Below are 250,861 nucleotides of genomic sequence, written 5' to 3' on the forward strand. Positions count from 1 at the left end.
AAGCTCCTGATTCACTCCCTGGTTATCTCTCGCCTTGACTACTGCAACTCACTCCTCATTGGCTTACCTTTAAATAGACTATCCCCCCTTCAGTCCATCATGAATGCTGCTGCCAGACTCATCCACCTTACAAACCGCTCAGTGTCTGCTACCCCTCTCTGCTTATCCCTCCATTGGCTACCACTCGCCCAACGAATTAAATTCAAAATACTAACAATAAGTTACAAAGCCATCCACAACTCTGCCCCCAGCTACATCACTAACCTAGTCTCAAAATACCAACCTAATCGCCATCTCCGTTCCTCCCAAGACCTCCTGCTCTCTAGCTCCCTCATCACCTCCTCCCATATCAGCCTCCAGGACTTCTCCCGAGCCTCGCCTATCCTCTGGAATTCCCTACCCCAATCTGTCAGACTGTCTCCAAATTTATCCACTTTTAGGCGATCCCTGAAAACTTTTTTCTTCAGAGAAGCCTATCCTGCCTCCATCTAACAACTGCACTATTTTCTCCATTAGCTCATCCCCCACAGCTATTACCCTTTTGTATAACTTGACCCTCCCTCCTAGATTGTAAGCGCTAACGAGCAGGGCCCTCTGATTCCTCCTGTATTGAATTGTATTGTACTTGTACTGTCTGCCCTAATGTTGTAAAGCGCTACGTAAACTATAAGCGCTATATAAATCCTGTATTATAATAATAATAATAATAATAATAAATAATAATAACAAAGAGTGAAAAATGTAAGGGGTCTGAATACTTTCCGTCCCCACTGTAAATAAACAACAATGCATGTTTAACCTGATAGTAATCATATTCCTAACACTTCTACTGCCATACTTAACTTTAGGCAATTTTTTTTAATAGTCTTTATCTGCTGTGTTCAACATTGATCTGCATTAAAAAAAAATCTTTGGCTTGAGTTACAAAAGGTAAGACTATAGAAGGGTCATTGGGAAGAGACAAGTATACTAATGGAAGCACCTTGTCCCACTGACTCTCAGCTGTGGGTCCTGTGACTCGGTGATGGAAACCTAAGGCTGTGGACTTAGTACACATAGGAAAGTGGTCCCAATTCTATGGTTCGCCCAGGGAGGAAACGAAAGATGGCTTAACTAAATGATATGTACTTGTGCTCTGCACTGAAATGACTACTACAGGATGTATTTATGCTAGTGGTACTCTGCGCTGAAACTTCTACCAGTGTATCAAATGTGAAATGTCATGGGAAGTAATGTGAAGATGTGAATTTGAGGTAAAGTGCTGAAAGTGCCTCTGTGTATGGACATTTCTATATTCTGAAAATGAAGGCATCTGGCCAGGATGTTGTGAGTGGGCCTTTGGCTGATAAAATATGTGTCTAAGATGGTGGCTACAAGGGCAGGTAGGTGGGTTCTCTATCCAAGAATAAGCAGGGTGGGAATGGTATATTCTGGTGCCAACACTTGCCAAGTCCCCTTACACCCCAATGTGCTATTGTAATCTGAAAGCAGGGACTCCTTCCCCTGTCAGAATAAACTGATCAGCGCTACAGCCATTGGCTGCTAGCCACTGATCAAAAGAGGGTTTTCCAGCACGACCATTTAAAAGAAGCCAGTCTAATGATCAACTTCTGTTGAGCACCAGCTACACACAAATCCAGTGGGGGCTGGTGCTTAATATTTTGGGGGGGGAGGCAAACCAATGCCAACCCCCCCGCACGGGAGATGGTCGGGAAGGTGGAAATCAGCCCCCAAGGGAGACGGTTGGGAAGGCAGCGATCAGAGGCCTCCTTACCTTTGGAGGCAGATGATAAGGATCCAGGGTAGGGCTGCTGCTCCTCGCTCCAGGGCCACTGCTTCTCCTCCTGGCCAAACAGGAAGATGGTCCTGAGACCCAATTGGCCGGGAGTCCTAAGACTCCCTGGCCAGTCGAGTTTCAGGACCTGCTTCCTGATTGGCCAGGAGGAGAATCAGGAATACAATTGAGAATATTAATTCGCTTTTGACAGGCGAATGGATGGGCTCAGGGTGCAGTGCTCTGCGCCCAGATCCCACAATTTTTTAAAGCCAATTACAGCCTCTAATCATGTGCTTAAAAAAAACAAAAAAACAATTGAAATCCATGCGTCCGGCACCTTGCATGTAGATTAGGGGCAGGGCGTATGGACGGCCTCCACTGCACAAATCCCGTTCCTGCTGAATCACTCGAATTTTGATCTGTGTGTATCCAGCTATTCTGTTTGCCCCATAGTCCCCACAATCTTTCCTGTTTATTCTATTAGTCAAGTGAAATGTCTTATATTTCCTGTTATGGAGTGATAACGCTCTTTTGCCACTTCTTAAGTCTGGCAGTTTTTGGATGTGCCTTGGCAGTGAAAGCTACTACTATCAGCATTGACACTGCTGATATACAAGCTATGTTATCTGCATGCAGTCCAAGCAGTCATAGTAGTTGAAGGCTATTCACAACCATGACATTCAGGGGGCCATGATTGCTCCCCCCATCCCTTATGTCACAATAATGACATAGAAATCATCAGGAACCACAGCAACCTTTCCAACTCACCTGGAAGATTGGATAGAGTGCATTTCAGTGGTGCACTTAGCACAGTAAGAAAGTAGAGGTTTCAACACCCCCCCTGAGGTAAATATTCAGATTCTTCTTTCAGGCTCCATTCACACTAGCGCGTTTTTTGATGCATTTTGCATTTTGCAGAAATGCACGGGAATTTTTTAACATGGGTTCCTATGGAACATGTTCACATCAATGCTTTTTTGTTTCTCTGCATTTTTGGAAAGGGTCAGGGACTTTTTTTCATGCAAAATGCAGCGTTTTGCATGTAATAGAATTCAATGGACAAGCATCAAAAACGCAAGTGCACCGTTTTTGCAGCGTTTTTGCAGCGTTTTTGATGCGTTTTTGATGCGTTTTTGCCGTTTTTTTTTTTTTTCTAATTTTTTTTAAATTTTTTTTTTAGACTGTAAAAAAACTGTAAAAAAAAAAAAAAAAAAACGCAAAACGCAAATCGCGGCAAAAACGCGGCAAAAACGCTGCAAAAACGCTGCTCAAAAACGTGGCAAGCATGAAAAAAAAACCTCCAAAAACGCTCAAAAGCAACATGCATAGGTGTGAATCGAGCCTTACAGGGTTCTTCTGTCTATAATGGATCTGTCTATACAAGCCACAGGGTTGCTTTTTAAAAGAGTAGGTTATACAATATAGTTGTAGGATCTGACCTGGGGGGATAGCCTGACAGGAAACTTAAGTTTTAAACATTTCTTTCACTTTTCTTATCTACTGAGTCTTAATGTCTTATCAGTTAAGAAATGAAAGGCCTGAAGGGAAAAACAATGTTTGGCTGTTTTTAAAATGTATCTAAACCAGTGTTGCCAACCTATCAGATTGAAATTTACTGACACAACACCCAAAATTTACTGGCACAGCCAAGTTTTTGCTGGCATTTTACAAAAGTTACAAAATTATAGTTTTATGTGCACATTTCTCTATTTGAATACAAACAAGTACACTATGCAAATAGCAATGTGATTTAAGGTAGATATTAAGGTGAAAAAAACATGTATCTGTTATTTTCGATATAATAAGTTTAGGTTATTTAGTCCATCAGTTTTTGTCACCTATGTCCAACTGAAGAGATTTCCCCTTATTTTCTGTTCCATAAATCCCTGGTAGCCACTAGGATCACCAGAATTTATGTCCCCAATTCTAAAAACCTCCTGTCTCCATCACACCATCCCTCCTGTCTCCATCCCTCCATCACCTCCTGTCACCATCCCTTTATCACCTCCTGTCACCATCCCTCCATCACCTCCTGTCTCCATCACCTCCTGTCTCCATCACACCATCCCTCCTGCCTCCATCCCTCTATCACACCATCCCTCCATTGCCTCCTGTCTCCATCACACCATCCCTCCTGTCTCCATCCCTCCATCACCTCATGTCTCCATCCCTCCATCACCTCCTGTCTCCATCCCTCAATCACCACCTGTCTCCATCACCTCCTGTATCCATCCCTCCATCACCTCCTGTCTCCATTACTCCATCACCACTTGTCACCATCCCTCCACCACCTCCTGCCTCCATCACACCATCCTTCCATCACCTCCTGTCACCATCCCTCCATCACCTCCTGTCACCATGCCTCCATTACCTCCTAACCTCAATCACCTCCTGTCTTCATCACCTCCTGTCTCCATCATCACACCATCCACCATCTCCTCCTGTCTCCATCACTTCCCTGGTCTATTTCTCCATCAATCCACCCCACCATCCTTCTGTCCTTTGTTGCTTCATCATTCCTTCATCCGCAACATCCAAAACTCCATCCCTCCATCATCTTCTCTATTTATTACCCCATCCCTTCATTACTTTCTCCCCTCCCATCTCTCCATTAAACTGTTCATCCAACAATTCCTCTGTTGTAGGTCCCTCCAACCTCTTCACCCTCCATCACTTTCATCCCTCTATTACTCTATCACTCCCTCCATAACTCCATCATTTCATCCTTTTATCCACAAAGGTAATTGTAAGCAAGACTGCATGTACATGTGGGAAGTATCATCTCATATCATAAGGTAAGGAAGTCTGAGAATGCAGGCTTGCCTTGCTTGTGTGCCTGCCCTGGGCTGGTCCGTCTGTGGGGTCTGGATTGTCTGGATTGACCACCACGAGGGCTCCTCTGTTCCACCTGCTCAGCTCCTGGTGATATGTTTTTAAAGGCTGGCGTGCCTGACGGAATGTGCCATGACATCACTCGCCTTGCCAGTAGCATGCCGCACATTCTCTGTCAAATCCACCCCCCCACACCCGTGATTGGGCAGCCCTGCCCACCGGCACTGGCCGGATACAGGATCGGATCGTCTCGGGCAGCTCCGGAACTGCACATGTGCGGTTCCAACCCGAGCCAGCTATTTTTAACTGTCACTTTTCCCATATTACAGGCATTTACGGACAGGGAGATGCCCGTAAAAATGCAGGCGGTTGGCAACACTGATCTAAACCCAAAACTAAAATGTTAAAATATTGCTAATCATTCCTTAGCTGTGGTGGCTGCATTTGTTTTCTTTTAGGCTGTTTTTCCTTTATTTTCACCTGGTGGTTGGGCCAGTAATAGCTAAACAGTCAGTGTTACAGTAGAACTAAAGGTAAAACTTTTTTTGGATGGAGTAACGGAGGGTTAGGGTTTTATTTGCCTTCTGTGCCCCATTGTGGAGATTTCCCTTCTTATCCTGTCCATTGCCAAACAGGAAGTGAGAGCAAATCCCTCCAAAGTGAGGGAACCCCTTGTTGTCACCAATATCACCAGAACTAGTGTCCCCATTGGAAAATTTTCCCTCTAGTACTGTTTTGGGGTCAACCCAAAATTTGGGATTTTCCTTTACTTCCACTTTCAGTGATAACAGCAAGTGTGACAAATAGAGAAAGTGAATCTCCCTAATGGAGACAGCAATAAAAAAAATCACAGGTTTTCTAATCTCTTACCACTTTAGACAAAACCTAAAGCAAAAGATGTTGCCTTTATTTACACTTTAAATGGGTTGTCTCAACCCACTTTTTCTGGACAGCTAGGTCTGTTAAAGAAAAAAAAAGTGAAAGAAAAACAAGAAACTTTGAAACATAAAACTAATGAACTACAATCTGATTCTTTAGTGAGGGTTTGCAGGTATGTAGCAATAACTCTCGGTGGAGCTGCTGGTTTAAAGCGGGCTGTTACCGTCACCTTCGTTACCTCTATTTCACCAGAACCGGGTCTAGGGCCCCGTTGAGTTTAATAACAGACAATGTAGGCACCGGACACTTGAGTATCTTTTCCAATGCTTTAATAAACGTAAACTGAAGGAAGTAGCAGGAAAGCGGTAGAAGGAAAGTTGCAGGGAAGTTCAAATACCTTTTCTTGGTGTAGCATTATGATTTGAGAGCTTGTAGATGAATGTACTCTCTCTTTATAGTTGAATCTTTGCCCACCTGGATAGGTTTCTCTCAATAACCTAGCAGCCAGTACGCAGCACGAACAAAAGTCTCTGCCACAGACTTGATTGGAACAAAACCCGTACGATCCTCTGCCACAGGATGTAATGGTTTATGATGAATAGCAAACACAGCACTAGAACCTTTAAGCTGACCCGGCAGTACTATGCGGTAAGATTACTTTAGGATGCGTCCTCCAACTGAGTCACCAGGCCCCTCTCCAGGCCAGCACTCTGCATGATCCTTCCATGACGGGTCCTCCCCTGGGATCTTCTCAGTTGTCCAGCTTCTTCCCATAGGACAGACAGCTCAGGACCATTTCTCTACCACTGTGGTAGGCCCCAGACAGGCTTCTGGGCCCACCCACACGCCGTAGCGACGTGGGCCTCCCGGACGGAGGACCACGAGGTAGTACTCCTAGCACATACCTGTCGGCCAGGAAGCCAGCAGGTGGAACGAAAACGAACCCTAAAACATGGCGTCTGTCCCATAAATACCCTCTCCCAGAATGCAACTCGGAGCACCACCTCCACCGAGTTATCTCCGGGACAGAGAAGCACTCATGCACTTCAGCGTGTTGCCTTTCCAACACCGACCCATGGTGACAACGACACCCACAGGCACAGTGTGAAACTACATGCAACTCAGCCAAGCTGGAACAGAGGCAAATCTGACTATGTATGAACAGATAACCCACTAAATTTACCTATAAGCGGTAGATTGAAAATCTACCAGTGCTACAGGTACAAATACATTGTGATTCTAATTTATCCATTGTAAATTTACAATGTCTCCCAGCTAGCTACAGTAATATATTTGGCAGAATCAATATGGAGCCAGATTTTCCTGTTCTATCCTATACAAAATGCCAAATGTCAGTACCCTGAAGCCTTTTTTCTTCTCACACAAATGTACAAGGTAAATAGTATAGGATATGTGTTTGGGAGGAGTGTGGTGTGTATATCATATTCATGAAAAATCCAGCAAACTGACAGGCAGGCTTTTTTTCTTATCAGCATTTGCTCACCCAGTTAAGTAGTCATTACGCTAGGTTCACATCTGTTTCGGTGCATGTAAGTAAGGTGAGTGCATGTAAACCTCACGTGCTCCTGCATCCGCATGCAGCGTCACACAAAACATTCTACTGGGGTGCCATTAACTCTTAATGGCACCCCCATGCACTGAAATACATTGTGTGGTTTCCAGCACACTGAAATGCATGGCGCCAAAGCACCATGCAGTTTCTGTGCGGTCGCGTTTTGAAAAAGCTGCAGGGACATTTTTCCCTGCAGAAAACACACGATTACAGCAGTCCTTACAAATGAATGGGCAGCTGTGCCTGTGAAAATGTGGTACTCAGAGCCAGATAGATGTGAACCTAACCTTGGACAGATAATGCAAATCTATGCAAAATATTTATATATTCTTTAAATACTGTATATAAACACTGCTCAAAAAAATGAAAGGAACACTTTGAAAACACAACAGATCTCAATGGAGAAAAATATCATGCTGGATATCTATACTGATATGGACGGGGTAATGTGTTAGGAATGAAAATATGCCATATCGTTCAATGGAAATGAAAATGATCAAGCTACAGAGGGCTGAATTCAAAGACACCGCGAAAATCAAAATTAAAAAATGATGCAGCAGGCTAGTCCATTTTTCAGAAATTTTATTGAAGTAACTCAAAATGGTACTCGGTAGTTTGGCCCCCACATGCTTGTATGCATGCTTGACAACGTCGGGGCATGCTCCTAATGAGAAGATGTATGGTGTCCTAAGGTATTTCCTCCCACATCTGAACCAGGGCAACACTGAGCTCCTGAACAGAATAAATCCAATAGAAAACCCAGAGGTGTTCTATTGGATTTAGGTCAGGCGAGCGTGGGGGCCATTCGGTGGTATCAATTCCTTCATCCTCCAGGAACTGGCTGCATACTCTCGCCACATGAGGCCGGGCATTGCCGTGCACCATTAGGAACTCAGGACCCATTGCACCAGCGTAGGTCTGACAATGGGTCCAAGTATTTTATCCCGATACCTAATGGCAGTCAGGGAGCCATTGTCTAGCTTGTAGAGGTCTGTGCATCCCTCCATGGATATGTCTCCCCAGACCATCACTGACCCACCACCATGACTGGTTTGTCATGCTGAACGATGTTACAGGCAGCATAACATTCTCCACGGCTTCTCCAGACCCTTTCATGTCTGTCACATGTGCTCAGGGTGAACCTGCTCTCATCTGTGAAAAGCACAGGGCGCCAGTGGTGGACCTGCCAATTCTGGTGTTCAATGGCAAATGCCAATCAAGATCCACGGTGTCGGGCAGTAAGCACAGGGTACACTAGAGGATGTCTGACCCTCAGAGACATTCACACCAGTGGCCTGCTGGAGGTCATTTTGTAGGGCTCTGACAGTGCTCATCCTGTTCCTCCTTGCACAAAAGAACCAGATACCGGTCCTGCTGATGGGTTAAGGACCTTCTATGGCCCTGTCCAGCTCACCTAAAGTAAATGCCTGTCTCCTGGAATCTTCTCCATGCTCTTGAGACAGACCAAAAGGTTCCCCTTGGACGGGATTTTAAAGGCACTACCATATACAGTATAGTACGATGTAAGTATAAAATAATTTTTATTACAAAAATAGAAAAAACAAAAACAAAATATATACAATTCAAATACAAAAATTATATGTACAAAATGGATACATCAAACACAAATGGCATATGACTGTAGATACAATAGCATAGAAGTGGAAGACATGTCTAGGCTCAAAATGTAAAAGGTCTCACTGAACCGACGCGTTTCAGAGCATCCTTCATCAGGGTTCATCAAGTGAGAATTACCATCTACAAAGTTACAAGATCAAAAAGAATAATTAGCATCACACACAACTTGTATAGCAATCCCCCCACACCCAGTGAAGGTCTGTGTGAAAGCTATACTCACTTCCAAAATACACATGCTATAAGAGTATCCATGGCATAAAATTAGCTTCACATAGGTCTCCCAGGCCGTGTACACCAAAAATCACCTTAAAGGTTAAATCCCCAAATCGTTTTATATGAGGCTGGTATATCAGGGAAGGTTCTCAATTTGTGCTATAGCGCGCCACATCAAAGGCGTGGCGTTTTGTGCGCAGGCTGGGGTCCAAAAGTGTCTGGACCTAGAACCAGAAACACAGCACTATAAGCATGATCTTATTAAGAAGTAGAGGTGAACAAAAAACCACCAAGAGGATCGATACTACATCAGATCCCCAAATGATGTAAAAAAAAAAAAAATATATATATATATATATGTATATATATGGCTGCATATGTATGGGGGCCAGCAGTGGCGAACATACCTGTAACTTAGATCCAAAGGAATGACCTTCAGTCTATCATGTGAGGGAAAAAGAAGAGAGGAGAAAGGCTGGGAGTCCAGGCTTGCAGTAAATTAGTTGCAGATTCTAGAGAAACCTATTACAGGAAAAGATAATAAAGGTAATACTAATATGTGTAGGTATATTCCAATAGTATCTACATAATGAAGCCACCAAATGCCAATCTCAAATAGTGATGATGGTAAAGAGCAGAAAAAAATCCTAAATTTGTCAAGGGCATTACCTGCTTGTGCAGCCTGGAAACACAGCATCGATCTACCGGTCCAATCAATGGGTCCCCTGAGTGTGGGCCGCGCCACGCCTCCCCACAGGCGCCGGCCCCGAGAGCGCACCGCGCATGTGCGCCAGCCAGGCTGGAGCGCAATGTAACGGTGCACGTCACGGTGCCGCCGTCCACTCCCACCGGCACGGCAACCCTGTCCTGGAGACAGCCAGAGAGGCTGTTCCAGGCAGGGATACGAGGGAGCGTCAAAGAAACAGCTCCCCCCAGTGTGTCCCAAAAAGGGGACACCCTTGCCGTGCCGGGTCCGCGCACAAAAGACAGCAACAGTGTAAAATACACCAGACAGACATACAGTCCCTGTGGTAGGGAAAAGGGGAAAGTCTCTGTAGGGGATAATGGTAATAATGTAGTATACAAACGTGAGATTCGTGCATGAAATCAAGCAAAAACAGCCAGATTGTGTATAACTTTGGCTAAGGTGTAGCCACTGCCTGGGAGACGGCCGTAAAGCTGTTACACGGAGAAAAATTAAACAAGACATACTGGGACAGCTATAGACCAGACACCAATGGCTCGGACCTGTGCATACTCCATGCTTAGATTCAAACTCATCCAAGCCACATCACAGCCCCCCCTCCTCCCCGATATAGAAAAGGGGGGACACTTTAGTGCAGGTGAGCCCATCAGGCATCGAACCAGCTCTATCTTATTGTCCCACATATTGTATAAGTAGACACAACAAGTGCTGTTCCAAGGGTGAAAGAAAGCAGGGAAGAGGTGTATGGGACCTCAGCCTGCGCACAAAACGCCACGCCTTTGATGTGGCGCGCTATAGCACAAATTGAGAACCTTCCCTGATATACCAGCCTCATGTAAAACGATGATATATTGGGGATTTAACCTTTAAGGTGATTTTTGGTGAACACGGGCTGGGGGACCTATGTGAAGCTGATTTTATGCCATGGATACTCTTATAGCATGTGTATTTTGGAAGTGAGTATAGCTTTCACACAGACCTTCACTGGGTGTGGGGGGATTGCTATACAAGTTGTGCGTGATGCTAATTATTCTTTTTGATCTTGTAACTTTGTAGATGGTAATTCTCACTTGATGAACCCTGATGAAGGATTCTCCGAAACGCGTCGGTTCAGTGAGACCTTTTACATTTTGAGCCTAGACTTGTCTTCCACTTCTGTGCTATTGTATCTGCCAATCATATGCCATCTGTGTTTGATGTATCCATTTTGTACATATAATTTTTGTATTTGAATTGTATATATTTTGTTTTTGTTTTTTCTACTTTTGTAATAAAAATTATTTATACTTACATCGTACTATATATGGTAGTGCCTTTAAAATCCCGTCCAAGGGGAACCTTTTGGTCTTTTCCAAGATTTATGGGATGTGGCACACTCTCTTTTGTTTTACTACTTCCTGTCAGACTTTTTTCTTTTTTCTTTTGATGCTCTTGAGACACAGCAAACCTTCTGGCAATGACACATATTGATGTGCCATCCTGGAGGAGTTGGACTGCCTATGCAACCTCTATAGCAGGGGTCTCAAACTGGTGGCCCTCAAGTTGTTGCAAAACTACAAGTCCCAACATGTCTCTACCTGTGGGTCTCTGGTGGCTGTGCGGGGTCCCTGTGCGGGGTCTTTGGTGGCTGTGCGTGGTCCCTGGTCCGTGTGCAGGGTCTCTGGTGGCAATGCGGGGTCCCTGGGCGGGGTCTCTGGTGGCTCTGCAGAGTCTCTGGTCTGTGTGTGGGGTCCCTTGTGGCTGTGTGGAGTCCCTGTGCGGGGTCACTGGTGGCTGTGTGGGGTCCCTGGTGGCTGTGTGGGGTTCCTGGTCCCTGTGCAGGGTCTCTGGTGGCTGTGTGGGGTCTCTGGTGGCTGTGCAGGTTCCCTGGTAGCTGTGTGGGGTCCCTTGTCTCTGTGCAGGGTCTCTGGTGGTTGTGTGGGGTCCCAGGTCTCTGGTGGCTGTGCAGGGCTCCTGGTGGCTGTGCAGGATCCCTGGTGGCCGTGTGGGGTCCCTGCTGGCTGTGTGGGGTCCCTGGTAGCTGCTGAGGGTCCCTGGTGGCTGTTGGGGGTCCCTGGTGGCTGTGCGGAGTCCCTGGTGGCTGTGCGGAGTCTCTGGTAGTTGTGCCAGTGGTGTATTTTGGTTTTGTGCTGCCCTAGGCAAGACTAAAATAGGGCGCCCCCATCTAAATTTGTCCCACCCCTTCCTTCTCAAGTGGCTATTCTGGGCCCCTGGTGGCTATTCTGGGCCCCTGGTGGCTGTGCAGGGCCTCTGGTGGCTGTGTGGGGCCACTGGTGGCTGTGCGGGGTCTCTGGTGGCTGTGTGGGGCCTCTGGTGACTGTGCAGGGTCTCTGGTGGCTGTGCGGGGTCCCTGTGCGGGGTCTTTGGTGGCTATGCAGGGTCCCTGTGCGGGTCCCTGTCCTCTGGTGGCTGTGTGGGTTTCCTGGCGGCTGTGTGAGTCAGCTGTGTGGGGTCTCTGGTGGCTGTGTGGGGTCCCTGGTCCCTATGTGGGGTCCCTGGTGGCTGTGCAGGGCTCCTGGTGGCTGTGCAGGATCCCTGGTGGCTGTGCGGGGTGCCTGGTCCCTGTGCGGGGTCTCCGGTGGCTGTGCGGGGTCCCTGGTCCCTGTGCGGGGTCTCTGGTGGCTGTGTGGGATCCCTGGTGGTTGTGCGGGGTCCCTGCTGGCTGTGCAGGGTCCCTGGTGGTTGTGCGGGGTCCCTGGTGAATGTGCAGGGTCCCTGGTGAATGTGTGGGGTCCCTGGTGGCTGTGGGGGGTCCCTAGTGAATGTGCGGGGTCCCTGGTGGTTGTGCGGGGTCCCTGGTGGCTGTGCGGGGTCCCTGGTGAATGTGCGGGGTCCCTGGTGAATGTTCGGGGTCCCTGGTGACTGTGAAGGGTCCCTGGTGGGAAAGAGTCCTGTAATAGTTCCAACAGCTTCTCGTGTACATGTCAGTCCTCCAGCCTTTGAGCCACAAGCCCCTTGGGTACGGACCACTGTCCCTTTTTATAATGCACAGAACTAGTTGGTCAGACCCAGGAAAGCCTGCCAGAAAAAAAAGCCAGGAAACACTATTAACCCTAACCTTCCCAACTGCAGCAGCGCCAACTTCTACTTGCCTACATGATCACATCACAGCATAGTGTAGTAATGTTTTGGAGCTGTGCAGAACCCCTTACTCAGGCATGGGGCCATAAAACCTCCCACCCTCTCTGTCTATGACCTATGCCTTAATGTACCTAGTGCCCAATTACCAATCATCATGTTTTAGCCAATTCAAAAAACCAGCACAAAATGTTGTGGGGCAAAAAGAGATCACCTTGGTGTTCCTACTTTACAAAAAAGTGGTAATTTTGGGGCTGTTTAACGTTAAGTAAGGCAAACATGTTATGTTTGATCCTTTTGTTCGTATTGGTCTTTTTTCCTTTTTATATCAGTAAATAAAAAAGAAAAAATGAAAAAGCTTTATGTGTTTAAAAAAAAAACTGGAAAAAAATGTATTTGGGTACAGCGTGGCATGACTGAATAACCGTCAGTCAAACTATCACAGTGCTGAAAACTAAAAATAAAAAAATGGCCTGATGAGGTGAGGTGTTTTAGAGGCCAGTACTTAGGGAATTATTGTAGTCTCACATGTTGAAAATGTAGTTCTCATACTGAAATAGCATTAAAAAAAAATGTACCAAAATTAATACCAACTTTATTTTAGAAATTTTGGATTGCGTGGGGAAGGGTTAGACACTCTGTGAAGTTAAACTTACAGTTTGTGTCTTCCTATTCACATGACCAATATTGCCCTAATTCTTTGCTCTTATTTCTTATTCTGCTGGTAAAATCTACCTAACAGGGTCAGAGGAGTGTTTTGTTGCAGTCTTTGTCTCCACTGAAAAGATTTCACATCACTTCCTGTCCTGAATAGTGATGGGCTGAACACCAGTTCGGTCCGCACCAGAACTCCCGAACATGGAAAAATTTCAGACCCGAACCACAAACGCTATTAAAGTCTATGGGACCGGAACTGGAAAAATCAAAAGTCCCTATTTTGAAGGCTTTGATGAAAATAATTGGCCATAAAAAGGGTATGGGGGCCTGGTACTGCCCTGGGGGACATGTATGGCTTATATCTGAGAGTCCTTAAGGAACTCAGTCAGGTTATAGCCAGACCATTATGCCACCTTAATGGCAAAAAGCCCACGTGGTAACAATATTCAAAAAAGGGCAGAGATATATTCCTGGAAACTATAGGCCAGTCAGTCTAACATCAGTAGTTTGTAAACTATTTGACGGGATGATAAGGGACCATATCCAAGAATTTTCTGATGAAAACAGTATCATTAGAAGTAATCAGCATGGGTTTACGAACGGTCGCTCTTGCCAAACCAACCTATTAACATTCTACCAGGAAGTGAGCTGCCATCTTGATAAGGGAAGGCCTGTGGATGTGGTGTATATGGCTTTTGCAAAGGCAAATACTTAATCTACAAACTGAGGGTATGGACCATAAAGTTTGTTTTTGGATAGAAAACTGTCTGCTGGGGCGAGTCCAAAGGGTGGTGATAAATAAGGTGTACTCAGAATGGTCTAGAGTCGTTAATGGGGTACCCCAAGGCTCTCTCCTAGTCCTGTTTAACCAGTTGCCAACCAACGATGGGGTGTGGCATGATGGGTACGTGACGTCATAAGGGGGCGTGGCCTCCTGATGACGTAATCCGATTGCCACGCCCCCATCATTATTTAAGAAATGCAGGACATCAGCGCCGACAGAACAGCGGGACGCAGCATCGGAGGAGGGTCATCGGGCTGAAAGCAGAGGCAGAGGAAGAAGAACACCGGACAAAGAAGACAGAAGAAGAGCAGAAGAAGAAGCAGGGTGAGAAGGAGAAGACTGGAGGATGAAGATGTGGGAGAAGATGGAGGAAGACCGGAGGAAGAAGAAGAAGAAGATATTTTTAATAAAAGACTTGTCAAAAACTGTCTACTGTATTTTTTAATACTACACTACTTTTTTTTGGTGAATGGGTAGGGGTACAGTGTATCCCATACTCATTCACATAGGGGGGGGCCGGGATCTGGGGACCCCCTTGTTTAAGGGGGCTTCCAGATTCCGATAAGCCCCCCGCCTGCAGACCCCGACAACCACCAGGCAAGGGTTGTTGGGAAGAGACCCTTGTCCCCATCAACATGGGGCAAGGTGCTTTGGGGTGGGGGCGCAGAGCCCCCCTGTCCCAAAGCACCCATCCCCCCATGTTGAGGGTATGTGGCCTGGTATGGTTCAGTGGGGGGGCTCTTGTTCGTCCCCTCCCTTTCCTGACCTGCCGGGCTGCATGCTTGGATAAGGGTCTGGTATGGATTTTGGGGGGACCCCCACGCCATTTTTTTTTATTTTGGTGTGTGGGGGTCCCCTCTGAATCTATACTAGACCCAAGGGCCTGGTATGGACTTGGGGGGGGGGCCCACACTGTTTTCTCTCACGATTTTTTTTTTAGCCGGCAATTCTTTTTTTTTTTCTACATTGAATGGGAAGCCAGCTGCCAGCTGATGACTCATAGGTTGTTAAGGACGTGGCGGCTGGCTTCCCGGCCCCCTCCTTAGCAGCCAGCTATATACAGTGTAAAAAAACGCTAATCACAGTAAAAACGCGTGCCCAAAAACGCGGCAAGCACCGCAAAAAGCACTGCAGAAACGCAACTATAACAATATGAGTTCTTTCACACCATATGTGTAGCAATTCATTGGCTCATAGCCTATCACTGGAAATCTCCCTCAATTCTGATAAACCAATTAAAAACTAGAATTAGTTTCATTAACCAGATGGAAAAAATCTTTCACTTATACAACTCTATACAATTCTACAATAAAAAATGGGACTCTTGTTTCTCACATGGAGATGTATTGTTCAGAAATGCAAACAATTGAATAGAGATGTTAGTTCAAATTTATATTTCTATATTTTTTTATTTCTTTTTTCATCATATATATATTCTTTACACTATTGTACAGGCATTTATTTTTACAAAAGCCTTGATAGATTGTATCAATATATTTTCTACTTGTCTATTTTCCAATAATTATATAACTGAATAACCTTTATATGTTAATTTTACTGTAATTGAAACCTCTTATTGTACCACAATTTTACCTCAATAAAAAAGGTTTGTAAACAAAAAAAAAAAAAAAAAAAGAAGAAAATTAGTTCTTGAGTTCTTCTAGCAATATAGCATAGGCAGCGCTGCCTTTGTTATCAACAGGGATGAGCTAATCTCCTGGGGTTTGATTCACAGGGAGTCAAATCCTGCTTGAAAACCCCAAACTTAGCAGAGATCTTTAATGAAGTCTATGGGGTGAACTTTGATACTAAATTATGGTCATTCTCAAGGCCAATAGGCAAGCTATTATAAAATAAATAAATTAAAAAAAGGGGGGACATGGGGAAGTGGGCATTGCCATGAATGACATTTCACAAGCAAAAAAAAAAAAAAAAAGAATAATTAAAAAAAACGTACAACAGTGAGAGTCTTTTTAATGTGACTTGGAGGACACCATGGGAAAACACCATTCCTTAAATTACATGCTCGGGAGATGCCTTTGAACTGTATAAGGACAGCCTCAATGACAGCATATTCAGGCATCACATATTTGGGATGTGAAATCATTTTTTTTCAATTTTACATATAGCTTGGCTCAAATACAGCAGCAGTATTTTAGTTATTTTTGGCTGCAGCATTTGATTTTTTTTCTTATCAGTAATTGGCCTGAATTGAACAGTAGAAGTAGCAGCCACAACAAATTTACAACATACAGGAAAATTTACTTAAGCTAAAGCCAGGGGCATTTTCTGAAAGCAGTGGGTCTGTGTGCAAGACTAAAGCCTCGTACACACATCGGATTTTCCGCAGACAAAACCTCGGACCTTTGTCCGAAGACGTGTGGCTGGATTTTGTCTTGTCGGACAGCATACATGAATGTACTGACGTACTACATGGTTTTTCAGCTCTTTAGCGCCACCCTTTGGGCTCCATCTGCTAATTTTGTGTTAGTAGAAGTTTGGTGAGTGTTGATTCGCTCTTTTCATGTCGCGCTTTTCATTTTGCGCTTTTTAGTTTGTTTCTGAACGGCCGTTCGTCAACCAGACATGTTGCGGAATGGGAGGAGATAACATGTTATTTATTATTGGCCTTGGAGTTATTGCTCTGACCCAAGTCCAGTCCAGGAACAGGAGGAGGAGGAGTCCTTGGACCAAAAAGTGGTTGCTTTAGTGACCAATAATGTCATATGCCTTTGCTGCAGGTGCTCCAGGAGAATAATCCAGATAATTTTCGGAATTATCTGCGGATGACGGACCCCTGCTTTCACCAACTCTTGGCATTGTTGACCCCCTATATTAAGATGCAGAACACATGCATGAGGCTTTTATTTATTTATTTTTTTTTGGTTGAATAATAATGATTTGATTTGATTTGGTATATCTTCTATATTGTTGGATGCGTAGAATGCACTTTTTTGGTTAAGTTCTATTGGCAGATAGCATGTCAAGTTTTATTTGTTTTCTTTTTTTAATGCACAATAAAAAAAAATGTGTAGAATAATAGTTGGCTATGTGTTTTACTTCAAATAATAGTTTGGGAGTAGGCAGTTACATTTAAAAAAATACAATGTAAAATTGACAAGGAACACAATAGTTGTACCTTTGTTCTTAAAAACTAGGGGACAATGGTGTTGTGGTAACTTGCCCAAATTAAAAAAAAAGCATAATAATATTATTCTTGATATCACTAGAAAAAAAAACCTTTGAAAATTACTTTGCAATAACTCCATCAGTATCACCAGCAAAGCAGCTTCATTATTATCCCATTAAAGAAGAAGAGAATGTGCGCTGCATTTCGAGATTTTATAATTTACCACGTCACGAATGTTAATTCTCCATAACGAACGCTAGTTTACAAGACCGACCAATTCTTTCTCATCCTTGCATCCGAGCATGCATGTTTGTACTTTGGACTTTTGTCTGACGGACTTGTGTACACACGCTCGGAAAATCCGACAACAGACATTTGTCCGCGGAAAATTTTAAAACCTGCAATCAAAATTTGTCAGTGGAAAATCCGACAACAATTGTCCAATGGAGCATACAAACAGTCAGATTTTCTGCCAACAGTCTGTCATCATACAATTCCCGTCAGAAAATCTGATCTTGTGTACAAGGCTTTAAAAGTTGGGCCCCCCAAGGTTATGAATGAAAAAATACGGTGCATACAGCACGCCATGGCATAAAGTGGGCATGTTTCTTATTTCTCTGAATATTGGATTTGGTTTAAAGAGGTGTGGTTACCCAGAGTGTGAGTTGAATTATGCATTAAAAAAATAGTTGAGGGCAACTATAATGCTGGTGTGGCCCGCAATGAAATCGAGTTTGACACCCCTGATCTAGAGTGAGCATGTCTGTCTTTTCTATCTCTGAGCTGCTGTGCTATACAGTGGAACCTTGGATTACGAGTATAATCCGTTCCAGGAGGATGCTTTTAATCCAAAGCACTTGCATATCAAAGCGAGTTTCCCCATAGAAGTCAATGGAAACAAATATAATTTGTTCCGCATTGACTTCTATTGCATGCAATACCGCATGTGGCCAGAGGTGGGGGGGCGCCGGAGAGCCTCGGAAATACTCGGGGACAGCTTGGCTGAGCTCGAAGAGGCTCAGAAATATTCGGGAATGGAGTATTTCCGAGTGTTTCCCAGTATTTCCAAACGGCTCAGAACCGTTCCGAGTGTCACCGGCGCCCCTGCACCCCTGGCCAAATGCAGTACTGCACACCCCATTAGCTTGAATTCTGCTTGTTTTGTGAGACAACACTCGCAAACCGAGTCAGAATTTTAAAAAAAAAAATTACTTGTCTTTCAAAACGCTCGTTAACTGCGTTACTCGTTAACCAAAGTTCCACTGTACTGTACAACAGCAGAACATAGGGGGAAAAGTGAAGTGGCTGACAAAGCCTTTATCTTCCTATCCCCAAGTCACACAGCAGCCACTTTCCTACAAATGCTGCTAGAGCATTCTTCATTTATACCTTAGCTGCTCTATAAATAAAATTGAAGTTGAATCAGTACTTTATTCATGTAAAAATGTAATTAGATGGCTAGGTACACAGAGACACTTTACACGGCAAAGCCAATGGGCTGGGTACCATCTGATTGTGGTGATTGGTCATCACATGGTACTATTTACAATGCTGATCCCTCCCCTTCCCCTTACAACAGGGGAAAAAGAGAGATTGTTTATGAATGGGCAAAGAATAAATAGATTAGCAGCTGCAGATTTATTAATTCTGTTGCAGCGACACAAGATGGTTTTTTTTTAATCCTTTACTACCCCCGCCCAACCCCTACCCTTATGCCTGGTACACACGATGAGATTATCTGACGAATGATCGCCTTTTTTTTGCATGCTAATCTCAGATAGAACCTGAAGAGTTTACTAAAGTCACGAAAATTCACTTACGACAGATTAAAAATCCGGAAGTGAAGTCCTATGTTGTGCAGTGTAATTGTATTGCATTTTCGAACGAAAACTGTACTGATTAAACAAAAATTGTACGAATTGGCATCGTACGATTAAAATTTTCATGCATGTCCGATCAAATAATATCGGATGAACTGTCCTGATTGGCTCTCGAAAGCTCTGTGCTAGCGATCAGATTATCGTACAATCACTCTGAAATCTGTATTTTTTGTACGATTTTCTGATCGGGTGCATAGGGCTTTACACATACTATATCTAATACTGTCCTTAGTGACAAGTAAATTCATCCCTCACCTCCCTTATCCTGCCCAGATGAACAGTAACCCTTCACTTCCATCCTGCCACTGTACAGTATGTGACCAGTACATAAATTCCATTCACTTCTTCCTTCCTCTGTGTATGAACTGCACCATTATCAAGCTCCATGTCTACCCTCCTCAATACAGGCATGTTTCTTATTTTCATAAAAATAATTATTTCAACAGAAAGTAGGGGAAACTGTTTTTTTCCTTTTTATATAAAAAAAAATAAAACAAAAGTAGTTATTAAATGCCAGCAAAAGAAAGCTCCATTTGTCCCAAATTTTTTTATAGAACTAATCTGGGTACAGCATGATGGAGTAATTATCAGTTAAACTATCACAGTACTGAAAACTGAAAAATGGCCTGGTAATGCAATGACATTATAGGCTGGTACTTGAAACAGCAAAAAAAAAAAAAAACTAAAAGCAAACACTATATTGCAGCTTATCAATTCCTAGATGTGATGGCTGCATTCATTTTCTTCTTTAGGCTTTCTTTCCTTAAGTGTAGGTTCACATTACTGTAGGTTAGAAATAGTGCGTGTTCAGCTGAACTCACGCTTTTTTACCCAGCAATGCAGGTGTAGCAATAACTCTCGGTGGAGTTGCTGGTTTAAGCGGGCTTGTTACCTTCACTCTCCTTCCCTCTGTTTTACCAACACTGGTCTAGGGGTTCCGTTGAGTTTACCTCTGGACGATACACGCACAACACTTGAATACGTTTTCAATGCTTTATTAAATGATTTACTACGGAAGTAGCAGGAAAGAGGCAGAAGGGAAACCGCAGAAGAAACTCAAATATCTTCTTATAAGAATCTTGACAAATGTCCTGGTAGAATTTGGATATTACAAAAGGATGCGCTCCCCTCGTGGGACACACTTTTTGCTCGCCTGGATAGGCCTCTCTCACTCTCTCACTTGCCTAGCAGCCAGTACGTAGCACGTACAAAAGTCTCTTCCACAGACTTGTTTGGGATAAACCTGTACGATCCTCTGCCACAGGATGTATTGGTTTTCTGCAATGAACGTCAGTCACAGTGCTTGAACCTTTAAGCCAACACGGCAACACTATGCTGTATAGTTACTTTTTAGGATACGTCCTCCAACCGAGTCACCAGGCCCCTCTCCAGACCAGCACGCTGCATGATCCTTCCATGACGGGTCCTCCCCTGGGATCTCCTCGGTTGTCCAGCTTCTTCCCTTCTGGATAGGCAGCTTAGGACCATTCCTCGGCTGCTGTGGTAGGCCCCAGACAAGCTTCTGGGCCCACCCCTGCGCCGCAGCGGTGTGGGCTCCCGGAACGGAGGACCACGAGATTGCTCTTTAATGGATATCTGTCGGCCAGGAGGGCCAGCAGGTGGCTGTGAAACGAGCCGCACAATATGGCGTCTGTCCCATAAATACCCTCGCCTAGAATGCAACTCGGAGGACCACTTGCACCGAATTGTCTCCGGGACAGAAGAGCATCCATACGCTTCGACACATTGCCTTTCCAACACTGGCCAGTGATAACAGCGACACCCACCGGTCAGTATGGAAACACACACAACGTCAGCCAAGCTGAAACAGAGGCAAACCTAACCTATTTAACGAACGAGTTACTAAATTTACCTAACATATGGTAGATCGCAAATCTACCAGCGTTACACAGGGATGATTTGACAGACACCTGTGCGGATTCCTGCACAGATGTCTATACAAATCGTCCCTGAAGTCACCAAAAGTAGTACAGGAACTACTTTTGGGAATCGGTACGGTGCTTCACCAATTCGGACGGCGCCATTGCCAGCAATAGCTGCCAATTTGGCATGCGATTTGACATGTCAAATCGCATGCCAAATGGTACCTAATAGTACCAATGTGAACCTAGGCTTATTTTCACCTGGTAATCCAGCCAGTAAAGCCTTATACACATGATCAGATTTTCAGATGACCGAACGTCCTTTTTTTGTTCCATGCTAGTCTCATGTCGAAAGTGAAGAGGTTACTCACCATACGAAAATTCTGGTACGACAGAATACAACTTCAGAAGTGACATAATGTGTTGACTGGTTTTGTATGTGTTCTTTCGTTTCTGAGCATGCCTAGTCTTGCTCTTATGATTTTTTTCATACGAAACCCATACTAATTAACCCCTTCCCGACCAGCCGCCGCAGTTGTACTGCAGCAGGTTGGCTCCCCTGGGCAAAACGACGTTACCTTGCGTCGCTTCGCCTTTTGGCCACTATGGGGACGGGAGCGCGCGTACGTCACCGGAGGTGCATGCCTGCGGCTCGTCGCCGGAGCCAGTGCGAGTGCCCGAGGGGCGCGTTGACCGCCGGGCACCCATGATCGCTCATGACAGAGCGAGAACCGGGATCTGTGTGTGTAAACACACAGATCCCAGTTTTCTCAGGGGAGTGGAGACAGATTGTGCGTTCATACTATGCTTTGCTTTTACTCAACCACTGGCAAACCAAGGCCCTGCAGATATACATGAGTTAAAAGTTTCAGCAAAAATTGAATTGTTTACAGTGTTTACAGGTATCAACTAAAACAAAATAAAATAAGGTTCCATGCATACTAGTTTTTCTTTTTAACCTCCTAGCACCTAGTTTGAGCGTTTTTTTTTCTGCCCCTAAAAGCAAATAGTGTTATTAGTGTTATTCTGTGTGGCCATCCACACTATTGTAAGCTAGAAGCATTTTTCCAGCTTCAGCTTCCAGGAGCAGAAAAAAATGCTTTTTCTTGCGTTTTTAGGAACTATTTGCCAGCTAAAAAAAAAAATTGACAGCTCCTAGAAGGTCCTAAACGCTGTTAACCGCTGCTAAGCACCGGTTTCCAATGTTTTTTTTCTAGCTAGCTGCCCCCCCGGTGTCCTTAACAACTAATGTATAGCCGCATCCTTAACAACGTAGGACTCGTCAGCTGTCAGCGGAAGTCCCTGCTGACAGCTGAATGTAAAGACAATTGCCGGCAATAAAAATTGAGAAAAAAAACAGCATGGAGTCCCCCCCCCAATCCATAATACGCCCTTAGGGTCTGGCACAGATTTTAAGGGGAGCCCAATGCCAAAAATAAAGGGCATGGGTCCCCCCCCCCCCCCAAATCCATAACAGACCCATAGTTCTGGTATGGATTTTGAGGGGAACCCCATGCAAAAAAAAAAAAAAATGGCATGGGGTCCCCCACAAAATCCATACCAGACCCTTATCCAAGCATGCACCCTGGCAGGCCAGGAAAGGAGAGGGATGAGCAAGCACTCCCTCTCTGCCCCCTCAAAACACCTTGTCGCTATGTTGATTAGGGCATACACATGTATATAATATACGTGTGTGTATATATATATATATATATATATATATATATATAAAAAATATACATGTGTGTGTGTGTATATATATATATATATATATATATATATATATATATATATATATATATATATATATATATATATATATATATCAGGGTCCCCAGAGAGCCCCCCACTTACATCATTGTCCCCAGAAAGCCTCCCACACTTACATCAGAGTCCCCAGAGAGCCCCTACTTACATCAGGGTCCCCAGAGAGCCCTTCCTTACCTCAGAGTCCCCAGAGAGCCGCGCCTTACATCAGGGTCACCAGAGAAAGGGCAGGCAGTGAGAGATGATGTTATCTCTCTGCTGCCCGCGGCTGCACAGTGAGAGCAGAACAGCGTCTCTCCCGTGCTGCTTGCCCACTCTCTGGTGCTGCCCACCACACTCACGGCCTGGCTGCAGAGAGGCCATGGCAACCTCTGTGAGACTCGGGGCTATGGGCCCCAGATTCGGCCCTCATTTTCCTGATCTTTAACAGCAGCGGGAGCCAACACTCCACTGCTGTCTCAGCCAATCAGGAGGGAGAGTCCCAGCCAGCCAAGTCTCTTGTGCACATCGCTGGATCGAGATGGGCTCAGGTAAGTATAAGGGGGGCTGAAGAAGGCTGCTGCACGCTGAAGGTTTTTTATCTTAATGCATAGAATGCATTAAGATAAAAAATAACCTTCTGCCTTTAAAACCACTTTAGGCACTCCTCTCCCCGGCCACTTTTTGTAATTCCTAACTTTTAATAAACACAAAAACGACTGGAACTTTGCTTTAATAATCTAGATTTTTTTGCTCTCCTATCTCAACATAGTCTTACAAATTTATTAAAACAGCTAATTTCATTATTTCATGTTTGTTTTCTTTGGACTGTACCTCTACCAATGAGAAGAAAGTATTTTCATTTTTAATTAATGAAAACTGCCACTGTTTAATGATGTGATTTTTTTTTTTAGCTGTTCTTACAGCCAAGGCAGAGTGAAGAATGACTGTAGACGGGTGTGTCCAAATTACTGACTAAAGGGGATGAAAGAAAAGGAAATAAAATTGGGAGGAAGGTGTGGATTTGGGAGGTAGATGAGGGATGAAAAGAGAACAGAGGTTTCAAAAGGGAGGGGCACAAATCAAGACTTAATTCATTGGCACACTGTGTGTACTTTAATACAAATTACTTTTTTACATAGCATTTAATATAGCACTAATGCTATACACCTTAGCATCCATGGTAATACTTAGAATTGCGAATAAAGATAAATGCTGTAAAACCAAATATCTATCTATCTATATAAATACACTATATTGTCAAAAGTACAAAAGTATTGGGATGCCTGCCTTTACATGCACATGAACTTTAATGGCATCCCAGTCCGTAAGGTTCAATATTGAGTTGGCCCACAGCTTCAACTCTTCTGGGAAGACTGTCCACAAGGTTTAGGAGTGTGTCTATGGAAATAGTTGACCATTCTTCCAGAAGCGCATTTGTAAGGTCAAGCGCATATTTTAGACGAGAAGGCCTGGCTCACAGTCTCCGCTCTAATTCATCCCAAAGATGTTCTATTGGGTTGAAGTCAGGACTCTGCGCAGGCCAGTCAAGATCATCCACCTCAAACTCGCTCATCCATGTCTTTCTGGACCTTGCTGCGAGCCAGGCCTTTCGTCCAATAATCAGTGCCTGCCCTCTCAAATGCGCTTCTGGAAGAATGGTCAAACATTCCCATAGACACACTCCTAAACCTTGTGGACAGCCTTCCCAGAAGAGTTGAAGCTGTTATAGCTGCAAAGGGTGGGCCAACTCAATATTGAACCCTGCAGACTAATGTCCCGTACACACGATCGGACATTGATCGGACATTCCGACAACAAAATCCATGGATTTTTTTCCGACGGATGTTGGCTCAAATTTGTTTTGCATACACACGGTCGCACAAAGTTGTCAGAATTTCCGATCGCCAAGAACGCGGTCACGTACACCACGTACGAACAAGACTATAAAAGGGCAGTTCAGAACCAAGCGCGGCACCCTTTGGGCTTCTTTTGCTAATCTCGTGTTAGTAAAAGTTTGGTGAGAGACAATTCACGCTTTTTCAGACTCGTGGTTTTCAGATCGTTTTCTGCTGTTCAGTTTGTGGTTGTGGGTTTGTATCTGGTCTTCAGTGCATGCAGCGAGTTACCCTTGACTTGTCATTGTGTTCTTGTTCGTTCGTTACTGATTTTCAGGTCGCTCTTCACAGGCCTTGCTGTTCTTCAGTGTGTTCTGTTACTTCGTTCTGAGGAGCCGACCGTTTTCTAGCCATGTTGTGTATACGTACTCCTCGTAGAGTTCGTGCTGTGCGGGGGCTTGGTGTTGGGGTCCTTACTTTGACACAAGCCCAGTCCATGAACAGGGTGGGGAGGAGTTCATGGACCAAGAATTGGTTGCTCCAGCGTGACCAGTTCTGTCACATGCCTTTGCTCCGTGAGATCCGTGAGAATAATCCTGACGATTTCAGGAACTTTCTCCGGATGACGGACCCTGTATTTCACCGTTTGTTGGCTTTGCTGACCCCTTATATTAGCAGGCAGGATACCTGCATGATGCAAGCCATCACTCCGGAGCAGAGGCTAGTCGCCACCCTGCGGTACTTGGCGATGGGGAGAAGCCTGCAGGACCTCAAGTTCTCGACAGGCATCTCCCCCCAGGCTCTGGGGATCATTATCCCAGAGACCTGTTCTGCCATCATCCAGGTCCCGCAGAAGGAGTATATTAAGGTAAGATTTTTATCATTTAATTTCAAATTTTATTGTATTTAATGTTTGATAATATATTGTATTTCTTTCCTCATTCCCTAATTATCATGATTGTAATATGCTGTGAATTCCCCTTTGTCCTCATGCATGCTGGTTTTTTAGGTAATTTTTTTTGTCCTTCATACATTTTTGCCTTCACTTACCTTTCCAGCATGCTCTCCTGGGCCTATATTCACCTCATGCAGTCACTTAACAATGTATTTTGTCAGCTCCATAGTAGTGCTTTACCCTAAATACCCCCTAAAATGTGGTAAATTGTGATTTGTGCTTTAAATTCAGGCAGAGTGCCAGATGCTTTTTTTTTTGTGTCCCAAAAACATTTGGAACCCTCCCCCCCACCCCACTGCTAATTCAGCTTATACCAATCATCTATCTGCTGACTTTGCCAAACCCATACACACTATACCAACCTCTTTAGTGGTCAGATTTATGGATGAATTCCCCAAAGCATGTAGTGCAAGGGCCTGCCTGAATACTTTCAAATGGTACTGTTTAAAGTTTTGGTATCCTATTATTATCTTGATAGGTAAATATCAGAATATCAAAATGTGCTTAAATGTGTACAGTGTGTATTTATCTCTTTGTATTATGACACGTCTTACCTGTCCAGTGGGCTGCCAATAGTGTAAGTAAGGAGGGGCTGGCCAAACTACACATTATTTAGGCATTCATCTCTCAATGAAGTGGAGAGGGTTACCTGTCCAAAACATACCCCCCCCATAAAATGTTAGAAATGGCCCATTGGGGGGGGGGAGAAATCTGATAGTTGGACCTTATACCTTTGTCTTTAAATACTCCCTAAAATAAATGTTATACTGATGTTGGCCAAGAATGTTTGTGTCTAATCTGCTTTCCATTTATATGTGCAAAAGGATTAATTTATTTTTGTTGTTTGACTCCACAGTTTCCTTCCAACCCACAGGAATGGCAGACTGTGGACTCCCACTTTGCCCAGCGGTGGGACTTTCCTAACTGCGGAGGGGCAATTCATGGGAAACACATCCACATTGTCCCACCACCCAACTCGGGGTCACACTATTACAACTATAAGGGGTTCAATAGTATTGTGATGTTGGTGGTGGTGTGGGCCGGAAGTTAGCCCAAGATGAATGGTCCTTATCTGGCTTAGGTATCATGACTATATTGGCGGTCAGTTGATTGGGTGTGAAGTGGTAACCATCCTTGACTGAATTATACATCTTAGTTAAATGTGGAGCAATGACATCTGCCATTTTCCGGTAATAAAGTGCCGTGAAGCCGTCTGGGCATGGCTTCTTGCCCACCTTCAACTTCTTAATACATTGGAGAACTTCTGAGACCTGTATATCACAGTCCATCAGGGATGTATGAGTTTCAGACAAGGATGGTAATGATAGATTCTTAAGAAAAGTATCTAGGCCTTGGGTTGAAAGATGGTCCAGTTCCGAGTAAAGTTTAGTGAGGCGATGTCTAAATTCCTCCAGGATTTTTTGGGGATTACCTGTTAGGGAATTGTGGTGGGTGCGAAGAGTAATAGGAGTAAATTTCGGGGCGAAGGTGCCTAATCTATTAGCTAGCATTGTATTAGGTTTATTCGCTTTAATATACCACCTTTGTCGGGCCCATCGTAGGGTTCGTTCTGCTTCATCAGTCAGGCATAGGTCTAAGTCTGTGCGGGCTTTATCTAAGAGATTGCGATTAGTGGGAGTAGGTTTTAGTTTGAAGATCTTGGTCGCGGTCTCTAATTTTAATTCAAGCTCTTGTCGAGCCTTTGCTCTCTCTTTTTTATGTCTAGACACTATTCGGATAACGTGACCTCTGAGGACCACTTTATACGCTTCCCACAGTGTAATTGGGGATGGTACTGATCCTGTGTTAATTCTAAAATATTCTGCTGAAGCATCATGAATGTCAGCAAGAATCTCTTAGGGATAGAAGAGAGTCATTCATCACCCATGAGGAGAATTGTGATTAACTCAGTAAAGAACGACAAACCGTTAGGATGGGGTCGTGATCTGACCATGGGGCGGCAAGGATAGAAATTGATTCTATTAAGGGAAGATGTTTGCGAAGTACGAACATATGGTGGATCCTAGAGTGAGAGTGGTGAGGATGGGAATAATGGGTATAATCCCTACTCAGGGGATGAAGTTCCCGCCTTATATCTATTAGATCAGAATTCTGTAGGGACAGTAAAAAGGAGTTGGCGGCCGCCGAGGGGGGTTTATGGTCCAGTGGGTACTTGTCAAGGGAGGGCTTCAACGTTACATTAGAGTCTCCTGCCATCAGTAGGGTACCTTTTTGGTGAGATCGTAACAGAGAACAGACATGGGTAAGAAAGGGCCCTGGGTTAGTATTCGGAGGATAATAGGACATGATTGTTATCTCATTATCCTGAATCGTGCCTTGCAAAATTAAATATCTACCATTTGGGTCAGCTATCTGCTTACTGCAAGTAAATGGAACCGTTTTACTTATGGCGATCAGAACACCTCTGTGTTTAGTAGATGCATTAGCCAGAAATACCTGTGGGTAGTGTGCCGCAAAGTATTTGGGGCAAGAAGTGGTAGAAAAATGCGTTTCTTGTAAACAAGCGATATCTATTTTTTGTTGTTTTAGGTATTTGAAGATCTTGACCCTTTTCTGGGGGGAATTTATACCCTGAACATTCAGGGTAAGCCAATTAAGGGTCATGGGATCAGGGGGTTTCTCCTATATAAAGTTCCAGTCAGACATCCTGTGGACCTGGAGGAAGGAGAAAGAAGAAAGGGAACAAGCAAAGGGCACCAGAGAAAAAGTGAAGCAGGTAAGGTAGAGGTAATAAGGAAATCTCGAAGTTGGATAAACAACAATACCTTGATTGCTTTGTTTTGTGGGCTGAAAGACCCACATTCGAGTAAGACATTGGCCGAGACAGCCGTCTCGGTCAAGTGCTGACTCATCGGGGGTAGCATTGGTCCAACGGGACCACCGGGCTATCATTTATCAATCATGACTTGTAAATGTACAGTGAGAGCAGAAACTAGAAACCTTTAAACTCAGGTTTAGTAAAGATAAAATTAAAACAACAAAACTAAACTATTGTTGATGAAACATTATAAAACATGAAGGTACAACCAAAACTTTGTCCCCGATGGCCCAGACCCGAAGGCCAAAAGGGCTCCAATCCCCTGACCACCGGGGAGATTGATCCAACCCCTCCGCCCCCCCCCCAACGGAGGCAGCGGTGCAGGGCACGGAAACAACTGCCCGCGCCGCATTGGAACACCACACAAGGGCACTCCTGCAGCTGCGGTTTCTCCCTCCCCCCCACCACATCAAACCCTAGAAGGAACAGAGATATTAAAGTCATATTCCTGCATTGATTAGAACAAAATTATCCTGAAGACTTAACCTAAAAATAAAAGGAAAGGCAAAAAGAAAAAGAGAAAAATTAGAAAAAAAAAATATAAAAAAAAAACAAAATCCTTTAAACGTGGGTAGTCTTCTTCCTGGAAACATGTTAATGAATGTCCATTTGCCTAACTTCCATGTCGCTTCTTGCACCTCACACCGCCATCTCACTAATGGGGCGGACCTCATCACGATCACCTAAAAATATAGAAACAAAAACACACCATTATAAATATGCCGACATCCATCTCTTACCTGAGTCTGTGGTCGCAGACACTTACCTGTTGTGGTGACAATTTCCACCACGTCTCCCTCCTCCTCCTCCTGTTGGCTTTGGGGGATTTCACCTTCTTCCTGAGGTGGGGGTCTGTGGTCTCTTCGGATGAGTGGTATCCTCCGAGTATTTTCTCCCCTATGTAAAAAAAAAAAAAAAAATTGGTATACTTAGCACACAGATATTTCATGGCAGAAATAGGAATATGAAACATTACTTGGAAGTGGGGTACAATTGTCTATTTTGGCAGAGTTCCAAGATGAAGAAATATTTTTGTCCTTTATCAAGCTTGAATGCTTACCTGTTTTGTACAAGCTTCACAGATGGAGACACCCCTATAGTATACACTGGAGAACCTGTGTGGGCCCCCTAATAAAAAGGGTGTTCTTGTGTCCCACACTAGTGCTCCAGTGTCCAGATGTGTAAACATCTGCTGAGTGTCCTCTCCTTACACAGAATCTAGTTTGCATTTCATTCTAGTTACAAAATTATTTTAAGAGAAGTAGGCTAGCAAAATTGTATTCAAATGCATATGCCCAAAACAATGGTGTTTTCTATGCCGAACGAACAAGGTTTCATATGAACGAACAATGTGCCCATGAACATGAAAGTTGCCATTTTAAACTGTACAACAGTTGAGAAAAGCACATGGAGCAGCACGAACATAATAAAAATAAAGAATAGGAACACAGCACAACTACTTACTTTTTTGCAGCACTCTCCTGATCCTTCTGTACTGCTCATGCTCCCTTAATTTGAGGTCTGACCACTGCTTCCTGAGCTGATCCTTGGATTGCCGTACCCAAAATTCCAGTGCAGACTTTTGACCACTTTCGCCATTATCTTGGCCTTTCAGACGTTGGTGTTGGGATAAGGTCCATACTTCCCGTCATAGTCGGCCCTCTTCAGGATGTCCACCATCTCCAACATCTCCCCAAAGGACATATTTGATGCCTTAAATTGTCTCCTTCAGGACCGGGATGTTTCTGGCTCCAGGCTTTCCTCCTCCTCCTCCTCGTTGCTGTAATTAGCACGCACCTGCTGTGTCTCCGCCATGTGCTCTTCCCCCACTGCGCCGAACGAGAAGGGGTGGGGAATAGACTAGAAAGAACGTTGTTGTACGAGGAGGATTTGGATTTTGTGGGAATTTCAGAGACCTGGTTCAACAGCTCTCATGATTGGCTGGCAAACATTCAAGGGTATACCCTATACCGCAAGGATAGAGAGGGTAAAAAAGGGGGAGGGGTATGCCTATATATCAAGAATAATGTACAAGTGAATGTGAGAGATGACATCACTGAGGGAGCTAGAGAGGAGGTGGAATCCTTATGGGTAGAGCTCCAAAGGGATGAAGCTAAGGGGAAAATAATACTGGGAGTATGCTATAGGCCCCCTAACCTGAGGGAGGAAGTGGAGACGGATCTCCTATCACAAATTGGAGTAGCAGCAAGGATGGGAAGTGTTATCATAATGGGGGATTTTAATTATCCAGACATAGACTGGGCGGAGGGAACCGCGCATTCATTTAAGGTTCGCCAGTTCCTTAATGTCTTGCAGGACAATTTTATGGGTCAGATGGTAGACGCACCAACTAGAAATAAAACATTACTGGATCTACTGATTACCAACAATGCAGACCTGATCACAGATGTGGAAATGCGGGGCAATTTAGGTAACAGCGATCACAGGTCAATTAGTTTCAGTATAAATCACAATAGGAAACATAAAGGGAATACAAAGACACTGAATTTCAAAAGAGCCAACTTCCCTAAACTACAAACCTTGCTAAAAGGCATAAACTGGGATAAAATATTAGGAACAAAGAATACGGAGGAGAGATGGGTTTGCTTTAAGAGCATATTAAATAAGGGCATTAGCCAATGTATCCCATTGGGTAATAAATTTAAAAGAGCGAACAAAAGTCCTGGATGGCTTAACTCCAATGTAAAAATGCATATAAAAGCAAAGGAGAAGGCCTTCAAAAAATACAAGGTTGAGGGATCATCCTCAGCATTCAGACTTTATAAAGAATGCAACAGGAAATGTAAGGGTGCAATTAGGACAGCTAAGATAGAACATGAAAGACACATAAGGGAGGAGAGCAAAAAAAATCCCAAGAAATTCTTTAAGTATGTAAACGGTAAAAAAGGGAGGACAGACCATATTGGCCCCATAAAGAATGAGGAAGGACATCTGGTTACAAAGGATGGGGAGATGGCGAAGGTATTGAATTTATTCTTCTCCTCAGTCTTCACGTGTGAATCGGGGGGCTTCAGTAACCAAAACTGCAGTGTTTATCCTCATGACACAACACAGGAAGCACCTCCATGGTTAACAGAGGACGGAATTAAAATTAGACTTGAGAAACTTAACATTAATAAATCACCGGGACCAGATGGCTTGCATCCGAGGGTACTTAGGGAACTCAGTCAAGTGATTGCCAAACCGTTGTTCCTAATTTTTACAGATAGTCTACTGACTGGAATGGTACCAGCTGATTGGAGAAAAGCCAATGTAGCACCTATATTTAAAAAGGGCCCAAAATACATCCCTGGGAATTACAGACCAGTTAGCCTAACATCAATAGTATGTAAACTCTTGGAGGGGATGATAAGGGACTATATACAGGATTTTAGTAATACGAACGGTATCATTAGCAGTAATCAGCATGGATTCATGAAGAATCGTTCTTGCCAAACAAATCTATTAACCTTCTATGAGGTGAGTTGCCATCTAGATAAAGGAAGGCCCGTAGACGTGGTGTATCTGGATTTTGCAAAAGCATTTGACACAGCTCCCCATAAACGTTTACTGTACAAAATAAGGTCCATTGGCATGGACCATAGGGTGAGTACATGGATTGAAAACTGGCTACAAGGGCGAGTTCAGAGGGTGGTGATAAATGGGGAGTACTCGGAATGGTCAGGGGTGGGTAGTGGGGTTCCCCAGGGTTCTGTGCTGGGACCAATCCTATTTAATTTGTTCATAAACGATCTGGAGGATGGGATAAACCGTTCAATCTCTGTATTTGCAGATGATACTAAGCCAAGCAGGGCAATAACTTCTCCGCAGGACGTGGAAACTTTGCAAAAAGACCTGAACAAATTAATGGGGTGGGCGACTACATGGCAAATGAGGTTCAATGTAGAAAAATGTAAAATAATGTATTTGGGTGGCAAAAATATGAATGCAATCTATACACAGTTCTGGGCACCAGTCCTCAGGAAGGATGTACTGGAAATGGAGCGAGTACAAAGAAGGGCAACAAAGCTAATAAAGGGTCTGGAGGATCTTAGTTATGAGGAAAGGTTGCGAGCACTGAACTTATTCTCCCTGGAGAAGTGACACTTGAGAGGGGATATGATTTCAATTTACAGATACCGGACTGGTGACCCCACAATAGGGATAAAACTTTTTCGCAGAAGAGAGTTTAACAAGACTCATGGCCACTCATTAAAGTTAGAAGAAAAGAGGTTTAACCTTAAACTACGTAGAGGGTTCTTTACTGTAAGAGCGGCAAGGATGTGGAATTCCCTTCCGCAGGCGGTGGTCTCAGCGGGGAGCATTGATAGCTTCAAGAAACTATTAGATAAGCACCTGAATGACCACAACATACAGGGATATACAATGCAATACTGACACATAATCACACACATAGGTTGGACTTGATGGACTTGTATCTTTTTTCAACCTCACCTACTATGTAACTATGTAACGTCAGGGGCGGGCAGAGTTTCACGCATACGCAGTGTATATAAAGCGTAAAACGCGTGCGTAGTACGTACAATCTGTGAGCGGAGGAAGGAGTATCGGAGGTGCCGATCGTGATAACGAAGGTAAGATTTAAACTTGGGCCTATACTGCTTCTAGATTGAGGCCTATATTGTGACAAGATTAGGAGAGTTTCGCCTGACATTAGGGTTTGTCTTGTGTTTTGCAGATAAAATGGATGGCTTCAATGACCACAATTTCCTCCCCCTGTTCATAGACAAATACAGGGAGCTGCCCTGTCTGTGGCAGGTGAAACACCCCCAATACAATAACAAAAGAGGCAGGCAGCGCTGGAGAAACTGCTGGAGTTGGTGAAGCCGGTGGTCCCCACTGCAACCATCCCCTATTTAAAAGCCAAAATTGGTGGCCTGAGGAGCACTTATCTTAGGGAGCGCAAGAAGGTCATGGACTTCCAGAGATCAGTAGCTGCAGCAGATGGCGTTTATGTCCCCAGGCTGTGGTACTATGAGAGGCTGCGATTTCTGTCAGACCAGACTGAAGTCAGGGAATCCCTCTCCACTCTTCCTTCCACCCTATCTTCCACCCCAGCTGATGCTTCCGATGTCCAACCTGGGACTTCCAGCCAGGAAGAAGTGGAGGAGCCCAGCTGGAGTCAGGTATAGCATTCTTCTACAGATTTCTGGGCAATAAAAAAAAAAAAAATAATAATAATATATATATGATGTTTACTAGATGTTATTATTGATCACTAATTGCATAAAATGTTTTACATATCAATAGACAGTAGTGGGCACAAAAAATTGGGACAAGAATGAAAAATGCTGGGCTCAGAATGATAGTCTGTTATATTTGTTAACATTCAATTTGCAACAGTCATGAGGTGAAAATTGTGTGTGATTGATGAACAAAAAAGGAAAACGATGTCCCTTTTTCATACACAGGAAGACCTCAGGCAGGAGGAGGCTGTGGAATGTGGCACACAGGAGGAGGCTGTGGAATGTGGCAGCCAGGAGGAGGCGGGGCTAAGTGGCAGCCAGGAGAAGGCCGGGCCCAGTAGGAGCCTGACAGAATCGCAGGGGAGTAACGTGGAGGATTCAGCACTCAGGCTGATTCAGGAGGCTTCTGCGTCCCTCAGAGCCTTCCCCACTCCTGAAGAGGCCTTTACGTCCATGGCTGCCACAAAACTGCAGGGCATGCAGGAGGGTCAACGCCTCATGTGTGAGGACCTTCTTTACAAAACACTAACTAAGGGGGTGAGGGGCAAAATCACACACAAAACCCACCTGTGTGAGTTGGACCATCCTCCTCCTCCTCCTGCCACAACTCCACCACCACAGACACAGCGTGGAAGGAAGCGTGGAAGGAAGACCAGAGAGTGATGACCTGGGTTCAGTCTGGTCTAACAAAAGATGCAGGCTCTTGTATGACCACAGCCTGGGAACATAGAGGTCATCTGCAGCTGTTCAGGATCTCTTGGAATTCTGGACCAGACTGCACTCCCTTAGATGTGGACTCCTCAGGTCACCAATTTTGCCTGGAAATAATTGATGTCTGCCCTGGGGGCCAAAGGCTTCGCCAATTTCTGCTGTTTCTCCAGCGTTGCCTCCCTCTTTGTTTGGTTATGAGCCCTTAATAAAAGGTCGGAAAGTCCAACCGTGTGTACAGGGCATAAGACTGGGATGGCATTAAAGTTTATGTGTGTGTAAAGTCAGGTGTCCCAATACTTTTGAGTATATAGTGTCGATATATAACTATATAGATATAGATTAGGGATGAGCTTCGTGTTCGAGTCGAACCCATGTTCGACTCGAACATCGGCTGTTCGATCGTTCGCCGAATTGCGAACGTTATGGGCCGTTCGCGCTAAATTCGTGTGGCGCGTCACGGCCCATAATTCACTGCGGCATCGCAGTGCATTGCTGGCTGATGATTGGCCAAGCATGCACTATGACCCGCATGCTTGGCCAATCACAGCGCCGTCAGTAGAGAGAGCTGTAATTGGCCAAAGCCAGGGTGGCTTTGGCCAATTATGGCTCAGGGGATTTAGTACACACCCCACACTATATAAGGCCGCCTGCACGGCGGCCCTGTGTAGTGTGTGTTCCGGTGTGCTGAGAGATAGAGAGAGAGAGAGAGAGTGTGTCATTTGATTTGAGTTAGATAGATTAGGCAGAACAGTCAGTCAGTTAGCTGCACTTACAGTGTATTGTGTATATATATGCATCCCAGGTGTTGCATATATATATATATATATACACTGTATTCAGTTTAGCTAGATCCGTTCCTGTTATCTTCTATCTAGACTATTTACATTTAATGCAGTGCGTCCTGCTCACAGTGTTCAGCTAGATCCGTTCCTGCTATTTACATTTAGTGCAGTGCGTCCTGCTCACAGTGTTCAGCTAGATCCGTTCCTGTTATCTTCTAGACTATTTACATTTAGTGCAGTGCGTCCTGCTCACAGTGTTCAGCTAGATCCGTTCCTGCAATTTACATTTAGTGCAGTGCGTCCTGCTCACAGTGTTCAGCTAGATCCGTTCCTGCTATTTACATTTAGTGCAGTGCGTCCTGCTCACAGTGTTCAGCTAGATCCGTTCCTGCTATTTACATTTAGTGCAGTGCGTCCTGCTCACAGTGTTCAGCTAGATCCGTTCCTGCTATTTACATTTAGTGCAGTGCGTCCTGCTCACAGTGTTCAGCTAGATCCGTTCCTGTTATCTTCTAGACTATTTACATTTAGTGCAGTGCGTCCTGCTCACAGTGTTCAGCTAGATCCGTTCCTGCAATTTACATTTAGTGCAGTGCGTCCTGCTCACAGTGTTCAGCTAGATCCGTTCCTGCTATTTACATTTAGTGCAGTGCGTCCTGCTCAGTGTTCAGCTAGATCCGTTCCTGCTATTTACATTTAGTGCAGTGCGTCCTGCTCACAGTGTTCAGCTAGATCCGTTCCTGTTATCTTCCTACTGACAGGCAGGCTTGTCTGGTTACAGTATATAAAGCTACTTGAAGAAAATTACAGGTGTTCTATCCCAGCTTAGTGCAGCTACAGGCCATTAGTATGTCTGGAAGGCCAAGAAGGAGAGGCAGACAGTCACAAGCCAATAAGAGAGGGCAAGCAGGCTCTGTGTCTAGTGCTGGTCGTGGAGACGGTGCATCCTCATCAGCACGTGGCCATGGGACACGCTTGGCCTTTTTTTCGGCAGCTGGCCATGTTGAGCCGCAACATGCGGAAGACTTGGTCGAGTGGATGACCAAGCCGTCCTCATCCTCCTCATCCTCTCTCACCCATGCCCAGGGTGCTTTGTCTGGCAAAGCAGCGGCCTCTTCCCTCAGCTCAATGTCATCAGTGACTCCTTCCCTAGCTCCACCATGTCCTCATGAGGATTCCCTCGAACTGTTTGACCACAGTGTTGGGTACATGCTCCAGGAGGATGCCCAGCGTTTGGAAGGCTCTGATGACGATACTGAGCTCGATGAAGGCAGTAACATGAGCGCGGACAGAGGGGGTGCCCAAGAAGGACAGCAATCTGGCAGTCATGCTCCCCCTGCTGCAGCATACTGCCAGGTTTGCTCCAGTGATGAGGAGGGAGGGGATGATGAGGTCACTGACTCAACGTGGGTGCCTGATAGGAGAGAGGAGGAGGAGGAGGAGGAGGAGGAGGCGGCAGCACATCACCAACGAGGCAGGATGCCCTCCAGGGGCCAGCCTAAGGGCAGCACATTGACTGCATCACACCCCAAAGCTCCACATGTGCAGGGCGCTGCAGTCTCTGCGCGTTATTCAAAAAGTTCTTTGGTGTGGGCCTTTTTTGAGACGAGTGCATCAGATCGCACCGCTGCTATTTGCAACATATGTCTCAAGCGTATCTCGCGTGGCCAAAATATCTCCCGCTTGGGTACCACATGCTTGACCAGACATATGTTGACCTGCCATGCAGTTCGTTGGCAAGCGTATCTAAAAGACCCACACCAAAGAACAAAGAGGATCTCTCCTTGCTCCTCATCAGCTGAGATTTCCAACCCCACTAGACCTTCAGTCCTCTCTGAGACCTGCAGTGAGAGGAATGAAGGTGTAAAATTAGGTGTGTCACAGCCAAGTACTTGTGGGCAATCTGCTTTTGGTACACCGACGTCAGATTGTACCAGGCAAATTTCCCTGCCCCAGCTGCTGCACCGCCGAAAGAAGTTTGCTCCCAGCCATCCACATGCCCAGCGGTTGAATGCTAGCTTGGCAAAATTGCTAGCACTTCAACTGCTGCCTTTTCAGTTGGTAGACTCTGCCCCCTTCCGTGAGTTTGTGGAATGTGCGGTTCCTCAGTGGCAGGTACCCAAACGCCACTTTTTCTCACGGAAGGCGATTCCGGCTCTCTACCGGCATGTGGAAGGCAATGTCCATGCCTCGCTGGACAGGGCGGTCAGCGGTAAGGTGCATATTACCGCTGACTCATGGTCCAGCAGGCATGGACAGGGACGTTACCTAAGCTTCACGGCGCATTGGGTGACTCTGCTGGCAGCTGGGAAGGATGCAGGACAAGGTGCAGTAGTGTTGGAGGTTGTTCCGCCACCACGCCTCCAAAATGCTGATTGTGACACACCTCTCTCCTCCACCCCCTCCTCTTCTTCTTCCTCCATGGCCTCTTCCTCGGAACCAGCGGTGCTCCGTAGGCGTTCAAGGGGCTACGCAAGTACGCAGGCCAAAAGATGCCATGCGGTGCTTGAGCTGGTGTGCTTGGGGGACAGGAGCCACACTGGGGCAGAGGTTCTGTCAGCTCTGCAGGGGCAGGTTCAGAGGTGGTTGACGCCACGCCAACTTAAGGCAGGAATGGTGGTTTGCGACAATGGCACCAACCTCCTCTCTGCCCTCCGACAGGGACAAATGACCCATGTGCCCTGTTTGGCTCACGTCCTTAACTTGGTGGTGCAGCGGTTCTTGGGCAGGTACCCGGGCTTACAGGATGTCCTGAGGCAGGCCAGGAAAGTCTGTGTGCATTTCCGCCGGTCATATAATGCCAGTGCTCGGCTGACGGACCTCCAAAAGGAGTTTAACCTGCCCAAGAACCGCCTAATCTGTGACATGCCCACCAGGTGGAACTCAACGTTGGCCATGCTGCAGCGGCTGCACACGCAGCAGAGGGCCATCAATGAGTACCTGTGCGACTATGGCACCAGGACAGGGTCAGGGGAGCTTGGTTTTTTTTCCCCACGCCAGTGGGCCATGATCAGGGATGCATGCACTGTCCTGTCACCATTCGAGGAGGCCACGAGGATGGTGAGTAGTGACAGTGCATGCATCAGTGACACTGTCCCCCTTGTCCACCTGTTGGAGCACACGCTGCGTGGAATAATGGACAGGGCACTTGAGGCAGAACAGAGGCAGGAAGAGGAGGACTTCCTTAGCTCTCAAGGCCCCCTTTATCCAGACAGTGTTCCTGCGTGCCCGCCGATCACACAGGAAGAGGACGAGGAGGAAGAGGAGGAGGAGGAAGATTGTGTCAGTATGGAGGTGGAGCCTGGCACTCAGCATCAGCAGCAGTCTTTAAGGGATCAGTCCCAAGAAACACATGGACTTGTACGTGGCTGGGAGGAGGTGGCTGCGGACCGTGTCGTTCTTAGTGACCCAGAGGACTCCGGACCGAATGCCTCAGCAAACCTACGCTGCATGGCCTCCCTGATCCTGCAAAGCCTGCGTAAGGATCCTCGTATTCGTGGTATCAAGGAGAAGGACCAATACTGGCTGGCAACCCTCCTTGATCCACGTTACAAGGGTAAGGTTGCGGACCTTATCTTGCCATCGCAGAGGGAGCAGAGGATGAAACATCTTCGGGAGGCCTTGCAGAAAGGTCTGTGCAACGCGTTCCCAGAGACTGGGAGGTTACAAACTCCTGTTTCTGGACAACGTGTTGCTGAGGCTTCGGTCAGTCAAAGAAGGAGCGGTGGAGAAGGTGGCCGTCTGACCGATGCGTTCAGACAATTTTTTGGTCCGCAGCCCCAAGGTATGATCGGTTCCAGCAACCATCGCCAGCGTCTGTTTTACATGGTGCAGGAATACCTAGGGGCAAGATCAGACTTGGACACCTTTCCCACCGAAAATCCTCTGGGTTACTGGGTCTTGAGGATGGATCACTGGCCAGAGCTTGCACAGTATGCAATTGAGCTACTGGCCTGTCCTGCATCCAGCGTTCTTTCGGAACGCACATTCAGTGCTGCTGGAGGCGTGGTAACCGATCACAGGGTGCGTCTGTCCACCGACTCGGTCGATCGGCTGACCTTCATAAAAATGAATGAGTCTTGGATCACCACCAGCTACCAAGCACCTGATGCTGATGTAACCGAATAATTTTTTTTGAAATCTCAGATCCCTTCAAAGACTGCCTATGCTGATGCTGAGTGACTATCCCTGAGTAATTATCCTCTTCCTCCTCAATCATCACGCTGATAGCTTGTAAGAACATTTTTGGTTCTGGGCGCCACCACCAGTGCCTAAGGCACAATTTTTCAGCCCCTGTTTAACAGGGGCGTGTAATTACAATTTTTGATGTAATACTTTGCAGCAGGGCTCGTTCCTGCATTCCAACTAGAGTGTCTGTGAGGGGTTGCAGTGTTGTGGCACCAGCACCAGTGCCTAGGGCCCAATTTTTCTGCCCCTGTCTAGCAGGGGCGTGTAATTACAATTTTTGATGCAATACTTTGCAGCAGGGCTCGTTCCTGCGTTCCAACTAGAGTGTCTGTGAGGGGTTGCAGTGTTGTGGCACCAGCACCAGTGCCTAAGGCCCAATTTTTCTGCCCCTGTCTAACAGGGGCGTGTAATTACAATTTTTGATGCAATACTTTGCAGCAGGGCTCGTTCCTGCGTTCCAACTAGAGTGTCTGTGAGGGGTTGCAGTGTTGTGGCACCAGCACCAGTGCCTAAGGCCTAATTTTTCAGCTCCTGTTCAACAGGGGCATGTAATTACAATTCTTGATCTAATATTTCACAGCAGGGCCCTGTGAGGGCTTACAGTGTTGTGGCCACAGCAACACCTAAGGCCCAAATTTCTGCTGAGTATATAGGGCAGGACCCTACTTTCAAACATCTAACTTACAAACGACTCCTACTTGCAAACGGAAGGAGACAACAGGAAGTGAGATGAAATCTACCCCTAGGAAGGGAAATTCTCTCCTGTAAGAGTTAATATGGGAAAACAATTTCTCCTTTCCACTGATGCTTTCCAATCCTTGTTCCACAAAAAAACCCAAATTTTCAAAAAACATTTTTCATTGGGACAAAAAAGTGAGGTGAAATCTTCTGAAGAGGAGGAAAGACAGCAAAACAAATGTCACAGGGGTGATAACCCTTCCCTATGTTTTCCAAAAAAGCTTAGAAAAGATTTTTTGGCTGGAGCTAAACACGTTAAAAATGTTCAAAATTACAAACAGATTCTACTTAACAACAAACCTACAGTCCCTGTCTTGTTTGCACCGCCTGTATACTGCTGTTCAGAGTATATAGGGCCTGGTGGCCCCACACCTTTCCTTATTTTAATTTGGGTGCGGGGTTCCCCTTAATATCCATACAAGACCCAAAGGGCCTGGTAATGGACTGGGGGGTACCCATGCCGTTTGTCTCACTGATTTTCATCCATATTGCCATGACCCGACATGACATTAAACCCGCAAGCAGTTTTAAATGAGATTTTTTCCTTTAAAAATGACATTTGGTGCAGGGACTGTTCTAAACATGGGAAACACGCGTCACTTTACAGGCATACTATAGACACCCCCCAGGTACGATATTTAAAGGAATATTTCACTTTTTTTTTTTTACTTTAAGCATCATTAAAATCACTGCTCCCGAAAAAACGGCCGTTTTTAAAAGTTTTTTTTGCATTGATACATGTCCCCTGGGGTAGGACCCGGGTCCCCAAACCCTTTTTAGGACAATACCATGCAAATTAGCCTTTAAAATGAGCACTTTTGATTTCGAACGTTCGAGTCCCATAGACGTCAATGGGGTTCTAACGTTCGTGCGAACTTTCGGTCCGTTCGCGGGTTCTGGTGCGAACCGAACCGGGGGGTGTTCGGCTCATCCCTAATATAGATATATACACTGCATTTATTATGCATTAGTTCAGTAATGTATTTGCATTAAGTATATAACACTGAAGGATACCCTCCTACTCAAAGCTAGCCCTCATTTGTTAAAACAAGTATTTCCCCCTTTGCCACCTTGCCTACCCTCTCCTAGTTACAATATCTCACAAAAGTGAGTACACCCCTCATATTTTTGTAAATATTTTATTATATCTTTTCATGTGACAACACTGGAGAAATTACACTTTGCTACAATGTAAAGTAGTGAGTATACAGCTTGTATAGCAGTGTAAATTTGCTGTCCCCTCAAAATAACTCAAACACACAGCCATTAATGTCTAAACTGCTTGCAACAAAATTGAGTACACCCCTAAGTGAAAATGTCCAAATTGGGCCTAATTACCCATTTTCCCTCCCCGGTGTCACGTGACTCGGTAGTGTTACAAGGTCTCAGGTGTGAATGGGGAGCAGATATGTTAAATTTGGCGTTATTGCTCTCTCTCTCATACTGGTCACTGGAAGTTCAACATGCCACCTCATGGCAAAGAACTCTCTGGGGATCTGAAAAAAATAATTGTTGCTCTACATAAAGATAGCCTAGGCTATAAAAAAAATTGCCAAGACCTTGAAACTGAGCTGTAGCATGGTGGTCAAGACCATACAGCGGTTTAATAGGACAGGTTCCACTCAGGACAGGCCTCGCCATGGTCGACCAAAGAAGTTGAGTGCACATGCTCAGTGTCATATCCAGAGGTTGTCTTTGGGAAATAGACGTATGAGTGCTGCCAGCACTGCTGCAGAGGTTGAAGGGGTGGGGGGGGGGGGGGGGGGGTCAGCCTGTCAGTGCTCAGACCATACGCCACACACTGCATCAAATTGGTCTGCATGGCTATCGTCCCAGAAGGAAGCTTCTATTAAAAATGATGCATAAGAAAGCCCACAGTTTGCTGAAAACAAGCAGACTAAGGACATGGATTACTGGAACCATGTCCTGTGGTCTGATGAGACCAAGATAAATGTATTTGGTTCAGATGGTGTCATGCATGTGTGGCGGCAACTAGATGCGGAGTACAAAGACAAGTATGTCTTGCCTACAGTCAAGCATGGTAGCAGGAGTGTCATTGTCTGGGTCTGCATGAGTGCTGCCGACACTGGGGAGCTACAGTTCATTGAGATTACCATGAATGCCAACAAGTACTGTGAAATACTGAAGCAGAGCATGATCCCCTCCCTTCGGAGACTGGGCCGCAGGGCAGTATTTCAACATGATAACGACCTCCGACACACCTCCAAGACGACCACTGCCTTGCTAAAGGAGCCAAGGGTAAAGGTGATGGACTGGCCAAGCATGTCTCCAGACCTAAAACCTATTGAGCATCTGTGGGGAATCCTCAAACAGAAGGTGGAAGAGTGCAAGGTCTCTAACATCCACCAGCTCCGTGATGTCATCATGGAGGAGTGGAAGAGGACTGCAGTGGCAATCTGTGAAGCTCTGGTGAATTACATGCCCAAGAGGATTAAGGCAATGCTGGAAAATAATGGTGGCCACACAAAATATTGACACTTTGGGCCCAATTTGGACATTTTCACTTAGGGGTTCACTCACTTTTGTTGCCAGTGGTTTAGACATTAATGGCTGTGTGTTGAATTATTTTGGAGAGAACTGCAAATTTACACTTTTATACAAGCTGTACACTGACTACTTTACATTGTAGCAAAGTGTAATTTCTTCAGTGTTGTCACATGAAAATATATAATAAAATATTTACAAAAATGGGAGGGGTATATATATCTTCAGAGCTCTAGTGGAGTCCATACCTCGACGGGTTATGTTTTTTATACTACACCATGGGAGGTCCTCTTGTTTTCTCTTCTGTTTTCTTGGCATGAGTACCAGGTTCTGGAGTTTTATTCATTGAGGATCCTGTACGAACATCCAGCCATCCAAAGCCAGCTATCATCATCCGGCAACATTCGGAACACCCCTTCCCACCATCACTCAGCACTGTCTACAAGGCTTTGTTTTAAGCCCATGAAGGGAAGGGCAATGTGAGCATAGGTTTATGCAGATTTGGCATGGTCATTCCATCTCTACCAAACCAAACATCTATGGACTTTTCTTAATAAGAGCATTGAAGATTTTTTACACTGAAGATTTATTTTTGACATTGAACTTTTTCCTATATCCATCATTAGTAGAGTATTGAGTTTTTGATGTCACATTTTTTTCTCCCACTATCACGACTGAATTATTTTTATTATTTCTCTTTGGATTCACTTTTTTAATTATACATACCTATAAATTTCACTGACATTTGCATAATGTTTTAACAAGGTCACGTATAGGAATATACGGTTATTGGCACTTTGAATTACTTTTGGTGTTTTGCGCTAAATCACTTTTAGATTGTTTTGATTATTTTCCATGTAAAAGAATGAAAAGAAAGTCCATTTGTCTAAAAGATTCCAACTTCCAAATATTGACTCAATGTATGTCCCACATCAAGGGGATGGACATCTTGACCCTCTAATGTCCCAAAGTTAGGCAACATAATTTCTTGATTTTCGTGAAAAATAGATGTTACTTTAGGGTTTGAGCTCAGCATGGGAATTAACACTGCTCTATCTGGAAAAAAGGTCAGGAAAGGCTCTTTTGAACCTAAGTTTCTGGATTTCAGAATGTCACGTACCTGGTAGGTAGAGCCCAGAATGCAGGGAACGGCCTCTCGTATACCTCCGACTCGGGAACCCCTGGTAGTGTTGACAGGGGCTCGAGAGTACAAAGGGGCACAAGTGCCTGACTGGAAGGCTGGAGTAGAGGGCTGGATCTTGTAATCAGCAGGAAGGTGTCTTGTAGTCCAGCAGCAGGATGCAGACAGCCGGGAGGTGCTCTGTAGTCCAGCAGCAGGATGCAGACAGCAGGGAGGCGTTCTGTAGTCCAGCAGCAGGATGCAGGGTACAGGCAAGCCGGGTCAAAACACAGGCGGGCAGATCAGGTACAGAAGGGCAATCCAAAAGAATAGTCAAAGTCCAAAGCCGGGATTGGGGCAGGCAGCAAACAAGGTAGTCAGGAACAGTCCAAATAGATAACAGATTTCAGAGATTCAGGTAACAAGGTAATAGGGCAGCAGGGGTCTTCAGGAATGCTGTAGACCGGACAGCAAGACAGCAATGGATCAGTCCCCTTTTTATAGCACATCTTGGTGCCAAGTGCTGTCACAGGGGGCGCGCGCGCCGCTATTAGCGCTATTGCGCATGCGCCGGACGGCTCTTTTGTGCACAGGCATCCTTCTAGCCTTTACATTGCTAGAAAGTTTACTGGAAGGCTTTTCCTGACATTGCCCCCCCTCCAATGGGCAGCCTCTGGATGCCCAACTGGGCCAATTTACTTGGGTGAGATTTTAAAGGCTAGAATCAGTCTCTCGGCATGGATATTAGTCTCTGGTTCCCAAGAGTTTTCCTCAGGGCCATATCCCTTCCATTTCACCAGATACTGAACCTGATTGTCTCTTCCGGCAGTCTATGATTGATTCAACCTCAAATTCCTCTCCACCGTTGATAAGCACAGGCTCAGGAGGACCGGTGTTCCGGTTAAGGAAGGGGTCCAGGACTGAAGGCTTAAGTAGAGCCACATGAAAGACTGGGTGTATACGAAATGACTCTGGTAGTTTCAATTCGTAAGCCACGTTATTGATTTTTCTTACCACTGGGAAGGGACCCACAAACTTAGGGCCCAATTTCCTGGATGGACATAACAACTTCAAATTCAGGGTGGACAGCCAGACTTGATCTCCTGTTTTCAGGTCAAGCTCCCCTCTCCTCTTTTTGTCAAATGTCTCTTTGTTATGTCCCTGAGTCTTTGGCATTGTTTCTTGGAGTAGCTTGTTATTTGTGCTAAAAAAACTCAAGGTTTCTTGGGCAGCTGGTATCGTACATTCTGGAACGTTGTTGGACAAAAACAAGGGGTGAAAACCATAGTTCGCAAAAAATGGAGACTGAATAATTGCAGAATGAACTGAATTATTATAGGCGAACTTGGCAAGAGGTAATAGGGGTAGCCCAGTCATCCTGAGAAAAACAAGAATAGCATCGTAAGTATTGCTCAAGAGTTTGATTTGTTCATTCAGTCTGACCATTAGTCTGGGGGTGGTAAGCAGAAGAGAAAGAAAGATCAATCTTCAGGGATTCACATAGAGCTCTCCAGAATTTGGATGTCAATTGTACCCCCCGATCAGATACGATGTTTGCAGGTATACCGTGGAGCCTTACAATCTCTTTAATAAAGATCCCTGCGGTTTCAGAGCCAGAGGGGGTACCCTTCATAGGCAGGAAGTGAGAGATTTTGGAAAGTCTGTCGACCACTACAAAGATAGTGGTGTAGTCTTCAGATGGTGGTAATTCAACAATGAAATCCATGGAGATCATCCTCCATGGTCTTTCCAGAACAGGGAGAGGTCTTAGCAGCCCCCAAGCCTTGGTCTTGCTGCCCTTGTTCTGAATGCAGGTAATGCACGATTCCACATAGATTGCAGACGCTTTCAATAGCTGAGGCCACCAGAACGTGCGTTGGAGGAGTTCGGAGGACTTATGTATACCAAAGTGGCCACCTAGTTCATGGTCATGACAAGATTTGAGGACAGCAAAAAATTGTTGTGGCACAAAAATTCTGTCTTTGTACCATAATAATTCATCTCTGGACTGTAGACTGATGTCTGTTGGAAGGGGAGCCGTTGAAGATGCCTGTTTGATTTGGGACAGTAGGTCTCCTTGAAGCATGAGAAAGTTCCCAGGAGCAAGAATGGTATCTGGGGAAGAAGGAACTTCAGGTTCGCTGAACATCCGAGCGCATCCGGTTTGGTATTTTTTGATCCCGGCCTGCAAGTGATGTGGAAAGTGAACCTGTTGAAGAAGAGTGCCCATCTGGCCTGACGTGGTTTCAATCTTTTGGCAACTTTCAGGTACTCTAAATTCTTGTGGTCAGTGTACACCAGAATAGGGTGGGTGGCTCCTTCCAGGAGGTAGCGCCATTCTTCATGTGCGGCTTTGATTGCAAGTAGCTCCCTGTCCCCAACATTGTAATTCCTCTCAGCTTCTGTTAACCTGCGGGAGAAGAACGCCACTGGGTGTAATAGAGCCTTGGATCCTTGTCTCTGTGAAAGTACCACCCCCCCTGCTATCTCAGAGGCATCTACCTCCAGTATGTAAGGTAAAGCTGGATCAGGATGCTTCAGGACAGAGGCTGACACGAACTGATCTTTCAAAGAGGTAAAGGCAGCTTGAGCCTCAGGGGACCATTGGAACCGGGTGCCTTGCTGGGTCAGTCTTGTGATGGGAGAGATGATGGAAGAAAATCCCCTGATGAATTTGCGATAGAAAAAACCCACAAAGCGCTGAACTCCCTTCTTATCCGTGGGGCTGGCCAATCCAGGATGGCGGAGACCTTCTGCGTATCCATCTTGACTCCATCTATGGAGATAATCAGGCCCAGAAACTGAATGCTTTGGCGTTCGAACTCGCACTTCTCAGGTTTTGCGTACAAGCCGTGCTGGCGAAGTCGAGTTAGAACTTTTCTGACGTGTTCCCGGTGGATAGACAGGGAGGAGGAAAAAAATCAGGATGTCATCCAGATAAACTATGATGAACAGGTCAAGGTAGTCTCTAAAGATATCGTTAACAAAATGCTGGAAGTAGCAAGAGCATTACATAACCCAAAGGGAAGGCATACGCTTTGCTGAACCTCCAACGGTCCATGAGGGCATCTATCCCATAGGCTTGGGGATCCCAGAATCTCGAATAATACTTGGTCAGCTTGTAATTGCATGGGGATGCAAAGAGATCCACTTCTGGAGACACTCCCAGTGAGGAGCCATTTGAACACCTCTTTGTGCAGGGACCACTCGTTGTCCATTTGAACACAAGATAGAAAGTCCACCAGTACATTCTGAACCCCTGGAATGTAGACTGCCGAAATGTTGGACAAATTCTTCTGAGCCCAGTTCATGATCATGATCCACCTCTCGTAGGAGAGACCAAATGCGAGTTCCACCTCATGTAAGCCACCGCGGTTGTATTGTCCAACCGGAGCATCACTGAGGAGTTTTCTATCATATGGTGGAAAGATCTGAGTGCCTGAAAGGCTGCCCGCAGTTCCAGTATATTGGATACAATTCTTTGAGATGGTGAGTTCCATTTGCCCTGAGCCACTTCCGATGAAGCGCCCCAGCCCCGATTGCTGGCATCTGAGGTTATTGTAACCCATGTGATGGGAAGAATCGAGTGGCATTTGCGGAGATTTTTCCCTTGGAGCCACCAAAGGAGAAACTCTCTCATGGATGGAGTGAGGAGGATGCGCTGACTCTTGCTGGGAGAATATCATTGATGGAGAAACCCTTTTTGGAATGGACGAGTGTGCCATTGCGCCCACTTCACCATGGGAATGGTGGCTGCTATTGTGACAATCAGTTTCAGACATTGAAGAGCTGACAGGTGAGATGAAGCGAGTGTTGAGCAGATCCTGTCCCGGATCACCACAATCTTCTCCTCGGGTAGCGAGATGATAAAAGAAACAAAAAAGTGTGGCGCTATATATCCCCATCCACAGCCGTGTGTATTACAATAAAGACAAAAAAAAAAAAAAAATAGTGAATACTGCCAAAAAATGTATGATCATAAAATGGATAGTGTCAAATAATTAAGCAGTGTTGATCACATATAAAGTAAATACACAATAATGCTTAATCATCAGATGTGCCAGTGATTAGTAGAAACCCGTGCTGGTTCCATGAGCCAGACACCAAACATAAAAAACATAAAACTTTAAAAGTCCATAAAAAATGTGTAGAAAAATAGTGAAGAAAACATCAACAGAGTTCAAAGGGGGTGATGCATGGCCAGATGGTATTCACAGAATTTTAGTCGCACCAAATCTGGCGAGTGGGCAGAAGTCGCACCAAAGTCTCACCAAATCTGGCGAGTGGGCAGAAGGGAAACCACAAGTGTGCATAGATTGTACATCAGTGCCGAGGCCAACACCAGGAGCAGAGGAGGCTTAACGGAAAAAATTGACCTGAAATGGCGTACGCCAGACAAGTCAAAAAAGCATAATAACCACTGGTTCTGGGAAATGCGTCTTGTCAGATGTCATCAACAGATGGTGAAAAGAAAAAGGGGGGGTCCGCACGGCTTCCTCTCCCATAGGTAATCCAGCATAAGCCAAACGTGTAGTTTCATATGCCATGCAAGGAGCAAACAAAACTCACATAGCGTAATAATGTTTTAAAACACTAGTTTATTAAAATAATAAAAAACAAACTCACATTTGGAAGAATGAAACAGAGCTCAAATATCAAATAGCGGCGATCATGAGGGGTCCACCCGACATGTTTCAGCTAAGGAGCCATCATCTGGGGTATGGACCACCCTCACCTCACCGCTTTATAAACAGAAGATGACCCCCACTGGGAGTGTCTACAAACCGGAAGTGCAACAAGTAAGAATCACTTCCAGTTTTCAGGGTCATAGGATGACTAATTGAATAGTTATATTAAGAACAAATTAATGAAACAGAGAACCATGTATCTTATGTTTCTAAATTAGGAGATTAAAAATGAAAAAATAAGTACAAAAAAACGGTAAGCTGTGCCCTGAATCAGTCCATCTATCAGGAACTGGTCAGAGCTCTAGCCAAGCCTCCCTTTCATCCAGCCTGCTTCTCAAGCCTCACTCTCATATGTGATGCACTTCCCATCACACAGAGAGGAAGTAATACCACTGCACTCCATAAGGAGGAAACCAAGCCTCAATCTGAGGTGAAGTGTCAGCAGAGAGGAGAAATAAATCAGTGCACTAAAAAAGGCATTAGTGTTAAAATAAAAAACAGATTGAAAAAGAAAAAGAAAAAAAAGGGATAAAAATTATTACAGAAGGCTAATGTTAGCAATAACATCACCTTATAAAGGTGATACAAGGACATTCTAATAAGGTTAATTAGTGATCAATATTAGAATCATGGACCATAATATTAAAGGGACACTGCCAATGGGGGACATCAACAGCGTACATAACAAAAATTGCATTCTGAATTAAACCATAATTATCTCGGATTCCATGACATAAATTAAGACAACCAATAATCATCTTGTATAGTAAAAAAAATAACAGTATTCTTTGTCATTTAGACAATAAGAGAGATCATATTTATATTCAAGCTTGGTTAATAAAAGAGTTGATGTCCCACTCCACGTTGATACCCTGTGGAAAATGGGACCCCAACTCATAGCGAGATGGTGCCTTCCAATATGTTGAAATGGGCACCTAGAAGTATGAGGGACTGAGATGGATTCAGGTGACTTTTCTCCAAATTCAGGAGCCCCGCAAACTCTTGGAGAGTGGAAAATACTAGACTCCAGTGCTCTAGAAGCTGACCTTTGTCCTGGGCTAGAAGGAGGAGGTCGTCTAGATAGTGGTGAAGACGAACTCCTTTGACTCGGAGCAGAGCAACAACAGCTAACAGAACCTTGGAGAACACCCGAGGTGATGTCGTGAGACCAGATGGAAGGCAGGTATACTGTAAGTGTTGATCGCCCACTGAAAAGTGAAGGAACTTTTGGAAGTCTGCCGCCACTGGAACGTGAAAGTAGGCATCTTTCAAGTCTATTGACCCCAACCAGTCCCCTAGATCAGTGTTTCTCAACTCCAGTCCTCAAGGCGCCCCAACAGGTCATGTTTTCAGGATCTCCATTATTTTGCACAGGTGATTTAATCAGCTTCACTGCCTTAGTCATTACCACAGCCGTTTCATCTAAGGGAAATCCTGAAAACCTGACCTGTTGGGGCGCCTTGAGGACTGGAGTTGAGAAACACTGCCCTAGATGAACCGAATCGTTGATAGTGATTCCATCTTGAATTTTTCCTTTCGGATAAACCGTTTGAGTCAAGTCTATGACTGCCCTCCATGTGCCGTTCTTTTTCTGCACCAAGAATAGAGGGGAATACATGCCTTTGCCTTGTTCGCCATCTGGAACAGGAATGGCTGCGCCTTGAACTAATAAAGAGCTTACATAAGCTAAAAGAACTTGTTTCTTTTCCTCTGAACTTGGAAGATTTGTTGGCATAAATCTTAGTCTGGGAGTGCTGTTGAAAACCCAGGTGTGGCCTGAGGAGACTGTCTTGACGGTCCAGAAATCCTGAATTGAGGCTGCCCAAACATGTCGGAAGTGGAGAAGGTGAGCCCCTACCTGACATGTTTGAGCGGCCCCAATTCCAAAAGGACTTAGTGGAGTCCTGATTACCAGAGGAAGCCCTTTTTGTGGGCTTTTTAAAAGAGGAGTGCCTGGATTTCCAAGATCTTGAAAATTCACGACCAGGCCTGTAGCTGTGTGCTTCCCTTGCACAGTCGGTGTTCTGTGTTCTTGAAAAGGTGCGTTTCTGGTTCTGTAAACGCCTACCCTGAGAGAGGAACCCTGACTTACCACCCGTGGCCTGGATTATGGCGCTATTAAGCTTGTTGCCAAAGAGAGATGTGCCCTCAAAGGGAATACGACACCAAGCTTGTTTAGAAGCTGGATCCGCCAACCAGGGTCGGAGCCACAAGGCCCAACGGGTGGTGACCGCTGACAACATCACCCGAGCCACTAGGCGAATAACGTCAATAGAGACCTCCCCCAGAAAGGCGGAGGCCAGCCTGATTACCTGAATAGGGGAGCCCTTGGCTGCTTCTTCATAGATACCTCTAAGAGACTCGTTCACGTTGATTGACCATGCCTCTAAAGCTTTAGAGACTGCTGCTAAGGCCAGGACAAGTTTGCACACTGTGCCTGCTGTCAAATAAATCAGTTTTGGGTCAGAATCAATCCGTCTCTCCAAAGGATCTTTAAATGAAACTGTATCTTCGAAAGGAAGAGTCACATACCTCACAAGTCTCATTAATGCAGCATCCACCAAGGGAGCTGACTCAAGGTGTTTAACCTCTTCTTCCTTGAAAGGGTATAGTTTTAAAATTTTTAGATTGCATAGAACTTTTTCTATCCATCTTGCCCCATTCTTCAGAAATTATGGCTCCTACTTCAGTTAGAAAAGGAAAATATTGACGATCCTTACTGAGCTGTTTGAAAATTTTTCTCTGTTTAGGAGGAGAAATTACTGGGTCTTCCCAATTCAAAGTGTCTTTAATGGCTTTCACCAGAGAAGGAACCAAGGTGTATTCAAAGCCCGTCCCAGGATCATCTGCTTCCAACCCGCTATCTGAAGGGGGAGCTGACTGGTGACTAGGTTGGGAAGACTCCCACGTCTTATGGACTTGTCCCTCTCCTGACAGGGGAATCAGTGGATCTGGAGGAGAATCACAAGGCTTTCCAGCTTCTTTCTCCTGTTGCGACTCTTTCACGACCCACTTAATTAGTGTTTCCAGGTGTTGGTCTGCACCTTCCCTCTCATTAGCTGCTTTAGAGAAACAGCGGTCACAGAGAGACTTGCTTGCAGGAACTGGGGCCCCAACATGATTTCTCTGGCCCCCTACTGTGAGATGAGGGGGGGTGAGGAGAGGCTCTACTATGGTCCTTGGACTTAGAGGAGGAACCATGGTGTCTAGAACCAGAGGAGGAGTGTCGCTAGTGTGATTTAGAAGACCTGCTCCTTCTGCGGGAACTACTTTGTCGTTGGTCAGACCTAGAAGGTCTGAGAAAAAGAGGAAAAGACAGAAATAGAGAGAGAAAGGCACAAGGTCAGGAATAATGCCCTACACTCCACTCTCTTCCCCCAGCAGGCAAAGTAAAGGAAAAATACAGTTTCCAAATCTTACCTGCTGTGAGAGGACTGGCCACCAGGAGGCAGTGAAGAGTCCATGACTGATACTTGAAATCACTGCAGGTGGACAGAGAATGCATCAGATACCAGCAGGGGAAAAAAAAGGCAAAAATTCATACCCATCTGAAATTGCACATACCTGGGGTAGGCTCTGCAGGTGCTCAGAGAAGTCGCTGCTATGCCCACGATTTTCCTGAGATCTGCAGGCCTCCCCAGGCTTTTAAAATTGGTGCCGTGTGACGTCACGGCCGCGTTAGGCCCGCGATCCTCACGTGCATGTGAGAAACCAGGCCTCGCTTTTGTTCCAGGACCAAGCATGCGCAGAACGCAGACGGAACCCGGAAGTAAGAGGGATCGGCGGCTGGAACACACAGGGAGCCAGTCGCTACATAGGCATAAATATGAAAGGACAGGCAATGCAGAAAAAACAAAACCACAAACATAAACACTGCTGCCATGAAGGCGATCACTTCACACCGCCTATGATCGATTCGACCAGGAACGTCCATACACACATTCAGGGCAGATAATGGCCACCTGCAAACTGCTAGGCAAACAGGCCTGTGCACGCTTGTCTTTTCCAATGGTAGACATGATTCCAGCTCTTCAGCTCCTCTTACTCTGCAATACACTCCATACCCTGCTAACAGTCAAGGCTTATCGGAGGGACGTGACACCATATCGTTCGTAGGACATCGTCTTCAGGTAGGTGAACCAAAACATTGGTCCTACGGAGGAGGACAAAAAAGGAACACGGCTAGGAGCTCACAGCTGAAATTTATAGGGAGGGGTCCTATTGGGTAGTTATGGAGGCGGGGTCAACCCACACATATGCTGCCATGGAGCCTGTCAGGAAATGTAAGTTTTATTACCTGCTGATCCTGCCAGCGAAGTTAGCCATAGTTGGATTAAAATGTGGCCAACTGGCTGGGAACTGGCTAAATTTCTATCCATCTATGGCCATCCCTGTTTATGAAAAGTCGATCTAACCATCAACTTCTTGCGAACGGCTTGTTGGAACAAGTTTTGTTTGATCAGCACTGCATCCAATTGACTACAATGCTGATGAGTGTATTCTGAAGGCAAAGGAGTCCAGGCTGTCAGAAAACAATAGCACAGCTGGGAGGATTCCCCTTTTCACCTTAAATATGTGGATGTGTTCGTTTCTTTTGTTTTACCTGCAGACTGATCCAATAAAATGATGAATGTATGGCCAACTTAAGTTTGTTATTCTCCAACTTCCTTTAACAGACTAAGCTTTGGAGAAAAAGTGAAAGGTAATGGGTTAAGACAAACCACTTAACACTGACATGGGTGCTTGCAATTGTCATCTCTTGTTTATTTAGTTAAAACCTTTATCCCAGTTGGAAAAAAAATGCTTCTCTAACTGCTACATTAGCCAGCCTAAAACCGCGTACACACAATCGGATTTTCTGACGGGAAATGTGTGATGACAGGCTGTTGCCGGAAAGTCCGACCATTTGTATGCTCCATCGGACAATTGTTGTCGGATTTTTCGCGGACAAATGTTTTAATGGCAGGCTTTAAAATTTTCCACGGACAAATGTCTGTTGTCGGATTTTCCGATCGTGTGTACACAAGTCCGTCGGACAAAAGTCCAAAGTATAAACACGCATGCTCAGAAGCAAGGACGAGCTGGAAGCGGTCGGTCTTGTAAACTAGCATTCGTAATGGAGAATCAACATTCGTGACGCAGCAAATTATGAAATCTCGAAATGCAGCGCACATACTCTTCTTCTTTAATGGGATAATAATAATGCTGCTTTGCTGGTGATACTGATGGAGTTATGGCAAACAAATTTTCAAAGGCTTTTATGATATTATTCTGATATCAAGAATAATATTATTATGCTTATTATTTTACCACAACACCATTATCCCGTAGTTTTTAAGATCAAAGATACAACTATGTTGGTGTCCCTTGTTAATTAACAATTGTATTTATTACATTGTAATACAATTACATTGTATTTTTTTAAACTGTAACTGCCTACTCCCAAACTGTCATTTGAAGTAAAACACATAGCCAAGTATTATTCTCCACAATTTTTTTATTGTGCATTAAAAAAAGAAAACAAATAAAACTAGACATGCTATCTGCCAATAGAACTTAACCAAAAAGTGCATTCTATGCATTCCAAAATATAGAAAATATAACAAATCAAATCATTATTCAACCAAAAAATAAAATAAAAGCCTCATGCAAGTATCCTGCTTCTTAGCAGGGGTCCATCATCCGGAGATAATTCCGAAAATCATCATTATTCTCCTGGAGCTCCCGCAGCAAAGGCATATGACATAATTGGTCACAATTATAAAGCAACCAATTTTAGGTCCAAGAACTCCTCCTCCTCCTGTTCCTGGACTGGACTTGGGTTAAAGCAATAACTCCAAGGCCAATAATAATCTCCTCTGATTCCGCAACATGTCTGGTTGACGAACGGCCGTTCAGAAACTAACTGAAAAGTGTGAAACGAAAAGCGTGAAATGAAAAGCGCAAAATGAAAAGTGTGAATCAACACTCACCAAACTTCTACTAACACGAAATTAGCAGAAGGAGCCCAAAGGGTGGCACCTGACAATTGAACTTCCTCTTTATTGGCTCGTAGTACATCTAGTACATCACTACATTCGTGTTTGTTGGCAGACAATTGTGTACAAGTTCACTGCACACGCCCTTCGGACAAAAGTCTGATGCTTTGTCTGCGGAAAATTAGATAGTGTGTACAAAGTTTAAGTGTGTGTACATAGATTAAAAAAGCTTAAAGTGGTTGCAAAACAGGGTAGATGTAAATCAATGATTTTTAAAAAAAAATTTTAAAAATCTGATTTTTTTATTTAAATCTGATTTTGTTGATTTAAATCAATTTTTTTAAATTGTTATCAAATTTATTTTAATAAAATGCTTTTGGAGTAAAAATCTATCTAAAGATAGTTTTCTATTTAAGATACATTCATAATTTAGTTTAATCAGCATGAAAAGGAGCTTAGTTATGTAGTATGAGGCTGTATATTCTGCAATATTTAAATTTTTGGTAAACTCATTCAATGAATCAAAGCTCTGCAAGCTGAGATAACATGCACTGCATTGATGCCTTCACACAATTTCATAGTAACCGTGAGATAAAACAGAGTTCAGGAATATTCCTTTATCCCATTCTTTTTCAAATCTATGTACACTACAAACTGCATGATTGAATTGGTTCTGATAGCGCTGTTTTACTAACCTGACAGCTTATTATTATAAAAAGGAAACCTTCATTTTGTTTGCAAATATTAAAGATTCTAATTACCAGCAAGAATAAGTCCTTACATTTAAAGAGCACCTGTCATTCCAGATACATCATGGTAACGCCTGTTAGCGGGCATCCACTCACCTGCTGCCGCCACGTCCCTTGCCTTCTTGTGTCACTGCTGCATCACAAGTTGTCCCATTAAAGTGAATGAGATTGTCGGTGAGTCAACAGCGGGTCAGAAGAGGAGCCGCTGGGGGACAGAGATGACAGTTGCTCTTTAAAAATGATTATTTAAATCAAGCCTTTTTACTAGTGATTTAAATCGTGTTCTAAATTGACTTGGTTTAAATCAAGTCCACCCTGTTGTAAAGTCAGAAGGTTTGCATTTTATGCATAGAGATAAAAAACTTTCTGTGTGCAGCAGCCCTCTTAAGCCCCCCTCATACTTACCTGAGCACCATTTTGATCCAGCGATGTTCCATGAGAGTCTCAGCTGTCCGGGACTCTCCCTCCTCATTGGCTGAGACAGCAGCAGGGCGACATTGGCTAATGCTGCTATGAATTAAAGTCAATGAGCCAATGAGGAGAGAGAGGGGGCAGGGCTGAGCCATGGCTTTGTGTCTGAATGGACACACGGATCAGCGGCTCTGCTCGGGTGCCCCCATAGCAAGCTGCTTGCTATGGGGGCACTAGGCAGGAGTGAGGAAGATCTGAGCTGTTCTGCAAAACCACTACACAGAGCAGGTAAGTATAACATGTTTGTTATTTTGTAAACAAAAAAAAAAAAAAAACAAGACTTTAGTATCACTTTAAAAAAAAAAAGAACACTAATGCTGTCTTCACATCAAAGCACTGCTCAACTGCAATATATTACAGTAAATGTTTGTTCTGGAGTTTAGATACACTTTAAAGTGTAGCTCCACCTTTGTTGAGAATATAACATTTCCCTCTGGTTGATCTATGTACATTTCAAGGATTATAACAAACTTTGTTGCAGATTCCTACCGTTTGTTATTCTGAAGAAATCCCCGTGTGTTTCTCTGTGTCCGCCATGGTTCACATTGATGCTACTTTGAAATCGCGCTACTTCAATATTGCCTCCAATAGGCTGCGACTTGTCAAGCAATTTGATCTCTGAAATAGCATGACAAATCGCTCCAATGTGAACCTAGGCTCCATGTGGGAAAGTGAGTCTAATAGGAGTGGTTTCATAATTATCAATCAGCTGTGCACCTGCTGGGCACTAATTAGGAAAGCTGCTGGGCCTGCATCACTTTGAGGTGTTCCTATTGGGAATATCTCACCAAATATTACATTTTTGTTCCAGGGGGTGCCTGATATCTGATTTGTATCTTAGTGTAGACTTCTGGGAAAATCGGTGAGCCAATCACACAAGCAGGAAATTATGTGTTTGGGTGGCGTTCTGTACACATTCTATGTACAGAGCACCTCCACGTAGCCATATTGCATTGCATTTTCAGAAAATTACAGGAAAGGTAATTTTTAATAACATTCGATTACAATATGACTTGTGTCGCAATTGTATATGCCTCTATTATTTTTTCTTTGTTTGCTAATTTTTTCCCCTTTTAAGCTTATGAATTGAGCCTATAGTAATTCCACTCTAATGCCGTGTACACACGACCGGACTTTTCGTCAGACTGAACCCTGAAGGACTTTTCGACGGAGTTCCGATGGAGTTCCAACTAAACGGACCTGCCTACACAATCACACCAAAGTCCGATCGTTTTGAACGTGATGACATACGACCGGACTAGAATAAGGAAGTTCATAGCCAGTAGCCAATAGCTGCCCTTGCATCCTTTTTTTTTTTCCGTCGGACTAGCATACAGACAAACGGATTTATTGACCGGACTTGAGTCCGTCGGAAAGATATGAAACATGTTCTATTCCTAAAGTCCGTCAGATTTTTCGACAGAAAAGGTCCAATGAAGCCTACACATGATCGAATTGTCCGACGGATTCATTCTGTCGGACCAGTTCGGTCGAAAAGTCCGGTCGTGTGTACACGGCATAACAATTAAAACAAAACTCTAGATCAATACAAAAAAAAACCATCAAACCTTTTTTTTAGCCCAAGTCTTTCATTCTGAAATTATTATATTAATTCCCAGATTATGCTGGTACAGTTACCTAAAATCTATCATAAACATTCTGGAACCCCTTTGTTTGGTCCCAGAATACCAAAGTAAAAATTTCTTATCTCATATATATTTAAATAACTGCGCACAAAAAAATTGTTTATCTGCAATAGTGCCTATTGACCTTAGATACGATCTAATTCACAGGAAATAATCCAGCCCCTAAAATGATTGACTTTTCATCTGATACACATTTAGGCTCCATGCATACAGGCTTAAAAATGACTGCTTCTACAGGAGTTTTGTGTTCTGCCTATAGGAGCAGCTCCATGTTATCCTATGTGCCTATGCACATTAGAACGTTTAGAGGCATATTTTGAGCTCAGTGTTTAGAGGCAGGAAAAAAACCTTCTGATTTGCGTTTCTGATTGGAGCTTTCTGGCATAGAAAACCCCAAACTCTCTTTTTCTGGCCAAGGGAATAGGCGTTTTTGTAAGCCCAGTGTGCATGGAGCCTTATGCAACACTTTCATATTCCTATTCTTGTGAATCTTTAAACTAAGGCTCCATGCTGTTATTAGCTTTTTTTTTGCTCCTAGAAGCTAAATCCTATATCCCATGTGTCCATGAACACTGCTTTAGGCTATTAGCGTTTTTTGAGCTTCAGCATTTCTTGGAGCGTTTTGCCAGCAGAAACACTGCTACTAATAGAGTTTGTTTTTTTTTAGCTTTTTTCCTTTTACTGCCAAAATGCTAATAAAAAGCTAGCGCTCCTAAACGCACTCAAACGCTCCTAGACACTGCTAAAATGCTACTACAAAAAGATAATACCTGCGTTTTTTATCCAGCGTTTTGTTCCACCGTTTATTTAGCTTAAAAAAAATGCTAGTGTGCATGGAGCCGAAAACAAAAGAACAATGGTCAAGTATGTAACTAGGGGCAGCCCATCCATTGTGGGCATACGGGCGCTACCTCCTATCCATGCCCTGTTTTTTTAAGCACCTGATTAGAGCCAGAGGCTCTAATAGGGTTTAAAATAGGGTGGGCTCTGGGACGCAGAGCATTGTGTCTGGAGCCCACCCAGTTGTGTTGCAACAGCAAATTAATATTCGCTGTTGCAACACTGATGATCCTCCTGGCCAATCAGGAAGTGGGTCTGATACCCGTCACCAGATTGGCTGAAAGGACAGGCGATCCTATTGGATGCCTAGGAGGAGGGGAGGAGACGCACGGCAGAAGTGAGGAGTAGAAGAGCCGCTGGCCGATGCCTGGATGCCCGGTCCCCACCAATGCCTGGATGCCCGATCCCTGCCGATGCCCGCCGCCTAAATGAGGTAAGTGCCGATGGACCGACAGAGGGGGCAGACAGAGGGGGAAATGCGGGGGTTTGAGTTGCCGTGGGGGGGTCGGTTGTTTGCCCCCCCAAACAAAAACACCAGCCGCCGCTGTATATAACAATTTCTAGATGGCAGATGCTCTTCTCAGACACTAACACCAGAGAAGCTCATATAAATGTAACTTTACCTGCCACAATGATATCAGATGAAAAGTAGATGTTTAGATACTGAGGTCACATACTGTATATTAGCGTTACTTTTGTGGTTTTTTTTGAGTATTGAAGGGGTTTCCTGGTTAACAGTCTACATCCAGTGGTCTTATTTCACCCATACACCATTAAAATGACGAAACGTTTAATAAATTGTCCATTGTATGCATTCTCTGATAAATCTGGGGGTGTTGCTCCTTTTTATTGCCAAGCAATACTAATGTCATCATACATTTCAAGTATGGTCACGAACATGGAGCTGCTAGTGTTCCACAAATATTCACAACAAATGGAGCACTGAAGAAAGAAAAGCAGCTATTCACTAGATCTCACCTAGCACTGTGGTAAAGGATAAATTGTTTATGAGAACTCTTCTAATAATTTTATAAAACATATGAAAATGCTGCTCAGGATGGGACTGTGCATCAGAGTGGAATCTGATTGACTGCTATTAGGCAGCTCAGACTATTCTTTAAAAACAAATTTAAAGAAAATCAAAAAATGAGACTAATTGTTGCTAGCGATAATCTGGGAATGCATGAAAAATGCATGGAAGAAAAGCAAAACGAGGAGAGGGAAGCGCCAAGCCAATCTCTTTAAACAGTTTAGGAAGGTATTCAGTATATACAGTGGGGACGGAAAGTATTCAGACCCCCTTAAATTTTTCACTCTTTGTTATATTGCAGCCATTTGCTAAAATCATTTAAGTTCATTTTTTTCCTCATGAATGTACACACAGCACCCCATATTGACAGAAAAACACAGAACTGTTAACATTTTTGCAGATTTATTAAAAAAGAAAAACTGAAATATCACATGGTCCTAAGTATTCAGACCCTTTGCTCAGTATTTAGTAGAAGCACCCTTTTTATCTAATACAGCCATGGGTCTTTTTGGGAAAGATGCAACAAGTTTTTCACACCTGGATTTGGGGATCCTCTGCCATTCCTCCTTGCAGATCCTCTCCAGTTTTGTCAGGTGGGTTGGTAAACGTTGGTGGACAGCCATTTTTAGGTTTTTCTAGAGATGCTCAATTGGGTTTAAGTCAGGGCTCTGGCTGGGCCATTCAAGAATAGTCATGGAGTTGTTGTGAAGCCACTCCTTCGTTATTTTAGCTGTGTGCTTAGGGTCATTGTCTTGTTGGAAGGTAAACCTTTGGCCCAGTCTGAGGTCCTGAGCACTCTGGAGAAGGTTTTCGTCCAGGATAACCCTGTACTTGGCCGCATTCATCTTTCCCTCGATGCAACCAGTCATCCTGTCCCTGCAGCTGAAAAAAACCCCCACAGCATGATGCTGCCACCACCATGCTTCACTGTTGGGACTGTATTGGACAGGTGATGAGCAGTGCCTGGTTTTCTCCAAACATACCGCTTAGAATTAAGGCCAAAAAGTTCTATCTTGGTCTCATCAGACCAAAGAATCTTATTTCTCACCCTCTTGGAGTCCTTCAGGTGTTTTTCAGCAAACTCCATGCGGGCTTTCACGTGTCTTGCACTGAGGAGAGGCTTCTGTCGGGCAACTCTGCCACAAAGCCCAGACTGGTGGAGGGCTGCAGTGATGGTTGACTTTCTACAACTTACTCCCATCTCCCGACTGAATCTCTGGAGCTCAGCCACAGTGATCTTTGGGTTCTTCTTTACCTCTCTCACCAAGGCTCTTCTCCCCCGATAGCTCAGTTTGGCCAGACGGCCAGCTCTAGGAAGGGTTATGGTCATTCCAAACATCTTCCAATTAAGGATTATGGAGGCCACTGTGCTATTAGGAACCTTAAGTGCAGCAGAAATTTTTTTGTAACCATGGCCAAATCTGTGCCTTGCCACAATTCTGTCTCTGAGCTCTTCAGGCAGTTCCTTTGACCTCATGATTCTCATTTGCTCTGACATGCACTGTGAGCTGTAAGGTCTTATATAGACAGGTGTGTGGCTTTCCTAATCAAGTCCAATCAGTATAATCAAACACAGCTGGACTCAAATGAAGGTGTAGAAGCATCTCAAGGATGATCAGAAGAAATGGACAGCACCTGAGTTAAATATATGAGCGTCACAGCAATGGGTCCGAATACTTAGGACCATGTGATATTTCAGTCTTTCTTTTTTAATAAATCTGCAAAAATGTCAACAATTCTGTGTTTTTCTGTCAATATGGGGTGCTGTGTGTACATTAATGAGGAAAAAAATGAACTTAAATGATTTTAGCAAATGGCTGCAATATAACAAAGAGTGAAAAATTTAAGGGGGTCTGAATATTTTCCTTCCCCACTGTAAGTATAAAACAACACTAAAAACTTCCGTGAAAAATGCTGGAGCTCTTGCGCCACGTGCAGTGTCAAAGGATCACAGGAGGACCATTGGGAAGTCTCTGTTGAGGGATCAACGAGCGCCGTGTGTTAGCCGCAGCTGGAGCCTCTGTAAGCCTCATGGAGACATTGGCTGTGTGTCTCTGGGTGGGAGTGGTCCAGGGCTGTCAAACTGGGGAGCCACCCACACGCTGTCTGGCCAAACAGAACGCGTTTCAAAGGCACGGCCTCGCCTTCTTCATGTCGCAATCATGATAAAAATCACAGATCGCCGCTATTACTAAACAAAAAAAAAATTAATAATAAAAATGCCATAAATCTATCCCGTACTTTGTGGACGCTATAACTTTTATAACCAATCAATATACACTTATTGCGAATTTTTTTTTTACCAAAAATATGTAGAAGAATACATGTCGGCCTAAACTGAGAAAGAAATTTTTTTTATATATATTGTTTGGGGATATTTATTATAGCAAAGGATATTTATTATAGCAAAAAGTAAAAAATATTGCTTTTTTTTTCAAAATTGTCGCTCTTTATTTGTTTATAGCGCAAAAAATAAAAACCGCAGAGGCAATCAAATACCACCAAAAGAAAGCTCTATTTGTGGGGAAAAAAGGACGTCAATTTAGTTTGGGCACAACGTCGCACGACCACGCAATTGTTAGCTAAAGCGACACAGTACTGAATCGCAAAAAATGCTCTGGTCAGGAAGGGGGTAAAATCTTCCAGGGCTGAAGTGGTTAAACTTTATCTTTTTCATCAGATGGTTTAGCGATGAACATTATACTAATATTGTGTATGTGTTTCCTCCTAATGAAAAATGCATGGCCTGCAAGTCTTCAGTTAGAGGAGAGCTTGTGTCAGGAAAACTTCCCACTCTCCCTCCCTTCCTTAATTTGTGTTGTTTTAGTACTCTTTAAGTCGGTTACAGGTTTTTGTATGGTTATGTTATATGTGTTTTATTTTGGGCAAAGAAGTGCACGTTGGTAGGGACCCATCTTGGGTGTGGCTCCCATTATTCTGGTTGGTGGTATCTGTGATTATTGGATTGTTCCGGAGTTTTTGCAGCTGGTGACCTATTTTTTGGTTTTATGCAGGTACTTGAAGTAGATACCTAAAAGGACCTTAGGGCTCAGTCCATACTGTACTGAATGATAATATGTTATTTATATTTTTGTTAATAAAGGGCTGCTATGGCCATTAATCTCCAGCCTGTGTCATGTGTGGTTAGGCAATGGTAAACGGTAAAGTGGCGGTCTGATAGCAAAGCATCTTTTATACCCTAGTCATGATGAGATATGTCCACTGATAAACAAAATGATTAAAATACGTCCACGATTTCAGATCCTAAAGTTAGAAAATGAAGTCCTGCTAGATCACTTCAGACTGGCCTCTTTTGCAGGTATAGCTATGCAACACAATAAAAATGAGTGTCTATACTGTTCAAAATCCAGTAATACATTGTCTCACCCTGATCTACACATGCTCAGTTGCCCTCTATTTTTAGGCACTGTTGAGTTTGTAGAGGCCGATCTGCTGACAGCCTGAAAGCAGAATTAAACCTTCCTATCCTTAACAGCCAAGGAAGCTGCTTCTGTTTGATCTGAAACTGCCATGGTGCTGCACATGTGATCAGTTATGACACCAGCCCATTGATTGTTTGACAGTTTGGTTGAGGACACAAGCAAATGTAACAGTTACAGTAGCAATCCCGGAATTCCAGGAATGTAGCTATTTTTTTGAAACCATTAAATCGCCAGGTTTAGTTCCAGGGATTCTGGGTTTCAGCAAAATGGCAGCCTCCAGCAAGAAACAGGAGCAATGCCTGAGGCAATTTACCGCACACACTCATTTTGGTAGCATAATTAATTATGTGGAATGTATGTTCCTTGCTAAAGAATATTATTTTTTATCAAGATGTTATGGGTAAAGTTCCACATTAAGTATACAGATAGAAAGGTGTTTAGAAATAAAAATCATGCTGAACATGTGTTTTGCCTGGTTAGGTGCACCAAGCAGAGATGTCTGATGACATTTATGAAAAAGACAAAGAATCATTTTGGTGACTTAAGGAAATATACAGAAAAACATTATGGGTTTTCAAAGGTATAGATATACAACCTTAGACTAGATGGAGAGGTTAAAAAATAGAATCATAGACATTTAAAGTATCCTTAATATGTTGTGGCAACATCATAGGTGTGCACAGCCTATTGCATCAAGGTGTATACCCCAAAGCACAAACACACACACCTTTCTCTGCAGACTTAGCTGCACAGGACAGTGAATGAATGGGAAGTGCTCTGTGCTGAGTGCCTTCCTCTTCATTCACAAACTGAAGCATAGTAAACACAGTTTACTATGCTTCCACTATGAATGAACACAGTGAGTGAGTGTGTTAAAGCAGAGTTCCACACGTTTTTTTGTTTATTAAAAGTCAGCAGCTACATTAAGCATAGCTGCTGACTTTTAATAAACCGACACTTACCTGCCCCACGGTCCAGCGATGTGGCCGCCCGGAGGCTAGCTCCTCTCCCCCTCCTCTCCTCGGCGCCGTGTCATGGTAACTGTGGGCACCCGGCTGTGACAGCTTACGGCTTCACGGCCATGCGCGCACTGCGCATTCGCGAGTCGTGCTGCGCTCTCCTATTGGCCAGCCAATCTTTTGGGACCTGAGTTGTGTCCCAGAAGATTGCTGGCAGGGAGGGGCCACCTAGGGCGAGAGGAGGAATCGCCTAGGCGGCGGAAGATAGGAAGCTGGAAGTGGGACACAAAGTCCTATGAAAAAAAGGGTACACACTTTTTCCCAAAAAAATGGTATGCCAAATGTGACATGCCAGGGGGCGAGGAGTGCTTAAAGCGGAAGTTCCACTTTTAGGTGGAAGTCCGCTTTAACTGTGTTCATTTAGAAAAGGAATGGGCCGGTAAATTACATATTTACTAGCCCCCCCCCACTCTTCACCCTGAAACATCCCGTGCAGCATCTGGGGGGAGATGAGAGGAGGGAAGCCAGCAGCATTGCAGGGCGGGGGGGCCAAAATGGGGGAAGCCTGGGCAGTAGTGGGAATCGGCACTGCACGTAGTGATTAGGGTGTGCCCAGGCACACTTGGCACACCCCCTGCGCACGCCTATGGGCAACATCACGACCTTCCAAATTCATTCTTTTAACAGCAATCAACTTACAACGCCAAAGAATGAACTTCTTATTTGACCTAAAGCTTCTCCCTAATCTCTTATGTTTATTCCAGGGAACATGTCATAAACTTTTAACATAAAAAATAACAGTTCTTATGTATGCACACAGATTTCATCTACCCAGCATGAAAAGATTACCAAAAATATTTTTTACTGTACACAGTGATCTATTTTTACTTTGCAATAACTCTCAAAAACACCATTCAAAGCCTCTGTCACCTATATTGATAAACTTGCGCGTTTCCATACTATAAATACATTTGGGAACTGTGTCACAGAATGGAACATTTTTTTCTTTTTTGGCAGCTTGGCATAACTTTGCACTTGCTATAACCCAAATTGCCTCTATAGGCCACAGATGTGTCTGTTTAGCTACCACAGACTGGAATTGAAGCTGAGCTCCAGCCTTATGCCACGTACACACGACCGGACTTTCTGGCAGAAAGTCAGACATTCAGATCGTTTGTGGGCTTCATCGGACTTTTTCTTTCAAAAATTCTGATGGACCTAGAAATAGAACATGTTTCAAATCTTTCCGATGGACTCAATCCCTATCGAGAAAATCGTTCATCTGTATGCTAGTCCGACAGACCAAAAAACAAAGCAAGGGCAGCTATTGGCTACTGGCTATTGGACTTCCCTTTTCCAGTCCCATCGTACGTCATCGCGTTCTAAATGAACGGACTTTGGTGTGATCGTGTGTAGGCAAGTCCGTTTCAGCGGAACTCCATTGGAACTCTGTCGGAACTCCGTCGGAAAGACCGTCAGAGTCTACTCTGACGGAAAGTCCGGTCGTGGGTACACTGAAAACTTTTACTGAAAACTTTTACTGAAAACTGTGAGCTTCATCTTTCCCATCAGAATGCATGTGCTTCTACTGTGGAGCCTCTTATAAGTTAGAGGTAGGGACTACAGGTAACAGGGTGCCTTGCCGGGGCCTGTAGCTTACGCATGTATTGGCGATTGTGTGCAGACTAAACCGGTGTTTTTAACGCATACTGTTAGACAGGTCAGTTTGGTTGGTCGCAGGCTGGTCGGTAAGCAGAGCTTGGAATTTTCCTTGGATTTTTTCTTGGCTGTTTTTTGGCCATGTATTCCAGCCTGGGGTCCAGTGCATTTCTGTTCACTGAATTAGGTCCGAATTTTTGCCTGAATTCGTACCTGAACCGGACCCAAAAACACACAGTAACCTTTTGGAAACCGCACCGCAGTTGCCCACGACATGTGTAAACTGGCTTCATTGAGAGCCTGCCAGATTGTGCTTGCGAGTATCTCTAGAGGCTACTATAGCTGCTAGCAATAAAAACTGTCTTCTCTGGACAGGGATGGCTTTCTCCTCCCCCCTGTTCAAAGTTTTTATTCATTAAACCTTTGTTTACTACTGTGATGCTGTGATTGATGACAGTTATCACATAGTCTAGGGCCACGGTGTTTGGCCGGGCACCATGTGATTGCTGTGACCAATCGCAGAGATCACAGAGTAGTAAACAATGGCATCATGAATGACAGCCCTGTTTACTACTGTAACTGTAATGCTGTGATTGGTCAGAGCCATCCCATGGTACCAGGGCCATTCGCATCTGACTAGTACAATGGTCATAGATATATACACTATGGTAAAGTACTATTGGGGTGCCATCATTCCTTAACGCACAAAAGTGAGTACACCCCCCACATTTGGAGAATATTTTATTATTTCTTTTCATGTGACAACACTGAAGAAATTACACTTTGCTACAATGTAAAGTAGTGAGTGTACAGCTTGTATAGAAGTGTAAATTTGCTGTCCCATCAAAATAACTCAACACACAGCCATTATTGTCTAAACCGCTGGAAACAAAAGTGAGTACATTGTAGCAAAGTGTCATTTCTTCAGTGTTGTCACATGAAAAGATATAATAAAATATTTACAAAAATGTGAGGGGCGTACTCACTTTTGTGAGATACTGTATATAAAAGATATGTAAACAACTTTATTGGTACAAACACAAAAAGAAATTACATAGTAATGGTTACAGACATCGACCTTGACTGTAAATGAATGAATGCTTAGGCATCCAATACGTTTCGAGACAGGGCTTTTTTATATTTCTTCTTCGGGGTTGCCCATACATAGGTTCAAGAATATGTTTGGACTGCTGTTATCTGCGATGCTGGATTGTATATTTCTTTATTAAGCCCTGCCACATGCAGACTTAATTGTTCTCAGCATTATACATTTATTCAGCAGTCTCAGCCCCTCTCTGGTCTGTTTACCTTTACTGGGCAGCATAAGGGTCACTATGTTGGACATAACCTGTGCCATCCTTTGGTGGCCTCAGCAGCCATATGGGTCTGGACCCGACCCTGATGCTCCCGTTTGGGAACTGAAAAAAGAGAGACAGCATATATCTACCATTTATTTTTATTCTGGTGACTATGCATATTTAAATGTTCCAACATAGATGGAATTTCTTTGAAGCTATGTATGGGCATCCCTGAAGAAGAATTATAAAGCCTTGTCTCGAAACGCATGCCTAAACATTCATTTTTTTACAGTCAAGGATGATGTCTGTAACCATTACTATGTAATTTATACATGTATGATGTAGCCACATTGTATTTTAATTGGGTTCAATCTTCTATATGTTTGTACCAATAAAGTTATTTAAATATTTTTTTTATATATGTATATATATATATATATATATATATATATATATATATATGAGTTCACACATATGTTGTGACTGCTATAGTCCCAACTGATAGAGGGTATTTTTTGTTAAAAGGTAGAATGTTCATAGATCACACAGCTGCACGCTCCAGAGAGTACACACAAACGGTCTATGCAGGTGGACATACTGGTACATCCATCTGCATTGGCGTTGCTCCCGTCCGGCCTTATATGTACAGTGGTCAGATGGGAGGAAGTTAAAGAGGAATTCCAGGTATGAATATTTTATACATAGTTACATTGGTCCAGCTTGGGCGCATGTAACTATGCATATGCCATTATTAGTACATGCTCCTGGAAGCAGGAAATCACTGAAATAAACACCACTACTCCAGTGATCTCCTCCTACTTCTGGGTACACTGCTGAATTCTGAACACATGAGGTTGGCCGCTCAGCATTGGTGCCCTTCAGGGAATGCTCTGAATTTCCTGAATGAATGCAAAGTGTTCTCTGATTGGACATGGTGGAGACCAGTGGCGGCTGGTGCTCTAGCCGGGAGGGGGGGCGGCAAATAAAGCACCCCCAAATAGGTGGTACTCACGTGGTCAGGCTCTCAATCGGCGCCGATGCAGAGCACTGAGAGATCTCTCTGGGGGGCCACATCTCCCGAGTCTTGGATCTTCCTGTACATCCTCCCCCCCGCCTGGCCAATACGATCACTTCTTCTCTCAGCCAATCGCAATCCTCCCGCTTCCTGATTTTCTGGGAGTAGAAGCAGGAAGGCAATAGCGAATAATAATTTGCGATTGTCACACAACTGGGTGGGCTCAGGGCGCAGTGCTCTGCTCCCCAAGCCCACCTTTTTTTTATGCCAATTAGAGCCTCAGGCTCTAATCGCGTGCTTAAAACAAAAAGGGAAACCCCATTGGAATCCATCTTCATGTAGATTAGGAGCCTAGGAGCCGGGCACATGGATTGGGGGGGGGGGGGGGCGCCACTGGTGGAGACTAGAGAAGTGGAGCAATGATGTCATGTTCTCCAACTTGTCCAATTCATGCTAAGTTGCTGACCTCCTGTTTTCAGGATGCAGCAGGCCAGCCACCAGCACAGAACCCCAAAACAAGGGATTTTCAACTTCTGGGGGCATAGGCAATACATAGTATATGCATAGTTACATTGGTTCAAACTGGACCAATATAACTTTGTATAAAATATCCATACCTGAAATTCATCTTTAACTTTCCTGTGTAAGTCACTTTCAGGCACTCTGTGATTAGTGACAGCTGTGTTTCATTCTGCCACCAGACACTAGGGCTACTTTCACACTGAGGCGCTTTACAGGCGCTATAGCGCTCTGTCACTCCAGTGTGAAAGCCCGAGGGCTTTCACCCTGGAGCAGTGCGCTGGCAGGACACTAAAAAAAGTCCTGCAAGCAGCATCTTTGAGGTGCTTTTGGAGCAGTGTATACACTGCTCCTAAAGTGCCCCTGCCCATTAAAATTAATGGGCAGCGCAGCCGAAGCGCCAACAAAGTGCGGCTTTGCGTGTGCTTTTAACCCTTTTTTCGTCCGCTAATGGGGGTTAAAAGTGCCCCGCTAGAGGCTGAAAAGCACCGCTAAAACTACGGTGAAGCGCCGCTAACTATAGCGCCGCTTTACCGCCGCCGACCCCCCCGCCCCAGTGTGAAAGTGCCCTAAGTGCCGGTTCACACTAGACGCGGCACGACTTGCAGGTTGCCTCACCGAGGCGACCTGCACACGACTGCCGGGGCGACTTGCAAGACGACTTCTGTATAGAAGTCTATGCAAGTTGCCCCCAAAGTAGTACAGGAACCTTTCTTCTAAGTCGGAGCGACTTGCGTCACTCCGATTAGAACGGTTCCATTGTACAGAACGGGAGGCGACTTGTCAGGCGGCTAGGTCGCCTGACAAGTCGCCCCTGTGTGAACCGGCCCTAAAAAAGGTGTGTGCTCCTGAAGTACATGTATTTTTGGAAAATATGGGGTAACCTGCACTAGTTTGATACAAATTACACTGTAACCATAAAACTATCCACTAACTATTTTACCAGTGACCAAAACCTGCACATTTAATATAACAGACGAATGGCTAATATACATGACTTTTTACTCAGAGTGACAACTATACAACGATCCTGCATATCGGTGGATATCTAAAAAGACTATGATAGTCCGACTTAAATGAGGCTGTCGCCTACAACATGACAGATGCTCAGTTCAAATTACACTTTCTTTCAGGCATAAATGCTATTTTACAACTTGAAAGATCAGTAATGCCCCGTACACACGGTCGGATTTTCCGATGGAAAATGTGTGATAGGACCTTGTTGTCGGAAAATCTGACCGTGTGTGGGCTCCATTACACATTTTCCATCAGAATTTCCGACACACAAAGTTTGAGAGCAAGCTATAAAATCCGTTGTCGGAAATTCTGATCGTGTGTACACAAATCCGATGCACAAAGTGCCACGCATGCTCAGAATAAATAAAGAGATGAAAGCTATTGGCTACTGCCCCGTTTATAGACCCGACGTACATGTTTTACATCACCAGGTTCAGAACGATCGGATTTTCCGACAACTTTGTGTGACCGTGTGTATGCAAGACAAGTTTGAGCCAACATCCGTCGGAAAAAATCCATGGATTTTGTTGTCGGAATCTCCGATCAATGTCCGACCGTGTGTACGGGGCATAACAGTTGTATGATTTAGAGCTGATATTTTACTGTCGAAACCCAGGTAATAAGCAGGTAGGTGACCTAGCTGGGTTTCTTAATGGCAAGTCGAAAAAAGTCAAGTCCCTGGGCTGGCTAAGTTTATTATGTACATATACTAAAATAAACTTTGGATCAGTAGTTTTACCAGGTAATCTATATTTGGCCTGTAGTATTGATTCTACAGAATCACTTGATGACATTGAGGGGAGTTGGTGATACAAATGAGTCCTATTCTGTGTGTATTGCTCCTTCTGAGAACGGGTGGTTGGAAGGGAGAAGCGTTTTGTCTACCTCCTATTCTGAGCTCATGAAAACCAGAAGCCTTTTTGATCCCCAGTGTGTTATAAATCAGAAATCCCTCTGCATTATGCCCCTATTTTCTCACGCTCATGATGAACTTGATTAAGAGTTTTATTTTTTATAGAGTTATTACTATTATTATTATCGTTATTATTATTTTATAATTTATCAGCCTATGCATGTCATCATAGTTCGTTAAATCCCGGTATAGGGCTATAATGTTGGCCCTGAGGGAAATTTTCTTTTTTTATAACCCTACACATTATTGTGATGGACATGCTATTTTATGATATTTTGTGCAGATTGTATTGCCCTACAGTTGTCCAGGCTTTCTGTTACATACTGTATACACCCCATAGATTGTATCAGCTGAAATTCATGTGAGAAAACTCCCTGAGCCCAGGGAGGCATGCAGTGCGATGAATGTCCCTCCAGGGTATGCTTGTCAGGTTTTATTCCTCTGTACCAAGTTCCTGAATCTTTATTATTTGACAGTTTCAATGTGTTCACCTTTTATCACTAATTGCTCCGCTGTGCTCTTGTCAGCTATATAATGCAAATGATAGTACTCTTAAATATGGAGTGCCAGATGTACAACAGATGCCAATTTCTAATTCACGAGAATGAGCTTAAAATGTATTTAAACTTTTGCTGTCAAATTTGAGAAAACCCCACTGTATGCTTTGCTTTGTGTTTCCATTCATACAGCATACCAGAAGAAGAAAAATAAATATATAGCCCAATCACAGAGCGTAACGCATATGGGAGGGAGGAGCCGAGCCCATGACGTCACCCCACGGTGATGTGGTGAGCTGTAATCATCACACATATTGAAAACCTGTTTTTTTTATTATGTAAGTTTTAAAAAATAACACAAATAAACTGGGAAATAGAGAGCACTATGATTCTTCTTTCTTTTTTTATGCTACCTGTAAATTATGATATCTGAGCATTGTGAAAAAGGGTTTTAAAGTGTGAATCTGAACCAAGAGGAGGAGGAGTGACAGAGTTAGCGCTTACATTTAAGAAGAGTGTAAAAAGCAAGTTCTGTATGACCCATGTATGAGGTCTTATAAGGAGGTGAGCATGTTTTTCACCTATTGGTGGAGGCATTTATGGCATGAGATGAAGAGTGAAGATTTTTTAAGGGGTTGTAAACTGCTCAGCTGTTATACCGGAGGAGCAGGAGGGGACATCCGCCACCTCCTGCTGCTCTCAACGGGCCTCCCGATCCACCGGGAGACCCGATCAACAATCTGCCACCTCCGGCGGCTAGCCACAGACTGGAACAAAGCTGGTAACGGCTTTGTTCCAGTCTTCTGAATGTAAACACTGAAGCGACGTCATGACTGCCAATGGCGCCGGTTTTAAAAAAATATACAGTATTCAGAATCGCTGAAAACGCTGATCTGAATATTTTGAAGTGCAAAGGAGGGATCGGGGGTCTTTTAGACCCCAATCCTTCCATAAAGAGTACCTGTCACCACCTATTACTGTCACAAGAGATGTTTATATTCCTTGTGACAGCAATAAAAGCTATCAATTTTTTTTTAAACACAATTTATTAATATAAAAATAAATTAAATAATTAAAAAAAAAAAAAGTAAAGCGCCCCCATCCCTGCGAGCTCGCGCAGCAAAGAAAACGCATATGGAAGTTGCGCCCGCATATGTAAACGGTGTTTAAATCACACATGTGAGGTATCAGAGTGAGAGCAATAATTCTAGCACTAGACCTCCTCTGTAACTGTAACCTGGTAACAGTAAAAAAAATGTAAAGCGTCGCCTATGGAGATTTTAAGGTACCGTAGTTTGTCGGCATCTATATACTCGGCGTGACATCATCTTTCACATTATACAAAAAAATTGGGCTAACTTTACTGTTTCTTTTTTTTTTAAATTCATGAAAGTGTCCCTTTTCCCAAAAAGTTGCGTTTAAAACACCGCTGCATGAATACCATGTGACATAAAATATTGCAACAATCGCCATTTTATTCTCTAGATTCTCTGCTAAATATATATATAATGTTTGGGGGGTAATTTTCTAGCAAAAAATACTGATTTTAACTTGTAAACCCCAAATGTCAAAAATAGGCTTAGTCATGAAAGGGTTTATAAATTACTCCACTACACTGTTTTGTATATTTTTGTGAAGACAGTGTCACATAAAGTATAAAAAAACAACATTTTGGGGCCTCACAGGGTCTCTTTCTCATGTAACATAGGGATCGTCACTATGTTGCTTTGAGAAATGGATCCTGTGAGGCTCTCTGTACATTACATACATCTGACCCTTGCACTCTGTATGTAGGCACAAGTCTTAAGCCTATCACACTGTTATCACAATTTTGCCTCACCCACAATTCACTGCATGTAGCCACATGCCACCTCTAAATGTTTACACCACTGTGAAGGAGCGGACTGTCAGGTAAGTTGCAAGGAGCCCCATGATTTCTAAGGTTGTCCCTGCTAATATTAACCCTTCCTGTAAGCCCCACCTAGGATGAAGAAACCAGGTTAATATTATCAATTTAGAACATTGCACCTCATCACTGGTAGAACTTTAAGCACTTACTAGCTTAAACCTATGTGCTTATTTCAATGGCTAATCTTCAAAGAAGTTATGATTGAAAGAATCTGATGTTACATAATATTATCATTTTCTAGCTGGAGGGGCTATCTGATACAGATTAGAAAAAAATGCAATAAATTATGTTGAACATAAAACATTTTCAATAAAAAACATATTGGTGGCAGTATGGGAAAGTAACATGCAGGCTGTCATCTCTTTAGAGCCAGCTGAATGAGATCCAGCAGGTGATCAGTTAGCAGTGAAAGCCTGCAAGTCATGTTACAAGAGAATGGATCTGGGCAAAGGTATACAGGACAAGGACATTCACACACATACAGACACCTGCTCAAAGTGACAAATTCTACATTATAATTTAATGAGAAAGCATTCTGCCCTTTCTAAGAATAATTTATCATCAGTTTCTCATAATAACGTGTCATTTTATGTCAGTCCACCCACAACAATATAAGCTGCTTGGAGAAATAAGTTGCCCATCATTTTCATTTACAAACTGCTTATTGGAAAGAGTTACGGAGAGACAAATAATACATAGCAAAAGGAAATATTTTTGTAGAGGTAAAATAATACATATTAAAAATAAACATTAACATTGAAATATTTCAGAAGAAGCACCATTTATTGAGATACCAGAGAATCAAAGATGGAATACAAGTGTAGCACCCTCCTAGCATATGTAGCGGGCACCTACTGTACTTTTAGGCAGGTGACCTTTCCAAGTAGTTTCTATGTCACGTAAATTTAAACAGGATTGTGCTGTTACAGCAGGCCTGTTTGTTGTTAATTTCCCTTTGAGTGACAGGTAGTTTGTGTGTTAGTCTCAGCCAATCATTAATTTGCTTGGTAAGGCCCGGGATTCTCATATATAAGCCTGGTCACATGGTCAGAGTTAGAGTTTTTTCCTGTTGGAGCTTGGAGAAGCCAGCCTGGTTCCCGGAGGGGAGAGGTTCCCCCCTCCGGGGGGTCCAACGGAGCCCCCCACCCCTGCGAGGAGGGTGGGGAACCGGCATCCGTAGAGGAGCAGATGATACCGTACAGCATGTAGTCATTGGTGTCGTTGGCCGCCCCTACGGGGAAGGGAGTGGGTCATAAAGGAGGAAAGGAAACAAAGAATCATTGCGGAAGAAGTAGCAACAAAGCGGAAGGAAACTGGGCGATCGATCGTTTATGAGTGGCACATGGACTATTGATCACGTGAGTGAAAGCCCAAGGGAAGGGTACTACCAGAGGCTGAGGGTTGTTGGTACGCAAGTCAGTGAGATGGACAGTGATGGTCTATGACTTTGGGTTCAGCAATGCCAATCAGTCAAGCGGGAGGAGTTATTCAGAGTGACTTTTCTTTAGCTCAACTTGGAAGTACCATGCAGATGGGAAGTAGTGGTAACAAGGTAGCGGTGAAGCTGCAAGCACACATATAGAGATACGGACTGTTCTTTAAAAGTCATGCAGATGAAGAAGTTATTCAGAGTGACTCTTTATCGATTATTCTCTATCAAATCTACTTCCATCTTCCCCAATTGAAGAAATCACAAAGTGACTTCCCAAATATCCGCAATGGATCATAGTTTTCCGGTAAGGGCCAGTGAAATATGATAATGTAACAGAGAGCATCTCAGAGAAAGTCCTTCTCCCATCCCAGTTCATGTTAATGAATAAAGCAAGTGAAAAAGCATTAAGGACTGTGAGTTTTAAGTCTATGGGCTGCGAGGGTTGAGTGAAAACGTGAATTACGGATATAAATTTTAATTAGCCGCTCCTTCGGGGGTAAGCGCTTCACATAGGATGCTAGGTAAATTTAGTTTTGGCTCCTTCAGTAATTAAGGGAGCAGTAATTGTTTGGCCTGGTCAGTTTAGGGGTTTCACAGACTTAGCCAGAGGGGCTGCTGCTTTCCAGCATCCCATGGACTGTACAGCTGTTTTAGGCCCAACTCACACCTATGCAGTTTGCTTTTGATCCATTTCTGTAGTGCTTTTTGCAGTGCGTTTTTTTTTTTTTGCACATGCGTTTTTACCAAGTTTTTGATGTTTTCTGCATTTTTTAAGCTTTTTTTGTCCAATTTGTTGTTGGGCAGATTAAAAAAAGGCAAAATGCAAATGGCTGTAAAATTGCAGCAAAAATGCAATACATCAGTGGTCATCAACCCTGTCCTCAGGGGCCCACTAACAGGCCAGGTTTTATGTATTACCTTGGGGAGATGCAGACTAGTATACTTCAATCACTGAGCAGCAAATGATATCACCTGTGATGTATTTCAGTTATATTGCAAACCTGGCCTGTTAGTGGGCCCTGAGAACAGGGTTGATGACCACTGTACTACATGCTTTATTGCAGCTTCTACATTGAAGTCTATTGAACAAAAAAAGCACAGTTTTGTGATTTAAAAAGTCCCTGACACTTTCCAAAAAAGCAGCAGCTGAAAAAAGCATATATGTGAACATGTCCCTTAGGAAACCATGTTAAATTCACTGTAGTGCATTTCTGCAAAAAGAACCAAAAATGCATAGGTGTGAATCAGGCCTTAAAGGCCTCCGCTGTGTCAGGGTTGAGGGCCTGGATGGACTTTGCATGGAACTGATTGTAGAACCTCATCGCAGCTGGTCTGGGGGGGTCGTCTCACTCACCGGAACCATGTCCAGAGGAAGGAGGCAGCTGTCCAGGGGACTTGTGAGTAAAGATCCTGAACTGATCTCTGTGACTGTGTAGTGTTCTGGAAGCTGTACTGGGTATGAGCAATTGTGTATCAGTGCAAGCTATCAGGATGCCAAAAAAAAACGCCCCATGGTCTTCAGCTGTGAGGCCTTAGACTGTTCAACACCCACTTTTACTCTAGAAGATTGTCCTCTAATCTGTAAGTGTTGAGAGTTTGGAAGTATCATATGCCCTAGCCTCTATCCTGGTAAAGTTCCTCAAGTAACAAAATACAAAGGATGACCACCCCTAGACTGATTCATTGGAGCCAAATGGACTGGTGATTGGGTTACTGGCAGCCTCTGTACTGTAAGGGAACATCCAGCTATTACCAGCAGCCCCTATGGGGTTACTGCTACATTGGGGGCTCGTCCGGGATTTCCATCAGTGTATGCTGCCATTTCTAGTAGCCACCAACAGAGGATCATAAGCTGGATCGTTACATGGACTGTCTGGTGCATGTATGTGCAGGGGAGGATTGTTGCAGTGTTCAAATAGTGAGAATGTCTGGTTTGCAGAAGAGATGGTTGCTAGTACAAGAGCATTTCCTACCAGACAGCAAAGAGTTAAAATGTGCAGCAGGAGAAGCTTTCTGTGTGGAGGGAGCTTCTGGCACCAAGGTGACTGGAAGAGTAGGGGTGGAGCTGTCTTGCACAAAGACAACAAAGGAAAGAGCAGAGAAACACGTGGAGGCGGGTGCTGAGGACCTACACCTGAGTCAAGCATATTGAGAATACAGGGTAGAAATATTCCCACCCCACACTCTCGCAAGGGCCCAGGATTAGACATACAAAGAATTCCTTGAGAAAGCAGAAAATCCTTATTTTCCTATAGAGAGAGGAGACACAACAAAGCTATCCGGATTTTCCAGGTTACAAAAAAAATCATGCAAAAATGGGTAGCTTTTGAATGTGGGTATAAGTACCCTTATGTTCCAGTAGTGCTGATGGAGAAAATTGAAAGAAGTGACCAGGGCTGGTGCGACAAAGAAGTATGGAATTTCTCAGTATCCCCAAGCCTTACTGAAATTAAAGTTCCACTAACTTGTAGTAGAGGCTACTGGACATCAGGGACAACTGGAGCCTGGGGAGGTCCATTTACAAGGACTGGGTCATGATTCAGAAACTGGTCACAGAGCACAGGAGTGATCAATAAACATTTGAGGTCCAGATGACCAGATTGTTCAAGTGCCTGATCCCGATTACTACAAGTTATGCCGCGTACACACGATCGGACTGTACGGCATACTTGGTCCGGCGTACTGGATTTCGTCGGACAATTCGATCGTGTGTGGGCTCCAGCGGACTTTGTTTTCTCAAAAGTTTGACGGACTTAGATTTGAAACATGTTTCAAATCTATCCGACGGACTCGAGTCCGGTCGAAAATTTTGCTCGTCTGTATGCTAGTCCGACGGACAAAAACCGACGCTAGGGCAGCTATTGGCTACTGGCTATGAACTTCCTTGTTTTAGTCCGGTCATATGTCATCACGTACGAATCCGTCGGACTTTGGTTGATCGTGTGTAGGCAAGTCCGTTCATTCGTAAAATCCGTCAAAGTTCCCCGGGCAAAGTATGCTGTAAAGTCCGGTCATGTGTACGCGGCATAAGTTCTCAAGTACTTAATATCTTCATTTATATTTTACAGTGGGGACGGAAAGTATTCAGACCCCCTTCAATTTTTCACTCTTTGTTATATTGCAGCCATTTGCTAAAATCATTTAAGTTCATTTTTTTTTCCTCATTAATGTACACACAGCACCCCATATTGACAGAAAAACACAGAATTGTTGACATTTTTGCAGATTTATTAAAAAAGAAAAACTGAAATATCACATGGTCCTAAGTATTCAGTATAATACAGCCATGAGTCTTTTTGGGAAAGATGCAACAAGTTTTTCACACCTGGATTTGGGGATTCTCTGCCATTCCTCCTTGCAGATCCTCTCCAGTTCTGTCAGGTTGGATGGTAAACGTTGGTGGACAGCCATTTTTAGGTCTCTCTAGAGATGCTCAATTGGGTTTAAGTCAGGGCTCTGGCTGGCCCATTCAAGAACAGTCACAGAGTTTTTGTGAAGCCACTCATTCGTTATTTTTGCTGTGTGCTTAGGGTCATTGTCTTGTTGGAAGGTAAACCTTTGGCCCAGTCTGAGGTCCTGAGCAATCTAGAGAAGGTTTTCGTCCAGGATATCCCTGTACTTGGCCGCATTCATCTTTCCCAGTCGTCCTGTCCCTGCAGCTGAAAAACACCCCCACAGCATGATGCTTCCACCACCATGCTTCACTGTTGGGACTGTATTGGTCAGGCGATGAGCAGTGCCTGGTTTTCTCCACACATACCGCTTAGAATTAAGGCCAAAAAGTTCTATCTTGGTCTCATCAGACCAAAGAATCTTATTTCTCACCCTCTTGGAGTCCTTCAGGTGTATTTCCGCAAACTCCATGCGGGCTTTCATGTGTCTTGCACTGAGGAGAGGCTTCCGTCGGGCCACTCTGCCATAAAGCCCCGACTGGTGGAGGGCTGCAATGATGGTTGACTGGAGCTCAGCCACAGTGATCTTTGGGTTCTTCTTTACCTCTCTCACCAAGGCTCTTCTCCCCTGATAGCTCAGTTTGGCCGGACAGCCAGCTCTAGGAAGGGTTCTGGTCATCCCAAAGGTCTTCCAATTAAGGATTATGGAGGCCACTGTGCTATTAGGAACCTTAAGTGCAGCAGAAATTTTTTTATAACCTTGGCCAGATCTGTGCCTTGCCAAAATTCTGTCTCTGAGCTCTTCAGGCAGTTCCTTTGACCTCATGATTCTCATTTGCTCTGACATGTACTGTGAGCTGTAAGGTCTTATATAGACAGGTGTGTGGCATTCCTAATCAAGTCCAATCAGTATAATCAAACACAGCTGGACTCAAATGAAGGTGTAGAACCATCTCAAGGATGATCAGAAGAAATGGACAGCACCTGAGTTAAATACATGAGTGTCACAGCAAAGGGTCTGAATACTTAGGACCATGTGATATTTCAGTTTTTCTTTTTTAATAAATCTGCAAAAATGTCCACAATTCTGTCTTTTTCTGTCATTATGGGGTGCTGTGTGTACATTAATGAGGAAAAAAATAACTTAAATGATTTTAGCAAATGGCTGCAATATAACAAAGAGTGAAAAATTTAAGGGGGTCTGAATAATTTCTGTCTGTCAACTTGTCTGACAAACCAAGGATGGGTCACGCTATACTATTATTTTGAAAAAGCAGAGGTGGGGGGAAGCCCTTTGCCAGTTTCAGAAGTTGCTGAACTCAACAAGAAGAAAATCCATCGGTTGTGGGTAAATGTTTAATTTTTTTTTTAAGATGTTATAAAGTTTTGCTGTTTTTTTCCCTCTCTCAATGATATTAGGCCTATTGGACTTTGAGCTTGGAGAGCCAATGTCCAAGGTATAATGTGTGAATATATGTCTATACATATTGGTGGACTAAAAAAATATAACAGTACGTTTTTTTTTTTCCCCTTGTTTGGGAATGTTGCTGTTGTGCAGACACATGTGTTTAGTATAGTTAGGATTTAAATTAGATAGAATGTATCCATCTGTTTTATTTCAGGTCTCTGGAGGACGACAACGTGTCAAAAGCATTACATCAATCATGAATATATTGATTATTTTAGGTCATTTGTGCCTGCTAGGGACGTGGTTCTGGCCACTAGGTGTCAATATAGTGTCAAGACGAATTTATGGACTGTAAAACACTATATTTCAGGACTATAGGTTATTATGTGTTGTTTATATGTTGGAGGACCATCTCTGAGGAGATAGTGCTCCAACCTTACTGTGTGACATTTATGCTGCTCATTGACCTCTGTTTTTCTTCAGGTGAAGAGATTTGCATTCCAGTTAATACTTCAAATGTACTAGAACTGTTGTTCTTTAATGCACTAACCATTTATTTTTAGCTAATGGTAGGACTCTACCAAGTTAGACTGTGTATATGTACAGTGTATGTATATTTTGTGAGAGTTCTGTCAACTAATGAGGTTTTTATCTGACCTGGTGACAGTCTCTTGAATGTAGTGTACAAAGTTTGTTACACTACAACTAAAAATGTTTATTATGTGAAATGTCACACATTTATTGTTACACTGTTATTTTTCCCTCTCCCCATCCATATTTTATCCATGAGGACAGGGTCTATTTTTTTTGGCCGGGATTGGATGTAGTACCCTGCTAGCATGGCAGCTGTCCTGGTGACTTGTAAGTAAAGACCCTGAACCGATCTTTGTGACTGTGTAGTGTTCTGGAAGCATGCCCTGAGTACCAGCAGCTGCACATCAGCAAGGTGACCAGATGCCAAAAAGACTTGCTCCATGGTCTTCAGCTGTGAGGCCTTAGACTGTTCAACACCCACTATTACTCTAGAAGATTGTCCTCTATGGGGTAGCACTTCACAAGTCAAAACAATTGCCAACGAGTGTGACCTCTTATGTAGTGAAAAGCAGTATCAAAAGAAATATAAAAAATGCTATGCATAAAACGGACTGCAGTTAGGGATCCAAGCATGCCATTTAGAAGAGAATTGAGGCATGGAATCATGTAGTGTATGAATCATACACTCCGTTACCATGATAGAGCCAATAAAAGAGAGTATTTGGGAGAATGGAACACTGGGTGGCCTCCAATTTAAAGCAACTGACCAGTTTTTCAGTATTATAGGAAGCTAAGAGCAAATAGGAGACAATTAGTCAAACACAGATTTATTGGATGGACAGCAATGGAAAGAGAAATATCTGTGGTCTTTCACCAAATAGGGACAATCTTTTCACAATTTCAAAAATATGCTGCTGATCACAATCCTCTTTCCACTTTGACATTTGGGGGAGTTTGACTGAGGTAAGGGAAGTTAAAATATAACCATATAACTAAAAGAGTAAACCCTTATATCTAGGTGTTTTTACATATTTGTTCATAAATTGTCGGAGATAAAGGTGAGATGTACAATTTGGAGGTATCAAAAATATTCTGTAAGAGGGTTGTTCTTAAAGAAGAGGTCCAGCCCCCCCCACAAAAAATTAAAAGTCAGCTAGTACAAATACTGCAGCTGCTGACTTTTAATATATGGACACTTACCTGTCCAGGGAGCCCGTGATGTCGGCACCTAAGCCAATCTTCAGATGGGATGTTGGGTGTAGCCACTGCCATTCCTAGTAAGGGAACCCGGCAGTGAAACCTATCGGCTTCACAGCCAGTTCCCTACTGCGCATGCGCTAAGCATGCTGCACTTTCTAATTGGCCCGGCGATGGAGGAAGGAGGAGGGGGCTGAACTTCTGAGATACAGAGCCGCTGTGGGGAACGGTACCTTTCAAAGACGGCTACCCATTCCCTCCTTCCTCCTGAAAGGTGCCAAGGGGAGGAGACGGATAAGCAGAAGTTCCACCTTTGAGTGAAACTCCGCTTTAAGTTGTTGAAATTGAATGAATAGGATAAAATTTGGATTGCCTTGGAAAGCTGTAAGGGTAATTAACATGTTCGATTTCCACTAACTAAATTGGGAAAATGCTACTACAAAAGAAGCATCACCAAGAAATGATGCTCCAGGTGGAGCCTCTGAGATCAAATTATATTTACATTTACACAGTGTCCACAATTTAAGGGATTTTGCTTATCCTTTTTATCCTTAGCCTCTTCCCATAAAGTGAAGTACCAGTACGTTGCTGGATAGGAAGGATGATATCGCAGCGATGGCCAAGGTATCACTTTTTTCAGCCAGCAATTTTGAAGCTGGTAAAAGTATTCTGAATGGCTAAAGAGTCTCTGAATTATTTTTACAGGTGGTGGAAGGGGGTCCCACCCCCCTCCCCCCGCCTTTACCGGGCTCTTCCGAGCGATCAGGTAGCCCATTAAGGATATTACTGGCGGCATCTGGCTCCAGACACACAGCGAACTGATGTTGTTCCTCCCACTGTGTGACGTCAGCAATGAGGATTTAATCACTTCTGATTTTGCCTTGGTGTTTAATTGGCTACATTGGAGGCCAGAGGAGAGGTCTGGGGTCTAAAAGACCCCAATGAGCAATAAGTAATCTTTCAATGCGGCTGCCTATTTGCAGCTAATCACGGGAACCTCTGCTGAGGTTTTAACATTTATTCATAGGCAGGGTGCATTCGCAGGTGTAAATGCACCCTAAAGTTGCTAAGATGTTTTCACAATATATTTACTATATTCTTTACTGCTTTAAGAGGTCAGAAGGCATGCTACTTTGCAAGACATTCCCGTAAATGGACAAACAGAGGTTGAGAAAATCAACTGTGGAAATTGTATGTGCAGGAATTATAGAAGGAAAGAAGAATTTATATATGCAGGAATAAAGTTGTCTGAGCAAGTAGGTATATGCAAACTACTGAAAGTAATTACCAGACAGGCCAATTATAATGGTTTCGCCAGACTAAAGTAAAATGAAACCAGCTCTTCTGCTACCAGAATTCCTAATTGCATACAAAACAGCTTAATTGAATGTGGTCAATGTGAGCTTTACATTCCTTTTTAAACCTTAGAAAAAAAAGATAATTTATTATTATTTACAGCACATCATCAACTGGTAATGTAACATAACATAACATACCCCCAATGTCATTTTAGCAAAACACCAAGGGATGTATAATATTTATAAAGCAGTGAATATGACATTTATAGCAAAGTAATCAATCATTTTGATATAAAACATTCATCAGAGTTCACCTGCACAATTATACCTTGGAAAATAAACACTTTTTGAAATCTCCATGTCTGCAACGCCCATACACGTGGACAGGGAGGTAATAATTGCATGCACTGATTAAACTGTAGACACGTATGAGATATGCAATCCATGGGAAAAACATAAATCCTTTAAATTACATGCATGGAAAATGCCTTTAACCACTTCAGCCCCGGAAGGTTTTTTCCCCTTAATGACCAGAGCATTTTTTAAGATACGGCATTGCGTCGCTTTAACTGACAATTGCGCGGTCGTGTGATGCTGTACCCAAAATAACATATGACCTTTTTTTCCCCACAAATAGAGCTTTGTTTTGGTGGTATTTGATCACCTCTACGGTTTTTACTTTTTGCGCTATAAACAAAAAAGACCGCCAATTTTGAAAATTGTTTTTTTTTTTTAACTTTTGCTATAAAACATATAAAAAAACGAATTTATTCATCAGTTTAGGCCAATTTATTTTCTTCTACATGTCAGGTCTATAAATATTGGGACATCGACACAATTCTAATCTTTTTGGTTCTATACACCACCACAATGGATTTGAAATGAAATGAACAAGATGTGCTTTAACTGCAGACTTTCAACTTTAATTTGAGGGTATTTACATCAGGTGAACGGTGTAGGAATTACAACAGTTTGTATATGTGCCTCACACTTTTTAAGGGACCAAAAGTAATGGGACAGATTTACAATCATCCATCAAACTTTCACTTTTTAATACTTGGTTGCAAATCCTTTGCAGTCAATTACAGCCTGAAGTCTGGAATGCATAGACATCACCAGATGCTGGGTTTCATCCCTGGTGATGCTCTGCCAGGCCTCTACTGCAACTGTCTTCAGTTCCTGCTTGTTCTTGGGGCATTTTCCCTTCAGTTTTGTTTTCAGCAAGTGAAATGCATGCTCAGTCGGATTCAGATCAGGTGATTGACTTGCCATTGCATAATATTCTACTTCTTTCCCTTAAAGTCTTTGGTTGCTTTCGCAGTATGCTTCGGGTCATTGTCCATCTGCACTGTGAAGCACCGTCCAAATTGTTCTGAAGCATTTTGCTGAATATGAGCAGATAATATTACCTTAAACACTTCAGAATTCACCCTGCTGCTTTTGTCAACAGTCACTACATCAATAAATACAAAGGAACCAGTTCCATTGGCTGCCATACATACCCACGCCATGACACTACCACCACCATGCTTCAATGATGAGGTGGTATGCTTTGGATCATGAGCAGTTCCTTTCCTTTTCCATTCTCTTCTCTTCCCATCACTCTGGTACAAGTTTATCTTGGTCTCATCTGTCCATAGGATGTTGTTCCAAAACTGTGAAGGCTTTTTTAGATGTTGTTTGGCAAACTCTAATCTGGCCTTCCTGTTTTTGAGGCTCACCAATGGTTTACATCTTGTGGTGAACCCTCTGTATTTACTCTGGTGAAGTCTTCTCTTGATTGTTGACTTTGACATACATACACCTACCTCCTGGAGAGTGTTCTTGATCTGGCCAACTGTTGTGGTGTTTTCTTCACCAGGGAAAGTATTCTTCGGTCATCCACCACAGTTGTTTTCCATGGTCTTCCGGGTCTTTTGGTGTTGCTGAGCTCACCGGTGCGTCCTTTCTTTTTAAGGATGTTCCAAACAGTTGACACCAAATGTTTTTGCTATCTCTCTGATGGGTTTGTTTTGTTTGTTCAGCCTAATGATGGTTTGCTTCACTGATAGTGACAGCTCTTTGGATCTCATATTGAGAGTTGACAGCAACAGATTCCAAATGCAAATAGCACACTTGAAATGAACTCTGGACCTTTTATCTGCTTTTTGTAAATGGGATAATGAGGGAATAACACACCTGGCCATGGAACAGCTGAGCAGCGAATTGTCCCATTACTTTTGGTCCCTTAAAAAGTGGGAGGCACATATATAAACTGTTGTAATTCCTACACCGTTCACCTGATTTGGATGTAAATACCCTCAAATTAAAGCTGAAAGTCTGCAGTTAAAGTACATCTTGTTTGTTTCATTTTAAATCCATTGTGGTGGTGTATAGAGCCAAAAAGATTAGAATTGTGTCGATGTCCCAATATTTATGGACCCGACTGTATTTTTGGTAAAAAAAAAATGCAATAGGCGTATATTTATTGATTTGAGCAAAAGTTATCGCTTCTACAAACTACGGGATAGATTTAGGGACTATTATTTATACTGTGATTTTTACTGTGACATTGTGGCAGACAAATCTGACCACAAATTACACTTTTTGGGGACCAGTGACATTATTACATTGGTCAGTGCTAAAAAAAATGCACTAATCAATGTAAAAATGACACTGGCAGGGAAGGGGTTAACACTAGGGGGCGATCAAAGGGTTACGTGTGTTCCCTCAGCGTGTTCTAACTGTAGGGGGCATGGGCTTACTGAAACATGACAGAGATCACTATCCCCATGACATGGAACAGAAGATCTCTGTCATGTCACTAGGAAGAACAGAGATGCCTTGTTTATGGCAGTTCCTCGTTCTGCCCCTCCTCGCCACAGTCGTTGGCCGTCGGTGGACATCGAGTCTGCGGAGCCCGCAAGCACACTCACTTTCCTTCTTTTGCAGACTGACATCAGGTAAGTCAGTTTGTGGTTCCCCTGACACACGTCCACCCAGACAGCCGCCCAGGTGGCACCGAACCCCGATCACCTGACTCCACCCAAATAAATAGGCTCTCCCAGTAGGCCAAGGGACCCAAGAAAATCCCTGTCCATTGGCTGAGACACCCCATTCATTCCTAATCTGTCCTTGCAATGCCCTTGTCTTATCTAATGCCACCAGATACCCGGCCATCTAGCAGCAGAAGAGAGAAGTGCAGCAATTTCAGAAATAGGGTAAAATCAATTGACCCCCTATCAATTGGCTAAGGCAACTATCACTTGGCAGATAAATTAAGTAGCCACCCTGCCTAAACATCAGGGTGCTACATCACAATTAGAATACTACTCACAATCATAAATAAAAACAAGCCCCAGTATCTCTGCACCTCACCTCATCCCCGCTAGCGTAACTTTAGTTGTGTCACTTCCGGTAAGCGTCTACCAATTTCTCAAAGAGTTTTACTAAGAGTTTATTAGTTTTTTTATATTATTTTCATATTTATTTTTTTATTCTTTGGTACTGATGCTAAGGCCAAGCAACTCTGCGATTTCACAGCTTTGACAATGGTATCTTCCTCCTCTCAGGCACTCAGCAGCCATTTTTAAAATATTTATTTGTTTTGTTATAGTCAGGACATTTCAGGCAAAGCTGCTTGAGGAAAACCCATGACCGTAGGCTGTCTTTCCACAATGCAGGGGGAATTGCAGAGAGCAGCACAAATTAAGTATAGAATCCTACAGCTATAGGCTGTCACTCCCAAATCAGGACCATCTAAAAAAAAAAAACAATCAGACTCAAAAGAAGAGGTAGAGGTGCTGCCACATGAAGGTAGTAGGTGGCGAGCTTTACTAATGGGATCTCTTTCTCCCCCCTTTACTCCTCTACCTCCTCCTGCCACCAGGGAGCTCTTGTTATATGAGGAGAATTGCAACCAGCGCCGCCCCTCTCTCCTGCTACCACCTCTATCACCAATAGATAGATTCATGCATTGCATGAATCTATCTATGGCCGCCGCTGCCACCCCTTATTACGGCGCCTGGCCCCTGTTCGGGCGCAGGGCACCTGAATTACAATGGCGGGGGGGGTTTTAAGCACCTGATTAGAGCCATAGGCTCTAATAGGCTTCAAAAAAAGTGACCTGCGAGCACCATGCTGGGCGCTCGCAGGTCACTCAGCTGTGTTAGAAAAGCAAATGACTATGGCCTCTCCGCCAATCAGGTGCTCGGGTCTGTTACTTGTCACCTGATTGGCTGTAACAACAGGCGCCGCTATTGGATGTCTATCAGGAGGAGAGGACGGCAGGTGAGGATGGCAGGAGATGCACGAAGGACCCCGCTAGTCGCTGTCACCCGATGCCCCACCAAGAAAGGGTAAGTGCCGGGCAGACGGCAAGCGAGCGGAGGTCACACTGGGGGCATTCAAGGGCACACTGACAGCATTTGATGGGCACACTGGCAGCATTTGATGGGCACACTGGAAGCATATGATGGGCACAATGGCAGATTTTGATGGGCACAGTGGCAGCGTTTGATGGGCACAGTGGCAGCGTTTGATGGCACAGTGGCAGCGTTTGAGGGCACAGTGGCAGCATTTGAGAGCACAGTGGCAGCGTTTAATGGGCACAGTGGCAGCGTTTGGCACAGTGGCTGCAATTGATGGCACAGTAGCAGCGTTTGATGGCACAGTGGCTGCAATTGATGATTTTGTTTCAAACTTTTTTTTTGCGCCTCCCCAAAAATTTTGAGCACAAACCGCCACAGATTGTAACTGAGTCATAGATTGAAAACAGCCATTTCCTCCAGTTCATGACCTAGTCAGTCCTACATTAACATATTTATGTGTTTTCATTTCCAATAAAAATGTAAAGAATACCTTTTTTTTTTTTTTATTATTTTATACTGTTACCATCTTTGCCTTATGCCCTGTACACACAGTTGGAATTTCCAACAGAAAAAGTCCGATGTGAACTTTTCATCATATATTCCGACCGTGTGTATGCCCCATTGGACTTTTTAATCGAAAATTCAGATGGACGTAGATAGCGAACATGTTCTATATTCTTCCGATGGAACAAATTTCTATCGGGAAAACCGCTCGTCTGTATGCTGTTCCGACGTACCAAAAATTACGCATGCCCTGAAGCAAGTACGAGACGTCGCACTTGTTGTCCTGTCGTACGTCACCGCATTCTTGACGGTCGGAATTTGGTGTGACCGTGCATATGCAAGACAGCTTGAGCGGAATTCCGTCGGAAAAACCTTCAGAGTTTGTTCCGATGGCAAAACCGGTCGTGAGTACAGGGCATTAGTCAAGCAAACATGGACAGAAACAGCAATAAAAGCTGGGTAAAAATAATAGTAGCTCGGAAAGAGGACCAGTATGGATTTTCAATCCCCTTTGGTCCTCGTTGATCTTTTCCTGTGCTTTCTCCAGAGACAAGAGGGGAGAAGAAGGCAGCAGCAAAAATTAAGCATAACATTCTATGGCCATAGGTTGCCCACTCTTCCTCTGAGTAAAGCCATCTCCTGTAATAACCGTCCCATGCTTGGTTTTAGCTGAAGCAGAAGAAAAGAAAAATGTTCCCAAACCCCAATATGTCCAGAATTGGAGATGAGCTTGGGCATCCCCTGAACTCATCTCAATTCAAAATTTCACTTTGTGCTATTTTCTAGTCTGATCAGCTGTGGAATTGGTCAAGCCCCAAAGCACAAGTAAACAAAGGGGCAGGATGCTGGTGATGTCAGTGCTTTTATGGACACATGCCCGTATTTTATTCATGCCATATGTTTATGTGTGCTGCAGGCAGGGAGCAACCTGGCCCACACCTAATTGGCCTAGAAAATATTGTGAAGAGGAATTGGATAGTTCAGAGAATGCCTAAACTCATCTCGTATCTATTGCCTGTATACCAATTTGGCATTTCAATTGCTTTTATAGCAACAGGTTGTAATAGCCCCTCTTCCTCTAGTTCATGGCCTGGGCATGTCCCACATTTTCCCACCCACCATCACTATTTTTAAAGATTTTTGGAAATCTAGTCATCTTGATTAAAGCGATTCTGCCCATCCATGAAATGGCTGAGTTTTTAATAAAATAAATCAGACCTGGATCACAGAGAGGACTACCAAATACACACTGAAGATGTGATATATATATTTTATGCATTCTAAGAGTAAACAATATTTATTATGGGAATATGGCACATGGTGTGGTTGTGCAGGATTTTTGCATGCACGGTGTTTGAACATTGTTTCTTTTTTTCAAATGATGCAGCGGTCAAGGCAGGCCTTGAAAAGACAGTCAGCAACTGCATGATGTGCTCTAATTACCCAAAGCTAACATTTACAAAAAAGTAAAAGATCCAAATTAATAGAAAAAGTAGCTAATGCGTGAACAATTGAAGAGCTAACTATCAATCTGTTGGTGACAGATCAGTGTACACAGGCAGGACAGATAAGCAAATGCACCCCAGCACTGCAAAGAACTTAAGCACCGTTTTTTAACTGTAGCATCCTCCTAGTTAGGTGCTAGTATAAGTAGGTAAATTTAGTTATTTTTGGGCTCTGCTGTAGCCAGTGGAGCTGATTTGATTGTTTTGGCCTGTTCTGGGCTCTGCAGCTTCAAGTTTACCTGTCTCCTTCTGTCTTTCCAGAAATCATTGGAGCATAGTGGGTGGAGAGGGTATAGACTGGGCTTACCTGGTATATGGCCTTAGCCAATCCCTGGTCGGAAGAATAACCAGCAGGGGGCTGAGAGGTGTGTATATAGGGTGTGGAGCACAGAGCAGCAGGGTCCTTTAACCGCTGAAGAGTGACCCACTCTGAGAAGCTGCAAAGAGTTCTGGATGATTCTGGCTTACCAAGGAGCTGAAGGATCACCCCTAGGGTTGCCACCTGTCCGGTTTTGACCCGGACAGTACGGGTTTAGAATGCTGTGCCCGGGTTTCCCTCAGCCTGAGACCCGGACACCAGTGCCGTTGACAGGGCAAACTGCAGTGAGCTGTCAGCCTGGGATGCTGTGACCAATCAGAGCGTTCCGGAGGCTTAACCACACCTCCATCATCAGAGGCTGACAGTTCACATGAGTTTCCCGTGGCTCTCTGTTTCCTCCAGCAATTCAGTGATAACAGCAGCATGGATGGGAGGGGAGAATGGGGCAGCGGACTTCACAGACTGACATGCCTACAGCTCTGACATGGAGACTGAGTGGATTGTTTTTAAACATTTAATTTATTAAAAACTACTGCACCAGCAGCTGCCTGTTGCCTCTCTCTCCCCCTTTATGTTTTAACTCCTCTGTAATTGCCCCCCCCCGCCCGCCGCTTCGATCCCCCTGCTGTCCAGGTCCCTCTGTGTGCTGGGGCCCCCACAGGAGGCCCCGTGGTACCCTCTGTTGGCTGCCATGGGGGTATTGGGGGGAGGAGGATTTGTGCTAGTAGGGGAAGAAGATTTGTAATAGGAGGGGATGGGGAAAATGGCACCCCAATCACAAAGCAAAACTTCTTTTGGGTGACAGTCTTCCCACAATTCTGTTTGCGTGATTTTGCAGTGATTTGTCCGGAGACAATTGCGGCAAAATCATGCTCCGGTTGGGGTGCCATGCCGTGCACCGCTAAAGTGTTCGGGTTTGGCTTGAAGAAAAAGTGGCAACCCTAATCACCCCCAAGTCGCAGGAATGTCTAAAGAGGATCTTATCAGGAGGCTTATGGTGCAGTGTCAGCTGAAACTTGAAGGAGACATCCAGATAGCTAGAGACACAGTGAGAGAAATCCTGGAAGAGAAACTGTTGCCATTGTGCCACTTTTTGCTAGCGGGATTGTTCCAGACCTGCTGGACAGGGTTATTCCAATGGTGGGAGTCCCCTATGCTGAATGGTGTGCTATTTCCTTGATAGAAGACCTTTTTCTACCACAGTTAACCGTTTGCTAGATTGTGTCCTCCTTTAAGTTTGTTGGTTCTAGGTATCCCAACACTTTTCCCAAACCCCTATCTCAGTTCTACAAAACAAAAAATTAAAAAAAATACTATCTCTGTTCACTGTGTGAAGGATTGAGTGAAACTTGGTGCACCTGGCTGAAATTACTCTGTGACTGGCTGTTTGCACCAAATTGGGATCAGAACCAGTATAGAGGCGCTACATAAAGTAGATGCAAACCCAAATACCAAAATCTCATATAAGCTTTAATTTGATACTATCACTTAGAAAGCCTATTGTTTATATATATAGTGCCTATCAAAAAAGGTTGGTACTTTGATTGTACCCCAGAGGAAACGTAGTGATCAAATCCTTTACCAATAGAATATTGCTTAAAAAAATTTAAATTGTTATGACTATTATTAAAAATATATGACACCTTCATAAAATATAGTATTCATTTATAAAATGAAAAAATAAAATTACCATATTTACCCAAGATTCATATCTGAGCGATTTTCTGCTTGAAGCTTGTAGCTCTAAAATGCTCAACTAGCCAAATACCATTCACTTCAATGGCCCCTGTTCACATCTGAGCATTCTGTCGCCTGAAGCAAAACGCCTGAAGCACAAAAAAAAGTACATGAGCTTCTTTTCGGCAGATTACAAGCATTTTTGGCCCCATAGACTTCAATATAAACGCCTCACTTGAGCGTTTTATGAGCGTTTTGTGGCGCATTTTCTGCTCAAACAGCACCTCCCCCCCCAATTTCCTTCCTTTCCTCTCCTCCCCCTAGTGCTTTGTATTGGCTAAACAAAAATGCCTGAAGCTGTAAAATGCTTGTAATACGCTTCTAAAACACTTGTAATACACTTCCAAAAACTCTCTAATAAAAACACCTAAAAGTTGCTCTGCTCAGGTGTGAACGGAGCCTTGTACAGATTACACTTGTCAACAAAGAAAACGTTTCGAAACCCCAGTGAATCAATGCGTATCAACTTTAGGATTGGGTGCTAGAATATATCTGAAATTCTTCAAGTACAGTAATCTGTCTGTGGATTAAACATGCAGTATATCATAAAACATGCATAGACCCAGTTCAAATACACTTATATAACAATGTCCATGAATATCCTAAATAAAAATATTTAAAGCAAAAAAAAACAACAACAATGGATATAGCTGCATATAAATGGAATAATCTGTTTCATACAGTGATTCGTGTATAAAAATAAGTCAATGTAAAAAGAAAATGACACCAAATACATTGTAGTCTGAACCATGTAAAACCTGGTGTTGCGAAGTGGGTCACCCGACTTGCGAGGAGCCCTGTGTAAACAGATAAAAGCCAATATGAAAAACACAGAAGGACAATCCAAAAAAAAAATAATAGTATAATGATAGCTACAAAAAATCTCAGTATCATGTGGTGCCCTTTTCTTTTTCTATTGACTTTTTTTATACACGAACCACTGTATGAAACAGATCAAACCATTTATATGCAACTATATCCATTGTTGTTGTTTGGTTTGTTTTTTTTATATTTTTTATTTAGGATATTCATGGACATTGTTATATAAGTGTATTTGATGAACTGGGTCTATACATGTTTTATGATATATTGCATGTTTAATCCCCATACAGATTACTTGAAGAAGTTCAGATATGTTCTAGCACCCAATCCTAAAGAAGCAGCAATCATGAATTGCATTGATTCAAAGGGGTTTTGAAACTTGTTCTATGTTAACAAATGTAATCTGTATAAGGCTCCATTCACACTTGAGCAGAGCGACTTTCAGGCGTTTGTATGTGAGGGTTTTTGGAAGTGTATTCCAAGCGTTTTACATATTACAAGTGTTTTACAACTTCAGGCATTTTTGTTTAGCCAATAGAAAGCACTAGAGGGAGGAGAAGGTATGAAATAAGGGGTGGAGAGCTGCTGTTTGAGCATAAAACGAGCGAAACGCTCATAAAACGCTCAAGTGCCTGCTTGCTGACGCATTTGTGGTGTGTCAAACCACAGCACAAGAGGCAGGGGGCCCCCACACATGCACCCCTGCAAACCAGGAAATTCTCCCACAAGGTACGGGTATGTCACGGGGGATGAACAAAGCCACCGGCCAGCAGTAATGGACTGCTGGTCGTCAAGTGGTTAAATTGCCGTTGCAAGTGATTTAACTTAGGGTGTGGGAGAGCTTTCAGTAAAGCAGACCTTGTATTTTCATGAATGCTCCACTTTATAGAGTGACGACAATGGAATATGCCTGGGCAATGTGCCTCAGCACAGCAGCTTATAGTTTTGTATGGGAGAGCATGTGATAATGATTTACAGGCAGGAGATATGTGTTTTGGGGTGAAAAAAATCTGCCTCATCTCCCACAAATACATAATTTCCGGGTTATATCTCGGAAGTATAAAGTGCAACACAGGGAGGAATTCATGCAACACAGGGAGCGGTCCTTGCCTTCTGGGGTCGGTCTCCTCAAAAATTACCTGTCTCAGAAATTTGCAGGTGTGTATAAGCCCCAACAAAATATCTGCATAGGTGAGTCCCTTGTACATTTTACTGGCAGGCTTGAAATCAAGCAATATGTCCCCAGCTAGCATGCTAGGTATGGGGTCAAAATGTATAAGCTCTGTGAGAGGGCCACAGGCTATACATGCCTCCTTAGAATTTATGAAGGAAAAGACAAGCAGGTGGAGCCCCCCCCCAGATGCCCAGAATACTTGGAGAGCAGTGGTAAGATAGTGTGCGACTTGTTGGCACCCTTGTTCCTTATGGGGTAACATTTGTACATGGACAATTTTAATGCAAGCGTTCCACTTGCACCCTTTCATTATTAACACCCCTTGAAAGCCTAAAGGTGTCCATATGATTTTGGGCCCCCCCGCACCCAGATAGGCTACCAAAAAGTCTCACACATGTGGTATTCCCATACTCAAGAGAAGTAGCAGAATGTGTTTTGGGGTGTAATTTCACATATAACCATGATGTATGAGATATCTAAGTAAAGTGACCACTTGTGTAAAAAAAATGCTTACAGGTAATTAACACCCCTTAAAAGCCCGAAGATGCTCATCAGATTTTGGGCCCCTGTATGTGGCTAGACTGCCAAAAAGTCTCTCAAATGTAGTATCACCATACTCGAAAGAAGTAGCAGAATGTGTTTTGGGATGTAGTTCCACATATACCTATGGCATGTGTAAGAAATATCTCATTATAGTGAAAACTTTGTTTAAAAAAAAAAGAAAAACTATTTTTTGTCATTTTCCAAAAACTTGTGGCAAAAAGTAAAACCTTCCATGGACTCAACATGCTTCTCATCAAATACCTTGGGGTGTTTACTTTCCAAAAAGGGGTCATTTGGGGGTGTTTGTACTGTCCTGGCATTTTAGCACCTCAGGAAATGTGATAGGCAGTCAAAACGTCAGGGCTGCTTAAAGGCTGCATAAATTCCAGTATACAGTTGTGCTCATAAGTTTACATACCCTGGCAGAATGTATGATTTCTTGGCCATTTTTCCGAGAATATGAATAACACAAAAACTTTTCTTTCACTCATGGTTAGTGTTTGGCTGAAGCCATTTATTATCAATCAACTGTGTTTACTCTTTTTAAATCATAATGGCAACAGAAACTACCCAAATGATCCTGATCAAAAGTTTACATACCCCAGTTCCTAATACCATGTATTGCCCCCTTTAACATCAATGACAGCTTGAAGTCTTTTGTGGTATTTGTGGATGAGGCTCTTTATCTTCTCAGATGGTAAAGCTGCCCATTCCTCATGGCAAAAAGGGTCCAGTTCCTGTAAATTCTTGGGTTGTCTTGCATGAACTGCACGTTTGAGATATCCCCAGAGTGACTCAATGATATTGAGGTCAGGAGACTGAAATGGCCACTCCAAAACCTTCACTTTATTCTGCTGTAGCCAATGACAGGTCGACTTGGCCTTGTGTTTTGAATCATTGTCATGTTGGAATGTCCAAGTACGTCCTATGCGCAGCTTCCTGGCTGATGAATGCAAATGTTCCTCCAGTAATTTTTGATAACATAACTGCATTTATCTTGCCATCAATTTTGACCATATTTCCTGTGCCTTTGTAGCTCACACATTCCCAAAACATCAGCGATCCACCTCCGTGTTTCACAGTAGAAATGGTGTACCTTTCATCATAGGCCTTGCTGACTCCTCTCCAAATGTAGCATTTATGGTTGTGGCTAAAAAGCTCAATTTTGGTCTCATCACTCCAAATGACTTTGTGCCAGAAGGTTTGAGGCTTGTCTATGTGCTGTTTGGAGTATTATAAGCAGGATACTTTGTGGCATTTGTGTAGTAATGGCTTTCTTCTAGTGACTTGACCATGCTGTCAGAAACCATGAATCAGACTGAGACAGAAGTACAGTTAAATCACACTTGTTTAATAACAATAATAATAATAAAAAGGTAAACAGAGTAAACATAGTCAAAACATAGCCAGAGTTCAGGAACCGGAACGGATAGTCAGACAAGAAAAAACGTCAGGGAGCCAGAGATGAGCGTAGTAGAACAGCAAGTAGGATCTGGAGCCAGAAGGAATGTCAGCCAAGCAAGTCTTTATCAGGAACACAGAAGAGTGCCTCCAGAGATGTCACCAAGGCGAAGGCAGAGATCATCTGGGCTGGACAGCTTAAGTAGGCAGGACTGACGAGCAGGATATCATCAACAGGTGAGTCACTGTGGAGAGAAAGGAGCTGGCAATTAGCCGACAGCTGAGCGACCAGCTTTGAGAAGGAAGGGCTGAGCCAAGCCCTGACACATGCAGCCCATCTTACTTCAAGTTCCCCCTTATTATGTATCTTGAAACAGCCACACTACTTGTTTTCAGAGTCCTGTATTTCATCTGAAGTTATTTGTGGGTTTTTCTTTGCATCCTGAACAATTTTCCTGGCAGTTGTGGCTGAAATTTTAGTTGGTTTACCCGATAGTGGTTTAGTTTCAACAGAACCCCTCATTTTCCACTTCTTGATTAGAGTTTGAACACTGCTGATGGTTACCTTTTAATAGCCATTCAAACCCCTTTGTGTCAACTTGCGTGCATGTTATCAGGCCAAAATCATCAGGGTATGTAAACTTTTGATCAGGGTCATTTGGGTAGTTTCTGTTGTCATTATGATTTAAAAAGAGAAAACACAGTTGATTGATAATAAATGGCTTAAGCCAAACACTAAACGTGAGCAAAATAAATGTTTTTGTGTTATCATTCATATTCTCTGAAAGGCCAAGAAATCATACATTCTGCCAGGGTATGTAAACTTATGAGCAAAACTGTATATACCATAGTTTGACGCTATAACTTTCACGCAAACCAACTAATATACACTTATTGGGATTTTTTATTACCAAAGACATGTAGCAGAATACATTTTGGCCTAAATTTATGAAGAAATTTTATTGGATATGTTTTATAACTGAAAATAGAAAATATAATTTTCTTCAACATTTTCAGTCAATCAGGGTAAGTATTTTTTTTTTTTTTACATTTTTTTATTTGACTTTGGGGTGTATAGAGCAGTAGAGCAGACCCATTTTCAGGCATTACCTGAAAAAAAATGTAGCCCGCAACAATTCGGAAAAATGCCCTATTAAAAACAAAAAAACAGACAGCCTGTTGTCTTTGTAATGCATGCAGACACGTATGGGCTGTAAAGAGGCTTCAGGACATCAGCAGCATTAACAACTTGAGCTTCGGAAGATTTTACCCTCTTCGTTGAAAGGCCATTTTTTGTTATTCAGCACTGGTAATGGCGGGGTCATGCAAACTGTAACCCACACAAAATTTATATTTTTTTTTTTCACACAAATAGAGCATTCTTCTGGTGGTATTTGATCACCACTGGTGTTTTTTTTTTGCAATATAAATGAAAAAAGAACAAAAATATTGAAAAAAAAAACAATATTTTTTACTTTTTGCTATAAAACATATTCAATAAAAAAAATAGAAAAATCTAATTTATTCATAAATGTTGTATTCTGCTTCATATCTTAAAAAAATCCCAAACGTGTATATTGATTGGTTTGCGTGAAAGTTCTAGTGTCTACAAACCATGGTATACTGTAGATACTGGAATTTTGATTTATTTATTTTTTTTATACTGGTAGTGATCAGCGACTTATGCCCCGTACACACGGTCGGATTTTCCGATGGAAAATGTCCGATCGGAGCGTGTTGTCGGAAATTCCGACCGTGTGTGGGCTTCATCGGACATTTTCCATCGGATTTTCCGACACACAAGGTTGGAGAGCAGGAGATAAAATTTTCCAACAACAAAATCCGTTGTTGGAAATTCCGATCGTGTGTACACAAATCCGACGGACAAAGTGCCACGCATGCTCAGAATAAATAAAGAGATGAAAGCTATTGGCCACTGCCCCGTTTATAGACCCGACGTACGTGTTTTACGTCACCGCGTTTAGAACGATCGGATTTTCTGACAACTTTGTGTGACCGTGTGTATGCAAGACAAGTTTGAGCCAACATCCGTCGGAAAAAATCCTAGGATTTTGTTGTCGGAATGTCCGAACAAAGTCCGACCGTGTGTACGCCCTATTATAGTTTGACTGTGATAGTACAGCGGAGAGTCTGACACTAACTGACACTTTGTGGGAACTGACTAACTGCCATTGCCATCACTAGTGACACAAATTCAATGATCAGTGCTAATAATACATTCTCACTGTACCAATGACACTGACAGGGAAGGAGTTTACATCTAGGGCGATCAAAGGGTTAACCGTGTGTCTAACAAATGTTTATGTGTGTACTGTGTGCTGTTTTTACCAAGCAATGACCCAGTTTTTACTCCCTGCTTTGTAGGGAGAAACAAAACGGCACATCGCTGCTGTTTGTAGAGAGCCCCGTGTTTACCAACACAGGGCTCTCTTCTGTCATTTACTTTAGTCCATCAGTAGGTGTTGGCCATAAATCATTGCTGACAGCCGACATAGATTCAAAGGCCAGGCAGTGTATTATGGTCACATGGACTTTGGTCTGGCAAATTCCTGTAAATATTTGCTGGATCTGCAAACCTAAAACACTCATGATTTTCCAGAAACCCATAGTGGACCCAAACCTCATGCCTAGTGGCCATATATGGACACATACTGCCACCTGCTTATTGGCCCTATATGATCCTCAGGCAATGTTCACAAAAGCACAACCCTAGGGGTGATATTGAGGCTTATGACCACTGGAAGAGACTCTTTTTAGAAAGCAGAAAGGGGTCCAAACACCCCAGCGTGTGTACAGTGCAGCACCTAGGGCTTACTGTCACCTGAAGCACTTGCTAGGTGTCTCTTTTGGGGTTGCTGCTTCTGCTGCCTGTCAGGCCTCAAATACAGACAGCAGTTTAGAGTGAGAGAGGCATCCCCCTCACTCTGAACTGCCTGGTCTGGTAAGTGGGTTTCATGGAGGGGGAGAACTACGTATACTTGGGGGAGATTTGTACTGGGTGGAGATCTGTACTGGGAGGGTGACCTGTGCTGTGGGGGGGGGGGGGGAGCTGTAGAGGTGGAAAATCTGTACTGGGAGGGGGATCTGTACTGGGGGGGATGTAGTGGGAGAAAATCTGTACTGGGGGAGATCTGTACTGAGAGAGGATCTTGGTTTAGGGAGGGAGGTAATTTTTGTTGCATTCTTCTATTGACCTGTGCACTATGCTGTCCTGAAACCTGTACTCTATGCATTACTGCATTATGCAATCCTGACCCCTGTGCTCTGTGCCTTATGCATTCTGATCCCTGCACTACATGAGTTATGCACTCCTGAGCTATGCATTTTGTATGTTAAGCACTTTTGAACCCTGCACTCTGTGCACTACACATTCCTGACCCCTGCAATATATACACTATGCCTTATTATGATATGCTGTGTATTTCATACTCCAGTAAACTGCAATATTTTTATTCAACAGAAGTTGCTGATTGCTAATTAGTCACTGGTGTTAACGAAGTTCTTCTTCAAAGTAGGCTGTATGTAGAAAAGCATTTTGTAATGGAAAAGTTAAATTTTTTGGAAATTATTGTGCTGGGGTTTGTGCGTGTCTTATAGACTCCCACTTTTGGCATAGTAATTAAAACATATGTTTTAGGTACAAGGACTGTGGCTTATCAGTAGTGGATCGGTGGCCCTTTATTTACCCAGTGCCGTTTATGAAAGGCATTTGATAAATAGCCATTGGTCAGCCGTTCCGCTGGGTGATCGCTGTGTTCCAGGCCGTCATTAGACAGCTGGGTACATAGAGACACTGTACTGTATTGTCGATACAAGCAGCTGGGTAGCGCCGGTGCTACCATAAGGCAGCTTAAGCAGCTGCCTTAGGGCACCAGGATGGGAGGGGGGGATGCGGTAAAATCCATAGCCACTTTCTGAGATTTTGTATTTTTACAGTACTGCAGACTTTTTTTACACACTCCCGGCCACTATAGTGACTGGGAGCAAATGTACTTTAGTAAAGCCAACTGTCAGCTTTCATGTGGCTGTTAAGCCGCTTATCACTTCCAACACTGCTGCGGTGTGCGGCCCCTCCCCACAACATCCCTGCCATGTTCACCAGGCTCCGCTGTCCCACTCTATTTGGGTACAGCATTGCATAACCGCACAATTGTCAGTTTAAGTAACACAGTGCTGTATCACAAAAAATGGCCTGGTCATAAAGGGGGTTAAATCTTCTAGAGGACATGTGGTTAAGGTTTGACATGGATATCTATTTACTCGGCACAACCTCATCTTTTATCAAAATAATTAGGTAATTGGATTTATGTGTCCAGATTAACTTTAAAGCGGGGGTTCACCCACACCGCCAAAAAAAAAAAAATATTAAAAGCCAGCAGCTACAAATACTGCAGCTGCTGACTTTTAATACATGGCCACTTACCTGTCCCAGGGTCCAGCGATGTCGGCAAGGGACGCTGAGAACCCGCTCGGTTCTCGGCAGCTGCCGCCGCCATCCTATGTGAGGGAATCAGGAAGTGAAGCATTGCGGCTTCACTTCCCGGTTCCCTACTGCGCATGCGCGAGTCGCGCTGCGCGTCCCAAGTGGTCCCCGCTCTCTCCTGGGAACTGTGTGTTCCCAGCAGACAGTGCGGTGGGGACGGGAAGAGGCGTAGACTCCCATGGGAGTCTATGCCGGAAGTGGCTGCAAATACCTGTCTTAGACAGGTATCTGCACCCCCCTGAAAGGTGCCAAATGTGACACCGGAGGGGGGGAGGGTTCCGAAAAGCGGAAGTTCCATTTTTGTGTGGAACTCCGCTTTAATGTATTTTTTACTGAAATGTTGCCTTTCATAAACACAGTTGCGCTATTGTCATGTAACATAAAAAAAATAGAACTACGAACATTTTATTCTCTAGGGTGTTGTGTCTGCTTTAAAAAAAATAGAAATAATATTTTGGGGGTTTTTAGGTAATCTTCAGGCCTAAAATGACTTTTAAAACATGTAAACAAAAATTTAAAAAAATGATTCCAGGACTGCCATTGTGGAGGGGGAGGTTGGAGGACACAGAGTGGTGGGAGGACGAGGGGGAAGCAAAATGCACCTTCGCCTAAGTAGACAAAAGTAGACCAGCCCTGCAGCTGAGTACCATGCCATCGCTGTGAATGGTCACCACAGAGATCACATAGTGTTATTTACAGTGCTGATCTCCCATTTACAACAGGGGATGGAGAGAGATCAAGCATTATCCTGCTGCTGTATGTGACCAATATATTAACCCCTTCACCGCCTGCTTCCTCTGTGTGACCTGTACATTAAAGGGGTTGTAAACTCTCGTGGTTTTTCACCTTAATGCATTCTATGCATTAAGTTGATAAACCTTCTGTAGTGCAGCAGCCCCCCAAAGCCCCCCTTTTACTTACCTGAGCCCGATCGTTCCACCGACGGGAATGAGCACAGCAGCTCCAGCCAATATCTCGGGTCCTCATTGGCTCCTTCTGCTGTCAATGAAATCCAGTGACACGGGGGCTGGGCCGAGTTCTGCTGTCTGTGTCAATGGATGCAGCAGCAGGACTCCGGAGGGCACACGCTCGAGTGTCCCCTCAGATTGCGGGTCTCTGAGGGGGCACTCGATGCAGGGAGGAGCCAGGAGCGCCGCTGGGGTACCCCAGAAGAGGAGGATCAGGGCCACTCTATGCAAAACCCTTGGACAGAGGAGGTAAGTATAACATGTTTGTTATTTAAAAAAAACAAAACTAACCTTTATAACCCCTTTAATGTATCTAGTGCACGATTCTCAGGCTCCATGTTTAACCCCCTCAGTACCGGCATGTTTCTTCCTTTCCAAAAAATTTTTGGACAAAAAATAAGATCACCTTGAGGTGCTTTCCAAAAAAGGGTCATTCGTACTATTCTGGAATTTTCATTTTAGCAGAAAGTAAGAAAATATTTTTTGTCTTTTTTTTCCTTTGCTGTTTTTACTATACAGTCTCAAAAAAATGGTATACAACTCATTTGGGTACAACGTTGCATGATGGAGTAATTGTCGGTCAAACTATCACAGTGCTGAAAACTGAAAAATGGCCTGGCAATGAAGGGGTATTACAGGCTACTAAGGTGGTTAAGCCCTTCCCAATTTTGCCACACCCTCAATATGTCACCTAATTTGAGCACCACCTATTTATTTTTCTCTGGGTGCCCAAGGCTGAATTCCCCCCCACTTGCAGAGGAAAAAGAAATAGTCTATGGCCCCGTTTATTGGCATGGTTTTCACTGACCCCCTTCCCCCATGTCAATAAAGTATTAAAGCATATCTGAAGAAAACTATTATTAGCTCTGGATAGCATTATACGGGGTTAGAAACCCTGTGAGGTTTTTATTGCTGGGAGATGCATTCTCTTATTTGACTTGATGACCACTGTCAATGAGATGAAAAGTAAAAGAAATCCAACATTTTGAGTTTTTCATTCAGAATAGAGGGAAAATCCATCAATAGGGACACTTCTTCCCCTGATAAAATGTTACTTTTTACTCTGTGTTGTATTTACAAGACATGAAATTAAGGGAAATATTCCTGACAGAGGGCAAGAAAAATTTGGCAAGGGTCTTAACAATTCTCTTCTATGTTAAAAATGAAAAAAAAAATGATTTTAAATAACTTTAATATACTTTGCTATAGTAATATTACAATACCCTGAAGTATCATTCTATTTTGAGCAAAAAGTTATATAGAATTAGGCATTAAAATGCGCGGTTGCATTTTTCTAAATACAATAAAAATATCCTTTTATAGAGTGATGTTACAAAGCTTTAACTTTTCATTTGAATGCCATATTTCTATCTACAGCATAATCATTAATAGTACAGCAATTTGCCTGTTGGGCTTAGTAGTCTTTTTGCACTAGAAGTGTTCAGGTGCACCGAGTTGTAAATCTTTCTTTCTTCTTCACTTGCAGAGCAGCTGAAGAACCCATAACTTAGTCACTGACTTGTTCTTTTTTTCTTATTACATGCATATTTGCCTGAGGCCAACAAGAGCTGATATAATAATTGGCTCACACAGCCATCTGCCTGCCTTATTTCAACTGATGTAATCTCAGATCTATTTCAACATTCTTTTTTTTTTCTACCTGAATCCTCTCCTTTCCTGACATGTTGTCTGATCTAATACCTGGGCTACACCAGAAGCAGCAGCACGCTGATGTGCTTCACTAGGAAGGTAAGAGGAGACAACTTACATCTTCCACCAGCATTCTAGAACTCATGCGTGAAAGCCAAAGTAAGCAAGGAGCACAAGTCCTTCAACGCAGCCCATGTATTTAATGCCCAGGAAAGCAACAGTGACATTCCCAACTGGAATACAGGAGTGATACTGGGTTACTCTTCTTTTTACTCTCTTCAAGACTCACCATCAAGTTTGCTGAAGTGTATACGAATTTCTGAGGACTGTACTACATTTTCAGGTATTCGTTTATTCACTCATGCATACTCATTCAATTTATTCTGCATGTTTGTAGATTGTTTTTCTAATTTATTTTATACTTTTTGAAGAATGAAAATTACTTTACATTTATAAATAATTTAAGTATTTACAATTATTTAGAGTAGTTAAAGAATTGAAACTTTTAGATAATTCATTTTCATATTGAAATTAAATATCAGATTTCTAAAAAGCCGTGACAAAAAAACTAATTTTACATGTTTAAAAAAAACAAGGCTTCATGTTATATTTGTCCTTTAGTCTATCAGATAGGTAGAAAATGTTCTACACATATTAAAAACTTTATTAAGGCATGCAGTGCATTTGTATAGTGCTTAGAATAATTCGTTTTTATAGGTTTAGCAATTTTTGCATTGACAGAAGCAACAAATGCTGCAATTTCAGATGAAGAATGGTATTTTTTTTACTAACTATTTGTTACAGAGTTATTACTTATTGCATTACATCTAATAATTCATGCTTCTGTTCTCTAACCGGTTACACATATAATCATACTTTTGGTACCCACTAGATGAAGGTAACCACATTTATCACAGATAGCAGCATTGAAATGTTTTAATTTTTTAGCACTCAAATATGAGAGGGTCATCTGAGTTACTGCTTTGGATAATGCAGATCATTTCATAAACCAGGCCCAAGGTGCCTTTGCCTGAAGATGCAATATGTTGACATGGGCATCCTCTTCAAACTTCTCCGCATGTTCTGCCTCATGAGAGCTATGTAAAGCAAATATTATTAATATTCGTACATAAACGTTAACCAACACTGTTTGGCTAATATTTATCCTTGTATATCCTGCAGGAGAAGATTATATTAGAATGATATGAAATTTAAATAATTGAAGGCCATTTAATGTCAGAATGACAGCTGAGAGCATTTTTCAGATGAAACACATATTTCTGTCAGTGCATTTAAGTGAAGCTCCGGGCTGGTGTAGTTGTATTGTTGTCTGACACTTAAAATTTAGAAATCAAGTTGAACAATGTGGCCCATACAAAAACTGGAGATGTTTTACAAAAGTCTGGTGAGGTGGTTAATCAGAATAGAAGATACTCTCACTCCTCATTTCATGACATCTGTAGGCCCAAATTGAAATTAGTAGTTGAAATCACTTTAAAAAGAGGATCACTATCACATGCCTTCAAAATCTGGAGATGTTATCTACTGTATATTAGGGCAATATGAATGGTACCATGAAAATGTTATTTCAATAATTAATGCTTATAAAATATTATTTATAGCATCCATTGCAATGTTCATTGTATTTGAAATTGTATTTTTTTTATTTTTAAAATGTAGGAGTTGATTTCTCACAGGTGTAATTTGCACCCTAGTCTGTATTAAAAATAGCCTTAGTAAGTATTTAAGCAGGAAAAAACGAAAACTCTTTTAGTAACAGAGCCTTAGTTCCTTGTCATCTTAGGGCTTTGGGGGATTGATAAACCTGTTTTCCTGACACTACTGCCATGTTAAAACATTAAGCTTCCTGTCTTGGAGGGCCATGAGCAAATTACCTTTTTGCCCCTGGATGAAACATCTTTACTCTCAAAACATGCAGTCAAAAACGCGTAGTTATATGCAGTTTCTGGTGTGAATGGACACTTAACATCTTTAATAACCTTAACTGTTTTCATAGCAAAAATAAAAAGGGCCTTACAATAAAACTAAAGTTTATATTTTTACAGTTAACACTTAAAATTAGCAAAGCATGGAGGTATCATGTTTAGCATACTAAGTGCTCTTTGAGCTTCAGGCTCAAATGCCACCAAGACACTATTGGCACAAAGTTGATACATTTAATTTATGTCTTTAGGGTTTTTTTTCCACATGCTCCTGTTTCCTACAACATCAAAAACAGGCTATGTTTAAATATCTAAAGCTTTCTAAAACTCTTTTTTAGCATTGAATACAGCATGAATATATTAAAACCACCAGGTTTTTATTGTTGTCTCCCACTGGGCATATTCACCTTCACTATTTGTCCTGGCGACCATTGTTACCGGAACAGAAAGTGATGGGAAATCTAAAATTTTACAGTTGTCATTGGAAAATAAGGTGAAGGGTAATTTTCCAAAGGAGACTGATGACAACAGTTGTTTAAATGCTGAAATTTTACACATAAACACTTAAATATTATTAGAAATATTAACATTGAGCTTTTTGACAGTATCTTTTCTTGTCAATTTCTACGAATAAGACTGGCCAACAGGTGGAGATGTATCTTTACTAGAACTGCAGTTTTCAGAGCATTGTGTCTGTCATATGACAGCATGGCAAGGCAGTAGTTCCATACCAGTTGCAGATATGTGGACAGTCTAAATCTGTTTTAGCCAAGTCTACTTAGCTAGACCCAGCTAGTAGCAGTTGTGTAGTAAAGTTTACTCATTCTAATGTGCAGAAGTACAAATCGTGGAGGGCTGCACCATAAGTACATTTATATGTATGGTTTCCCATCACTTAATACTCCACATATTATACCGAGAATGTAATGTGTTGGCAACTTTTTAACACTGTGGGGTTGATTTACTAAAACTGGAGAGTGCAAAATCTGGCGCAGCTGTGCATGGTAGAAAATCAGCTTCTAACTTCAGCTCGTTCAATTAAGCTTTGACAAAAAAAACTGGAAGCTAATTGGTTTCTATGCAGAGCTACACCAGATTTTGCACTATTCAGTTTTATTAAATCAACCCCTGTGTATAGACCATAATTGTACTGACAAATGTGGATACGTTATATTTTATAACTGTCCCTGTTTTGCCTAATATGTCAGATTACACCTCAAGGCTAATTTCCTGAAGGTTTAATTTATGATGCTTCCCTTGAAAACCAGTTTCCTTGGATATTTCTGTTTTAAAACTCCCCTTAAGCTGATTCTGTGTTTAAAGTGAACATAGGTTTGGTGTCAATACAAAAATTAGCTATTTAGTAAATCAGCTAATAGATGTCAGATGACAAGCTGGAAAACTTATCGTTCATACACACGTATGCTACAGACATTTAAGGGCTCATACACAACTGACATATTGGCGATTTGCTGATTCAAGCCGAAGTATGTCATGTATCCTAATGTAGAATATATGGGAAGAATATTGGGAGAAATGTATACATCATCATTCACCAGATTATTCTGAATTAATTCAGCACTTTAAATCATTTGCCATGTTGGCTGTCATAAGTGGGGATTCCCTTCCCTCATCAGGATTTGTAGAAGTTCCTTATTGGATCAAATAACTTTACTGCTTATTATGTCACTGTGTGCACTACTAATAAGATCAATAAGATATAAAATGCACTCTAAGCCTATGTTGACTTGTCTGCAGTGCCCAGGTGCAAACCAATGCAGAGTCTATGTTCTACAACCCTGTCAACTTTCCTTAAGGGGAAAATATGCAAAAATGTGCTTTAAAAATAGATTACTTTAAAGCTGAACTCAAGACAGATATAAAATACACAAAAAAATCAGCTATATATTCATTATTACGGTACAACCTTAAATGTACTTTTGAATTGCAAGCAGTGCAAGTGCCTGAATTTGACTTGCTATTCGCCTCTTGCCATATCTGTACAGAGGAGGTCTGAATAGGGGAGGGAGAAGCAGCATTAGGAGCCAGACAATTGTGCTGCAATGCAAGGAACATGCTGATAGGACAAAGCGTGTCGATAAAGAGATGAGTTCACCAGTGTGCTACTTCTTTTTTCACTGTCCAGTCACAGAGTGCAGGTAGGGAGTAGACCTGCAGATGTTACTGAACTGCAGCAGGAAAAAATCAGATACCCTACCCTGCCAGCTGCTAGAAAGGGCTGTGCGATGGAGCTAGCTGCGTTAATCTCAAAACTGGCTGGACAAAATTACAAATCCATTAGCAGGTAAAACTGCTATCATATGTGTATTTTATCTGTGTATGTAGCTGTTTGCCTGGTGTTTAACCTAAATTTGATTTTCTGCTTTATTAATTTCCTACATTCTAATATTAATAACATTAACATTAATGTGAAAAATGTAAATATAAATATAGTTGCAATATGTTGGGGAATGACAGGTATTGCCAACATACCCATTAAAATAATTCAGTATGTAAGTTAAAAAGTTTAATTAAATTCATAAATATGTTATCAGGATTCCAATCCAAATATGCTGGAGGGAACACCTGGGGCATGACTTTGACCTCATTACAGAGTGAAAAGTTACTGTTTTGCAACTGGTAAATCTCCATCTCACAAATGCTATGGAGAAAATGGCTAATATTTAACAAAAAAATAGGATGTCAGCTATAATCATAAAAAAAGCATAAATGTGGACATGTTTTTTGAAGTATAAACACAGATTGCAATATGCATTTTAAGCTAACTCGTATGACTGCACCCATGCTACACTCTACAAAAATAAGTATAGAAAGTGAAATTTATTTTTTAAAATTCTTCCTTTTTGACAAACAAACTTATAATATTAGTTTAGTGCACACAACTACAGCATAATAATCAAATACTGAAAGTTAGTTTTACCAGCAATCACTATACTGATGAATTGGGGATTTATAGTTATTAATCGCTAAAAGATGAAATGTATTTCTACACATATGGAACAAATGTCTTCCTGTGGTTTGACCCACGCAAATAGAATGTAGTAGCCAATAATCTCACATATAAGGAGCATTGTGCTCCTTTTAACCACTGTGTGCTGCTTGTGTAGCTCACAGTATATGGTACAATATGCTGCATCTGTATAGCAACTAGTTGCTAAAGAGTTTATTATTGTTGTTAAGCTTCTACAAATCACCCGTGTGCTCCTTCCCTAGGGCAAGAATTCATTTAAACTATGTTGCTCTACTTTAAAAACCAGATCCCTTTTAGAGTATGGGAGAATAATGAAACAGTTTGCTCGACGTGGAGTAACACAGGCAGTCTAGGACAAATTTGACATCAGACACTTTTATAAAGTGGTCTTTCAAACTATTTTGGAATATACTTTATAATAACTCTCTTTATTCCCTGCTATCCCCACTAAAATATCATAAACTGGCAATTAGTTGCCTGGCCCACTCATGTCAATTTATTTATATTTATTAAATACTTTTGCTCATAAAATGTCTGCTCTAGTGGCTCACATTCACTATTTTGCAATCCTTTACTTGCCTCTAGCAGGTTTGCAGATTACAAGTCGGGCTGGCAAGGGTATAAATGAAATGAATGGTTCTGTGAACATTATTATTGTAATATCTGCACAATAGATTGCAGCCATATCCCCTCCTATATATCACTTTTACATGGTTAAACTCTCTGACCATTTTATATGAGGCCTTATGCCTGCATCATTAAATGCCTGTGCTTACTTTTGATAGCAAACTATTCACTCAACAGTTCAAAACATTTTAAACGTTTAAATTTATTTGTGTGGCCCTTTTACCTACATGTTTTTGCTAGTGAAAACAGGGAAGGAGATGGAGCCACAGTCTGAGCATTAAAGTGTTTCCTACCCCAACACTTCATATTCCTGATATGTGCCTGCTGTACCATGCACTTGTATGAAAAAGTATCCTGTTCTCCTTGTATTGCTTTGTGTGAAATCCCTTGTGTTCCTGCCAGTCCCTCTGCTTTCCTATTAAAAACTGACCACACTAAGCAGAGAGAACACACCAGTTTCCTAGCTATGCTGAGAACTCAGTGTACTCTCCTCCAATAATCACACTTGTCCTGACACGCCCCCGCTGGCAAGCTCAGTGTACTGTTTCTACTTCTCCTCCCCCAGCTCTTATGCAGCTGTGAACAGAGGGAATTTGATCATTTAGAAAAAAAGGGAAAAAAGTATTTATAATGTTTTTTTATATCTATATAAAAATGTTTTGTCTTTAATTTCTATTTTAAATTGAATGGGCTGTTTTACAAGGTAATCATTTACAATCACTTTAATGCACAGCACTAGTAAACACTACTTAGCACAAAACTTAAAAGAACGGTCCAAAAGCAGCTACAAGTTCATTGAATTTAAACAGTTCATTAATTTCTCTGCTACAAAGGGAGTTATCTCTTGGTTTTATAACTATTTCCAAGGTGAGACACAATGGGGGTTATTTACGAAAGGCAAATCCACTTTGCACTACAAGTGCAAAGTGCACTTGAAATTACACTGAAAGGCCTCTTGGACGTGCAGTCGCTGTAAATCTGAGGGGTAGATCTGGAATGAGGGGAAGCTCTGCTGATTTTATTATCTAATTATGTGCAAACTAAAATGCTGTTTTTTATTTTCCTTGCGTGTCCCCCTTGGATCTACAGTGACTGCACTTCCAAGTTCACTTTCAGTGCAACTTCAAGTGCACTTTGCACTTGTAGTTTGCACTTGTAGTGCAAAGTGTATTTGCCTTTAGTAAATAACCCCCAATGTATTAAGAAAGGACCCCCACCGTTATTAAATGGGAGGCAGAAATGGGACAAGAATTGAACCCAACAGAGTGATGAAAAGCAATAACTATTATTCAGAGTTCTACTCATTGCACTACACATTGGGAGAATGCTGTAAGATCTTACAGAGAGGATATATGATGCCAAGCAGGTTATCTACAATATTTCCTACTATATCAGCTCTCTGTTGGCGACAGTACGGTCAGGTAGGATACATTTACCATACCTTGTGGAGTTGTAAAAGCTGTAAAAGTTTTAGGAGATCTGTATTCTCTCTGATCTCTAAGTTCACAGGATATGCACAGCCCCTTTTCCCCGACTAGCATTGATTGGTATATATATATATATATATATAGATATATATATAGATATATATATCTATATATATATATATAGATATATATATCTATATATATCTATATATATATATATATATATATATATATATATATATATAGATATATATATAGATATAGATAGATAGATATAGATAGATAGATATAGATAGATAGATAGATAGATAGATAGATAGATAGATAGATAGATAGATAGATAGATAGATAGATAGATAGATAGATAGATAGATAGATAGATAGATATATCTATCGATTTCAATAGTTTTTTATTGAGAAGTCAACAAAAAAAGATGATCAAGATTACAGGTACAACAAAAGTCCAACATTTACCCAAATAGTAGCAGACAAAACATAAACTGCATTTAGGACAGAGAAACATATGTTGTTGACAGTAGATGAGTTCCATAAGATAGACTCCGATAAGAAGGGCCACTCCACTACCCCAGCACCCCTCGCGGGAACTCGCTGTGCTGGGAGGGGAGGTCCCCTTCTCGGGAGAAGCCACACCTCTAAACCTATGATATATGATGAAATAAAAGTGAAGCAAGATCTTTAGAAAAAAGAGTGAATTCAAATATGAAGTGTCTATCATGAGTATTATACCCAGAATGTCAGGATAACTAGTAGAGCTTATGGTGAAATTTGCATGTGGCTGTCCAATAAGTGAAGAAAATCGAACCATAGGTCCAGTCTGCATTAAATAAGCTTTGTTAATCATCTGAAGAAGCCTATCACCTGTAAGAAAGGAATGGGCTGAAGTAGCTACTCCAAGTGTTAGCAAAGTAGTCAAACCTGTATGCCAATAATCCATAGTATAGAAGAAGAATAAGATAGGAAAGGGGAGAGAAAAGAAAAGAGAGGATAGAGTAAAAAGGATAGAGAAAAAAGGAATGATACATCCTAAGATGGTGCAGTACTCGCTCAGCCACAGAGGTCCAGGTTAAGGAGAAGCCAAAGGCGGTGAAGATATGTATCTAACCCATGGATCCCAGACAGCATCGTGTTTAGAAGTAGTGTCCAGGAGAACACTAACCGTCTTCTCCTGGGCTATGATCCATGAAATCTTTCTCTTAACCAAGAGAAAGAAAACAGTTGGTCTTTTCCAGGCCCGTGCAATCGTGAGTTTGGTCCCTAGGAAAATGAACATAATAAGTCGTTGGACTACTTTAGGGGTTTTTGGGCAGGGAAAGTTCAGGAGAGCTAGCTGAGGAGACTTTTGGATTGGGAAGCCCGTTATTTTCCTAATGATAGTAAAGATCCTATTTCATAAACCCCGGAGCCTAGGGCAGTCCCACCAAATGTGTAGCATGGACCCAATATGCCCACAATTACGAAAACACATAGGGGAAGCACTTGGGTAGATTTTGGAGATTTTGAGAGGGAGCATATACCACCGCATGAGGACTTTCATATTCGCTTCAATTAAAGCTATATTCAAAATGCCCTTAGATGCTGCAGTAGAAGCTCTATGCCATTCCTCAACACTCCATGTGTGTTGTAGATCACTTTCCCATTCCCTCATGAAGAGTGATTTGTCTCAGACCTAGCAAGTGATCGGTAAATCACTGAGATCCCGCCCCTCTGCTCCACAGCTTGACCACACCACTGTTCATATTCCGTGATCGAAAGTGGGGTGTGATTGGGGGACCTAAGAGACTGCAGAAAGTGAAATATCTGTCTGTAACGAAATCTTTCTGTGTTGGGCATGTCGAGTTTGTTAGTACAGTGGGTCAAAGTGAGGGGTCCCGTAGGATTAGCAAAGTGTCCTATTCTATACATCCCCTTATCTAGCCACCATTAGAATGCTTTTATGTCCATGCCAGGAGGAAGAAGAGGATTTCAGAAAATGTGGGACAATGGTTGCCAATGTGATACTATTCGAGGATTGTTTCTGAGAGAGTCCCACATTGTCAGGGAGTGGGAAAATGTAGGGACCATGATGGCAGGTCTAGATCTAGGAGGAGACCAGATAATGTAATCTAAAGTAAATTGAGGGATAGCCTGTCGTTCCATATGTACCCAATCTGGGTGAGCAACCCTAGAGTATACAGTGGATAGTTGGGAAAGTTGTGCTGCCTGATGATACCAAAGAAGATTAGGTAAACCCACTCCTCCTTGATCCCTGCTCCTGAACAGAGTCTTCTTGGAAATCCTATGTCCCTTTGCACCCCATGTAAATTTAATAATTTTAGATTGAAACTTCCTGAGTTGATCCTTGGGAATAGGTATTGGTATGTACCTAAATAGATAAAGGACACGTGGTAGCAAAGTCATTTTCACTGAATTGATTTTACCTAACCAGGATAGCCCCAATTTGTCCCATCGTGATAAGTCCTCTCCCAGTTTACGAAAAAGTGGGGGGAAATTTGCATTATAGAGATTGTCAATTGATGCAGTAAGGTTGATACCCAGATAGGGGATCATTGTCTCCCCCCAACTGAATCGGAAGTCGTTTTTGAGCAGGGCCATCATGGAAGTTGGTAGATTAATGTTTAGAGCCATAGATTTAGAGTAATTAACCCTAAGGCCAGATACCTTGCCGAAGTCATCGAGCACCCTGTATAAGTTTGGTAAAGATGTAAGCGGTGAGGTGATGAAAAGCAAAACATCATCGGCAAAGAGAGCACACTTGTGGGTTTGTTGGCCACAACGCACTCCATGTATGTCCGGATTATCCCGAATATCTAGTGTCTCGATGACCATGGCAAAAACCAATGGGGACAAAGGGCAGCCTTGTCTAGTACCATTTTTAGAATCGGGAAAGAATGTGAATAATAACCCTGCATTTTGACTTGTGCTACCAGAGTAGAGTATAGTGCTCCTATTATATTCATAAAGGTTTGACCAAAACCCCACTTCTTTAGTATCAGGAACAGGAAGGCCCAGGAGACAGAGTTAAAAGCTTTCATTAGATCCAGAGACAGCACGAATCCCTGCTGAGGGAGTCCCTTGTCCCAGCCATATTTTAGTAATGAAACTATGTCTATAGCTCTCCTGATCTGATCTGGACCCTGTCTCCCAGGAATGAAGCCTACCTGATCCCTATGAATATATAGGCTTATAAAGGAGGATATCCTATTAGCTAAGATTTTAGTTAAGATTTTTAGATCATTATTGATCAAAGATATAGGCCGGTAATTAGCTGTACAGCTATTGTCCTTGTCTGGTTTTGGTAGTACTGTAATGAAGGCTGAATTAAGCGTCTCATCTAGTTGTCCCCCGGCTCGAAGCTAATTAAAAAAGCGAGCTAGATATGGCGAAAGCTGCGGGGAGAAATGTTTGTAATACGGGGCTGAAAAGCCATCCGGACCAGGAGCAGAGTCTATAATATATATATTTCATTATACCAAAAGTCCAAACAAGTATTCTTAGGGGAACAAACCCTTGTCTATGTGTTATTGCTGTTAATAGAACTGCTAGTGGGATTAGAGTGTTCCAGTTTTGGGGAAAAACTGGCCAAACACATAATGAGATGACTGAATAATGCAAACTGTCCTTGAATGTCTGTGGCTGGCTTTAGTTTATGAAACTTTCAGTTAATAAAATCAGACGTTTAACCTGTATTTAATCATTTGAAGAATCTCTATGCATAATTTTTACCATGCAGTATGCAGCCAGTTAATCTGAAACAGCTAAGGACATAAAGTACTAGTGAATTCCCTATAGCCACCAATCAGATTTTGGGTCTATTCATTGCATTTTACCATATGCATTGCAGCACACTAAAATGCAAAAAGTATGTCCACTATTAATAGTGTCTATTTCTGTCTCAGCACTGCAGTGCAGTGTATTTAAAAAAAAATAAGACCAGGTTTTTTTTTTGTTTTTTTTTTGTGTTTTGTTGGATTAGTAGGTCCATATAAGTCAACTGCCACTCAGCAAATGTATATAACATGCTATGATGCACTGACAATGTGTATTAGCAAGCTCTGGTCACTGCCTGCTAACTTTCTCCGTTTCAAATTCTAAACTGAAAAATGCAGTGAAAGTACACGTCAACGTGTGTCAAAACACGTGTGAATGCACAATGCAATTTTTGCATATTTCAGTTTAGAATTTGCAATGGAGTAGGTTAGCAGGCAGTAACCAAGGTTTGCTAATACACACAAGGCTTGCACAATAACACATGGAAATTGATCTGCTAATGCTACAAAAAATGCATTCATTCCAAATCCATGAATCCAAATGGTCCCTTAGACTTTTAGAGCAGGTTTGAATCCCATTGGTGGCCGAGAAGAAGTATTCTGTATGTTGCAACTGTGCTGGGCCTGGGCATAGACAATAATGACTATTGCTATCTTAATAGGTATGGTATGTATAGTCAAAGATTTTTGTTTTATTTTGGATTTTAAAGTAAAAGCTTAACACCCCTGTCAGTTTATCGTTTTGCTGTCTTTGTTCATTTGGGGAGACTTCCCTTCACTTCTATTCCTATGGACGCAACAGGAAGTAAGAGGAATTTTCCTCTTAGTAGTCACTGCAATGAGTGCCCCATTGTAAGATTTACCCTCAACTCTTGTTGGTGACGAATGTACATTTTTGAATTTCCCATCATTTTCTGTCTTAGTGACGATGATCACCAGTTCAAATGAGAGGGAGAACACATATGGCAAAAAATAAATAAAAAGATTGACAAAAGGTCTCATCTTTTTCTACTCTATCCAAAATTTTAAACATTTGGCTTAACTATACATACACATTAAACTTAAAGCCTATGAGTTGACCTGACACATGCGACATATGTGAATTCTGCAGGTTTTCCAGCCTTGGGCAGTGGAAACTCTATACCTGTTGTGCCATGCTAATGGGCGCAATGGGATTCTTAGGTGAAAGTGTATATGGATATTTTGAACATTCAATTACCTTTTTAATTTGTACTACAAAATGAACCAAGGAAACAACCTGGTTTGTACAACCAATGAATCCACTTTTGTTTGCTTCAGTTTTTACTTAGATCATAAAAGCAAGGAACTTGACAGATAAATGATTGATCTATTTGTACAAAATAAAACGCACATTTCCTGGAGGTAACTATCAAATTTCACCTTATAGCACTATAATTTCTATCAGCACTACAGTAAATTCCTAATATCAACATACACTTTCAGCACTTTTTAAGTTTATCTCCAATTTAAAGAAATATTTCATCAGCTACTCGATGGTTGCCTTGCATCTGGATATTTGTAATTTAATATCTCAGAACAGCAAGTTATTGATCTGCCCCTTCACTATAATAGAGTGGCAGTTTGTCGTGTTATTATAATTATTTGTCATACAGATTGTTGTTTTCATCTGTTATTTTCAGCATTCATTGGTTCTCATTTTTGATGAAAATAATAGTTGTTTGGGCAAAAACTATTGTTACAGATTGGGGAACTGAGCCTATTGTCTAGGTTCCTAAAGCACTGGCTTACGTGACCATCTGAGCACTTGGTGATTGAATATCAGCAGACTGCAGGAACTTAAAGAATATGTTACCTCAACATTTCACATTCCTCATATGTGCCTTCTGTATCATGTACTTGTATAAAAAAAGCATCCTGATCTTTTTGTATCATTTCCATTATGTGAAATCCCTGGTGTTCCTGCCAGTCCCTCTGCTTTTCTATTAAAAACCGACCACATTAGGCATGAGAACATAGTGTGTCAGCTCCCTAGCTGTGCTGGGAACTCAGCCTGCTCTCCTCCAATGATTAGACTTGTACTGGCACGCAGCCCCCCCCCCCCCCCCCCCCAAGTGGCTTAGTGTGGGTTGTCAGCGCCCGGGGCAAGGCAAGTAATTTAATTTTCTCGGCTCGTCGTAGTGTTGTACGTCACCACGTTCTTGACGGTCGTAAGTTCAGCGAACTTTTGCGTGACCATGTGTATGCAAGGCAAACTTGAGCAGAATCCCATTGTATCGTTTCCATTATGTGAAATGCCTGGTGTTCCTGCTAGTCCCTCTGCTTTTCTATTAAAAACTGACCACGCTAGGCATGAGAACATAGCGTGTCAGCTCCCTAGTTGTGCTGGGAACTCAGCCTGCTCTCCTCCAATGATTAGACTTGTACTGGCATGCAACCCCCCCTCCCCTGTGGCTTAGTGTGGGTTGTCAGCGCCCGGGGCAAGGCAAGTAATTTGCGCCCCCTAACCAGTGGACTTTTAGCCCCCCAGATTCCTCCACTCTGATCACACCCCCAGATTCCTCCACTCTGATCACACCCCCCAGATTCCATCCACTCTGATCACACCCCCCAGATTCCATCCACTCTGATCACACCCCCAGATTCCATCCACTCTGATCACACCCCCAGATTCCATCCACTCTGATCACACCCCCAGATTCCATCCACTCTGATCACACCCCCAGATTCCATCCACTCTGATCACACCCCCAGATTCCCTCCACTCTGATCACATCCCCAGATTCCCTCCACTCTGATCACATCCCCAGATTCCCTCCACTCTGATCACACCCCCAGATTCCATCCACTCTGATCACACCCCCAGATTCCATCCACTCTGATCACACCCCCAGATTCCATCCACTCTGATCACACCCCCAGATTCCCTCCACTCTGATCACACCCCCAGATTCCCTCCACTCTGATCACACCCCCAGATTCCATCCACTCTGATCACACCCCCAGATTCCCTCCACTCTGATCACACCCCCAGATTCCATCCACTCTGATCACACCCCCAGATTCCCTCCACTCTGATCACACCCCCAGATTCCCTCCACTCTGATCACACCCCCAGATTCCCTCCACTCTGATCACACCCCCAGATTCCATCCACTCTGATCACACCCCCAGATTCCCTCCACTCTGATCACATCCCCAGATCCCCCCACTCTGATCACGCATCCAGATTCTCCCCAATCCCTCCACTCTGATCACACCCCAAATCCCCCCTTCCCTCCACTCTGATCACATCTCCGCCACCCCATCCAACCACTTTGATCAAACCTTCAGATACCCCACCAGATCCCTCCATTCCGATCACACCTCCAGATTCCCCTCATCCCTCCTTTGTTTTCAACTTCATATCCCCCCAGATCCATCCACTCTGATCAACCCTCCAGATACCCCACCAGATCCCTCCATTCTGATCACACACACCAGATATCCCTCTCTCCCAACACACACACACAATCCCCCCACATCTTACCAGTCCTGCAGCATCAGGGACAGGAGGGCTAGCTGTGTCCTCCAGAAGGTGGACCTGGTGGCGGCAGCTGTAGCCACCAGCAGGGAGCCTCCTTCATCCTTACCTCCTCCAGAGCCATCACTTCTGGCACCCCAGCCTGCCCCCCTGCACAGCGTGGCGCTCACTGCCTGCACACACTCAAGATTGGGATCCACCCACCGCTCTGCCCTCCTCTGCAGCAAGTGGCTGGGGACTTGGATTTTACTGCCCCCCATGCTGCCTGGGCTGCCTTATGGTGGCACTGGCCCTGTTGCCCCCAGCTCGACGCACAGTTTGCCCCCCTTCCATGCTATGCCACCCCCTTCCCCTGCATAGCCATTATGGGAAGACCAGTGTGCTGCTGTTTCTTCTCCACTAGCTCTCTGAGCTACTTATGCAGCTGAAAAGAGAGGTTATGTGATTAGAATTTTTTTATATGTATACCTAAGTATTTTGCCTTTAATTTCTGTTTTAAACTGAACGGGTTGTTTTACAAGGTGAGGATTTACATACACGTATGTACACTTATGTTATACTTAATATATTCAGTCTGGAGGAAAGAGGAGAAGGGTGTGAAGAAGGGTGTGTATAAGGCTGGGTGACACCAGGAATCGCACAGGAACGTGCGATTCACATGCAGTCCTGCGTAATGCGATTTCAACCCATTCAAAATGCACCGCACCAAAAGTAGTGCATGCACCACTTTTGGAAACTCACTGCATTTGCTACCTGCATTTGGGGTGTCATTAAATTAATACTGACACCTACTGCAGAATGCAACTGCAGTACGTTTTGAAAAGGGTGCGGGAAATGCACATTGAACGGAGGTTTCCTGCGTTCCTGTGTTCTGGTGTAAATCAACCCTGAGAGTCCTAGTTTGCAGTTGTGTAGACTAATATAAATAAACCTTTTTTTTACACTTTTGCAGGTGGTAACCACTTATTATCTGCAAGCGGTATACTATCATCCCTTAAACAATGCTCCCTGCTGAGGATACATTACTAAAAATCCTATGGTAAAGTGAGCAGGTAGCATGGGTATGTGACAGCATTGTCTCTGACAGCTACTATTGCAGCCACCACATCTAAGAATTGGTAAGCTGTAATATAATAAATGTTTGCTTTTGGGTTTAATACTGCTTTGAATTATACCTAAAGCAAAAAAATGTATTTCATTTTTAATAGAAGGGGGAGAGGTTAGGTTTTTGTTGCTATCTATTTCCTAATTATGAAGATTCGCTGTCTTTATTTATCCTGGTGACCATTGTCTCTGAAATGCAAGGTAAGGGGAAATAAAACATTTTGTGTTGTCCACAGAACAGGAATAGAGGGAAAATCTTCCAATGGAGGCACTTTCAACTGAAAACTGTGTAACATTTTGGAGACATTTTCTCTCACTTCCTCTTGTATGTACAGGACAGGAGATGAAGTTAAAACCACTGTCAATTTATATTTTGCTGTTTGGGTACCATTGGAGAAATTTCTCTACATTCATTCTCAGGAGGTTAGAGGAAAAATCCCTAGGGCCCCTTTCACATTAGCGGACCTTTCAGGTCTGCCTGCCCATTTTTCAGGTGGACCCGATTGGACCCTCCAGTCTTCTTTATGGAGCTGCAGGGGTAAAAGGACATGTGCCCAATATGTCCAATCTGATCCTATCTGCTAAAAAAAGATGGATGGGGATCCGTTCCCCATCCGTCTAGTGAATGGGATCGGATGGCAGTCAGGTGTAAATGGACAGGCGGTCTGTTTACATCAAACCACCCATAGTGGAGAGTGGGCTGTGTCTGCGTCTGCTCTACATAGCAGTGCAGACACAGACCAGCCATCTGGCTGCTCAGCGGGATCAGCAGACAGATCCTCTGCTGAGCAACTGGACTCCAGAGGAGCCCACCCCATATGGAAGGGGCCTAAGTAAGGGAATTTCCTCCCCTTCTATAAACAAAATGAAAAAAAAATAAAGTTTTGTCTTTAGATATATTAACTCTCAAGATACTCAAATGTAAGTTCAGATAATTTTTCAGATTTCCTGAGTAACTTTACGTGGTTAGTTTTTTTAGCACAAAGTGATTCTCTTTCATTTTCTTCAACAGAAAAAGAATTCAGCCCTCCCAATGAAATCACTGATGGATGTTACAGAAGCAAGTTTTCTTTTATGAGATCACATGGAAGCTGAAAAGGACAGTTACTCTCAGCTAGAAGAAGAGATGGTGAACCTGCAAACAGGTAAAAAGCAAACATAACTTAACAAAATTATGTCGGACAGTAGATACCTGCACCCTTTCTCATGGTGCCTCATCCCTATGATCAATGCAAAAACATAAAGTAATGGATGGGATTTTACCAGCACCAAGAGAACATTACAACCATATATACTAGAAAATGTTTTATTCTACATTGTGATTAAAAACAAATACAAAGATTAAAAACATGTAAATCCCTTACACAAGTAGATCACATGCAGATGAATCACATACATGGATATATGTATATATACCCCATAAAGATCACATAGGTGAAAATCTGAAAACGCACCCCAACACGTTTCAACGGCCAATCCACAAGCGAAGCACCCCAGGGACCCAGGGAACACAGACCGCATAAAGGAGAGAGAAGAATTCAAGAAGCACGTTGCCAATATGACCAGGACATGTCACAGTATATCTCAGAGTGAATGGGATGTAAGAGGATCTTTCCCAATGATGTTCCAAAATACTGGTGTAGACAGGTCCAAGATCAGTAAAATCTATGGACTGAAAGCCTAAGAATCAATGAGCTGCACCTCAGGGGGAGTTCATGGGTCACATTCAGAGGAGCAATTACCCCATAATGCTCTTGGACCTGTCTACATCATTTTTATGGTACATCACTGGGCAAGATCCTCTTACATCCCATTCACTCTGAGATATACTGCAACATGTACTGGTCAAATTTGACAACTTTTCCCTTGAATTCTTCTTTCTCCTTTATGTGGTCTGTGTTCCCTGGGTCCCTGGGGTCACTTGTGGATTGGACGTTGTTAGCAATATTAATCTACCCCCTCTCTTGCAATACTCCCTGAAGAAGACAAAATGTTGAAACGCATTGGTGTACATTTTCAGATTTCCACCTGTGGACTTTTTGGGGTATATACACACATATATTCATGTATGTGATTCATCTTATGTGATCTACTTGCATAAGGGATTTACATGTTTTTAGTTTGTATTTGTCTTTAATCATGATGTACATTAAAACGTTTTTCTATTATATATGGTTGTAATATTCTCTTGATGCCTGTAAAATCCCATCCATTACTTTATATTTAAGCAAACATAACTTGTTCATGCCATGACACCTTATTGAATAATACAAAATACATTCCAGCAGGATGGGTTCCTTAACTGTCAACAGTCAGATTCAAATGTTTTTTCCCCAACTCTCATTTTCCACAGCAACCTTAAAAAATATTGGTTGTTACTGCCTGCATTATATATCTGTTCTTATGCAGGAGGCCAATCATCTTCAAAATAAATTGTACTTACTGAAACCTTGAAAAGATACTATTCACATTTTGGTGTGGTGGATATTTAATGAAGGAGCCCCCTTTTTTTTGCTGTCTCTGCAAACCTGTCTTTATTTCAAACATCAACTATGGTTAAAGTGGAAACTAAAGTTACAAATAAAAATATTGTAAACAGGCAGGGTCTTTATTGCAGAAGAGATATGCAATGTCTCTTCTGTAATAAAATACACTTACCTGCCTATTCACAATCCCCTTGTGAATGTACACTGGCTGATCTGTGCATGCGCAGTTCAGGTTGCATTCCGGCACACTACCTGTGTGCTGTGATTACTTAATGTGGAAATTTAAAGGGAAATACTGCGCTAACCCCATGATGAACCCAAAATGAGCAGCTACATAAAATGTGACGAACATGGAATAACAGGGTGGTGGAAAATGTAGCGCTAACTGTTATACACAAATATTGATATATGATAAATGTGCCAAAAAGAACATGTGCTGTCATTACTTCACTCCTGGGCATACATGGTAATGATATCATCCTATGGTGGCCAATCAAGAAGGCCAAAGACTGGCACTTCGCAAGGACTTCGCAGAAACAGAAGTATTTTTACCTTTAGAGCCCTTTCACACTGGGGCGGTGCGGGCGCCGGCGGTAAAACGTTTTTAGCGCCGCTTTACCCTTGTTTTAGCGGCGGTATTCGGCCGCTAGTGGCCGAGAAAGGGTTAAAACCACTGCAAAGCGCTGCTGCAAGACTTTTTTTACCGCTCCAAAGATGCTGCTAGCAGGACTTTTTTTTACCGTCCTGCCAGCGCACCGCTCCAGTGTGAAAGCCCTCGGGGCTTTTGGGAGGTTTTGGGAGGTATGGTTTTACTGTAACTAAGACCCCTTTCACACTGGGGCGCTTTGCAGGGTGCTATTTTTAGCGCTGTAGCGCCTGTAAAGCGCCCCGTGTTAAAGGGGTCTTAGTTACGGTTTACATTAAAACCATACCTCCCAACATTTTGAGATGGGAATGAGGGACACCTACTAGCAAACCTATGTAGGCATAGGACACGCCTCCTGCTACACCCCCTTAAAGGAGAATTAACCAAAAAAAAAGGTTCATTAACATTAAATCCACAAGGGATTTTTTTTTACTACTACTATTCCCTTATATTGCCTTTTAAAATTTACAAATGCAGCAATTTAGAAATTGGATGAAAGGTTTAGCACTGGGAAACACTTTTTGAAAGACAAAAAGTGCATTTTATATACAGCTATATGGATCAGACCAAAATGAGGGACAAATGAGGGGGAAAGAGGGGCAGAGGGACATTGCTCCAAATCAGGGACAGTCCCTCGAAATCAGGGACAGTTGGGAGCTATGTAGAACTAAGGACTCATTCACAGGGGTGAATGATCAGTACACCAAAAAACAGGGCCATGTTTAATGCCCAGGAGGCACAGGTGGTCTGTGCAGCCACATGCAGTCAGCCTATTAAAATCAATGACAGGGCAGGGGAGAGCTGCATGGATCTTCATGTGCATTCCTGTTTGTACATCTGTGCAGGACCAATGCACGGCTCAGAACGGAGACAGACTGCAGGACTGCATCAGTCCTGCATGGGTGTACACTAAAGAAACATACCCAGGTAGGTAAACACAGCCATCTGCATGGGTGTACTAATCAGTGTGGCCAAATAAGGGACAGTGCCCATCTGCAGCCTCACCATTGCCATCAATGCAGCCTGATCAATGCCCATCTGCAGCCTCACAAGTGCCATCAATGCAGCCTGATCAATGATCATCTGCAGACTCACAAGTGCCATCAATGCAACCTCAACAGTCCACATCAATGCAGCCTCACCATTGCCATCAATGCAGCAGCCTCACCATTGCCATCAATGCAGCAGCCTCACCATTGCCATCAATGCAGCAGCCTCACCATTGCCATCAATGCAGCAGCCTCACCATTGCCATCAATGCAACAGCCTCACCATTGCCATCAGTTCAGTTCCAATGGCGGCCCAGGAGACGGAACTTTCTATTACAGTGGCTGCCAAGTACATCGGAAATTCTCACTGTATGTAATCTGACGGCGCTCGTCCCGCCCCCCTCCCTGTCCCCTCCGAGGGAGCTAAAATTGAAGTATTGGCGTATAACACACACATGCTATTTGCACCCGATTTTCATGGTGAAAAAGTGAGTGTTATACGCCAATAAATACAGTATTTAAGTATCCATCAATGCTACATTTTTCTTCTATAAATCAGTTTGTAATATAGATTTAGGAGGTAACAATAAATTGCTTTATTATTGGTAGATCCTTTATTAGTTCTAACCACTTACAGTACTTATAGGTCCCACAGTTTACAAAAGCTCAGTTCTAGCCAGCAAAGTGTTTTAATGATATAAAAACAATTACAGAGGAGTACAAGGCAATAAATCATGTAGTTCAAAAGAGTTAAATCTGCATTATCATAAGGCCCCACCTAAGGCCCGTCCTTCATTTATCCTCGTACTTTGTCCCTGAAGGTTCTGATCATTCTCTTTATAGTTTTCTATGAGGTCTGAATTTAGCTTAGCTACCAAAGCCAAGAATGGGTGTTTATCATACATCTTACTGCAAACTAAGTTTTATGTATGTGCTATAAAACACCTTAAAAAGGCTTGGCTACAGTCCATAGGTAAATATTTAGGCTGTAAATTTGACAAATTTACAAGTCACATAATTAATGATACTACTGTCATTACTGATAGGTAAAAGGCGTAATATTTACAAGCAAAGCTGTCTATAATGGGTTTCTCCATTATAGACAGGCAGAGACCATTCTCCATGAAAAATATACAGAAAAGCAATAGACAAGTGACACAATGGCTGTAAGGGGATACAGGGAGGGGGGTGTCTAACCACAGGGACTTTGAACAGTAGTCCAGCAGGACTTTTAGGTGTGCACCACTCCAGCTTGGACTAATTTAAATTGTGGTTATACATTGTAGTTCTTGGTTTAAAACACCCTCCATGTAGGCTTCATGTACACCCTGCCTACAATTACCGCAGTCATGGGAAACTGCAAAACGCTGCAAAATTGTGGACCAGAAGCTGCATTTTGCTTTTTCCCACGACCCGCGGTCCAAACGTTCCTATCCTGAACGTGATTCTTTCGCATTAAGGAGAGGGAGGTTGAAGCTCACCTAACCACTGCAGCCCCTAAACTCTGCTAAAAGCCTATTAGTACATTGACGCTAAAAAATGGCAAAAGCTCCTAACCTCACGTTTGGGAGCTGCTAGTGTACATGAAGCCTGAAAGTGTATGTATTGCTTACGTTTTAGTTTTGGATAGTGTAAGGAAAGGCTAAAACCCCCAGGTAGGTTTTTTTTCTGTCTTTGTGTCATTTGGGATTTCCTTTCACTTTCTGTGCCAGATATTAGACTTGTGCACAATGGAAAATTTTGTTTAGTTTTGGTTCGTTGTCATTCATAAAATACATAATTTCGTTCTGTTATATTCGTTATGTTACGTTAATACGTTTTCGGATCATTCGTTATTGTTCGTAGAGTGTCGATATTCCTTATACTGAATCTCGAATCATGTCGAATTCATTCATTATATGCACTATTATTTTGTTTGTATTCGTTGAAATTCGATATTTATGTATGTGTATATATTCGTGATAATGATTCGTAGTTTGGAAAGTCGTTTGTTTATTGAATCTATTAACACACACAATGACAATATCTCTTCTCCTCTGCTCAAATACAATACAATACCCTTCTCACTCAGTTCTCAGGAATGCACTTTGCCAGTAATCCAACCTCCAGCACAAAATTAATCAGCTTATTGGACTGTAATGCCGCGTACACACGAGCGGACTTTACGGCAGACTTTGCCCGGCTGATTTTTCGATGGACTTTACGACGGACTTTCTGAATGAACGGACTTGCCTACACACAATCAACCAAAGTCCGTCGAATTCGTACGTGATGACGTACGACCGGACTAAAATGAGGAAGTTCATAGCCAGTAGCCAATAGCTGCCCTAGCGTGGGTTTTTGTCCGTCGAACTAGCATACAGACGAGCGGACTTTTCGACCGGACTCGAGTCCGTTGGATAGATTTGAAACATGTTTCAAATCTAAGTCCGTCCAACTTTTGAGAAAACAAAGTCCGCTGGAGCCCACACACGATTGAATTGTGCGACGAAATCCAGTCCGCCGGGCAAAGTCTGCCGTAAAGTCCCCTCGTGTGTACGCAGCATAAGATTTACTTTGAGTTGACCTTTTGTTTCATTAGACCTTTAACGAATTACCGAATCATGTCGAATTCATTCGTTATATCCGCTATAATTTCTTTCGTATTTGTCGAAATGCCTTATTTTTTTATTCGGACATTCAGATGTATCCGAATGTCCGAAAGATGCAAAATTCGGCCGAATTTCAATTCGTTACGAAACGAATTGCACAAGCCTACCAGATATACAGCAGGAAGGTAGTGGAAAGCACTCAAAGTGAGGGTGGTTTCCCTCTTAGACGGTTGTCCCTAGAATAAGTGTCTCATCTAGATTTCCTCTCACCTCCTCTTTTAGGGACAACTCGAAAATTTTGGATTTTCCTTCACATTCCATTTCAGCAAAAATAGTCACTAGTAGAGAATCTCCCCAACGGGGGTTCAGACAGCATTAAAATCTTGAAAAAAGATCAAACCCATCCCCACTCAACCCAATACTATAAAGAAAAGGCTTTGGTCCTGACATACACTTTAAGCAAAAAAAAGAAAAAAAAAAAAAGAACCCATTGGATATAAATTAGGGTCCTTTTGTCGGGTCACTTAGATTAAAATAAATTATGGTCATTTTGTCCGGTCACTTAGATTAAAGCGAAGCTCCAGTCTCTGAAGTGAAAAACTGTAGCTGCTGACTTTTAATAATCAGCCACTCACCTGTCCCACATTCCAGCAGTGTTCTCGCCCTAGTTGTGTTCTCCCTGTGTCCTCCCTCATCTGCATCTTCAGTATGGGTAGCCTAGCTGGCTATGACAGCTTGCGGCTTTACAGCCGGGTGCCCACTGCGCATGCTACAATAATCTCTCTACTGCGCTGTGCAATAAGTCCCAACGTGCTGTCAAACTCCTTTCTTGTCATCTTAATGTATGTGGATACTGCACTCCTTGCTGCCTTCCACAGACTGGGGATGCCCAAGTTGACTGCAAGTTTGGGAAAACACAGATGGCATGTAGGCCTAGTGCATTATCCTCAACACATGTTGTTTTCATTGAATAATAAAAAACGGAGGTGAATATACTCACAAACCAATGCCTGCATCATAGCTTTACCATAACATCAACTGATTAAATCCTTATTCAAAATGTTTGTAGACACATCAGCTGTGTCTACATGCATTCTTTTTTCAAGCATTGGTTTGTGAGTATATTCACCTCCGTTTTTTATTATTCAATGAAAACATGTATTGAGGATAATGCGCTAGGCCTACGCGGCATCTGTGTTTTCCGATACTTTCAGCCCACTGCGCATGCGCGAGCTGCGCTGCACTCTGAGACTGGTCCCGAAGGCTTCTGGGACCTGTCCCAGAAGCCTTCGGGAGGGAGGGGGGAATGAGAACTTCCGCTTCCGATCGCCTAAGGCCATCAAAGTGAAAGTGGGAGCGGGTACCTGTCAAAATGTGGTACCAATCTCCCCCCCCCCCGCCCCAAAAGCTCACAAACAGGAGCTGGGGAGGAGGCCTTAAAGTGGAACTTCCCCTTTTGGGTGGAGCTCCACTTTAAGAGATCATGCTTTGTCAAAGACATATCCTACATCTGTTTTAATATGCACTGGCACTTCTTCTAATCCACCTCTATGGTGGTAAACCTGAGCCGAGAAGAGGAGAATTGGGGAGAATCTGTGTAAAACCATTGCACAAAGCAGGTAAGTATAACATGTTTGTTATTTTAACCACTTACAGTCTGGCCCAATGCTGACAGTCCTACTTCATTTTTTAATAGAAAACTATTATTAACCCGCAAACATTGTATTGCTTTTAAGTAGAGGCCCTAGGGGAATAAAATGGTGGGTGTTGCATATTTTTATGTTGCACAATATTTGCGCAGCAGTATTTCAAATGCAATTTTGTGGGGAAAAATACACTTTAATGAATTCACAAAAACAAAATATAATAACTAATTGTTTGGTAAAATATAGAAGATGTTGTTACACCAAGTAAAAAGATACCAAACATGTCACACTTTAAAATTACCTTTGCCCGTGGAACGGCGCCAAACTACGGTACCTAAAAATCCCCTAAGGTAACGCTTTAAAATCTTTTACAGCAGTGGTTCTCAACTCCTGTCCTCAGGACCCACTAACAGGCCAGGTTTTATGTTTTACCTTGGGGAGATGCAGACTAGAATACTGCAATCACTGAGCAGCAATTTATATCACCTGTGATGTATTTCAGTTATCTTGTAAACCTGGCCTGTTGGTGGGTCCTGCAGACAGGAGTTGAGAACCACTGCTTTACAGGTTACCAGTTACTGAGGAGGTCTGGTGCTAAATTTATTTCACTCATTCTGACATTTGCAGTGATGCCTCACATATAGTGAGGTAACAATTTACACTGTATGTTTGTTTTCTTCATCTCTTTTATTGCTATCAGAAGGGATGAACAACATTTCTTGTGATAGCATGGGTCGTGATAGGTCCTCTTTATGGAGAGATCTGGGGTTTATTACACCCTATATCTCTCCTAGGGTTGCCACCTGTACGGGATTCACCCGGACAGTCCGGGTTCTGAATCATCTGTCCGGTTTTCAGACTGCCTAAAACCCGGACAGACCATTCTGACAGAGGGGGAGCTTCATTAGCATACTTGCCACTGTGGAGACAGTCACAGGGGCAGTGTCATTGCTTCTCACTAAATACACACACTGTTCTGGTGTGTGTGTTGGGAATCTGAAGCTCTCTTCTGTCTCCCCCCTCCAGGGTCCTGCAGAGTCTCTGTTATCTCTGACCCCCCCTCCAATTACTAGTGCCGTGTTCTGAGAGAATCGGGAGGCGGAGCTGAGGGGATCACTGGAGCTGCTGTCGGGCTGCCCGCTGCTCACTAGGAGGTGAGCTGACTTTTTTTTTTTTTAGTAAGGAAAGTTTCCATGGGTGCAAAGTTACAGGAGGATTTCTTTTGCATTGAAGAGTAAAGATGAGCAGAATCTGAAGAGACAGCGAGTGAGTGTGGGGAGGGGGAGTCTGCAGCCGATGATCACAGCCAACTCACAGTATCTCTCAAGCAGCACACTTATCTATGAATTCAAACTTCCCCCATTGTCTTTCCAGATTATGTGAAGTAATTTATAACCATTCACTTCACCCTGTGTGTGTGGTGAGTCTACACCTCTGATTGTCCAGACTCCAAGCCTGGATAACACGGGTTATATGAATGGTCATACATTACCTTCACATCATCTGGACATACAGAGTGCTAGGGGAGCATCTTATAATAGATTGTTTTCATTGAGTAGTATCGTTGTATATTTTAGTAGATGACCACAAGAGCTTTTTTTTATTATAGACATTACTATCTGACCACTTCTCAGCCCCCAACTCCCCCCAGCTTACATCACACCCCCCCAGACCACTTCATAGAGACATCACTCAGCTGCTTCCTACGCCCCCCAGCTGAGGGACATCGCCCCACAGACACTGCAAGTAATCCCTCCCCATACTGCACCCATCATACCCTCCGCACTCCTCTCCTGTACATACTGCACCCATCATACCCTCCGCACTCCTCTCCTGTACATACTTCACCCATCATACCCTCCGCACTCCTCTCCTGTACATACTGCACCCATCATACCCTCCGCACTCCTCTCCTGTACATACTGCACCCATCATACCCTCCGTACTCCTCTCCTGTACATACTTCACCCATCATACCCTTCTCACTCCTCTCCTGTACATACTGCACCCATCATACCCTCCTCACTCCTCTCCTGTACATACTGCACCCATCATACCCTCCGCACTCCTCTCCTGTACATACTGCACCCATCATACCCTCCGCACTCCTCTCCTGTACATACTTCACCCATCATACCCTTCTCACTCCTCTCCTGTACATACTGCACCCATCATACCCTCCGCACTCCTCTCCTGTACATACTTCACCCATCATACCCTCCGCACTCCTCTCCTGTACATACTGCACCCATCATACCCTCCGCACTCCTCTCCTGTACATACTGCACCCATCATACCCTCCTCACTCCTCTCCTGTACATACTGCACCCATCATACCCTCCGCACTCCTCTCCTGTACATACTGCACCCATCATACCCTCCGCACTCCTCTCCTGTACATACTGCACCCATCATACCCTCCGCACTCCTCTCCTGTACATACTTCACCCATCATACCCTCCGCACTCCTCTCCTGTACATACTGCACCCATCATACCCTCCGCACTCCTCTCCTGTACATACTGCACCCATCATACCCTCCGCACTCCTCTCCTGTACATACTGCACCCATCATACCCTCCGCACTCCTCTCCTGTACATACTGCACCCATCGTACCCTCCGCACTCCCCTCCTGTACATACTGCACCCATCGTACCCTCTGCACTCCTCTCCTGTACATACTGCACCCATCGTACCCTCTGCACTCCTCTCCTGTACATACTGCACCCATCGTACCCTCCGCACTCCTCTCCTGTACATACTGCACCCATCGTACCCTTCGCACTCCTCTCTCGTACATGCTACCCCCATCATGACCTCCGCACTCCTCTCCTGTACATACTGCACCCATCATACCCTCCTCACTCCTCTCCTGTACATACTGCACGCATCGTACCCTCCGCACTCCTCTCCCGTACATGCTACCCCCATCATACCCTCCGCACTCCTCTCCCTTACATACTACCCCCATCATAGCCTCCGCACTCCTCTCCCATACATACTACCCCATCATACCCTCCGCACTCCTCTCCCTTACATACTACCCCCATCATACCCTCCGCACTCCTTTTCCGTACATACTGCCCCCATCATACCCTCCGCACTCCTCTTCCATACATACTACCCCCATCATACCCTCCTCACTCCTCTTCCATAATACTGCCCCCAATATACCCTCCGCACTCCTCTTCCGTACATACTGCCCCCATCATACTCTCCAGAAATGTTATTTAATCACAAAACTATATGTATAGTGTATACAACATAAACAATTAAAACATTGCTGTTCATTGCTTTGTACAGAGGTAATGAATTTAATGTACTACAAAAAAAAAAAAATACCATGTGCTGCTAAAGTGTTCGGGTTTGCCTTGAAGAAAAGGTGACAACCCTAATCTCACCTCTGGCCTCCACAGCACCTGATCAAACAAAGATTGGTTTGATCAAATGCTTGTTCAAGCTGGCAAAGGTTTGTTTACATGAGACCAAAACCGGAAGTGATAAAATCCTTGTCGCTTCTGGTTTCTGACGTCACACAGTGGGAGGAACATCAGTTGTTCTGCTGCCTCTAAAAGTAATCCAGCAGCTTCTTAGCTCTCTGTTATCAGCATGAATCATTTCTGACAAGTTTTCCTGACACCAAGAGAAAAAAGGTGACAGAGGAGGGACCTCCACCTGATTGACAGCCTCAGCTCTGTTGCTCTGTGCTGTGCTTGTGTGTCCCTTGCCTCCAATCAGCTCTCAGAGCTCTCCTCACTGAGCACTGCAGAGTGTAACTACAACTCTCTATCCCCTTTTTTCTCAACTCTCACACAAGCTTTATAATTCAGCACTTTATACAGATGTAGAGAAGAGAATATGTTAGATAAACGGGTACAACTTATGTAGGAGGAATTGTTTCATCTCTGTGTATCACCTGAGGCCAGTCACTTAACTGGGTATATGTTTATAGGGTTTACAACCACTTTAATTATTTTATTTAAGCAACATGGCTTTTAACCCTTTCACTGCCAATGAGGTATGCCATACGTCAGCAGCAGTGGGGAGTTTTACACACCCTATCAGCTGCTACAGCTGTCAGAAATGTGTGTATAAATCTAACCCCCAAACCCCTCACCTCTGCACAAGCCACCTCCTTGTTGCCTGTGCTCTGTGCTCCTATCAACGGACCCGGGGCCATCCATTTGCTGTTCTCCTCTTCTTACTAAGAACATGGAAGCAGCATATAAAATGTCACTTCCAGGATCTACTGTCACAATCGGCACTCTATTCGTTTCAATAAAGAGCAGACATTAAAGAGCCCTGGTGTCTCATCAAAGAGAATCTGTCACCAAAAAAGCATCACACAGTGAGCTTTTTCTCCCCTATGTGATGAAAAATAAAAGTTAAAGTTACACCCAAGCACATAAAATCCCCATCAGAAAAGAAAAAAACATTTTGATGCTCCCCTACCCCTCACGAACACGTTGACTGCGCTACACATATTACATGTCACTACACACACTGAAGTGGGAACAATAATTCTGGGCCTGTTATTCACAGTTGACCTTCAATTGGTGACCTGTAGGGGGTTTTAAAGTATTGGGTACCATTTGTTACCATTTCACAGTCGCACACAGTTTTAAGGCTTGACATGTTGGGTGTCTATTTATTGCAACCCCATATTTTATAATTTACCGAAAAATGGGTAATATATTGCGTTTGTGTGTCCTAAAATTAACTTTAGTGTTTTGGGTTTTTTTTATTATTGAAATTTTGCACTTGATAAACCACTCTAAAATGTGACAAAAAATTGGAACTACCACTTTTTTATTCTCCAGGGTGTTTGCTTTCAGGAAATATATGTTTGGGGGGTTTAAAATAATCTCCAAGCTTAAAATGATTTTTTAAATGTGTGCTAAAAGCACAAAAACATCTCTGGCAGTGAAGGCATAAACCTTGGTCTGGCCCTTCCAGACGTGACTTACCACCTTTGAACTATTATGTCTGGAACAGTCTCCAATGCGCCATGCGGTCTCCTAGACTTACCAACTGCTGATATCTCCACCTCCTGACTTTAGATCAGCCTATATATCCAAATGGGAGCAAGAGCTGGGGCAACAATTTACAGAGGAACAGGTGGACAGACGTCTTTTCTTCTCCTACAAAACTTCTATTTGTGCTAAACACCAGGAAGCTGGATTTAAGGTGCTGACCCGGTGGTATCATACACCAGTGAAGATCCATAAGATGTTCCCTCAGTGCTCAGACCTATGCTGGAGATATGGGGAGGAACCTGGTCTCAGTTTCACATCTTCTGGTCTTGCCGCCTTCTGCAGTTCTATTGGACAGAGGACCTCTGTCCTATTGGACCGCATCATTCAGAAGTTCACTGATCGGCAGTTATTATGGACCTCCGCATTCTTCCTCCTGCACCACCACGGGATTTCAAGTAAGATCTATAGGAGATCATTTTACCTCTCCTGCTCACAGCTGCGAAGAGTTGCATCCCACTGTTTTGGAAGCAGGCACAGCCGCCGTCGGTTGCCGGCTGGTTGAAAAAAGTGGCAGAAATTAACGCAATGGACTTGGTGGCCACGGAGAAGGGCCTTCGTGAGAAATGTTTTAAAAAATGGTTTTATTGGCATGGTTTGTTTATTCTGAGGAGTACGTGGAGCTGGTGAGTTAATCCCCTGGAGTAGGGACAACTTTGAGGGCTCCCCGGGCCTGGATGGAGTGACTGGCTGGTGCCCCACTCCCTTTTTTTTCCCCTCTCCCCCCTCCTCCTTCTCTTCTATTCTTCTCCTATTGCTCTTCTTTTGCTGTTAGGCCCTTTGGGTCATTTCTGCTCTTTCTTTACTTTTAATAAAACGGTGAATACCGTGTAAAATGCCGTGTGGGATATAGAGACTTCCTAGACCCTGAAGTCCAGTGTCTTTTCTTCATTTATTTTATTACCTTTTACTACAATGTGGTGTTTGTGAATATGGTCTTGTTCTTGGAAGTGGTCCACTTTATACACACCAATGATGCGGTTTCTGTATTACTGTATGCTTTATCTAAATAACAAATTGAAGAAAAAAAAAACATAGTCTGGCGAAAATCTGCTCAGCACTGGCAGCACCTGCTCACTGTGTCCTCATAGGTGTTAATGGACCTGACTTCAAAAATCATATAATACCTAGTGATCTAAATGTTCTTTATTTACTTCATTGTATTTAAAAACAAAATTATTGTTTAGATCAGAGTTCTTTTTTGATATACACACATCTATAGGCATAGGTGTGCGCAGCCTATTGCATTAGGGTGTGCACCCCAAAGCTCATGTGTGTGCATGTTTGTGTGTCTACATATATATGGCCTTGGCACATTGATCGCCCTGCCAGCACAGTGAAAAAGAAGGTGATTAGAGTGTGCCCAGGCACACCCTGCACATGCCTATGCCTATAGGTGTAGCATATACTCAATAAGCATATTAGCTGTGCACAATTTTTAGTATTTATTGGTATAAGGGAGCATCATTGTTCAATGTCTAACTAGAGCTTTATAGTATTCTACCAAACAGCAAAATTAATTTACCAGGATTTTGTGTATACAGCTCATGTACCAGAGTTTTATTTCATTATTTTGTTTAGTTATTTACTCCATGTAGCGATATGGACTGTCAGCAGAAAGCACCGTACCTTTTAGTGTTTCTGGACATCGCTTGTCCCTTTGGTAATCAGTGCAATCAGTGACCAGATATCTGTGCGTCCAACAAAATGAATTATGGGACGTATAGTTCTCCTTCAGACTATTACTGTGCCACCATTTACCCTAAGACTACACATCCCAGGGATCTTCGCGGTGACATGAAGGTTGCTGGGAGTGACCATAAAAGGAGCGAAAAGCCCGCGCAGAACTCTCTCCCCCTGGGCCTGACTCAAGACGGACCACTCTGTTTAACAGGGAGAGAGTGGTTGCGGCCTACCACGCGGATCTGTACTTCCAACCTGAGGCCTAAGGGGCCTAGCTCTGTTATCAGCTGTCGGACATCCTGTCGCTAACATCACTTGGATCGCATGCCTGTCAGTGTGGGTGCGTGAGGCAAGTTTCACGGATCATGTTGGTTGTTGGTGAGCGGGGAAACTGCTCAACCACTTTATCTATTCATTGTCATTATTACCAAATACTGTGCACAGACATCTTTACCCCAAGAACACTTTTTTGCATTGCTTGAACACTATGCTCAGACGCCTTAGATCTTCACCGCTAGGAACCTATTACTTTATCTACATCCAAACGGATTACAGTTAATGAGCTCCATCTAGCTAGCGAAGAACATCAGATCTGCAATGTGGAACTCTTTTGCCATCACTTATGGGAAAGCCTATATATTACCTTTAGTGGACCTGCTCTTTTATTGGGATAGCATAGGCTGGCTATATTACATCCCTCTCAAAGTAGCCACATATGTAGTTAACTGAAACACCTACTAGGAGGTGACTTCAGGTCTAAATATAGTGTACATATATGTTTATAACATTGTTCGTTCCTGAACCATTGTTTGTGTCCTTAAGAGGAATTTGTTTGCTGAATTGGCGCTGTTAAGCAGGCTCAGCAGATTCATTGCCTCCCGTGTGTGAAATAATTTTTTCTATCTAGTTAAAGTAAAATATTTTACAACCTAATATTACTGAGTTGTTTGATTTTTGCTGCACAGTGTTACAAGGATGTCTGAACCCAGAGTGTCAGCTGGGTTGGAAGGTTCACTTGGTCATGGCCGTGCAGGTGAGCAGGTAATTCTCAGCAGTCCCCAAGGGGGCAGTGCTACATCCATATTACTCCGTATATTTACGTTGCGGTTTGCAAGTGGTTTACCAGGATTATCGCTGAAGATATCAGCCATAACCCGGTATTGTTTTTTTCAACCGGTGGTTGGCTTTCTCTTGAAAGAGTTTCCAGCGGCTCATGAGCCGCTGGAATGCTTTCAGAAGTGGCAGTGTTTCTCAGGCTTACCGTTTCCGCCGGCTCACCCGAGACAGATCAAACAATGTGGCCGGCTGGTCACAGAAGCGATAAAACACTAGATCGTCCTTGATGATCTCTATGGCTTTGGAGGACCAGAGTGATATCATAACGTCACTTTTGGTCCAAAGTGGTAGTAAGTTGTTTTGTTTTTTTTAAGCAAAAGATCTCTCCATAAACCTGTCACTCTTATTTCTATTACAAGGGATATTTGCATTCATTGTAATATGAATAAAAGTGATCAACAAAAAAAATTAAAGGGACAGTGTAAATATAAAAAATAAAATAAATAAGAAAAAAAAATGTAAAGCGCCCCCGTCCCTCCATGCTTCCACACAGTAGTGAACACATATGTAAGTCACGCACGCATATATAAACGGTGTTCGCAACACACATGTGAGGTGTCACCATGAACGTTGGAGCGAGAGCAATAATTCTAGCACTAGACCTCCTCTGTAACTCTAAACAGGTAACCTGTAAATGCATTTAAAGTGTCGCCTATGGAGACTTTTAAGTACTATACTTTGTTCCTATTTCACGAGTACGCGCAATTTTAAAGCATGACATGTTAGGTATTTACTCGGCGTAACATCAGCTTTCATATCATACAAAAAATTGGGGCATTTATTGTGTTTTGTTTTTTTAGATGATTAAAATTAATTTTTTCCCAAAAAATTGCATTAAAAAAACACTGTGCAAATACCGTGTGACATAAAAGATTGTCTGGGTACAGCCCCCTTACTCCCCTTTATACTTACCTGAGCTCAATTTTTATACAGCAATGTGCATGTGCCTCTCTCTCCTCGTTGGCCCACACAGCAGCTTGAGCCATTAGCTCCTGCTGCTGTCAATCACATCCAGTGGACAATGTTCATTCACAGGATTGAGCCTGCTCGAGTGCCCCTGTAGCAAGAGGTTTGCTAATGGAGGTACTCGGCAGGAGGGAGGACTGCCGGTTATTTATAATGCTGTGACAGAATCTCAATGGCTCTCAATTTTTGTAGAAATGAATACAAACACATCAAAATGTATGTCTTATATATAGAAAACACAATAAAGAATGGGGACTTTAGGGGTGCAAATAGACACAAGTATATTATAAAAACATTATTTTTATTATATCAATAAAATCCATTTTGTAAAACTGATAAATTAAACAGACACTATTTCATATTTCATGTTAGAATTGATGAATTGATGCATCCATCTCGACATGTTTCGCCAAATTTTTGTACAGCTTTTTCAGGAGTGCATACATCAATCTAGATTTAAACAATAAACAATTCATAAGAAGTGATATATATATATATATATATATATATATATATACAAAACACATTATGCATAGCCAAATATTTAAACATTTATATACTCATAACGTGAACAATTCATACAACAATATATATTAATAAACAAAATAGAATAGTCCTTTGTGTTATGCATCCAACAATGTATTGGCAACCTCACAATCGTTTTTCTGTTATAAATCATATTACAAACATGTTAAATTTCCATCAGATATTATCTATAGTTATAGTGGTAGTTGGCACCCATGGAGTAATGATCTAACCTAGTAGACAGCCACAGAGAGGATAAAGGTTCCAAGCTATATAAAATATATATTCAGAATTATACTTAGAGTATTCCTAAGCAAATTCCTAAGTGAACCTCGGGTGCAAATTGAGACTCTCTTTATTGTCTGGATTATCCAACATCCACACGGTATGAGGATTCACAGATCTAAAATAGGAATGTATTGAATATTGTTACAGTATATATGTTGCTATAATTAGTAATTCATTTTTTAAATTAGTAACATTAACAGGGAAGCTACGTTTACCATCCTTAACTAAATGTACAAGGCAACCCCAGCATTTAAACTATTACCCCCATTAAGATCAATGTATCGCTTACTAAATCGGGCTTCTCTAACAACATATTTTTTTTAAAATAACAAACATGTTATACTTTCCTGCTCTGTTGCTGTGGTTTTGCACAGAGCAGACTGGATCCTCCTCTTCTCGGGTCCCTCTTCGCTGCTCCTGGCCCATCCCTCTTGTCGAGTACCCCCACAGCAAGCAGCTTGCTTTGGGGGAACCTGAGCCAAGCTGCAGCTCTGTGTGTCCATTCAGACATGAAGCTGCCGTTCAGCCCCACCCCCTCTCTCTCCCAATTGGCTAACTGACTTTGATTGGCAGCCGCATGAGCCAATGGTGCCACTGCAGTGTCTCAGCCAAACAGGAGGGAGAGTCGGGGATGGCCGAGGGACTCGTGGACATCGCTGGACAGAGAGGGGGCTCAGGTAAGTATTAGGGGGTGCTGGGGAGGCTGCTGCACACAGAAGGCTTTTTATCTTAATGCATAGAATGCATTAAGATAAAAAACCTTCTACCTTTTCAACTCCTTTAATACTATGACGCATTAGTACATTATCCTTCCATGCCTAGAGACTAAACATAGTAATATCTCAAAAATCAGATATAATTTCCCGGACCCGGACCTTTTGAAACATTAAAAGGAACATATATTGGAACATATACTCGTACCATCAGATTGCTTGTTATAGCTTCTTCTTTGTAATTCTATTCTATTTTATTTTATTTTCTGTTTGCTTATATTACTTTGTAATTTCTTGGCAAATAATACAAAATACATTAAAAAAAATGTATGTCAATGCAGGTTGTACTGAGGGAGTGACATCCATTAGGGAAAGTGGCAGTTGCATTTCACTGAATCTGCCAGTGGCACCAGCAGCAGAACCACCAGTGGCAGTGTGACACAATCCTAAAGGGTATACCATGGTACAACTCTCTCCTGTACTCTGCATATCTTCCGAGGAACAGTCCTCTTTGGGACCCAAATTCCTCTCTGCCTGTTTGTACTGTATAAAATGTACTATTTTGTTGCTATGGCCAGCTTAAAATATTTTTCTTTATGGATACCGACAATTGCAGATGTCTGCAAATGCATAAAAATGTCATTTAATCGTAAAATAGTTATGATCTATCAGTTTTCTCTGAAATTAGGTACAAATGTAGGTGTGGCAGGAGTGTGTCTATTGCCTGAAAACTTTTGTGTTCCTCTTTCCCACCAGAGAGCTTTGGGAGGAATAAATCAGATCTCACCCCCCTAATTTATTTAACGTCACACCATACTTACCAATTCTAAAGTATGCATTTTTACCATTAGGCTATATGTAAGAACAAACCCTCTGGGTTTTTACTACATTTGAGTTTTTTTTTAACTCTGTACCAGTATACAGTATAGGGAAAATGCATTTTGAACTGAAAAGGCAGATAATTACAGGGCTTAAATTCTAGGCGATTCCCAGCAGGTTGGTGGGAGTGACAGAGGATTGGTTGATAATTGATGTTCAGAACAGGTACAGAAGACACTGTTAGGAATAGTGTGCTGTTAAAGGTAGATGGGTCTGCAGCACTTTCATGTGGGTTTATGCCACGCCCGGTATAAAACATGCTGCCACAGCCAAGAACAGAAACAATTAGGGTGGAACAAGAAACACACCTTCCTGGTAAAGACAGAACGATGGAACTCAATCCCTGACTGCATTATAAAGGTGGAAGCAGGAGCTGATGCTTTAGAGATGGCGGAGAGCGGAGCAAACAGCACAGACCACTCATTAAACTCCAACATTATGGCCAACCCCTGTGAACAGTTACAATCGTCTGTCATCAGCTAAATGGTATTTAATGAAAGATATTTGTGTCTAAAATAGTAACCCAGTTAGCAAGCAATTGTTCTGCAAGTTTGAAAACGACTTGCTAAGCTATTGCTAGACTTGCCAGGCTTCACAAGTTTGTTGCACAATTGCATGTCCGCATTGCATGACTCCAGATTAACTTTTTTTACAAGCATTCAGCAAGCCTGCTGCAAGTTCTGGTTCAGGTGTGTTGTGCAATAGTCATCCATTCCCACCACAGAGGTCACTGTGGCTGAATTTTCAGGCTGTAGACTTGCAGAGCTTTTTCTGTAGACTCACCACCACTGCAACTTTGCTGTTGCTAGAGCAGTGTTTCTCAACTCTAGTCCTCAAGACGCCCCAACAGGTCATGTTTTCAGGCTTGCCATTATTTTGCACAGGTGATTTGATCAGTTTCACTGCCTTAGTAATTAGCACAGCGGTTTTATCTGAAGGAAATCCTGAAAACTTTACCTGTTGGGGCGCCTTGAGGACTGGAGTTGAGAAACACTGTGCTAGAGACTTGCCAACCAAATTTGCTACAAATTGATCAGTTGATTTATGTAGGGCAGTGGTTAGCATGTGCAGGAGAGGAGTGCAGAGTGTATGGCAGTTGGTAATATGTAGTACACCCCTTACTCGCTCAATGCCAGGTGTTAGCTGTGTTGACCATTGAACTCGCCATATTCCCTGTACACAGCCTGGGCTGTGGAAAATACAAACGTATGTCTCCAGACATGTCAAAACTCACCTACGGTCTACAGCAGCCAGGAACCAGGAGCCCTCACAACAAATGTCATACGTCCTCCTCCTCCTCAGAGTGACTGTCCAGTCCTGAGCTGGAGGAAGTAGAAGAACTCACTCTCTGTTAGCAGCAGCAGAGGTGACAGGAGCAGAGCCGTCAGCTTCCGTCACCAGTATCTGCACAACTAACCTGCCGGCCACACGGACCTGACTGAAGCTCTCCAGGAATGGCTGGCGCTCAGGACAAACAGCAGGTGTTTGCAGTTGCTTGCCACAGAGGCCGCAAGGGCCCCTTAGAGCACAGACAAGGTCGCTAAAGTTCCGCCACTGGGTAGATGGAGGAGAATCCAGGTCGGCAATCTATAAATTTAGCGGCAGCATCACTGTATGTGCTTAGTGACAGGAGCAACTGTAGCACCTGACACATGTGTCATCCATGGATTAGGGCGGGATTAACGTAGGGGCTATTGGAGCTGCAGCTCCAGGCCCCTACCTTAATAAATGCCCAGCAGTGTTGGACTGACCATTTGGGCACTGCCATTGCCCTACTGGTGCCATCCACTGCCAAACCCAGCCCCAAATGCATTTAAAAAAAAAAATTTAATTGTAAAAAATAATTAAAAATAAAATAAACATATAAAAAAAAAACTGCTGACACTGACTCCATCCACTGCCCTACTGACTCCATCCACTGCCCTCCACTGCCCCCCCCCCCCCCCCCAAAAAAAAGCATTGTGGAAAAAAATACTAAAAACAGTTAAATTGTAAAAAAAAAAAATATAAAAAAAAACAAAAATAGAAATGTAAACCATAAAAGATTGCAACAAATAATTAAAAAATGTAAAAAAGTATAAAGAAAATTTGCTCATTTGCTCATTCACACTGCATGTGCAAGAGAAACCGTGTGAATGAGCCCAGTTTGTTAAAAATATCAAATTTGTATTAATACAAATTTGATTTTATTTATGAACCATAAAAAATCCCTCCAAAATCCTAAGCACCAGGCCCATAGTGCTCTTAATCTGGCCCTGACATGGATGCAGTATCTGCTGGAGCACAGCCACCACCCCCCCCACCCCCCCCCCCCCCCCACCCCCCAGGGCTTGTGTGCAGTGCATGCGTTGCACCCATGGATGATCTAGTGGTGGAGCATGTCTACCTTTTTAGTCTCAGAATGGTCTTGCTGAATAGCCACAGCACACACAGGAGGTATTAAAGTGGTGACAAAGACTTTCTCTTCTTCTTCCCCTCAGATTCAGAACAGCAAGTTGTCAGTAGTCTATTCCAAGTGAACAATTGCTGGGCATAATTGACATAACACACTGGGATAATCAAAGAGAAAAAAACTCTTGAAATATACTTGTGAAGGAACTATTTCAGAAAGGCTCTGATCATTGATCATTCAGGCAATAGGCTGCCCATTGAGTAAAGCCTCAAAACTCAAAGCAGTACTCAGCAATCATCAGGAATAACCTTCCCATAACAAGTTTTTGCCAGAGCAAAAGATAAAATATCTTTCCAAACTTCCCACATGCCCAGCCTTTGTATGCCAGCTAGACATGTCAACGGCTTCTATACCAGCAGAAGAAAACAGCCCCCTTCCTCTAGTTCATAGCCTGGGCAGTCCCACATTAACATTTTCCCACTTGGCATCACTATTTTTTTTTTGTTAAACAATATTTTCAGATTTACATATTTATGTGAATATAGGAACTAATTAACTAATGCCGCGTACACACAAGCGGAATTTCCGTTGGAAAAATCTTGGATGGTTTTTCCGACGGAATTCCACACGGTCACACAAAAGTTCGCTGAACTTTCGACTGTCAAGAACACGGTGACGTACAACACTACGACGAGCCGAGAAAATGAAGTTCAATTCTTCCGAGCATGCGTCAAATTGTTTCCGGGCATGCGTAGGAATTTTGTGCGTCGGAATTGGTACAGACGATCGGAATTTCCGACCAGAACTTTTTCCGACCGAAAAATTGAGAACATGCTCACAATCTTTTGCTGGCTGGAATTCCGCCAGCAAAAGTCCGCTGGAGCATACACACGGTCGCATTTTCCGACCGAAAGCTCTCATCGGTCTTTCGCTGGCCAAATTTCCGATTGTGTGTACCGGGCATAAGGTCACACAGTAAGCTCAAAAAGAATCTTTTTACACTGTAATGATGTAATGAACTAGTTCAGCTCTTTTGGACATACTATGCTATGGATGCCGCAGCTTTTATATGTATTACATAATTCCCCAGTGTGGATATATAAAAAGTGGTTCCAAAAGATAGACAGTATTTTTAGGGAATTAATCTGGAAGGGTGGTCCGGCAAGAATTTGTTTGAGTACCCTACAATTACAAAAGCAGGAAGGAGGGGTTGTACTTCCACATCCCCAGAGTTATTTTTTTGTGGTACAATTCCATGGGGGGGTACAATAGGTTGGAAGGAGAAAATGCAGGGAGGGAAATGTTGCTACAAAACACTCCGCACAGATCAATGGTGGAAGCCATGGAGGCAGGCTCCTTTCCCTCTAGGCTCCCCACTTTAAGCTTGATCATAAGAGTATGGGATACAGCGAAGACATTGCTGGGGTACAGAGGATTTACAGAATTTGTCCCACTCTGGGAGAACAGAAATCTGGGAGAAATCCAGAAGATGGGGACAATTAAGGAACGGGAAAGGTATGGAATAAATTGCATTAATCAGCTATATAAAGATGGTATTCTGAAATCTTTCCAGGAACTAAGGGAACAATATGCTATACCGAATAATTCCTTCTTTAGGTATCTACATGTTAGGCATGCTTTGGGAGAACAGTTTAGAGAGGGCACTTGAATGGAGTAAAACTCCATTGCTCCAGAAGGTAATTAACGCAACAACTTTAAAAGGCCTAATTTTGCATGAATTGCAATTGCATGAATCTATCTATTGCCGCCACTGCCACCCCCTATTCAGTCACCTGGCCCCTTTTCGGGTGCCGGGCGCCTGAATTACAGCGAGGGGGGGGGGGTTTGAAGCACCTGATTAGAGCCATAGGCTCTAACAGGCGTCAAAATAGGTGACCTGTGAGCGCCATGCTGGGCTGTGTTAAAAAAGTGAATGAATATTCGCTTTCCTAACACTAAACCGCCTCTCCTCCAATCAGGTGCTCGGATCTGTTACCCGTCACCTGATTGGCTGAAACAGGCGCTGTGATTGGATGCCTATCAGGCGTACAATCATAGCAGCGGACAGGAAGAGAGGACGGGAGAAGACATCGAGGTCCCACCGAGACAGGGTAAGTGCAGACGGCGGGTGGGGGGCACACTGGCAGCATTTGATATGGCACAGTGGGAGCATTTTTAAAGGCACAGTGGCGGCATTTGAAGGCACAGTGGGAGCATTTGATATTGCACAGTGGCTGCATTTGATGGGCACAGTGGCTGCATTTGATGGGCACAGTGGCTGCGTTTGATGGCACAGTGGCTGTGTTTGATGGCACAGTGGCTGTGTTTGATGGTACAGTGGTGGCAATTGATGGGCACAGTGACTGCATTTGACGACACAGTGGCTGCGTTTGATGGCACAGTGGTGGCAATTGATGGGCACAGTGGCTGCGTTTAATGGCACAGTGGCTGCGTTTGATGGCACAGTGGTGGCAATTGATGGCACAGTGGCTGCGTTTGATGGTACAGTGGCTGTGTTTGATGACACAGTGGTGGCAATTGACGGGCACAGTGGCTGCGTTTAATGGCACAGTGGTGGCAAATGATGGGCACAGTGGCTGTGTTTGATGGCACAGTGGCTGCGTTTGATGGTACAGTGGCTGTGTTAGATGACACAGTGGTGGCAATTGACGGGCACAGTGGCTGCGTTTGATGGTACAGTGGTGGTAATTGATGGGCACAGTGGCTGCGATTGATGGTACAGTGAGGCTGCAATTGATGATTTTGTTTTTCAGAATTTTTCAGTTTGTTTGTCGTCCCCCCCCCCAAAAAATATATTTTGAGCACCAGCCACCACTGGTCAAGATGAATTATGAAAAATCTCTCAATAAAGATTATAAAGTTTTTTGTTTTTTTTAAAAAAGGCTCTTTGATTCTGGCTTCTCTGATCCTCCCCTTCTTCCACAGTCCCCAGTTCATCTCATGATAGAACAGAGTCTATGGAGTCAGGCTGCACATGCTCAGTTTGGTGTGTATTGCTAGAGAGGTTTTTTTTTCTTGGGAGAGTGCATGTGATCAGCACGGGGATAATCAGCACTGTCCAGACAGAGGATCATGGGTCTTGCAGTCTCATAGGACAGTAAGAAAAATCCTCCTACAAGCTTTAATCAGTGCTTGGCTGGACACTGATAGAAGTCACAAGACTGCTCTAACTGCTGATGAGAAAAGGTATATAGCAGTTTATATTTACTAAAATAATTGCATTTCCATATTCGGTGTACTGTGGGAAACCAAATATAGTGAATACAGGGTCCTGGATTTAGTAACACTTTAACTAAAAAATACCAAACACTGTTCCCTGTTGTTCTCACTGATGCTGCAACTACTGCTAGCATTTTCCCCTCCTGGTAGCTTTATCTCATTTCTTCTTCCTTTCCTCCAAGAAAACAGATTATTCCCTCAAATTCAAAAACAGCTGAAGTTCTAGTTTTTGTGGAAGAGAACTTTCTTTGCCTTTTGACTGAACATTAAGCCTTGTTCTCACTTCCTTGTGTCTCTACATTTAGGCCTGTGCTCGTTTTCTTGCAAATGTGGTATCATTTTTCCAACTTAACCAAGACCTGAGACACAAAGTCTAAAGCCATGTACACACGATCGGACTTTCCGACGGGAAATGTTCAATGACAGGCAGTTGGCGGTAAATCCGACCGTGTGTATGCTCCATCGGAAAATTGTTTTTGGACTTTCTGCGGACAAATGTTGGCTAGCAGGTTTTAAAATTTTCCGCGGACAAATGTGTGTTGTCGGATTTTCCGATCGTGTGTACACAAGTCCATCGGACAAAGTCCAAAGTACAAACACGCATGCTCGGAAGCACGGACGAGTCAGAAGCGGTCGATCTTGTAAACTCGCGTTTGTAATGGAGAATTAACAATTGTGACGTGGTAAATGATGAAATCTCGAAATGCAGCGCACAATTCTCTTCTTTAATGGGATAATAATGAAGCTGTTTTGCTGGTGATACTGATGGAGTTATTGCAAACATATTTTCAAAGCCTTTTTTTTCTAGTGATATCAAGAATAATATTATTATACTTTTTTTTTAATTTGGGCAAGTTACCACAACCCCCATATCCCATAGTTTTTAAGACCAAAGATACAACTATGTTGGTGTCCCTTGTCAATTTTACATTGTATTTTTTAAATTGTAACTGCCTACTCCCAAACTGTCATTTGAAGTAAAACACATAGCCAAGTATTATTCTACACAATTTTTTATTGTGCATTAAAAAAAGAAAACAAATAAAATTAGACATGCTATCTGCCAATAAAACTTAACCAAAAAGTGCATTCTATGCATCCAAAAATATAGAAAATATACCAAATCAAATCATTATTATTCAACCAAAAAAATAATGTCAAAGCAATACCTCCAAGGCCAATAATAAATAACACGTTATCTCCTCCGATTCCACAACATGGCTGGTTGACTAACGGGTGTTCAGAAACAAACTGAAAAGCGCAAAATGAAAAGTCCGAAATGAAAAGCGCGAATCAACACTCACCAAACTTCTACTAACACAAAATTAGCAGAAGGAGCCCAAACAGTGGCGCTAAAGAGCTGAAAAACAATGTAGTACGTCACTACATTCGTAATTGTTGGCCAACAATTGTGTGGCCATGTGTATGCAAAATTCCACGGTTTTGTTGCCGAACAATACGATTGTGTGTACAAGGCTTAAGGCTCTGTCTGACATTCACCAGCTCAACCTGCCAGAAGTGATAGATTTGCTGCAGAATGGCTCCCAGGCTACAGTTCTTGGATACACCCAGAGATCTTTTCTTGGCACTAAATAAAAAGGGCAGTGAACAAAACAATTCCAGCCAGTGATAGTTAGGAAGTATGCCCTGGGAGAAAACACATACAACCTGTTATGATTGTGGTGTATGTGTACAGGGACAGGCTATAAAGAGGCTGCATGACACCTGCAGCATTAAGGTAATAGTAAACCCCCCCTCCACTGCCCAATTATCTAAGATACAAAGTTTTGCTACCTTCATAACATACAGTAAGGGTTTACATCTACTTTAACAGACCTGCCAGTACCTACAAGCCCTATACCTTTCCATATGACAGCTAAAGTACATTGCCATTAAAGTTGCTGTAACCTCACCCTTTAATAGTGAGGAGTTGGCTTATCTAAAAGCCCCCTTATTGGCCCTTCAAAGCCTCTTGACCTAAATTCGAAGGTAAGGCAGCACATTATGGTTACAAAGAATTTAGTCTGACGAATTCCCACATTAGTCTGCTGGGAATGTGATCCCTCAACAAGCGGGGTTCACCTAAAACCCATGGTGGAGGTGAAGCTTAACCCCATCCCTAGTATCTATAATGTAATAATAATAATATGCAGACCCATAATTATCAGTATCAGTGAGAAAAACTATGATTGCTATCTAAGGATCTGGATTTTTTCCATTACAAAACTTAATGGAATGTGCACCATTACATAACATCCTGTAGTTACTGTGATGCACAGATAACATGTGCATGTATAATTAACGAGGATAGTGTTGTGTATGATGCCAGGCATTTATACCAGATTTTTGAGAGCAGTTATGCAATTTCTGCTGACCAGAGCTATATGTTTCGATATATCCTTACCATTTCCACACAATTGTATTAAAATAAAGCATATATTTGACATATTTGTGTTTCTGGCATGTAGGAAGATGTCCACTTACCTGCTACAACTAAGACATAACCTGCAATTGTAAACTTTTGAAGGATAAACTCTGAAATGTACATATATTATTATATAGACTGACCAATCTCAACGATACTCTTTGAGTAGAGTGCATATCTTTGGAAAAACGTAATAACAGAGCATTTTTAAAGGTGTCAGAAATTGGCCTGTAAACAAGATGCTTCTTCATATTATAAATAGAGGCAGAAAACCCTTGTTAGCTACAGTTTGGAGATAAAGTGATATCAAAGGCAATTTAAAAAAAGAAAAACATGTCATACTTAGCTGCTCTGTGCTGAGGTTTTGCACAGAGCAGCCCTGATTCTCCTCTTGTCCGGTCCCCCACCAATGCTCCGGGCCCCTCCCTCCTGCTGAGTGCCCCTAGCGCAAGCAGCTTGCTATGAGGCACCCAAGCAGGCTTGCTCCTGAGCCATTGCTCTACATGTCCATTCACACACAGAGCTGTCCCGTCTCTCTCCCCATTGTCTCACTGGATTTGATTGACAGTAGCAGGAGCTGATGCCTCCCACTGCTGTCTCAGCCAATGAGGAGGGAGAGTCCCCGGAGAACAAAGGCTCTTGTGCACACCGCTGGGGCACAATGGGGCTCAGGTAAGTATTGGAGGGTGGGGGCTGAGGGCTGGGGGGCTGCTGCACAGAGAAGGTTTTTTTACCTCCATGCATAGAATGCATGAAGATAAAAAACCTTGAGCCTTTAGAACCTCTTTAAAGTGTAACAGTTTTGAAAGGTAAAGACAAAGGTAAATTTAACTGTCATATTTGTATTGGTGTCTGGGACCCAGCTGGTTATATTCACCTTTTCTGCATGTCCTGATGATCATTGTCACCTAGACTGAAAGTGATTTAAAAAGCAAACCAAAAAAAATAGCTGTTGTTAGAAAAAAAGACGAGTGTGACTCTTTCAACTGTCTAAGAGGGCAATTTACACTTTTTATATTCTTATTGTATAATAGGAATATTACATAAAAAATATTATAGCCCAACTCCAAGCTATAAGCCCCCTCCCGCCTAAAGCCTAAAGCTTCCCTCCATCAGTGTGCATTATAATGCTTTTCTTTGTTGGGCTCTTTACGTTGAGGCTGGGTTCACACCATCGCCACATGCGGCTCCCAGCAAGGGTCCGGTGCGTTCTGGTTGACCGTTTCAGGTCCGATTTCAACCTGAACTTTTGGCTGAATTTGGACCTGAAACGGACCAAAAGACACACAGGGCTCCTGTGGAAATTTGCACTGGAGCCGCAGCGGAGATATGTGAACAGGCGGGGATCCCACATCCAATTCGCAATGGTGTGAACTCAGCCTAAAGCGGTGTTCCACCCAACTTTATAAGAAGGTCTTAAACTAAAGACCACCCTTCCACTCCTTGTTTTTGAATATATATATATATACCGTATTTATCAGTGTATAACACGCACTTTTTTCCCTTTAAAATCAGGGGAAAATCGCGTGGGTACGCCGATCCCCCCCACTGTTTGTGAGCGGAGCGAGCCATATACATAGATAGCCGAGTGTACTCGGCTAGCTCCAGTCACAGTCACGCCCAGTCCCGCCCTATGATGGACATAACACAGGGACTGGGCGTGACTGAGCGGAGCTATCCGAACCTAGCAGAGTACACTCGGCTATGTATGTACAGTATATGGGCGGCGCTCGGCTCCGTTCACAGTCACGCCCAGTCTGGGCGGGACTACGAGAGGAGACGAGAAGAGCCGGCTCTGTGTATCTCGGCGCCGGTGGCGCCATTTTCAAACTGCAGTGACACTGACAAGTCACTGCAGTTTAACTGCAGCCTGGGCAAGGCTGCAAATGTCACTGACAAGGCTGCAAGGCTGCAGGTGGACACTCATAAGGCTGCAAATGTCACTGACAAGGCTGCAGGTTGACACTAATAAGGCTGCAAATGACACTGACAAGGCTGCAAATGACACTGGACAAGCATGCAGATGGACATTGACAAGGCTGCAGATGGACACTGATAAGGCTGCATTGATGGGCATTTAAATTTGTTTTTTTCCTTAAAAAGTTTTTTTCCTTAAAATACCCTCCTAAACTTGGGGTGCGTGTTATACGCCGGCGCGTGTTATACACCCATAAATACGTATATATATAATAATATATTTTTTTTTCTTACCTTTTATGAATGACAGCTGGGCCGCGGTTGAAGTACATAATTTCCTCTTCTGCGGCGAGCCCTCCTCCTTCCCCACCGCTGCCTTCTGGGACCTGTGTGTATCCCAGAAGACGAGGTGTCCATTCAGAAAGCGACTCCCGCACGCGACTCCCGCATGCGCAGTAGGAAACCAGCTGTGAAGCATGAAAGCTCCACTGCCGGTTTTCCTTAGTTGCAATGGCGGCGCCTGCAGCCGAGCCAGTGGACGAATCGGCCTCCGGGGGGGGCGCCATCATGGTCCCTGGACAGGTAAGTGTCCTTATTAAAAGTCAGCAGCTACAGTATATATATTTTGATGCACGCTGTCGCTGTGGTTTGCTGAGTCTCCCTGCTCGCCTGTTGTGCAGTTAAAGTTCCTTCTTACCCAGTACCTGTGAGCTGCCATTTTAATACCTTCCGGACAGAGACCCTGGCTGGGTTTATAGCCGCAGGCTCATGAGAGCTTGCCTTCTGGTAAGCACATACTCTATGCGGTGGAGGTGCACTTATTTTTGGTGGTGTTTATTGCAAGACTATACACAGGTGCATATGTTATATGGATTTAATTTATAAAACACATACGTCACTTCTGTGTTGGTAGATTTTTAATATCTATACACAATCACTGTGGTATATGGATTAAATCATTATTTCTTTATTTCTATTTATTTAATTTGTTTTCAGCGCAGCTTTATCCAGTTTTATATCTTTATATGTGTGTATCTCAACTTTTTAGCTGCTGCTTGTTTTGGTGGGTTTTTTTGCATCTTTTCTTTTGTTTTTTCTTTTTTCTTTTTCGTTTAGCGCGGTAATTCCTATTTTTATGATTACAGTATTTGTAGCTGCTGACTTTTCCCTTTTGGATCTTCCCCTGGAGGTGGCCAGTCCTCAATAATGCAGCGAGATACACTCACACAGTGACATCTAGATTACTTTCAGCATGATCCTCTATGATCTTGGAGACCTGGAGCAACGTCATGATGTCACTTCCAGTCTAGGGCAGAAGTAAAGATCATTTTTTTTTTTTTTTTTTTTCTTCTGCTTCTGCTTTTAAAGGTAGAGGAGAGATTTGGGGTCTTATAGACTCCAGATCTCTCCATAAAGAGGACTTGTCATCCCTTATTTCTATTACAAGGGATGTTTACATTCCTTGTAATAGGAATAAAAGTGATAAAAAATTAAAGGGACAGTGTAAAAATAATAAAAAAAAATTAATAGGAAAAAAAAAATGTAATCGTCCCTGTCACCCTCTGCTCGTACGCAGATGAGAACGCATACATTAGTTGCGCAAGCATATGTCATCTGTGTTCCCACCACCAGGACTGGACTTACCATTGGGCTTGACTGGGCTCAAGCCCATGGGCCCCGGCCTATAGGGGGCCCGTTTTGAAAGCCGCCGAGATACATAGGACATCCGGCTCTGTATCTCGGCAGCGTCATTTTTAAACTGAAAGGCTGCAATGACAAGGTAGCAATGACACTGGAGCAAGGCTACACTGACAAGTCTGCAAATGACACTGGGGCAAGGCTACACTGACAAGGATACACTGACAAGGGTGCAATGACACTGACAAGGCTGCAGATGGACACTGATGAGGCTGCATTGATGGGCATTTAAATGTAAGTTTTTTTTCCTTTAAAATTCCCTCCTAAACTTGGAGTGCGTGTTATACGCCGATAAATACGGTAATTATCATTTTATCCATTTTTATTGCTTTTATTAATCGTGGACCTAGGATGAATACCAGTACAGTATCCCCCACTAATACGCTTATATATTATCTACTTTTGTGAGTAGCCATTTGGCTGTTTTGTCTTGTCCAATTAAACAGAAGTTCTTTAATACTGCATTGAGTCTGGCGCACCTTGTCCTTTTCTATTTCTGTTTTATAGAGCTGTGCATATGTATAGAAGGGTAGGGCCCAAAGGTGACTCAAGCCCAGGGGCCCCCACCACCCTGAGTCCTGCCCTGTCCACCACACATGTGAGGTATGGGCACGATGTTATAGCGAGAACAATAATTCTAATGCAAGACCTCTTCTGTAACTCCAAATAGATAACCTGTAAAAATGTTTAAAATGTCGCCTATGGAGATTTTTAGGTATCGTAGTTTCACGCCATTCCACGATCGTGCGCAATTTTAAAGTGTGACATGTTAGGTATCTATTTACTCAGCATAACATCATCTTTTATATTTTACCAAAATATTGGGTTATATTGGGTGTTTTTTGTGCATTAAAATTCATTAAAGTGTATTTAAAAAAAAAAAAAAACAGTTTGAAAAACCGCTGCGCAAATACTATGTGACATAAAAAAAGTGCAAAAAATTCCGTTTTATTCTCTAGGGAATCTGCTAAAAAATATATATAATGTTTGGGATTCTAAGTAATTTTCTAGCAAAGAATACAGATTTTTAATTACTTACAAAAAAAGTTCCAGAAAAGGCTTGGTTGACAAGTGGTTAAGGGCAACTAACTGCTGTAATAGATGTAACTACTGATGTCTAGGAATAAATAGGCTATATAATATTTTTTTGGTTTAGTTACATAAAGAGCCATAGTTGTGTCACATGGCCCTTTATTGTCTTGATTGTATTAACAGAACATTTAGTAGTAGGATTCATTGTGAAAGCCCATTAACCTTAAAGGTTAAATTAGCTAAATATATTCCAGTGCATCAAAAAAGTGTGCAAAGTCTTTGTTTGTTTACTTTAATAATTAGCCACAGCCTATGTTCTGCTAGCATGGAACAGAGCAACACCTTTGCCCTCTGTGGCAAAGTGTTCTCTCTGCAGGTATCCGATGCACCCCTTGTTGAGTCAGAGCTATCCAATCAGTGGAGAACGTGAGCTTTGTTGATTGCAGAGCTATAGGTCTGACTCAAAAGGGAGTGTGTTGGACCTCTGCAATGAGACCACTGCTTCCCCACAGTTCTATTTGGCTGCTTTAGAAAGAAATCAAACTGTAAGCCATTAAACAAGTTGTTTTATGCATCTGAAATGCATTTGGCTTATTTCAACTAAAGGTTCAGTTGGGCCCTAGATTCAGGATAACTTTGGCTTCAACCACAGAAGCACAGTGTGAGAGAACTGTACTACGGGTGTCAACATAGACAGCAAGGTGCCAAAGTGTGACCATGTATGACATACTTCCAAGTGTTTCCTATGTGATCAGTTATTAAACAAAACAAGATATTGTCTGGCAAAAGGTTTCCAGCCAGAAGATCCCTATCCATGTGAAACTAATGAATCATCTGCTATTATCCAGCATTGCCAAGCTTGGATCTTATCTTTCAGTGTGACACCTCTTCTTCCTCCTTACTGTATTTTCCAGGTAGTGACCTGTAATGGGAGAAACAGGCTGTCATGCAACATTTACAAAATGCTGTAACAATATAGGCCATTTGTCAAAGGCATTTCCAGCTGCCGATATTTAATACTAAAGCAATAGCTTCAGGCTTTTCTGCCATGTAATACACATCTGTCAGTGGCCCTGTGGAAAAGATCAGTTGATTTTATCAATGGACAAATATGGTGCCACGTACTTTCTTAAGAGGTGCACCATATTCAAAACCTCCTATATTACTAGGGGAGTGTATGTAAAAAGAACAAGAGCATTGAGGCTCAACAAAAGAATGCAAGTTGGAATGTGACAATGTCTTGTTAATCTAAACACAGAAGAACTGAAATGGAGAAGGTGCTTAATGATCAGTTTTAATATGGTTACATTACAGAATAAATATATGGCAGCATACTGTATATCATATTGTCTGTTCAGATTTAGTTCCATGCTGTGTGTTAATAATTGTAGTATTAGACTACCCCATTCTGTATTATAACAGTGGTCAATTGACCAATGTTGGGGTTAGTAAACCTTCCAGGCCCTTAAGATTCCAGGGATCTATAGACAGCTTGTCCTGAGGGAAGTCAGAATTTGTCCTCTGTGTAGTTTCATTCTTAGGCTGGCCATACATGGTGCTAATTTCTTTCCTGCAACCACGGGCTGCCGGAAATAAATTCATTCCATCAACACAGACAGTGCTGACAGGGGAAGCCGGGAGAAGACAGTGATTATCGCTAGCGGCAATAGCAGCCACTTGAAAAAAATCGGAAGTGAATCCGGAAGTGATCGATAATCGGAAGTGATCAATCATTCCATTCAGCCTGCCCCTTAACGGTTTGAATCTTGTCCAGTTCAGCAGGAATTTGATTCTTAGGTTAGGTATATGGGTACTTTAGATTACCCAAGGACATAAAACAGTACTATCTAGAATCACTGGTACTTTCTTGGATCAACAAAATTTGTTTAAAAGATCATTTTATAAACCATACCATCTTTCTCTTCCAAAAATTAATTCAAATAATACACATGCAACATCGCTAGAAAATTTACAATGATGCTCCCGGTTACAAGAAATGTGCATACCAACTGTGCACGATTGATCAAGTATCCTTAGATTCGAAAACAGACATGCAAACAGATCGATAGCTGGAAAAGATACAATTGAAAATTGTTTCTCCAGGCCATTATGTTTATGAGTATGTGAGTAGTCTTAGGTATGTTATTTTGCAATGCAGACCAAAGAAAGCAATAAAATCCATTTGGAGGTTAAAACGCCAATATATTTGATGACAAGGAAGATTTGCTATTTTGGGTAAACTTGGGTAAAGTTACAAATTTCTGCAACAGAATTATAACGTCTGAATTTAGATTGGTTGCTACTGGCAGAATCATTTTTTTTAAAAATATTTTTAGCTATTTTGTTTTCAGATGAATGAAGAAAGCTTAGTCCTTTTGATGGATGGGCAGTTTACTCAGTTTGCACTAATGAGGGGGATCAGATTTCTTGTGTATAAATCTCAGAAACTGCAGAAGACCTGCAGTGGTAATGAAATGCATCTCCATATTTAGTGGTAGATTATAATAGATGTAATTTAGGTAGTGGTCTGAGGTACATAGCTCAAATGAGGGGCTAAGTGACTTTTAATAAAAAGTTTAAGAAGTAACTGCAAAATGTATTAACCTGATGTAACCAATCAAAAAATCACTTTACTTTAGTCAGATCAGTAAAAGATATTGGTATCCACACTTTACCAATAGCACTTTTCTCCTCACTGTGCTAGTAAATAAGACACCATATTTCTTTGAACTACTATTGCCCTTTATTATGACAAGATCCTAGGGTGTCTGAAATGAAACACTACCATTTTATCAGCCTACACATTGTTTTTTCAGGTCCTTAGCTTCTCCCTGTCACAATCTAAGGACTGCAACACCTGGGACTTTAAAACTCTGGGTCCAGCGGAGCAGTATGGGCAACTAAACGGGTGTGCCAGGGTATGGGTATGAAAGTTCAGGAGCAGTGTGACCACATGCAAACAGGGATGGGGGGGGGGGGGGGTCAGAGTTGCAGGATCCAAGGCCCTGCCTGGTCTTTACCAGAGCCACTGGAGGTGTACATGTTGCACTGAGAGGCAGCCCCCAGGTTGCCAGCAGACAGCACAAAGGATGAACTCAGTGAACACACAGGATACAAGGACCAAAGAAAAAACTACAGCAGCTAGCAAGAAGAGACACCAGGGGGAGGACGCAGGGAACAAGCGTGAAGCACAGAAGAGCGGGGGCAATGGTGTAGAGAGAGATGGATGCAGCAAACAGAAATGTGGGAAAAAGCAAAATGACAAAAACAAGTCTCAAGTACAGCCAATCGGGCTGCTCTGTCTTCTGTCTGTGGCCAGGGAAGGAAGTGGGACAGAGCCAGGAGAGCTCCGCTGGTGGGCACTGAGGCTGCGCTGGTGGACTGCACTGGTAGGCACTGATGAGGTGACACTGATGGACACTGATGGGCTGCACTGGTAGGCACTGATGAGGCAGCACTAATGGACACTAATGGGTTGCAATGATGATCTGCACTGGTGGGCAGCTGCACTGGTGGGCACTAATGAGCTGGCATTGATGGGCTGCACTGGTGGGCACTGATGAGGTGGCACTGATGGACACTGATAGGCTGCACTGATGGACACTGATAGGCTGCACTGGTGGGCACTGATAGGCTGCACTGGTGGGCACTGATGAGGTGGCACTAATGAACACTGATACAATGTAAACACTGATACAATGTAAACAAATAGTATGCAGGGCCACAGCAGTCTTCCCCATAACTCATCTCTGCCCTTGTAAGCAGGTCCCATTGCAATAGCAAGACTCATTAAAGTGGTTTTAAAGGCAGAAGGTTTTTTATCTTAATACATTCTATGCATTAAGATAAAAAACCTTCTGTGTGCCGCAGCCCCCCCTAATATTTACCTGAGCCCCATATTGATCCAGCGATGTGCATGAGAGGGTAAAAGGGTAGTGGGTATGGCGCTGCTCGTATATATAAACGTGTGTTTCCCTTTAATTTGAAATAAACAATATACAAACAAGTGCTTTAGTGTTCTGTGTTTTCACATTTATTATAACATAGTTACATAGTTGGTGAGGTTGAAAAATGACACAGTCCAGACAAGTCCATCAAGTCCAACCTATGTGTGTGATTATATGTAAGTATTACCATTGTATATCCCTATATGTTGCGGCCGTTCTGGTGCATATCTAATAGTTTCTTGAAACTATCAATGCCTCCCGCTGAGACCACCGCCTGTGGAAGGGAACTCCACATCCTTGCCGCTCTTACAGTAAAGAACCCTCTACGTAGTTTAAGGTTAAACCTCTTTTCTTCTAATTTTAATGAGTGGCCACGAGTCTTGTTAAACACCCTTCTGCGAAAAGGTTTTATCCCTATTGTGGGGTCACCAGTATGGTATTTGTATATTGAAATCATATCCCCTCTCAAGCGTCTCTTCTCCAGAGAGAACAAGTTCAGTGCTCGCAACCTTTCCTCATAACTAACATCCTCCAGACCCTTTATTAGCTTTGTTGCCCTTCTTTGTACTCGCTCCATTTCCAGTACATCCTTCCTGAGGACTGGTGCCCAGAACTGAACAGCATACTCTAGGTGTGGTGGGACCAGAGTCTTGTAGAGCGGGAGAATCGTTTTATCTCTGGACTTGATCCCCTTTTTAATGCATGCCAGTATTCTGTTTGCTTTGTTAGCAGCAACTTGGTATTGCATACCATTGTTGAGCCTATCATCTACTAGGACCCCCAGGTACTTTTCCGTCCTAGTTTCCCCCAGAGGTTCTCCCCCCAGTGTATAGATTGCATTCATATTTTTACCACCCAAATGCATTATTTTACATTTTTCTACATTGAACCTAATTTGCCATGTAGTTGCCCACCCCATTAATTTGTTCAAATCTTTTTGCAAGGTTTCTACATCCTGCAGATAAGTTATTGCCCTGCTTAGCTTAGTATCGCCTGCAAATACAGAGATTGAACTGTTTACCCCATCCTCCAGGTCGTTTATGAACAAATTAAATAGGATTGGTCCCAGCACTGAACCCTGGGGGACCCCCACTACCCACCCTGACCATTCCGAGTACTCCCCATTTATCACCACCCTCTGAACTCGCCCTTGTAGACAGTTTTCAATCCATCTACTCACCATATGGTCCATGCCAATGGGGGCATTAGTGGTAGGTTGACCAAAGCACATAAACCCAAGATAAGTATAGTAGCAAGTCCTAGTTGCAATCTCGGAACACCCAATAAGAGGATAATATGGCCATATTATCCTCTTATTGGGTGTTCCGAGATTGCAACTAGGACTTGCTACTATACTTATCTTGGGTTTATGTGCTTTGGTCAACCTACCACTAATGCCCCCAATACTACCCTCTGGAATATCCCACTGACTAGCTCTACCTCTGGACCCTCCCCCCCCATCACCTAGTTTAACAACCCCTCTAACCTTTTGGCCATCTTCATTCCCAGCTGATCTGCACCCTCCTCATTTAGGTGCAGTCCGTCCCTTCTATAGTACCGGTTATTAGGGTTGTCCCGATACCACTTTTTTAGGACCGAGTACAAGTACCCATACTTTTTTTTTTTATGTCACGTGACAGTGGTTTTTTTTTTTTTTTTTCTTAACAGTGCTCTTTTTTTTGGGGGGGGGGGGGGGGGGGGGTGAACGGTGTATGTGTGTGTGTTTTTTTTTTTTTAATTTACAATTTTTATTTTTTACAATAATTGTTTTTTATTCTTTATTGCAATATGTGTGTTTTTTTTTGTTTTTTTTTAATCAGCCCTGTTGGGGGGCTTTGGTGAGATATCAGGAGTCTTAACAGACCTCTGATATCTCCCCCTTGAGGCAGAGGATAGAGATTCCCCAGTCCCTTTCTCTGCAGCCTCAGCCTCAGAGAAGACAGCGGCTCCTCTCCATTCATAAACTGACACATCGTAATCACAGGAGATTACAATGTTTTAGTTATGTGAATGGACAGAGTCAGCTGACTCTGTCCATACACAAAGGAAGGAGGAGGAGGACGGCGGAACGGAGGGGGAGAACAGAGGGGACAGAGAAGGAGAGGGGTAACGGAAGGGACAGCGGAGAGGCACAGAGGAGGAGAGAGGAACGGAGGGGACAGCGAAGGGGGACAGAAAAGGAGAGAGGAACGGAGGGGACAGCGGAGAGGCACAGAGAAGGAGAGAGGAACGGAGGGGGACAGCGGAGAGGCACAGAGGAACGGAGGGGGCATGGAGGAGGATGCAGTGACAGTCAGCGGTGAGCGATCACCGCTGTATGTCACTAAAGCAGCTGAAAGCCACTGGGGGAGAATCTTGTATCTCCCCCACGCGCCGATCACAGCTGACTTCCAGGTATCGGGTGAAGTATCGGGAGCATTTGCCCGAGTACAAGTACTTGGGCAAATGCTCAGTATCGGTGCCGATACTAGTATCGGCATCGGGACAACCCTACCGGTTATCGACTGAGAAGTCGGCCCAGTCCTCCAGGAACCAAAACCCCTCCTTACTACACCAGCTCTTCAGCCACTTGTTTACTTCCCTAATCTCCCTCTGCCTGTCTGGTGTGGCTCGATGTACCAGGAGTATTCCTGAGAATACTACCTTGGAGGTTCTTTTCCTCAATTTAGCTCCTAAGTCCCTAAAATCATTCTTTAGGACACTCCATCTGCCTCTGACTTTGTCATTGGTGCCAACGTTCACCATGACAGCTGGGTCTTCCCCAGCCCCTCCCAGTAGTCTGTCCACCAGATCCGTGATGTGCCGAACCCGAGCGCCCGGTAGACAACATACTGTTCGGTGCTTCAGGTCTTTGTTATAGATTTGCCTCTCTGTCCTTCTAAGAATTGAGTCCCCTACCACCAGAATCTGTCTTTCCTTTTGCTTCCCCCCCACACTTACAGGAGGAGTTCTTCCCCCAGCAGCTAGGAGAGCTGGTCCCTGACAGGTTTCACCAATGTCACTCAATGGAGCGTACTTATTGGGATGTTCCAGGCCTGGATCGGCCTCCCTGGCACTTCCCGCTCTACCCTTCCTGACTGTCACCCAATAACAATATTCAATCTATTATTAAACCATTCTATAATATGTGCAAACCAAATTCCGTACTTGCATATCACAACCGGTTCAATAAAGTGACACGTACTTAAAACTGTTAAATATAAAAATCTGTGGTGGTGGGTGTAACCCTCCAATTTGAAACCATCAAATCTTAGTGTAAATAGTCCATGATCATAAAAAAGGATTTTCCAAGTAAAGTGACAGGTTCTCTTTTATCCATGCTTGTAACACATCCAGTGCAGGTGCTCCACTCTGTGCTCCTCTTATACTATTGCACTCACCAAAAGGTGATCCCCTCAAGCAAGGGGGTATCTCGCCTTCACAGCTAATCTGCTGTATACCAGGACCCAGATCCACTGGGCATTCCTCTCCTTTAGTCAATTTTCTCCTTCTCCTCAGTAATATGTGGAAAGAAATGACATCCCATAGCACAATACTGTTTTACGTCTTTTATTCCATTGCATAAGCGGAAATGCACTTACATTTGTTCAGTGTTTGAAAAGTGTGACAAACAGGAAGTCCAGGATGTCTCTGCGTCCCACGGACCCAGCAGGAAGTAACACAATGACGCTAGAACCTCCGTCTTGCGCGTTTCATCATACCGACTCATCAGAAGAGACACCATCTTATTACACTTACTGGGATTATATAGTATGCGGTATCTAGGCCACCTAATACCGTGTAATTGGTGGCCATTTTTGAATAGACCAAATACACCCAGATTATAATAAACGCCAAGTTCACCTTATACACCATCCTGGTCATGTCATGGAGACCGAAAATGTGATGAAAGAGTATAATGGGGACACCATATAGTATATATTCTGAAAAATCTTATATTCACATCAAAAATGGTGCATGAGTGCCTCCGCTGTCCGGGTCTCTCCCTCCTGAGTGGCTGAGACACAGCAGCGGTGCCATTGACTCCCACTGCTGTTAATCAAAGTCAGTTAGCCAATGAGGAGAGAGAGAGGCGGGGCCGAACAGGGGCTCCGTGTCTGAATGGACACACTGAGGTGCGGCTCGGCTAGGGTGCCCCATAGCAAGCTGCTTGCTGTGGGAGCACTCGACAGGAAGTAGGGGCCAGGAGCTCCGGACAAAATTGGTGAGATTCTTGATGTTCAATTATAATTGGCAACTTGCAATCATGGATATATCATTTCTATACACCAGCATAGCCAATGCAGCCAGTTTAGCAGCAGTAAAAGATTTCCTATCTAGATCGAATGTCTGGAATCCATCGGTTGAATTTTTGGTCAAATGTTTACATTTTGTATTGGAAAATATTTTTTTTTACGTTTGAGGGTACAAAATACACCCTGATACATGGCATAGCTATAGACAGCTCCGCAGCCCCCTTGTTTGCAAATGTATTCGTTGGATACATGGAGGAATGTGACATTTATGCATCCACTGTTTTCTGACCATTTAGGTGCTGGTTTAGATACATAGGTGATATTTTCCTGGTTTGGGATGGCAGTGAACTGGACTTCTTGGCATTTGTTAATTATTTGAATGGGATTTTCGGCATTGTTTTCAATCCAGAGATTTCTATACATAACATCACCTATCTTGATGTAATGATCAAGAATGTAGATGGGTCACTCATTACTACAAATTTTTCAAAACCAACAGACAGAAACACCTTGCTCCACTACAGGAGTGTGCATCCCAAGTAACTTTTAAACAGCCTACCTATCCCCCAGTTCAACAGAGTCCTACGCATCTGCTCCAGAGGTGACAAAAAAAACGTCAGCTGGAGATTATGTATCAAACATTTTTAAAACATGGGTATGTCACTTCGGTATTAGACCAAGCCCTGACTAGAGCCACCACGGCCAGCTGTAGGACCTCTAAAACAGGGCCGCTGTTCAAACAGGTTCAACTGTGAATCAGACCGGATCAGACATGCAACCACACAGAACCTTGACATTCTTAAAGCTGATGATACCCTGATGACTGATCTGAAGAACCTGCTATTACTTGTTCACAAATGTGGAAAGTCTTATGGGACTTATTAGTCCAGGCAGACCCCAGATCAAAGTATGCTAAATCGGTCACCAGACTGTCACAGAAACGGAGCTGTTACAGGTGTTATAACTGTAACATCTGCAACTCCTTAATATGTGGAGAAATTTTTGCACATCCTCATAGTGGCAAGCCTTACCAGATACGCAATCATGTTAACTGTAACACTGAATATTGTGTAAACCTTTTGAAATGCCCATGTTCACTGATATACATTGCTAAGACTATTGGCCCCTTTAAGCGGAGATTTCAGAGACACAGGAGTGACATCAGGACTGCCTTGGCTAGTTTGTCCTCAGCAAACCAGTGGCTCTACATTTTGTGACAAAAAACATCAGGTACATGAACTTAGAGGCATGGTAGTAGAACGTGTTGATCGTCTGGTAAGAGGGGTTGTCCACAACTGCCTTCCCTTACGCAGAGAGGCTTACTGGATTTACACGTTAAATACCATACAACCCAAGAGCCTCAACTCTAATTTGTCCTTCACCTGCTTCCTTGATGAGAGAGGATTTGTTATTGGACGAATTAAGGACTGAACTTTGTAAATAGTGCCTATCCTTCCTATTTCTATTTGTTAATTTACCAGGTTTTGTTTACTCTCTGCCCCCCATCCCTTTTTTCTTACGTTTTTTTCCTCTTACATTTATTCTCTTACATTTTTTCCCTTTCTGTCTTCTTTGGACTCCTGTTATCTCCTCATTTCTATTCTGTTTTTTTCAAATCTTTTTTATTTTTTATTTTATTTTTATTCTTTTTCAGGTTCTGTTTTTCTTTTCTTTCCTTTTTATTTTTTATTAATTTTTCTTTTTTTTTTCAGTTTTTTCCCCTCTTGTTACACTTAATTCTCATATATTCTTTTTTTTTTGCTCTTTCAATTTCTCTGTAGTTCTTCCTCTTTTGTTATCCTTTCCCGCATTCTTGTCTGTATATTTTGCCTACCCAGACAGCACTAGCACTTTCTTTTTTCATACACTAGATGGCTCTAACCTCCCTTCGGTACGGTCCCATCTTCTATCCATTTTGGCAGCTGCTGCAGCATTAAACTACTTACCACTACTGTGTGAGCGCCTCAGCATGCACAGAATTGGGGGGTGAGTGAAACACCTCCCTGCAGATAGGCAACATGAAAACACAATATTCCGGGATTATACGCCCTGCGGCTGGATATAACCAGCAGGTTCGTTTATAATACATATACATTTTTAACTTTAAAAGTGACCATCATCTTTCTCCAGAGGAGTAATGCTTTATGTAGTTTCTGATTGCTATTTTTTAACGATTACATCTTTACTCTTGGCAGTTATGTCATATATTTAAACTGAATGTAAGGGGTCCTGCGTAGCTGCGAAACATTGCCATATGTGTACCGTGTGACCATATGAATAAAGCTTTGGACCCTTCTGAGGAATCCTTGGTGTGCTGATGACATTTCTACATTTTGATTGTCTACGGTTTCCAGCCGGTGGTCATTACAGTGGGAAATATTACGTTAGGAGCTCCGATGAAAGACCAGAGAAGAGGAGGATCCTGGCTGCTCTGTGAAAAACCACTGCACAGAGCAGGTAAGTATAACATGTTTGTTATTTTTAAAGAAAAAAAAAATAGACTTTGGCATCACTTTATCTTTTTCCAATTTACCAGCATCTGGTTGACTGTCAAGTACAACTAATGTTGGTATAATGGCAGTAGTAGCATACTGTAGTCTGGTGTGTGATATGCTATTGAATATGGCTGAAGGTGGTAAATAGTTTTGTGACAGATGTTTTAAAATCCATCACACGACTGTGCAATCAAATAGCCCTTGCAGCTATGGTCTCATGTAACCTTCATATATTATTAAATATTTTTTATATTCGTTGTGTTTGAATTTGCATGAAACCTATTTTAGCATCGCTAAATACATGGGCATAACATTTCTATCAAGTGTGTATAGAAATTACTTATCAAAATAAATACTATTTATTTATTATTTTATTCTCTAATATTTTCTAGCATTTGCTATTTACTGTACATTATGAATAAATATTTGTATAAAGTGATATTATCTTTTTTCACTCAAAAAATATATATCGCATCTATGGGTAGGCATTCATTTGTTGAGTAACTTGCCGGCATATATTTTTCATAGAACTCATAGGGATAACATGGATTATTGATTCCACAGGTTGCAGTGCATGTTTGGTGGTCATGTTCAAATCTAGCCAGGTTTGGGTTCAGTGAACCTTCAGTGAACCTTGTTTAAAATGTATTGAACTCAAACTTGGAGGCAAATCCCACTGATGTCTGGGGGGGGCACGCATCTTGTTGTTGAATTCTGGCCATTTTAGGGCACGATAGGCAAAATACTCAAAAAGGCACTGGAAGCTGGGCCATGTACCAGTGCAATAAAACTGGAAGAGGGTCCTTTCATGAGGCTTCAAGGGAAACAAAGGAATACATCCTTTAAATAAGATGTTGGGTTGGGGGATACTTTAAAGCTATTAGTGGTGTTACAGAACAGTATGATTTTCACGGACAGTCTCAGCAATTTTGTACACTGACAGCATATCATATATTTGGCTGTGAAATTTGATTTCTTTTTTTGTACAAATAGCTTGGCTTTCATACAGCAACACACCAATTTATCTCATTTTAGTTTGAAAAAAAAGCTTTTTTTTTTCTGGCAGTTTTAGAAGCTAAACATGCTTTTTCATCAAATGGTAATTGGCCCACTTTTACTGGCACATAGAAATGTGTAGTTTGCTGTGGTAATCTTTTTTCTCACTGATATAAAACTGTCCTGCCACTGGCCAATTTCTATTAAAGTTTTATAAAGAATTCAGAGACCACGGATAAAACATCAGTGTAAAAATAGCCAGCCAGCTACAGCGCATTTTAATCACTTCAGCCCCAGAAGATTTGGCGGCTTAATTACCAGGACATTTTTTGTGATACAGCACTGCATCACTTTAACTGACAATTACCCGGTCGTGTGACGCTGTACCCAAACAAAATTGATGTCCTTTTTTTTCCCACAAATAGAGCTTTCTTTTGGTGGTATTTGATTATCTCTGCAGTTTTTATTTTTTGCGCTATAAACAAAAAAAGAGCGACAATTTAGAAAAAAAACACAATATTTTGTACTTTTTGCTATAATAAATATCCCCAATTATTTAAAAAAAAAGCAATTTTTTTCCTCAGTTTAGGCCAATATGCATTCTTCTACATATTTTTGGTAATAAAAATCACAATAAGCGTATATTGATTTGTTTGCACAAAAGTTATCGTGTCTACAAAATAGGGAAAAGATTTATGGCATTTTTATTATTATTATTTTTTTTTTACTAATAATGGCGGTATTTTTTTTTTTTGGAAATTCTTTTTTATTCATTTTTAAAGGCATACAAATAACAACAGGCCACATACGGCCGACAGCCACCAACTATAACACAATTGCCGGTGGACATTTACATACAAAAACACATACATAAGTTTAGAAATCCCCCCTCCCTCCCCCCCAAACAACAAAGCTTTTGCCCAGATATATACTGTCCAAGTTGGCCTCCAGATTGGAGGAAGGCACTAGGAGACACCGCACCCTCATTGTCTAACAACTTGAGTCTTGATGCTAATTACAGAAAGCATGACCCGGCCCCCACCCCCCAGTACTAAGAATTTTGCATGGATAAGTAACTCTCCCCCCTACAAGTGACCAGATGTCCTAATGCAGAATTATCAATATTGCTCCTGTATGTTAGTCATATACATCCTCCTTTGTGGCCTCATACACCAATATCAATAGCGATAAGTTATCTGTAATTAGTCTGACACCGTATCCACCGATGCCATCCAACCACACCACACTTTGTCAAATTTGGTCAGTGCCCCCCTACTCAAATAAGTGGCTTTATAAAATGGTACTGCCTTGTTAACCAATGCCTTCCAGGACTCCAAGGTTGGGGCTTAGGAACTCTTCCAGGAGAGAATAATCCTCTTTTTTGGCATAAAACAACAATAAAGTAAGAAGAGTTCTAATAGCCCTGGTAGTAGCTAGGGGCTCCACCAAATGCAGTAGGCATACCTCAACTGTCATGGGAATCGAAATAGAGGTGACCGACCTTATGCAGCCTGCTACATCTTGCCAGTTTGCCTTGACCTGTAGGCATTCCCAAAAGATATGCATAAAATTCGCTAGCGGCGTGGAGCACCTCCAGCAAGATGAATGCTGGTTCCCAAACATCCTAGCAAGTCTGGCTGGGGTCAGATAAATCCTATGCAGGAATTTAAAGTGAATTAGTCTGTCCCTAGTGGAGACCAAAGTCTGAATTGCAATTCCCCATACATCATCCCAGTCATCTCTATCCAACCCCGAGGTCACAGCCTCCCACGCTTGTCTGCAGGGTTCTAACAGTTTTGTTGTTTCCTGAAAGAGATCTCTGTATATGCTGGAAACTGGTTTAGACAACGAGTCACTGTGGGTCAGCAGTTCTAGATCACTGGGCTCAAGGTCAAGAGGTTCTCCTCCAAATTGGGATTGAAAGGCATGCCTTAATTGAATGTACCGGAAAAAATGCGAGTTTGGTAGTTCATAACACGATTTCAACACGTCGAAGGACATTAGGGTGCCATTCACTACAATGTGATTTAGTGTCTTAATTCCGTATTTTGTCCACACTATGGGATCCGGGTAGTCGAAGAAGTGCGGCAGACTAGGATTCCTCCACAAGGGGAGATTTGGAGAAAATTTATTAGGACTAGAAGGCCGGAGCCCCTGAGTCATGGACCATGCCCTAATTACAGAGCGCATGGAGGGCGTCAGAGAGTAGGGAGCCCGTAAACCCCTATATACCAAGTGGGATAGTGCTTCATATGAACCCACACATGCCGCCTCCAACGACACAGCAGCGTCATCCGAAGGCGTGGTCAACCAACGGTGTGCCACCGTTAATTGGCCGGCTAAAAAATATTTTTGGAAATTTGGTACCGCTAGGCCTCCCTCCCCCCACAGCTGCTGCAAAATGGTCAGTTTAATGCGGGGGACTCCTCCCTGCCACAGAAAGGAAGAGATCATACTGTCTATTGACTTGAAAACTGTTTTTGGTATCCACACCGGAGAATTTCTAAGGGTATACAGGAGTAATGGTAATATTTTCATTTTGAGCAGATTTATCTTCCCAATAAGTGACAATGGAAGATTTTTCCAGGAATGTAATTTTTTAGAGATGATGTCTAGTAATGGGGACACATTAAGACTAATGAATTCCGTCACTGAATTCGTAATTTGAAGACCTAGGTATTTAATTTGTGTTACCCATTGCAAGGGATTACCTGGTTCTGCCTGTCTATTCGCCCGGTGAAAACGTAGCGGAAGTATCTTAGATTTATTCCAATTGACCCGGAGTCCAGAAACCCCGGTAAATCGCTCCAGTAGCGCCAGTGCAACCTGTAGAGAAGGTCCAGTATCTCTAATGAAAAGGACTAGGTCGTCTGCGTAAAGGGCTGTAGTCTCGGTAAGAGTACCCACCCCAATACCCTGAATTTGTGAGGAGGAGCGCAGTGCAATCGCCAGAGGTTCCATGACCAACGCAAATAAGCCCGGTGACAATGGACACCCTTGCCTGGTGCCTCTGGATACTGGAAAATTGTCAGACACCTCTCCATTAAGGCGCAGTGCTGCCACCGGCTGCTCATAGAGCATCGATATCCATTTGAGGAATATAGGACCAAATCCCATGCGTTGAAGTACCTGGGTCATATATCCCCAATCTATGGAGTCAAATGCCTTTTCCAGATCGAAAAACACCAGAGCCCCTCCAGAAGATATCTCCTCATCTATTTGCGTGTGGGTGTATACTCTGCGGATGTTAATGTCAGTTGCTTTGTTGGGCATAAACCCTGTTTGATCTGGTGATATCAAGTGCTCTAGAATCTTCATCAATCTATTGGCAATCATTTTGGTCAAAATTTTGAGGTTCATGTTTAACAGTGCTATGGGCCTGTAGGAGGAGCATTGAAGAAGGTCTTTATCAGGCTTGGGCAGTAACACCACATGAGCCTCATACATCGAGAGTGGCAGTTTCCCTGTTTCAAAGCATTCTCCATAAAGTTGCAAGAGTCTGGGAGACAGCAGCTCCATATAAGTTTTGTACCATTCTGCTGGTATCCCATCCGGACCCGGAGCTTTACCATTGGGGAAGGAGGCAATGGCCGAAGCCAATTCCTTAGGAGTAAAAGGAGCTTCCAACTCCCCGCCACCTCCCCCGGCAGCTTCGGGATCCGAAGGGAGCCCAACAGATCCATTAGCACTTGGTCATCATATTTGGGTATAGCAGTATATAACTCTGAGTAGTACGACACAAAAGCCTGCATAATACCCTCTCCATCTCTCACTAGATTACCTCCAGCTGAATAAATGCACGGGATAGCTGTGTGTGTTTGGGTGTCTGCCGCCAAGTAGGCCAACAGCTTCCCATTCTTATCCCCTTTTTCAAATAGCTCCTCAGCCCTTCTCTTAAATGTACATTGTGTATGAGTTTGAAAATGGACCAACAAGGCCCTTCTGGCCATCTGTAACTCCGCCAGGGTGGAGGAAGAGGGCGCATTAGCATGGAGCTTCGCACAGCGTAGTTCACGGGCCTGAAGCATCTCCGACTCTGAATTTTTCTCCACCCTAGCGGCTTTAATGGCAGATATATATACCCCACGGATGGATGCCTTGAACGCATCACAAACCGTGAGCCCATCTGCTGAACCTTCATTGTTGTCCCAGTATTCCTGTATGTGTGGGGAGACCAATGCCTCAACCGATGGCTCACTCACCCATCCCGGATGTAGCCTCCAACTCCTACGACTATTGCCTGTTGATCGGCTCAAAATTACCTGTAAGGGGGTATGATCTGAAAGCCCCCCCGCCAGGTAAACGGCTTCCACAATCTGTGGCAGCAGTGCTGAATTAGCAAAAGCCAGATCAAGACGGGATGAGGAGGTACTGACGTGGGAAAGGTAAGAATAACTGCGCTCACCAGGATGTTTCCACCTCCACACCTCCTCCAACGCCGCCGTGTCTTCCCAGTGACCCAGTTCTAGATTCCGCACCCGAGTCGGGTTAGAGGTGTCCAGCCCATAGTCTAGGATGTTATTAAAATCGCCCGCCACTAGCACTTTTAATGGGCCAAAGGTGGCAATCTTCTCTAAAACCAGGTACAGAACCTCGTTTTTGAAGGGGGGTGGAACATATACATTCGCTATTGCCAATAACTGAGATTCAATGGCAAGGACCACAATTGCATATCTCCCATAGGGATCTGTTATTACATGTTCTATAACACATGGTAAGTTTTTATGTATTAAAATAGCCACTCCCCTGGCATAAGAGGAGTGCGTAGAATGTATGGCTCTCTGTACCCAGTTCCTGTTCAGGGATAAAATTTTGTTACCCTCTAGGTGGGCTTCCTGCAGGAGGATAATATGGGGATTCAAGGATTTGAGGTACTGGAGGACCAATGAACGTTTAAATTTGGAATTTAATCCGCGGACATTCCACAAGATTATTTTGAGGTCACTCATAGAGTGGAGCTAGGTATTGGATAAGGACAGGAGTTGTCCCATAAACTGGGGAGGTCAATGGGGAGGGACCCGGCACAGAGAGCAGTAAAGCACCACAGCACTACAGATGGACAGCATTTATCTTAATGGGCAATTTACCTCCTCATGTGGTCGCACCAGTGAGACGGGCCACCGAGGGAAGCATAGAAAACAGTCATCTTTTCTCAACAAAAAACATAAAAGAGAAAAAAATAAAAACGGACTTGCAAAAATTAATAAAAAAAGTGAAGTCACAGAAAAAAACATTTTAAGAACCCAACTCCCTGTTTGCTCCAGGCGAACAGAACCAAAAAAAGAGCAAAACCGCCGGAGAAACTTTATTCCCATCAACTTAGTGAGCAAAAGGTGGAATGTTCCAAGAGTCTATCCACTCAAAAAAGGGGGTTCGGGAAGACTTGTAGGTAGTGCAAACATTTAGAACAGTACCTGAAGCTCCTGCAGTGCACGGATGGCAAGTTCCAGAGATTGTCTCCCATTGCAGACCGCTAGGGGGACAAAAAGAAACACTGTTTTGGGACAACAGGATTCCAGAAAGGTGCCGCATCAGCGGGAATCACCACTCTCAGCATTAATACCACATTAAGGTAAGTATCTTCTGGACCCGATCTACATGTTTCCGTGAGACAGATTCCGCCACCAGGTCCCAGCATTAGGCAATGGCATCCAGCCACTCAGCCACCTCCGCAGGGGACTCGAAGACCTTTGCAGCTCCACGATGAAGTACTTTTAGACGGCTAGGATACAGCATGTTATAAATCAGACCCTTCTCCCTCAGGCGTCTGCGGATATCTGTAAAGGAGTGTCTTTTCTTTTGCAGTTCTGGCGAAAAATCAGGATACAAATGGATGACAGCATTTTCATGTTTCAATTCAGGGTGCTTGCGGGCTTCCGCCAGGATCATATCTCTATCCCTGAAATTCAGCAGGCGCACAAGAAATGCACGCGGCCACACTCCCGTCGGTCTCCGGCCCGCGGGCACCCTATGAGCCCGCTCCACGACATAGACAGGAGACAGATGCTGCAGTCCCAGGAGCTTTTTGAAAAAGGCCTCCGCAAACTCCACAGGGTTGGCGCCCTCTTCACCCTCAGGGAGCCCTACCACCCGGACATTATTGCGCCTGAGGCGGTTTTCTGCATCTTCTGAACGGGCCATTAGAGTTTTAACCTGCTGCTGCAGCTCCACCACCGATTGTGCCGTGGAGGCTGCCACGTCCTCCACTGTAGAAATGCGCTGCTCAGTTTCTGTTAAACGGCCCCTAATTTTGTCCATATCCTGCCTTATCAGCCCACATTCGATCGTCAGGGTATCTATTTTCCCCTCCACGGATGACTTACTATCTGCGATGGCCGCCAGTATCATTGCGGTGGACCCCTCACCCAGCCGCTCCGACGCTTCCTCCATGACCGTCGGGGGCCCCTCTTGACCCGAGGCCCTAAGTGCCGCCATCAAGGTGTCTGTTTGTACCGCTACAGAGGCCGGGGAGGATGGTGCTATAGGCAAGGCGGCTGTAGCACGTGTGTTTGGTGGCGAGATCCGGGAGATGGAGGTAGCTGCCTTCTTTGCCGATTGCCGTTTCCCGGTCATCGGAAGGACCGGGGGGGCCCCCCAGACCGGAGGAAGGTATTTGCTGAGCAGAGCTGCTGAATATGCACCAGGATGGAGATGGATCACAGTCACAGAGGTGCCAAGGGGACAGGAGAGCCACAGGTGATCACTGGTGTACCAAGATGGCCGCCTCTTACCAGGCCGGATCCTCAATCTCCCCCCCTGGCCGTTCAGTTAGAATGACACACTGGGTCCAGAAAGCAGCAGCTGGCCAGCTGTGAGGTCCTGATGGCTGTGGGCAGAGAAACCTGGGCTCAAGGTTGTCTGAGGATCCCTGAGAATCCGCCGAGGCCTGCACAGGGTGAAGCAAGATGGCCGCCGAGAATTAGGCCAGAGCCCCAGCCCTTCCCACAGGCAGCCACAGGGCGAGTGGGCACCGCAATGACAGCCCGGATGATGCGGCCGGCAGCAGCTATATGTAACCGAGCTTAAGATGTGCAGGGGGGGCCAGAAGCACTTGTTTGGGCTGTCCCTGGGTGCACCAAGATGGCCACCGCCCCGGAATGCAGACCGGAGCCGCGATCCGTCCCTCAGGCAGCCGCAAAATGAGGAGGAAACGCCGCCGGAGGTGGCCCCGAGCGGTCGGATGGCTACAACAGGGGGCGATCGGGCCCAGGACAGTTCAGGGAGGCCAGGAGATCTTGCTGAGGCCGCCGCCGGGTGAGGCAAGATGGCCGCAGCTCCGGGAACTAGGCCGGAGCCGCGGTCCGTCCTCCAGGCAGCTGCAGGTATGAGAAGCGCTGTGCTGGTGAGTCCAAGCAGCGTTCCCACAAGCTGGGAGGCTATGAGGGGTGCAAGGCAGGTCCGCTGGAGTCCAAAAACCAGGATAATGGATCAGGATGGCAGGAACTAATCACCCACGCTTCTGTTCAGCCCAACATCCGGCCACGCCCCCGATCAGCGATTTTTATCGGGACTTTGACATAATGGCGGACAGATTGGATACTTTTGACACATTTTTGGGACCATTGACAATTATACAGTGATCAGTGCTATAAAAATGCACTGATTACTGTGTAAATGTCACTGGCAGAGAAGGGGTTAACACTAGGGGGGCGATCAAGGGGTTAACTGTGTTCCCTACGTGTGTTCTAACTGTAGGGGGATGGGAGTGACTGGAGGAAATGACAGATCATTGTCCCTAGCTAGTAGGAACTCATAATCTGTCTCTCCTCTCCTCACAGAACCGGAATTTGTGTGTTTACACACACACGTCCCTGTTCTGGCACTCGTGCCCGTGATCGCTCATGGCCGCGCGTCATCGCGACCGCCGGCCAATTGCATCAGTACCCCCGGAGTGCAGTGGCGTGCGGGTGCCTGCTATCCCGCTTAAAGAGACTGACGTACAGCTACTATGGTTCGTGGCATCGTGCTGACCTGCCCCAGTATAATGACGGCGGCTGGTCGGCAAGTGGTTAATGAGGTAGAATTGGTGAAAATATGCTAGAGAAAAAAATACAGCCAGCTGATTTAGGCCTGGTTTACATCTATGCAGGTTGCAGTTGATGCATATTCCAGGTGCATTTCGCATTTTTCAATACACATTTTTGATCCATTGAAGACTATGGAACCAGAAACACAACCTGCTGGTCCCTGGCCCTTTCCATAAAATGCACAGATGTGAATTGGACCCATAGGAAACCATGTTAAATGGACTGTAGTGTGTTTCTGCAAAACTGAAAATGCACTAAATAATGCATAGGTGTGAACCAGGCCTTAGAAACCACAGATAACAAACAGCAGAAGGTCAATTTAAAAAAAACAAGCCTAGGCCTAAATTCACTGGAGACAAAAAACACAGGCTGGGGTTTCACTACAAAAATCATGATACTGCAGGTGATACAGTCCTGTAAAATTGGCCAGTAGTCAACTTTTATTTTATCTCTTGAAATATAGGGTGTGTTGAATGCAAGTGATAAAATGGTTGGTGGTTTAAGTGGTTTGCACTATTTTTTTCCCTTTCAAATAGTGCAGCATACTGAGAACAAATGTAGTGTAGTGTGATGTAGTGTATATACACACACTGTTTAATTGTTTAATTTACATTGTCCTTTCTATTTCTGTATATGGATGATGGCACTGTAATTATTTTAATTAAAAAAAAAGTACCTTTTTCCTAATTGATATACAGCCCTCATATGATCCAGCTCTCTCCTAGCCTGTCTGCAGGTTAACATAAGCAGGAGGAGCTTGTAGTCATCTACTGCTGGTCACATGTTCAAAATAAAAAAAACAGCCTTTGGAATACAGAGTAACAATAAATAATTTGTATCAATAAACAGTTTTAAATTGGCATACAAGTATATATTTGAAATCAAATCCTGAAATCAAACCTGTGTTACGTCCCTCCAGCCTGTGTCTTAAAATAATCTACATGTACTATCCTGCCCCCACTGAGTTTAGCTACAGAAGCATGCAGGAGGGAGGGGGTGGGCTATTATTTACCACTGTGTATACACCCACATGTGTGACTCTATAGTCACACGGGCTGCTCAGCTGTGATAGGGCGGAAATTCTCAGCCTGGAAACTCGCTGAACATTGAGCATGTGCAGAGTTGCCACCACAGCTGCAAAATCCCTAGCTGCATTGGGTACAGGAGGGGAGATATAGAACAGCAGGATCAACCAGTTTTTTTGCAAAATACAGAAAACTAATTTTATAGTGAATAAGTATGAACATCATGTAATACACCATTTATTGATATTTTTTATGACGTGGGTTTATTGACACTTTAAATAAAATCATCAACATACACTAAGAACCAATATATCCCCAAAATAAATGAAAACCTCAAAATACCACCCCCCTGAAACAAAAGCCCATTTTTTTTTAAAGGGAAGCCATGCAGCAAAAATATATATAAAATAAAATTAAGACAAAAAAGTAGCTCATATTAAAAAATTATATATAGTGATTATTGGTAAGAGAGCTAGCAATCAGAATTAAAGTACAGTTTCCTAAATTACCCTAATCTCTTCCTATGCTGTTTGTCAGATTTCACTACAACTTTCAATTCACTGACACCATGGCTGCTCTTTGCCCCTCACCCCTTTTTATAGTAAGGGGGCTGGCTTATCCCAAAAAATCGTTATTACTTCTTCTGCAGGGCATAGTTTAAAGGCCCAGCAGTGCGCAGCACAAAGCAAGGTCCATAAAGAAATGGATGAGCGAGTTTGGAGTGGAGGAACTTGACTGACTTACACAGTCCTGACCTCAACCCAATAGAACACTTTTGGGATGAACTAGAGTGGAGAATGCGAGCTAGGCCTTCTCCTCCAACATCAGTGCCTGAGCTCACAAATGCGCTTCTGGAAGAATGGTCAAGTAAGTAAAGTAATACAGTGTACCTTTAAAGGGAGAGAAGCTGTTTTTGGGCTCACTCTTAAAGCATCCACAAGCGCGTGTGTGGTCAAGATTTTTTGTATAGCAAAAATTTCCCATACATGCACAATCACATTATCTCTTCATTAGACTGCTATTAGTATTAAGATAGTTGGTGATCCAACTAGAGATACAAGCTGTACCTAACTTTTTTCCACAGGCAGTGTGGTCAGCCCTGCATGTAAGGTCTCCGGACGTACTATAAGGCAACATTCCAAAGAGACCTTCATCAGCACAGGGCCCTCTGCTCATCATTCTAACACCAGTGTTAAATAGAAGTGTAGATCTGTGGCTGCCTGCACATCAAAATTACATAAGAAGTATCAGTGAAAATTGCTTATGTGTGCCAGACAGTTGCAATGATTAAAGGAGTAGTCCAGGCAAAACTTAACTAACTATCTAACCCTGTAAAGCAAAACTCGCTGTACTTACCTATTCTGCACCCCATCTGGGCAGGTCTCAAGGGGTGGATGCTGTGTGCAGGAGAAGACCTGCAACAGCTGTGAAATGAATAGGAAGGGACGTCACCCATAGACTTACTATGGGGCTTCCGTTGTCGGATGCCTCTCCTGCACCCCCTTACACAGTGAAGCCGCAGATGACAGTTGATGCTGGGACCGGACTGGATCGACTGCAGGATAGGTAAGTACAGTGATTTTTGCTTTACAGGGTTAGATAGATTAGGTTTAGAATGTGGCACAGAGCAGGTTTAGCGCTAATTAGGTTTTGCCTGGACTTCTCCTTTAAAGGATCCCTTTAAGAAAAGCAGACATGGCATTTGCACTGGCATCTAAGGTAACATGCTACATATAAAAAATAGTCACTGAGGGCTTACATCTACTTAAAGAGCATACAGGATAGCATCAACATTGTTTAAAACGTTTTTTTGAAAATGAACGTGAACACATACTAGGAGGATCAGATCATGGAAACAGATTGGGTAACTGGCTATGCTATCAGATTAAAAAAGAATATACTCACCATTACAGAAGAACTAATAATCACAATTCTAGCTTGAGACAGTTATACTACCATGCTTATGTGGAAAAACTACTGAACTTTGAATGACACATATCTTCATTTTATTACACATGCCAGGACTAGATCCAATAGTAGTCAGTGTTTCTCCCTGGGGCCCCTTTAGTAAAGTCCTTTAGTAAAGTCAGCTACAAAAATGTTTCGTTTTCATATTTTTAATTTCATTTTATTTAATAATTATTTAAGGCACGTTCTTGAAATGTATTATGTGCAGGAATCTATAGGCCTGGGGAAATAGCTGAAGAGATTAACATTTTTTTATTTAAGTTTAATAAATCACTTATGGATAGTTAGGCTTGATTTACCCATTTCAATTTAAAATGCATCAAGCAAAAACAAAAATCAATGGAAATGCATCAAAGCATACTGTAATTCAATGCATGCATTAAGGTATGTGTAAATGTACGTTGACATGCATTTCTATGAAAAATGCATTAAGAGGAAGAATGCAAAGGTGTGAATCTAGACTCTATCATCTTTTTACTGTTCACGGATTTAAAAAAAAGCAGATGGATTCAATTTTCTAACCAGCCGAGACAATCTAGCAAAAAAAAAAAAAAATATATATATATATATAATATATATATATAAATCAACATCTCTAAAATACGCCCCTTTCTAACCAATGACACAACAAAGCTCTTAATTCACTCGCTGGTCATCTCTCGCCTCGACTACTGCAACTCCCATCTCATTGGTTTACCTCTACATAGTCTATCACCTCTTCAATCCATCATGAATGCTGCTGCCAGACTCATCCACCTTACCAATCACTCTGTCTCTGCTACCCCCTTTCTGTCAATCCCTCCACTGGCTTCCGGTCGGCCAAAGAATTACATTCAAAATACTAACAACTACGTACAAAGCCATCCACAATTTAGCCCCCAGCTACATCGCTAGCCTAGTCTCTAAATACCAACCTACTCGTTCTCTTCGTTCCTCTCAAGACCTTCTGCTCTCTAGCTCCCTCATCACCTCCTCCCATGCTCGTCTCCTTTTCCAAAGCCTCTCCAATCCTACGGAATGCCTTACTCCAATCTGTCCGCTTATCTCCTACTCTATTAGCTTTTAGACATCCCTGAAAACCCTTCTCTTCAGAGAAGCCTACCCTACCCACACCTAACAACTTTTTTTTTTGTTTTCTCCATCAGCTCACCCCCACAGTTATTACCTTTTGTTCCCACTTGACCCTTCCTTCTAGATTGTAAGCTCTAACAAGCAGAGCCCTCTGATTCCTCCTGTATTGATTTGTATTGTAAGTGTACTGTCTGCCCTCATGTTGTAAAGCGCTGCATAAACTGTTGGCGCTATGTAAATCCTGTTTAATAATAATAATAATATATACTGTATATTGGCAATGTTGCACACATAATAGTTGGTTACTTAGAACATGTGTACCCAGAGCTGTCTTCCCATCGTTCTTTTCATATATTATTGTGCAGTCCTTGTGAAGCTGCTTATTCTTATGCCGTGCTGTGCTGTGCCATGCTCCCCTCCTTATGTGCCCACACTCACCAGATATTGGTGGATATTGCGCCTGTTATGAGAGCAATTGCTCATCAGGTAATATTCTCAGTGGATGATCTGCTTGTTCTTGTAGTTCTCCAACAGGCGGGGATAGATCCTTCTTTATATCATAGGGAATATAACCAGAAGATATCCATAGTGTAATACTGTTTATTGGTTAAAAACTCGCTTTCACGGCCAATTAAAAACTGAAAAAAATCTCTAGTGGGTGAAAAAGGGAAAAAAAGGTGGGTGGATACTTCTGGTGACGTCATATCTACTGATTGGACCGCAAACCGTGGCTCTTTGAATTCTAGGACAGCATTAGTATATGCTCAGATACAAGAGGAGATTTTTCTAAGTTCTTAATTGGCTGTGAAAGCGAGTTTTAATCCAAAAAAAAGTATTACACTATGGATATCTTGCGCAATATGCACCAATATCTGGTGAGTGTGGGCACATAAGCAGGGGAGCACGGCATGGCATGGCACAGCACGGCATAAGAATAAGCATCTGCACAAGGACTGCACAATAATATATGAAAAGAACATTTTTTGATTTTTTTGTTTTTTTAATTTATTATCCTTTTATATAGTTTTGGCACTTAAAATTTATTTGCATTTATATTTATGATTTTTTGAAAAAATATTGTCGATGGGAAGACAGTGCTGGGTACACATGTTATACATTGATTTAAAGCACCTACACCTTATACCGCAGCAGCAGCAGCAGCCAATTAGTGCACACTCACACACTAACCCAATATTTAAAAATGTGATCATATGCCCATGTATGTGCAACCATGTCTAATATGGACAGAAAAGAATGTCAAAAATAACATGACACCAAAACAAAAATTGACCAATAGTAATGGTTTAATCAACAATTAGCTAAAATAAAAACATATGATATAATGTGTCCAAAAAACCTAGAACAACAGTATCACCCGAGAACTTTAAAAAATAAAAAGTGATTGTATTGTCCATCCATAAAGTGTAAAATCTTCGGTGTTGTGTGGAGAACTTGTGCACAGTCCACCACCATTAAGTAGAGGGTTACTGCTTACCGGAAGCCTGTGATCCCCCAGTACAGAGGATCAGGGGAAGCCTGTAATAAGGGATGCCGTCCAGGGCATATCAGATGCGTCCAATAACCTCGATTCGTTAGTGGTGATACTGTGGTCTCCAGAGACACCCAATGGAACTCATTACACCTCAAATCTCCTCATAACATTCCCAGCTCATAGGTGGATATGCATGGCATGTAAAGATATAAGTGCTCCAATAGTGTAAAACCTTCAAAATTTATTGAGATAATAAAACACAGTATCGCACTTACATTTGTAAAGCAGAAAAAAACGCCTATATGCCTGGTGCGCCGGCCGGTAAACACTCAGACAAACCCGTCCTTCTGGAATCATCAACAACGTCACGAGGTGGCGCAAGCGTGTCGCTCCGCCCAGGGCGTAAACAAAGGCTTTTTTCAACAACAGTGACAAAGTGGAAAATGTGGAAATGAGACTAGATCTGTAACTGCTGGCTGAATATATAAATGCATAATATTTGAATGCATTTCTTCATATCAGCTGAATTAAAAGTTGACAAGTATTAAAACATTGGTGCCTTAGACCTCACCTTAATAGCCAGAGCCAGAAAATACAAACAAATCCACTATACAGACTTTTTAATTAGTCTTTCAAATTCATCCATTTGTCAATATAATAGGATAACAGTTTTTGTTTGTCAAATCTAAAAAAACATGTAAAAAAAGATTTTACTTTATTAAAGGGTATGTAAACCATATAAATGCACATCCCTTATTAAAAAAAAAAAAAACTTTTGGTCTATTAAATACTTAATTGAAGGGGTTTTGTTGTATAGTTTGATAAGTGCAGAAGGATACCTGTTAATCCTGCTAGAGATCCAGTGCTGTACTCAACAGTGATATTGCAAACAGTGTTTTCAGGACGTGTGCTAGAACTACAGAACCCCTCACGCCATGTTAAGGAGAAGAAACAAGAGGGTGTTCTGAAGCACTGTTCTAGGTTAACAATGCTGCTCCTCTATACATAGAGTACAGTGAGTGAGCATTGTCACCAGAGGACCAGAAATGTTTTATTGGGCAGTACAGGTGCGAATAAAGGAGAAAAAAGACTAAAAAAGGAAACTAAAGCAGCCACAACATCTAAAGACTAGTAAGCTGCACTATATTAAAAACATTTTCTTGAGTGAAGATACATGTTGAATTCAAAAAGATTTTTTTCTGTGTCCAATTTTGTGACACGGTCAGGCAGCAATTTGCTGAGAACTACTATGCTTTTTGCAATAAATATTGTACTTCTTTGCAGTGATATTAAAAAAAAACTACCATTACTAGTAAAATGATTGACAAAATATCAGCTTAATAGATCAGTGTATTATTAACTGTGGACTGTACTACTGGAATGTGCATTTCACTGTACCCCTTTAATGCCATATGTTTATCAGCAGTTTATTTGCCACTATATCAACTCATGACTGAGCATTTATTATTGATTCCAACTCATGACTACACATTTATCACTGATGACAATCAATAGTCTTAATACTAAATGGAACTCTGGTTGTATTTTTAGGATTTTTACCCAGCCAGGACCTTGTGGGATCTTCACTGATGCAGGATCAATCCAGTATGACTTTCACCCCAGGATCTCTGGACAGTGATTGTTCTCCCATAAACCAATCAGATGATGGAATACAGGATCAGACTGGTTCACTGGCCTCTTGTTTGACAATGGTAAAAAGTGAATTTCAAAGTTTTGTGAATATTAAAGATAGCTGAACTATTCAAGTTTGTTGACTATGTTGGAATTCACATGCAATTTAGTTAATGATAATATTGCCTACAATAACGGTACACCCCTGCATTCAACTGTATTATCCTATAACCATATCCTCATTCTGTATACAGTGGGGAAAATAATTATTTGATCCCCTGCAGATTTTGTAAGTTTGCCCATTTACAAAGAAATGAAGGGTCTATAATTTTTATCATAGGTGTATTTTAAATGATAGAGACAGAATATCAACCAAAAATCCAGAAAAAAATCATAAAACAAATGCTATAAATTGAGTTGCAGTTCCGTGAGTAAAATAAGTATTTGATCCCCAAGTGAAACATGACTTAGTACTTGGTGGAAAAACCCTTGTTGGCAAGCACAGAGGTAAGACAATTCTTGTCGTTGTGACTAGGTTTGCATACATCTTAGGAGGGATTTTGGTCCACTCTTCTTTACGGATCTTTTCTAAATCCTTAAGGTTTCTTGGCTGTCTCTTGGTAATTCGAAGTATCAGCTTCCTCCATACATTTTCTATAGGATTAAGGTCTGGAGATTGACTAGGCCACTCCATGTCCTTAATGTGCTTCTTCTTGAGCCACTCCTTTGTTGCCTTGGCGATATGTTTTGGGTCATTGTCATGCTGGAAGTCCCATCCATGATCCATCTTCAGTGTTCTAGCTGAGGGAAGAAGATTCTCATCAAAGATTTTACAATATATGGCCCTGTTCATTGGTCCCTCAATGTGGCAAAGTCGGGCTGTACCTTTAGCAGAGAAACAGCCCCAAAGCATAATGTTTCCACCGTCTTCTCTGAACACAACATTTTCTCCCAATTCTTCTCTGAATCATTTAGATGTTCATTGGCATGACTGTACAAGTGCCTTCTTGAGGAGGGGGACTCGCCGTGTTTAGAGGAAGAAAAATACTGACTATGACCCTAAGCCCCGGTTCACACAGGGGCGGCACGACTTGCGACCTGCAAACGACTTCCGCGGCGACTTGCAAAACGACTTCTGTATAGAAGTCTATGCAAGTCGCCCCAAGTCGCCCCCAAAGTAGTACAGGAACCTTTTTCTAAGTCGGAGCGACTTGCGTCGCTCCTATTAGAACGGTTCCATTGTACAGAACGGGAGGCGACTTGTCAGGCGGCTAGGTCGCCTGACAAGTCGCCCCTGTGTGAACCGGCTCTTAGAACAGCATTCCTACAGTCAAGCAAGAAGGTGGAAACATTATGCTTTGGGGCTGTTTCTCTGCTAAAGGTACAGGATGACTTTGCCACATTGAGGGGCCATAGGATGGAACTATATTTTGTAAAATCTTGGATAAGAAACTTTCTTCTCTCAGCCAGAACACTGAAGATGAACCATGGATGGGTCTTCCTTCATGATTTCTGTTGCAATCATTTTTATTACATTTTTTCAAGTAAAAAACTAAACATAACAGCAAAACAATCTTGCAAATAGTACTGCAAATGCAGTGTAATAGGTACACATATGAACCATAATGTTGGAGCTGGATTGTTCCATGAACCCAATCGAGTTCAGAAAAGTAGAGTAGAGTATCTAAAAAGATAAAGGGATTGATGAAAGTGAGTCTATTAGCACAGTAGAAAATAGTCCAATCCCCTGAGGAGGAACATCATTTCATTAATAACCATAAAAAGATAGCGTGCTGTATATATTAATTGGGCAATGGGCTTACACCGGCCCATTTATGCAATGGACCTGTATGGGAGGACTTTATTACAGATCCGACTACAAGGATAATTAGGGCCCAAAGTGCCTGGAGAACCAATAATACACATCGTCAAAATTGTCTTCAAAGTAAAACAATAAATAAAAAGGCTTCAAAATATTAAAGAACATAACCTGCATTGTACAGTACCAGAACATACTCCCAACAAATACCTCAATCATCTATCAAGGTAAATAACCCCTTAACTAAGTCAAGTATATCATGCACCCCGATTTTAAGAGGGAAGTTTAAGGAAATGTTTTTTTTTCACAGCCCCCTTTACATTACACAGCCCCCCTCCCTCTGCACAGTACCCAGCCCCCCACCTCTGCACAATACACAGCCCTCACCTTTGCACAGCCCCCACCTCTGCACAATACACACCCCTCACCTCTGCACAATATACAGCCCCCCTGCACTTCCAAGAGATCTCCAGTCTCCTGGGACAGCACACTCTACAGTGTACACTCTAAAAATCATTGCCAGCCCCTTATACACTGCTCCTCCTTTGTCAGTGTCATTGTAAAACGAAGCTTCTAAATACCTCAATAGTTCCATTTTTTTTACTGACTCGGTCACGTGACTGCTCTCCTCTGACGTTTCCTAGATGGTCATGTGATCACTCTCCTCCTCCAATCTAAAGCTACACTCTGAGGAGGAGGAGAAGCTGTAGGAGGAGAGCAGCCAGAAAAAAACTGAGCTATTGAGGTATTTAAAAGCTTTGTTTTACTATTACAATGACACAGGAGAAATAGTGTAGGACAAGGGGCTGGCAAGTGATTTTTTCTCAACTTTAGGTTGAATATATACAGTATGCAGCATATACAGTAGTCTGCTCATCAAAAAAAGGGAATGCATAATTGTTACTGAAGTTACTGAAAGGTTCTAGGACATATGGAGCCTTAGGCACCTCTTGACTGTAAATTGACCTACAAATCCAGGAATATTGTTTTTTGTTTCATTTTGCAGGTGTAGTTGGGATTCATCACATATATACTACATATGTGTGTGTGTATACTATATATATATATTTTTTTTTTTTTTGTGCCCTTTTAATGACCCCCCCCAAAGATATAATGACAGAACTGTCACATACAAAAATCATACTTGATACAAGATAAGGCAACTCAGATTAGAATTTAAGGAATGCAGCACTGCTTTGGGCTTCAAAGTAGAAAGACTAACTAAGCAATTTTGGAGTAGGAGTGTCATGAGTTCGAACACTACAATATCTGCAACATATTTTCGGAAATGGCATCTCTGCAGCTTATATCTATATGCACAGGTATTTGTATACAAAGATTTGACTATAAAACTTGTATAATAGGCTACTCCTTGTAACCAGGGCCGGTGCTACCAGTAGGCAAACTAAGCAGCCGCCTAGGGCGCACTGCTGCCTGGGGGTGTTCGGCCTCAGGTTTCCCTCCAAGTCTGCATGCTCTGCAGGCTGCAGCATGTAACTAACTCAGTCTTACCGGTAGTGTAATTAGAGGTGCAGCACAGCACTTGAGCCAGCGCTAGTGGAAGCATATATCGGCGCCTTCTGTCACATGGGCAAATGGGGTGGAGTCAGGAGTGGAGCCAATGGGGGTGGCAACATGAGGTTTTGCCTAGGGTGTCAAAAATCCTTGCACCAGCGCTGCTTGTAACAAGAATATAAATATCAGTGAAAGGTCAGATGAACCACCATCTGACTGGTGGCCCTAAACAGGAATACACTGGGTGAACTAGTTTACTACTTTGGGGAATGGAGGAAGGAAGAGGGTGAAGCATGTAAACATTCCCAGCGCATGCTCAACTTGGTATAAAAAAATACTTATCAACAAGGTTTTCTAATGTTCCAAAAGATTTTTACATCAAAGAATGGTTGCCTGGGGCTCTTGGACACTGCCCCATAGAAAAAAGTTCATCGTTCAAAAATGGCTGGATCAAAAAATTACCATCCAATGTCTGTAGAATTCTTTAGACTTTATGTGCAAAATTTTACTACACCCAATCATCCTTACCATGGTGTCCTAATGCCACATCACAAATCTGATCTTTCATTTTTCTATTGATGTAACATTGCAAGATTTCCAGGGCATCACTTTGGCTTCTACAGCGAAAGACAACAGTACAATACCAAGGAGACAAAAGGATGGGTGGGAGGCTTCTGAACAGGCTCCCCAGTTTAAATTTCACTTTTAGTCTCTAGTGCCGCGTACACGCGAGCGGAATTCTCGTCAGATTGAACTTCGAAGGACATACGGAGTTCCGATGAAACCGACTTGCCTACACGCGATCACACAAAAGTCCGATTGTTTCGAACGTAATGACGTACGACCGGACTAGAAAAGGAAGTTCAATAGCCAGTAGCCAATAGCTGCCCTTGCATCGTTTTTGGTCCGTCGGACTAGCATACAGATGAACGGTTTGTTCGATAGGAATTGAGTCCATCGGAAAGATTTGAAACTTGTTCTATTTCTAAGGTCCAACAGATTTTTCAACAGAAAAGGTCCGATGAAGCCCACACACGATCTAATTGTCTGACAGATTCGTTCCGTCGGACCTTTGATGCAGAAAAGTCCAGTCGTGTGTACGCGGCATCACACAAACGTGTACTGTTTATTAGGCACACTCTAAATGAGCCCTCCCATACAAGAGGGTGTGATAGTGACACAGCAAAGGTTATAATAGTGACAGTGCAAAGGTTTTCACTGTTGTGTATTGATCCAGCAGATAAAGCGCTGCCCACAGCACACCAAAATTCTAGCAATGAGCTTTTTATTAGTTGCATAAAAGTTACATAAATACAGCAAGTTTTTTCAGAGCCACTAATGGCCTCCTTCATGGTTGCTTAATGAAGGAGTCTGTTGATGGCTGATTTATGTCGATATTTTTGTACATTGTTGCATGAAAAAAAACCTCATAAAACATTCCTATGTCAATCTAATTACTTTTTGACTCATATATTATTGCAAAATATGACATTAGGAGGCCAGAATCCATGTAAAACAGCTCTGAAGGTATGAAGAATCTATTACTAATTTCTGCATATATTGAAAGGACATTAGGGTTTAGCGGTCATGTGCATAAGCACGGAATAATAAATACACCTGATGTAAATTAAAACAGATTTGACATTGGCAGCAATAATCAGGCTGCCATAAGCTACAACTGACCAGTACAGACAGCCTTGGAACATACTCATCCGGAGAAAACACTCATACCTGAGTTGAACATTTTAGATAAAGCAATAAAAATGTTTTTACAGACCTTGGCGTTTTCAAATACCTTCATATCCTTACGAACTCAAGTTAACCTAATTGGGAAATATAGCTCTTCCCATGTAGAAGATACAGGGAGATGATTTGAATAGAAAGCTCAAGGTTAGGCTGTTTTTTCTTGCATGAAAATGTTTTATTCAATAAAAAGTAGGGGAAGGGGTACAGCATTGGTTGTACAAAACGGCACCACGATACATCACTAAACAACCCACACCTATGTGTTGTCATATATAGATTAATGACTGATAATTACTATATATGACAATATGTAAAATCGTAACTCAAGACATATATACCAACATTTTGTATTGTCAATTTGTATTGTCCCATGGTTCCAAGAGAGCGTCATAATTTGGAATGTTCTCAAAAAATCCCAAAGAGTATGAGCTCTGGAGATCCTGACCATGCTCTTAAACTCTTTCCCAAAAAAATCAGCACGGTGTCATCAAATATCTCAAATTATCAACCAATACAAAAGAAATTAAAAAATAAAATTACAATTGTCTGTGTGATACAACCAGTGTGATGATTAAAAAGTGCTCAGTGATGTAAACAGTCCAAAATTGATTGACAACATTTTATGACATCACAACTGTGCTCTTCCTCTTCACGAACTATTTGCACACCGCGATCACCGGAAGCTGTTGACCAATTTATTTAAAGAGGAAGTCAAATGCGTTTTAATTTGCAAACTGGCAACTTTCCATAAGTGGCTAATAAACTCCAATTGATTTCTGATCCATCTCCAGGTTCATCTTGTACACATGGATAAATATTTGGCCAATGCACCTTTAAGTTTTTCTGCACCTTTAAGAAGCTCGATGGTATGCCAAACGTTACATATTTTAAGAGATGAAGAAGCCTCCCATAGCGTAATATTGTTAATTTAATGGAAAAAAGCAAGTAGAAATGGACTTGCATTAAAATAAAGTACACAGGCATAAATTACAGGTTAGGAACACTGGTTTGTGCTCTATCTGCAGTTCAACAAGCGGAAGTGATGTGTCTCGGAAGCCCCACCCTACGCATTTCATCAGCAGTGTCTGATGTCATCAGGAGCCCAGAGAGGTGTGCAAATAGTTAATGTAAAGGAAGAGCAAAGTTGTGGTGTCACGGAATATTGTCATACAATTGAGGACTTTTTATTAATTAAACCGGTTGTATCAAATGAACAATTATAATTTTATTTTATTTTTTATTTAGTTTTAGTTGATAATTTGATGTATTTGAAGACACAGTACTGATTTTTTGGGGAAATGGTTTCAGAGAGGCTCATACCCTTTGGGATTTTTTGATTACATATATCTGGACTTTGTTAAAGTCTGATGACAAGCAGCTTTTTTCACCTATTTCATAATTAATTTGTTTGAGCATTTGCTTACATTGTTTGTGCTGGTGTAGGTACACTGTATAATTCAGAATGTTCGCAGTATTGTAAAAATAATTATTGCAAATGGCGAGACTTGAGGATAAATCCAGTACTTTGTAATGGAAGACACACATTATTCCGATTACAGAGTCACCATAGATATCCAGGAAAGTAAAAGTGTCCAAACAAAGAGATATATAGGAAAGGAAAAGACAGAGAAGGAGATATAGTTAGATAGTTACATAGTTGGTGAGGTTGAAAAAAGACACAAGTCCATCAACTCCAACCTATGTGTGTGCTTTATGTCAGTATTACATTGTATATCCCTGCATGTTATGGTCACTCAGGTGCCTAATAGTTTTTTTTAATTATCTATGCTCCCTGCTGGAACCGCTGCTTGTGGAAGAGAATTCCACATTCTTACTGCTCTTACAGTAAAGAACCCTCTACGCAGCTTATGGTTAAACCGTTTCTCTTCTAATTTTAGTGAATGGTTGTGTGTCTTTTTAATTTCCCTTTCGCGGAAAAGTTTTCTCCCTATTGTGGGGTCACCAGTACGGTATTTGTACATTGAAATCATATCCCCTATCAAGAGTCTCATCTCCAGAGAGAATAAGTTCAATGCTCGTAATTTTTCCGCATAACTAAATTCCTCCAGTCACTTTATTAGCTTTGTTGCCCCTCTCTGGATTCTTTCCAGTTCCAGCACATCCTTCCTGAGGACTGGCGCCCAGAACTAGACAGCATACTCCAGGTGCGGCCAGACCAGAGTCTTGTAGAGTGGGAGAATTATCGTTTTATCTCTGGAGTTAATCCCCTTTCTAATGCATGCCAATATTATGTTAGCTTTGCTTGCAGCAGCTTGGCATTGCATGCCATTGCTGAGCCTGTCATCTACTAGGACCCCCAGGTCCTTTTCCATCCTAGATTCCCCCAGAGGTTCTCCCCCTAATGAGTAGATTGCATTTATATTTTTGCCACCTATATGCATTATTTAAAATTTTTCTACATTAAACCTAATTTGCCATGTATTAGCCCACCCCATTAATTTGTGCAGATCTTCTTGCAAGGTTTCCACATCCTGCAGAGAAATTATTTCCACACCGGACCGGAGTACTCCCCATTTATCACTACCCTCTGAACTCGCCCCTGTAGCCAGATTTTAATCCATGTACTCACCCTATGGTCCATGCTGACAGACCTTAATTTGTACAGTAAACGTTTATGGGGAACTGTATCAAATGCCTTTGCAAAATCCAGATACACCACGTCTCCAGGCCTTCCTTTATCTAGATGGTAGCTCACCTCCTCATAGTATGTTAATAGATTGGCAAGAAAGATTTTTCATCAATCCATGCTGATTACTTCTAATGATATCATTTTCATTACTAAAATCTTGTATATAGTCCCTTATCATATGACAGGGATATGTACGCAGCATGCGTGACAAACTAAAAGGGTCCATGAGTGTTTCAATTGTAAATACCAGGCAACGATCTGCGCTGTAAAATACTACTCCAGGCATGGAAACCCACTTTGTCACTAGGAGTCACGAAGGATTTAGCATTTACACCATGGAAACTAATATTGCTTGTATGCATATTAGAATCATTTACTATGTTGTCTTGAAAAAACTCAGACAGGTATTTTGATTACCTGGATTTACAAAATCAGTACGTTGTTTATCCCCAAGTATTTCTTTCCAACAACTGATACAACATTTTTAGAATAATGAAGGGAAATATTCAAAATATGTTAAAGCTGAACTTTGGGCAAGTACAGTGGAAATATGTCTATGGGAAATCTATGGGAACAGTATAAGGCATTTACAAGTGCCAAAAGATTTGCAATTCTGGGAACTGCTGCAGGGTATCTCCGAGGTACACAGCAGGACATACACACCGGGGTGCACTTCGATATGACAGGCAGCATGACTCCGGACTCTTAGAGCTACCGCCTAGGTGTGTTTTACCTTAATGCACAGTGTGGGGAACCTTTTCTGGCAGCTAAGTATGGAAAAACCCACAACCCAAATTTTCAAACTTATTATGTGGCTCTTCTTCGAGGATGTTAAACTTACATTCAGAGAAAATTGAGTACTGTCCGTGATACTTTTTTTATTTGCACTAACATACAATTTTTCAGGACAAGCTTTCGGGGTATGTCCCCTTCTTCAAGGTCCAAGCAGTACTGATTCACAAATTTTTAAGCAGAATGTTAAAGAAGAAAACAAAAGAAAACAAAAAAAAAAGAGAAAACTAAACACATACAAATCAATGGTAATAAAGATAGCAGCAGAGTTAACTCTGCTGCTATCGTTATTACCATTGATTTGTATGTGTTTGGTTTTCTCTTTTTTTTGTTTTTTTTTGTTTTCTTCTTTAACATTCTGCTTAAAAATTTGTGAATCAGTACTGCTTGGACCTTGAAGAAGGGGACATACCCCGAAAGCTTGTCCTGAAAAATTGTATGTTAGTGCAAATAAAAAAAGTATCACGGACAGTACTCAATTTTCTCTGTCACAATTGCACTAATACGGCTACAATCAAATCAAGTAAACTTACATTCACTAATTTTCAACCCGATCTTATGTGAGAACTTTACTAAACTGTCCATATATTGTCCTTAATCACACTCCTATAAGAACGGTTGTAAAGATAATTTGTTAAGTCCTATGGGTGATAGTACTAAGCAAAAAGATCCACCTTATTTTTGTAATAAGATCCTATCCTTATCTCCCTTCCTTTCTGAGAGAATCAACTGATATAAGGCTGCACATCTTATCACCTTCAAAGAACGTTTATGATGTTGTTCAAAATGTCAGGTTTTCCATCAGGTGTTCTCCTATTCTTTTTATAAGCTCTCTACATGTTTTTCCAATATAATTTTTTTGACAGGCGCACACAATCCTATATACAACCCATGTTGATGAACAATTAAGGAAATAGTTTTTTTGGTACATACGTCTACCCTGTGAGTCCTTAAATTCTCTAATATTTTCCACATATTTGCATATTGAACATTTCCCACATGCAAACATACCTTTCAGAGCGGGATGAACATTTAGTGGGCCATGTGTACTCTTCCTGAACCTGCTGCGGATCAATGCATCGCCTCTAGTGGGTGCCTTATATGCAATCATCCAGGGTCTATCCCCCTGGATATTCTGCAATCTTTTAGCAAGCATTATTATATGTCAGTGTCTATTCAACAGATTGCAATTAGTCCCAGTAGGTTCCGTACCAATTTTCTCAATTTCCTTGCATTCCTATTTCCTGTTGTAATATATTTTCCCTGTCTTCCCTGTCCTAATTTCTAATAAAGGTTGGTGTATTTAGTAGAAGAGTCCGATATTACATTTAATATTTCTGTTTCTGTCTACAGTATTGATACCTAGAACAAAGGCATAGAATATTTATAGCTTGAATACTTAATACCTAGAAAAGGGACATAGGATTCTGTAAGACCTACCTGTAAGTTAGTAGGTATCTGGAATCAACTATGTATATGATGTTCCCACAAATGTATCCACTCATTTTATACCCACCAGGTCATCAAGGTTAGTTTATAATCTTTTAAAGATAAGCATAACACTAGCCAATTAAAGAAGGCAACCTCTGTAAATTGTATACCCTAACCCACTGCTGGCCATATATGGCAATTTCCCAGAATAGTCAACCACTTTCGAAACACTTGTAATCACAAAACAGCATCAAACAGATGAAGGCAATGTTTTTTACTATGGCAGTTGGTGGAATGGTGCAAGGGTACAATGATCCCTTTCATCGTTGTTGCAATCAAAAAATTATTGAAAGCAGCTGAAATTGATAGAACGTTAGTATGTGTATACCTGTACAAGACCCATATGGTCTCTCAAAAAAACAATATTTGTTTGGTTTTTTTTGGAAGTTTACCAATTAATGATTTGACTATTTCAGGACAACTATGGAGGGCAAGCACATGACTCTGACAGTCAGCCTGAAAGAAAGAGCTCGGATTCCTCCATGAGCCCTGATCTCTCTTTATCACCCCAGGACCACATCCCCATGAGATTCCCAAGCAAAGCCTCCCCCAGTGAAGGATACAGGAGATACAGTTGTGAAGAGTCCACTGAAAACAGCTATGGGAAGTTTGGCAAAGGAAAACATCAGTTTCACCCTTACAAAAGACAGTTCAGTGATGTGTTCCCTGAAAGTCTGAATTCTCTGTCTCTTGGTGAGAAGCCATTCAAAGGCATGGATGGAATGGAAAGCTTTGACAATGTTTGTGGACCTCCTTGCCCTGAAGAGACTGAAACTTTTGCACCCCTCATTCCTGATATATCAGATGAGACAGCATGGTGCAGTAATCTACAGTACACTTCCAGTCATGAAGAAGGATCACAGATGATGGTAAGAGTTTCATCTGCAACTGTTCACCAGCAGATTTTATGTTTACAGGACATTTACTAACTATGAATAACATTTGTGTTATGAAAACTAGTAATTTGGCAGGTGGGCCTGCCCTGGCATCAAAAGATTTATTAATACCAAACTCAGCCAATTGCACTGTATACCTGCCTAATGGTATAGGAAATCAGTAGTTTTAATACCTGCTTTGCCAGATACCTGGAATCACAGACCTGGAGTGTTGACATGTCACAATGACTTCACTTCCTATTCCAGGTCAGGTGTAAAACAAACATATGATCAACATTATAGCCAAACAACTATCTTTTTAGCATACAGCCCCAGTATTTCTCCTGGCATAAGTTTCCTTTAAAGCGGGGGTCCACCTATCTATGTTTTTTTTTTTTTTTTAGTTCATTCACAAACTTTTCTTCTCAGCATTACATACTCACATATTGTGTGTAATATGTCCGCCTGTGGCAGATTTCGTCGGAAAGAATAACTTATATTATTCACTGCAGGCGGTTTCCATCTTCATTGTGGGCATTTGAAGCCCACAAGCATTTATTTCCTGGATTTGGTGAATGCTGTGCTCCCAGCATTCACCGCTCGTTCCCGCACATGCTCAGTGGCATCCTGGGAAGCCTGAGACTAGCTCCCAGGAGTCTGGGAGAGGCTAGAAACACGCCTACTCCCACGGGAGGAGAACCAGGAAGTGCAAAGAAGAATAGAAAAATAAAAGGTAATTACGGCGATTTAAATTTTTTTAAACGGCATGTCAGCATCTAGGCAAGGAAGAGAATACATACAGATATTGTTCAAAATTTGGGTGGAACTCCGCTTTAAGTGTAAGTTGATCATATTTAGCTTTTTATTTTGCTGGTTCTATATGTTTTCCAGATGAATACTCTGAGTATTTTGATACATTTAAATTATTTAGCATATTTGGAAAATATACATTTTACTACAGTGTAATTTACATCACTGTGGCATAGTGTTTTCTCCAAAGTCAACACTTTTCTGACACCTTGCTGGTTAGTAGTTGTCATCCAATCCACTGATTGAGAAGTGGGCTTTGAATCTACAAGCTTTATTGAACATACGTGAAACAACACCAAACACATGTAAATGGGCTTAAAATCTGTTGACAGATTGAGAAACTGTTTTCCATACCTTACACCAGTGATGGCGAATCTTGGCACCCCAGATGGTTTGGAACTACATTTCCCATGATGTTCATGCACTCTGCAGTGTAGTTGAGCCTCATGGGAAATGTGGTTCCAAAACATCTGGGGTGCCAAGGTTCGCCATCACTGCCTTAGGCTCGGTTCACACCTAAACTGGCCACTAATTGCACAGCAACACTGTCCATCCCTGTTCTCGGTTTCAGGGACGAATCAGGGCAGACTCTTTGCCTGAATTCGGCCCTGAAACGGAGGCAAAGACGCACACGTTTCTGTGCAGTGCGCTCCGCAGCCGCCCCGGAGACATGTGAACTGGCTCTATAGAGAGCCGGTCATAATCTCCTGCTATGTAAATTGGATGCGGGGAAATCTGCATCCAATTCGCATAGGTGTGAACCCAGGCTCACGCCTTTGCACTTTTAACTACACACACTAGAAATGGCATTTTTTATTATTTTTTTTGTTAGGTCCTTCTGGTGTTTGAGTACCAAGTGTTCAATAATTTTGCTGTTCCAAATTCACCTCTCCTCTAATCACTTTGGGCATCCAATGGACCAGTCACAGTTATGTGTGTCCTAATTTATGAAATAAGTTTATATTAATTGGTCAGATATATTTGGTAACCTTATAAATCAGCTTTGCTAGGATGACACTAAGCTACAAAGGATGATTTCTTATTGGCAAAGGTAGGTCACTAAATGATTTAGATCTTTGCATTTTATTACAATTTTAAATCCTATATCTTCAACCAACAATGCACAGTAAATACCAGGCATTGTAAGTGAAGTATTTATTACAATATTGCATAAACTGCTAGGAAATTATACAATGAATCATGAATTCAGATGACATAAAATACAGTTTTTTTCCACCAATTTTCATAAGGTAAGATGCTTTATCAGTTATAAACGTTCAGTCTATATTTGATATAGTCTGGTAATTTTCATTTTTAGGGGTGAAAGTTAAATGCTAGTTAAAAAATGTAAAAAAAAAAAAAACACCATATATTTAATTTAGTTGTGTTTGATTAAATAAACATTACATTTATTTTACATGGAACAAGCATAAGAAACTAAATTTGTCTTGATAGTAGCCTCCTCTAATCCTCTGCACAGCATCACCCTGAGCCTCTGGGCCTATTAGGGCTCTGCTTGCACAAATATGTGTACAGGACAGTAGAGCACAGTGATGACAACATTATTGTGTTGCTTTTACTTTATTGTCCAATCAGAAGCTTGGGCCTGTCCTAGATCAGACTGTTTTGCTAAATGCAATAAAAAAAAAAACTTGCATAATAAGTATCAGGAACTGGCTGTGCAGTGTGGCATGGGTGTCTGGATTACAGGTAATATAGTTCACATATATATATTCAAAGTTTTTATTTATCTATTTGCTTGGAGTTTAACTTTTTACTACGTGAATAATTTAATAGGATCCATTGTGTATTCCTTGAGTTTGGTTTCTGTTAATGTGTGACTCCATATAAAACTCTCTTATTGCTTTATGTCAGCTGGCTTTGGGATTCTGCTGGTGGATAGATGACGATGTTTCCGCTGTTTCAGCATCTTTGGGGGCAGGTATGAAGGGTTCTTGCTCTGGTTTGCTTGAGACTGACTGTGTGTATTGGGTTGAATTTATTAGGAGAGGAAGCCTTACCAACCCATAAACCACAGCCGTAGCATAATATTATGAAACTATAGCCATAGCATTCCACATAGGTCTGATGGAACCCATTCAAATGAGAGGTGCATTGAAGTGGTCCAGCATGCATTGACAAAGCTTAAGCACTGCATTGCTTGCATATTGTAGTATAATAATTTCAAATGTCAAATGACTTAGTAGTAAGGCTTACTTAATGCTATACATGGCCAAAAAACCTTATCATATTTTCAAAAGGGGCTAATTGAATAACTTTGGGGCCCAAGACAGAAGACTATAGTTTTTACAAAAACTAAAATTCAGCCCTTTAACAGAAGAAAATTGACTATACTGGTGAATGTTGTATGATTGTGATTCTAAACTAATCTTTCTGTACTTAACATATATAAAAACACAAGAACAAAAATGTAATATAATGCAGCTTACCGGTCCTTATTTGAGGTGGATCCATTAGTTTTCTTTTGCCCTGTTAATGCAGTGTCCTTGTAACTGCCTGTGCAGCAAAACTGAAATCTCAAACAATGTTATCGACATTCCCAGCTATTTTGTGTGAACTACAAAGCACCCCTATAGAGATGAGGCAAGGGGGAAGTGTTTGCAGTCCAAATAATGAGAAAAGCTGCTCCTGCATAGATACAGAGCAGTGAGTAAGTGTTGTCATCTACGGACAGAAAGTCTTAGTGGCAGGATAACCAAATAAAAAAAAAAAAGAAAAAAGAAAATGAATGCAACTACTACATTTAAGGACTGATAAGCTGCAATATATTACATTTTTGCTTTTGGGTTTAAACATGCTTTTCCATTCATCTATCTCATCTTTAATAGCATGCATGCTCCCAAAATTCCAAAGCCTTGTTCTGACTGCATACTGTCACATTAACACACCTGTGCATGATCTCCTTGCATGAAATGTTGATTATTGAACTTATGTATAAATTTATACAGTAACAATTTGTACTATAAAATAAACTCTGAGGTGTACTCTGAACTCCCAGAAACTTTTTTCCATAGCAGGTCTACAAGGAATACTGAGAAAAGGCTCCTCTAATTGGATGCTTTAGGCCCTGTTCAGATATCTCACAACAAGAAGAAAGCTTTCTCGCTTGCGATTTTGTAAACGCGATTTTCATGCGTTTTCACTTGCCACACATTTGGCAGCCCATTCACTTCAATGGGCTGCCCTATGCATGTTTGTCACCCAAAGAAGCTCCTGCTCCTTGTTGGCTGACAAGCTAAAGTCATGTGTTCTCATGATTCTGTCACAATCGCTGCAAAATCACACAGCGCTTGGGGTGCCATTAGGAATAAAGGGCACCCAAAAGCACATCACGGGTTTTACCGCAATTTTTCCCCAATTTGCAAATGTGGGCAGAATGGAAGAATTACCTACTATAGACACACCACAGAAAGTAAGGTAATATCTCAAAATTAGAGGACAGTTGTCACCAAAACAAGTGTCCAAAGGTCTCCTTTTCACTCCTACACAGCTGTATAATTTTGGATTTCCCATTACTTTTTATCCTGGTGGCAAAGGTCTCCAGGACATATAATGAGGTTATGATCCCCACTAAGCAGACACAAACATCTAATGATTCCACTAAAAGTTTTGGATGGAGTTATATTTTCTGTTTCAATATTTTTATTGAAAGTTTTCAAGAATAGGGACCACAACGCAGGTGGAACATATCAAAACATTAAGAACAGGTATAAAAGGGGAATCAAATATTATACCACTAAATATTTCTGACACGAAGGGTTGCCATATAAAATATAAATTCAACATAAAGAAAAAAGGTTCTTATAAAGCAAACAGCAATACCACTCAGCACACCCCTGCCCGGGGAAATATTAGAAACCATACTTCATCACCACCCACTGGTGCACTGGCATGGGCCATGAGTATACTTAATTAAGTAATAATTAAAAGAAAGAAAAGACAAAGAAAAGAAAAAGGAACAAAAACAAGGAGAGGAAAAAGCAGAAACAAAGCAAAAGGAGAAAGAAGAACTGTCCGAACGCCTGCCTCCACTGCCCACACTCCACAGTCAGCTGGAAGTTGGAGATACTTTAAGCGGTTGTAAAGGCAGAAGGCATTCTATGCATTATGATAAAAAGCCTTCTGTGTGTAGCAGCCCCCCTTAGCCCCCCTAATACTTACCTGAGCCCATCTCTGTCCAGCGATATGCGCAAGTGCCTTGTCCGTCCGGGACTCTCCCTCCTGGTTGGCTGAGACACAGCAGTGGCGCCATTGGCTCCTACTGCTGTCACTCAGTCAGTTAGCCAATCAGAAGAGAGAGGGGGCAGGGCCGAACCGCACCTCAATGGATACACGGAGCTGCAGCTCAGGTGTCCCCATAGCAAGCTGCTTGCTGTGGGGGCACTCAACAGGAGAGAGGGGCCAGGAGCGCCGAAGAGGGACCCCATAAGAGGAGGGTCCTGGCTGCTCTGTGCAAAACCATTTCACAGAGCAGGTAAGTATAATATGTTTATTATTTTTAAAGAAAAAAAATGAGACTTTAGTATCACTTTAATCCAGGATGGAGTTATATTTTAAGAGTCTTTGCCACCCCTGTTTGTGCATAAGAATAATTGTTAGCTGTGCAGTGTGGCAAAACAAAGAGCAGGGAAGACTGGGTTTTGTAAAATTTGGCATTACTTTTAGCCCAGTTTTACATAATAAATGTGTTTAATATCAGCTAGAGCTTCGGCTGTCAAAGTCGTCTAATAATGATTCAGCAGGAATAAATTAGTTGGCATCAAGAGGCATAAATTACATAAAAAAGTAAAGCTTATACAGCTACAAAGCAGCCTAGAAAACTATAAAGCTAGCTACAGCTTCAAAGCAAAGTCACGTAACAATCAATATAATGGCTTCCTCTACTAGTTTAGGTTCTGTTTTCATTCATGTTTACATTCAGGAAAACCTTTACAAATTCAGTAACCTGTGTCTTAAAAACCTAAAAATGGACCTGTTTCAACCATCTGAAAAATTATTTTTTTTGGAACTGTAAAATGAAAGAAAATGCATTCAGATTGCATTTAGTTTTCACTAGAATGGTGATGGAAACCAAATATTACAAAGCTTTTTTTCCTTTGTAGCTGGGCTCAGATGTGAAACTCAAGCCTCACTCTTTGGTTATGCGACAACAAGAGAAAGAGCAGAGGATGTATTGGTCCCAATCTCCAACACAGCAGATCTATTGTACTCCACAGACATTTCCACAGGTGAGTTCTTTCTTTTTGCACACATTTCTGCTATGATATGATCTTCAGTTTCGAGTCCTAGAAATGTGAAGAGATTTTGTTTCTCACTATTTTTTGTTTGTCACTACATTTTGACAATATTTTATATAAGCAATGACAAAAATATATAAAAAGTTTTTTTTTTTTAAATAAAACTAATAAAGCTTCCCTTTAAAGTGAAATTAAAGCCATACTTTATGTTAAAAAAAATGCTGATAGCAGGACTTAGAGGACTTATATGCTCCCTTTTTTTTTTTTTGCTCCTCTGTAATTGCTCCTCATACTGTCCCCTGGCCGCACTACCTGACTTCAGGTATGTGGATGCACCCCATGCCTGCCAGGACCCATGGAGCTCTGCCGGGGTCTCCACTTTGTATGCTCTCCCACTCTAAACTACAAGCTTACGTGCAACTGCTCCCAGAGCCAAAAACACACAAGCAGAGCAAGAGTCACAGAACCAAAGCTCTGGAGCAGCTGTCAATCACCACTGTGGAGGAGGAGAAGAGGCATGTCTTTGGTTCTCTGCTGCCTGTGTGCGGGTATGAGCTTATAGTTCAAAAACAGGAGCGTGTACAAAGTAGAGACTCCAATAGAACTCCATAAGTCCCAGAAGGCCCAGGGAAAGTCCACATACCTGAGGACAGTCAGCCCAGCTGGGGGACAGTATGAGAAGCACGCACAGAAAAACAAAAAAAAACAAGAGCATGTATGTTCTGCTATCAGCATCTCATTTTACAAAATAAAATTGGACTTTAATATCGCTAACTTTAAAAATGGCTAAATCTATTCCAGAGCTATTTATGGATGTATTCTACAAGCAGATGACACCTATTTGTAATGCATTGATCTAATCTGTTTCATTTAGTTCAACCCCAATTTGCAAGGTTTGAAAAAAGGCTTTGTTATAGCACAGACAAAGGTCCAGCTAGTACTAGTTAAAACATTTGACCGGACTTGATCTGTAATTTGGAAGACGTTTCACTGATATTCCAGCAGCTTCTGCTCTTCTGAGCGTACATTAAATTGCTGAGCTTCATTTTTTGACACTTGGAGGGATTTTCCTGAGTTACAATCAGAAATCCTTAACTTGAATTCTACTACTCTCTCAGGGCAAAAATCACAATTCATGTCTCCAATTACTCAAGGCAACAAGCGGAGATGAATAGAGAAAGGTTGCATAATTTCTGAACAACCAACAGACAACTGTGACAATACATGGACAACAAATGTAAAAAAACAGGCAATGATTGCAAGGGGGGGGGGGGGGGGGTGGAGGGGTGGGGGGGGGGATTGGTAATTGTAACAATATGGGTGCAAAATAAAAAATGATATGGTGGAAATGCTTGCACAAGGAACAACCTATCAGGATAAGATGTACAAATCAGACATAGACGGGTAACAATTGGGAAATAGTCTAATGGCCAACTAACAAGCCATTCTGACAACACTTGGCCAACAAATTGACAATTTGGTGGAAAGCTGGCCTCACCTCACTATTGGCCCGTAACTGAAATCTGCAGCCTTTCTGCTCAATAATGGGGCTTAGAACTTGGGAAGTGACACGGGCAACCCCAGAAACCCAGGATGCTTACACAGAAGAAGGACCAGACATACAGGTACATGTAGACGACTACTATGTGACTTACTGGTTGTGCTGGATTAGGTAAATATGTCATTTCATGTATGTTTCAAAGACACAGCAATGATGCGCATGTGTTTCAGATAATACATGGCGACATTCTTTCATTCAATAAGTATTGAATTTTTGTTACATAATATGACACAGCCCTATATAATTTCTATAAGCTGGACTTCAGATGTGTACAGTGTTGACTATTCCACAGAAGATAACAAGTGAGAAGTGACTTTACCTAGTAGCAGCATACTAAAATTCTAGAAGATCCTTATATGATGGATGATGTTGTCTGTTTATTCTTTTTCTAAACTGGGTGCATCCATGTATGTTATGATAGAGAGCTATTTGCATAGGTCTTCTCCCAGCCTACCGTCTATCATCTTGTTCCAGGTGTATTGTTCAACATTGTAGGTGTCCTGAAGTCAATACTGCTGAAATCACATTTCATAATTATAAAATGAAGAACAGGTACCTCCCTTTATGAGGTCTGATGCCAGTATTACTACAGCGCATTGGCAAAAGTCATTGAAACACAAGTAAACAAAGAAATGCCTTAGGCTGAAGAATAACATTGACAAGCTGCAACATGCTATCCTCTACTGTTATCAGTATCTACTGTATCCACCTGCAGACTGGCAGCCTGACAAGCTGTGAATCATGTATCCCCCATTCTTAAAGGCCTTAAGGAGATTTCCTTCATAATGTTCAGAGCTGTCCTGCTGCAAGGTGTATATTGGTGTAAATTCGCTAAGCAGTGAAAAATCTTTACAACTTAGGAAACAGAAATGTGATTTTTTTATTTTTATTTTATTGCCTTAACCTGCAAGGCTCAAATCTGATCACATTATTATAATATTTAGTAATTTTTCCTGAAAGCTGCTTAACTATACAGGAGACTATGCATTGTACCATTTAATATATAAAATAAACCTTGCGCTGAAAATATACAAATAAACCATACAAAACAGACTGCTGCACTTTTAAATTTCCTGAATACTGGAAATCGGGCAAATATAAACAGATAAAAAAAACTCAAAAGTAAAAAGTGCACACATAGATGAACTACAAGTGATATGTAACCACAAAAAAGAGTAGTGACTTTAAGTCTGGGTTTACACTGGTGTGACACGACAGCCGTCCTACTTTGGATCCGACTTTGCCCTGCGACTTGAAGCCGACATTTGTCCGACTTTCAATGAACAGGGATCCGACTTGGATCCCCGCCAATACCATGCACTGTGTTTGGTATGAATCTTGAGGGGGAACTCCACACCAAATTTTAAATAAAAAAACGGCATGGGTTCCCTCTCCAGGAGCATACCAGGCCCTTCGGTCTGATATGGATTTTAAGGGGAACCCCTCTACGCCGAAAAACGGCGTGGGGGTCCCACCAAAATCCATTCCAGACCCTTATTCGAGCACGCAGCCCGGCCGGCCACGAGCAAGCACCCCCCCTCCTGAACCGTATCAGGCCGCATGCCCTCAACATGGGGGGTGGGTGCTTTGGGGCGGGGGGGGCCTGCGGCCCCCCCCACCCCGAAGCACCTTGTCCCCATGTTGATGAGGACAAGGGCCTCTTCCCGACATCTCTGGCCGTTGGTTGTCGGGGTCTGCGGGCGGGGGGCTTATCGGAATCCGGGAGCCCCCTTTAATAAGGGGGCCCCAAGATCCTGGCCCCCACCCTATGTGAATGAGTATGGGGTACATTGTACCCCTACCCATTCACCTAGGAAAAAATAGTGTCAATAAAAAAACACACTAGACCGGTTTTTAAAGTAATTTATTAGGCAGCTCCAGGGGTCTCCTTCCGACTTGGGGGGTCTCTTCCGACTTCTCCACGCTCTCCGGCCTCTTCTCCCGCTCTCCAGTTCTTCTCCCACTCTCCGGCCTCTTCTCCGCACTCACCGGTTCTTCTCCCGCTCCCCGGTATCTTCTGCTGGGCACCGCCGCTATCTTCTGCTCTTTTACCGCTCTTTTGCTAGTGGTGGCCCAGTCTTCTCCATTGTCTTCTTCCCTCTTCTTCCGATGTTGACACGATGCTCTCTCCTGCTGTATTGCCCTGTGCGCAACAACTAATATAGGCATGGGGCGTGGTCACCGGGTGGTGTGATCCGGTGACTCCGCCCCTTAAGATGTCACTGTCCCATCATGCCCCGGGCGGTGACGTCATAAGGGGCGGGATCACCAGATCACATCACACCCCATGCCTATATAAGTCATTGCGCACCGCGCACACGGCAATACAGTGGGAAAGAGCGTCGTGTCAACATCAGAAGAAGAGAAGAGGGAAGAAGACGACGGAGAAGACCGGGCCACCGCTAGCAAAAGAGCGGCAAAAGAGCAGAAGATAGTGGAGGAGCCTGGCAGAAGATACCAGGGAGCGGGAGAAGAACCGGAGAGCGCGGAGAAGAGGCCGGAGGAGAACCGGAGAGCGGGAGAAGAGGCCAGAGAGCGCAGAGAAGTCGGAAGAGACCCCCCAAGTTGGAAGAAGACCCCCCGGAGCTGCCTAATAAATTACTTTGAAAACCTGTCCAGTGTTTTTTTTTATTGACACTTTTTTTCCCCAGGTGAATGGGTAGGGGTATAATGTACCCCATACTCATTCACATAGGGTGAGGGGCCAGGATCTGGGGGCCCCCTTATTAAAGGGGTTCCTGGATTCCGATAAGCCCCCCACCCGCAGACCCCCACAACCAATGGCCAGGGTTGTCGGGAAGAGGCCCTTGTCCTCATCAACATGGGGACAAGGTGCTTTGGGGTGGGGGGGCCTCAGGGCCCCCCCGCCCCAAAGCACCCAGCCCCCATGTTGAGGGCATGCGGCCTGGTACGGTTCGGGGGGGACGCTCGCTTGTCCCTACCGCTTTTCCTGACCGGCCGGGCTGCGTGCTCGGATAAGGCTCTGGTATGCATTTTGGGGGGACCCCCACGCCGTTTTTGGGCGTAGGGGGTTCTCCTTAAAATCCATATCAAACCAAAGGGCCTGGTATGCTCTTGGAGGGGGAACTCATGTTGGTTTTTTATTTGAAATTTGGCGTGGAGTTCCCCCTCAAGATCATCAGAGCACAAGTCGGATGCCAAAGTCGGATCATGCAAGACGGCGATCCGACTTCAATGATAGTCAATGGACTGAAGTAGGATCAAAGTCGGACCAAAGTAGTACAGGGAGCATTTTCAAAGTCGGACCGACTTGTGTTGGACCAGTTAAGACGGCTCCCATAGGGAAACATTTATTTTCACATGTCATGCGACATGAGCTCCCAATGTCGGAGCGTTTGTCGTACCAGTGTGAACCTGGCCTAACACACATCTTCCAGTAAACTAATTTACATCAACTAGGTGATATTATCTGTGTCGAGAAACACAAAGCTGCTGAAATGATCAAAGTATTCAAATTGATAAAAAAAAGACGTGCAAAAACTACAAAAAAATAAATGATAACACCTTCTTAGTAAAAAATATCCAGAAAAGGAAAAATATTGTGTTACAATAAGAGAGGAGACTCATTGTGCAGTATATCCAAACAGTATTTAATAAAAAATTAAAAAGTTGCACTTACAAGAAATATATTAAAAACAAGAGGGATCTGACTGCGGCTTCCACCATCAAGTCCAGGACGCATTGACGTCAAAGCTCCTCTTTTTAATCTGTAGCAAGGTCTCAGGCCTCCTTTGGTCTGATGAGAACCGCTAGGGTCAGGGATAGCTGACATCCTTCTGTATGTGGTAGGTTGTGAGGCATAGTGGGTGTATATTGGTTAAAGTTATTGGGCGCCAGACACTTCTTGGATGCAAAAAAGGTTTTATTTCTTTTAACAGTCCTTTTTTTATTTTTGGGGGAGAGAGGGTTAGGGCCAGGACACCCTTAGGTAGTTGTAAGATTACTTGGCAGACTCAGAGACTTCAATAGGAGGACAGCCATTCAAGGAAAGGCATTCAGCAAGATGCCACATCTGCATGTGCAGGAATCCTGTTTCCTATGGCAACAGTCTTTAACAGATCCAAACACAAGACTTAACAGTTCCTTCACTCTCACTACAATAGCTCCTTGTAGTTCTCCAATACACTGAACTCCTGGTCTCTCACTAGACCCACTGATTCACTATCACTCAATCTCTTGAGCTCCTTCACTCTTCATGGTGGTATCTTCCTCAAGCGTCATCCCCGCTTCTCTGCTGGGTCCCTAGCTTGGCACTCTAGATACCTCTCAAGCTTTACCCACGCTTGCCTGCTCAGTCCCTAGCTTGACACACAAGGCTGCTCTGGAAGCATCACCTCCACTGGCTGGGTCTCTGGCTTGATTCCCACTGAAGTTTCCCAATTCTTCACTGTCCCCAGTTGGTGAGAATTTTACTCCAGTACTTGCTTCAGTTACTCACTGTGGTCCCTGGTAATAAGGCGGATAGTCCCTTCCTAGCGACAGCTTCCCCTCTACCCCCGTCCACTGACAGGTTCTGCAAGCCGCAATCCCAACCCTGCACTGCTCTCTTGCTTCTGGATAGGCCCTCAGAAAGCCTAGCAGGCAGACGCCCCCTGGATAGGCCCAATCTCCGGCCTAGCAGCCCGGGCAATACGACACATGTCCACCCAGATAGCTGTCCAGGTGGCACAGAACACTGATCACTCGACTCCACCCGAATATTTAGGCTCTACCAGCAGGCTAAGGGATTCAAATAAAATCCTGGCCCATTTGCTGAGATACCCCATATACCCATAACCTGACCTTGCGTTGCCCTTCTTGTATCTAGTACCACCAAGTACCCGGCTACATAGTGGTAGAAGAGAAAAGCGCAACAAGGCCAAACATGGAGAAATAAATAGATCTCTAGCAATCAACCAAGATAACTACTCCTGGCAAGCATATTTGTGAGGAGCATCCATGCCTAAACTCTAGAGTGCTACAAATATTTTTCTTGAAAGTGAAACTTTTTTATTTTTTATTAAATACTGTTTGGTTATACTGCACGATGAGTCTCCTCTCTTTCTATACACACTCCATGGTTTGAGACCAAGGGATACTACTGAGGTCAGTGGTGAGCTCTTGCGTTGAGGGGTGGTAGCTGAGAAGTTCATCGGTGAGCATGCAGTCTGTCTCTGCACAAGTGCCGCTGCATAGCTGGACGGAGCTGAATGGAGCTGGATATGAAAGACCTTGATCTCATGCTGTGCACAATCTCCTGAAATATAGAGATCATGCTGATCTGGTAAGAGGCTGTGTGTTAAAAAGCAATGGTGGAGGACGGAAGCACTATTAGAGCTTAATAGTGATATACACTGGGAACAGTACACGTCTCAATATTTTTTTATGCTTCTACAATTATATGGACACTTTGTAACAACAATATTTTGTGTTATCATTTAGTTTTTTGTAGTTTTTGTTTTTATCAATTTGGATACTTTGATCATTTCCGCAGCTTTATTTTTCTCGACACAGATGCATTCACTTAATTGATATCAATTAGTTTACTAGAATTGTACCATTAAATGACCAAATGATGGTCTAGTTGCTGGATTAAAAAAAAAACCCTGGAATGTATGGTGTGAGCTACACAAAAACAGCATCCTGACCACTTCAGTCTAATAGACCCATGCCCTCTTCCAGAAAGACCAGAATATTTTTGTTTCAGGGCCGTGTGAGATTTGCACCTTTTTTTACATTTGTAACTTTTATGAATGTGATATACTTTTTTTTTTTTTTTTAAACAGATGTGGCTTTCATTCGGTAGCATTGGATATACATTTTTATTTCAAACATTTTTTTAGCAATAAAAAAGGAACATAAACTATGCTGATTGCAGATTTTTTATTATTATTAAAGGTAATAATTGATTGTAAGCTTCTTGAGGGTAGGGACCTGTGTGAATGTACAATGTATATGTAAAGCGCTGCGTAAATTGACTGCTGTCAAATTATGCAGCGTTTTACATATACATTGTACATTCACACAGGTCCCTACCCTCAAGGAGCTTACAATCAAAGGTCCCTAACTCACATTCATATACTAGGGCCAATTTAGACAGAAGCCAATTAACCTACCAGCATGTCTTTGGAGTGTGGGAGGAAACCAGAGTACCCAGTGGAAACCCACGCAGGCACAGGGAGAACATGCAACCTCCAGGCAGGTAGTGTCGTGGTTGGGATTCGAACCAGCGACCCTTTTTACTGCTAGGTGACAGTGCTACCCACTACACCACTGTGCCGCCCTATTTAAAGGTTTAAAGAGGGAGTCCACCTGAAAAAAATTATTAAAAGCCAGCAGCTACAAATACTGCAGCTGCTGACTTTTAATAAACGGACACTTACCTGTTCAGGAGTCCAGCGATGTTGGCAGCCGAAGCCGAGCAATAGCTCGGCTTCGCCATTCTGCCATTCTTGGTGAGGGAATAAGGAAGTGAAGCATTGCGGCTTCACTTCCCGGTTCCCTACTGCGCATGCGCGAGTCGCGCTGCGCATCCTAAGTGGTCCCCGCTATCTCCTGGGACCTGTGTGTTTCCCAGGTGACAGCGGGGGTGGTGCGGGAGGGGGCGTGACTCCCGCGGTAGTCTATTCCCGGAAGTGGGTGCAGATACCTGTCCAATACAGGTATCTGCACCCCCCTCCCCCCTGAAAGGTGCCAATTGTGGCACCGGAGGGGGGGAGGAATCAGATGAGCGGAAGTTCCACTTTTGGGTGGAACTCCGCTTTAACTCTGCAGTGGGTGTGTTGGATAGCGGCAGAAAGACCACTGCTTCCACACAGAGAGCAAGGGTCCTTCTCAGCAGCATGCTGGCAAAAGGCAGGCTTTTCTACCGTGGCTGCTTTCTAAAGAAAATAAGCTATAAGACTTTTCACACCTTTTATATGTTGTATCTGGTATGTATTTAGTGGATTTCAACCTTAAAGTTTAGTTGGGAATGGGATTATGATACGCAGTGCTGTAGTAAACTAAACGTTATTAAGCTTCACAGTTTCAGGGTTCACCTCTACCTAAAGCAGAACTTTACTCAAAAGGGGAAGTTCCACGATTCCAATTCCCCCTCCTCTATCACTTTTGGGTACTTTTTTTGGGGGGGGGGGCAGATACCTAGTTTTGATAGACACCCACTCCCACTTCTGTTCAGATTGCCTAGAGTATTTGTAGCTGCTGACTAATTTTTCTGGGGAGTACTAAAGATCCTCTTTAACTTATACTTTGAAGCTGAACTACAGACAGATATAAAAGATACTACATAAATTATTCTACCATCAAAGCGGTATTAAACCCATCTCCCTGTACTGTACCCTCCTGCCCTCCTGTACTATGTCCTCCTGCCCCCCTGTACTGTATCCTCCTACCCACCCTGTACTGTGTCCTCCTGCCCCCCTGTACTGTATCCTCCTACCCACCCTGTACTATGTCCTCCTGCCCCCCTGTACTGTATCCTCCTGCCCCCCCATACTGTATCCTCCTGCCCCCCGTACTGTATCCTCCTGCCCCCCCCGTACTGTATCCTCCTGCCCCCCTGTACTGTATCCTCCTGCCCCCCCCCCGTACTGTATCCTCCTGCTCACCCTGTACTGTGTGCTCCTGCCTGCCATGTACTATACCCTCCTGCCTTCCTTGTAATGTGCCCTCATAGCCGCCCTGTACTGTGTACAGACATATATATATACAAGCCACTGATAGGCTGGGAGAAGTATTTATGATAGGGGGGCAGTGTGTATAGAGATGGGGAGTGTGCACAGGGGAAAAGAGGGTCAGTGTATATAGGAGTGCAGTATGTAGAGAGGGTAGGACAGTATGTATAGAGCGTGAATTTAATTTGGGATAATTCCCTAGTTGTGTTTATTTGTTGATTCTAATTAGACTAAAAAGCCACACCCCATATGTAGCATAATTTACCACACCCACTATTTGCCGTGACATGCGTAGCAAGCTGCCGGAAACCATCTCCCTAGTAGGGGCCCCAGTGCATTACCTTGCCTAGGGGCCCATGATGCCTGGTCCTGAGCATTCATGAGCTCGCTCCATGTAAAAGATACCCCAGCATGGGCAAATAGGCCCCATCCACAAATTCACCTACTAACTTTTTAAAAAATGTAAGACTGACTTACATAGAAAAATAGAGCACATCAAATTTTACCCTGCTTGTAACGTAGCTTTCGTTACAAATGTGATTGTATTTTAGGTAAAAGTACCCAAGAGACAAGTTACTTAAAATGTTTTAAGACACGAGGAATTACCTGCTACATGTGTTTGGCACAACTACATACAAATATTAAACTGTGTTCTGTGAGTTCTATTTTAAGTCGAGTCGTTTACATGTGCTATCAAGTCTGTGAAGTATTTGCCTATTTCCCTGAATGGTGAATCAAATGGGAGAATTTACAAGATAGTGAGACAAGTCTTCTGACTAATAATCTAAATGATTCATCATTACATGTTTTAGATTTGTTCGGAATGTACCTAATAAAGAGTGCTATGGATTACAGAGCCATTTAACAGTAAGGTGTTTTTTTTTTAACATGATTATACGAGCATTATGCAACCAGGGGGATTCGTGAAAGCAGATGGGTTGGAATTTATACAATCCTATATTCATCTCTGTGAGAATCAGAGAAATAGAAATTACCTGCTTTTAAACAACCCACCACATAAGCAATAACTGGAAGAATGCCCAACATGCGGTATAGTATGTCAAGAGAAAAGAAGTACAGTAAAACTTTGGATTGCAAGTAAGTTGGTCTGAGCGTGTTTCACAAGATGAGCAAATTTTTTACAATTAATTTTAACTTTATAAGTGTCTTGCAATACAAGTAGCAACTGAGTAGTAAAGAGAAGAGAGGCGTCTCTAAGTGTAGCAATATGGTTACATTTAATGAAGGTACAACATTTAGTAACTCACATAGTTGATGATTAAAACAGGCACATCTGGTTCACAGGTGGATTCCCACCATTTCGCCCCGTACAGAGCCCGCACTTTTTAATGTGTGACGGTCTGTATTCAATTGCTGCTCTGGCATAGACCATCAGTGTTCTTTGTACCACTTTAAACACCTAGAAGAAGGTGAGAGTGTAAACGTATCTCACTATAAAAGTATTCTATGATCAAGGATCGAAGAGGGAAAGGAAGCAGATATACCCCTGGATGGGAAGATAAAGAGATCTAGCTGCATTCTCTATAGGGAGAGTGTATTAAAGGCTATTTTGACTCTGTAGTGAGGTCAGATATTTTAGGTGAGCGAGCACTTTACCTGTTGGTGGTAGGTCACCAAAAGCAATGCAAAGATAGAAGAATATTTACAGTGCACAAGTGGTTTCCCAGGCTTTTTTGAGATTATCGTTTATTTCATTATTCACATTATTTTTAGTTTGTAATTACATGGAGTTGTGTGAGAGTCATTAGTAGACTTCACATACTTATATCAATACTTTATAGGTGGATTTAGATTTAGTAGTATCCACTCACATACCCGCTGCGCCACACTTATTTACACATTTTGTAAGAAGTTTTGTATGGTTGTTGTCTGTGAGGAAGTGTTGGCTGCATCTTTGCCTGGGTTATAAGGCATTATTTGTGTGTTTATTTTACTGTTGGGTGGTTGCGCTGATTTGTTACACTATTTTATAGGCACATCTAAGTATGTAGGCATCCAGCTTCAAGCCTCGCGTTCAGATCGCTCTACTGCAGGGTAGTCTTCCCGGTCACGATTGCAGACTGACAAAGGTGAGAGCCGGCAGTGCGGAGGACGGTCTATGTGGACAACTTTACCCTGGATGCCTGCAATACTTAGATGTGCCTGTTTTAATCATCAGCCATGTGAGTTGCTAAATGTTGTACCTTCATTAAATGTAACCATATCTGTATGGATGTCACACCACTTCCTCAAACTCAACTTGTCCAAAACCGAGCTTATAATATTTCCTCCCCCACGTGCGACTTCCCCTGACTTGTCTGTCAAGAGCAATGGCACAACCATCTACCCCTCCCCACATGTCAGGGTGCTAGGTGTTATCCTGGACTCTGAACTCTCCTTTCTGCCCCACATCCAATCACTTTCCAAAGCTTGCCGGCTCAACCTCCGCAACATCTCTAAACTACGTCCCTTTCTAACCAATGAAACCACAAAGCTCCTGATTCACTCCCTGGTTATCTCTCGCCTCGACTACTGCAACTCCCTCCTCATTGGCTTACCTTTAAATAGACTATCCCCCCTTCAGTCCATCATGAATGCTGCTGCCAGACTCATCCACCTTACAAACCGCTCAGTGTCTGCTACCCCTCTCTGCCAATCCCTCCATTGGCTGCCACTTGCAAAACGAATAAAATTCAAAATACTAACAATAAGTTACAAAGCCATCCACAACTCTGCCCCCAGTTACATAACTAGCCTAGTCTCAAAATACCAACCTAATCGCCATCTCCGTTCCTCCCAAGACCTCCTGCTCTCTAGCTCCCTCATCACCTCCTCCCATATCCGCCTCCAGGACTTCTCCCGCTCCTCGCTCATACTCTGGAATTCCCTACCCCAATCTGTCAGACTGTCTCCAAATGTATTTAAATCCTGTATAATAATAATAATAATAATAATAATAATAATAATAATAACCATATTGCTACACTTAGAGGCGCCTCTCTTCTCTTTTACACACTGTAGCTCCTGCTGAATTCTACTTTATGCATCCCCTTTTGACACTTTGTTTTTTTCACCACAGAGGTATTCCTACCTACCTACATTTTTATATGAATAAATGGTTGTGGAACGAATCATAAACAAAGAAAAGAGCCCCCTAATGGTGGACTTTTAAGGCACGTAAAAAAGGTTAAAAGTGTGGTAATATAAATATAGTTTATTCGATTCAAACGTTAAAAACACAGTAGTAGTGTAGCAGAAGTTACATGGAATGCATAACAGACATTTTATACACAACTGAGGAATGCTCTTTGCACCCAACGTGTTTCGGAGTGTGTATCTCCTTGCTCAGGGGTGGGTATGAGCAAAAAGCATTTATATTCTAAAAAGGTATATAAAAAAAATAAATAAAAAATTAATCAGTAACAGTATTCAGCAATTATATAAATGTAACAAAATGTTATCTCCATGTTCCTTGCACTTACATTGTTATAATATGTTGTTCATTTGGCATTCCATGTATTTCAAATTAAAAACAACAAACAGTGGACACGGTCTGTCTACCATACGAATTCCTGGTTCCAAAAGAGTGTACTAGTTTTCAATTTGGGTATTCCTGAGGAATTATTTTATCATACTCAAATAAGAGATGAAATGCAAAATTTGTTCAGGCAATAGTGGGGGAGGGAAATAGGATCCTCCCTTGGCCTTCCAATGTTGTTAGTATATGGGTAGTAACTATAAGTTGCAGGGATAAACAGGTATCTGGCAGCACAGACCGGTGTCTGTGCTATCACATTGCTGTATGACACCAGTCTGTGCTGCCAGATACCTGTTTATCCCTGCAACTTATAGTTACTACCCATATACTAACAACATTAATCGCTGGACCGTAAAACAATTCTCAGGACTCACCTTTCGGCCTCAGTGTATCCTCAGAAACACCATATTACTACGCCCTCTATTGGCCTCCTCCTTCCCTTCTTTTTTTGGAAGGCCAAGGGAGGATCCTACTCCCCTCCCCCACTATTGCCTGAACAAATTTTGCATTTCATCTCTCATTTGAGTATGATAAAATAATTTCTCAGGAATACCCAAATTGAAAACTAGTACACTCTTTTGGAACCAAGAATTCGTATGGTAGACAGACCGTGTCCCCTGTTTGTTGTTTTTAATTTGAAATACATGGAATGCCAAATGAACAACATATTATAAGTGCAAGGAACATGGAGATAAAATTTTGTTACATTTATATAATTGCTGAATACTGTTACTGATTAATTATTTATTTATTTTTTTAATATACCTTTTTAGAATATAAATGCTTTCTGCTCATATCCACCCCTGAGGAAGGAGATACACACTCCGAAACGCGTTGGGTGCAAGAGCATTCCTCAGTTGTGTATAAAATGTCTGTTATGCCTTCCACGTAACTTCTGCTACACTACTACTGTGTTTTTAACATTTGAATTGAATAAACTATATTTACCACACTTTTAACCTTTTTTACGTGCCTTAAAAGTCCACCATAAGGGGGCTCTTTTCTTTGTTTAGCTTCATTATTGGATGTGGCACAAAATACACAGCAAGCTGCCGTTCTATAATAGACTTTCTGGAACGAATCATATGAGTTTCCATTATTTCTTATGGGGAAATTTGCTTTAATATAGGGGTGCTTTGGATTACAAGCACATTTCCGGAACGAAATTATGCTCACAATCCAAGGTTTTACTGTATATTAAAGGTTCTTATTTTGTGTGGATGAACAATAGGATTCCATTCCATTTTTTATTTTAAGTTTTGGATAGAGTAGATAACAGTTTAAACCTTTAAACTTTTTTTTTCTTTGCTGTTTGTGGCTCCTTTTCAGGAAATTTTCTATCACTTCTAGTTAAAATGTTGTAATAGTAAGTGAGCCCCTGGTCATTAGCAAGATGGGTAAGGCTAGAAGCTCCATTACCTTTTAATTTCTGTTGTTCTATTGGAGATTTCCTCACATTCTCGTCACAGTAAATATCAGTCATGTAATCAGAACATTAAGCGATGGAAAGCTTCCCTAATGGGACACAGTCAGCAAAAAGACCCTGACAGAGGTTCTAGCCCTCCCATACTCTTTCCATAACTAAAAAAAAATGTAGGAGAGGGGGAAAACTTGAGATTGTATTGTCATGGAACTGAATTCCCTTTAATTTCTGTTCTGTCAAACACCTGCCACCTGGACAGGAAAAGAGGGAAAATCACAAAGCGGCAAACAATAAGAACATAACAGAGGTTTTAAAACTTTCCAGTTATACTAGAAAAATGTCTTAATATTTGTCTGATTTGCCACTGGGGGTATTTCCCCTGACATATTGTTCAGTCTAACACTAATTTAAAAGACAGGATGTAGTGAGCCCCCTAGAGTCCAGGTTGTTAAGCCAGTTCCCGAACCCAAAGAAGGTCCCATGTGTGCCTTTTCAGAGAAAGTAGGCCAAAGCCCCACACCAGTCCCATTGGTTCCAATTCACAGACACCACAGGTTCCACTTCTCAGACCATAGGAATGTTTAGGAGTACTCATTACGCATCACTACAGAAAACTCCTGATACTGTGGTTACAGGTCCAGCTCTTATATGAGGCCAGTGTAATACGGGTTTCCAGATATCATGACTAGTGCACCAGGGGACGCTTTCCAGCCATCAACCCACCACAACTAACCACCACCTCCTAATCTGAACCGGCTGCTACTAAATTTATTCCCCCAGGTGTTGGCTAAGCCAAGGTGCCCAACCAGGTCTGCCATAGTGCAGCACATTGTATGGCTTTTTCAGCAGTACTGGACTGCCTGCAGCCTCTACACAATTGCACTCACTTCATATTGCCACCACTTACACAGGGCATTATAAAAAGGCGAGGGTTCTTTTATTCAACTGCTTTTAAACTGTTTTTTGCATGCAAATTACAAGAATGTGGTACAATACTCCATAATACAATCCATATAAATGGTGCATTGGGATTCCAGTAAGTGATATTCTGTTCCAGAAATGGGTACATATTCAAACCTAGTTTATTTGCATTTGGTTCCAAAAAACTGGTGTCAAGAGGGAGTGCTGTGATGTAATTGTTCATACCAAGCCATAGCTACAGCAGTGTATGCAGGCCTCACGTCCTACTACAAGTATTCCAGGGAGGTGGTGTGCTCCCTGTCACTACACCTCTACATCTTATTTTTCTTCTTGGCCCTCTTCCTCTACCTGTCTGCTCCTCCCTCTCTATATAGGCTCAAAAAGCCCCTTCCACTAACTGAGTGGAGCAACCCTGATGGGTAATTAAACCCCTTGTTACAAAGAAGCAAACAGAAAATTGTCCAAGGGCACACAAAGCAGTAAAAATTGACAAACTAATCATTTATCATTCTCTAAAAAAAATTTTTGACTTGAGTTGGGCTTTCATGTTTTCATCAGGATGTAAAATAGTTGGGGATTATAAATGGTCACTTGCAAATTCTAAAGATAAGTTAAAACGCGTGAATGTGCTGTATAAATTGAGACATCCCCAGGTGTATATCAGTCCAGCTGGGCCATGTCTCTTCCACAGAGGAATAAGATGAATTGTTGTTATCCTGTCATCATCTAAGGTGTGGATATATTAATGACTGTTCTAAGTGTGTACCTTCCAGTACCTGTCTAAAATCATTATCACTCTCTGTAAAGGAAGTGTGAAAAATGTCACAGTGCTTGTCATTTAGTAGTAAATTCATTTTTATAGAAAATGTGATTTTTAAGGAATAAAAATGAAAACGTAGCAAGGGTATAGAGATATTTTATTACTCAAACAGATAATGGATTGTATTCTGACAAAATGCAAGTAAATAGTGAAATATTTTATACAAATATTCATTGTGGCATACATATATGCCTGTTTTCCTTAAAGTTATACTCCAGGAATTCAGCCACTTTCTAAAATGTGCAGGATTACTTTGGGGTAAGTCCGCTCTTAATGAGCGCTGGGAGTACAGCTATTGCTATACTTTAGTTCCTCCAGCTGCAGAATCACATGCAGCAGGTAAGTCCGTTCTTACTGAGCGCTGGGAGTACAGCTATTGCTATACCCTAGTTCCTCCAGCTGCAGAATCCAACGCAACAATTCTGCTCATGCCTCCTCTCCCCTTGCCCAGTCATAGAGCACTTTGTATTATGTGTGCCCATTCTCAAAGTACAAAGCCTTCTGTGAATGGACAGCTAAGAGGAGGGGTGGGCAGAGCAGCTGCTGTGTGAGAAAGCAGCATCGCTCCTGCCAGAGCGATGGAACAGTAAAACTGTCAGTTATAAATAAAAGAGTTACGTCCACGAGGTGGCCTACACCTCATTGGACATAACCCATAGTAAGTCAGCACATTTGAGAAAGTGGCGGAATTCAGCTTTAATCCCTTTTTTGAATTTCTAAACAAACTTCACAGAATTACAGAGAACACCATTTGATGTCATTATATTGCATCTTTATAAAGCTCCAACAACCTCAGCAACACTTTCCAGGTAATTGTAGACAATCCGCTATTCTGGCATCAGTCAGTGGTACCCACATTTAGTGACTGGTGATGAGCATTATATGGCTAACTATTCCCTATTTAGACTTGCAGTCACAGTGTCTGGCGGAGCAAAGTCTCCCATCATTCCATTTGGTTATGTTATGTCTCTGGCTCTGAAGAAAGCTAAAAGCCATAGACAAAGCTGAGGCTGGTAAATATGAAAAGGTGTGTCACTGGTTTCCAGTCCTCCCCTGCTACCCACCATAGTAAAAGCAAACAATTGATGGCTGGATTCATCTTTGAAAAGGAAACTCCCACTCCCATAGGAACATTAAGGAACACTGATTTAAACAAAAACGAATTGCATTGTGAAAGCTCATATATATGTGGTTATTTTTCTTATGGTTATTTTGACTTTCACACTTATTACCAATTTGCATACAATATCTACGTATTTAATCCCTTAGACCCCAGAACTATACTCCTTTATAATATCATTGTTTTTCTCTGTATAATTTATAAGCCTACAATTCTAGAACTCCTTTATTATGGAGGGGACAGGAGAAATGGACATTCAACCACTCACATGCAAACACCTGAAATCCTAAAACTTTAAGCTCAACTCTGGGCAACTAAAATATTACCCCTTGCAGTGGGACTGTGTCTGCACTGCAAGGGTTAAAGTAATTCTTAAGGCAATTTTTTGTGTTAAAATAAAAAAGATGTCAAAGGAAAAGATCAATAAGCCACACATCAAGAAGCAGAGCGATGTGCATGAAGTAAGGTGAATGGCAGCCTCAGCCTGTAATCCAGCCAGGCCACACCCCAACGCATTTTGCTCCGCCCCTTGGAGCTTAATCATGGAGCTCCCCCATAATTAAGCTCCAAGAGGTAGAGCCAAACATATTGGGGGCGTGGCCTGTCTGAGGTTGCCATTCACCTTATTTCATGCACATGGGTCTGCTTCTTGATGTGTGGCTTATGGATCTTTTCCTTTGACATTGCTGCAGCTTGGGGCTAGGATGAGCTCCCTGTCCCTGCCTGCACTCACAGCGGCCTATTTGGACTTTACCTGTCTACCTGAGCGGCATCCTAAATTTAGTTTTTTTGGGTCAAAATAAAAAAGATGTTATACTTACCTACTCTGTGCAACAATATTGCACAGAGCAGTCACATATCCCCTCTTTGGCGATCCTCCACCAGCTCTTTTTGCTTCTCCTTTCTTTCTTCCTATGAGTGCCCCCTCAGAAAGTTGGGGCACCCATCTGGGCACGCTCTGGAGCCAGGCTTTGTGAGTTGATAGCTGCTCTCAGAGCCTCCTGTGAATCCAGGAAGAGAGGAGAGTGGTGCTGGAGCCAGGACAGTGATGGAGTAGTGAGAGGTTTCAAGTGTTTAGGGATGGGGGCTAGAACAGATAGTAGGCATTTTTTACCTTAATGCAGGGTAAATACCTTAATTAGGGTAAATAAAATGAGTTTAGAATCACATTGATTTCTGGTTTTGATCTAGAGGAATAAAAAAAAAAAACATTTACTTACCCTGTTCTCTGCCCCATCCCACAGCTAGACCATTCCCCACAGCATCTTCTCCCTTAAACTCTAGCGGAATATTGGGCCTTACATCATCAAGCCCAAGGCAGGATTCATAGCCCTGCATTGGATGTGATGATCACGAAGGACAGTCCACCACCGGAGCATGGGGGAGTGCCATTTGCTAGAGAAACAGAGGATCAGCTGAGAAAAAATGGTTTCTTCTCTCTCCTGGACAAAACAGGCTAATAACCCTTGCAGTACAGATGCAGCCCACTGCAGTTTTTTAGTTCCCTGGAATTGGGCTTTAATTCACCTTTTCAGCCATTAAATACTGTATAATATCTGATATAAATAAGGTTATGGGTGACCTATATATACACAGGGTTAGCTTTAGATAATGTCTAACCTAACCAAATATGAAGCCACCTGTGGGCATCTTTGGGTAATAGACATGCATACTGTGGAGCCAAAACTTTTTTTAGATTTAGGGAGGATTATAACCCCTGTGAGTTTTTTTCTGCCATCTGTGTCCCGTAGCCAACACAGGAAGTTAGAGGGAGTTCCTCTAAAGTGAGGGAAACCCTGGTTGTCACTAGGATCACCAGAACTAGTGTCCCCATTGGAAGATTTCCCCTATGTTACTGTTCTGGGGGCAACCCCAAATTTTGGATTATCTCTCACTTTCACTTCCAGTGATAATGGTTACCAGTACAAGAGAGGGCAAATCTCCCCAATGGGAGCATAGACTGCAATGAAAACCTCACAGGTGTTCTAATTGCTTGCCACTCTCTGCAAAAACTAAAAAAAAAAATTGCCTTTAGTTATTTATACTTTAAGTGTAATGTCTATTTGAAAAGAAACAAAAGCACACCACCAATTCATGACATTGTACTTTGTAAGTCATCTCCTCTTCCCACCCTCAATAAACCTCTAGTGTACACTCACACTTTGAAGTCTAAATTCCTGACTAGGCACCTATTCATCATTTATATAAAACCCAAATCTCTGGCCATGTTCCACCTTGATCTCCCATGTCCACACCCCTCCATATCCTTCAAAGGTGAATTAAACAGGTCAGCTGTTTAGGCTTATAATCTGTTACCTTCACCTTTCAAAGCAACCAAAGACATATGTACAGTAATAAATGATTAGGACTTTGGTAATGTATTTGTCCTTGTCTGTCATTTCTGTGAAAAGAAATTATTTTACACCCTTTTCATTAAAGAAAATGCATTGAATAGACTGTCACCAAAACAAATACAAAGTTCAGTCAATGTATTGACTCTTTAAATAGCGTAAAACTCTCTTTAAAAAGAGAGGGGAAGGGGTAAAATGAGAACACCTGATGGCATACTGTGGAGGACATGAACTGTCTTTTGCAGGACTGCTGTTAAAAAATCATGGGATCCATACTGCTTATCTGGCAGGGCCCCCTTCCCCCATCACAGTGCCCCACCAATCATCCAAGGCCAAGGCATTCCCCACTCTGCAGCCGTACTTATACAAGAGTCATGTATATGTGCGGCTGTTGAGCGGGGAATGCCAATTATGATTGTCAGTGTGAAAGACAGCCAAACAGCAACTAATATGCTGTGATCATCATCATGATAATGATGATGATCACAGCACAGTAGGATGCTTCCTTTTAGGTCTTGTTTATACCCGTGTTTGGTGGGCAGTAAAAACTTGCATGTTTATCACCCCCAACCACTCTTTTTATGCTGCAAAGGCACTCCCACCAGAGTACATATTATGACGGTGGTGGCGAGGGGTTTTATATACACTTCTAGTGGCTACAGCCAAGGGGAGTGTGTGTAAAACCCTCTTTCTGCTCCTGTCTCCTGTGCCTCTCTGCTGGATGGATGGTGCCCAAGGAATATAATTAAGTCCTTACAAGGATTTATGTAAAAACTCCTGCATGTTATAGATGGACAACAAGGCTGCTCAACCCCCCCCCCCCCTGTTGAGCTGATGGAGCCCCGACCCAGTACCAGAGGGCTGGTTGTACTTCCTTATCAACTGCCCTGGTCTTTTGTGCAAAACTAAGGTTTGGACAAGTTCTTAATATACATCCATTTTGTTCAGCAGTGCACACCCACCTGCATTATAAGTGAGCCTTATGGTTAGTTTCCATCTTTGCCTGAAGCTTTCTGCACATGGCACCTGTGGCACCTACATGGCACCTAAAAATTTCTCATGAAAGCAGCTCCTCATTTTGCCCAATCACTTAAAGACAGATGGAAATGTCGGTTTTGATTAGCTAAATTCTGGAGAATTCCAAGAATTGGTAATCTGCAATATTATAAATCTTTGCTTTTGGGTTTAATACTACTTTGGGCTCCATGCACAAAAAACTCCAGTTCCCTTGGCAGAAACAAATGCTCATATAGAGTGTTTTTATACAGAGTTTAGGAATGTTTAGTGTTTTTTCTGCTAGAAAGCTCTAATCAAAATTGCAAACCAGAATGGTTTTTCTCCCTGGCTCTAAACTCTGAGATCACAATATGCCTATAATCGTCCTAATGTGCATGGACACATAGGATAACATTAAGCTGCTTCTACAGGCAAAACACAAAAGTCATGTAGAAGCAGCGATTTGTAAGCCAGTGTGCATGAAGCCTAAAGGTCAACAGGGCTGGTATAAAGTTCCAAGAGAGCTATACAAGGTCTAACCGTATAAATGTTTTCCATCATATGCTAACTGTACACAAAAGGTTCTTCAATGAGTTATGTGGGCTAGAAGAAAGCCTTTTACTTTCATTCCCTACTATTTTCTTAAAGTATTCCTTTTACATTCTATCATGCCATACTCTTCCAGACAATATAGCAGTCTGACACAATTTGTTAGTCTGAGTGGTGATATAATACATAATTTCCTAGAACACCAAGAACATGTTAGGTTAACAACTTCAATACAGGGCACTTTCACCCCCTTCCTGCCCAGGCCAATTTTCTACTTTCAGTACTGTCGCACTTTGAATGACAATTGCGCGGTCATCCAACACTGTACCCATATGACATTTTTATCATTTTTTTTTAGACAGATAGAGCCTTCTTTTTGGTGGTACTTAATCACCATTGGGTTTTTTATTTTTTCCTAAACAAACTAAAAAAATATATTTTTCTGTTATAAAATTTTGCAATTAGGAATTTTTCTTCTTCAATTTGGAATTTTTCTTCTTTTTCTTTCTTAATGTGCGCTGATGAGGCTGCACTAATTATTATTATACAGATTTTATATAGCGCCAACATTTTGCGCAGGGCTTAACAAAATAAAGGCAGACATTACAGTCACATTACAATTTCGTACAAGATGAATCAGAGGGCCCTGCTCATTAGAGCTTACAATCTTAAAAGGAAGGGTCAATTGATACAAAAGGTAATAGCTGTGGAGGATGAGCTGATGGAGGAAGTAAAACAGTGTATTAGTTAGAAGCAGGATAGGCTTCTTTAATGAGAAGGGTTTTCAGGGATCGTCTAAAGATGGATAGATTAGGGCACAGTCGAACAGATTGGAGTAGGGAGTTCCAAAATGATGGGAGAAGCTCTGGAGAAATCCTGGAGGCGAGCATGGGAGGAGGTGACAATGGAGCTAGAGAGCAGGAGGTCTTGGAAGGACCAAAGAGAGCGGCTTGGTTGGTATTTTGGGACTAGGTTAGTGATGTAGCTGGGGGCAGAGTTATAGATGGATTTGTAAATTATTGTTAGTACTTTTAATTTTATTTGTTGGGTGAATGGAAGTCAATGGAGGGATTGGCAGAGAGAGGTGGAGGACACTGAATGGTTGGTAAGGTGGATGAGTCTTGCAGCAGAATTCATTATGGCCTGACGGGGGGATAGTCTATGTAAAGGTAATCCAATGAGAAGGGAGTTGCAGTAGCTGAGGTGAGAGATGACCAGGGAGTGAATTAGAAGCTTGGTGGTGTCATTAGTTAAAAAGGGGCGTATTCTGGAAATGTTGCGGAGGCTAAGGAATCATGATTTGGACAGGGATCGTATGTGGGCCTGAAAGGACAGTTTAGAGTCTAAGGCTACCCCAAGTACCCTGGCATGTGGGGACGGACTGATAGGTGTGCCATTGATCTTGACAGAGAAGTCAGGGGAAGAGGCACGTGGGGGAGGAAATATTAAGAGCTCAGTTTTAGATTCAGTTCGAGGAAGTGGTGGCACTGATGTAGAAGTGACAGCACTGATGGGCACTAATTGGCACTGATGGGGCTGCACTGATAATTAGGGGGCTGATTATAAGTGGCCCGATTATCACTGTAAACAAAGCACTGACAGCCTTGTCGGGTATCGGCTGTCCTTTCCTCACACAGAAACGGTGAGGAAAGGACTGCCAATAACTGGCAGGCAGTACATGATCATAGCTCCTAAAGTTGCTTTCTGCCACTGGTATACTTTGAGAGTGCTAGAGACAATCTCCAAAGCACTCAACATACAGAAAAAGCAAATTCACTTCCTGTTCTCTGAATGAAGTGAAAAACATCTCTGTTTTGAGGACTGAGACAGCATGGTTTTCTTTCTTATTCAATGTTTCTTTCTGATTACATTTTTGCCATTGCTCATGTTTCTTCTTTGTTTGTTACAGTATTCTACAGGTGGGAGCTATCCCATTACATACATTTCTGCATCACACTACCCTTATCAAAGGATCGCACCACAAGCTGGCATAGAGCCCCAACAGCCTCTCTACCCCAAACCTATCTATTCCTACAGGTAAGCCTCAAGAAGGGTCCATCTTCTCTTTTTGAATGTCTACTCTTATTTTGTCTCATGGTATTAATACCTAGTGTGCAGAGTAAACTACTTCTTACTCATGCATAATTTAGTGGTGAAACTTGTAGTATCCTTTCTTCCTGTTTTCCTAAATAAATTATAAATATTAGATCCCAAATGTCAACAAGTAAAAAGATCACCTCCATGTTTGCCATTTTTTCTTTTCTCCTGTTTCCATACTTTAGTCCAACATTATAGTTGAACTCCAATCTTACTGTTAGCCATGCACAGAATAAGGCTGAATAAGGCTGAACTCCAGAACTAGAACTGTGTAAATGCACAGTAGGCCTTTGTTTTACACTATAGACATAATACCTTAGTCTGAGCTGACTAATGGCCCATACACACGATCCGAAAATCGGATGACAAATCATCTGTTTTTTTTTTTTTTTTGCATGCTAGTCTCATATTGAAAATGAAGAGGTTACTAAAGTGACGAAAATTCTCGTACGACAGAATAAAAAATTGGAAGTGATGTCATGTGTTGTAGTGTATTTGTATTGTATTTTCAGACGACAAGTGTACTGATTAAAACGAAAATCATATGATCTGGTATCATACGAGAAAACTTCTCATGTTTGTCCAATCGGATAATTTTGGATGAACTGTTGCGATTGGCTCTCGACTAACGATCCGATTATCGTACGAACACTTCGAAAGCGGTATTTTCCGTCTGATTTTCGGATCGTGTGTACGGGCCATTACACTGGGGAATAATAAGCATGAAACTGATACATGGTTGTTATTCGATCGATTATTAACAGAACAGCCTCAAAAGTAACAGAAAAGATCCCTAAATCTGATTAAAGTGGAAAGCCACGTTTAAAACTGTTTGCAGTTAATACAAGAAAAGTGGTGGATCTTATCCCCTTCCTCTAACTGAACAGTCTGATATTGTCCAATGTAATCTTTTAGATCAACCAAATTTTCCAACAACTGGGTACTGTGGTGGTCTGTCTGGCTGGTAAATTTCATTGATTTGACAGACAGAATCCAAAAACAAAATGTGAATGTGGCTAGTGTAAGAGTCTTAGACGTTCCAAGCACCAGAGCTGCTTATGTTATGTACTTTATGTGCTAAGCCACCTCTTAAAAGAACTCTTGCAACATTTACATGAACTCATTTTTGTCTTTGACTTTCTAAAAGTAATTTTTAACAGCAAAAATATTACTTGTAGGTTGAACTGTTCATGCCTTTTTCAACCTCCTAAATTCCATTGAAAAAATGCACCAGTGGGCAAATTCCTCCATCATCTTGAATTATTGCGCTTAGGAATCATTAAAAAATTTAAGAGCAGTTCCATGCTTGAATTTTCTTTTCCACTGCATATAAAGAAATAAAAAAATACTCATATGACTAATATATACGTTTTTGAGTAGAGGAAGAAAGCAATTGCAAATGTAATTTTGACAGTACGCTAAGGCTATATTTGCACACATTGTTTTTGTCTCAGTTAGAGCATACTAGTTTTCAAAAATCGTACAGGTATAAAATGTATGTTTACAAAATGTTTATAAATGACATTTTTGCCCAGACTAGCACCAATGTTGTTAGTTCTTGGTGCAAGACTTTCAGCGCCAAAAATAAGGACTAAAGACTGTGCAGCAATATTCATGTTCTCCCATGCCTCGTACACACGGTACGATTGTTGGCAGGGGATTGTCTGTTGACAGACTGTTGTCCTAAAATCTTACCATTAGTACGCTCCTTTTGACAACTGTTGTCCAATTTTCTGCCAACAAATGTTGGATGACACGCCAGTAAATTTTCATCAGACAACGGCTTGATTTTTGTATGGTCGGTACACAAATCCGTCACACAAAAGTCGAAAGTACAAACACGCATGCTCGGAATCAATGCTCACCAAACACAAAATAAGCAGAAGGGGCCCAAAGGGTGGCGCTCAAGAGTCGAAATCCCTCGTAGTACGTCACTGCGATCGTGCTTGTATGCAAGACAAGATCCTGGCACACGCCCTTTTGACAAAAATTAGATGCTCGGTTGCCCAACAATCGTACCGTGTGTAGGAGGCTTTAGCCTTATAAGCCTTTAATCTTGAGCTCTACCTATAACTCCATTCTGAACCATAACATTTAACATCATTTAAAGTAGAATTCCAGGATAAACCTAACTAATCTTAAAATGCTCTATCCCACTCCTAACACTTATGCTGACTAATTTGTGTAAGAAAGATGTATATAAAAATGTAAATACTTACCTATTTTCAGGCTGCTCTGGTCACAGGATCCAGCTATCCTGTGTTAGCCAGCAGTAGGTTCAGGGGAGAGGAGGGAGCGCCAGCAACAGACTAGAGATACACTTTAGTGAGCCTATGTGTGACATCACCTTGCTCAAGCATTACCAGCAGTTGTCAAGCACTCTCTCCTCTCACATACAGCTGCTGCAGGTTAGTCAGAAAAGGTGTAAGGATGGAGGGAGGGAACTTTTTAGGATTAGTTAGGTTTTTCCTGGAATTTTACTTTAAAGTGTATCTATAGCCAAAATCTTTTTTAAGCTTTGGTTAGAGATGGGAAGAGTCAAAGCCTCCGTCAGTTAGTTGTTTGCTGTCTGTGTCTCTTTGTAGAAATTTACCTTTACTTCCTGTTACAAAGACACAACAGGAAATGAGAGACAGTTGTCACCAGAACAAGTTTTCTCACTGGAAGATTTCCCGTCTAGTCCTGTTCCAAAAACCATAACATTTTGGATTTCTTAATAGTTTCTGTCCAACTGACATTGATTATGGGGACAGAGACCTAAACCCAATGCTGTCCATACACTGTTTCGTTTTTTGTTTTTTTTCAGACAGTGCACTGAACAAAAAAAAATAAGATTCCTCCATCCACACAAACAAGGTGGCTGGAGGAATCCCTCTTTCCGAGAGATTTAATTCTGAGCTGTTGTTAGAATACACCAAGAAAGGTTTTCCCTTCAACAGAAGTTAAGCAAATGATTGACTTTTGTCAAGCGAAGATGGACACACACTGACCAAGATTTGGCTGGTGCCTGTATGGCTAGCTTAACACAAGGCATTGCCCTTCCACACGTTACCGAAAACGAAAAGAAAAGAAAAGTTTTGGTTACAGATTTACTTTAACATTCAAATAATCCCTAAACCAAAAACGTATCTAATAAATATAAATGTAAGACTAATGCCCTGTACACACGGTCGGACATTGATCAGACATTCCGGGCAGTAGCCAATAGCTTTCGTCTCTTAATTTATTCTGAGCATGCGTGGCACTTTGTGCATCGGAATTGTCCACACACGATTGGAATTTACACAAAAGGATTTTGTTGTCGGAAAATTTTATAGCCTGCTCTCAAACTTTGTGTGACGGAAATTCCGATGGAAAAAGTCCGATGGAGCCCACACACGGTCGGAATTTCCAACAACAAGCTCCGATCGCACATATTCCGTTGGAAAGTCAGACTGCGTGTACAGGGCATAATAATGCCAAGATCACAAAGACCCTCAGTGAGATCTAAAAAATGCCCAAAATCTTGCTTCAAAAGGGACTCATGCATCACAGGGATACTGCACAGTTCAGCCCCCCCCGTGTGTATGGTATTTACCTAAACACAATGGCATATTCGTTTCTGTCATGGCTCTTCTGAATTACTAAGAATGCCGTAAGCCTCGCATATCTCAGGAAATCCTAGCTTTGCTGCATGGTGTAAATATCAAGAACTGCAGCATCCTCCACTAAACAGTGAAATAGGAGATTAAGAGCTCCAAAAGGACCCAACTAGACTGCTGTAATTGTTGAACCCAGGTTAATGATTAGTAGCTTTACAACTGCAGGTTCCTATAGCCTCTAAAAGGTCACAGGACTAATCTCATTACTGCCATTTTTATTATTAGGAGAAATGGTTTATATGAGCAGACCTTGGACTTGTTCACACCATGTCCGTTGAGCTGTGTTTCTGTGCACACCACCACATGTGTATGGAGTGAACGGGGCACATAGAAAACAAATTTGGTAACCCTTAGATGGATTATGAGATTTCGGTGAACTTTACATAAGTGACTAACACATTAAAAACTGTTGCTAAAACCTTTTTTGAACAGTTACAGCAACAATGTTTTTGTCATTTTTGGATAAAGGTTTTAACTATATGAATAAAAGCTGACCATTATAATGCTCCCAGCAGTGGCAGCCGGTCCACAGGAGTTCGCAGGGGTGCAGCGCCCCCCTAGCCCGTGGCACCAGCTCGCACCATCTGTGTGGCCGTTTACTGTGCGGGGCGCTGGACCAACAGGCACGTGACCACATCCCGAGGCCCCAATTGGCCAGTTTTATATTGCCCTTCCACCCTGCAATGCCAGCGAATCGGCATCGGCTTCCAAGCCATTCAGAATCCAGAAAGACCAGGTGAAGACAGAAGCTGCAGCGTTGGACAGTCCAGGGGAGCTCCACCATAGGGTGAGTAGGAACCTGGAGGGGACCACCCGTGCCCCCCCAAAATCCTCCAGCACCGGCCGCCACTGCCTCCCAGTCAGTGTTTATCTCAACCACCTGTCACTTTTGCTGGACTGCTTGTTCTGTTAAAGGAAAGTGAAAAATACCAGTCTACTGGCAGGATCAAGAGGCAATGAAAAATGTTATAGACTAGACTCAAACAAACAAAAACTGCTGTGTTAATGCCAGTGGCAGACTGTATCATATTGGCCCTTTTTTATTTTGCCCGTAGTTCCTCTTTAAAGTGGATGTAAACCTCAGTCATGAAATCTGAACAAAGCACATATACAGTACCTGTAGTGTTTACTTACCTCCCCCAAGGCTCTAAGTGTCATTTCTCTCTGGGGTGAGGGAAGAGAAGACTGCAGATAAACAAGTAAAACCTATGTAGGAGGATTTGTTTTATCTCTGTGTATCACCTGAAGCTATTCACTTCACTTAGTATTATTGAGAGGGTTTATACCCACTTTAAACTTCCAATATAAACTCTTGGTGACAACTGTCTAAAGCCTCATACACACGATCAGATTTTCGGATGACCACACATCCGTTTTTTGTTGCATGCTAGTTTCATGTCGAAAGTGAAGAGGTTACGCACCATCCGAAAATTCTTGTAGGACAGAATACATTTTCAGAAGTGACGTCATGTGTTGACTAGTTCAATATGTATTCTTTCGTTTCTGAGCATGCGTAGTCTTCCGCTTACGATTTTTTTCATACGAAAACCGTACTAATTAAAGGAAATTGTACATTGAGTTCACGTACGACAAATTTATAGTCTGCACATTCAGCTTGTCTGACGAAAAACCGCAATCGACTGTCGAAAGCACCGTACTAACGACCCGAAAATCGGCAGATCGTTCGTCAGACAAAATTTTTCGTACGATTTTCGGATCATGTGTACGGGCCTAAACCTAGACACAAACAGCAAAAAATAAAATTAGAAGATAAGTTTTGACCATATATACACTTGAACCCCCCCTGCCTGAGCATCTTTTTCTCTCTCTCTCTCTCCCTCTCTCTCTCTCTCACACACTTTTATTAATCAATCATTTAGTATTCTGTTATTAACAATTTTTTGTATTTACTTTAAAAGCATCCTAATATTTATGGCCCTGAAGAACAGTAAAACGGGAAGCCTTCCTGTGAGTGAGATCTACAATTTTATGACTGAGCACTTTCCTTATTTCAAGGTAAGGCAATGGAAACAGAAATGCTTATCTGAGAATGAAGTTGATAGGAACTTTCTTGAACAGAAGCTCACCTAACTGTCTAAATGAGCATGGCAACTAAACTGACACATACACAAACATTTCAGTGTAAATTGTGAGCATGTGATATTTATGAAAATACTATTCCAAGTATAACCTTGTCATGCTGATTTTCATTAACTATGGCAAGAAAAGAATGTGTATTGAATTTGCTGCCCCAAAGCAGATGTGTATTTAATAAACTCAAACAAGTAAAAAATGCAGCACCTGTCACGGCTAAAATTTCATTAAAACGACTGATTCTTTCTTCTGTAGTGGAAACACATATCCTAGTGCGGCTTATTAAAGTGAGTTAAAGTCTCAGTTTTCTTTAAAAATAACAAACCTGTTATACTTACCTGCTCTGTGAGTGGTTTTGCACAGAGAAGCCCAGATCCTCCTCTTCTCTGGTTCCTCGCTGGGCGATTCAGGCCCCTTCACACGCTAAGTGCCGATAAGAAAAAAGAAAGAGCGCACCGGCCTAGTGCATTAGCCTTAGGATGAATTTATTAAAAACAAGATTAAAATCTACTCACAAAGGTTGGAAAAAAAATCGCACTGTATATAGTCGCAAAGCGATTGATCCACTGGTAGCAGTTTCCAGGTCCTAGGAGGAGGATATACGAACCACTGCTGACTAACGCGTTTCGAAGGTGTCCCTTCTTCATCAGAGCCTTAGCTGTGCTAGCCTCCAAAAGGGGGGGGGTGGACCTCAGCTGCATTGTTATAGTGATAATTTATTAAGGTATTGTATTCTATTTTGTTTTATTTTATTTTATTTCATTTCATTCGACTCACTATACTCCATTTCACTTCGCATGTGCATGCACACTGGGAATGCAAGTATCCAGCAACAAGCTGACCCGGATCTGTTGGTAAATACTGTAGATCCAACAGTCCCGGATCCAGCCATTGGGAATTGCCAAATATCATAGAGAATATGTATGTTGAATATTATGAGTATTATAAATTCAGTGTTGCAATAAGGGAAGCCATAGCTCTCACCTTCACAAAGGACCCCTCTACGATGGCCGCATGCTAAGTGCGCCCCACAGCAAGCAGCTTAATGCATGCATGCAAAAAAAAACCTTCTGACTTTACAACCACTTTAAGCAAACAAAGCCAGATAAGCATTGTTTGAACTGTATTGTGTAGCCACAGCTGTTCTCAACCAGTGCTTCATAGAACCTTAGGGTTCCTCTAGAGGTTGCTAGGGGTTCCTTGTGCAATTTCTGCCTTTCATATAAATAACCACTGGTATAAATGATCTTTTTAGCTACATTTTGAGCTATCTGTAAGGGCAATGATTCTTCCCATTGACCACAAATGTTAGGAGTACTCCTCCCAGTGACCATCATGCTTGTATACCTTGAGGTATAAATAAAAGAGATATTAGCAGGGGTTCCCTGAGATTGGAAAACTATTTTAAGGAATCCTCAGTGTTAGAAAAGTTGAGAAAGGCTTGTCTAACCCATTGAGATGCAGACATTTGGTGGTGACTAAAGGTCAGTTCAACTAAAGCTGGCTATAGATTGATTGAAATTTGGCAGGTTTAGCAAGAACCAGCCAAATGTTGAATCTATGGTCATTCCCGAACATGAGAATGGCATAATGGTCAGTGAGAGGATTGCTCCTCACATTTATGGACAATGCAAAAAATCCCAGTCCTTACAGAAAGCTAATTTGACATTTGAAGGTACAAGACTTGGTTTGGGCATCTAAGCTATGTCAAAACTTTATTTACCTTCACACTGGTCATAAAAGGTTAATATATTAAAGATGAATTCCTGGTATGGATATTCTATACATATTCAATACATAGTTACATTGATTTTAGCTTGGGCAATGTGAACTATATACTGTATATATCATATTTACTATATTTGCAATTTAGCGCACTAGGGACTATCCCAATATATACCTTAATCTTAGCAGCAGCTGAAAGGACTCCACAATCCCAGTAGGGAAATACATACAACATAAAATCAGTGCTAACTATTTAAAAGTCCTATATACCCCAGTCAATATAAATGTTTTTCCAAAAGTTTTCAAACTTTCCAAGACCAATGCAGACCAAAGACTTTAATACCATCCTTTCTGGTTGTGGATCCATTGTGGTCCTTCACTCAAGAAGGTGAATAATCTAAAAAATAAATAAATGCCATATAGTGTAGTAGTATTTGAACATACTACACTAAATGGCATTTCTTTTTTTTTTTTTTTTTTTTTTTTTTTTTTAGATTATTGTGTGAAGCACCACAAGGAATCAACAACCAGAAAGGATGGGGTTAAAGTCTTTGGTCTACATTGGACTTAGAAAGATTAAGAACTTTTGGAAAGACATTTTATATTGACTGGGGTATATAGGACTTTTAAACAGTTAGCGCCGATTTTATGTTGAATGTATATACCATGATGCCCCTGGAAGCTGGAAATCCCTAAAGTAGACATCACTCCTCCAGTGATCTCCAATTGCTTCCAGGTCCCCTACAGAGCAGCTGCCCTACTGCATTGTGGACCAGAAGGTCACAACACAGCTTGGGTGCCATTCAGAGAATGCTTTGCATTTTCTAAGTAAACGTGAAGAGTTCTCTGATTGGATGAGGTGGAGAAGGCGATGAGCGATGCATTTGCTGAGCGGCCGACTCCATTGTTCAGAATGCAGTAGGGTAGCCAATTGTCACGGTACCCAGGGGCAAGTGGAGATCACTGGAGTAGTGATGTCTACTTCAGGGATTTTCAGCTTTCAGGGGTATCAGCCAGGTAAGGTATATATTTACATAGTTACATTGGTCCATACTTGGATTTCCTCTTTAATATGAGACAGGATTGTCTTTACTTTTTTTATAAGTGCAATAAATTGTCTGTGCTCAAAATCCGAGCCTTTTCTTGGTGTTTAACAATTCAATACTAGGAATGAAAATTCAATGTAATTATCTGGGGTGGGAACGATTTGACAGAAGGCTGTATATATGTGTGATTATGCAGAAAGACACAACAATAAAAATGATGCGTGGCACTTGACATCTTGTAGAGTGACAAGAGTCTGTTTGTAGGTAGGGTGAGTGGAAAGTGCATCTTACCTTGATTTCAAAATAATAATTAGCGAAGTAAGGAAATAAGCCTATTTGTTAATGTCCTGTGTCAGAAGCCCTGACATAAGGGTTTGGCACATTAAAATTTTTGTTGATTTCCCTGCTTCAATGATTATTATGAAATCTGCTAGAACTTCAAAGCAAACATGTGCTATGAGAAATACAGAGGCTGCCACTGCACACTGCTTTCTGAGAATACTAGGTGCCTGGCTGCCTCTGACTTTAATACTCACTGGCCTGGTACAGCAGCAAGCAAAGTCGGAAAAGTCCTGAATGCCTTTGGTCTGTGAATTAGAAACTACTGAGGCCATAGGATCACAATGACCATTACAGAAAAAATATGTCAAAAATGGAAGACAGTAATGGAAGTCAATATCATTCATTCAATGCAGTATATGTTCATTGAGCACATATTTTGAGTTATCATTGCAGTATTTATGCTGAGGTGATTTTTGCTAAGTTGTCCACCTTTTTCCAAGCTTCTGCCTCTTTTTTCATCTTATTAAAGAATGGTTGTATGTTTTGTATCAATTTTTGCTAATTCCACCTTCAAGCTAAACTGCACTAACCCCCAGCCACTGACTTACCATACTTCCAAAGCCATGCTCTGATATTTGCTACCTGTTCTCACAAATATCTTATCCCGTGAAAGGCAGAAATCAAAGAGAAACCTCCCACAAGCGGAAACAAACACAATAAAAAGTAAACAGAGATATTTACCCTCCCTTGCTCTATTCGGAACAAAACACAAAAAAAGTTTGGCTTCAATCATGAGGCTGGCTATACTAGCTAACTACTAAGATTCACTTAGTGTAAATGTTCCAAATGCACCAGTGTCAATTTATGAGTCGCCCAGCCCCCTTGACATAGCTATATGCACAAACTGGTTTCCTGTCCATGGGATGGAGAAATGACAAGTAATATATGACCTAGTTTGCAACTTCTTGTAGCAACAATCAGTTAGCCAGGTTCGACATAGGAGATTGCAGGAATTATAGGAGGGCCTAATGTTATGCAAATACCATTAGACAAATAAATGATGCTGTGGAAAAATATACAGTATATTTGTTGGTGTAGTCTGTGTTTTCTATTCTACGCATGTTATTGTTTTGGTTTTGGGTGCTGTAAAATAAATAAAAAAACAAACACCTCCTGTGTTTCTAGACTGCTCCAGATGGGTGGAAGAATTCTGTGCGTCACAACCTGTCCCTCAACAAGTGCTTTGAAAAAGTAGAAAATAAATCCGGAAGTTCTTCTCGAAAAGGATGTTTATGGGCACTGAACCCAGCCAAGATTGACAAGATGCAAGAAGAACTGCAAAAATGGAAGAGAAAGGATCCTGTCACCGTGAGGAAAAGCATGGCTAAACCAGGTATGCAGACTAGTTGGTGTATCATGTCATTCAAACTAGGAAAGAGCTATCCATTGAAAACCACACACCAAATATATCCCAAAGGATAACAGTGACAACTGACTGTTCGGTGGGAAAAATAATTATTTGATCCCCTGAAGATTTTGTAAGTTTGCCTACTTACAAAGAAATGAAGGGTCTATCATTTTTATCAGGGGTGGATTTTAATTAATAGAGACAGAATGTCAACCAAAAATCCAGAAAAAACACATGATACAAATGTTATAATATGAGTAGCAGTTCCATAAGTAAAATAAGTATTTGATCCCCTACCAACCAACAATAATTCTGGGTCCCAAAGACTGGCTACATTATGTGCTCATGTGGTACACAGATTAGTCCTGTCAATTTAAGGTGGTGCTCCTAATGACTACTCGTTATGTGTATAAAAGTCACCTGTCCACAGAATCTCTCTCTTCTATACAAACCCACCATCATGGCCAAGTCAAAGAGCCGTCAAAGGACGTCAGGGACAAGATTGTAGACCTGCTCAAGGCTGCAATAGGCTACAAGACCATCAGCAAGAAGCTTGGTGATAAGGAGACAGCTGTTGGAGTGATTATTCGCAAATGGAAGAAATACAAATAAACCCTCAATTGCCCTCGGTCTGGAGCTCTATGCAAGATTTTGCCTCATGGGGTAAGGATGATCATGAGAAAAGTGAGAGATCAGCCCAGAACTATACGAGAGGAGCTTGTGAATGATCTCAAGACAGTTGGGACCACAGTCACCAAACAAACCATTGCTAACACAATACGCCACCAGGGAATGAAATCCTGCAGTGCCCGCAAGGTCCTCCTCCTCAAGAAGGCACATGTACAGGCCCATCTGAAGATTGCCAATGAACATCTAAATGATTCAGAGAATGATTGGGAGAAAGTGCTGTGGTCAGATGAGACCAAACATGAGCTCTTTGGCATTAACTCAACTCGAACATGTTTGGAGGAAGTAATGTGCTGACTATGACCCTTTGTACACCATCCCTACAGTCAAGCACGGAGGTGGAAACATTATACTTTGGGGCTATTTCTCTGCTAAAGGTACAGGCCGATTTTTCAGGGCCAATGGACGGGGCTATGTATTGTAAAAATCTTGGATGAGATCCTTCTTTGCTCAGCCAGAACACTGAAGATGGGTCTTCCAGCATGACAATGATCCAAAACATACCGCCAAGGCAGCAAAGGAGTGGCTCAAGTAGAAGTACATTAAGGTCATGGAGTGGCCTAGCCTAAAAACTTTATTGAAGGAGCTAAAACTTCAAGTTGCCAAGAGTTGCCAAGCAAGAAACCTTAGGGATTTAGAGAAGATCTGTAAAGAAGAGTGGATCAAAATCCCTCCTGAGATGTGTGCAAACCTGGTAACCAACTACAACAAATGTCATACCTCAGTAATTGGTGGAGAAACCCTTGTTGGAAAGTACAAAGCCATGTTTTGCTTGGGGATCAAATACTTATTTTACTCACTGAACCGCAATTCATAACATTTGTTTTTTCTGGATTTTTGGTTAATATTCTGTATCTATCATTTAAAATACAACTATGATAAACATTATGGACCCTTTATTTCTTTGTAAGTGGGCAAGCATACAAAATCTGCAGGGGATCAAATAATAATTTTCCCCACTGTATGGCAGCTACAAGTTTGATTTCTAAATTAAACCAGGGACTGCAAAGAAGGTCAAATAGAGTAGAAGAAAATTCATGGAGCATCATGTGGGGACCTCTCTGTAGAGGGAGTATACGAAGGATCACATTGTATAAGTACAAATTATTGGTGGACCAAAAAACATCACAGAGCCCCCCAGCAGAACCCCCACTGGAGTTCTCTTTACATCAGCATCCCCCCTTATCCATGTGTCGGTTGAGTGGGGGGGGGGGTAGGGGGCTGGTCTTGGAGCGGAGATCAGCCTCTGATGACATTAATCCACAATCTGTGCAGATTGAGGATATGCCATGCACCCTAGCTGCAGGCCAGGTAAAACCGGGCTGCAGTTTGGAGACCCTGAACTAGACCATTATAATAGCTTTGGCAAAAGTTTAGCCTAACAACATTGGTAATGATATAGAAAGTGATGACAGGAGTGTTCTACAGTAATATCACTGATGAGCAGGAAGACAGGGAAGGAATCGAAAGTCAACGGAAGCAAGATGGGACTTGCATAGACATAATGCAACAAAGATAAAGCAACGAAAATTGTCACAAATAGTTTTTCTTTAAGACCTAGGGCCCTCTGAAGTATTTGTCTGCCACTGAACAATACAGGCTTTTACAAATTAATTTCTTTACATCTTTCTTTTTCTCCTCAGAGGACCTTGACAAGCTGATAGGAGAGAGAACGGAGAAGCTCAGGTCCACCTTGTTAGCTTGCAGTGCTTCGAGTCTAATGAATACATCTGCATCAATGCAGCTGACCATGCACGAACAAAACATTTCCACCCTGCAGCCCATGCATGAGGTGTCTGAATCTATGCATGGCAAAAAGCAGCCACCATGCTACAATTCACTACCACATGGCTACCCTCAGATTTCACCAGCAATGATTCAGCAGCCCCATGGCTTGGCTCAGAACCATTTTTCTTCAGCAGATAACCAAGATGAAATAAATACACAACCCCTTAATCCCCAGGACTCTCCAATACCTGCCCATACCCCACCTCTTCACAATATAAAGATGATTACAGAGCATTCCCCAACCAGGACCATGCATGACCACCTGATAGAAGGGGAGCTGAGCACTGACATTGATGCCCTCAATCCTTCACTTACCGACTTTGAACTTCAAGGTATGATCTGATTATTGTCATTCGCTGCTTTTATTAAGATAATGAAAAAAATTCTTATGTAGCACATATGTTTTTATAATGCTACAGGTATACTAGTCACCTAGGTCAGATGTTACTAGTAGGTGTGCGCCTAATGTAAAATTTCTTGATATAGATATGCTACAGTAGGACTATGTGCCAATACATTATATGTACAGTATGCTATATGCTTGGTAACTTTCTACACTTGCTTATGCATCTTAATACAGCATATACGTGGTCTGTGGTTGTTTATTCCACATGGTGGGAGGCCATGCCGAGGCCAATAGTTGCAAGTGATGCAACCCTTTTGAACATTGTTTGCATTGTTGAAGAAGTTGTGCAGAGATTCAAAAGTATGCCATATTATGTTCAGAGTTTTCTAGAGCTTTTAGAGCCCAACTGAACTTTCAGTTTACATCATCTAAATATATTACAGGTTCATTAAAACAGAATGAGTACAAAACCATACAGTTTGTTTTCATTAGAAAGCAGCAACAACCCAAGTAGAAAAGCCTGTTCCCTGCCAGCATGGTGCAGAAAAGTATCCTTGATCTTTTTGTGGAGAAAGTGGTCACTCTAAAGAAGTTTGACACACTCTCTGAGGTTAGAGAGTTCGCTAAGCTATCCTATTAACCAGGAACATGAGCTTTGCTGATTGCAAAGCTATATGACTGAATCAGCTAGTTGGACTTCTGCAGCGAGACCACTGCTTCCTCACAAAGAGCAAGGTTATTTCTTTGCACCATTCTGACAAGGGACAGGCTTGTCTACTCTGGCTACGTAGTTAAACATGTGGAAAAAAGGTGCCCTGCTCAGATGAGACCACAACTGAACATTTTCGCCTAAAACCAAAACGCTATGTGTGGCGGAAAACTAACACTGCACATCACTCTGAACACACCATCCCCACTGTAAAATATGGTGGTGGCAGCATCATGTTGTGGGGATGCTTTTCCTCAGCAGAGACAGGGAAGCTGGTCAGAGTTGATGGGAAAGCCCAATACAAGGCAATCTTACAGGAAAATCTGTTAAGTCTGCAAAAAACTTGAGACTGGGGCGGAGGTTCACCATCCAGCAGGACAACGACCCTAAATATACAGCCAGCGCTACATTGGAATGGTTTAGCTCAAAGCATATTCATGTGTTAGAATGGCCCAGTCAAAGTTCAGACTTTAATCCAATTGAGAATCTGGGACAAGGCTTGAAAATTGCTGTTCACAGACACTCTCCATTCAATTTGACAGAGCTTGAGCTATTTTGCCAAGCTGGTAGAGACATACCCAAAAAGACTTGCAGCTGTAATTGCAGTGAAAGGTGGTACTACAAATTATTGGTTTAGGGGTGCTGAATACAAATGCACCCCACACTTTTCACATTTTTTTTTTTAATTTGGAAAACCATTTATCATTTTCCTTCCACTTAACAATTATGTGCCACTTTGTGTCGGTCTATCACATAAAACCTTAATAAATTACATTTACATTTGTGGAAAATTTCAAGGGGTATGAATACTTTTTTAAGGCACTGTATATGTACCTATCTAATATGACATCTGAAAAGTAAAGGTTTAGGATAAATGGGACTTGATGATGTGTAGACCGCAGCAGGGAGGTGGGTGGTTTTATTATGTAACATACAGGGGCCAAGAAAAATGTAGTCTTTGTACAAATTAAATGTAATTAAATGTAAAAAAAAAAAAAAACGTTTTATACCCATCTATGTGTTTTTATTATATTAAACAAATAAAGTGCAGAGCTCAAATATACAGCGTTTAAATCAATAGCCTAAAAAAAGTCACAATTAAATGCAAATAAAGTTCGAAGATCCCTCTGAATGGGAGAAATATTCCTCCGTGTGAAACAGAAGAGGTGATACTAATCCGCCACCCTCATGCACTCACCAGATATGAAACATATAAACACATGTATTAAAAATATATACACCACGTGAAGACAACCCAATATTATAACTCCTCCACCATTTATGCACTCACCATAGGTACAAAATGTACACGCATGTCATAGCCAATTCATACTTGAATGGTCAACCAAGTTTTCCACATTTCACAATGCAAGGCGCTTCCTAAAACTCAAGATGCTGTGTAAAAAAAAAAAAAAAAAAAAAAAAAGCTCATCAGGTAGAGCCAGCAATATCGTATATAGTATAGTATAGTATTTATTGCACTTCATTTCCCCTATAAAAAATATATGCACATATGAAATATAAAAAGCTTCAGCATATATATAAATCTCCAATAAAAACAATCACGGCCAGACTTGCTAAGATGGCCGTCGAACTGGAACCAGGAAATGGCAGTGTGATGTCAGCATATAAGACTCCTCCCAATGAGTTTCGTGTGCCTGCACGTCCTCAGGGAATAAGCCTCATTATACTGCCTTCAAAGTCCTACAATATAGAGTTCTTTTAGTATATTTGATCATAATTGGGATGTAGTACTTACTGTAGCCACTTTAAGACCAGGCCTTTTTCTGACATTTGTTTTTTAGTACAAATCAGTATTTTTTGCTAGAAAATAGCTTAGAAGCCCCAAACATTACATATTTTTTTTAGCAGAGACCCTAGAGAATACAATGGTGGTTGTTGCAATATTTCATGTCACACTGTATTTGCCCAGCGGTCTTTCAAACAAAACTTTTTTGGAAAGAATACACTTTGATGAATTAAAAAAAAAAAAAACACTAAAGTTAGCACAATTTTTTTCCATAATGTGAAATATGATGTTACGCCACATAAATAGATACCTAACGTGTCATGCTTTAAAACTGCACACACTCGTTGAATGGCGACAAACTACGGTACTTAAAAATCTCCATAGGCGATGCTTTAAAAATTTTTACAAGTTACTTGTTTAAGGTTACAGAGGAGATCTTGCTCTGGAATTATTGCTCTATCACTAATGATTGCAGCAATACCTCACATGTGTGGTTTGATTACTGTTTACACATGTCGGCACAACTCGCTTCTTGCCCGCATAGGTAAATTAGAGTTTTGGGGTCTTTTTGTCCCCAGATCTTTTAATAATGAGGACCTGTCATGCTTATTTCTATTCTTCTATTACAAGGAATGTTTACATTCCTTGTAATAGGAATAAAAGCGATCAAAAAAACTAATAAAAAAATTAAAGGGACAGTGTAAAAATAAAAAGTAAAAGAAATAAGAATTTTTATTTTTTATTTTTAAAGCACACCATTCCTCCGAGCTCGTGCACAGAAGCAAACACATACATAAGTCGCGCCCACATATGTAAACGGTGTTCAAACCACACATAATTCTAGGGCAAGACCTCCTCTGTAACTCTAAACAGGTAACCTGTAAAAATTTTAAAAGTGTTGCCTATGGTGATTTTTAAGTACCGTAGTTTGTCGCCATTCCACGAGCATGCGCAAATATAAAACATTACATGTTAGGTATCTATTTACATGTGTAACATTATCTTTCACATTATACAAAAAAAAAATTGGGCCAACTTTACTGTTTGTTTTTTTAATTAATTAAAGTGTATTGTATCCAAAAAAATTGCGTTTGAAAGACTGCTGTGCAAATACAGTGTGACATAAAATATTGCAATGGCCGCCATTTTATTGTGTAGGGTCTCTGCTAAAAAAAAAAATATACAATGTTTAGGGGTTCTAAGTAATTTTTTAGCAAAAAATGCTGATTTTTACTTGTAAACAACAAATGTAAGAAAAAGGCCTGGTCTTTAAGTGCTTAAAATGACACTCAGTAACGCAAAAAGTTTACAAACCCAAATAACTTTTCTTTATGTTTTATGCAACAGGAAATCTATGGGAGGAGTTAAAGGATGACAGCCTCAATCTGGATCCTATCAATCTTATATCATCCCCAGCAACCCCTCCTCCACGACAATACTTCCTACACAATGGCAACTGTGAGAGTAACAACAACGAGATCCACTCTCCGAACAATAACTCCCATATTGGATTAGGAGACATCCATCTTACGCCTGTGTACTCCTCATTCCTGGAGATGGACAATGTTGTTCCTTCATATATTAATAGTGCAGGATCCAAACATATTGCAATAGTTTAAAGTGACTGACACCATTATTAGTTCAGCATTTTTCTATGCTATACCCAAGCTACACCCATGCAAGCGAAAACATATAAATATATGAAACTGCATCAGTAATATAAGGGGATTCTAGGCTTTAGCAACTCTACCTGTAAAACAAAGTCCAGACACAAACAAATTTGAAATTAACTGTCTTTAAAGGATACGTAGCCAGTAAGGCTCCTTGATCCTTTCTTGTCTTTGATAGTTTTCAGTGTAGTGATGGCATAGAGCAGTGGTCTCCAAAAGCCTGATGTGGTCCTTTGCTTGCCTTTATCTGGCCCTTGGGACACTATTTCACCAACTGACACAATGATGGAGCACCATTCCCCCTACTGACACCATAAATGGTGCACGATTCTTCTCTGATATCACCAATGGGATGCTATTCTTCCCATTAAAACCAATGATGGGGCACCAATGCCGGGGCATTTTCTACTCCCACTGGTCACAGTTCAGCTCCCCTAAAGCCTGAAGGACAGTAAACTGGTCCTTTGCTTAGAAAGAGACCCCGGCATAAAGCATCCAAAATTATGGGAGCAGGCTAGAAAAACAGAGCAGTAAGTGGTTGCCCACTCCCTGGATTGGAAGCTGCAGGAAATGAAAAAGCCCTGCTTATTTCATGGGAGCTGTAGTTAAAGCGGTTGTAAACTGCAGATTCTTCAGAAAAAAAAAAAAACCTGCAAGGCAATGGCATAATGTGCTAGTATGCATTGCATACTAGCACATTATGAAATACTCACCTTGGAACGAAGCCTTCCAGCATTGTAAAGTCACCGCTGAGAGGGCTAAAAAATTCTAAAAGTGTAGCGCCACACTTTTTGAATTTTTTACTGATTGTTTGATCCTGAGTCTACGGGTGTGTTGGCTGCTGTTTGTGTCTTTTTTCTAGCGCAGCGCTGTACTTAACCTCTATATACTTGTTTACCGCTGAGAGGGCTGACATGTTCCCCCTGTCTTTCTTCTGGGTTCGCGAGCTCCGGCTCTGAAAGCCGCGATGACGTCACTCCCGCAAATGTGTGCAGGAGCCCTTAGTTCCGGCACAAAGCTCTGAAGTTCTAACAGGGTATGGTGGACCTTTAGTGTGCATGTGCCAGTGATGTCACTGGCAGCATGCAGGATGAATATCTCCTAAACGGTACATGTTTAGGCTTACCTGTAGGTACATAGGCTTACCTGTAGGTAAAAATTTCTAGGCGGGGCTTATAACCACCTTATCCACCATCTAAGCATTGTGTTATATTCCCATTCATTTACAGTGTGCATTAGAATACAGTAGCAGTTTATGCTAAAACTGAAGAACCCCTTATTTAAATGCGTTCTAATCCAGCTAAAGTAAAATATTACAATTCATAAGAATTATTTTGATTTTGTTAGTTTGATGTCATTGTACAGAATTTAATTTAACTGATGTTTATGCTTTTTTTTTTTCCAATCTAGATTTTTCTAATATTTATGTGCCCCGGCCTCCACTTTGTCTAGGCACCACTTTAATAACATGCTTACCTAAAAGGTCTAAGTGGCTAAAAGAATTTAAAATATATATTAAAAAAAATGTTAATTAGGTCCTTCAAAAATGAAATCATTTTGAAGTTTATAATTTTTAGAATGAATAATTGTGTACAGTACAAAAAGTGTTAAGTTTCAGTGGACTGTTTCAATATAGGTTTTATTTGTAGCTTTTATTAAAATCTGTCACGCTTTTGAAAGCATTTACCATATTCTGTGCTCTGGACAGTTGGCACACATGCTAAAGGACACACAGGACTTATACATTGTTTAAATCCCTGAGATTTCATAATGATTTATCATAAGGGGAACAAAAGAAAAAAAACAAGTTTCTATTTGAGACTCATTTCATTAAAATGGCAAGAATGATGTGCTGGAACAAGCTGATTAGTGATGTCACACAAGACAGCGGAAAACACTTATGAGTGATTGAATCAGCTCGAGAAGGTGATCGAAGAAGCTAATGAGTGATGCCACATGAGATAATGAAACAAGCTGAAGAGTGATGCCACTTATAGATGGAAATGGAAATTTCAGAGTCCTACCATATACAAGGAAATTCAAGGAACTCAGAAACATTTCAGATGCATGCATTAATAGATATTTCTTACAGCTTGTCTAGGAACATATGTGAATAGGCATGGCTTTCATAAAGCAGGTGCTGCTTTCCTTTGGGCTCTGCACCACTGGCTTTTTTGGTGGGATTTCCCATTGCACTTTTTAGTTCATTACTACTTTGTTCAAATTTCAAATAATGTGGCTTTTATTGTCTCTATACCATAACAACTCATTGAATGTATTGCTATCACTCTGTTATGTTTGTGCAGTATTATAAACCCACTTTATAATTCTCAAGATGGATAATATATGGGTTACAAAAATTGTGTCGTGTTCTTACATTACACAAAGAGCACAAAAAGCTTTTTTGTAAATACAGTATCTCACAAAAGTGAGTACACCCCCTCACATTTTTGTAAACATTTTAAATTTACCTTTTCATGTGACAACACTGAAGAAATGACACGTTGCTACAATGTAAAGTAGTGAGTGTACAGCTTGTATAACAGTGTAAATTTGCAGTCCCCTCAAAATAACTCAACACACAGCCATTAATGTCTAAACCGCTGGCAACAAAAGTGAGTACACCCCTAAGTGAAAATGTCCACATTGGGCCCAAATATCCATTTTTCCTCCCCGATGTCACTTGTTTTTGTTACAAGGTGTGAATGGGGAGCAGGTGTGTTAACCACTTCAGCCCCGAAAGAATTTACCCTCTTCCTGACCAGTGCGTTTTTTGTGATTTGGCACTGCGTCGCTTTAACTGACAATTGCGCGGTCCTGCGACGTGGCTCCCAAACAAAATTGACGTCCTTTTTTCCCCACAAATAGAGCTTTTGTTTTGGTGGTATTTTATCACCTCGGCGGGTTTTTATTTTTTGCACTATAAAAAAAAAAAATAGCGACAATTTTGAAAAAAATTCATTTTTGTAAAATTTTTGCTATAATAAATATCCCCAAAAAATATTTAAAAAAAAATTTTTTTTTTCCTCAGTTTAGGCCGATACGTATTGTTCTACATATTTTTGGTTAAAAAAAATCGCAATTAGCATTTATTGATTGGTTTCTGCAAAAGTTATAGCGTTCACAAAATAGGGGATAGTTTTATGGCATTTTTATTATTAATTTTTTTTTAATAGTAATGGCGGCGATCAGCGATTTTTATCATGACTGCGACATTATGGCGGACACATCGGACATTTTTGACACATTTTTGGGACCATTGTCATTTTTACAGCAATCACACAATCAGTGCTATACAAATGCACTGATTCCTGTGTAAATAACACTGGCAGTGAAGGGGTTAACCACTAGGGGGCTAGGGAGGGGTTAAGTATGTCCTAGGGATGTGTTACTAACTGTGAGGGGGTGTAGGTAGCTACATGTGACACGTCACTGATCTCTGCTCCCGATCACAGGGAGCAGAGATCAGTGACACTGTCACTAGGCAGAACGGGGAGATGCATCTCCCCGTTCGTCCTCTCCGTGAGGCGATCGCGAGTATCCCCGTGGCGACCCGCGACCCGACTCACAGAGCTCCCGGCCGGCGCGCACGCGATGGCATGGCGGCAAATTCACAGGGATGTACGGGTACGCCCATTTGTCCAGCCGTGCCATTCTGCCGACGTACATCAGCGTGCGCCAGTCGGGAACCGGTTAAATTTGGTGTTATCACTCTCTATCATACTGGTCACTGGAAGTTCAACATGGCACCTCATGGCAAAGAACTCTCTGAGGATCTGAGAAGAAGAATTGTTGCTCTACATAAAGATGGCATAGGCTATAAGAAGATTGCTAAGACCCTGAAACTGAGCTGCAGCACGGTGAGCAAGACCATACAGAGGTTTAACAGGACAGGTTCCACTCAGAACAGGCCTTGCCATGGTCGAAGATGAGTGCACGTGCTCAGCGTCATATCCAGAGGTTGTCTTTGGGAAATAGACATTTGAGTGCTGCCAGCATTGCATATGGTGTGGGGCTGTTTTTTAGGAGCTGGGCCTGGCCCCTTAGTTCCAGTGAAGGGAACTCTTAAGGCATCAGTATACCAAGACATTTTGAGAGACAGATAAGGCAAGCAACTTGCTTTGAATAAAAAGAACCAGTTTTAGCATAGTAATTATGATCAGGGCAGCCATCAAACATTTTGGGGCCCCTTACACAGCCTTAGGCCAGGACCCTCCCCCTCCCCCCATGCCTGACCACTAACATACCCCAGGCCTGTCCACTGGCCAGCCGGCCCAATAAATTTTTCAGTGCACCCACTTTTATTTTAGCACTTTTACAACTTAATATATGAAGATGAAAAGTGTATTTCAACTAACCCATCAGTGCTTTCAAGATTTAACAGTGAAGAATTATATTTTGGACAAAAAACATGAAGCCTTCCACCACGACTAGGTAGACTCTTTTGAGCAGGACCCTGCACCACTTTTCAATGGGCCCGACACCTACCTATCTTTATATAAAACCCCCTAACGCCTACTGACCTTTACATAAGACCCCCCCGAGACACTGACCTCTATATAAGACCCTCTAATCTCTATATAATTTCTCCCGACATCTACCAACCTCTATATAAGACCCCCTGATGCCTACCAATTTCTATACAAGACCCCCCAATTCCTACCGACTTCTATATAAGACTAACTGACACAATGACCTTTACAAGACCCCCTAACACCTACTGACCTCTACATAAGACCCTCCCCAACCCCTACCAACTGCTATATAAGATTCCAGACAAGACCTCCAAAAACCTACCAATCTCTATACAGGACCCCCAGACACTCACCAACCGCTACATAAGACCCCCTGATACCTACCTGCCACTATACAAGACCCCCTGACACCTACCTCTATATAGGACCCCCTGAACCCCCCCCCCCCTGTATTTACAGATCCCTCATCACCGAGAAGTGCAGAGAGGTGAGCAGAGAAACCCCTCCCTCTCATCCAGGAATACTGACCCCTTCAGGAAAGGAAGACCCCTGAATGGGAGGAGTGCATGGGGGCATTTAAAAAACCTTCTCCCATCCATCCAGGAATACAAATATAGAGAGACCCCCTATACAGGAATATAGGAAAACCCTCCCCCTGCAGTTAAAGGAGACTCCCAGCTAAATGGACTGCAGGAGGGTGTTTAGAGGGGACCCCAACCCAGACCTCCCTGCCCACCTCCCTCTAGGAGAAGGAGACCCCCGGGAAGAGGGACTGCAGGAGGGTGATCAGAGGGGATCCCCTTGCCTACCCTTGTCCAGTAAAAAGAGACCCTCAGCTAGGAGGATTTCAGGGGGGTGATCAGAGGGGACCCCCCCCGCCAGGCCAGCCTTATCTAGAAAAACACCAAGCTAGGAGGACTGCAGGGGGTGATCAGAAAGGACTCCAACACAAACCCCCCTCCAGGAGAAGGGGACCCATAGCTAGGAGGACTGCAGAGGCTGATCGGGGGGACCCCAACACAAACTCCCGTGCCCAACCCCTTCCAGGATGAAACCCCCAGCTAGGTGGACTGCAGGGGGGTAATCAGTGGGGACCCTACACAAATGACCCTGCCCATCCCCCTTCCAGTCGAAGGAGACCCTCAGCTGAGAGGACTTCAGGGGGTCATCAGAGGGGACCCCCACACAGACTCCCCCCACTCTTCTCCAGTAAAAGAAGACCCCCAGCTAAGACTGCAGGAGGGTGATCAATGTGGACCCCAACACAGAGCTCCCCAGGAGAAGCAGACCCCCGCTGGTAGGACTGCAGGGGGGCGATCAGAGGGGACCCCAACTCAGACCCACCTGCCCAACCTTCTCCAGTAAAGAGACCCGAACTAGAAGGACTGTAGCCAGCTGCCTTACACCACCACAATGGAAATAGTGAATGGTGTGTGCTGTGAGTGGGCACATCAGACATTGCAGCCAGTTGCAATGCAGAGGGGAGAGAGAGAGAGACTTTCAGTACCAGATCAGGTGCCACACTGTCCTGCTGCAGCTCTCTCTGCTGACTGCATCCACTCTCCCCTCCCTTGCTGTAAACAGCACAGCTAAAGCTGGCGGCTGGTGGATCCAGAGAAGGCAGGGAAGCTGCTAAGTTGGTACGGTGAGCTCAAGTGCGCCCCACTCATATAATATTGTTTCGCCCAGGGCAAGTGCCAGGTCAGCAACAACATCTCATTGTTTGGGGCCTAAGACCCTCGGAACATGGCGGCCCTGGTTATGATGTTGCAGTTTCTTCTATTTCTGAAGCCTTTTTGAAAATGCATTAGGAGAAATCAAATACATCTTACTGTAAAGGAAAAAGATCTTCAAATATTTCATATGATGCACAATGTTCATAAAAGTTCCCAATCATACTTAGAATCTGCAGTATATTTTATATATGCATACCGCTCAACTGTGTAGGTGAGGTGCAGCGTGGTATGGCAGCAATAATTCACATAGTCAGGTACACTACCCACTTGCATAAAGCGTGTCAAACCCAGGGGTCAGGGTCTTACATAGAGGGTGAATCTCCTTAACAGAGGCACAGACAGTAATAAAAACTGATCGGTGTTCCAATCCCTCTCTACTCTGTCCAAAACTGAAAAAAGGTTTGCCTTTAGTTATACTTTAAAAAGACTCTGCTGTACCTAAGATGGCCACCAGAGTCACATAGGCGACCAGCATTCAATCGGATTGCAAACCCTGTTCGCCAAGACTTCCTCTCCCTCTGCATTGCCACTGTGGTTGAGGGCCAACTACAGTGGAGACAGCAGACTCCACCTGCCTACACTCTCTCTTTAAAATATACTGTCCTCAGCGTCACAGCAACATGAAAACACCATAACACAACAGAGTATATTTAAGCAGAGCAATAAACAATTTTAAACAAAATAGTCCGAATATCTTGCAGGGAGTTGCCCGCGGTTAGACCGCAAAGGGCGCTGGTTCTCTTGATTTTCAGCTGAGCCACTTGGCAAAGGTTTGACTTCAGGTAGTGGCTATGGGGCCGCAGGTAGCAAGGGGTCACACATGTCTTCCATTTACCCCTCACCTGGGCCCAAAGTTGTATCCTCAGACATGTCAGTACAGTCCATTGTGCTGGATGGAGTTGCTGGGCCTTCTGGACTCCCAGCACCAGAGCTACAAGGGAAGGCAGGAACCAATCAGTTGGGGCTTCCTGGGTCAGTCACCGCCCAGCACACAAGGTCTCAGCATGTTTCAATGCAGTCTCTTTTTCACAGGGTCTGGCCCCTCCAAGACCAGGTCATAGACTGGGGTAGGTGGGAAAGGCTGCCCCACCACCCAGTACGGGGTGCTCTCCCACTTGGGGTCCAGCTTAATTCGTCTGGTTTCCTTGGTGTTCCTTACCAACACCTGGCCGCAGTGGTAGTTCTTTCAAAGGTCGGAAACCATCTCTATATACTTATCCAACACCTACTCTTTGGCTTTTTGCATCTGCTCCCAATGCTCCTGTACTGAAGAGCAGGATGTTCAGGGCAGGAGGTGTTCTGTTGTTGCCATCAGGAGGTCCACAGGCATTCGACCGTAATGCCCAAACACCAGGAAAAAGAGCATGTGGCCAGTGGACTTGTGGATGGTGTTATAGGTCCATATCACAGCCCCCATATGTTGGTGCCACTGATCCTGTTGGCTCAGCTCCAAAGTCCACAGGATCCTGAGAAAGATGTGGGTAAACCACTCACAGCGCCATTGCCTTGAGGATGATAGGGAGTGGTATGGGACTTTTGATGCCACTTAAGCAACAGCATTTATTCATGCTCACAAACTCAAAGTTCAGGCCTTGGTCTGACATGATAATTTCAGGTAGCCATACAGTTGAATAATGTGCCACCAGAAGAGTTTTGCAGTTGTGACAGCTATCTGGTCCTTGGTCAGTACTATGACAGTGAATTTGGTGAAGTGGTCAATAAAGATCACTGTGTACTGCTACCCAGAGGGTGCGCTGGAGATTGTCATGAAGTCCATAGCCACAAACTCAAATGGTTCAGACGTAGTGATGGTCATGGGTGGTATCTTCTTGGGGAGGGCCTTATGGATAGTATAGCTTTCACACTCTTGGCATGCTTTGTGTACCCAGTGTGACAAATGTGGGCAAAAGAAGTACCTCCGGACCAGGGACTTAGTTTAATCTGCCCTGAAATGGCCACTCATGACCTGGAGTGCTTGACAGACTATAAAGATATGCGACTGGTGGAACACAACTATAGCAGAAAGTCCTGCTGTTCAGAGGGGATTTGGGCCTGCCGGTAGAGTACCTTTTTTTTTTCTACAAAAAATTTTATTGAGAGTTTTTCATAGATAATACAAATAGTACCATAAAACACATAACCAAGTTACAAGTACATGTTCCAACTAGAAGGAGGCATAGAGTTCAAAATTCGGGAGAGTAGGAGCCTGCAAGTGCTGCCTCTAAGTTAGCTAGTAAAACGGCCACATAAAGAAACTTACAGTAGTGGGGAGTAGTCCTTTTTTTTTTCTTTAAAAAAAAGAAAAAAGAATGACAAAACAAAAAGGTATACCACAGTGTATTACAAGCCTGCCTGATTTACGTTGGGATGAGAGACTTCTTAGAAAAGTAATCAATGTTGCTTCTGTAGGTACTGTAAGATATGCAGGGATTAGGAGATGCGTCGGACTGCTAGGTCGGCACTCGACTTCAAAGCCTTTTAGTGAGTAAAATAAAAAAGAAAGAAGAAGGAGAAGAGAGGGGAAGAGAGAAGAAAAGAGAGAAAGAACAAAGAACAGAGAGAGATCAAAGTGGAGAGGGAAGGGAAAGGGGGGGGGGCAATGCAAGGGGAGTATGTGAGGAGGGGGTGGGATCAACACCAGCTACCCTCCCCAGTGTACCCCAGGTATTATGGGAACTACTGCGCCTTTTAAGGGTTGTCCTGACAGCGCTGCGAGTTTCGGTATTCGAGCCAGGGTGCCCATATTGCCAAAAAGTGTGCTATTCTGTCCTGTGCGGTGCAAATCAACTCCTCCATCGCTGCTATCTGGTTAATCCGTGACACCCATTCCTTTATGGAGGGGGGTGACTTGGACCTCCAGTGTACTGGCAGACACAGCCTAGCGGCATTACTCATGTGCATAGCGATTGACCTATAGTATTTTTTACGGGAGATTTTGGAGATGTGAAGGAGGTACTGCGCTGGTGAGAATTGCAAGGAAAGCGAGGATATCTCTGTTGCCACTTTGTGAATTTTACGCCAATACGGCTGAATCAATGGGCATGTCCACCAAATATGGAGGAATGTGCCTAGACCCTGTTCACACCTCCAGCACTGGTCTGAGACTGCCGGGATGAATTTATGTAGTATTTTAATTTATGTAGTATTTCCGGTGTTCTATACCACCTCGTTTTAACTTTGTAACCATTCTCCTGAGTATGAACGTTCAGTGAGCCCTTGTGGATGTACAAATGCACTCGATCCCAAACGGTGTCATCAATCACCATGCCCAGCTTGGTCTCCCAGTAGGCATGCTCCGATCTCAGGGAGACATAAGGTTCCCCAAACATTGTGGCATAAAGTCCCGAAATGCAATGACTCTGGGGAGAGGAGCTAGAGCATAGTGATTCCAGGACAGTAGGAGTTTTCGCAAATTTACCAGGTAGAGTACCTTGTCTCGCAATTCCAGCTGATCCCATGGTCTTAGGATTGCCCGAGGAACTGGAGACAACTTTTGACACTCCTGTGAGGTAGGCTTATACTTCCGAGAGAGGTAGCACTGCACCTGTATGAGGTCTGAGTCCTTTGTTGGATCAGCACCTATTCCTCCCACCCATAAAGCTCTGCTGCCTTGACCTGTGGGTCAGGATCTTGTTCCTCAATGGCACCTGAGACAGCTGGTACAGGCAGAATAGGAGCAACCTCTATGTCTTCCAGATTAGAGTCCACATCCTGTCCTGGGCGCTCCACTGGGAATGAGACAGGGTGTCGGCATGACCATTGAGCTTCCCTAGCCAGTAATGTATCTTGAATTTAAACCGTGCCAGGCAGGCTGACCACCTTTGCTCCAAGGCCCCCACTTTTGGGGTCTCCAAGTAGGCTAGCGGGTTGTTATCTATAAAGACTTCAATGTCTGTCACCGTGCGTTATTCGAGCTTAATAGAACTGTAGTGGTGGGGGTTCTTCTTCTCAGTGGGCCGTAGGCTTCTGCTGGTGTAAGCAATCCCCCTCTCTTGGCCATCATAGGGCCAGGACAACCCCCAGACCCTGGAGGCTGCCATCCATGTAAACCCAGAATGGCTGGGTGTAGTCAGCGTAGGCCAGCAACGGTGCTCAGATCAGTCTTTGCTGCAATGTTTCAAAAGCCTGCTGCTGTGGTCCCTGCCATTGGGCTTGAATGGAAGGTGACCCACCCTTCCATTGGGCGTTGTGCCCACACAACTGGGTAAGTGGGACGGTGATCTGGGTGAAAGTCAGGATAAACCGCCAGTAATATCCCACCACACCCAGGAAGGAATGCAGTTCCCTGATGGTTTTGGAAGGGTATCAATCCTGGGAGGCCTCTACTTTGCCCGGATCTGGGGAAACATCTCCAGCTTTGACCACATGCCCCAAGAACTGGATCTTTTGCCTCATCAGGGCACTTACTGGGCTTAAGTTTTAGGCCATAATGTGCCAAACGGAAGAACGCCCAGTCCAGATGTTTCACCTGCTCCTCAAAAGTCTTAGAGAAGACTTAATATCCATACCTGACCATCATCTAGGAACTCCGGATCAAAAATTTAAAAAACTGTGTGGGGTTCCCTTTTAATCAAACCCTCATCCAGGAATATTGTCTGATTTGAATATAAATGGTAGCTCTGCCAAAAAAATAAAGTGTGGGCTTCTCTTATAATATTGATATGAGGCTCTCATGCAGAATTAGAGTCCACTATGATCATAAAGGGGAATTCTCCCACTGCTGTCAATCTCAGCCTTTGAGAATGGAGCGGGCGGGGCCAAGCCACACACTGTGTGTCAATGGACACACAGAGCTGACTTGGGAGCAAGCACCCACAAGTGCCCTCATAGAATGTGGCTCGCTAGGGGGCACTCGGCAGGGAGGGGGAGCCAGGAGCACTGGTGGGGGACCCCAAAAGACGAGGATCGGGGCTGCTCTGTGCAAAACCATTACACAGAGCTGGCAAGTATAACATGTTTGTTATTTAAAAAAAAAAAAAATTTCCTTTTGAATCATTTCAATTTTCTGACTGAAGTTCCACTTTAACCACTCGCTGACCACACCATAGCAGATTTACTGCTACGGGGTGGCCACGCTGTGCAGAATCATATATATATATGCGATTCTGCACTTCCGGGTAGGGGGTGCCAGCAGAGTGCTTCTGATGTTTGTCACGGCAGAAGCTGATCAGCAGGTGCTGACCAATAGATGTCCGTCAGCACCTGCTGATCATCGAGGAGAGAGGCTGAACGGAGCTCTGCCTATGTAAAGAATGCAGTGCTCCATCCTGACAGCGGGAATGTGATGGATTTTCTTTCCCTGCTTTGCAGGGAAAGAAAATCCATCACATCCCTTAGTGAAAGCAGCTGTCAGGGCTGGGCTCAGCCCTTCCTTCTCTGAGCTGGCTGCTCAGCTTTTGGCTAATTACCAGCTCCTATCTCTCCACAGTTACTCAGCTGTTGATGTTATTCTGCTCCTCAGTCCTGCCTACTTAAGCCGTCCAGTCCACAGGAGCTGTGCCTTCACTTTGGTCAAACATCACAGAAACCATCTCCTGTGATCCTGTTCAAGACTTTGCTTTGCTTCTGGCTCCAGATCCTGCTTGCTGTTCCACTACATTGATCCCTGACTTCTGGCTTGGCTGACTATCCATTCCGGTTACTGAACTTTGGCTATGTTTTGACTACGTTTGTTCTTTTTACTTTTATTAATAAACAAGTGTTATTTAACTGTACTTCTGTCTCAGCCTGATTTCATGGTTTCTGACAACAGCACACAGTGTACACAAAAACACTGGTTAGGCACACATTTAACCCTCTGATCGCCTACCAATCGCCGGGAAGACACACAAGAGAGAGCTTTGCCTATGTAAACAAGGCAAAGCTCTGTTCTGACAGGGGCAAAGCACGGAAAGAATATCTATGACTTTCCTTACTAAAAGCACCTCCCACAATATGCAAAAACACTGGCTAGACACACATTTAACTTTTCGATCGCCCTAGATGTTTAACCCCTTCCTAGCCAGTGTATATTTGTAGCACTGATCACTGTATTAGTGTCACTGATTCCTACAAAGTGTCACATAGTGTCTGATTGTCCACTGCAAGCCCTGCTATAAGTCGCTGATCTCCTCCATTAATAGTATAAAAATAAATAAATAAAAATTAAAGTATATATTCCAGTTTGTAGACGCTATAACTTTTGCGCAAACCAATCAATATACACTTATTGGGATTTTGTGTTACCAAAATATCTAGCAGAATACATATTGGCCTAAATTTATGAAGAAATTTGATTTTTGCAATTTTTTTATTGGATATGTTTTAGAACAGAATGTAAAAAAAAATATTTTTTTTCAAAATTGTCTGTCTTTTTTTGTTTATAATGCAAAACGCAGAGGTGATCAAAGACCACCAAAATAAAGATCTATTTGATATTTGTGGGAAACAAATGACATAAATTTTTATTTTTAAACAGCGTTGCATGACCACACAATTGTCAGTTAAAGTAATGCAGTGCCGTATCAAAAAAAAAACAAAACGGCCTGTGGGGTGAATCTTCTGGAAGTCAAGTGGTTTTTAAAGCAGTTACACTTCCTGCTTGTTCCTTACCTACTGTACAGCACACTATTCACTGCAGAGCAGAATGGAATGTGGGCAGTGACAACACAATACCATTCCTCCCCCTCCAACCATGAAGGCCCAGAAACACCCACAGTAACCTGAAGACCCACCCACTTCAACTCCCACAGCTGGTACAAGTGACTGCCATAGCCTGCCCTGAAACTACAGAGGTGCAAAGGATCGTGGGAGATATAGTATCAGGACAGGCAAAGGAAGGAAGTCAGATTACTTCGAAATGTAACGAGGAGGAGGAAGAATGACATCACAGAAACAGGAACTTGCTGTATACAGCTAAAGAAGGTAAGTTACACACAAACTGACAGTGTGGATGTGATTAATTCACATACACAATACATCTGTTGTTTTGGGATGGAAAAGCTGGAATTTATCTTTAAGATACCAATAAGATAACTGACTAGTACACGTCCGATGCTTTTTTCGACTTTCCTCAACTCTTTTTCTTCAGATCTTCTTCAGGCAGTGGGCATTTTTTACTGATGCAGAGTGTGGCCTTGGTGGGTCTGATATTCACAGTATGTCCTTTTTTGGTTGAAAGACACTTGACGTCACTCAATCTGGAAGGCTTAGGACCATTTGGTAACAGAAAGAAAGTATTGAAAAGAACAACACTGGAGAGGAGATGAGTGTTGCAAACAGGTGGTGTTTTTTAACCCCTGCTTAGTGATAGAATGTGTCAAGTTTTGTATTGTTGTCTGTGTCTGCATTGTGGAGAAGTTTGTGACAGTGATGGTGGTAACAGAAAGGAAATGACAAATGTCTCCAATAAGTTTAGAGACTGCAATAAAAAAAATGTTTTTTAGTGTAGTGGGGAAAGATTAGAACCATTGTCAAGATTTTATTCTTAACCAAGTCTCTACTGGGAAGGAGCTTCCTCAACAGGAAAAAAAAATTGTGGAAATCTCCCAACAGGTACACAGACCAATAAATAACCTTAAAAAGGGTTCTAACCTTTCTTTGTAGTGGCCAAAATTTTACAACAAAATAGAATGCCTAAAACAAAGCAACACGTCTGATCAACACAAATTAGTCACATTAATTCATGTGACACTGTCCATAGTTTATTAGTGATATTGTACCACACAGTGATACCCAACAATCTATTGAGAAACTGGATTTATTTAGTAACACAGGTATCCTATGATGGCCTAGCCAATAAACATGTGAAAAATGTCATTAACCAACAGAACAAATATACAACAGACAGACAGTAACCAAGTATTAGAAAAGTTGGCATACCTCAGATTTAGCAACTTATTGGAAATCTCTTCTACAACTCAAGATATCTACTCTGCATTACACATAGACATGTATTAATTGCATACACAGTGTATTCTAACTGCCCATCAACTAAGAACTCCAGATTAGGAACGCCAGGTTTCTGGTTGAACCGTGAATATTTATGATGAACCTTGGGCTCATTTTGTTCCTTGATATTAATACCAATGGTTGATACTCACAGGATGAATTTTGGTCCAGCCTAAAATATAGTTGCTCCACAGTGTGTAAATGTACCATTTTTTTTTTTAAAACAACAACTTGTGTAAAGGTGTATAACTAAGATGTAACTAAGATGTATTGTATCAACTTGTATCATAAGTTAGCACAACTCATATTCAAAGAATTGGTAGATCTGAAACAAAAAGGTTACACTGAGAAAGAGCTACAAATGACAGTCACAACTCTGTATGTAGAAGGTACCACATCTGCACAGAAAATGAAATCTTTGCTATCTAAGTAACTTTGTGGTTATCTATAAGAGCATTGACAAAGGCATCTTGTACATCAAGTGGTTGTAAAGGCTCAAGGTTTTTTACCTTCATTGATTCTTTGCATGAAGATAAAAAAAACCTTCTCTGCTGCAGCCCCCCCTAATACCTACCTGAGCCCTCTCTCGATCCAACTCTCAGAGGACTCTCCCTCCTCATTGGCTGAGACAGCAGTGGGAGCCATTGTCAATCAAAGCTAGTCAACCAATGAGGAGAGAGGGGGCAGGACTGAGCCACGGTTGTGTGTGAATGGACACGCAGAGCCGTGGCTCAGAAATGAGCCTGCTTGGATGCCCTCATTGCAAGCTACTTGCTCTGGGGGCACTCGGCAGGAGGGAGGGACCAAAAGTGCCAGTGAGGGACCTGAGAATAGAAGGATCTGGGCTGCTTTGTGCAAAACAACTGTACAGAGCAGGTGAGTATGACAGTATTTAAAAAAAAAAGCCTTTAATATCACTTTCAGTTTTTGATCTTTTTCTTTCATTGCCTGTTTGTCCACATGATTCTGAATTCAGTTTTCATTAATTTTTCTTTGTTTCTAAGCAAACTTGTCAGTAACTTAAAAGTCTAAACTCCTGACATTTCACAGTATACAAATGCAGAAGAGTTTTCCCCCAAAAATATGTATATATAGATTTATATATGGTACCACTTCTTAGTAGTAGTAAAAAAGAAGTCCCCGAACTCTGGTCAAGGACTTTGCCTAAGCAAGAAGGATTCTTGAGGAAGGGTCACCTGAGTCTGTTGCAACTAGCACAGACTCAGATGACAACCAGCACAGACCCCCCCCCCCAACTCCCTAAACATGTTAAGTGTTCAGTCACTGGAACAGGTCATTGTAACTTTCTGCTAAGTCAAAGGTTTAGGAATAGCAGGGTGGGCTGATCTGAGTGAGAAAGTGATTGATTTTTACACTTGTGATAGGTTGAGAAGCAAAAGAGGGACTGAGCCATGTATAGTTTTTAACACCGCCTGGTCATAAGGTGACAGACAGCAAAGGGTTGACCTATGTAAGACTGACAGATTTCTATACTAGCCGGTCATATGGTTAGAGGCATAAGAAAGTGTACTTGATTTTTAAACTGCCTGGTCATAGAGTGAGGCAGCAGCAAGGGATTGAACTGTGCAAGAAAACACGCATAAACAAAGCCAACAACATAAATGACTCATGTAGACAGATAATGTAAAAAGATGTTGCCCTTTAAAGAGGTAGTAAACTTCCTCTTCAAACTTCTACCTATAGGTAAGCCTATAATAAGCCTTACCTATAGGTATTGAAATTCTCCTAAACTTGTACAGCTTGGGAGACATTTCTACTGCATGAATCCAGTGATAACACTGGCGCATGCATGCTGAAGGAATGGCCCACCGGTGCCATTCCTTCCAAGCCCAAGCAGTGAACGGCGGAAGAAGCTCTGGAAAACCACTGCAACAGCTTCGCTTAAAGGTAAGTACTTCATAATGAGCTAGTATGCGATTCCATTATGCCTTTCGGGGGGGAGATTTTTTTTCAGAGGTTTAAATGCATGCTTTAGAAAATGAAGCACAGAAATAGGCTGCCTTTGCCCTGCTTTGCCTGCAATGCAAAAAACATCTTAATAGAGCCTCAGATCTGTCATCCACATTTTACCACTGAAGAAAATGAAAATTTGCTGACCTGTGTTTAATGTGCAAATTAAACGCACATGAAATGCAAGAAAAAAAAACATCACGAGTCTACACAAGCTCAAAGACTACTGCATGATCATTTGTTACAAATGTGGGATTAAGGAGAGTACTGTACTAGGTTTACACATTACATACAGTACATGTACTTAACGAGACAAATACATCTGAATGTAAGTCTGCTTCAAAAATATTTCCATATTTTTAACATTAAAATCTGTAGGAAGCAGACATCTGGTAGGCCCTTCTGATTCCATTTTCAACCCATCTTTTGCAGTTAATGGCTATAGAGTAACAAGAAAATAAAGACTGAGGAGACTGCAATAATTTTTCAGAAGACATTTTAGACATGGGTTAAAAATGAATCATGAGACATCCTGTGCATCTTTATGAATAAATAACATTCCTGAGAAGTTTTGAAACTTTTACATATGTACCGTGCCTTGAAAAGGTATTCATACCCCTTGAAATGTTCCACATTTTGGCATGTTACACCCAAAAATGTAAATGTATTTTATTGGGATTTTATGTGATAGACCAACACAAAGTGGCACATAATTGTGAAGTGGAAGGAAAATGATAAATGGTTTTCAAAATTTTTTACAAATAAATATCTGAAAAGTGTGGTGTGCATTTGTATTCAGCCCCCTTTACTCTGATACCACAAATCTAGTGGAACCAATTGCCTTCAGATTAGTGAACAGAGTCCACCTGTGTGTAATTTAATCTCAGTATAAATACAACTGTTCTGTGAAGCCTACAGAGGTTTGTTAGAAAACCTTAGTGAACAAACAGCATCATGAAGGCCAAGGATCACACCAGACAGGTCAGGGATAAAGTTGTGGAGAAGTTTAAAGCAGGGTTAAGTATTAAAAAAATATCCCAAGCTTTTAACTTCTCACGGGGCAGTGTCCAATCCATCATCCGAAAATGGAAAGAGTATGGCACAACTACAAACCTACCAAGACATGCCCGTTCACATAAACTGACAGGCTCAGGCAAGGAGAGCATTAATCAGAGAAGCAGCCAAAGAGGCCCATTGTAACTCTGGAGGAGCTGCAGAGATTCACAGCTCAGGTGGAAGAATCTGTCCACAGGACAACTATTAGTTGTGCACTCCACAAATCTGGCTCTTATGGAAGAGTGACAAGAAGAAAGCCATTGTTGAAAGAAAGCCATAAGAAGTCCCGTTTGCAGTTTGCGAGAAGCCATGTGGGGGGACACAGTAAACATGTGGAAGAAGGTGCTTTGGTCAGATGAGACCAAAATTTTACTTTTTGGCCTAAATCAAAACCCTATGTGTGGCAGAAAACTAACACTGCACATCACCCTGAACATAACACCGTGAAACCTGGTGGTGGCAGCATCATGTTGTGGGGATGCTTTTTTTCAGCAGGGACAGGGAAGCTGGGCAGAGTTGATGGGAAGATGGATGGAGCCAAATACAGGGCAATCTTAGAAGAAAACCTGTGATGCCATGTACACACGGGCAGACTTTTTGGCATCAAAGGTCTGACGATCTTTCCAACGGACTTTCGACGGACTTCCGAACGAACGGACTTGGCTACACAAGATCACACCAAAGTCCGACGGATTTGTACGTGATGACGTACAACTGGACTAAAATAAGGAAGTTGATAGCCAGTAGCCAATAGCTGCCCTAGTGTCAGTTTTCGTCTGTCGGACTAGCATACAGACGAATGGATTTTCCGACCGGACTCGAATCTGTTGGAAAGATTTGAAACATGTTTCAAATCTAAAGTCTGTCTGATTTTTGACCGAAAAGGCCAGTCGGAAGTCCGATGAAGCCCACACAAGGTCGGATTGTCCAACAGATTTGTTCCGGCGGATGAGTTCGGTCGAAAAGTCCGCCCGTG

At 42.5% G+C, this 250,861-nt stretch overlaps 1 protein-coding gene across 3 annotated transcripts; it reads left to right on the forward strand.

Moving 5' to 3' along the window:
- Positions 1 to 101,001: 101,001 nt before the first annotated feature.
- Positions 101,002 to 235,078, forward strand: FOXN1 (forkhead box N1). Of its 3 annotated transcripts, none has more exons than XM_073616763.1 (10): positions 101,002 to 101,370; positions 117,423 to 117,555; positions 175,484 to 175,644; positions 185,994 to 186,446; positions 192,386 to 192,511; positions 215,385 to 215,512; positions 221,133 to 221,229; positions 225,546 to 225,753; positions 228,099 to 228,575; positions 232,396 to 235,078. In XM_073616763.1, exons 2-10 carry the CDS (start codon positions 117,495 to 117,497, stop codon positions 232,665 to 232,667), a joined length of 1,983 nt encoding a protein of 660 aa, XP_073472864.1. In that variant the 5' UTR covers positions 101,002 to 101,370; positions 117,423 to 117,494; the 3' UTR covers positions 232,668 to 235,078. The 3 variants fall into 3 exon arrangements, with proteins under 3 accessions (XP_073472864.1, XP_073472865.1, XP_073472866.1); XM_073616764.1 differs by having other exon boundaries at positions 101,023 to 101,126; XM_073616765.1 differs by lacking the exon at positions 101,002 to 101,370 and adding an exon at positions 105,254 to 105,275.
- The last annotated feature ends 15,783 nt before the right edge of the window (positions 235,079 to 250,861 follow it).

This window comes from Aquarana catesbeiana, linkage group LG02, assembly GCF_042186555.1.
Source record: "Aquarana catesbeiana isolate 2022-GZ linkage group LG02, ASM4218655v1, whole genome shotgun sequence".
NCBI lineage: Eukaryota > Metazoa > Chordata > Amphibia > Anura > Ranidae > Aquarana > Aquarana catesbeiana.

Coding starts and splice junctions, on each gene's coding strand:
- FOXN1 (XM_073616763.1), top strand. CDS start 117,495: ATGGAAGCTGAAAAGGACAGTTACTCTCAGCTAGAAGAAGAGATGGTG. Junction 192,512..215,384: donor CTCCACAGACATTTCCACAG/GTGAGTTCTTTC, acceptor TGTTTGTTACAG/TATTCTACAGGTGGGAGCTA. Junction 228,576..232,395: donor TACCGACTTTGAACTTCAAG/GTATGATCTGAT, acceptor TTTATGCAACAG/GAAATCTATGGGAGGAGTTA.